Below are 288,358 nucleotides of genomic sequence, written 5' to 3' on the forward strand. Positions count from 1 at the left end.
ATTTGACCCTAACATAAAACTGTCTTGATCATACCTATGATGTGTTAAACCTAAAAGTTGCTAATTTACAGTTCCTTCCTTTCCATGAAGGGTACAATAACTCAAAGGAACAGATGAACAAATAAAGTATCTAATATTAACCATAAATAGAACATTTTGTAAAATTTTTAGATATTTTCTGCCTGTCATGTTGACTGGTGTGCTAGTTTTCCCTGCAGTGGTAATCACTTTATTGGGCCTGATCCATCATCCATGCATGCTGCAGAAAATCAGTAGCATGATAATAACTCCTAGACTCCTGTAGGTGCCTGTACACCGGCACGCCGGTAGGTGTATTTACAATATCACCCACTATTGTTATTGACATATCTAATAGATACCTTACAAAATATCTGTTTATTGTTTATTATTTTTTAAATAATTTTTCCTGATGCATTTTACTACTGAGGCGGTTTAAAGTGAATGTATCACACAGTTGATTTTTTTTTTTTTTTTATAATTGATTAGAGCCAAACAGAAACATGTTCTTTTTTTCTGATTATATTTCTTTCTTTCTTTTTCTTTCTTCTGATCAGCACCCCATGCAGGGTGCCAATGGGATACCATGGCAAACTGAGTCCTTTTAACCCCTTAAGGACCACGGGCGTATGCCCTGACGCCCTGGTACTTAAGGACCAAGGGCATACCTGTGGGAATTTTGGTCCCCGCGGAGACCAGACCGCGATACCTGGGTTGATCCAAGCTGTCAGAGACAGCTCCAATGATCCTAAAGGAGTGAGGTGTCACCTCCTCCTATCCCCGGTGATTGGTCAGTCAGGACTGACCGGAGAATCGCAGGGCAGGTGTGGGGTTCATTTCCCCCACTTTGCCCGCCCCTGGAAATTCAGGCAAAGTGGGGGAAGAATGCGACAATGGCTGTAGGGACCAGCGTAGCGGGGGGACCGGCGGCAGTTACCTGATGACTGGCGGCAGGCAGCGGGGATAGGTGCAGGCAGCGGGGGACCAGCGCAGGCAAGTGGAGGCAGCGGTGTCAGAAGCAGCAGTGAAGATTGCTGTAAAGTGATCTTCACTGCTGCTTCTAGGAGTTTCAAAACTACAACTCCCATCATGCCCAGACAGCTTTTGGCTGTCTGGGTATGTTGGGAGTTGTAGTTTTGCAACATCTGGAGGGCCACAGTTTGGAGACCACTGTGCAGTGGTCTCCAAACTGTGTCCTTTTAGATGTTGCAAACCTACAAATCTCAGCATGCCCAGACAGTCCAGGCATGCTGGGAGTTGTAGTTCTGTAACATCTGGCCCTTCAGATGTTGCCGAACTACAACTCCCAGCATGCCTGCACAGTCTCGGCATGCTGGGAGTTGTACTTTTGCAACTTCTGGAAGGGCACTGTTTGGAGACCACTATACAGTGGTGTCCAAACTGTAGCACTCCAGATGTCAATTCAAAGCATGCTGTGACTGTCCAGGCATGCTGGGAGTTGTAGTTCGGCAACATCTGGCCCTTCAGATGTTGCCAAACTACAACTCCCAGCATGCATGGGCAGTCTGGGCATGCTTGGAGTTGAAGTTTTGCAACATCTGGAGGGCTACAGTTTGGAGACCACTACACAGTGGTCTCCAAACTGTTCTACTCCAGTTGTTGCATTACTACAACTCCCAACATGCCCTTCGGCTGTATGTGCATGCTGGGAGTTGTGGTTCTGCAACAACTGGAGGCACACTGGTTGGGAAACATTGTCTGTTTCCTAACTCAGTGTTTCCCAACCCATGTGCCTCCAGCTGTTGCAAAACTATAACTCCCAGCATGCCCTGACAGACCATGCATGCTGGGAGTTGTAGTTTTGCAACAGCTGGAGAGACACTGGTTGGGTAACACTGAGTTAGGAAACAGACAGTGGTGCGGAAACACTGCGGTAGTCCCAAACAGTGTTTCCCAACCAGTGTGCCTCTAGCTGTTGCATAACTACAACTCCCAGCATGCATGGTCTGTCAGTGCATGCTGGGAGTTGTAGTTTTGCAACAGCTGAAGGTTTGACACACCTCCCACCAAGTGAATGTACAGGGTACATTCACATGGACAGGGGTTTACAGCAGGTCTCCCGCTTCAATTTGAGATGAGGCAAATTATCCGCCGCAGCTCAAACTCCCAATGGGAAACTCCCTGTGAACCCCCACCCATGAGAATGTACCCTAAAAACACTACACTAAACCTAAATAAGGAATAAAACACTACATATACACAACACCCTTACACTGTCGCCCCTTACACTGTTGCATTACAAATTTTTTGGGGCTTTTTTTCCTTTTACCCCTTATGAAAAGGCAAAATCGGGGTCTACACCAGCATGTTAGTGTAAAATGTTTTAATTTTGCTGGTGTTGCCCCATACTTTTCATTTTCATAAGAGGTAAAAAGAAAAAAAGACCCCCAAAATTTGTAACACAATTTTCTCCCAAGTATGGAAATACCCCATATGTGGACGTAAAGTGCTCTGCGGGCGCAACAACATGGCTCACGAGTGAGAGCACACTATGTACATTTGAGGCCTAGATTGGTGATTTGCACAGGGGTGGCTGCAAAAAACGCAAAAAAACTATGGAACTTGGAAACTATACCCCTCACCTAATGTGGGAATTTACACCATACAGGTATCTGACAGATTTTTGGAACAGTGGAATGTAATGAAAATGTAATTTTTCATTTGCACAGCCCACTGATACACAGATCTGTCAAATGCCAGTGGGGTGTAAATGTTCAATGCACGCCTTGTTACGTTCCATGAGGGGTGTAGTTTCTGAAATGGGGTCACGTGTGGGGGGGTCCACTGTTCTGGCACCATGGGGGCTTTGTAAACGCACATGTCCCCAGACTTCTATTCCAACCAAATACTCTCTCCAAAATTCCATTGTTTTTCCCTTCAGAGCATTGTAGTGCACCCACAGAGCACTGTGTCTTCACCAGAGCCCACCGCAAAGCAGGATGGGCTTGCTGCTGCAGGCAATACCCAGGTCGCAACCCCTGGCAACAGCTCGACCACACAGGCGGATGAGGAGATGCGAAGCACAGAAGGGATGAGACAACTCGTAGTCAGGATAGCTGTAGGTCAGGGCAGGCGGCACAGTAGTGTAGTCGAGACGTAGGAGAAGTTCAGTAGGGAGGTGGCAGAGAAGCAAGGTCAAGGTAACAACAGCAGGAGAACTGGTACACGGCATGGCAATACTAAGGAACGCTTTCACTAGGCACAAGGCAACAAAGATCCAGCAGAGAACTGAGGAGGGTGGAGGAATTAATCAACAAGACACAGGTGGTTACACTAATGAGCGTACTGGCCCTTTAAATCTTAAAGCTCCGGCGCGCACGCCCTAAGGGACGAGGACACGTGCACCGGAGCAGAGAGGCGGAAGCAGAGGCAGGGGAAACACCCGGAGAGTAGCGGACTGGGGCTCACATGCGGGTGCGTCCCGCAATGCGAGTCCCAGCCCCGTCAGCAGCAGAAGCTAAGGGGACCATGCGATCACGGCCAGCGTGTGAGGCCGGAGCGCATAGTGTAACAACATCCACATATGAGATATTTCCTTACTGAAGAGAAATGGGGTTACAAATTTTGGGGGACATTTTTACCTATTACCCCTTGTAAAAATAAAAAATGTGGGGTAACATCATCATTTTAGTAGAAAAAATGAAATTTTTAATTTTCACGTCCAACTTCAATGCAAAGTCGTCAAACACCTGTGGGGTGTTAAGGCTCACTGTACCCCTTGTTACGTTCCTTGAGGGATGTAGTTTCTCAAATAGTGTGCCATGTGGGGGTGTTTTTAGCTGTTCTTGCACCTTGGGGGCTTCCTAAATGAGACTTGCCCCCAAAAACTATTTCACCAAAATTTGCTTTCCAAAAGGCAATGTCGCTCCTTCCCTTCTGAGCCCTCTAGTGCACCCGCAGATCACTTTACATCCACATATGATATATTTCCTTACTCGTGAGAAATGGGTCTTCAAATTTTGGGGACATTTTCCCCTATTACCCCTTGTGAAAATGAAAAATTTGGGGTAAGATCAGCATTTTAGTGAAAAAAATTAAATTTTTCATTTTCACGTCCAAATTTATTGAAAATTCATCAAACACCTGAAGGGTGTTAAGGCTCACTGTACCCCCTGTTACATTCCTTGAGGGGTCTAGTTTCCCAAATAGTGTGCCATGGGGGGTGTTTTTCGCTGTTCTGGCACCATGGGGGCTTCCTAAATGCAACATTCCCCGCAAAAACCATTTCAGCAAAATTCGCTCTCCAAAATCCCATTGACACTCCTTCCCTTCTGACCCCTCTAGTGCACCCGCAGATCACTTTACATCCACATTAGTGATGTCGCGAACATAAAATTTTCAGTTCGCGAAAGGCGAACGCGAACTTCCGCAAATGTTCGTTAACCGGCGAACCGGGCGAACCACCATTGACTTCAATGGGCAGGCGAATTTTAAAACCCACAGGGACTCTTTCTGGCCACAATAGTGATTTAAAAGTTGTTTCAAGGGGACTAACACCTGGACTGTGGCGTGCTGGAGGGGGATCCATGGCAAAACTCCCATGGAAAATTACATAGTTGATGCAGAGTCTTGTTTTAATCCATAAAGGGCATAAATCACCTATTATTTCTAAATTCTTTGGAATAACGTGCTTTAGCCCCCTTTAGGCAGCACATAGAGCCCCCCTTTAGGCATCACATAGTTAGATCCCCCCTTTAGGCAGCACATATATTTCCCCATATTAGGCAGCACATAGTTAGAGCCCCCTTTAGGCAGCACATAGGTAGAGCCTCCCTTTAGGCAGCACATAGAGCCCTCTTTAGGCAGAACATAGTTAGATCCCCCTTTAAGCATCACATAGTTAGATCCCCCCTTTGGGCAGCACATAGATTCCCCCATATTAGGCAGCACATAGTTAGAGCCTCCCTTTAGGCAGCACATAGAGCCCCCTTTAGGCAGCACATATTTAGATCCCCCCTTTAGGCAGCACATAGATTCCCCCATATTAGGCAGCACATAGTTAGAGCCCCCCTTTAGGCAGCACTGGTTTTATTTCACAGCCAAAAAAGGTATTTTTTTATTTATTTGAACAACTGTCACACCAAATGGGATTTGCACTAGTGTGACAATGAGCAAAAAAGGTTGCCAGCGGAGTTCCCCTTTTAAGCAGAGGTCCCCAACTAGGGTGCCTCCAGCAGTTGCAAGACACACGGACTGAACTTATAGCCCTTTTAATACTGTAGTTAGTTGCTTGAAGGAACTTAAGTTTTACACTGGAGTACCCCTTTTAACCAGCGGTTCCCTCCCAACCAGGGTGCCTCCAGCTGTTGCAAGACACACGGACTGATATTTGAGCCCTAAAAAGGGCTTTTTTGGGTGCTGTCCTTAAAGCAGTTGTTAGACTAGTGCTTTAGGAGTAAACTGGACCCTGAATACACTACCTAGCAGCAACCTAGCTATCACTTTCCCTATTACAGCAGGAGAAGCTTCTCTGTCCCTCCACTTTCTAAGCCTGCAGCATGCTGAATGAAGGTAAAATGGCGTCCGTGCAGGAGGTAGGAGGGTCTGGAAGGGAGGGACTGCTGCTGATTGGCTGTAATGTGTCTGCTGACTCTGACTCACAGGGTCAAAGTTTACCGCAATGTTAAAGTATAGGGGGCGAATCGAACTTCACATATGTTCGCCCGGCGATGCGAACGCGAACATGCTAAGTTCCCCGGGAACTTTTCGCCGGCGAACAATTCGCGACATCTCTAATCCACATATGAGACATTTCCTTACACAAAAGAAATGGGGCTCCAAATTTTTGGGGACATTTTCACCTATTACCCCTTGTGAAAATGAAACATTTTTGGTAACATCAGCATTTTAGTGAAAAAAATAAAATTTTTCATTTTCACATCCAACTTTATTGAAAAATCATCAAACACCTGAGGGGCGTTAAGGCTCACTGTAACTCTTGTTACGTTCCTTGAGGGGTATAGTTTCCAAAATAGTTTGTCATGGGGGTTGTTCTGGCACCATGGGGGCTTTCTAAATGTGACATTCCCTGCAAAAACCATTTCAGCAAAATTCAGTCTACAAAAGCCCATTGTCGCTCCTTACTCGAGAGAAATTTGGTTACAATCTCGTAATCAAATTCATGAGTAAAAGCATCCCAGTGCATAAAGTGACAGTGGTAAGATGTGCAAAAAATGCTCTCGTCCTTAAGGTGAAAATGGGCTTGGTCCGTAAGAGGTTAAAGGACTCTATGACTGCCATGTAAAATCAGTGAAGACTGTGAATTCAAGTAGAGAAGAAAACGGACATGGTCGCACATCCACAACATGCACATTGATCCTAGACTTCTCAACAAAAAGTATTAAACTAACAAGTCGTTAGTGTACTTCATGATCATGAACTACAAGCCTGCAAGCCACGTCAAGGCCACCTGTAAGTAGCCGGTCCCCAACATCCCTAGTATAAAATGGAGCTGCACTGAGCAGCGAACACCACCACCACAACACCAGTGCTGCCCAACCAGACCCTGGGCCACGCCAGCCCATAGACACAGCGCCTTGGCAGCAATGGCAGTAATGTCCCACCCCCTCAACCCAGGCCTATTTAAATTGGCAGGAAACTGCATAGGGCCCTGTTTTTTCTGGCAGTCTCTCAGTCTTTGACTAGGAGCACATGGTAAGTGTGTCTTGTCACCTTTTCGCATTGATGCTGTGTTTTGCGGCATCCATTGCTGCTGTGGTGCCATGTCCCTGGAGTGGTGGGCCAAGGGTCTGGTTGCGGGCATTGGGGTTGCTCTGCCAGTGGGACATTCCCCTTGAGGGTACTTGTGTGTGGCAGTGGTGGTCATTGCATCATTTTATGCTAGGGATATTAGGGACCTGCTACTTACAGGTGGCCGTTACATGGCTAGAGGGCTTGCAATTCATGATCATTAAAATGTTTCTCTATTTGAATTCACAATTAAAAGACTGCTTATACACATACCCTAGGATGGGCAAAGAAAGTGTGAAAGAAAGTGTGAAAAAAAAATCATAAAATATTACACTAATAAAATTTAAATTATTTCCTTTTCCCATTTTTCAAACAAAAACATCTAATTTGTCAAAAATAAACATAATTGGAATTGCTGTATGCAAAAATGTTCAAACTATTAAAATATAAAAGAAAAATAGAGAAATAGAAACATAGCAGCGCATCCACCGTAAAATACTGAACATCCAATGGACCCCATTCAAGTCAACGGGATCCGTTGGGGCCCAGTGGTGTCAATTGTGCATGGGTCAGAGCACAACGGCAGTGTAAACCCAGCTTTACATATAAACATACAAATGATACTTTGTGTTTTTCATCAAATGCTCCTATTTGTGAGCTATTTTCAGCAACAGTTGTTTTTTATGGCATTAGCAACTCTTCCATGTTGAGCAAATTATTTCGAAAGTAACTACTAGAGCATGAAACAAGTGTTAGAGTCAAAGGTAAGGCAACTTTACGCTTTCCCTCTATTCACTAATTATCTGATATGATGAGACAACAACAGCAGATGTCTATACCTCCTCTGGCTGTTAAGATAAAAACAGTTAAGACAGACACAAGCTGCCTTCTTAATTCCTTATAATTATTGAGGAATGTATAGTGAGAACATCTCCAGAAGTACTGGAGGGCTGCCATAATTTGATTTGATTTTATTCATTTTAATGATGAATTTGATTCTTTGGGGGTAGTGTTGTTAGTGGACATCCAGCATGCAGATACAATAATATGTATGCTTATATTTTAGCATTTCCGAATAAAGTTCATAATGACAAAAAGAAAAATAATGAATGAATGATAAAGTCTAGCATAACATTATCACAATAATACACATCTAGAGAATAAGGAAAAATACCATTGTGACATCATGTAAGTATAGCTTACATTATGTCACAATGGTATTTATCCTTATTCTCTAGATGTGTATTATTGTGATAATGTTAAAGGGGTACTCCGGTGGAAGACAATTTATTTTAAATCAACTGGTGCCAGAAAGTTAAACAGATTTGTAAATTACTTCTATTAAAAAAATCTTATCCTTCCAGTACTTTTTAGGGGCTGTATACTACAGAGGAAATGGTTTTCTTTTTGGATTTCACTTCTGACACGACCAGTGCTCTCTGTTGACCTCTGCTGTCCATTTTCAGAACTGTCCAGGGCAGGAGAAAATCCCCATAGCAAACATATGCTGCTCTGGACAGTTCCTAAAATGGACAGCAGAGGTCAGCAGAGAGCACTGTGGTCGTGACATCAGAGAAATCCAAAAAGAAAACCATTTCCTCTGTAGTATACAGCCCCTGAAAAGTACTGGAAGGATTAAGAATTTTTAATAGAAGTAATTTACAAATCTGTTTAACTTTCTGGCACCAGTTGAATAAAAAAATAAAAAAAGTTTTCCGCCGGAGTACCCCTTTAAAGTGAATTGAACAGTTGCAGAAGCTTTAGAAACAAATTTGTCAACTGTCAACATGACCTTAGCATCCATGTGCAAAAATGTAAAGCTTCCAAAAGTTACATAGATATAGAGGTCATTGTTTGGAGCTTCTCTCTGGCTTTTCCTTAAAGGGGTACTCCAGTGGAAAGAACATTTTTCAAATCAACTGGCTCCAGAAAGTTAAACAGATCTGTAAATTACATCTATTAAAAAATCTTAATCCTTCCAGTACTTATCAGCTGCTGTATACTACAGAGGAAGTTGAGTTGTTCTTTTCTGTCTGACCACATTGCACTCTGCTGACACCTCTGTCCATGTCAGGAACTGTCCGTAGTAGGAGCAATTCCCCATAGCAAACCCCTCCTGCTCTGGACAGTTCAGTTCTCACAGGCTTTTCCTTAAAGGGGTACTCCGCTGGTAAACATTCTTTTTTTTATCAAACTGGCTCCAGAAAGTTAAACAGATCTGTAAATTACTTATATCAAAAAGTCTTAACCCAGTTCCACTTCCAGTACTTATCAGCTGCTGTATACTAAAGAGGAAGTTAAGTAGTTCTTTCCAGTCTGACCACACTTCTCTCTGCTGACACCTGTGAGAACTGAACTGTCCAGAGCAGGAGGGGTTTGCTATGGGGATTTGCTCCTGCAAATCCCCATATGTGACTCTGCCCTAAGGAGGGTTTTATGTGACCCTGCTGTTTTTGTTTTTCTATTCCTTGATAACTATTCGGCCGTGTCTTTACATCCCTTGACATAGCCTTTGTCATAAATTAATAGACAAACACACACACACGTACACATACACATGCCAATAAAAGGGCAGAGCCCAGATACTGTGTTTTGCGCAGAGGTGCTTAATGGTCTAACTCAATAGACTGATAATTGTTGTTTGTTGAAAAGAATGTAGCTATAACTTGCTGGTTTGTTGAGGATAATGGGGGACATTTATCATCGTTGCTTTGGTAAGCGAGTTCTGTACGCATTTTTATTTATGCTTTAGTTTTGCTTATGTATGATACATTTATTATACTATCATGTGTTTTTTAATTTTTTTTTACCACTTTTATCCCCCTAAATGTACTAACTCATTTTTTTTTACTTCTCATTTCAGATCCCTGCATCCTGTGGATTACCTTAGATTCAGAGGACTACGGTGACCAGTGTTTTTTTTTTGTTTAATGTTAATAAAATGGTTAACGAGGACTTGTGGTGGAGTGTTTTTTTTGTAATAATTTTTTTTAAACGTGTTGTTTAGTTGTGTAAGCCGTCTTATAGAGGGAGTCCATTACTTAGCGCTAACCTCCAATTATTACCCCGGTACCCACCACCCCAGGGGTGCTGGGAAGAGCCAGTACCAACAGGCCAGGAGCGTCAAAATGGCTCTCCTGGGCCTAGGTGATAACAGGCTGGCATTATTTCTGCTGGGGAGGAACAGTAACAATGGTCCTCACCCACCCTGGTAACATCAGGCTGTTGCTGCCTGGTTGGTATTTGGCTGAGAAAATAGGGGGAACCTTAGGCTTTTTTTTTGCATAAATAATTAAATATAAAAAAAAATGCATTGGGTCCCCCCTGTTTTTATTTTCAGCCAAATACCAACCAAGCAGCAACAGCCTGACGTTACCAGGGTGGGCAAGGGCCATTGTTACTGGCCCTCCCCAACCTAAATAACTCCAGCCTGTTACCGCCTAGGCACAGGAGCACCATTTTTGATACTTGGGGGCTGTTGGTACAGGCTCTTCCCGGCACCCCTGGGGTGGGGTTTACCAGGGTAATATTTGGGGGTTAGTGCTAGCTGTAACTGGGGCAAACGCTAAGCCCTGGCTTAGTAATGGATTCCGTCTATAAGACAACTTCCACTACTAAGCATGTCAAGTAAATAAAAAAAAAAGAAATTCAAAGAAATTTGAAATGACATTAAACTCTGCAGCACCCTAGCAAAGGGAGCCCTGGCTGACATAGCTGTGCAGCCGACCGGGACTCCCACAGTCGGGCCCGCGCCTGCACATCTCCGAGCCTGTCTGCAGAAGTCCCAGGCGGCTGTAGAGTGATGCCACCCTGGGCTCCTTTTAACATATAACAGAGCCGTGGAGTTTTAGTCCCTACTGTAAAATCCAATTTCTCGCCCGGTCCTGTGATTGGCTGCTTGTTCCCGGCCAATCACGGGGCCCAGTGGGAAAAGTGAAATTACATTAGGGTCTCCAAAAACTCTGCGGCGCCCAATTATGTTAAAGGAGCCTGGGCTGGCATCACTCTGATTCTATCCCTGCTACCCTAACTTAATGACGGGGGCACTGATTTACATCCCCCCCATGTCTCCTACCCGCCTGCACCACAAATCTCCCACCTGCTACTAGACTACAACTCCCAGCATGCCCTCACTGTAAGGGCATGCTGGGAGTTGTAGTCTTGCAACAGGTAGCAGACAGATGGGAGATGTGCGGCGCTGGCTGGTGGGAGACAAGATGGGGATATAAATCAGTGTGATCCGTGATCAGGTAATCAGAAAAGCAGAAACATAAGCAAGGTTCAAGCTGGTGTAGATTCCTGGAGCTTTTTAATCAGATGCGCCTAGATCTGCGACAGTCGCAGTTGGTAAATCAGGGTGCACTGAAAAGTGAAAAAACACCTACGTGAGTGGTGGGATGTAAATAAAGAAAAAGTCACAAATAAGTGGAGTTGCGCCAAAGTTGCGCCAAAGTTGTGCCAAATATACGGTGAGATAAGCTCTACAAACTTTGATAAATCTGGGCCAATATGTTTTTAAGAGTGTCCCTTTTATCTAGTTGTTTTTTTGTTTTTCTTTTTTTTATGCAGTTTTTAAAGCCAAAGAAAGCTGAAAGTAAAAAAAGGGGGTTTATATAGGAAAGATTCTATTTATAATTTTTTTCTTAATCCTCTAGTTTTGGCTTCAAAAACTTCATAAAAACTACATCAAACAACACAATAAAAACACACTATCCCTACTTTAAATATTTACACTAGTATAATTAGGGTAAGATACATTTAAAACAGCAAAATAAAGCTTATAATCAAGTAATCCTAACTTCTATAAGATTAACATAATAAAATGGGCACATTAATATACTAAATCAATCCTAATAAATCCATTTCGTATCTTTATAAAATTGTGTTCTATTCTTATTTCTTAAATATAGGTGTTATTATTTCCTCATCCTTTTCATTTTCTGATTTTTTTTTTACAATCCATATCTACATGCTATTTATTTCTTTCTCACAACATTGAGAAAATCTATCCACTTGTTTATTTATTCACTTTTGAAACACTTATCTATTTTAGCAGTAAAGTAAAGCCGTTATTTAATATATCAAAGGCATTCTAAGACAATTTAGTACTGAGCTAAATAATAAACATGGAATAACTGAAGTGTTTATTCTTAAATATGCCCTTCATACTTGTCATTGATCACTCAGCAACAGCAAAAATAAATAAGCAAGCTATCTAACTTACAAAGCTTGTGGACTAAAACTATAAATCATAAGACACCATCACAATACAGAGATGTATCAAGTCTCATTTTGATATCTGGATTATGAGGATAACTTATCCTGACTTTAGGAGTACGTTACAATGTTTTAACATATAAGACAAATCTATTCACATGAAAAATGGAAGATATACGCAGCCTTGGCTTGCTGCTTACTGCTAACTGCCACAGGGTTTCCTGGGCAGAAGCAGAACTTTATTGGCTAAGACCAAGTCGGGGCTTACTGTTAACCGCTTAGCGTGGCCTTTGCCGCTCTGGTAATGCAGGGCTTCTGCTGTTCGCAACAACCGGCCTCATTAAGCTGTTGCAAAACTACAACTTTCATGATATCCGGAGAGCCTCATGAATGATAGGAGTTGTAGTTTTTTAATAGTGCTATATAGTAAACAGCACAGTTCCCCAACCTGTGGCTCTCCAGTTGTTGCAAATATACAACTCTTATGATGCCTGGGGCTCTCCAGACATGATGGAATCTCTAATTGTCACGATTCGGCTTACAGGTAGTGGATCCTCTGTGTCAGCGAGGGATTGGCGTGGACCGTGCTGGTGGACCGGTTCTAAGAGGCTACTGGTGTTCACCAGAGCCCGCCGCAAAGCGGGATGGTCTTGCTGCGGCGGTAGCAACCAGGTCGTATCCACTAGCAACGGCTCAACCTCGCTGACTGCTGAGAAGGCGTGGTACAGAAGGACTAGGCAGAGGCAAGGTCAGACGTAGCAGAAGGTCGGGGCAGGCGGCAAGGTTCGTAGTCAATATGGATAGCAGGAGATCAGGTAACACAGGCTTGGACAACACTAAACACTTTCACTGGCACAAGGCAACAAGATCCGGCAAGGGAGTGCAGGGGCAGTGAGCAGATGTAGCCAGGGAGCAGGTGGAAGCCAATTAAGCTAATTGGGCCAGGCACCAATCATTGGTGCACTGGCCCTTTAAGTCTCAGAGAGCTGGCGCGCGCGCGCCCTAGAGAGCGGAGCCGCGCACGCCAGCACATGACAGCCGGGGACCGGAACGGGTAAGTGACTTGGGATGCGATTCGCGAGCGGGCGTGTCCCGCTGTGCGAATCGCATCCCCGCCGGCAATGTCAGTGCAGCGCTCCCGGTCAGCGGGTCTGACCGGGGCGCTGCAGGGAGAGAGACGCCGTGAGCGCTCCGGGGAGGAGCAGGGACCCGGAGCGCTTGGCGTAACACTAATTTTGCAACAGCTAGAGAGAGACTTGATTCCAGAAATAAATCCACCACCAATAACCTAGTTGTTGTTTTTTTTATCTATTTATTTATTTATTTTATTTTTTGCGGGAATTTATTTACTCTTTTTTTGTTTTACACAAAGAAGACAGGCTACTTTGGATTAAAAAAAAATATATATAAGAAAGATTTTTTTTTCTTTATGAAAGTAACTACATAAGAACAATTTTACATACATATGTTCATAAAACATGTTCCAAAAACACGTAAGAACAATCTATATCCAATACCATAATTTATACTTTTATGTTCATATTCCCTTCCCCTCCTACCCTACCTCTGAACTTCGATGCGGGGGTAGAAAGAAACAAGAAAATAAAAAGAAGCAACAAAAATAAAGGATTAACCACCAATTTTTGTATTTAAATGTCTCAACACCGATACCACTTCTCTCTTTTTTGAACTTAAAAAGGGTTAAAGAGAGTACAATATTTTTTTTCATTTTTTTTTTTTTAAAACCTGGTGTATGTGTCTTTTTCATACTTCTTTTTGGCTTACTAGTAGAAGCGATCTGATTAGTATTAGTCCATAAAATGAAAGGCGATAAACCCTTATAATTATCCTGGTACACACTGACAAAGGAGAATTGGGAAGAGCCAAGTACCAAGTAGCCAATTAAGAGCCAACAATGTTTGAATAAATCTAGGAAATACACATAACTAGTCCTTAGATGGCTATTTGCTTTCACCCTCATTGTTTTTAATGCGTATTTATGCTAAAATACAGGTCTGCTTTGCTAAGTTTGTTGGGTATTGTAATGTGATGTCTTTTATGGGCTCATTCTACAGTCAGGCTGCTGAGAAATGTATTGCATCAACTGGACATAGTAATGCAGGTGAAAGGAGGTCACTGTCTTAGATCCGCCCACTGCTCAATGCTTTTCTCAGCTTGTAATGTGATAGCTTTAATAGGCTCGTTCTACAGTGACACTGTCGGGATCTGTAGTGCACCAACTGGACACAGTAATGCAGGAAGGTGACAGGAGATCACTTTCTGAGGTCAGCTCATTGCTCAATGCTTTCCTCAGCTTTCTTTCTATTAGATTTGTAGGCTTTCGGCGATCACTAGTTCCTCTGTGCACTGTTCCTTTGGGCACTGTCAGCTTTCTAACCAAGATGGCAGCCATAATGCAGTGCATAGGGTTTTATCAGCCTCTTAAACCCACCCCTATGCTGTCTACTGCTGGGCCTGTGAGTTGTATCACATGAATGCAAGCAATTATTGTATAACTTGGGGTGATCTTGCTGCTAGCTTCAAGGTATGCTGGATACCCTGACATCATCTCAGTGTTCCTAGTACTTCGAAACCACCATGTGTTCCTTATCCCTTCTGCTACTATTAACACTGCAGTAAGGCTTGCCAAAGCCAAGCCTTGCACAGTTCAAAAACTTGGGAAACCTCTGTCACCCCAAAGTTTCATGTGGGACTGGGTTCACCAGGCTCAGCTTCTTATCTCTAGTAATCATGTGCTCCATGCCACTAATGCTGCTGCTCCTGCATTTTGCAGGGGTAGTGCTGGCAGTGGGAGTGGAGCATTGAGTCAGCTGGCTGCGTAACGTCTTCTAAAAATCCAATTTATCCTCCTTTTTGGAAGGTGAAAGAATGGCACCATTCTGGCTTTAAAATGAGAGTTGGAGAGTGTGACTATCCATTACCCATCTCTTTCCTTCAAGTGCTAAACATGCCAGTCACTGTGTAAGCAAAAACAAACAAACATATAGCTTACCACCCTTGATGTCCTTGATAATGTTTCCAAGGCTCCAGCTTGTTCTGCCTCCATTCCGTACTGCCAAGGTTGGTCATTATGGTTTTATTGTCATCATCATCACTGTGGCTTTGGGAGGGCCACTTGTTCCCCATTCCTTGGATACATTCCATCTCCAAATCCTACTTAGATCCCACCTCCTCATCATCCTCATCCAACTCCTCTTCAAGAAGAACATCATTACTGCTGCCAGCTAGATGTAAACATTCCTCCATCCCTCCTTGCTAAATCTTCTCCGTGAGTGTTTGCTCCAGAAGGAATATTACATAACATCATCAATTCTACTGTTGTACTTGCTGGCAAATCTTGTTGCCTCTTCGAATGGCTTGACCATGTGGTAGGTATCTCTGATTAGTTGCCAATGCCGTAGCTGAAAGTCCCACTGGCTACAAAAAATGTCTGCGGCATTAGAAAGTCTGTCACTGCTTTGCACTGCTGGTACAGGCTGTATAACATGTGTGATGTTGAGTTTCACTGAGTGGGAACATTGCAAATGTGATGGTGTTGAAAAGCATAGGAATGGCTAAACCAAATGCAAACTTTCCTGAACATAGACAGCACATCACTAAGAGCACCACAATTTTCAGGAAATGTCTGAATACATGATTGAAAATATGTGCCATGCAGGGAGTGTAAGGCAGCCACTAAGTTTGTGCCATTATCAGCAACCACATTTCTTAAGCTCAGATTATGTCCAGAGAGCCTGTGTGAATTTTCCTGCTGCATACAGGGCAGCAAGTCCTGTGCTATGTGGATTTTCATGCCCAGACTTAAAAGATGTAATACAGCATGACAGTGCTTGAATTCCTTGACTTACACCAATGAAAGGAGGGAGGAGGAGAAGGGTAAGCTATTGCCTGTGGGGAACTGTCTGTGGAAGATGACCTGGATGAGGATAGGTGGCAGGTGTCGTATTGGCACAGCCGTTTAGGTGTCACTACCATATCCTGGCCTTGTGACGTGTCTGTGCACTGTCTGTGTCTGTGCACTGGTCATAGCTACAAATCCAAGTATCTACCATGGCATGCACTATGCTGCACATCATGCACAACATGATTGTGTAAAGTGGGGATGGCTTTTTTTGGCAAAGTAATGGTGATTAGGTATGCACCACCTGGGCTAGGCACACCCCATTAGTTGCCAAAAGGCTGTGGAGTGCTCAAAATGGTATGGTAGTTCCTGCACCCCCAGGTGAGAATTAAGGTGCACTACAACAGGGTTACTGGGTAAATACGTTTGTCTGTATTACATAGATTCCCTAATAGATAACAGACAGAATAGAGGAGGAGGAAATGGCAGTGACAAGGACAAAGCATAATATTTACTACCCGTGTATAAGGCCTGCCTGCTGATAAGAGGGATGTAGAGGAGTGGCAGCAACAACAGAAACAAGGTTTTCCTCACATTGTAGGGCATCTTCCCTGTCTCATGCAGCCTTATGATACTGCTCAATGTGGAGAGATGTAGTTCCTATACTTGTTCCCTTGCCATGGATTAGTTTATGTTTGCAGAGACAGCACAGTACCACATTTTCTGCATCTGGCAAGGTCTTAAAGAATTTCCATATTACAGACTACCAGACAGGATCAACACCGTGTGACTATGTTCCACCAGGTAGTTTTTAGCTGATCAGACAAGCAGGCCTATGCCTGTTATGTTTGACAGGTGTTCTGGCCCTGACTCGACTACACTCTGACAGTGTCACTTCCCTCCTGCTCTAAACATATCACCTCTTTCTTACCTGGTTTCCATGTCCTGTCCAAAAGCACATCATCATTATCGAACTCCTTCTCATCATCCCCGCCACTGTTTCCAGCATTAACTTCTGATTTCTGATCATGAGCTATTTGCTTCCCCTCAGCATCATCACCATGATGCCATACAGTATACCCACCATACCTACCAAAACCAGTCCCATTAGTGCTATGCTTAGCCACAGCTTTAACCTTCACTACCTCTACAACACACTCAAAAGGCCAACTGTCCAACTGTCCTCACACAACTCCTCCTTTTGACTTATGCTATCCTTCTGCTAAGCACTAGGGAAGAAGCAAAGACAGAGATGATGGAACAGACCATCTTGGATGGACATTGCAACCACGCCCTGTAACTGTAGACAATGAGAAATCCATTTACACCTGAATCAACATCATATCATCAGACTCTTCCTCTTCCTAAGAAGACCTTGAATGAGTCAACCAGTCCACAAGGACCAAATTATCTTCTAAAACCACACAACCTCTAGAAGACAGTATCAACTTTTCTTTGCTGCTGCTGCTGCTACTACCATCACTAGGCACTGGGCTGCTGCTTCTACCTGTTCTTGGCCTGGGAAAATGGGTGGTGCCTGCAGAGCTCCTACTGCCACCAACATGTTTCCTGGCAGAGGACATGGCAGGGGTTCTCTTTCCACTATCCCTTTCTCTGCCAACCATTCCTTTAAGAATGTGAAATGGACATTGTCCCGTATCTTCTCCCCCTGACGTGTATGCCTCCTTCGAGAATAAAAGTTTGAAAATGCATCTACATTGAGTGCCGTGAGTTCATTTATGCATTTACCTACATTTTTTTAAGCAGTCAAGTGGTGGAGAAACTGTCAATCAACTTTTAATACTTTTAATGTGGATTTATGTTAAACACAGGTAGAAACATTATATGTCTATATGTCTTATTAAACTCAGAAAATGCAGACAACGTGTCCTAAAATGTATATACCACTTTCACTGTCAACATTATCAATGTCTATTTATATTAAACACAGGTAAAAATACTATGAAAGAGATTTATCAAAACCTGTGCAGATAAAAAGTCTGATTGGTTGCTATGGGAAACTAGGCAACTTTTCCTCTGCACAGGTTTTGATAAATCTCCCCCTATATGCCTGATTAAACATATCTGGGGAGATTCATGAAAACCTGTCCAGAGGAAAAGTTGCCATAGCAACCAATCAGATTGCTTCTTACATTACTGAAAAGGCCTCTGAAAAGAAGCGATCTGATTGGTTGCTATGGGCAACTAAGCAACTTTTCCTCTTGACAGGTTTTCATGAATTTTGCCCATCAATTACACAAAATGTCGCCCAAAATGCATAGTCCATGTTCACAACATTTTTAATGCATATTTATGTTAAAATACAGATCAGCCCACTTCTTTGCTCAACTTGCTTTGTATTGTAATGTGACAGACTTTATAGGCTTGTTCTGCAGTGATACTGCTGGGATCTGTAGTGCACCAACTGGACACAGTAATACAGGGAACAGGAGGTCACTGTCTGAGGTCAGCCCACTGCTCAATGCCTTGCTCAGCTTGCTTTATATTGTAATGCGATAGCTTTTATGGGCCTGTTCTGCAGTGACACTGTTCTGTAGTGCAACAACTGCACACAGTAATTATGGTGACAGGAGGTCACTGTCATTGGTTAGCCTACTGAATCTTTTGCTCAGCTTGCTTTCTTTTGGATTTGTGAAGACTTTCATGGTCTGCTCTCTCTCTCAGTATCTTCCACAATGCAGTGCGCAGGTTTTTATTAGACTCTTAAACATACCCCTATGCTGTTTCCTGATTGGCCTCGGAGCTGTATGTCACATATTGCAAGCAATGATTGGATAAGCTGGGGTCATGTGATCTTACTGCTAGCTAAATTCATCTCAGTGTTCCTACTTCCTCCATTCATTCAGGTGCCAAAATGCCATGTGTTCCTTATCCCTTCTCCTAATCACAGCTCCATTGCCAAGTTTGGCTCGCTCATCTCTAATAATAAATTAATCAACATATCAGGTATTAATTCCTTTTGCTCCAACATATTCAGCCAAATCTGTTGAAAGTTATACTTTGAATAACTAAACCCTACTGGATATTTAACAGGATAATTCAACCATTAAAATGGATTATATATTAAAAATATGAGGCCTAAATGTTTTACAGTGTAATTGACATTAACTAGACATCTGAATTATACTGTAGAGTCCTTGTCAATATTCTAGGGTATATACTGTACATGAGCACTTTTTAAATAGACAATTATATAGATCCATCACATAATTATGGAGCTTTCATAAATCAGCAAAAAGCCTAGAGCAGACCAACAGGATGTGTTGTACGCACTTTACCTATGGATTTTATAAACCACGTATAGATGATTGACGTGATGTGTTTTAGTGATCAATCATGCCTAAAATAATGTAAAGTAGTAACTATCTTCCTTAGGCTAGGTTTCCACTAGAGATGAGCGAACTTACAGTAAATTCGATTCGTCACAAACTTCTCGGCTCGGCAGTTGATGTCTTTTCCTGCGTAAATTAGTTCAGCCTTCAGGTGCTCCGGTGGGCTGGAAAAGGTGGATACATTCCTAGGAAAGAGTCTCCTAGGACTGTATCCACATTTTCCAGCCCACTGGAGCACCGGAAAGCTGAACTAATTTATGCAGGAAAAGCCATCAACTGCCGAGCCGAGAAGTTCATGACGAATCGAATTTACTGTAAGTTCGCTCATCTCTAGTTTCCACCATAAAAAATGCCAAAAATGCCCTTTTCCTGTGTTTTGGCATTTTTTCTGGCATTATTGCTGATGTGTGGAAACAGCTAATTTTATACCCTGTGTCAGGTTTTTCACTTCTGAGCACCACTCCATGGGTCAGGTGCCGGCCGACAGAGTTGACAAGGTAAATAATGATGCATAGCATCACTACTTACCTCCACTGGCCACATAGTATACATCAGTGTATAGCGTACTGATGTATTCTATGCAGAAGCTGGGACTCCTGTAACTATGCTGAGCAGGAGATGTACATTGTATACTTCCTGCCTAGCAAGAGTTTACAGTATAATCATGTGTGTGTGTGCCCTCTGTAGCCGTGCATCCCCTCCCCTATTTTCACAGGAGGTGGTTTTGATCCTTAGTGGATCCAACATGTCACCCAGCCTGAGGTAGGTGAGTGTTTAGGGACCCATCCGATATGGGGCCACCTCCGCGTGGTGGATGGGGGACACGTTTTGATCAGGGAGTGCGCTGAGAGCCTCCATTTTGTTAACCAAGTGTGCTGCTGCCATTTTCTTTTTTTTACATGTTATATATATATATATATATATATATATATATATATATATATATATGATTTACTATAAGCCCTTCAGCTGGGCTGACCTCTATGCACCAGCCCAGCATGGAAAGAGTTAACTTGTGCTGCTAAGCAGTGCTGATTAACTCTTTTTGGGGGGTATACAGTATATCCAGCCATCTATAAATGGCTGTATATGCTGTTTACTGTAGCCAGATGATTATTTTCCACCCTGGCTCCTGTTTTGGCCTAGTCCAGTGTAGCCCTGCTTCCTGGTGATGACATCATTAGAGGTTGAGCTTCAGCCTGGAGCCAGGGTGGTGAGCATGGCTCTGTTCTCATTATGTGTTTTGTATAATATGAACAGACCCTTTCTGGCAATCTGTTGGAATAAGAAAAAGAAGGACCGACGGATGGCGCCTTGTTTATTACCATTAGTACGTAGACGGAATGTAACCGAAACGCATCATCCTGTAATTTTATTATTTTCATTGGTATATTATTAATAAATAATCCTGCTGAGGGCCTTTTTACTATAATCTGACTTTGCCTTGTCCATCTCCAAGAGTCTGCAGGGTCGATTACTGAAGGATTTTTTTTCTCTGGTTCTTCGCCTTTCTGGCAATGTCTTCCCAAACAGGGAGACTTCAGGTGTTGCTGAACTACAACCCATATCATTTCTAGACAGCCTTTGGCTGGTTATGCACCACTGCCTCCATCTGCAAAGCTGTTAGACAGCTTGGGCGTTTTTTGGTATTTTTGCTGCCCAAAAAAAAGTAGAAATGTAGCCTTACTGCTATAACTGTAATAAATGATCATTAAATATCAGCACATAAAGCGGGGGGATTTACTAAGACAGTTGCTTACATGTTGGACTTGAGTAAGGACTGCACTGTGTAATAGTGCTGGAGCCTCAGAAAGCTATTCCAGCACAGAGATGCTGAAGATTTTCACTACGATTATTGTAAATTTGGTGCTTGGGGGTGGCCATGCCTTTTTCCTATGAAGCTATGCCCCATCAGCCACAACCCACACCCACTAGGTAGACTCAGCACAGATTGGCCAAAGTCCCCCATTTCTGTGTAAAACTGAAGGTTTGTGCAAATTTTTTTAGACCTTTGGCCAATCTGCGCAAGACCCATACCTTAATAATTACCACCAGTGTCTATTGTTGTATTACTTTGAACACTTCTCTAATAATGAAAAAATATATATACATATGATGTGAAATGGAAACATTTTTATTTTTTACCACAGTTTCATTTTTATGCTGTTCATTGTGCGGTGAAACTGACATGTTTATCTTAATTCTTCTGGTCAGAATGATTACAACCATGCCCAGTTTATGTAGCTTTTTATGATTTAACAGTTCTTAAAAATGTTAACCTTTTTTTAACAATTAGCATGCTTAAAATTGTCATATTTAATTTACAACTTTTTTATTTTTATGTTTATACAGCTGTTTTGAGGCAAATTTGTTTGTATCATGGTCTGTAATCTTTATCAGTTTGTCACTGATCGCTTTTTTCTTTCTTTTTTTATTTTATTTATTTTTTTGATTATGCCTTTCACTGTATGGGATCAATATTGTTGTTTATAATTCAGATAATTCTGAACCAAAACATGTGTTTTTTTTTTTACCTTTTATTTGGAAAATAGTTTCGTAAATTTTTATTATGGGTGGGGTTTATTTATATAAAATTTTCTTTCACATTTTTTTAAGTCTTCCTAGTGGACTTCTATTAGCAATCATTCAATTGCTCATACAGATCAATGCAGTAAATATGTAATGCATTGATCCATGAGATCTGCACTCTATTTTGACAGGTAAACTCTATCAATGGCCCAGCAGCTACTCAAGCCTAGCAAAGGTTTCTGGTTGCTGTGACCGTGGTTTCACCCATTATCACATTGTGGAGAGCAGATCACCACCAATGATACTTTCATGCCCTGAGCACCTGTATGTCAAACACACAGCGGTCCTAGTGCAGACGTATTGCGAAACCCTGTCCACACCTATCGGGCTGTTGATGACAAAACATAAAAAAGATCTTTAGGATGATCAAAACAGTTATAAAGCAACTAAATGTATGCATTACTCCTAATCTTAGGCTCCTTTCACACTATACTGTTGCTCCATTCAAAGACCCATTACAATGCCCCGTTAAGAAAACCCTTAAAAATGTCCGTAAAAGATCCCATACAAGTCTATGTTTTTTTTTGATTATCTGTTATCACTCGTTATAGCCCTTTATGAATAACGGAAGTAATTTGTGACGGGAGAAAAAACATCACATGCACTAATTTTTCTCCCGTCACAAATAACGTTGGTTAGTCGTAACGGGCTATAACAGGTGATAACAGTTCACATGGTTCTCATTTACGGGAAGCGGCCCGGATTCATCAGAGCTCCAGGTGCTTCTACCCAGACCGAGTCTCTGCAACTTACTACGAGTGGATGGTGAGCTGAGCATTTTCTTTTTCTCTGCCGATGTATATATATAACAGGTGATAACAGATAATCAAAAAAAAAACATAGACTTGAATGGGATTTTTTAACAGCCCTCTGTAAAACGGAGCAACAGTATAGTGTGAAAGGAACCATACTCTCACATTAATTCTTTCACCTTTCACATACTGGTATTAGGTTAAGGTGGAACAATTTATGACAGTTACTCTTTACCATTAAAATAAAGATGCATAAAGTATCTCTCTTTGTTGGCAGATGCTTTCAATGTTAAAATGTATATTTAAGTATTGGAAGGCGCATTGGCTTTTTTCAAGTGTTCAAAAAATTTCTCGTTTTGGGAGCGGCAACAGGATTAGTGTCCTAAAAAATGAAGAAATAGCTTTTATACGAAAAGCTATATAATTGAGTGTGTATCTGTAGCCTGGCTCATAGTAGCAGTAGCAAGGATGGTTGATTGTTGGTAGTTGTAGTAGCCAGCAGACAGCATGTACTGGTGGAGTAGTGGTAGTTGTATTAGCCAGAGGACAGCAAGGGTTGTGGAGTATTTGTAGTTGTAGACAGTATACAGCAGGTAGTGGTGGACTAGTGATACTTATAGTCAGGTATTGTGATGAAGCTTAGAGAGAGCCTTAATTCCTACACTTGGGCCCTGGCTATGCCTTACTTTCATTTTGCAGTGACAGTATTGTCCCTAGTTTTCTGCATCTGGTAAAATAGAAAAGATTGAAAAGAATTTCCACACAGCAGAATACCGTCATACAACACCCAACCGTGCCCTCATTCCTCAAGCCTACAGATGCAGCCTTGCTGTCACCTGCTCCCAAATTAATCATACCAGCAGGCCTATATCTGATATGCATGACAGATGTTCTGACCGTACCCTAGCTCCACTCTTTGTATCTGACATTGATATCATCATCAAACTCCTCCTCATATTCATTACCACTTCTCTAAGTATAAACTTCTAATGTCTGAACATGGACTTTTTGCTTCCCCTCAGCATATTCACAATTTTGCCTTGCAATATATTCACCACGCCTATGACCACCAGTCCCACTAGTGCTATGCTTCTCCACTGCTTCCACCTTCACCACCACTGCAACACACACCAAAGCCTGACTGTCCTCATGTAACTTCTCGTGGCCTTCCTGCTGTTTAGCACTAGTGGGCAAAAGCAAAGACAGAGATGTGAAACAAAATAATAGAAAGGTAATTTGCAACATATGCCATGTAACTGTAGACAATGAGGAATCCACTGACATATGGCTTAAAGCAATATTGTCTGACTCTTCCTCCTGTGATGACCAAGAACAAGCCAACCAGTCTACAATGGCCTCATTATCCTCCAAAACCCACACAACCCCTGGAAGACATGGACAACTTTTGCTTGATAATGCCAGTGCTGCCTGTCAGACAGTAAAACATGAAAAAATTTATCATAACTGACAACCCGGATTAAAGATAAATTGAGATCCTTTTTAAGGCAATATGTAGAAGCAGGTGTATTAGATTTAAAATTGGCAGAACGTCTTATTCAAGTATCTCCGAATGATCCAAATTGGTATCTACTCCCAAAGGTTCACAAGTCCCGAACCCCCCCCCCCCCCCCCCCCCGGGAGACCTATTGTGGCAGGGGTGGGCTCGGTGACAGAATTTTTGTCTAAGTATATCGACTGGACCCTTAGACCGTTACTATTGTCTGTTCCTACATATTTGAAAGATACCGCGGATGTATTGAAGTTCATTCAAGAGTTTCAATGGCAGGACACTTATGCACTGGCTTCTATTGACGTGGAGGCGTTGTACACCCGTATTCCACATGAAACGGGTGTACAGGCCATCCAAAAGGTCCTATGCTGCACTGACAAGTCACTATCCTTCTCTCACTTTATCTGTGAAGCCCTCCGATTTGTTTTGAACAACAATACGTTTCAATATAAAAATCAGTGGTATCGACAATGCGAGGGGACGGCCATGGGAAGTCCCACATCTTGTTCATATGCAAATCTCTATTTGGCCATTTTTGAGCAAGAGTATGTGTTCAGCACATCTAATCCATATGTGAGGCAGATTAAAGCATTTTGGAGGTATATGGATGATATACTATCGATCTGGGAAGGCTCACAAGAGAGCTTTAAAGGCTTTGTTTCCTATCTAAATAGGATAAAAACTATGAATATGGTCTTTACCAGTGTGTTTGGCGACTTGAGCCTAGAATTTTTAGATCTACGGATTTTTGTAGAAGAAGGACAACTTAAAACACAAGGATTTCGAAAAAATATATCCAACAATGCTCTATTACACTATGGGAGTTCTCATCCTATACAAGTGAAGAATTCTATTCCCTACAGTCAGTTATTGAGACTCAAAAGGAATAACAGTAAAGAATCAGACTTTGCGGACCAAGCGGAAGATTTGATGTCTAGATTTAAGCAACGTCAATACCCTCAGCATATACTGAACAAGGCGCTCTGTAGAGTAAAAATGAAGGACAGGGAAAGTCTATTATATAAACGAGGTTCGGTTGCTAAGGTTGACAACAATAAGAAAAGATTTACTTTTGCGTTTAAAAATAGCCCACTGAACAATACCATCCGAACGGCTATCAGTAGTAATTGGCATTTATTGACAACAGACCCCGATATTGGCGAGACTGTTAAAAACAGACCAATTGTTACATTCAGGAGAAACTCCACTGTTTCAGATTACATTAACCTCTTCAGGACACAGGGCGTATGGATACGCCCTGCATTCCGAGTCCTTAAGGACCGAGGGCGTATCCATACGCCCGTGGGAAATCCGGTCCCCACCGCTAGCCGGTTGGGGACCGGAGCCGGATGCCTGCTGAAATCATTCAGCAGGCGCCCTGGCACATCGTCCAGGGGGGTCCTGAGACCCCCCCATGTCGGCGATCGGAGAAAATCGCATGTCAATTCAGACATGCGATTTTCTCCAATTCCGGGCTGATCGGGTCTCTGGTGACCCGATCACCCGGAAAATAGGGCTGATCGGAGTTGTCAGCAACAGCCCCGATCAGCCTAAAGGATAGGAGTGAGGTCACAAAGCTGCGATCTACTCCAATCCCCTGGCATTAGTAAGAACAGAGTTCTGACCAATGGCAGCGCAGGACAAGGGGTTGCCATGGCAACCCCCCATTTTGCCCGCCCCTGGATCTCGAGGGGCTCTGGAAAGAAGATGGAGGCCGTACCTGCAGGAGAAGATGCCTGGGGACCCGGGATCTTCGCTGGAGCCTGCAGGATCCTGATCAGGTAGGGAATCGACAGTGGGGGGGGGGGGGGGGGGTTTGAAAGTGAAAGTAAATGGATCTTTACTGTGGCAACCACTAGGGGGGCCAAACTGCAACTCCCAGCATGCCCAGAGAGCCAAAGGCTGTCTGGGCATGCTGGGAGTTGTAGTTTTGCAACATCTGGAGGGTCACAGTTTGGAGACCACTGTTACAGTGGTGCCCAAACAGTAGCCCTCCAGATGTTGCCAAACTACAACTCTCAGCATGCCTTGACTGCCCAGGCATGCTGGGAGTTGTAGTTCTGTAACATCTGTCCCTTCAGATTTAGCAATTTTCATATCATTTTTGAAAATTGCTGCTCTACTTTGAAGCCCTCTAATTTTTTCAAAAAGCAAAAGTATGTCCATTTTATGATGCCAACATAAAGTGGACATATTGTGTTTGTGAAGAAAAATAAAATTTATTTGGAATATCCATTTTCCTTACAATTAGAGAGCTTCAAAGTTAGAAAAATGCAAAATTTTCTAAATTTTCATGAAATTTTGGGATTTTTCACCGAAAAAGGATGCAATTAACGCCGAAAATTTACCACCAAAATAAAGTAAAATATGTCACGTAAAAACTATCTCAGAATCAGAATATTCGGTAAAAGCGTTTTCGTGTTATTAATTTGTATACAAAAAGATTTGAAGGTTATTTTTATGTTTTTGGGGTGGTTTGTTACTCACTTACTAGTCATGTGGCAGAGAAACTGACAGTTAGTTTTCACTTCCAATGCTAGAAATGCAAAGCTATGTTAAACCTAGCTACAATTGCTATGTTTTTTTTTTTTTTTTTTTTTTTTTAAACCCAGAAAATACAGATAACTTGGTGTGAAATGCCTTTTTCAGGGGTAGGCAACCTTTTGGTGGTGTTGTGCCCAAATTTTTTTTGAAGACGCTTGGTGTGTCGGAAACATGGGTGTGGCTTGTGGGTATGGCTTGTTGTGGGTGTGGCTTGCTATGGGTGTTGTATGTCATAGGGTGGGCTTTTACAGAATTGTCCCTATATATTGTTTTCACTGTAAGGACCTTACAGTGAGAGCAACCATTTTAACTCAGACCAGTATAATACAAACCCCAGAATCACCACCCATCATAATACAGACCCCAGAATCAGTCCACACCACAATACTGATCCCAGAATCCCCACCCACCATAATACAGATCCCAGAATCACCACCCACCATAATACAGACCCCAGAATCCCCACCCACCAAAATACAGACCCCAGAATCATTCCCCACCATAATACAGACCCCAGAATCAGTCCCCACCATAATACAGACCCCAGAATTACCACCCACCACAATACAGACCCCAGAATCAGTCCCCACCACAATATAGACCCCAGAATCAGTCCCCACCATAATACAGACCCCAGAATCACCACCCACCATAATACAGACCCCAGAATCAACACCCACCACAATATGGTCCCAGAATAAACACCTAATATAATACAGATCCCAGAATCACCACCCACCATAATACAGACCCCAGAATCAGTCCCCACCACCATACAGACCCCAGAATCAGTTCCCACCATAATACAGACCCCAGAATCCCCACCCACCATTATAAAGACCCCAGAATCACCACCCACCATAATACAGACCTCAGAATCACCACCCACCATAATACAGACCCAGAATCACCACCCACCATAATACAGACCCCAGAATCAGACTCCACCATAATACAGACCCCAGAATCACAACCCACCATAATACAGACCCCAGAATCACCACCCACCATAATACAGACCCCAGAATCACCTCCCACCATAATTCAGACCCCAGAATCAGATCCCTCCATAACACAGACCCCAGAATCAGACTCCACCATAATACAGACACCAGAATCACCACCCACCATAATACAGACCCCAGAATCACCACCCACCACAATACAGACCCCAGAATCAGTCCCCACCACAATACAGACCCCAGAATCAGTCCCCGCCATAATACAGACCCCAGAATCACTACCCACCGTAATACAGACCCCAGAATCAACATCCACCACAATACGGTCCCAGAATCAACACCTAATATAATACAGATCCCAGAATCACCACCCACCATAATACAGACCCCAGAATCAGTCCCCACCACCATACAGACCCCAGAATCAGTCCCCACCATAATACAGACCCCAGAATCACCACCCACTATAATACAGACCCCAGCATCAGACTAAACCATAATGCAGACCTCAGAATCAGACTCCACCATGATACAGACCCCAGACACCATCATACAGACCCAGAATCACCACCCACCATAATACAGACCCCAGAATCAGACTCCACCATAATACAGACACCAGAATCAGACTCCACCATAATACAGACCCCAGAATCACCACCCACCATAATACAGACCCGAGAATCACCACCCACCATAATACAGACCACAGAATCAGATCCCTCCATAATAAAGGCCCCAGGATCAGACCCCAGTCATGTTTCGCAATAATATAAATACAGTGACATTAACTGACTCACAATTCACATCTTTTATGGTCGGCGTCATCCTCTTTCCTTCCTTCTGTTCTTCTTCTGGCTCAGGCCGACATGACAACTTCTTCCAGCCAAAACCCATCACTGCAGCATCTGCAAGACAAACATCTCAGTTTCTGCATTTTTCCAGTGCAGTCCCCAGAAGTGCAGAATTCAGTGGAGTTTATTCCATTCCAAACAGTGTTACAGAGCAGGCTGTGTTTCAGCGACCGGTCTTCACCTTTGTCAAGCACTAGAATCGTAGCCTGCTCTGTAACACTGTTTGGAATGGAATAAACTCCACTGAATTGCACTTTATACTTTGGTGTGTTGCAATTTTCCTTGGATATATGTAGCTAGCTAGGTTGGTAGGCAGCCAATTAGGTAGGTAGGTAGCTATGTAGATGTGGAGGTTTATAGGTAGGTAGCAAGGTAGCTAAGTAGGTACCTAGCCAGGTAGGTAAGTGGGTAGCTATGTATGTAGGTAGGTGGCTGGGTAGCTAGCTAGCCAGGTAATTAGGTTGCTATGTAGGTAAGTAGCTATGTAGGTAGGTAGCCAGGAGGCTAAGTAGGTGGGTAGGTAGCCAGGAAAGTAATAAGGTTGGAAGCCAGGTAGGGAAGTAGCCAGGCAGGTAATTAGGTAGGTTTAATGTAGGGAAATAGCCTTGTAGGTAACTAGGTAGGTTACCAGGTAGGGAAATAGCCAGGCGGGTAACTAGGTAGGTTGCCAGGTAGGGAAGTAGCCAGGCAGGTAACTAGGTAGGTTGCCAGGCATGGAAGTAGCCAAGCAGGTAATTGGGTAGGTAACCAAGTAAGGAAGTAACGAGTGCTCCTCCACATCATCACTCCCCCCTCTCACCTGCACACACACCCTGCATTTCCTCCACATCATCACCCCCTCTCACCTGCACACACACCCTCACCTCCTCCACATCATCATGCCCCCTCTCACTTCATCCACATCATCACCCCCCTCTCATCTCCTCCACGTCATCACCCCCCTCTCACCTCTTCCACAACATCACCCCCCTCTCACCTCTTCCACATCATCAACCCCTCTCACCTCTTCCACATCATCACCCCCTCTCACCTCTTCCACATCATCACCCCCCCCTCTCACCTCTTCCACATCATCACCCCCTCTCACCTCTTCCACATCATCACCCCCTCTCACCTCTTCCACATCATCACCTCACCTCTTCCACATTATCACCCCATCACCTCTCACCTCTTCCACATCATCATGCCCCCTCTCACCTCTTCCACATCATCACCCCCCCCCTCTCACCTCTTCCACATAATCACCCCTCTCTCACCTCTTCCACATCATCACCCCCCTCTCACCTCCTCCACATCATCACCCCCAATCTCACCTCTTCCACATCAACACCCCCCCCTCACCTCCTCCACATCATCACCCCCTCTCACCTGCACACCCTTTCATCACGTCCCCTCTCCAGCCGATGCCAGGATGATTTAAAAAAACAAAAAATTATTTTACTCACCTATATGCAGGCAGGGATCTCCTCAACAGCACAAGCTGGCTGCGTTCTTCTCCTGCTATAGTGCAGGCACCGATGAGTGATGTCATCGGTGCCTGCACTGCGTGGGGGCAGAGGTCACAGGTCCTGTGGCTCACACTGAGAGGAGGCTTTAGCTGTGTGTGCTTATTCTACATTCAATCTTAATGCTAGAGATGCATACTAATGTTAAACATAACTACAAATGGTACGTTTTTTTTTTTTCTTGAACCAAGAAAATACAGGTAAGGGCTCCTTCACACAGGCGCCTGCCCCCATTAATAAATGCCCAATATCAATCCATAAATTTTTCAAATGGGTTGTAAATGGCTGTAAAATAATCCCATTGATGTCAATGGGATTTTTTTTACAATCCTTTATCGCCTTTTGCACCTGTTTGCTTCTTGATCCATTTGTTTTTACGGGGAAAAGATGTTGCATGCAGTATTTTTTCTCCTGTCAAAAATAACGGAATAGAAACGGATATTATAAATTTAACATTGAAGTCTATGTTAAACGGATGAGCCTTTAATGTCATCCATTTGCACCCAGTTTATAATATCCGTTTTTGAACCGTTATTACTTCTGAGCATGCTTAGAAGAGGTGAAATCAGCAGACTCCTGCAGTGCTGCAGGACTGCTACTACTCCCATCATGGAACAGACTTTTCCATGATGGTAGTAGTGGTTCCCCAGCTGCGGGAGTCTGCTGGTGGCTGGGAAGACTACATTAGTGCTTGTACTACTACCCCCATCATGGAACAGAGTATGTTCCATGTTGGGAGTAGTAGTACAGGGGCTGAGGGACTGATTGTATCGGGTCTCCCTTCTGAGATCCAATGCGATGAGAAGTAATTAAGCAGGGGAGTGGGTGGCATGCTCCGCTCCCCTGCGAAGTGTAGAATATACTTTTACTTTACTTTTTAAATACACTGCCCCAGCGCATCTATATATCTTGCTCCCGTTGGGCTTCTATATAGATATGGCCCCTGCAGCACTATTTGAATTTAAAAACCCTGCTGGGAGCCCTGAATGACCACTCGGTGCTGGGCATTCAGGGCTCACAGCATTTTTTTTTTAAATCCAAATAGCGCTGCAGGGGCCATATCTATATAGAAGCCCAGCAGGGGCAAGATATATAGATGCGCTAGGGAGGGGGGGCTATATGTCTGTAACCCCCCCCCCCCCCCCCGCAGCGCTGCTATAAGCCTGGCCCCCCCGCAGCGCTCTAGATAGTGCCCCCCGCATCGTTATACGTACTCAGTGCCCCCCGCTGCGCTATATAGTGCACCCACTGCGCTATATACTCAGTGTACCCTGCTGCACTATATATAGCCCCCGCAATGCTATGTGTCAAAATTATACTATCAGCATCATATCATACGCTGCTGATAGAATCATTTTTGACACATAGCGCTGTGGGGGCTACATGTATATAGAAGCAATGCGGGGGCCAAACATACATAGCTATATGTGGCCCCCGCAGTCCTTCTATATACATATAGCCACTGCAGTGCTATGTGTCAAAATCAGCAGGGGATCGGGCCAGCAGACATATAGCCCCCAGCGCATCTGCAGATATCTTGCCTCCACTGCGCTTCTACATAGATATAGCCCTTGCAGTGCTATATGACTTTATAAAAAAAACCCTGCTGGGAGCCCTGAATGGCCACTTGGTGCTGGCCATTCAGGGCTCCTGGCAGGGTATTTAAAAATGAAAGTAAAAGTATATTCTAGAATAAATTTTCATTGCATTGAGTCTCAGAAGTGAGACCCGGTGTGATCAATCCCTCAGCCCCTGTACTACTACACCCAACATGGAACAGACTCTTCCATGATGGGGGTAGTAGTACAAGCACTAATGTAGCCTCCCCAGCCGCCCGCAGACTCCTGCAGCCTGGAACTACTACTCCTATCATGGGAACAAGTCTGTTCCATGATGGAAGTAGTAGTAGTCCAGGCTGCGGGAGTCGGTAGGTGGCTGACTTTTCATCAGTTTGCATCAGTTTGCATCCATTGGTAGTTTAGGAGGCAATGACAGGAGAAAAGCGGGGCAGAAGATAATGGCCATGTGAACGTAGCCTAACTTGCCGCAAAATGCCTATTCTATGTTCACTCTCGATGCTTGGAATGGGTATTTATGTTAAACCCATGTTCAAATAAAAAAAAATTGATTAAACCAGAAAATATGGTATTACATGCCTATGCCATGTTCACTCTCAACACTAGAAATGCCTATTTATGTTAAACGCAGTTACAAATACTTGGCGAGATTTCTCAAAACATGTGCAGAACAAAAGTTTGACAGATTCTCATAGCAACCAGTCAGATAGATTTATTTTTTGTATTTTTTAGAGACCTTTGAGACCTTAGACCTATGAAAGAAGCAATCTGGTTGCTATGGGCATCTGGTCATCTACACAGATCTTGATCAGTCTCCTACACTGTTTTTAATTAAACCCAGAAAATACAGGTAACTTGGCATAAAATGTCTATTCATTTTCACACTCAATGCTATAAATGCGTATTATGCCTTGCACAATGCTTTGCTCAACATTCTTTGTAGAATTGTAGTGTGATAGGTTTCTATGGGCTCGTTCTGCAGTAATACTTCTGGGATTTGTAGTGTAGCAACAGGACACAAGAATGCAGGTCATTGAGATAGACCACTGCACAATGCTTTGTTCACATTGTTTTGTATTGTATTTATGAAGGCTTTCTGGTATCAGTAGTTCCACAGTGAGTTCTTCTCTGCACAGCTCAGCTTTTTCTCCAAGATGGCAGGCACAACGCAGTGCATAGGGTTTTTAACAGTCTCTTAAACCCACCCCTATACTGTCTCTTGATTGGCCTGGGAGCTGTATGCAAGCAATGATTGACTAGCCTGTGGTCATGTGATCTTGCTATTAGCTGCCAAGTGTGTTGGGCTATCTTGACATCATTTCAGTGTTCCTACTTTCTGATCCTATGCTGACATGGCATCAATTCTCCTCATCCACTCTCCTACAACATTCACCTACATCAATTCAAGACTTGCATGAGCCGAGCCTGGCAAAGCTCTAATGTTCTGTTAGCCACTTTTACCCAGAGTTCTGAGTGAGACAAGGTTCGCTGTGCTGAACTCACTCATCTCTAGTAATAATACTGTCCAAAATGAGGATTAAGATGAATTCCAAATAGTGAAAAAAATGCTACATTTTTAACCCAGCCTTACTGTCATTGCATACAATTTAAAAAAAGTTCAATTGCTGTGACTTCCAAAGACTGCTAGAAGAAAATATTGCAAGCTACATTTCTTAAAGTCCAGTTGATAATTTGCTTATCAGCAAAGCAGCATACAGGCTGTCAAAAATACATTAAATGTATATTATCTGACACAGTTTACCAAGGAGTTTAAATAAATCTCAGTGGAAGTTAAAGTGCTTATACCATTTTGTTCCAGTGATGAGAATGGGTCTTGGCACTACAACCTCCCTTGATCAGGGATAGGACAAGTTCTATTAGGGCCCAAAATAGTGATCTCAAGATGTACATCCTCTCTAGTTAATTATGTTCACAATTATAGCTGATGGACAAACATCCATTTAAATGTGCCCTTTTGCATCTTTCCCTATCACTCACAAAGCACTGCCCCCACATGGCACCCAGGGATATCATCTACTTTCCTTATACCTTGTCTTGGCCTTGCTAAGAGGTTTCTTTAGATGGACTTAGAGGTTTCTTAACATGGACACACGAAAACAGTGCTCCCATAGAGATGCATGGAGGGGGCATGTCACTCCATGCGCCATTCAGAAGATTGTGGGGGTCCCAGAGGTCGGACCCCAATGATCAGACACTTATCCCCTTCCTGTGAATAGGGGATACACGTTAAAATGCTAGAGTAGCCCCTTAAAGAGTACCTCTCATATCCCACAAAAAAATGTTTTGTGTTACTCAGTACCTAATCCTGACCATTCATAGGTATATACACGTATATTTCTCTCACAAATACCTTCTTTCTGTTGTTCACTCGGTTTGTCATTTCATGCTTTGAAGGGGGCATGTCCTCACTCTGCATGCCTCATCTTCCTCCCTAAGTCTACTATGTTGTGCTAGGTCTCTTCATCCAATCAATGCAGGCTGCTCTGAAACCCCTCTCTGTTTTCAGACAGGAGTTTGATAGGACCGGAGTGAGCACAAAAAAGTGCCAGTCCCACCATCACTTACTAAACTTTTTCCCTGCCTGTGCTTCAGCTGGGACTAAGATGATGCTGCAGACAAACAGGACTATGTTCTGCATGGTATGGGGACCCCTAGTGGTGTTTTTATAAGCCATGATTTTTATATAAAGGAAATACATTTTTACATAAAATACATTAGAAAGATTAATGTTTTGCCAAGATGTATAACAATAAAAAGATAATAAATACTGTACCTAAAATAAATATATGAAAGAGAATTAATATCTAAAATAAATATATGAAGAAAGGACAAGGCTTGGAACTCATTGATCATAGTGAAGGTTATAGTTTGGGAAATGCTTTAGGTCCTGGAGGAAACAAAAATGGTTGCCTCCTAGTAAAAGTATATCTGCGTTTCTTTTTAATCTTAAGTGATTGAAACGGCAACCTTGGAAAATGCTGTAGAAATAAATAATAAATAAACAAACAAATACATAAATAAATCAATAAAAAATACATAAATATATATATTTAGGGATTTTGAAGCAGTCAGAACTGTTGGGTCTATCATAACAGTTTGTGTTAATGTCTTTTTTGTCAATTTTATTAGATTGTTGCTGTTTCTAATATATGTTTCGTGATAACCCCCGATAAATTGTACATTTTAAAGTATGCTTTCTAACAACACCAGAAAAGTTTGCATAGATATTAGCAGCTCAGTTACAAAGTGTAATGTTGTGAATGTGAGTTTGGCAGAAAATGATTTGTTAGTTTCTAATGATTCATTCGATTCATTGTATTTTACTTGTTTCTAGAATGTGTGATGTTATTTTTAATATGGAATGATGACAAAGGGATCAGGTATTTAGATGTTCTCTCCAAGACTGACCTTCAGTAATCTTTATTGGACCTCCATATTATCTTACTAAAATGTAATTCAATATCCCTACTGGTTTACGCCAGAATCCTTCTTTTCTCACTCCCTCTCCCCACATGCAGATTTAGTGTAGGTGTTTTTGACTTGTTAATGCCAGTTCTCAATCACAAACTCAAGTTTGTAGCGCAGTGTTTCAGGCAGACTGAAATGCAGATGGTACTGCAGAAAGAAGTTTTGCAAGATTTTTAAAGTAAAATGTGACAAAATCAGCAAGAGAACTGATAGTAGAGACCACAGAAACCGACCAATAATAAAATAATGTATTTGGGGAAAAAAGGTTTGTTTATTGTCCCTTTAAATCATTGCCATTTCTTTTTGGGTTTATACCTACCGTATTTTTCGCCATATAAGACGCACTTTTTCTTCCCCAAAACTGGGGGGAAAAAGTCAGTGCGTCTTATACGGCGAATACTCCCCTATCGCGGTGGTCTCTGTGGCCATCAACGGCCGGGACCCGCGGCTAATACAGGATATCACCGATCGCGGTGATGCCCTGTATTAACCCTTCAGACGCGGCGATCAAAGCTGACCGCCGCATCTGAAGGGAAAGTGACACTAACTCGGCTGTTCAGTCGGACTGTTCGGGACCGCCGCGGTGGTCCCGAACAGCCCGACTGAATAGCCGGGTTAGTGCTTACAGGACACCGGGGGGGACCTTACCTGCCTCCTCGGTGTCTTCTCCATTCAGGGATCCCCTGCATGTCCGGCGCTCTCCTTCCTCGTCATCACGTTGCGTTGCGTACGTGCGTAACGACGTGATGACGGCGACGGAGAGCGAGGATACCCGGCCGGCAGCAGAGACGTTCCGGAGCGACGGGGACACGGCGACAGCGATGGAGCGACATCCAGGGCAGCGGTGACGAGTCCGGAGCGGCGGGGACACTGAGTATTACCCCCTCCTGCAGTGGTCTTCAATCTGCGGACCTCCAGATGTTGCAAAACTACAACTCCCGGCATGCCCGGACAGCCAACGGCTGTCCGGGCATGCTGGGAGTTGTAGTTTTGCAACATCTGGAGGTCCGCAGGTTGAAGACCACTGTTGGGTTCAAAATCTTTATTTTTTTAGATTTTGCCCATAAAAATTGGGTGCGTCTTATACGTCGGTGCGTCCTATAGGACGAAAAATATGGTAATACTCGACTGTTTACAGCTGGTAAAATTATAATTTTTCATGTTATGCAATTGTAACAGGTTCCTGAAACTGGAGGGAACTTCTCTCTAGCTTCTCAGCCAATTAACCAAAACCATGTAGTTTTAATGCTACACATAGATTGTTTAAACATGACCCTATTGAAAGTGTCAATTTTTCAATTATCTATAAAAAGAACTTAAAATACAGCATACACGTACCCAAAAAAGACTCAGTTGAGTGGTCCTGGTCTCCTGAGCAGTTATGCAGTCTTAGTTTGATTGACATCTCATAGGTTGAGATATATCATCACAAGCCAGCTCTGGCAGCATTAACACGTGCTTCCCAGCAGGTGCTTTATGGCCAAAAATCTAGTGATAGATTCCATTAAAAGGAGTTGTCTTATTGAGACAACCTCTGACCGTATGTAATGCAATAAGGGCATCATAGGATCATAAAGGGAGGGGGATCACATGCTTTACTACTGCAATAAAAAACATTAAATAACTATGATAGGTGATCTTGAAGACATCCCACTGTTTAGTGATGGCAATTACACTTTAACATAGATCAAACCTTGTAAAGTTGTCCTCTTTGCCTGAAATAAGCAAATTGCTGTTCTCAAATGAAGGACTGGCATTGCCCCCATTTACATGACATTTGCCCCCTACTTTTATCGAGTACATCAGTGAAGTTCTCGTTATGTACACAAATCATGTCCATAGCAGTCTTTTGTCCAATGGAGGCCAAATAGTGGCATATGTCAATGTCTGCATCAGTGAGAATAATATTTAATAACAGTATAAAACAAAAAATGAGCATAGACTAGAGTAGTAGACTATGCTATTCTGAACCTTGTAATCTTAAAAAAAAAAAGTTAAAAGGATAATAGCCTATGGGTGATGGATACCAAAGTATGATATTTGTCACAGGTATGTTTAGTGGCACCTCAGAAAGCTCCTGTGCCATTACTATTCATTTAAGGGACCTCCTTTTTGTCCTCTTCCTAACCTCGCTGGAGGATGGTGGGACTGCAGACAATCAAAACACACATTTTGGATTACTATTCCAAGTACCGCTGCATAATGTTGTATGAGGCTTGTAGTGCTAGAGTTTTATCTTTCCTCAATGCAAAGCTTGTTCATTTGATGGTGACCATTTAAAGATGACTGCATTATGAGTATAATCGTTTTTTACTGTATATACTTGTATTGTTGTGTAAATTCTACATATATGTTATATTTTATAGTACAACTTGACTTATTGAGTTATTGTGGTCTTTGGTCCACTTCAATCTTTTTCCTTTTCCCATGAACAATTGTAATATAGATGATCAACTCATATCACATCAGCACCGACCTTTCCGATGGAAAGATTGACAAAACTTTACTTAGTGTCTAAAGTGTATGTTTAAAATCCCCATTTAATGCACATGAGAATCACTAATCTATGGTGATGAGCTGAAAACCATACCAGGCTCAATATTTAATAAAGATTTTGATTCAGGGCCCATATACTTACCTCCCACACTAAACCTGTTGACCGTCAAATGCTGTAATGTAATTCATTGTGTCAGTGTCAGCACAAATGCCTTCTTGCTCAGCCAATCAGCGGCCACAGAAGTGTCCCACTGACAACGTCCTTGTGCGAATATGACATAATGAATTGAAGTGCAATATATTTTATTTCTTATTCTCTGACCCAGAATCTTTATATAAAAAATTATTCAGAATCCCCTTAAAGGGGTACTCCACCCCTAGACATCTTATCCCCGCTGCTGGGGACCCCCGCAATATGGCATGCAGCACCCACCTGTTTCTGCTCCGGAAGCGCTGGAGGGTCTGGGTCCCCACCACCGGAACGCAAGTCAGTGACATCACGACCCCGCCCCCGTGTGATGTCACGCCGTCCCCTCAATGCAAGTCTATGGGAGGGGGCATCCTCCCATAGACTTGCATTGAGGGGACGGGACGTGACGTCACACGGTGGCGGAGTCGTGACATCACGGACTTCTGTACCAGTGGTCGGGTCCCAGTGGTCTGCACCAGTGGTCGGGTGCTTGATGCTATATTGCGGGGGTCCCCAGTGGTGGGACCCCCGCGATCAGACATCTTATCCCCTATCCTTTGGATAGGGGATAAGATGTCTAGGGGTGAAGTACCCCTATAAGGAGCTATTCACACGTACAGTATTCTGTGCGGATTTTATGAGCAGATTTCATGTGCAGGATTTTTTGTTACAGATTCCAATATAAACTAAATGACCGAATACAGCTTCAAATCCTGTGCATCAAATTTGGGCATCAAATCTGCGGAGAATACTTTACGTGTGAATAGACCCTAAATGTTTTATATGTAGGTATGGTGTTGTTCAAAAAGATCTTTCGGTGGTGGACTTAAATACAGTTAATCCAAATATTAACTATGACACAATAAACATGTTTCTTGAAATAAGTTTAATTACAGTAGAGTATAAATAAAATATGGTATGGCAGTTTTACATTATTAGTACAGAAATACACTTTCCTACAGAGAGTGAAAATACTTGAAAAGACATTTACACTAGTACTCATGTACATTGGTTGAAACAGATTACTGAACAAAAGATATTGTAGCAGTTACACAGGGTGTTACCAGCTGAACAAACATCAAATTACACAATATTCTTCTCAAAGGAAGTTTAATGTTTGAATCACAGACAATATTGAATAATCTCCATAAATATGAAGCGTGAAGAAAGCCATTGCAGCACAGTCCTGCCTTTGTGACTAGGAATAGGACTTAGACTGAGAACTGATATTGTTTCTTCACCCCCAACAAACCCCACCTAATGTACTTACTGTAGCTGTGAAAATAGAAGTTGGGCTATTTTAATGTCTATTTCTATTGACTGAATTACAGGCTTTGTTTTATGAGCATTTTAGCAGGCCTACAGGATACAACAATTCAGAAGACTGCAACAATGCTTATCTATTCCAACCCACAACTGCAGATTTTGTTTATATTGAGCTTCTAGGTCATCTGGATCAGTCAACGCATGTTAATCCTATTTACATACATTCAGTCTTGTGAAAGCAGATGACTTGTCTGTCCACCTTAAACCATCCCAACAAGTTTATCAAAAGGCCAGTGTAAGAAAACATTTGCAGCAATTGCAACAAGATAATCTCTGTATAATACAAATATACAATTCTTTTTTATTTTTCAAATACATATTTATACATTGTATGATCATTTCGTATGGACAATCAACACTTGAGAAGACAAGACTATAAATATCACACTTCACGGATAGATAAGAGATGGTAATGCTGTATGGATACAGTGAGATGTAGTAGAGAGGTGTACTCATTCTTACTAGATATCATATATGTTCTTCTACAGTACTCTGCCTTATATGTAGCAAGTTATATGCTTATAACACTGATATTAAACATATTCATAATGATACCAGTAACGGTACTGGCATGTTCAAGAGGATATCACATATTTCTAAGCAGTGTAATTTAAGATGGTTTCCATGTGCCACTGTCTACTTTAAAATACAATGTAGCCAATACTTTTGTAATGGGTATGCTCTGCAATAAACAAATGATAGCCAAGCATTCTAGCCTTCTGGTATTCCAAAAATATTTCCAAAAATATGTACTTTTTGCCAAGGTGGACTTTAAAGAGGTACTTAGGTGGAAAACATTTTTTTTTAAATCAACTGGTGCCAGAAAGTTAAACAGATTTATAAATTACCTCTATTACAAAATGTCAATCCTTCCAGTACGTATTAGCTGCTGAATACTACAGAGGAAATTCTTTTCTTTTTGGAACACAGAGCTCTCTGCTGACATCACGAGCACAGTGCTCTCTGCTGACATCTCTGTCCATTTTAAAAACTGTCCAGAGTAGGAGAAAATCCCCATAGCAAACATATGCTGCTCTGGATAGTTCCTAAAATGGACAGAGATGTCAGCAGAGAGCACTGTGCTCGTGATGTCAGCAGAGAGCACTGTGTTCCAAAAAGAAAATAATTTCCTCAGTATTATTCAGCAGCTAATAAGTACTGGAAGGATTAAGATTTTTGAATAGAAGTAATTTACAAATCTGTTTAACTTTCTGGCACCAGTTGATTAAAAAAAAAATACTCCACCCGAGTACCCCTTTAAGGTCATGTTCACACACATGAAAATTGGTAATTTTTTTGAGCAGTAAATGACCAAAACAAGTCAGTTATTTGCTTAAGGTCTATCTTTTCAGGTTTTTATGACAAAAAAAAAAAAATGGATGAACTTACCTAAGACCTATAGCCTCACAAAAACAAGATATGGCTGTGGGAAATTTCATGCTTAATTTATACTATATGCTTATCACTTATGCTTTAAAAAAAAAAAAAAAATCCTAGACCCTCAGGCTGGTATGTGTCCATAGTTTTCTTTAAGAATTGACTGAATGTTTTTGCTATTTTGAATCTTTAAGTAAAAATGAGCACACCTTCCGAAAATGTCATATCAAACATACCAACTAAACACTGAAAGGTTTCCAACAGTCATAACTAAAGTGGAAAGTATGTTGCATAAGGCCCAGTATATAAAACTAAAACAACATTGGAAAAAAGAACTCTTAATAAACACTATACATAGTCCACACAGAACACCACAACTTTGAGTTAGGTACTGTAGCTGGTTTTTAGTATTACACTAGCTTAGTCCCAAAAAGTTTTGGCATGAAAATGAATCATGAACAGATGTCAATATATTTCACACACTACAATTTGTCACATGATCAAGCACTAGGTAAAGTGCCCGACAGCCCCATTGTCCCATGAATTATTTAAATCTTAGTTATATAAAACAACCTGTAAAAGTTTTGTTGCATGTACAAGAAGACAGTTTCAAAAACAGCTCTATTTGACGTCAAATTAGCAGACAACTAAATATACCTTGACACCGTCCTAAAGGCATATCTTATTATTCTTTTAAATTTATAGGATGGGGATTATTTTTATCTGAATTAATCTTGAACATCTGATATGCATATCTCCAAGTCAACCAAATATATCAACCTGTAGCATAAAGTTTTAGACTATTGTTATTTAGGGCAATTTGTACAGAAAGCATAATAAGTAAGGAACTAATATTTGTAGGTATTTCAAGACTAAATTGAAAATAGGCCTCGGTTTAGGTTGCCTATGACAACATTTTCAATACAGTCCAATTCTAGTAAACTAGGTAAGTGTAATACTTCGTATTAAAAATATGCACATTTGTGTTTCTGATTTTTGCGGAGATACAGGGAAGGTCAAATGTTTAACTAAAAGCAAATAATCCTAAGAAGAAAATAATAACTGTGAAGGTAATTGAAATAAAACACATATTCAGGACACTATTCTAAGAAATATCTAAAAGAAGTGTCCTCATTATCATAGGATTCCCGCTTATTGTAACTCTACAGAGTTATTCATTTTAAGTATTCATTAGGGAGTCCTCCAGATTCCAATAAATACTGTGTAATGAGCAAAGCAGCACATGGAAATGTTAAGGCCAGAGACAACACTGAAGCTTGTTATATCTGTGAGGAACAAGTTAGGGCCCTGGTTGATGGTAGGTCAGCATTATTGTCTAACAGTTATACGGAGTAGAATTAAAAAAAAAAAAAATATATATATATATATATATATATTTTATGTTTTTGTTTCTTTAGATGGGTTATACAGGAATGAAAAACAGACCTATTTTCTTTCAAAGACCACTCCCTGTCTGTCTCCAGGTTGGGCGTGGTTCTGCAGCTCAGTTCCATTGAAGTGAATGGAGTCAATTTGTAATACCACACTCAACCTGGAGAAAGACAGGGAGTGGTTTGTGAAATAAAATAGGTCTGGGTTTTTTTTTATTCCTGGATAACCCCTTTAACAAGGCTTTTGATGGTTCTTGCTTTTGGCTGAAGGTTAGTTAAGGGACATCTTGTAACCTATGTACCTCTGTGGGGAATCAAAACATAAAATATAGTGAAGAATATTCTTTAAATCCCTAGGGAATACTACAAGAAAACTTCACTGTAGTCCAAGTAAATAAACGGCTCATTTAAAATTATACTAGTAAAATGATTGTCTACTACACTGGTAAACAGTAGATGATAGCTGACAGTCATAAGCCCTTGAAAACAGTATGACATGTACAGCCACAATGGCAACCCTGGAGCTGGTAGACTATCTTTATATTATTTAAAAATGGGTTGTACTGGTGTAAATGCATATTGTGCTTACAAAATGTACTATATCCTGTCAAAAACCATACCAGTAGGAGGGTGTTTGATAGACTGGAGTTGGGAATGATGCAGAGAAAGGGATCTTTGCAGAGTCAATGTTAGTGTCCCTGAGGACATGGCTGTTGGGATTCTTTTTTTGTAAGCATGTCTGTTTTCAGAATTGCTCACTAAAAGGCTCTAAAGCCCAATATATGTTCCCTCTTTAACCCTAAATTATCAGAGCCACTCTTCACAACATATTTATGCCCAAAATTTGGGTAAAAAAATAAGCACAATTTTATCAAATATTTAAGGTTAATAATTAAAGGGGTACTCCAGTGAAAACCTTCTTTCTTTTAAATCAATTGGTGCCAGAAAGTTACATATCTGTATATTACTTCTATTAAAAAATCTTAATCCTTCCAGTACTTATTAGCTGCTGAATGCTACAGAGGAAATTCCTTTCTTTTTGGAACACTGATGGCATCACGACCACAGTGCTCTCTGCTGACATCTCTGTCCATTTTAGCAACCGTGCATAGCATAAGTATGCTAAGGGCAGCATGGTGGCTCAGTGGTTAGCACTGCTGCCTTGCAGTGCTGGAGCCTTGGGTTCAAATCCCACTAAGGACAACAATAAATAAAGAGCTATTATTATTATTATAATGACGTCAGCAAAGAGCACTGTGCTCGTGATGTCATCAGAGAGAATTCCAAAAAGAAAAGAATTTCCTCTGTAGTATTCAGCAGCTAATAAGTACAGGAAGGATTAAGATTTTTTAATAGAACTAATTTACAAATCTGTTTAACTTTCTGGCACCAGTTGATTTAAAAGAAAAAAGGTTTTCACCGGAGTACCCCTTTAAGTCTACATAATCTTTATAGGGGTACTCCGCCCCTAGACATCTTATGCCTGATCGTGAGGGTCCCACCACTGGGACCCCTGCAATCTCCCTGCAGCACCCGGCGTTCATTTAGAATGCCAGCTGTGGCGCCGAAGGCTAGTGATGTCACGCTAACGCCCCCTCAATGCAAGTCTATGGGAGGGGGAGTGGCAGCCCTCACGCCCCCTCCCATAGACTTGCATTAAGAGGGAGGTGTGACGTTACAAGCCTCCAGTGCCGCATCGCTAGTTATCCGGCACATAGCAAAGTTTGCTGGATGACTGGGGTGCCGCAGCAGAGATCACGGGGGTCCCAGTGGCCAGACCCCCCCCCCCGTGATCAGACATCTTATCCCCTATCCTTTGGCTAGGGGATAAGATGTCTAGGGTGGAGTACACATTTAAGCCTTTGAGAGTTGTAGCATGGGAAACATTTTTGTTTGTTTTTATGTTCCAATAAATGCTAGAGATTCATTTCAGGAGTGTAAATTATAGCTATGTTCTTGATGTAAGTTAAAAAGTTAGGTTCATTACAAACGGTCTGTAATAAAAAGGGTCAGTTTATTGAAATATAAAACCTTTATATTCAATAAATCACATTTTGCTTTTAATGAGAGAATTGGATTCTTTCAAATCTATACAGAGTAAAATTACATGACGGACATCATTTGGTTGTAAACTATTTTGTTATACTTCTTGTACTCAATAAATGATCTAAAAAGCCTATAAATAATCCACTAAAATTCTTAATGGCACATTTTAGTGTCGTGAATGACATGGCAATGAATGATTAAAAAATCAGATAACTGTATAACCATACTGACCTTCAAGAAATTAAATTAACATCCTGTCCAGCATAGATACTGAATAAATGTGTAAATTTACAAATATGCATGAAGGTCACATGAAATTATCTAATTTCTGGAATTTCTGCTCTAAAATTAGAGATTTTAGAAATACATTTAGCACATGACACTCTGTAGTGCAGAGTGTCCTAAAATTGTCATTACGAATGATTTTGGAAACGTGTCTATCTATCTATCTATATATTTATCCTTCTCATGTAATTTTCTGTCCATCAGGACATAGTGAATTCAAGGTCTCATTATAAATTGGGCTATAATACTAGATAAGGTAACATTTTGAAAATACTGAAACAACACTAAGAATTTAAAAATCGATTTATTTAAATTGATATCCGTGAAGCTTCAATTAGAGTTCTGGGTTTTTTTTATGGCAAAAATAACACCACAGACTTTCATTTTTATTTTTACTTTTAGACTTGCTTTACTTTTATGGTGATATATATTGTGCATTGAAAATAGACTGGTTACAAGAGGTGGATCACAAAGTTCTTTCTTTGGTCTCCTGATTTTAATGTGTTTGTAACTAACATTAAAAGAAGGTTTGGTAGGTTTTGTTTGTCTGTTGAATACATAAAAGTGTACAACAAGGTTGATGTTTCTGGAGGTGTCTGTAACATGAACATTATTTAGCTTTAAGAGATAAATGACCAAAACAAGGGAAAATACAGTTCGGTGTTTCCAAATGTAAAATAATGCACTTCCTGAAAAGGAATCTTAGGTCAATTATTGTATTGGCAGTTCTATGTTAGCCTGGAATTTGGAAGATAGATATTTAGGTGTAGTGATTGTAGTGGTTCAAGATGAATGTTTGTTTACATAGCTAGAGGTATCACCAGTAGGAAGAGGGAAATTGTGATCCTGCTGTGTAAAGTTCTAATGAAATTACCTCTAGAATACTGTGTTTAGTAGAGATGAGTGAACTTCCAGTAATTCAATTTTATCACAAACTTCTCGGCTCGGCGTTTGCTGACTTTAGCCTGCATAAATTAGTTTAGCTTTAAGGTGCTCCGATGGGCTGGAAAAGGTGGATACAGTCCTAGGGGACTCTCTCCTAGGACTGTATCCACCTTTTCCAGCCCACCGGAGCACATGAAAGCTGAACTAATTTATGCAGGCTAAAGTCAGCAAACGCCGAGCCGAGAACTTTGTGACGAATGGAATTACTTGAAGTTCGCTCATCTCTAGTGTTTAGTTCTGGAGACCTCACTTAAAAAAAGATATTGATGAAAGACAGGCTACAAAAATGGCAATTCCAGTTCACCTCTGGCATCAGAATATGCATAAAAATTTTACGTGTCCCATTCTGAGCTAAAAACTTGACTACAGAATTGAAGATACGAATTTGGACTTCTGCCTCTGTAGTCTTACACAGGTCTTGGGCTCGGAAGGTGCAGTGAAAATTGAGAAGCTTATCCTGCTGTTGGAGCAAAAATTGACTTACGCTTTAAGCATGAAATTTATAAAGTAAGACTTAAAGAACTCAATAACATATTTAATGAAACCATTAAATATGTTAATATGTTAAGGGGCAAATAAGGTTAAAGAGGGAAGTGTTTTTGTTTTTTAATGTTTTTTTTATAAGAAACTGAAAACAGGAACAAGGGGGGCTCAAACTGGGGTTAGTTTGGGGAGAATCAGAAACAATATCAAATAATATTATTTAACTGAAAAGTTAAATCTGCTAGGTTCTTAGCAGGGACTTTAAAAGTGCATGGAATGGCCATATATGTATCATAAAAATGAAAGGAAATAATATAAGAACTACACGAATTATGTGGCCATCTGTCATCATCAATTTTCTGTTCTTCATTTCTTTTCTTCAAAATTTTAACTTAATTTTCAGTACATAATAAATAAACAAAACTTGTGGTTGTTTGCATATAATTCTAAGGCTATTCTGTTTTGAAATTATGCATAAAAATGTATTGTTTGAAATATGTTTGGACAACAAATACATCCTATGTCAACAAATATACTATGTAATTGTTTTTTTTTTTTGGTTTTTTTCGTGGGAGGGAGGGGGGAGTTGGGGGCAAGAGGCACTCTCACACACTTTTGGAATGATATAAATTTAGGGAGCCAACATAATTGTATTATGTCTTGCACAGGGCCTGAGGTGGTCGTGTGTGATGCATGGTATAACAGAATATTAAACAATATAGGAAGTAAAAAGAAAAAAAAAATATTATGTTCTGGAGATTTTAAGAATGATTACTCTTTATGTCATATGGTATTCTCACATAGATAATGCTGTTTTTAATAGATAAAAAAATACATAAATAAATAAACAGATAAATTAATAAATAAATATATAAATAAATGTGTGTATGGAGCAATAACAGTTCGGCACTGCGATGACACTCAGATCCTCAACACTGTGTATGGACTAAGTCCTATTGTGAAGTGTATAGTGGTGCTCTGACTTCAAGTGCAGCAAGCAACATATAGAAAAAGACTTCAAAAAATGGTCGGCACTCACCACGTCTTCTGAAGAGTGGCCTCAGTTTAAGCACACTCTAGTACGAAACAGTGCTGTCACCTTGTGGTACCCCCCCCCCCCTCTCTGTATGTCTTCCTCCCCTGTACTGGACATGTGAGTATTAATAAAGAAGATACTCTTAAGAAGATGTGGTGAGTGCCGAACATTTTTTGAAGTCTTTTTTCTATATATAAATAAATGATCAAATATACTGCATTTATTAATGTACGCAATCATATTCAACTTGAGTGTTCGACCATAGTGAACGTTGACAAAATACTATAACCCTTAGAAGTCAAATAGAACCCTGATGTTCAGGCTGTGGTTTCCTCAGTGGGGAGACTGTGCAAGTTTATTAAGTTTATTAAAGATATAAAAATAGGTATTTTGATGAAGTGCATGTGTAAGTTTTATCAGCAAATTGGATACTGTTATATTAAAGTGCAGCTAAACATTTCTATATTACCAATGAAAAATATTTTTCAGGATATTTATTTTACTTCTAATAATTTTCAAAGATGAAGCTTATAATACACTTATATCTAGGCCAGACTCACTTTATAACATGAGGGGAAAGACCTTCCTTATCATTTTATTTGGGTAATATTAATGTGTTATTTATTTTTAGTCAGCAACTCTTCATGAAATCTAATTGTTCAGAGATCTCAATAACTAATACAGGAGAATATGTCATTGTCAGTCATTATAATACCTCCGTAGAACTCAATTTTAGAAACTGAATTCATGTGCAAATAGTGCAACAAGAGCTATAAGTTTAACTTAGTCATAGTAGCGGTCATTTTTTTTAATACGATGACCTATTTCATTATTTACAAACAGACATGCACATTACACCGACTTATACAAACAAAATACACTTATTTGTGACAATAGAATAAACTTACTAAAAGTTGTAGATTTTTAATAGATTACATGGATATCCTGAATATGTAGAACATATGGGATATCAGTAGTGTATATTACTGATGCCAAACTACTTCTAAGAAAAGTACATTAAATTCACAACAATACCATTGTACAATGTGTTTCTTTGCACAAACTCATTGGCCTTCATTGCCTTTGCCTGCAGGAGCCATTGATTTCCTCCCATACAAACATAAAATGTTTTAAGACAAGCCTAGATTTTTTTTGTTGTCAATGGGAAGTAACTCAACTGTGAATAAGTTATACCCTAGTCTTTAGTTAAAGAGCATTTTCCTAATGCTCAAGGTCAAACGGTATTCCATATTCCGTAAAAAGCCCAAGTGCGTACCAAGGTTACCATGTATTGTGCAGGTAAAGTAAATCCTATGCCGTATTTGTGTTTATCAATCTATTAGATTACCTCTAATTCCTTAAAATATTTAGAGTAAATTTTGTACAAGTGATGTGAGGTACTGTTTCATTTTCCTTTTGACAAGTACAATACGTAAGTAAAGGTCCAGAAGGACAACACAGATATTCAAAGACTATAAACAATGCTTTAAAAAATGTAAATCTATGTCTGAATTGTTCAGCTCACTTCTTTTTCAAAATAAATTAAACTATATAATTAAAAAATATTTTGTATAATAAAATTAGTGCTTTTTTCTAAACTAAGGAGAGTAAGATAATTAATTGAAAATGGCATTGTTGTTGTTTCACATGATTCACATTGTGAATGCTTCAGCTTTTCATGGATAGAAGACATACTACTCTTTTTCTTTTACTGAAAATTACCATTGTTAAAAGGGCAAGCTTTTCCTAATTTATTTTCTACCATTATGACTGACCTATACTGCTTCAGCAGATGTATCTGTGGACACAGACATGGTCACTTTGGCAATCTTAACAGTGCTTTTAATGCAGCTTTCAGCTGCTCTGTGGGCATTGTTAGCATGTCTATTCTGACAGTCTGACTCCATGCTGTTATCAAGAGGTTGTGCAGTCCCTTGACACGCAGGGAACATGCTACAAAATGCATTTCTTAAGTCTTTGCTTCGAAGGGCATAGATGATGGGATTCACAGTTGAATTAAGCAAGCAAAGCATGCTGCAGAAGGCAAACACTGTCTTTACTGTCTTGTTCATCTTCCCAAAAACATCATAAACCATAATAGCAAGAAGAGGACCCCAACAAATTATTAACACCACCAATATAAGGACCAGTGTCTTGGCTAACCTAATATCCATACGAGTCTGGTCCGGTCTAGTGATGTGCACCTTGCCATCTTCTGATGTGTGAACTATGATGCTTTTTTGAGTACCACGTTGTAGCATTCTCACAGCGTGGTGGTGAGCTTTCCATAATATATACATATATGCATACACTATAAACAGCAAGAGAACACTGGTTATCCCAATCCAACACATTAAATATGATTCATCAATAAGGGGGAAAATATCTGAGCATACGGATTTTAGCAACTTGCAATTCCATCCAAACAGAGGAAGAACAGCTATGACTATAGCTATGGTCCACATCATACAGAATGCAATGACAGCTTTTGTCCTCGTGACTATTCTTTTATAAGACAAAGGCCTATGTATCGAGATGTACCTGTCTATTGCAGTAAGAAACAGACTGCCAACTGAGGCTGTAAAGGAAGCAGTGACGCCTCCTAGTTTGAACAGAAAAACATTAGGACTGTCTATCCGATGAAAAACATGAAAATCAACAAAACTGTAGACAAAAATGACACTGCCTAGAAGATCAGCCACTGCCAAGCTGCCAATAAAATGATAGGAGGGTCTGCATCTCAGACTACGTGAGTACAAGATGACACAAAGCACAAGCATATTTTCCAGGACAGTAAATGTACCCAAGGTTATGGAAAGAGCAGCAATAACTAGCTGTTGACTTGGATTAAGAATCATAAAGCATTCCATGTCCATGAAGTTGTTCCCACACTGTACATTGTCTTCACCATCTTTAAGAGAAGTAATTGTCTTGTTGAAATAATCACTTGCATTAAATGGATCCAGATGTGGACTACTTTGACCATCAATTATTTTTTCTTGAAATGAGGATAAAGCCATTTTCTGTGGGAAATAACCCAGTTTTGAAATATCACCCTTTGTGTCTTCATATTGAACTTCATTTGGTCCCATGTATAAAAGGTCAGTTGTAATTGTTCTGAATGTAGTGTCCGCCAGGCCATCCAAGATAGACTTCATTACCTCAGACTTAAGTTAAAATTCTTCCAGAGGAAAGAATGGAGAGGATGATCACCACCTGAAGGAAACAACATAAAACATGGTAAGTAAATAAAGTAACTGTGGATAATTCTAAAGGGGCTTGGATTTAGTTATAGTTAAAATGATCTTCTTTTGATTAAAAAAAACAAAACTAAATTGGTATGTATTGTGTGTGTGTGTCCCCCGAACAGCTCCCACTGCAGCTTTCATTTCCTCAGCTTCCCATACTCTGCTACTCTTGTCTTCTGCCTGCTCCCAAGATGACAGACAGCTCGAAGCAGGACCTTCAACCAATCACTGGCCTCAGCATTGTCCTGTCTAGGCCAGTGATTGGCTGAGCCAGCAGGTAGCCCCAAGTTTTATTCTTGGAAGCAGGTAATTGACAGGAGCAGTGGAAGACAGGAAGGGGAAGAAACAGGAGGTGAAGCTGGACCTGGATCTGGAGGAAAGGTATCTTTTTAATTTTTTAACTTTTTTATTTTTTCTACAGCCCCAGCACTAGTAACTTTTTTTTAAATGCTGGAATACCTCTGTAAAGCAGATCTGTCAGGTTTCTTATACAGTGGTCCCTCAACATATGATATTAATTGGTTCCAGGAGAACCATCATATGTTGAAACCATCATATGTCGAGTACATATGTCTATGTAAAAATGGTAATTGGTTCTGGGGCCTCGGAACCATTGTATGTTGAATACATATCTCTATGGAAAACTGCTAATTGGTTCTGGGATGACCATTGTATGTGGAGTGTATGGGGAGTGTTTAACAAACCAGGGTGCCTCCAGCTGTTGCACAACTACAACTCCCAGCATGCATGTACAGCCATTGACTGTCTGGGCATGCTAGGAGTTATAGTTTTGCAACAGCTGGAGGCACACTGATAGGGAAACATTGATGTATGGGGTGTATTGTGTGTATATGTATTGTATGTGATGTGTGACATTGCATACAGTACTGTACAGTTCTTTAAATACCTTCAGGGGGGGACAGAATGTCCTCCATTACGATCCTGCCGACTACAGCTCTATAGGAAAGGAAGGGGAGGGCAGCCAGCAGCTCATTGGATGCCTGCAGCAAGATGCTGCAGGCTATTGGCTATAGCTGCACTCGGGGGGGGGGGGGGGGCTTACACGGAGCTCACAGTGGAAGCCTGCATGAGTTAGCAGGACAGCATGTGAGTAACAGGAGGCAGAACGGGGCACACGGGGCACATTAAACAACTATCTGTCAGTTGCTGAAGTTGTCAGCGCTGTCAGATAGCTGTTTGTACAATGGCCCCGATACACAGCAGCATCATATGTCGATGCTGCCTTCAACATACGATGGGCTCTGAGAGGCCATCATATGTAGAAATGATCATATGTCGGGGCCATCATAAGTCGGGGGGTCACTGTACTGCCATATGTATGTGCAGCACTGAACAAAAAGATATACTGGTTTTCTATGATTAGACACTTAGTAGCAGATTTAATAATAATAATGTTGTAAAGACCTACTTCCATGAATAAAACATGGAATATAAGGACATAAAAGTGCACGACTGATATAGTTCCAGTAGAAGTTATATCCTGAGTCTTTATGTCCGTCATGTGGCCAGGACAGATTTTTATCCGCTAGATATCAAGTTACAAGTATTTAGAAAAATGATATAACATAAAAAAAAAAATATATATTTCTATAACATATAATTGTGGAAGAGACCATTTACTTCTGTAACTGAAATGGCAGACAGAATAAAGTTAATATCATAATGTTATATACATATATACTGTGCAGAGGTCAGGTTACACTTTTGCTTACAAAAAAGTACTAAGTCCGCAACTACTTCCAATCTTCTGCAATGCCCTGCATAAGTAGAGCATGTAAGGAATTCCCTGCACTCTATTTTAATCTACTGGAGCTGGAGGTATTTCCACTCTTTGGTTTACACTTTTGCTTACACAATTTACCCCAATTTACAGCAAATTATACAATTTTTTAAATTACTGGTTTATCATACATTTGAATTTAAAAAACCTGTAATACTAGATGGCAAATAGTACTAGTATAACATCTTTCCATTTTGGTACTTGGTACACCCATTTTCGACTTATAAGTTAGTGCTCCGTCCTCCATCAAAAAAAGGAAAGAAATTTCTTTCTCACATGCATCTAAAATGGCTAAAGGAGATATTGCTATAATTTGTAAATATATGATGATTTTCTAGCATGGAGAAGGTTAGAGTCAGAACTGAAGTAAAAATAATATAAATGATATGGAAGAAAAGTAAATTTTACAACTGTACAAAACTTGGTAGGCAACCAAAACTTTCTGGTACACAATACTTAAATTCTTAGTAAAAAGTAGGAAAGGTCAAGTTTCACTCTTGCTTTGAGTAGGAAAAAGTTTATAGGTGCATATACTTCCACTATCAAATCAATGCTTTGGGGCTTTACCAGGGTAACGCTGTGAACCTTAAACTCAACTTTAATGATCAGTGCTGCTGCCAAGGTTGATAAAGTCATGGGAAGTATCATAAAAGGCATAGAGACTTTGTAATGTCTGTTTTTGTATTTTTCTGTCTTAGGGTCTGTTTAGACACTAGTTTTTATGTCTGAGCAGTTTCTGTGCTGTTCTTTCCAGGGTTGGAAGAGTTAAAGTGTACCTTTACGCCCAATGCACTTTAGTGCAGGAAGGGACCGGCACCGTGGTTGTTGATCTGCCATTTAGGGTGGATGGGCAAGTAGGCAGAGAGAGTGTTTCTAGGGACAGCTTAGGGCTCACACTCCCTGCCCATCCCTTCAGTCATGACAGAATCACCAGCCCACCTACTTGCTCTTATGCCACTTTCTGTGTTCCTGGTTATTGTTTTCAAGTGGACCAGATGCAAGGACCTATTTGGCCTGTTCTGGAAGCCAGAGTTGGGGTACCTCCGTTCCAGAGCCAAGCATCTGCATCCAGGTGGAAATTGTGGAGCCACCTGGGCACCCAGGTATTTTTTGTAAAAAAAAAATACTGATTTATGTTTTGCTTGTCTTGTGTTTTTTTAAGAGGGTCTGGTGGTCCCTCTTTAAAGGGGAGGGGGGGGGGGAAATGTAATGTCTGTTTTGGGGTTTTTGTATTTTTTCTGTCTTGGTTTTTTTATGTCCGAGTAGTTTCTGTGCTGTTCTTCCCAGGGTTGGAGGAGTTAATGCTCTCACCCTATTGCAGCTCAGGTATGGCTTTAAAACCCGAACTCTCTTTGAACTCTGAGCTGGTGATTAGTGCTATTCTGACCATTTCTGGTTTATCTTGCACCTTGTATTTATCTTTTGATATATCTGAGTTTTAACTATGGATAATAGTCCTGTTTATGATATATATATATATATATATATAATATATATATATATATATATATATATATATATATATATATATATATATATTTTTTTTTTTTTTTTTTTTTTTTTTGTTTTGTCTGCTTGGTTTTATGTACATTTGTTGGTTTTTAGGATTGTGTATGTCCGTTCTACTTAGTCTGTGTTCACAATGTGAGTCTTGCTTGTACCTGTGCTGTGTATTTAGTATTCCTGTTTAGAGTCCTGATCCGTATTCCTCCATGTTTTGGAGTTTGGTTTTGAATTATTTCTGTTTGTTATCTTGATTCATAGTCTTCCTTGTTTTGGAGTTTGGTTTTGTAATATTCCTGTTTGCTCAGTTCAGTGTTTCCAGTGTGAGCTATGTTCTATGTTTCCTGACCTGTTTAGTGTTTTACCTTCAGTTCATCTGTTCATCCCCTACATCTCCTGGTTTCTGCTCTATACTGATTTCATATCTAGTCTTGTTCATTTATTCATATCTGCCTTTTATCTTGATTCCGGTTTCTGAACTGTATGTTAGTACGCTATATCCTGCTCTGTTTTTATATTTATAGCCTGTGTGGTTGTTTGCTTGTTTTCCCGTTATGTTTCTGTCCTGTCCCCGACTGTGTACAGTATTATGTGTGTACCTCTATGCCCAATGCACTTTAGCACAGGAAGGGACTGGCACCGTGTTTGTTGATCCACCGTTTAGGACGGATTGGCAAGTAGGCATGGAGAGTGTTTCTAGGGAAAGCTTAGGGCTCACTATCCCTGTTCATCCACTCAGTCATGACAGGCTTGTGACAAGAACATAGTTTAGTATAAATCACAAGTTAGCCCGACCCACAGGGTATTGTTTCCAATTTTGGGCACCTGTATATAAGAAGAATTTGGCTAAACTGGAGAGGGTGTAGAGGAGGGCAACCAAAATAATTGATGGTTTGTGGATTAGACCAAGACAGGTTATCAAGCTTGGGGTTATTTAGCTTGGTAAAAAAATACATTTTGGAGTGATCTAATCACAATGTACAAATATATGAAAGGACAGTATAAAGATCTTTTCAGTGATCTTTTTATAGCTAGGCCGGTAACCATGACAAGTAAACATCCTATTACATGCCCCCAAAATATTGATTTCCATGTAATACACAGACAAACTAACACTTTTTAGAGCAAGAAAGTGTATGTATGAACAGTGCTGTGAAAAAGTATTATCCCCTTTCCTGATGTTTTTTGTTGTTGTTCGTTTTTTGCACATTTGTCACACCTAAAGGAGTATTCCAGGATTTATTTTCTTCAGCCTTTCAGACAATGATTCCAAGTTATCATATGCTTCTATCACCTCTGTGCGCCACTCGTAGTGCTGTATTCTTTTATTTTCCTGTTATTTCTGACCTTTCTCAGCATTCAATGCAAACATAATATATTATGAATTAGAAGGTCTCCAGGGTTGGTGCTGAGCTGCAGTGGGTGGGCTGATAGCAGGGTAGAAGGGACTTACTAAGGTAATGCTATCCACCCACTGCAGCATAACCATGCTCCCCTGTAGACCATGTGACTATTGAATGCTGGGAAAGGTCAGAGACAAAAGGACAAGAAAAGTAAAAAGGGAAAATGTAGCAGAAGGAGGTAATAGAAGCTTATTACACAGTATTATAACTGAGCATTATGAGCTCAAAGGCTGAAGAAAAAAAAATATGAAATACTCCTTTAAATGTTTCAGATCATTAATAAAATTTTAGTATTATACAAAGATAACCCAATAAAACACAAAAGGCAGTTTTAATTGATCATTTCATTTATTATGGAAACATAGCTATCCAAATCCTAATGGCCCTATGTAAAAAAGTAATTGGCCCTATTGTTAAATAATTAAGAAAGTCAAACAAAATTATCCCAAAAACCCAGTAAAAACTCATCCAAAACTCACAGCAACATCTAAGAAACTGTAGACCTCATATTCCTCAGTTAAGGTCACTGTTCCTGAAGAAAGGTACTGGGCAAAAATGGTAAAAAATCACTCCTGACCAAGAACATAAATGCTTGTCTCACTTTTACCAAAAACATCTTGATGATATCCAAGACTTTTGGGGAAATATTCTGTGAACGGACAAGACTAAGTTGATCTTTTTGGAAGGTTTGCTCCCCATTAAATCTGGTGTAAAGGTAACACAGCATTTCAGAAAAAGAAGATCAAATGAAAGTCAAATATGGTGTTGGCAGCGTGACGGACTGGGGCTGCTTCACACCCTGGATGACTTGCTGTAATTCATGGAGAAGTAAAATGTCCAGGGATCCAAATAGGCATCCAAATTCTGGACTTGAATCCAATTGAGATCCTATGTCATGACCTTATAAAGGTGTTTCATGCTAAAAACTGTCCAATGTGGCTAAATTAAAACAATTCTGCAAAGAATGAACCAAAATTCCTCCACACGGATATGAAGGACTCATTCCCAGTGATTGCAACAACTTGATTCCAGTTGTTGCTGCTGAGGATGACACGACCAGTTACTTCTTCTTCATATAGGACCATGATGGTTTGGATAGCTTTTTACGATAATGTATGAAATCGTCACTTGAGCACAGCATTGTGTATTAATTTGGGTTATTTTTGTGTAATATTAAAATGTGTTTAATGATCTGAAACATTTAAGCGTGACAAATATGCAAAAATATAAGAAATTAGGGGCAAATACTGTTTCATACCATTGTTTGCCTGGAGTTTGCATAATCAGATATTCATGTTTCTTCTTAACCCCTTAAGGCCTGAATGCGTGTGGATACACCCGTGGGAATTTGGGTCCCCGCCGCTAGCCGGTCGGGGACCGGACTGGGATGCCTGCAGAAATCATTCACATCGCCAAGGGGGGTCCTGAGACCCTCCCATGTCAGCAATCAATGCAAATTGCCGCTCAATTCAGACCGGCGATCTGCGGCGATTCCGGATCATACGGCTCTTTGGTGTCCCGGAAAATAAGGGGGATTGGGGCTGTCCAAGACACCGTCAATCCACCTGAAGGGATAGGACTGAGGTGGCAAGGTTGTCCCCAGGGGAACTGTCCTCTGACCGGCGGTGGAGGTCAATTACCATCGGCGGCGGCAGTTACCAGCGGCGGCGATGATGTGCGGCTGACTCCCTGGTGCAGACTACAGAAGCCGGTGAGTTGCCTAGGAACATCTGGAGGGCTACAGTTTGGAGACCACTATACAATGGTCTCTAAACTGTAGCCCTCCAGATGTTGCTAAACTACAACTCCCAGTGTGCCCAGACAGCTGTTTGCTGTTTGGGCAAGCTGGGATTTGAAGTTTTGCAACAGCTGGAGGGCTACAGTTTGGAGATCACTGTGCAGTGGTCTCTAAACTGTGGCCCTCTAGATACTGCAAAGCTACCACTCCCAGCATGCCCACACAGCAGTTTGCTGTCTGGGGATGCTGGGATTTGTAGTCTTGCAACATCTGAAGGGCCACAGTTTGGAGATCACTGTGCGGTGATTTCTAAACCGCGACCCCCTAAGTCTTGCAAAACTACAACTCCCAGCCTGCACGAACAGCAAACGGCTGTCTTGCCATGCTGGGAGTTGTAGTTGCGTACCTTCAGCTGTTGTATAACTACATCTCCCAGCATGCTCTTCAGCGATGAGTACATGCTGGGAGTTGTAGTTTTGCAACAGCTGGAGGCACACTGGTTGGAAAATACTGAGTTAGGTAACAACCAGTGTGCCTCCAGCTGTTGCAAAAGTACAACTCCCAGCATGCATGGTCTGTCAGCGCATGCTGGTAGTTGTAGTTTTGCAACAGCTGGAGGTTACATTCACACGGGCGGGTTTACAGTGAGTTCTCAGCTTCAAGTTTAAGCTGTGGCAAATTTTCCTAGCGGGAAACTCCTAGCGGGAAACTCACTACACTACACTAACACATAATAAAGGGTAAAACACTACATAATACACCCCCTTACACTGTCCTTTCCCAAAAAAATAAAAAGTTTATCGTACGGCAGTGTTTCCAAAACGGAGCCTCCAGCTGTTGCAAAACAACAACTCCCAGCATTTCTGGAAAGCCACTGACTGTCCAGGCATGCTGGGAGTTTAGCAACAGCTGGAGGCACCCTGTTTGGGAATCACTGGCGTAGAATACCCTTATGTCCACCCCTATGCAATCCCTAATTTAGTCCTCAAATGCGCATGGCACTCTCTCACTTCGGAGCCCAGTCTTATTTCAAGGAAACAGTTTAGGGCCACATATGGGGTATTTCCGTACTCGGGAGCAATTGAGTTACAAATTTTGGGGGCATTTTTCTCCTTTTACCCCTTAAAAAAAGGAAAGTTGGAGTCTACACCAGCCTGTTAGTGAAAATAAAAAATTTTACACTAACATGCTGGTGTTGCCCCATACTTTTTATTTTCACAAGAGGTAAAAGGAAAAAAAGATCCCCAAAATTTGTAACACAATTTCTCCTGAGTACGGAAATACCCCATATGTGGGGTATACCCCATATGTGGGAAATACGCCATATGCTCTGCGGACACGCAACAAGGCTCAGGAATGAGAGCGCACTATGTACAGTTGAGGCCTAAATTGGTGATTTGCACAGGGGTGGCTGATTTTACAGCGGTTCTGACATAAAGGCAAAAAAATAAATACCCACGTGTGACCCCATTTTGAAAACTACACCCCTCACAGAACATAACAAGGGGTACAGTGAGCCTTAACACCCCTCAGGTGTTTGAAAATTTTTGTTAAAGTTGGATGGGAAAATGAAAAAATATATATATTTTTACTAAATGCTGGTGTTACCCTAAATTTTTCATTTTCACAAGGGAAAATGGGGAAAAAAGCCCCCCAAAATTTGTAAACCCCATTTCTTCTGAGTAAGAACATACCCCATATGTGGATGATAAGTGCTCTGCGGGCAAACTACAATGCTCAGAAGAGATGGAGGGCCATTGGGCTTTTGGAGAGAAAATTTGTCCAGAATTGAAGGCCATGTGTGTTTACAAAGCACCCATAATGCCAGAACAATGGACCCCCCACATGTGACCACATTTTGGAAACTACACCACTCATGGAATGTAATAAGGGGTACAGTGAGCATTTACGCCTTACATGTGTCTGACAGATTTTTGGAACAGTGGTCCGTGAAAATGAAAAATGTAATTTTTCATTTGTACAGCCCACTGTTCCAAAGATCTGTCAAATGCCAGTGGGGTGTACATGCTCACTGCACCCCTTGTTAAATTCTGTGAGAGGCGTAGTTTTCAAAATGGGGTCACATGTGGGGGGGGGGGGGGTTAATTCCAAGCAAATTCTCTCTCCAAAAGCCCAATGGCGCTGCTTCTCTTCTGAGCATTGTAGTGCGGCAGCAGAGCACTCGATGTCCACACATGGGGTTACAAATTTTCGGGGGCATTTTCTCCTATTATCCCTTGTTAAAATGTAAAATTTGGGGAAAAAACTGCATTTTAGTGAAAAAACTTTTTTTTCATTTACACATCCGACTTTAACGAAAAGTCATCAAACACCTGTGGGATGTTAAGGTTCACTTTACCCCTTGTTACATTCCTCAAGGGGTGTAGTTTCCAAAATAGTGTGCCAAAATGTGACATGCCCCCCAAAAAACCATTTCAGCAAAATTTGCTTTCCAAAAGCCAAATGTGGATCCTTCTTTTCTGAACATTGTAGTGCGCCCGCAGAGCACTTGACGTCCACACAAGGGGTATTTCCATGGGGTTACAAATTTTGGGGGTCATTTTCTCCTATTACCCCTTGTAAAAATGCGAGATTTGGGGGAAAAAACAGCATTTTCATTTATACATCAGACTTTACCGAAAAGTCGACAAACACCTGTGGGGTGTTAAGGCTCACTGTACCCCTTTTTATGTTCCATGAGGGGTGTAGTTTCCAGAATAGTATGCCATGTGTTTTTTTTTTTGCTGTTCTGGCACCATAGGGGTTTCTTAAATGCGACATGCCGCCCAAAAACCATTTCAGCAAAAATCACTCTCCAAAATCCCATTGTCGCTCCTTCCCTTCTGAGCACCCAAGGAGCACTTTACGTCCACATATGAGGTATTTCCTTACTCAGGAGAAATGGGGTTACAAATTTTGGGGGGATTTCTCTCCTTTTACCCCTTGCAACAAAAAAAAAATGGCTCAACAAGAGCATGCACGTGTAAAAAATTTGAACTTTGAATTTTCTCCTTCACATTGCTGCTATTCCTGTGAAACACCTAAAGGGTTAACAAACTTTCTGAATGTCATTTTGAATACCTTGAGGGGTGCAGTTTTTATGATGGGGTAATTTATGGGGTATTTCTAACATGAAAGCCCCTCAAATCCACTTCAAACTGAACTGGTCCCTGAAAATTTCCAATTTTGAAATTTTCGTGAAAAATTGGAAAGTTGCTGCTCAACTTTGAAGCCCTATGATGTCTTCCAAAAGTAAAAACATATCAACTTTATTATGCCAACATAATGTTGTATATGTGAATCAACATATAATTTATTTGGAAAATAAGTTCGAAAAATGCAAAATGTATACCACTTTTATGAAAGCTTGGGATTTTTCACCAAGATGGTAACAATGAAAATGTACCACTATGTTAAAATAGAATATGTCATGAAAAGACAATCTCGGAATCAGAATAAATGGTAAAAGCATCCCTGAGTTATTAATGCATAAAGTGACAGTGGTCAGAATTGCAAAAAAGGTCTCAGTCCTTAAATAGGCACTGTCAGATATAAAAACTTTTGATATGTCGTAAAGCATGCAAAACCAAAAAGTTTTGCAATTGCTTTCATTAGAAAATTTTCAGTATTTCATACTGAAAAAGCCAATCAAACAACTGCCCCCCCCCCCCCTGCCTGCTTTGATGCATTCAGTCATTCTGTGAACACTGCTTCGTCCTGGACGTTTTGGAGGGGGAGGGGCTGTACACACTGCAGACTCATGTGAAGAGAAGGGGAGGGGCAGGAAAACTGCTGGCGGCCTCTCACTGATGTCTGCTGTGTGAGAGAGGCAGAAACACATTGCATTGCAGATGAAAAAGTAAGTGTCCCTGCAAGAATGTGTGTGTGGATATATGTGTACGTATGTATATCAGTGTATCTATCTAATGTGTATGTGTAAGAATATATGAAGCCAGTGCGTGTGTGTGTGTATAATAATGGGGGACTACAATCATGCCTCCAGCTGTTGCAAAACTAAAACTCCCAGCATGCCTGCACAGCCAAATGATGTGTGGGCATGCTGGGAGCTGTAGTTTTGCAACAGCTGGAGGCACCCTGGTTGGGAAGCACTGGACTGAGGTGAGGGAGGGGGAGGAGGGGGAGTGGTTATCACAGTGAGGGACCCGATCCCCTTTTTCTGTTGTACAAAATGAAGGTATTTCTGAAATAAAGCTAATTCTGAGAGAAATATAGGTCATAGACACATAAAAAGTACATGTACATGATCAGGATGAGATACTGAGCAACATATAACATTTTTCTTTTTTTGAGGGATCTGATGGGTACGCTTTAAGGTGAAAAAGGGCTCAGTCCTTAAGGGGTTAAAAGGTCTCCATTGTGGATCTACCAGCATTTCCAATGCTTGTTCTTCTGTGCTGCCTATAGTGTTCCAACCAGACTTGCATAATGCATGTCTTTCAGTGCTCTGTCTAGTGTTCCTGTCAGTAAGCTGTACATTATGTGCGCGCAGTCAATAACCTAGATGTGCTGTTTACAATTGCGTTCATAAGCTGTATTCTTAAGTAGAAAATAAGTTGTGTATGAATACAAAACCATAGGTACCACGCAGTATGACTAATTATTTAAGAGATACAGAGTCTCTACCACTAAAATATTCATACCCTAATACCCTATTATGACGTCTTTGTCTGTCCCATTAGCCCACAAACCATTCATCAAATATTGTTTTTCAGCAAAACCACATTTTTATTACTATTTCAAGCAGCTAAGACAAAGGAAGACACAGCCAATGTAATGAACTGCTAATGAGTGAGCAATAAATCTAGACATTTTCATAACCAATGATCTTATATTTAAATTAGTATTATCGACCAGTCTGCTGTACTGCAATGAGTAGCTGCATATGAGCAGCAGTACTGTCAGCAGAGCTGCAGGTGGCAAATGGTACTCTGTAACCTACCCTTGTGCCTTGTAATAAAGCTTCATAAATACAGAGGCAGATTCTCATTTGTATCTGGATGTTAGCCAGATAAAATCCAGTGTAGCTTTGAAGTAATTCTAATATAACTAGAGATGAGGGAATTTATGAAAAATTTGATTTGGCCGATTCGCCGAATTTTCCCCCAAAATTTGTTTCGGTCTGAATTTATTTGCGGCTAATCTCTATTAAAAATGGCTATTTCTGGCCTACAGAGAGCCTCAATAGGGGTATAGAACACTTTGCCTTGCTGTACCACGCATAGGGTGTGTGCGGTGTTAGTGAAATAATACTGCAGATCAGAGGCGTTACTATTAGATTTACTGTCACAGTGCGACAGAATTACAGAGCCTGGCATCAGTATGAGGAGACCATATAGTGGCTGAATGACACAGCGTGCAGGTGTCGGCAGCAAGAGGGCACCGTATAGTGGCTGCATGACAGTGTGCAGGTGGCGGCAGCATTAGGAGACCATATAGTGGCTCAATGACACAGCCTAGAGGTGGCGGCAGTATGAGGAGAACATATAGTGGCTGAATGACACAGTCTGGAGTTGGCAGCAGCATGAGGAGACCACATAGTGGCTGAATGACACAGCCTGGAGTTTGTGGCAGCATGAGAACATATAGTGGTTGAATGACACAGCCTGGAGGTGGCAGCAGCATGAGGAGAACATATGATGGCTGAATGACACAGCCTGGAGTTGGTGGTAGCATGAGGAGATCACATAGTGGCTGAATGACACAGCCTGGAGTTGGCGGCAGCATATAGTGGCTGAATGGCACAGCCTGGAGTTTGCGGCAGCATGAGAACATATAGTGGCTGACACAGCATGGAGGTAGCTGCAGCATGAGGAGACCACATAGTGGCTGAATGACAGAGCCTGGAGTTTGTGTCAGCATGAGGAGAACCTATAGTGGCTGAATGACACAGTCTGGAGTTGGCGGCAGCATGAAGAGACCACATAGTGGCTGAATGACACAGCCTGGAGTTTGTGGCAGCATATAATGGCTGAATGACACAGCCTAGAGTTTGCGGCAGCATGAGGAGAACATATAGTGGCTGAATGACACAGCCTGGAGGTGGCAGCAGCATGAGGAGGCCACATAGAGACTGAATGACACAGCCTGGAGTTGGCGGCAGCATGAGGAGACCACATAGTGGCTGAATGACACAGCCTGGAGTTTGCGGCAGATTGAGAACATATAGTGGCTTAATGACAAAGCTTGGAGGTGGCGGCAGCATGAGGAGACCACAAAGTGGCTGAATAACAGAGCCTTTAGGTGGCGGAAGCATGAGGAGACCATATAGTGGCTGAATGACACAGCCTAGAGGTGTCGGCAGCATGAGGAGAACATAAAGTGGCTGAATGACACAGCCTGGAGTTGGCGGCAGCATGAGGAGACCACATAGTGGCTGAGTGACACAGCCTGGAGTTTGCGGCAGCATATAGTGGCTGAATGACACAGCCTAGAGTTTGCGGCAGCATGAGGAGAACATATAGTGGCTGAATGACGCAGCCTGGAGGTGGCGGCAGCATGAGGAGAACATATGGTGGCTGAATGACACAGCCTGGAGTTTGCGGCAACATGAGGAGACCACATATAGTGGCTGAATGACACAGCCTGTAGGTGGCGGAAGCACGAGGAGACCATATAGTGGCTGAATGGCACAGCCTGGAGTTGGTGGCAGCATATAGTGGCTAAATGACACAGCCTGGAGTTTGCGGCAGATTGAGAACATATAGTGGCTGAATGACAAAGCTTGGAGGTGGCGGCAGCATGAGGAGATCACAAAGTGGCTGAATAACAGAGCCTGTAGGTGGTGGAAGCATGAGGAGACCATATAGTGGCTGAATGACACAGCCTAGTGGTGTCGGCAGCATGAGGAGAACATAAAGTGGCTGAACGACACAGCCTGGAGTTGGCGGCAGCATGAGGAGACCACATAGTGGCTGAATGACACAGCCTGGAGTTGGGGGCAGCATATAGTGGCTGAATGACACAGCCAGGCATTTGCTGCAGCATGAGGAGAACATATAGTGGCTGAATGACAAAGCCTGGAGTTGGCGGCAGCATGAGGAGACCACATACTGGCTGAATGACATAGCCTGGAATTTGCGGCAGCATATAGTGGCTGAATGACACAGCCTAGAGTTTGCAGCAGCATGAGGAGACCATATAGTGGCTGAATGACACAGCATGGATGTGGCGGCAGCATGAGGAGAATATATAGTGTCTGAATGACACAGCCCGGAGTTGGCAGCAGCATGAGGAGACCACATAGTGGCTTAATGGCACAGTCTGGAGTTGCTGGCAGCATATAGTGGCTGAATGACACAGCCTGCAGTTTGCGGCAGATTGAGAACATATAGTGGCTGAATGACAAAGCTTGGAGGTGGCGGCAGCATGAGGAGACCACATAGTGGCTCAATGACAGTGCCTGGAGTTTGCAGCAGCATGAGGAGAACATATAGTGGCTGAATGACACAGCCTGGAGGTGTCGGCAGCATAAGGAGAACATAAAGTGGCTGAATGACACAGCCTAGAGTTTGCGGCAGCATGAGGAAAACATATAGTGGCATAATGACACAGCCTGGAGTTTGCGGCAGCATGAGAACATATAGTGGCTGAATGATACAGCCTGGAGTTGGCGGCAGCATGAGAACATATAGTGGCTGAATGACACGGCCTGGAGTTGGCGGCAGCATGAGGAGACCAAACAGTGGCTGAATGACACAGCCTGGAGTTGATGGCAGCATATAGTGGCTGAATGACAAAGCTTGGAGATGGCGGAAGCATGAGGAGACCATATAGTGGCTGAATGACACAGCCTGGAGGTGGAGGCAGCATGAGAAGAACATATAGTGGCTGAATGACACAGCGTGGAAGTGGCAGCAGCATGAGGAGAACATATGGTGACAGTATGAGACAGCTTGGAGCTAGCATCAGAATGAGGAGAATATATGGTGGCATAATGAGAAAGCCTGGAGGTGGCATCAGCATGAGGAGAAATATGGTGGCAGAATGAGACAGCCTTGAGGTGGCAATAGCACAAGGATAACATATGGTGGCAGAATGGAGGTGGCAGCAGCAGAATCAGGAGTCCTCAAAGAGACCCAGTGACAGAGTGGTGCGGTGGTTGACAATACCAGTACCCGGTGACGAAGGTAAGTGAAAAAACGAGAACTTGGCATCAGATGTGTGGCATCAGGCAGTGGCAGGATCAAAATAGTAGCTGAGGCAGGTAGGCAGAAGAAAACGGTCTCTTTTGTATAAGTGTTAGTGTGCTCATGTAAGTATTGAGGATATGCATCATGTAAAACATAACTTTTAATGATATGCTTGGGATAAAATATATGGACCCAAATTTTTTTTTTAAATCAAACAAAAGGAAAGGTGTGCAAAAAACACCATGTACCACCTACACCACCAAAGATGCAAAGACCTCTAAAAGGTGGAAGGGAACAATGTATTGTCCATTTTAGCAGGTGGGGGTGAAAACTTACCCTGTAAGGCCCTACTCTCCCCCTATTAATTCCCTTCTTGGCAAGTGTTACTCACCCTAAAAAGTTCAACCCCACACAGGAAACTCTCTCTAATTCCACCTAAAAACCCTGGGAAATGGCAATGTTTCTAAGGGGAAATAGGGAGAGGTTCCTGTGTGGGGCTGCCCTTTTTAGGGCGAGTAACACTTTGCCAAGAAGGGAATTAATAATGCGAGAGTAGGGCCTTACAGGGGAAGTTTTTACCCCCACCGGTTGCAATGGCCTATACGTTGTTCCTTCCACCTTTTAGAGGTCTTTGCTTCACATCAATACTTGGTGGTGTAGGTGGCATATGTTTTTATTTTTGCACACCTTTCCTTTTGTTTGATTTCGATTTCAGGTAGGCATCGTCCAACTGACTACGTAGGATGTCTCTGTAGTAGGTCAGTTTGTCCTCCGCTCAGTGGGTGTAAAAAAGACCCCCATTTTGTGCCGGTAGTGAGGGTCCAATAAAGTGGAGAGCCAGAAGTCATCCTGCTGCAGAATGGTGACAATTCGGCAGTCACTACGCAAGCAAGTGAGCATGCATCGTGCCATTTGTGCAAGGGACTTGGAGGGTCTCCCTGCCTCCATCTCCACTGCATGCTGGCATGGTGTGTCTGGGTCTTCTGTCTCGCCTTCCTCATAACCCTCTAGCTCCTCTAGCTTCTCCTGCTCCTCCTCTACTGTCACATGACTAGAAAAACTGCCCATTTCGCGAAACCTAAACTGTGCTCCACTGTGCCCCTTCCCCTCCTCCTCCCCCTTCAGTTCAGCCCCCACAGGGCTCATATGGCCGTGAGATGTAGGTGCCACGTCTCCAGTGCCCTGACCAGCCATCGTTTCCAACACCTGTTGTAGTAGATGAAGCAGTGGAATGACGTTGTTCATCCCGTAATCCTGGTGACTGACTAACAATGTATCTTCCTCAAAGGCCTGAGCAAACGGCAGGTGTCACGTATGAGCTGCCACTGGTTGACATTGAAGTCATCAAGATATCGGTGATGGCTTTTCTCTGTTAGTACAGTCGGTCCAACATATGGAGGGTGGAATTCTAACGTGTGGAAACATTGCAAATCAGACTATGTTGGTGGATGCCGTTCTGACGCTGCCGCTCAAGGAGGATATGCTTTGCGGTGTATGAGTGGCTGAAGTGCATGCAACGTTTCCTTCCCATTGTTAGGATGTCTTGCAGATGGAGGGAACACATCAGGAACCGCTTGACAACCAGATTGAACACGTGTGCAATGCAGGGTGCATGTCTCTGGCTTCCTTGTCGCAGCGCAGACAAGATGTTCTTCCCATTGTCGGTCACCATGGTTCCCATTTCCAGTCTTCTTGGAGTAAGCCATTATTCGATTTCTTGATGAATGACTTTTAGCAGTTCCTCCCTTGTGTGACTCCATGTGAAGAACAGCGGGCCACCACCGTGAACTGCACACATGGTATGCTAGAGGAGCACTGAGACTTGTCCGTGCCGTGGAGGCTGAGGACACGGTGGAGGATGAGAAGGCAGAGTCGCACACTGTTTCAGGACCAACAGCCTGAGAGCGTGGAGGCAGAAGCGGCGTGACCTGTCCAAGTTGCTGTTGTGGCTGTGCAGGAACCACATTCACCCAGTGGGCCATAAAGGGCATGGATTGTCCCTGACCATAGTCACAGCTCCACACATCGTGCACTTTGGTACACACTGACAGGTTCAAGGACTGACCCACCTTCTGTTCCACAAAATTGTGCAGGGCTGGTACTGCCTTCTTCGCAAAGAAATGACGGCTTGGGGCTCTCCACCTCGGCTCGGCACAAGCCATCAGTTCTCTGAAAGGTGCAGAGTCCATCACTTGAAAAGGGAGGGACTGCAGCACCAGCAACTTGGACAGGAGCACATTCAGCTTCTGGGCCGTTGGATGAGTGGGCACATACTGTTTGTTGTCTCTTGGACATGGCTTCGCCGATGCATTGTTGGCAGAATGATTGACTAAAAGTAGAAGGAGCAGGAGCATCTGGAGCGACAGAAGGAGAGTATGACAGCTCCCTTCGGCTGAGGTGGTGGAGCCTTGGCTGGCTGAAAGAGGGAGCAGCGTGCCACTGGGTGATGCAGCAGGCTGGACCACCCACCACATTGGAGCCACGGTTCTCCCAGGCCGTTTTATGATGATGCTGCATATGTTGACACAGGGCCAAGGTGCCAACATTGGGACCCTGGCCACGCTTCACATTCTGCCGACACATCTTGCTTGTGACCATGTTAACCTCCTCTGGATGCTTGATGAAAAACTGCCACACCGCCGAGTAGCTGATTTTCCCACCAACAGTCCACACAGATTGACTGCTACTGCCGCCGACTCCAGGAACCCCTGTTCCACTACCTACCAGGAAGGTAGGCTGCCACAAAGCAGGTGGTCTACTCCGGGCACATTTGGCTCCAGACTTTCCACTTCTGCCACCATGCTGACTGCCATCCATGCTACCCCCTTGCTGGCTCAGCTGCTGCCTCACAGGCAACTTGCAACTCTCTTCTCCTGATGATTAGTGTTGAGCGGCATAGGCCATATTCGAATTCGCAATATTTCGCAAATATATGGACGAATATTCGTCATATATTCGCTAAATTTGCATATTCGTAATATTCGCGTTTTATTTTCGCATATGCGAAAATTCACGCATGCGGAAATTAGCATATGCGAAAATTATCATATGCAAATTTTCGCATGTGCGAAAATTCGCACGCCAGTCTCAAACAGAAGTATTAGAGCCTTCTTTACATCACACAAGCTGGAAGCAGAGAGGGGTGATCACTGTGATGTGTACTGTGAAAAAACAAAAAAAAAACGAATATTCGTAATTACAAATATATAGCGCTATATTCAAGAATATTCGCAAATATGTGATATCCGTGAAAAAAATTTGCATTGCGAATATTCGCGAGCAACACTACTGATGATGATGAAGCCCCTTCTGCACCCAGCTCCCAAGTGCGATCGGCTTCAATATTGTCAAGTTATGACTGCACATCACTGATGTCCTGCTCAGGTTCCTCAACAGTGTCTGCTTCCGGAGCTTGAATGCTCGCAACATCACATCCCACACCACTCTCCTCATCACTACTTGCCTGCCTAGTGGATGTCTCCTCCCCTTCTTGGCTGGGCAGTAGCTGTGGATTGTCCTCTAGTAGATCATCCTCACTAAATAGTGGAGCTGAATCCACAGCATAAGATACTTCTGTGGGGGAGGGAACAGCATTGAACAGGGACTGCTCCCGGATCATGCCATGTGGTATGCACTTATGAGGGGAGGACAATGCGCTCCAGTATGCTTAAAACAGTATTTGTGTACAACACCAGCAGTAAACACCAGTGGTGCAGCTCACAGTCGCTGTGTACTACACCCAAAATTGCACTTTCTCTCTCAATGTCACTCCCTTCCCTATCAGTGCTTCTAGGCTGTATTTAGTCTTGAGGTGAATCGCTGCTGTAAAAAGGTTTTTGTGTGCAACACACTGATCTCTTTCCCTCTCTGTAATAGAACGCTGATGTGACTGGAAGGTGAATCGCTGCTGGAAAAATGCTTTTCTGTGCAACACACAGCGTTTCCTGTCCCTCTCTCTCTCTATAATAAAAGGCTGAAGTGACTGGCCGCAAGTAGTGTTGCTCGCGAATATTCGCAATTCCAATTTTATTCGCGAATATCGCATATTCGCGAATATAGCGCTATATATTCGTAATTACGAATATTCGTTTTTTTTTATTTTTTATTTATTTTTTTTTTTCACAGTACACATCACAGTGATCATCCCTCTCTGCTTCCAGCTTGTGTGGTGTAAAGAAGGCTCTAATACTACTGTGTGAGGCCGGTGTGCGATTTTTCGCATATGCGAAAATTTGCAAATGCTAATTTTCGCATATGCGCATTTTCGCACACGCGAATATTCACATATGCGAAAATACAACGAGAATATTACGAATATGCGAATATTCGCGAATATGACGAATATTCGTCCATATATTCGCGAATATTCGCAAATTCGAATATGGCCTATGCCGCTCAACACTAGCCGCAAGATGGCTGCCGATTATATAGGGATGTTACATCACAGGGGTGACTGGTTGCTGATAATTCTGCATGTGATTCAGGGTCATCCCGCCTACCCGTGTTCCCGCCTTCCCAGGATTCATTGCCCCATGTCCTAACATATGGATTTGCCATTTTAGATGCCCTGGAGCCTGAACTGCACTAAATGGAGTTTAATGAAGCAATTCGCGCAATCAAATTTCGGCGATATTCGCATTAGTTGTGAATCAAATTTTTCCTGAAATTCGTTACACATGTGGATCCGCCAGATTCGATTCGCTTATCCCTAAATATTACAGTATAAATGTTTGTATTTCTTTCTTGTATTATCTGTAATTTATAACTGGACCAAGGTACAAAGGTTGACCCAACATAATAGCATCACTGGCATTTGGCATAAAATGTGGCACATTGCAATGGTGAAAAAAAAGAGCACTGCATAACTGACTTTAAACATAGTAGGAAAATGTGTCACAACCGATTGGTAATAAATATTATTATATCACAGAATTACATAGATGTTTTCACAGATCTGCACAACAAAGACCCTGATAAAGATTGTATCACTGATACTTGACAGCTTAAATGGTCATTGTTGTTTCAAACAACTTCCCTCCATTTGAGCCTATGTGATAACAGGTTTTTAAACCACTTTATTAAACAAAGATGACTCTCTGAGAAAAAAACTGCTCTAAAATTATTGACTGATGGAACTCATGATATCTAAATTAAGTGTGACCAGTTCACAATATGCTGTACTACAATACTTACTGTTATTACTATGTTGGTTGGAAATCCTATCTTGAGATGATCAACTTAGTTATTTTCTTTATTTTAATATTCTTGAAAATGTTATAAAAACTATAAAAAAAAAACTGATCTAAAGTTTTGACCACTAGGAGTCTCCCTTCTCTGCAAACTGCTGCCCACTGACAGTTCTCAGAGGAAATCAGTCTCTAGTCATAGCTAGAGCAAGACATGCTGGAGATATCCACGCTGTTTTAACAGAAATCGACAGCCTGTTCAACGGACTTAACCCAATACACTGGGTTATAGTGGGGGTGAACAGGAGTAAAACGAGGTGTCAATTACTTACATTGGTACAGCCATTTGAAAGTTATGGCTCTTAGACCCTGCATTGCTAAATGTCTTCTACTACCAGTTCACCATTGCCTACTGTCTGCTGGCTTCTAGTAGCACTATTCCACCACTGCCTGCTTTCCGTCGACTAATACAACTCCTATCAGTCTACCACACTTTGCTGCTGAAACTACCAGTCAGGCCTACTCAATCCATGATCCTAAAAAAAGGGATAACTTTTTTTGGCTTTTTCATGCAAAGGCTATTTTTTCATCTTGCATCTATACGGAATAGAGTCACTTATAATTATATCTTAATATTGAGTGTGATCAATGCATGTAGAGAATTTCCAGATATAATCATGTAGAGAGAGACTCGGCACCACCTAAACTAGCACTTAGGATACAGCAATCTACTCGGTTTTCCTGTGTCTTCCCTTGCAACAGCTGGAGGGACTTCAGTGGTGCTCTACATATAAGGCAAGTCATTCAATATTCATGCAATAGAGAAGGAAAGAAACGGAGCAACTCACCACACCAACCCAGGTATTCTTTGCAAGTGGTACTTTATTCCAAAGCTTCAACCATGGAAGACAAGCAGGGGAGAGTGAATGTAGGATGCGGGGGTATCCACTCGGTGACAGGACCGTTTGGCGCCTGAGCACTTCGTCAGACCGAGATAGATCCTATCCCGGTCTGAAGAAGCGCTCAGGCGCCAAACGGTCCTGTCACCGAGAGGATACCTCGCATCCTACATTCACTCTCCCCTGCTTGTCTTCCATGGTTGAAGCTTTGGAATAAATTACCACTTGCAAAGAATACCTGGGTCGGTGTGGTGAGTTGCTCCATTTCTTTCCTTCTCTATTGCATGAATAATATCCAGATATAGATTGATTGTGAATCAACTCATAAGAAAAAGACCATAGTGGCAAATGTCAAAGCCAATCCCAAACTTGACCTGTTCTACTAGACACTAGAAAAAAGACTGTAGTGAAGAGCACATCCCAAGAATTATGATGATGGTGGAGTTCTTATCCAGCAAAGTAGGAATTCAAGGCCACGTCTATAGGCGGACAACACTTATTGAGTGAATGCAGTTAAATTCATCAAGCTTGTTAAACAACTGATGTGGGGCTGAAATTCACTGTACAATAATTTTTGTCTCAGATAGATAGAAACCAATCATAGCTTATCTTTCATTTCTCAAATTGCTCTATTAAACTGAAAGCTGAGCTGTGATTGGTTGCTAGCTGTCTGAGACAAAATTCAGATACATTTTTGTCTCAGAAAGAATGCTAAATATGAGCTAATATTTCTATCTGTATTTAGTGAGTGCTGTCTGCCTACATACTTCACGTGCTGATTGCACATTATGGTGCCACAACCTGGGTTCTTTAGAAGATCCTATTACTCTGCTGAGCCAATCCGTCCCCAGTCAGCTCTTTATCACAGACAGCATTGGCTCTTAGGTTATAATGAAAGTTAATGGGGGAATTTATTAATGGTGTAGGTGGTTGTGTGGGGGCAACATGTATGTGCACCAAATTAATAAAAATCTTTATAGCATATGATAAATATGGTGCTAGTATAAATTTTTGTACACTTCAGTACATCACTTTGCATGGTTCTGCCTCTGTGTTTTTAATGTGGCTTTTTAACCAATGTGACAATTTGTGCAACTTTTTACTAATGCTATCCACAGCCAGTTTTGAAAGCCAGGGTCAGGGCTGGTGTTAATTTAAGACACATTGGGGGAGATTTATCAAAACCTGTCAAGAGGAAAAGTTGCCCATAGCAACCAATCAAAATGCTTCTTTAATTTTACACAGGCCTTGTTAAAAATGAAAGAAGCGAGCTGATTAGTTGCCATGGGCAACTGGACAAGTTTTCCTCTTCACAGGTTTTGATAAATCTCCCCCATCGAGGGCTTTTTGTGACATTTCACCACAAGTCGCACAGGATAAGTTCATGACCACTGCAGAAAATCAACTCGAATTTCACATACCTACAAAACTATGAGGAAATAGTCTACTTGGAAAGTTGCAAAAAAAGTAATTAAGACAAATTTACAGCAAAAATAAAGGGGGAGATTGCTTCTTCCATCTTTCAGGGGCCTTTTGAAAAATGAAAGAGGCAATCTCATTGGTTGCTTTGAGCAGGGGCACCACTGTTTCTCTGCACAAATTTTGATAAATCTCCCCTATCGTGTACATAAAATGATAAATTCCCCCAATTTATTTTAAGAAATAAATGCAATGCAACAGTTTTGATTTGTCTCGTATTGTGAGAGAATTGAATATAAAATGGTTATATTAGCATAGAATTAATTTGCTTTGCATTTACATTACTGTTTTATATTATCACCCAGCAGGGCCAGATTACATGGGGGTACAGACCTCATGGAAAATAATCTGGTGGTGATTATGCATAATAATCTGGTGGAGGTAATTCTGCATAATTTAGATTTCTTTAACGGAGATAAATAAAAAATGTGCTAGCGGGGGTAAAATAACATAATATACTGCACTTACGGTCTCCTGAGTCCATCAGCGCTGCTCTGATTCTTACTATGACCTTTGTTTACTTATCTTGATGTCACACTCTCCCTGCTCTTCTGGTGATGTTGACAGACCTCCCTTCAGCCAATAACTAGCCTCAGTGGTAGTCAGCACAAGACAACTGGTACTAGTCATTGGCTGCAGGGTAGCCCAGCGATGTCATCAGCGCAGCAGGGAGGGCGCGTCATCTAGGGAAGTAAACAGAGGCAGCAGTGAGCAGGATTGACTGGCGGTCTAGTATCTTGACTACAGGGCTATTTAGGTCTTACATGGTTTGGTGAATACAGGGGTCAAAGAGTGAATCATGGAATAGGGAACTGACAAATCTGTGCCCTATCCTTGTGTTTAACTGTATTTACGGTATGTCCTTAGGATACAGATATAGTTTAAAATAAAGATTGTGGTGTGTCTGGGACACTGGATTAGAAAATTCTCCTAATGCTAGAAACGTTACTGCCATCTCAGCTGTTTTTGCTGGAGCCTTTACTTTCCACTTGGTGGAGGAAATCCCAGGGGGTACACTTCATGTTCCCTTCCCATTTCCTATAATGTTAATCACATACTGGGAATAAATGATCACTTGACAAAGCAGAATGGGAATGCAAGTCCTGCATCTTTCAAGCGTGTATGGCATGGGCTCAAGACCCGAGCCCGCTTTCAATGCAGATCTAATCATTGCTCATACAAATCCCTTAGGGACACTAAATAAGTGAAAAAATCCTAATAGTGTTATTAACGAAAAAATAATAATTAACCGCTTCCATTATAAAAGTTCAAATTACTCCCCCCCCTTTTCCCATTTAAATATAAACGTGTAGACAAAAAAACAAACAGCATGAGTACTAGTGTATAAAGTTGTGTATGCTATACAACCTATGGAACAATATATGCAAAAAGAAAGGGAATACTCTCCTCAAGCCTGGTCTTTCATATGCTCACTGGTGGAAGCGTATACACATAATAACTTGGTAAAAGAATGTGACAATAATGCAGTCAAAAGAACAATGAGTATATTTTAAGTAAAAATAGTCTTATTTATTAGTATTAAAAGTATATTGTTCCAACGGAATTATCTGCAGGGCCCTTGTATCTAGTACAGCTGATCAAAGCTACACCCAACCGCACATTGAAGCAAGTTTACAGTGACAAGCAACTGACATCTAATTCCCGGCACGCGCAGAGCACGAGGAAACCACCGACACTCCGGCTTGCAGACCACTCCCTCCTCTGGCTCGCTGGCGCTGACGACTGGCAAGCACAGGAGCAACTAGTTGTACGTGCTAGGAGCCACAGCTGGTAAGTTGAGAGAGCACCGTGGGACCATTTCAGAACTGGTGAGACAAACTGTCTAATTGTGACACACAGTATCAAAGAATCCTATATAACTAGTCACCCAGTTACTGCTACAGACTACAAACACCTTCTACAGTTAAACAGTAACTACTTAACCGATACGGACTACAATATCATCAGTTACATAGTAACCACCTTTCACTACGGACTATGCTATTACAAACAATGTGCGACATATGAATATTGTCTGCACACACTATCCAATATCTCTAAAGACGCTGTATAGTATAATAGATTACATTGTATATTTTACCCTATTTCCCCATTGGATTTTATAATTGAATATATAAGCATTTCTGCAGGGCTCTGAGGATAATGCCATTGGAACAATCTACTTTTAATAATAATAAATAAGACTATTTTTACTTAATATACTCATTGGGGGACATGTATCAAAGATTTTAACCCTGTTTTGTGTGTATTTTTTTGCGCAAAATTTTGCGCAAGCCCTTTTTTTTGCGCATTTTTTTGCGCACGTTTTGGTAGAGCATGTCGTCCAGATGTGGCTGAATCAGGGTACCTTGGAGTGACATCTATACTACACATGGATTTATTACCTGCGTACTTTTCCTTTGCACCAAAAATTTTGACGCAAGTGCGTCTTTTTCCCAGCAAATATAAGCCAACTTTAACTGCACGTAGCAATCCTTTCTATTTCTGAAGGAAAGTTCTACTAAGGAACCACCAGAATGTTTTTACTTTCCTATCTCAATTCCTCATTTGGTTTGCTTTATATTTTCACTCCTTGGTTATTCCAAAGCACTTTTAAAATAATTTGCATATAGAATATTTGTTTACAGTTCAGTTATTCACTAGATCACTTGGATATTGGTATTGTTATTTTATGATCCAACAATTTAATACATTTACATAGGAAATTTTTGATATCTTACTTATCATTGAACAAGTTCCGTCACATTGAAATAGCTTTGTAATCCACTTAACACTGTAGATCATTCTCCTTTTATTTTTACAATTTACTGCTTTCCGTTATACTTTTCCCCAGCGCCCGGTAAGATGGTGGCCATCTTACCATGTGACCACAGGATGTTTCAATAGCCCCCTACCCCCCCCCCCCCCCAGCGATCACTGCTATCAGCTAGTCAAATCTGACTAGCTGATAGCAGCGTTTCGCTATCAGAATACTTAGCAGCGCGGTGTGTGAGTCCAGATCACGGGGATCGGGACACACACCGCTCTGCTAAGTGTCCCTTACCCGTCCCCCGGCGTCACTTACCCGGCCATGCGGTGTCCCGAGCTGTCCCGGTGCGAGCGGCGTCCTCCAGACGGTCCCGGAGGTGGTGCGTCCCGGCGGTGAGTTTCCGGCAGCAGGGCGGCATCCTCATTGGCAGCAGTGAGATCGCCGTAAAGAGATCTCACTGCTGCCTCTGGGAGTTTCAAAACTGCAACTCCCAGCATGCCCAGACAGCCTTTGGCTTTCTGGGCATGCTGGGAGTTGTAGTTTTGCAACATCTGGAGGGCCACAGTTTGGAGACCACTGTATAATGGTCTCCAATCTGTGCTCTTCCAGATGTTCCAAAATTACAAATCTCAGCATGCCCACTCTGTCGAGGCATGCTGGGAGTTGTAGTTCTGTAACATCTGGAAGACCACAAATTGGAGACCATTATACAGTGGTCTACAAACTGTGGACCTCCAGCTGTTGCAAAACTACAACTCTCAGCATGCCCAGACTGCCCAAGCATGCTGGGAGTTGTATTTCGTCAACATCTGACCCTTCAGATATTGCCGAAATACAACTTCCAACATGTTTGGCCATGCTGGGAATTATAGTTTTGCAACAGCTGGAGGCACACTAGTTGGGAAACATTGTTTGTTTCCTAACTCTTTTTCCCAACCCGTGTGCCTCCAGCTGTGCCTCCAAACTATAACGCCCAGCATGCACTGACAGACCATGCATGCTGGGAATTGAAGTTGTGCAACAGCTGGAGGCACACTGGTTTGGAAACACTAAGTTAAGTAAAAAACTTTCAAGTGTTTTGCAACCAGTGTGCCTTCAGCTGTTGCATAACTACAACCCTCAGCATGCATGGACTGCCAAAGGGCATGCTGGGAGTTGTAGCAGTATGCCTCCAGCTGTTGCATAACTACAAGTTCCAGCATGTCCTTCTGCTGTCACTGCATGCTGAGATTTGAAGTTTTTGCAACAGCTGAAGGCACACTGGTTGCGAAACACTGTCTGTTTCCGTGTTTCACAACCAGTGTGCCTCCAGCTGTTGCAAAACTACAACTCCCAGCATGCACGGACAGCCAAAGGGCATGCTCGGAGTTGTAGTTTTGCAAAAGCTGGAAGTTTCCCCCACCCCTCCCCCCAATGTGAATGGACAGGGTACACTCACATGGGCAGAGGTTTACAGGGAGTGCTGCAAGATTGAGATGCAGCAAACTCGCTGTGAACCCCCGCCCGTGTGACTGTACCCTAAAAACACTACACTATACTACACTTAAATAAAATAAGTAAAAAACACTATATATACACATACCGCTACACAGCCCCCCTCCCCTCCCCAATAAATATGAATAACGTCTGGTAAGGCCCTGTTTCCAAAATGGAGCCTCCAGCTGTTGCAAAACAACAACTCCCAGTATTGCCGGACAGCCATTGACTGTCCAGGCATGTTGGGAGTTTTGCAACAGCTGAAGGCACCCTGTTTGGGAAACACTGGCATAGAATACCCCTATGTCCACCCCTATGCAAAACCCTAATTTAGGCATCAAATGCGCATGGCGGTCTTTCACTTTGGAGACCTGTCATATTTTAAGGCAACATTTTAGGGTCACATATGGGGTATCGCCGTACTTTTTCTCCTTTTACCCATTATGAAAAGGAACAGTTGGAGTCTACACCAGTATGTTAGTGTATAAAAATAAAATTATTTACACTGACATGCTGGTGTTGCCGCATACTTTACATTTTCACTAGAGGTAAATGGGAAAAAAGATCCCCATTTTTTGGGACACAATTTAGCCAGAGTACGGAGATACCACATATGTGGGCGCAAAGTGCTCTGTGGGCGCACAACAAGGCCCATAAGGTAGAGTGCACCATGTACATTTGAGGTGGTTTGCACAGGGGTGTCACAGATGTTAAATGAAGAATAAGGACATTGGTATAATTAATGTGTTATAATTGGGTGCAAAAAGTGGTATTATTGTGAGATTAAAACTCTACATAATGAAGAAAAAAAATTCTAAAACTAATAACGAGGACACACTTACTGTTTAGGTGCAGATACGCTGCAGACAAAGCTCCTACTAAATAGAGCTGCCGTGTAAATTTATGCTCTGAGGAGAATTCTAAATTTAAACGCAATTCAAGAAAGTAGCTGCGCAAGAATGATAAATTTAACGCAGCTGCGCCAAATTTAGACAACAGGCAGAGGGGTAAAAACTTTCTATTATACACTGGAAATGATACATCTCCCCCATTGTTCTTTTGATCTGACTGCATTATTATCACATTCTTTCACTAAATTATTATGTGTATACGCTTCCACAAATGAGCATATGAAAGACCAGGCTTGAGTAGAGTATTCCCTTACTTTTTGTATGTATCAAATTGTTACCTATAAAGACTACGTCACCAAAAATGAGCTCCCATGCACTTCAGAAAAGAAAAATAAAGTTTAACCTATTTTTTTATAGCAGTAAGACATCATAGAAACTATACAAATTAGGTATTATTACAATCTCACTAATTTAAGGAATACAGATACCATGCCAATTTTACTGTACAGTGAACTGTAATTTGCAAAATTGATCTTTTTATTTTATTTTACCTCACAAGTAATTTTTGATTTTCCGTTTTGCAGTATACTTTATCACAATATGAAAGCTTTCATTACAAAGCACAATTTTTTCCCACAAAAAAACAAGCCTTTATATGGATCTGTAGACAAAAAATTAAAAGGAGGAGAAAAAATGAACACGCAAAGATGAAAAATGGCTCGTCTTTAAAGGAGTTATCGAGCAGGTGGGGGTTCAAAGCTATGCCCATTAAGTGGGATATAACAAAACAAACCTTTACTTACCTCCAGCACTCCTGCAATGCCTCCAGTGTCCTGTTCCGTTTCGCCATGTGATTTCTGAGCTTCCGTATATCTGGCCTGGGAAGTACCCAGCCCAGTGTGTCATTCTGCAGCTAAGTGGAGGGCTGGAGGTAAGCAAAGATTTATTTTGTTATATCCCACGCAATGGACATAGCTTTAAACCCTCCCACCCCCACCCTCTGGTTAACCCCCTTAACGGGTTAAACTAAACACAATGCCTAAGGAAAGAGATTTATCCAACCACACTTAAACCCTTCCCACAAATAGACATGTATGAACGTCCATTTTTCCTATCATTTAACGCAAATGGACGTTCATACATGTCCAATACATTCTCTAAAAACTTCATCTCAGCTGTTCTGAACAGCTGACAGATGTTATTATGCAACTGGGGACCAATCAGAATGGCCAGTCAATAAGTGAATGACCAATGACATGCGACTTGGGGGGTTCGTGGCGATTCTGGGCTGATCGAGTCTCTGGTGACCCAATAGCCCGGAAAATAGGGATGATCAGAGATGTCAGAGACAGCCCCGATAATTCTGAGGGATAGGGGCAAGTTGGCAGGGGTGCCACCTTATCCTATCCCCTGCCATTGGTCGGTAAAGATTGACCGACCAATGGCAGTTGGGGGTGGGGGGGTTAAAGTTGAAATCCCAGCTCTGCCCACCCCTGGATGTCCGGGCAGAGTAGGTGGAAAGGTGGCGGAGTGCAGGAGGAGCCGACAGGATGGTCGATCATGGCGGGACCGGCAGCAGGCAGCGGCGGGACTGGCAGCGGTGGCGGAGGCAGCGGTGGAGGCAGCAGTGAAGATCTGTGGTTAGTGATCTTGACTGCTGCCTTCTAGGAGTTGCCAAACTACAACTCCCAGCATGCTTGGATTGTCTGGGCATGCTGGGAGTTGAAGTTTTGCAACATCTGGAAGGCTACAGTTTGGACACCACTACACAGTAGTCTTCAAACTGTTCTCCAGTTGTTGCATAACTACAACTCCCAACATGTCCTTCAGCTGTCTGGGCATGCTGGGAGTTGTAGTTTTGCAACAACTGGAGGCACACTGGTTGGGAAACACTGAGTTTAGTAACAAATACTCAGTGTTTTGCAACCAGTGTGCCTCCAGCTATTGCATAATTACAACCCCCAGCATACATGGACAGCCAAAAGGCATGCTGGGAATTTTAGAAGTATGCCTCCAGCTGTTGCGTAACTACAAGTCCCAGCATGCCCTGTCACTGCATGCTAAGAATTGTAGTTTTTGCAACAGATGAAGGCACACTGGTTGCGAAACACTGATAGTTTGTTACTTAACTCAGTGTTTTGCAACCAGTGTGCATCCAGCTGTTGCAAACTAAAACTCCCAGCATGCACTGATAGACCATACATGCTGGGAGTTGTAGTTTTGCAACAGCTGGAGGCACACTGGTTGCAAAACACTGAATTAGGGTACGTTCACACGGCAGATTTATTTGCTGGTTTCCCACTGTGTATTTGAAAGGGGGCGGGCTCTTCTCGCCTGTCCATAACAGAGTTTCCGCTGTCTAATTTCCACTGCGGAAAATCCGCAGGAGACTCTATTGACTTCAAAGGAGCTTTCTGCGGATTTTCCACAGCGTAAATTCTGCCATGGAAAATCTGCTGTGGATGGCCAAGAAGAGCCCACCCCCTTTCAAATACGCAGTGGGAAACCCACTAATAAATCCGCCTGTGTGAATGTATCCTTAAGTATCAAACTCTGTGTTTTGCAACCAGTGTGCCTCTAGCTGTTGCATAACTACAACTGTGTCACTCTCCCCTACACAGGTTTTGATAAATCTCCCCCATAGTGTGTATTTTTTTCAAAGCATTGCATCTAGTGGAAAATACAGATCCACAATGAGGAATCATACATCAGCACAAAGAGTGTTTTAACCTCTTAAGGACCCAGCCCATTTTGACCTTAAGGACCCAAGCATTTTTTGCACATCTGACCCCTGTCACTTTAAATATAAATAACTCAGAACTCTGAGATGCTCTTACTTTTCATTCTGATTCCGAGATAGTTTTTTCGTGACATATTCTACTTTATGATAGTGGTAAGTTTTCATTGATACTTGTATCATTTCTTGGTGAAAAATTTCAAAATCTGATGAAAAATGTTAAAATTTTGCATTTTTTTTTTACTTTGAAACTCTCTGCTTATACGAAAAATGGACCTCCCAAATAAATTATATATTCATTCACATATACAAAATGTCTAAGTTGACATGTTTTTACTTTTGGAAGACATTTTGGAAGACATCAGAGGGCTTTAAAGTTCAGCAGCAATTTTCCAATTTTTCACAAATTTGTCAAAATCTGAATTTTTCAAGAACCAGTTCAGTTTTGAGTGGATTTGAAGGGCCTTAATATTAGAAATAGAAATGAGCGAATCGACGTTGACGAACCCGAATTCGTTAGGAATTTCATGAAAATTTGATTTGCAACGAATATGAATATCGCCGCGATTCTATCGCACAAATCACTTAATTAAACTCCATTTTACAGCATTCCAGCCTATTGGAGACCTAAGATGGTGGATCCACATGTGAGTAGATGGGGCAGGGGATTATGGGAGGGCGGGAAACAGTGGCAGGAATGAAGGTAGGCGGACTGACCCAGAACCACATGTGAGATGCAGCCTATCAGTGTTCACTGACCCCTGTGATGTCACAGCCCCTATATAATCGGCGGCCATCTTGCCTCTCTTCATTTCATCTATGCACTCAGATGGAGAGGACGGGACTGTGTGTGTGTGAATAGCTCATACCACAGCGTTACACTGCAACTGCTACTCACATCAGCATTAGGGAAAGGCAGGAGTGCAGAGTGCTTTGCTGTTACACTGAGAAGGATCATTGATAGCTAAACCTCCTATTCACATTATTGAGCATTGCAGCAGAGAGGGGCAGATAGCTGTCAGCTGCCTCATACAGATCTCCAAGCTGCCTGAACTTTCTGAAGCATCTTATCTCCTCTTTGTTCAGCCCAATTGAGTTTATTTTTATTTGCTCCACAAATCTTCTGCTGCTCAGAATTGTGTGACAGAGTGCAATTTAGGGTTTAATCCCTGGATTTTTTTTTGTGGTGCTGCACTGTTGGGTCCTGCTGCTGTTGAGAAATAAGTCATATTAGTGTGGACTTTAGTGCCTTTTTACAATTTTTTACCTGTTACTCTGTCTCTGTGCTAAATTCAGTGTTATAACACACGTTATACACCTTCCTGTGTATGAAAGAAAAAAAAGTTTTTCCTGCGTAAAAATACGCTTTTTCAGTGGCCTTATCATTGCAAAGGGCATACATACAAGCAAGTAGTGTACTATTTAGTACCTGTATTTCTGTCTTGGTGCTAAATTCAGGTCTATTCCACACATTAGTATACACCTGCTGGTGTATTTAAAAAAAAAGTGTTTTTTTTGCGTAGAAATACGCATACCGGTGCACTCATCATTGCAAAGGGCATACATACAACAAAGGAGTGTACTATTTAGTAACTGTTATTCTCTCTAGGGCCTATATACTTTGAAAGGACAGCCATAAGTAATCGCCTGCTGCTGTTCTATACCCTCATAAACGCACTAAGTATGTCAGGCAGGGAAGTGCCAGGACGTGCACAGAGAAGGGGCAGAGGCCTACATACGTCAGGCAGAGTTGGCAGCAGACTTGGTGTGAGTGGCAGCAGGAGTTGCAGCAATAGGCCTGAGCTCCCGTTATCACCCATCTCTCCTCGTCAATTGGTTTGCACACTCATCCCCATCATCACAAGCAACATCTGACAACCCCAGTCAAGAGTTGGTGGGTTCCTCAGACACAACCCTCAGTTGGCATGGCTCGGGAGTAGTCCCCGTAATCCCATTGCCTTTGTCCTATGCTGTTCCCTCTCCCAAAGAAGTATCTCATGCTTTGGGTTCAGCTCCACTATTTAGTGAGGACAATGTAATAGAGGACAGTCAGCAGCTAATGGGCAGCCAAGAATGTGAGGAGACATGCATCGCTTGCTCTGCAAGGCGGGCAATTAGTGATGCGGAGAGTGACGTGGGAGGCGGTGTTTCAATTGTTCAGGATCCTGAGGCAGACACTGTTGTGGAACACGAGGAGGACATCAGTGACGTGCACACATCTTTTGATGATGATGAAGCCGATCGCAATTGGAAGCCGGGTGCAGAAGCCGGGGCTTCATCATCATCAGGAGAAGAGATTTGCTCTTTGTCTATGAGGCAGCAAGGCGGTAGCACGGTTGGCAACCAGCGTGGTGGTGGCAGTAGTGGAAATTCAGGAGCCAAACGTGCCAGGGGGAGACCACCTGCTTCGCGGCAAGCTACCATTCAGGGAGGTAGTGGAACAGGAGTTCCTGGAGACGGCGCCAATAGCAGTGAAATAGTGCAGTGAAAATCAGCTACTCTGCGGTGTGGTTGTTCTTCATAAAGAATCCGGAGGACCTTAGCGTAGTAACATGCAAAATCTGTCGGCAGAAAGTGAAGCGTGGCCAGGGTCCCAATCTCGTCAACACATGATTCGCCACCATAAAGCGGCCTAACCGTGGCTCCGATGTAGTGGTCCAGCTTGACACATCACCCAGTGGCCATCTGGTCCCTGCGTCATCAAGCAAGGGCTCCACCACCTCAGCCGAAGGGAGCATTGTGTCAAACCATCCTTCTTGCTCTCCTGCTTCTTCCGCTCGCAGTCAGCCATTCTGCCAACAATCGATCGGCGAAGCCATATCCAAGAGACAACAGTATGCGCCCACTCATCCCATGGCGCAGAAGTTGAATGTGCTCCTGTCCAAGTTGCTGGTGTTGCAGTCCCTCCCTTTCCAACTGGTGGATTCTGCAGCTTTTAGGGAATTGATGGCTTGTGCCGAGCCGAGGTGGAGAGTCCCAAGCCGTCATTTCTTTGCGAAGAAGGCAGTACCAGCCCTGTATAAGTTTGTACAAGAGAAGGTGGGCCAGTCCTTGAGCCTGTCGGTGTGTTCAAAAGTGCACGGTAGTGCCGACGTGTGGAGCTGTAACTACGGGCAGGGACAATACATGTCTTTTACATCCCACTGGGTAAATGTTGTTCCTGCACAGCCACAACAGCAACTTGGACAGGTCACACCGCTTCCTCCTCCACGCTCTCACTCCCAGGCAGTTGGTCCTTTTACAGTGTGCACCTCCTCCTCCTCCCCCGTGTCCTCGGCCTCCACTGCAAATCCAAATCTCGGTGGCCCTTCATCGTACCACGTGTGTAGGGCACAGCGGTGTCAAGCCGCCCTTCACATGGTTTGCCTTGGCGAACGGAGTCACACAGGGGAGGAACTGCTGAAGTTCATTAGGGAAGAAATCCGACTATGGCTTACTCCACGAAATCTGGAAATGGGAACCATGGTGACCGACAATGGGAAGAACATTGTGGCCGCGCTGCGACAAGGAAGTGTGAACCATTCGCCCTGCATGGCACACGTGTTGAATCTGGTTGTCAAGAAGTTCATCAAGTCTTCACCCCATTTGCAAGACGTCCTGACAATGGCAAGGAAACTCTGCATGCACTTCAGCCACTCGTACACCGCCAAGCACACTTTGCTTGAGCAGCAGCGTCAGAACGGTATCCCACAACTTTGTCTCATTTGTGACGTTGCCACACGTTGGAATTCCACCCTGCATATGTTGGACAGACTATACGAACAAAGAAAAGCCATCACCGATTTTTTGATGATACAAGCAGATAGGAATACTCCCCTGTGTAACTTCAATGTGAACGAGTGGCACCTGCCGTTTGCTGAGGCCCTTTGAGGAAGCCACATTTTTTGTTAGTCACTCGAATTACGCCATGAATGACGTAATTCCACTCCTACATTTACTCAAAAAAATGATTGAAAACATGGCTGGTCACGGCAATGGAGACGTTGCGCCTACATTAGAAGGCTACATGAGTCATGTGGGGGATGAACTGGAGGAGGATGATGAGGGGCAGAACAGAGCACAGTTTACGGTGGATGAGATGGCCGGTGTTTCTGTTCATTGGACAGGAGAGGAGGAGCAGGAGCAGCCAGAGGAGCTGAAGGGTTATTACGAGGGAGGCGAGACAGAGGACCCAGACACACCGTGACAGTATGCAGTGGAGATGGAGGCAGGTAGTCCCAGCGAGTCACTGTCACAAATGGCACGATGCATGCTGAGTTGCTTGTGTAGTGACCCCCGAATCGTCAAAATTCGTCAGCGTGATGACTTCTGGATCTCCACCTTATTAGACCCTTGCTACCGGCCCAGAATGGGGGCCTTTTTTACACCCATTGAGAGGGAGGACAAACTGACCTACTTCAGGGAGCTTCTACGTAGTCGGTTGGCCGATGCCTATCGGCCACATGGTCCCTCGACTCGCAGGTCTGACTCGGGGGGCCCTCTGCGCTCACCTTCCACTGCCACGGCTGCTGGGGAGGGGAGTGGTGGCAGGAGCAGTACCGGCTCAATCAGCAGCAGCCTGAGTCTACAGTCGCTGATGAGTAGCTTCCTTCAGCCGCATAGTGAAGCTACTCATCTGCACCAGGTGGACATGGAGCAGGACCTGAACCAGCAGGTGGTGGCTTACCTCGACATGACCCTGCCAACAACTGTTGAAGATCCGCTGGACTTCTGGGCAGCCAAACTCGATTTATGGCCGCAACTAGCGGAGTTTGCCCTGGAAAAGCTGTCCTGCCCAGCCAGTAGTGTGCCATCAGAGCGGGTGTTTAGTCCGGCTGGAGCCATAGTCACCCCAAGGCGAATTCGTCTGTCCACTAAAAATGGAGAGACTGAAGTTTGTCAAGATGAATCAGGGATGGATCAGCCAGGATTTTCAGCCACCAATGACAGATGGGTCTGAGTAGATTGACCATGCTACTACAACAACATTTTCTCTATTGTGGTTGGTTATGAAACCCTCTGGGGGCAGACCTGGGCATTGTATGGCCCTCTTGCCACATACGGCCCTTTTATTGGCTCTGACCGGCCCGCGCTGATTGGGGGACAACTATGCTGCCTAATCTGGGGGACAACTAAGCTCCTAATCTGGTGGACATCTATGCTGTCTAATCTGGGGGACAAGTATGCTCCTAATCTGGGGGACATCTATGCTGCCTACTCTGGGGGACAAGTATGCTCCTAATGTGGGGGACATCTATGCTGCCTAATCTGGGTGACATCTATGCTGCCTAATCTGGGGGACATCTATGCTGCCTAATCTTGGTGACATCTATGCTGCCTAATCTGGGGGACAAGTATGCTCCTAATCTGGGGGACATCTATGCTGCCTAGTCTGGGGGACAAATATGCTCCTAATCTGGGTGACATCTATGCTGCCTAATCTGGGGGACATCTATGCTGCCTAATCTGGGGGACAACTATGCTCCTAATTTGGGGAAAACTGATGCTTCTGGCTTTGGGCCTATAATTTTTTGAAGTTTAGCAGTAGCTAAATACATGCTTAATGCAAATGTCAACATTGATCTTTAAATGTAAGGGGTTATGAAACCCTCTTGGGTACTGCGAATGACTGCTCCAGACTCATTCTGTGTCTTTCACAAACTACTTGCCTCCCTGGTGCCTCAGGCCTTGGGCCTATAATTTTTTGAAGTTTAGCAGTGGCTAAATACATGCTTAATGCAAATTTCAACAATGATCGTTAAATTCTCGGCGCTCTGCCAGGGCCTTCTCCTACCCCGCCTGGGCCGATCCGAGGACCTCACTAACCAACTCACTAACTAATCCAATCGCTTATAGCGATGGGCGGTGTGTACAAAGGGCAGGGACTTAATCAACGCCAGCTTATGACCCTCACTTACTGGTAATTCCTCGTTTTAAGGTTAAATAATTGCAATCCCAGATCCCTATCACAAACTGGTTTCAGCGTGCAACACGCACCTGTCCTTGAAAGATAGAGACACGCTAATCCGTTCAGTGGAGCGCTAGTGCGGCCCAGGACATCTGAGGCCATAACACACCTGTTGATCGGGCAAGGTAAGGGGTTATTAAAGCCTCTTGGGTACTGCTGAGGTCTACTCCTGACTGCTCCTGGTGCAATGTATGGGGTAATTAAACACTCTTGGGTAGTGTTATTGTTAAATTTACTGATAATTTTATCGGTAATAAAATTGAATTTTCCAGAATGCTAATCGTTACACAACGGAACGCTTGTTGCGTGTGATTTTTTAATGAAAATAATAAAAAAAAAAAAAAAACGGACAGGGATTAACTCTGCTTCATCATTTTGGGCGAAAAAAGTCCTTTGGTGATCTGAACTTTTGGAGACAGATGCGCTTCCACACATATTGACTTAGTTTTTGTAAAAAAATTTCAAACATTGTGTGGTTTATTATTTTTGTGAAGAATGTCTTTGGGTGGTCCACCGTCCTGCATTATAGAGTCTTGTGAACTGTTGGATATGCGATTGTTCTTACACAAAGGTATTTCTTAAAAAAATGTCAGTAAAATTTTGTTGTTTTTTGGAGGGGATTGTGAAGCCCGGGTGTGTACTGGTGCATCAGCCAACTCCAGGCTGTGTCCTTCGGGCAATATATGGGTTTCTGATGCCGCAGAGGTGGGGCCTGGGTCTGGAAATTTCTAATTTTTGGATAGCAGGTGCTATCTATGAGAAATGTTTGTCAAAAATTTCATATATTGTGTTGTTTTTTGGGGGGGATTGTGAAGCCCTGTTGTGTAGTGTACTAGTGCATCAGCCAACTCCACGCTGTGCCATTCAGCCACTAAATGATCTCCTCTTGCTGCCAACTTGTCCACGCTGTGTAATTCAGCCACTATATGGTGTCCTCATGCTGCCAACACCTCCACGCTGTGCCATTCAGCCACTATATGGTGTCCTCATGCTGCCAACACCTCCACGCTGTGCCATTCAGCCACTATGTGGTTACCTCATGCTGCCAACACCTCCACGCTGTGCCATTCAGCCACTATATGGTGTCCTCATGCTGCCAACACCTCCACGCTGTGCCATTCAGCCACTATATGGTTTCCTCATTCTGCCAACACCTCCACGCTGTGCCATTCAGCCACTATATAGTGTCCTCATGCTGCCAACACCTCCACACTGTGCCATTCAGCCACCATATAGTGTCCTCATGCTGCCAACACCTCCACGCTGTGCCATTCAGCCACTATATGGTGTCCTCATGCGGCCAACACCTCCACGCTATGCCATTCAGCCACTATATGGTGTCCTCATGTTGCCAACACCTCCACGCTATGCCATTCAGCCACTATATGGTGTCCTCATGCTGCCAACACCTCCACACTGTGCCATTCAGACACTATTTGGTCTCCTCATGCTGTTAACACTTCCACGCTGTGTGATTCAGCCACTATATGGTGTCCTCATGCTTCAGCCTCATCCAAGTTGTGTAATTTAGCCACTATTTGGTGTCCTCATGCTGCCAACACCTCCACGCTGTGCCATTCAGCCACTATATGGTGTCCTCATGCTGCCAACACCTCCACGCTATGTCATTCAGTCACTATATGGTCTCCTGACACTGATGCTCCACCAGGCTCTGTCATTGTGCTGCTGTGCGGTAATGATTCTAAGAGCGGTGCCGGTAATCTGCATGCTATTCTGAATAACAGTATTATTTCACTACCCCAGCACACTCCATATGCGTTTTAGGACACAGCAAAGTGTTCTATACTCCTATAGAGGCTGTATGTGGGCTAGAAATAGCCTTTTTTAATATCGATTCGCCGCAAACAAATTCGGATTGAAACTAACTTTTCAGGAAAATTCGACGAATCGGCCAAATCGAATTTTTGAAAAGTTTGCTCATCTCTAATTAGAAATATACCATAAATGACGATATTATTAAAATTGCACCCCTCAAAGTATTCAAAATGACATTCAATAAGTGAGTTTAGGTGTTCCACAGGAATAGCAACAAAGTGAAGGAGAAAATTCAAAATCTTCATTTTTGACACTTGCATTGTCTTGCAGACCCAGGTTTTTAATTTTTTCAAGGGGTAAAAAGAGCAAAATCCCCCCCAAAATTTGTAAACCAATTTCTCTTGAGTAAGGAAATACCTCATATGTGTATGTAAAGCTTTCGGCGGGCGCAGTGGAGGGCTCAAAATGGAAGGAGCGACAATGGAATTTTGGAGAGTGAGTTTTTCTGAAATGGTTTTTAGGGGGCATGTCACCTTTAGGAAGCCCCTATGGTGCCAGAACAGCAAAAAAAAAAAAAAAACACATAACATACTATGTTGGAAACTACACCCCTCAAGGAGCATAACAAGGGATCCACTGAGCCTCAACACCCCACAGGTGCTTGAAGACTTTTCGTTTAAATTGGATGTGTTAATTAATTTTTTTTTCTTCACTAAAATGCAGTTTTTTCCCCAAATTTTAAATTTTTACAAGGGGTATTAGGAGAATATATTCCCTTAAAATGTGTAACCCCCATCTCTTCTGAGTATGGAGATACCCCATGTGTGGACTTCAAGTGCTCTGCTGGAGAACGACATTGCTCAGAAGAGAAGGAGTCACATTTGGCCTTTTTTTGCTGAAATGGTTTTTGGGGGGAATGTCACATTTAGGAATCCCCTATGGTGCCAGAACAGCAAAAAATAAATAAATAAATAAATAAACACATAACCTACTATGTTGGAAACTACACCCCTCTAGGAACGTAACAAGGGGTACAGTAAGCCTTAACACCCCACAGATGTTTGACAACTTTTCGTTAAAGTTGGATGTGTAAATTATTTTCTTCTTTTTTTTCACAAAAATGCAGTTTTTTACCCAAATTTTACATTTTTTAAAAGGGTAATAGGAGAAAATGCCCCCCAAAATTTGTAACCCCATCTCTTCTGAGTATGGATATACCCCACGTGTGAACGTCAATTGCACTGTGGGCGCACTAGAATGCTCAGAAGAGGAGTCACATTTAGCTTTTGGAAAGCAAATTTTGCTGAAATGTTTTTGGGGGGTCATTTCGCATTTAGGAAGCTCCTATGGTGCCAGAACAGCAAAAAAAAAAAAACACATGGATACTATTTTGGAAACTACACCCCTCAAGGAACATAACAAGGGGTACAGTGAGCCTTGACACCCCACAGGTGTTTGAAGACTTTTTGGTAAAATCAGATGTGTAAAAAAAATTTTTTTCACACTAAAATGCTGGTTTTTCCACAAATAAATTTTTTTTTTACAAGGGGAAATAGGAGAAAATGCCCCCAAAATTTATAACCCCATCTCTTCTGAGTATGGAAATACCCCATGTGTGGACGTCAATTGCACTGCGGGTGCACTACAATGCTCAGAAGAAAAGGTGTCACATTTGGCTTTTGGAAAGCAAATTTTGCTGAAATGGTTTTTGGGGGCATGTTGCATTTAGGAATCCCCTATGGTGCCAGAACAGCAAAAAAAAAACTACACCCCTCAAGGAACGTAACAAACAGTACAGTGATCCTTAACACCCCACAGGTGTTTGATAAATGTTCATTAAAATGGGATGTGAAAAGGAAAAATTCGATTTTTTTACACTAAAACGCTGGGGTTACCCCACATTTTTCATTTTCACAAGTGGTAATAGGAGAAAATGTCACCGTAAATTTGCAAATACATTTCTTTGGTGTAAGGACATACCACATATTATCTGTAGAGAAAAGCAAAAGAAAGGACCGACGGACGGCGCCTCGTGTATTTACCCTCAATAGATCGGGTGGTGGGTGGGGGGTCAACCCCACGGGGCTTATAGATGGCCGCTCACCTTGAGATCTATGCAAAAAAGCATATCACCCATGATATAATCTGGGTACTGTAGTGCGAGTCGCTGCTATGCCGATGGGTTGCAGGAGGAAACAAGTCGTCCTGGGAGTCAATATTAGAAGTAGAGCAGGAAAAAACCCTCAGGTATGGCGCTGCAGACTCTTGTAGACAGATGAGGCGGATGCCAAAGGTAATAGGAAAGTCCTCAGCAGGACATTTTATTAAAAAAACAATAAAATGGACAAGATTACGCGTTTCGGGATCAGGTCAGATCAGGTCAGATCAGGAGCCTTTCCGTCTCTCGCCTTGAGCAGTTCCTGCTCATCTGCCCACAGTCAGGTGTCTGTCAAGGAGATGTTTGAGCGCAAGAAGACAATGTCTCAAAGTCACCCCCTAGACAGCTGGCTTGTCGGAACTGCTAGCCCACCAGCTTTTACCATAAAAGCTGGTGGAGTCTGAGGCCTTTATAAAATTTGTAGCCATTGGGACACCACAGTGAAAGGTACCCGGCCGAAATTTTTTTGCACAAAAGGCAATCCCCAACCTTTACTCCATTGTGCAAAAGGAAATTATGGCATGTCTGGCACACAGTGTAGGGGCAAGGGTCAATCTGACCACTGATACCTGGTCTGCAAAGCATGGTCAGGGCAGGTATATCACCTATACTGCGCATTGGGTAAACTTGGTGATGGCTGCCAAGCATGGAATGCGTGGCTCTGCAGAGGAGTTGGTGACACCGCTGCGACTTGCAGGCAGGCCTGCTGCCACCTCCTCTACTCCTCCTACTCCATCCTCTTCCATAACATCCTCGGGCGAGTCCTCTTCCACTGCTGCGTCTTGCTCCACATCACCAGCACCCCCCCCCCCCCCCAGAGCTCCCCTGGTGCTATTCCACATCCCGGATACAGCAGTGTCACGCCATCTTGGGGTTGACTTGCCTCAAAGCGGAGAGTCACACTGCACCAGCTCTCCTGTCGACCCTGAACGCACAGGTGGACCAGTGGCTGACTCCGCACCAACTGAGATCGGCAAGGTGGTTTGTGACAACGGAACAAATTTGTTGGCGACATTGAGGTTGGGCAAGTTTACACATGTGCCGTGAATGGCACACGTGTGTAATCTGATTTTACAATGCTTTGTGCTCAAGTACCCAGGCTTACAGGATGTCCTGAAGCAGTCCAGGAAGGTGTGTGGCCATTTCAGGCATTCCTACATGGCCATGGCGCACTTGTCAGATATCCAGCGGCGAAACAACATGCCAGTGAGGCGCTTGATTTGTGACAGCCCGACACGTTGGAATTCAACATTCCTAATGTTCGACCGCCTGCTCCAACAAGAAAAAAACATCAACGAATATTTGTATGACCGGGGTGCTAGGACATCATCTGCGGAGGTGGGAATTTTTTTGCCACGTTACTGGAGGCTCATGCGCAATGCCTGTAGGCTTATGCATCCCTTTGAGGAGGTGACAAACCTGGTCAGTCGCACCGAAGGCACCATCAGCGACATCATACCGTTTGTTTTCTTCCTGGAGCGTGCCCTGCGAAGAGTGCTGGATCAGGCAGTAGATGAGCAGGAAGAGGAAGAGTTGTGGACACCATCACCACCAGAAACAGCCATATCAGCATCGCTTGCTGGACCTGCGGCAACGCTGGAAGAGGATTGTGAGGAAGAGGAGTCAGAGGAGGAATGTGGCTTTGAAGAGGAGGAGGAAGACCAACCACAGCAGGCATCCCAGGGTGCTCCTTGTCACCTATCTGGTTCCCGTGGTGTTGTACCTGGCTGGGGGGAAGAAGATGATACCTTCCCTGACATCACTGAGGATGAGGAACGGGACATGAGTAGCTCGGCATCCATCCTTGTGCAAATGGGGACTTTCATGCTGTCGTGCCTGTTGAGGGACCCTCGTATAAACATAAAGTGCCTGACATGTTACTGCATTACAGCAAGGCAGAAAGGATTCAGCAGGTCCAAAATAAATTAAGAAGTATGCTGTACACAGCGTATAAGGGTCATGTCACAGCACAACAGGGATCTAACAGGGGAAGAGGTGAAAGTAATCCTCCTCCTCCTCCCACGAACACGCCGGCAAGGACAGGATGCTGTACAGACATGCTGTTGATGGAGGACATGCAGAGCTTTTTAAGTCCTACGCATCGCCACAGCCCTTCGGGGTCCACCATCAGAGAACGACTTTACCGACAGGTAGCAGACTACCTGGCCGTAACCGCAGATATCGACACTCTGAGGAGCGATGAACCCCTTGACTACTGGGTGTGCCGGCTTGACCTGTTGCAGGAGCTTTCAAAGGACCTTCAGTGCAGCAGGAGGTATTGTCACTGAGAAGAGGAGTTGCCTTGGTCAAAAAAGTCTGGATTACCTCACCTTTCTTAAGATGAATGAGGGATGGATCCCAAAGGGACTGACACTGGGCGATACATTTGACTGAACAAGGCCTGATCAGATGAGCTGCCTTGGGCTATGGTCCACACTCTGCTGTATTTGAACTCTGAATGCCGAATGACTTGCGTGACTTATCCGCCACCAACTAGGGTTCAAGCTGCAATGTTTTAGGGCACTTTCTGCCTGGCGAAACAAACAGAAATTTTTCTGGCCGCTGCTACAGCAGCGGCTGCGACAATGCCGAATTTTCCAGCCAGGTGTACATGCCTAATTTTTCTGGCCTCTGCTGCTGCACTTGTGGTGCTGCAATTTTTCTGGCCGCTGCTACAGCTGCGGCTGCTACAATACCCAATTTTTCATCCATGTGTTCATGCCTAATTTTTCTGGCCTCTGCTGCTGCACTTGTTATGGTGCTACAATTTTTATGGCCGCTGCTACAACTGCGACAATACCAAATTTTCCAGCCAGGTGTACATGCCAAATTTTTCTGGCCTCTGCTGCTGCACTTGTTGTGGTGCTGCAATTTTTCTGGCCGCTGCTACAGCTGCGGCTGCTACAATACCCAATTTTTCATCCATGTGTACATGCCTAATTTTTCTGGCCTCTGCTGCTGCACTTGTTATGGTGCTACAATTTTTATGGCCGCTGCTACAGCTGCGACAATACCAAATTTTCCAGCCAGGTGTACATGCCTAATTTTTCTGGCCTCTGCTGCTGCACTTGTTGTGGTGCTGCAATTTTTCTGCCCCCTGCTACAGCTGCGGCTGATACAATACCCAATTTTTCATCCATGTGTACATGCCTAATTTTTCTAGCCTCTGCTGCTGCACTTGTCATGGTGCTGCAATTTTTATGGCTGCTGCTACAGCTGCGACAATACCAAATTTTCCAGACAGGTGTACATGCCTAATTTTTCTGGCCTCTGCTGCTGTACTTGTTGTGGTGCTGCAATTTCTCTGGCCACTGCTTTTTACCTCCTACCTGTCCCTGTACACTGAAGCTCACCCTGTACTACACAGCTCTTATTCAGCCCTTATTCAACTTCGATTTTGGAAGGTTTCATTTTCACACCATACAATTTATGGTAAAAATTATGTGTTCTTTATTCTTTCGGTCAATACGATTAAAATGATACCCATGATAATATACTTTTCTATTACTGTTGCGCTTAAAAAAATCACAAACTGTTCAACCAAATTAGTACTTTTAAAATCCCCTTATTTTGAAGACCTATAACTTTTTCATTTTTCCGTATAAGCAGCTGTATGAGGGCAAATTTTTTTGCCCCGTGATCTGCGCTTTTTACTGATACCATATTTGCTTATATCAAACTTTATTATTATTTTTTTTTTCATCTTTTTTGTAATGAAATGTTATTAAAAAAAAGCTGCTATTTTGGACTTTTTTTTTTAGGTTCACGCTGTTCACTGTACGCTATCATTAACATTTTATTTAATAATTGGGATATTTACACATGTGGCGGTACTAAATATGTATATAAAATATATTTTTTACACTTTTTGGGGGTGAAATAGGGAAAATGGGACAATTTACGTTTTTATTGGGGGAGGGGGTGTTTCACATTTTTTTTTTAACTTTTATTTTTTACTTTTTTTACTTTTATTTTTACACTTTAATAGTCCCCATAGGGGACTATTTATAGCAATCATTTGATTGCTAATACTGTTCAGGGCTATGCATAGGACATAGCACTGATTAGTATTTTTGGTCATCTTCTGCTCTGGTCTAGAAGGCGGCGGAGGCAGGTGAGGGGACTTCTGGCCGCCATGCTAGATGATCGGCTCACCGCAGCAGCGCTGGGGGCGATCCGATCATCCATTCAAAGTACCGGGATGCTGCAGATGCCGTGATCTGTATTGATCACGGCATCTGAGGGATTAATGGCGGACATCAGCGTGATCGCGGATTATGGGCGGGTCCCTGGCTGCTATCAGCAGCCGGGACCTGCCGTGCATGATGCGAGCATCGCTCCGATGCTTGCGGTTATGCATAGGACGTAAATGTATGTCCTGGTGCATTAAGTACCAGCTCACCAGGACGTACATTTACGTCCTTCGTCATTAAGGGGTTTAGTACCAGGGCGTCAGGGCATACCTGTACGTCCTGGGTCCCTAAGTGGTTAAAGGAAATCTGTCATGAGTTTTACCTGCACTAACCTGTCAGTACAGACAAGTAGTGCAGGTGACACTGATGACAGCGATATTTACCTGGTCCTGTTCCGTGCACTGGTTCTTCCGCAATCTTCTGTTGTATCTTCTGTTCCAGGGCCGACTTGGAGCATGGAAGGAGCTTTGTGATGTCACCACTGCTGTTTTCTGCTGGGTCCCGCTCAGGGGTCAAGTCCTGGAAAAAAAAGTGTGGGAACTTACCCAAGATTTCCACTCAAAGACTGGTCCTGCAGGACTCCTGCTATTGGGAACAGTTTGGGGCATTTATCATTGTGTGTAGAGCAGTTTTTGTGTGTAGATTTGTCTCTATTTGGGTGCAGCGTTGCACCTCAGGCTATTTTTTTTTGTTTACAACCTTTTTTCCAAAGAGTTTGCAGACCAGCTGTTAAGGGTTAGTCTTGTGCAGTAGTAATGAATTTATCAGCTGCGACTTTTGCAAAAAAAGTCACAAAAACCACCAAAAAGTCGCAATTCTACACAAGCCCAGACTTAGCATAGCTTTTTTGTGTATATGAAGAGTGAAATTGCTGAAAATATGTATCCTCCACAAAATGTCACACAAAAAAACGTGCAAAACAAAAGAACTAAAAAATGAACTACATCACACATATCTTAGTAAATGCACGGAAGAAGATTGCAGGAGAGCCAGAGCACAGAACGGGGCCAGGTAAGTATCGTTGTCATCAGTGTCACCTGCACTACCTGTCTGTGCAGACTAATGACAGATTTCCTTTAAAGGACGTAAAGCAGCGAGTTTTTGTGCCACTGTAAAGGGTCTATGCACACAGCTTTGCCATGAGCGTGAGCCCTTAATACAGAGTGAGTTATTTTAGATACACATTACAACACACATTATCTAGTGCCACACAGCACATTTCTAAGGTGTTTTTGCTTATTTACTGTATAATATGTTATCACTACTGTCAGTTTATCCATATTCACTTAGGTGTTGTGACTAAATACTTACTTTATGCAGTACCACCTCTACATATATTCAAGAGACAGATTGAACAACAAATCTATTTCATCACTTTTGTGGAAAAAAAAAATATATGGTGGGAAAGATTATCAAAACAGATCAAACCAATCCAATGAAGTTTGCATTTCTATGTTCGGAATCAGATCACTTTATATGCACCATATCCACCATTATGATAAATGTAACCTGTGTGTTATTTATTTGTTTTATTTTCTGTGACTTTAGCTTAGAAATGACACCTTGTATGGATATTCTTAGCATCGAATATGCTGGTTTATTTATTTATTTTGTACAGCCTATGATATAAAAGGTTAGAGATAAATAATATGATTGTTAGGGGGATATATTTGGATGGGATTTTACTGTAAAAATGACAAGCTGTTGACATGTACCTTATGTCAATGTGGTGTTTATATAGACTACCTAGTAATATTTGACAACTGCGTCTTGTAAGGGAAGTTGCATGCTTTAAAACAAGTAAATATGTATCATCCATAAATTAAAAACCACTGAAGGGTGAAATGAATAACAATTATTTTTCAGGACAATCTGTAAAGCCGACAAAAGATCAAATGTAAAGATCTGAGCAACTTAGATAAAGGCTACATTGTAATAGCTAGAATACGTTTAAAATTGCAGATCCTGTGATGTCTCATCTTTATTTCATACAAGTAAATAACAGCACAATAAAATCACAAAGGGTATAAAAACAAAAGGTGGGGTACTGGGAAGGTGGTTCTCCAGGGCTTACTATCTGTTTGCCCATATGCATTTACCAAAATGACACTTGATAAAACACAATACAAATATTACCCTTGAAAAAAAAAGTAATAAAAATACTCATTATTTATATATATATATATATATATATATATATATATATATATATATGTTTGGGTAAGTATGCAAGCTAAAGTATCTAAGTAATAAATGTAAGAACCATATAGATGTAAGTAATGAGCATGTACCCGAAGAGTATACAAAAGGGAAGAAGAAGCCAAGGTATATGCAGAGTTAAGATAAAATACATAGACAATGCAAGACAAAGCCTGTTGGTAAAACATGTCTGAGGTGTGTTGGGTAGCTGGGGTTAGGGGCTCCTGTAAAGTCTACCTTTACTCTGCATGTACCTTGGTAGAGGTAGTGTGAATAATGTTTTGCTGAAAAACTTTGGGTCTCAGGATTTCATGTGGATGTTGCTTTAACACATATCACCTACCTAAACATTGTTGCAGACTAAATGTACCCTATTATGAAAGTGGTTTTCCTTAATGACAGTTTCCTCTTTCAGCAGATAATGTGCCATTCCACAATAAAATAATAGTTTAGGAATGGATTGAAATACATATAAAGAGTTTAGGCAGTTGTTTTGGTATCTAAAATCCCATATACCAATCCAATTGAGCATATTTGGGAGATGCCAGAAGAGTAAAATCCACTAAGGCTCCAGCTTACAGGGCTTTAACTCCTTGCCGCAAAACGCTGTTTATAAACGGCTCAGTGACACCACAGGGGTACAAAGCTAGCTCAGGAGCTGAGCACGCACTGAACGCACATGGTCCTGGCAGCTATCAGCAACCAGGACCCGTAGCTAGTGCTGGACATCGCTAATCAGGCCGGTGTCTGGCATTAACCCTTTAGATGCCACGATCAAAGTTGATCATGGTGTCTAAAAGAGCCGAAATCTGTTCTTAGCTGCTCAGAGGAGCTGATCGGGACCATCGCGGGGAAATCACGATGTCCCTATCAGCTGTAAGAATGGAGGGAAGTCTCTTACATGTCATTGCAGGCTGTAGCAATCGAACACTGATCAATGCTCTCCTATGGAGCAACATTGATGAGTGTGTGCAATCTAATGATGGTATGTATGGGGACTAGAAAAATAAAGTGAATAAAGTGTTAAAAAAGTTAATAAATATTAATCAACCCCTTCTTTAATCAAAGTTTAAATTAACCCCCTTTTAACTTTTTTTTTTAAATAAAATTGTATAAACAAAAAAATAATTATAAACATATATGGTGTTGCCGTGTGCGTAAATGTCTGAACTAATAAAATATAATGTTATTTTAACCCCACAGTCAATGACGTAAATGTAAGAACATTCCAAAGTCAAGAATTGCATATTTTTGGTTGATTCTTCTCCCAGAAAAAAATGAAGAAAAAGCAATCAAAAATCCCATCAAAACAAAAATGGTACTTGGTTTTTTGGTTGGTTTTGTTGCCACAAAAAACTCTTATATTGGTCTTTAAGTGGAAAATTGAAAGCAGTATGGCTTTTAGAAGACCAAGAGGAAAAAAACAAAACAAAACAAAAAAAAAACACATGTCCTTAAGGGGTAAATGATTTGCTCAACATTTGGTAACAGATAACAGAGGGCACCCTCAGAGATCTTTTAGTCCATGTATTGATGGATCAAAGCTGTTTTGGTAGAACAAAAGGGAACTTCATAGATATTTAATAATATATTATGGAACATACAATGTACTCAGAGTCTACTTATTACAGACTTTTTTCTCCTGAGCCTTACCAGGCAGAATGTCTGACTCCTAGACCTCACCAATTGTGAAAGTCCATATGAAAATATTTAAATATTTCCTAAAATGTGTTTGTTAAACTCAGTAGTAGAACATTCCAATGAGCATAAAAGAACCATTAGGGTGGAAAACCAGCCAGGAAAAAAGTGCAATATGTAAAAAAATACTCATGTGCCAAGCTTGCCTTCCCAGATGTGCCTTACTAACAACAGGGGAAGGAGGAACATGTTTTCAATCTAGGTCTAAACTTTGGGGACAGTTATTGGCTTGTATGTTGTCTTCATCCCCATTTGATATGCATTTCTGACAACAACAATTGGTATGCTGCAATGCAACCACATTGACTTTTCTTTGCTGCAGCACAGATGGCATACCACCACTTATGTGTTGATGCAATGACTGGACATTGAAAAGGTATCTGTAGGTTGAGTCAATAACACACTGGGTCAACAGTATGTTTCCACAAGATATGATAAGCTACACAGTCACAAGCAGTGATATAACGTCTGTTTTCAGCTTCCTGTATTAATATATTATTGCTCAACCAGATCTTTCAAATCTCCTGTGTATTTGAGCAGCATGCATCATGTCATACTGTCAAATCATATAAAAACTCTTTAGAATTGATACGTTAGAAATGTGCTTTTCTGCACAGATATAAGAACAAGATGTATAGTGTATGCAATATTTATACTCTTAACAACCAGAATGTGGCCCTAAATGATCACACAACTTTTAGCAATTTAGCACATGTGGTAGTTTAACAGCCCTAACATTTGTTAAGCTGATTTTTCTTTTTTCTTTTCCATGACATAACATTTTTTTTTTCCTTTTTAGAAGGATTACAATTTACAAAGAGTAACAATATATGTTGTTGTCTTAATATGGCTTATAAGGTGTGTTTGTGTGTGCGGTCAAGTTTCCAGTGTGCAAAATAGCTCAAAATTTACACTTTATTATGTAGTTGGTTTAAAAATGTATGCAAGATGCTATCAGACCCTTCGAGACACTTGAAGCCTGGAATGGCCTTTAGGTCTATGTAGCGACTAAGGGAAGAAAACTATAGATCTTTGAGGGTGCTTCTGGAAATTTTTGGAAGTGTGCATTAGAGATTTTTTTAAAGGTTTTTTAGGTTTGAAGGTATACAGGTAACAGCCCTGTTTCAGGACTGGACTCGAAGAGCTCAGCTGAGCAATGTGCCCATTTGTTTGTGCTTAGCACTGCTTGGGGAATGGTGCAAGTGTTGTACAGATTCACAGAACATGTATAGACTTTCTACAAATTTGTACACTGCTGAAGTTCTCTAACTAGTAAGTTCCTCCAGGTCCTTAGGAAATTGTCAGCACAGGACAGAAGTAGAGACAAGGATTTTTACCTGCTTTGACAATCCCATAAGGAGCTGGAGGAACTAACTATATTGGTGCATCAGTTTGGCATGGGGATTAGATGCGGTCTTAACTATCCTTGTTTGATGCTATGATCAGAGATCATGAGTTTGCCCAACTCTTTGTGGTAAGTGGTTAGGCTGGGTTCACATATGTCCGGCATCTGACATATGTGAACTCAGTCTGTATCTCGACGCAACTGATGCCACTGATGTATGGCAACCGGCATCCATTGTTTCTGGACGTCGGACAGGGGAACTGTAATGTCTGTTTCTGTGTTTTTGTATTTTTCAGTTTTAGGTCCTGTTCAGAGATTAGTTTTGGGTCTGAACAGTTTCTGTGCTAATTCTCCCTGGTTTGGGAAGATTTAATGCTCTCAGCCTATGGCATCTCAGATATGGTTATTTAAACTGGAACTCTCTGGTGTTAATTAGATCTGTACTCTGACCATGTCTTGTTTACTATGCATCTTAAGCTTTTGTCTTTTTTAGCACATATCCTGAGTTTAAACCATGGTTATCAGTCCTGTTTGACTGATAAAGTATAGAGATTTTAGGGTTTTAGGATTTCTTGTATTCGTTCTGCATTTGCTTTGTGTTGCTTTAGGCTGTATTCACACTGTGCATTTTGTCAGTCCTGTTTTGACCTTGTTATATCCTGCTACTCCTGGGATAGTATTCCTGAGCCTTGTGCTAATCCGTCTATTTAGGAGTGAGTGAGTCTTGTGTATTTACACGTGTTTGCTCATATTTAGTATTTCTGTTTCCTCCTAGGCTAGTATCCTGATCACTCAGTGGAGAGTGTCGCTGGCTAGGAGTCTATTTGCCTTTTGTATTGATGTCACTCCATTTGTGGAGTGGGGTGTCTAGTGTGTTCTTTGTTCTGAGTAAAAGTGAACAGTGCCCTAGATTTCCTGACCCGTTTTATGTTAGTATTTATATCATACCTGGTTTATTTGTTTGTTGGTTATTGTATTCCCGTTTTGTTCCTGACTTTTCCCCAACATGTTTAGTTCCGTTTGTTTTGTTGACTTTGATGCCAATGCACTTTAGCTCCAAGTTGTCATTTACTGCTAGGGTGTCTGGGCAAGTAAGCAGGGAGAGTGGTTGTTAGGGACAGCTTAGGGTACACTTCTCCCTGCCCCCCGTTCATGACAGGAACATGCAACATGCAAGCTGCTTTCCCCTGTCTGGTGCCCTCAGGCAAAATTGAGATGCTGGATGGTTGTGAACTGTCCCATTCAAATGAATGGGATAAGTTTTGGCATCAGTTTCCCTCCGGTGCACGCTGGAGGGAAACTATGCTGGATGCCTGATATATGTGAACCCAGCCTTACCAATCACTCCCTGTTCTTTTACCTGAGGGTTGTCTGCACTATGGAGCACTTTTTCCTTTTTGAACAGATTATTTTAAGTGAAGATAAACCAAAAATTACAAGATTTTTGCATCAGTCTCAATATTGTAAATAGAAGCCATTTTAAATATGTTCACTATGGATTTCTTCACTGTGTGTTTTTTCTTAACCCCTTAACGATGCAGGACATAAATGTACGTCCTGGTGAGGTGGTACATTTACGTCCTATACATAACCGTGAGCATCGGAGCGATGCTCGGGTCATGCACGGCAGGTCTCGGCTGCTGATAGCAGCCAGGAACCTGCTGGTAATGGCCGACATCCGCGATCACGTGGATGTCCGCCATTAACCCCTCAGATGCCGTGATCAATACAGATCACGGAATCTGCAGAGCTGGGGTCACTAAAATGGATGATCGGATCGCCCGCAGCACTGCCGCAGAGATCCAATCATCCAGAATGGCACAAAAAATGAGCCCTCATACTGCTGCTTATACGGAAAAATGAAAAAGTTATAGGTCTTCAAAATAGAGGGATTTTTAACGTATTATTGGTTAAGAAGTTTGCGATTTTTTTTAAGCGCAACAGTAATAGAAAAGTATGTATTCATAGTATCATTTTAATCAGATTGACCCAAAGAATAAAGAACACATGTCACTTTTACCATAAATTGTATGGCGTGAAAACGGAACCTTCCAAAATTTTCTAAATTGCGGTTTTCTTTTTAACTTTCACACACAAATAGTATTTTTTTGGTTGCGCCATACATTTTATGGTAAAGTGAGTGATTGCATTTCAATGGACAACTGGTTGTGCAAAAGACAAGCCCTCATACTAGTCTGTGGATGAAAATATAAAAGAGTTATGATTTTTTTAAGGCGAGGCCTTAAGGGGTTAAGGTAGAAACAAATAAATGTCCTTGTCTTGTTTCTGATAAGCATATTTTTTTTTACCTTAACCCCTTAAGAGCATTTTGGCCTTGAGGACCCAGACAATTTTCATTTTTGCATTTTCATTTTTGCATTTTAATTTTTTCTCCTAGCCTTCTAAGAGCCATTACTCTTTATATTTTGCATCTGCTGAGATATAGGAGGGCTTGTTTTTTGCTTAACCAATTGTACTCTGTAATGACACCTTTGATTTTTTGACTTTTGGTTCATTTTTACGCAGTACACTTTATGGTAAAAATGACATGTTCTCTCTATTTTTAGGACAATACAACTAAAACGATACCCAATTTGTATGGTTATTTCATTTAACTGCATTAAAAAAGATTGAACTTTTTTTTTTTTTTTTACAAAATCACTATGCTTAAAATGGTTCTCTTCTGACTCTTCTGTTCTCTCCTTTTTTGTGCTGTGATCAGTAGTTTTTATCAGTCCCATTTTTGTTTTGATGGGACTTTTTGATCACTTTTAATTTATTTTTTTCTGATATATGACACAAAATAGGCATTGTTTGTGTAAATTTTTTTTTTTACGTTTAGGCCATTTGGAATCATTAGCATTATATTTTAATAGTTTGAACAATTATGCATGCATTGATACTAAATACGTCCGTCATTTCTAGCTGTATTTTTTTTTAAAGCTCCCAGAAGTTGTCTGAGGGGAGGAGTGATGAAGAGTCACTGAGAAATATTTTCCAATGTTTCTATACTATGATCACATAACTAAAACAATGGGTTGACTCTCTGAACACCCAGAAAGCATCTTTCCTGTATCCAATAGTTATAGCTTTCAAAAGTTCTGGTCAGGTATAAGATTCTTATTTGAGTAAGATAACTTTTTTTTTTCTAATATTAATTACATGAAATCATTTTGTTGGGCGAAATACACTTTCCTTAATCTCCATATTGAAATTGTAAAGTTAGTAAATTAGTTCCTCATCTTCTACTGCAGAGGAATTTGAGGTTCTGATCTATATTAAAGCAATCAGATGATGCATATAGATTAGTTTATTTTCTTACCTTGCCAAACTACTCAATATTAATAAATTCCCACAAGGAAAGTGTTCCTTTATTTCCTCTATTCTGAATACTACAGATTTTGTATCTTATACTTTACCTTAAATACCTACTAGATGTATTTGTTGTTAGTTAGAAGTGGGTAGAGTATATGTTTATATATCAGTCCCGTTTTCATGTGTCTTCTGATGTTTGTCCATTCGATATCATTTGGTGTGAAGTTCTCTTTTCTGAGTTATATCCATATATGATATCTGAACTAACATCTGCGATTTGTTGCTCTACTGGAACTCAGTTATTAACTAAGCTTAATAATGAGCCATTAATATTCATATATATCATTGTATTCATATACTTAGTTATGTTTATTAATTGTAACCAACAAATCTGCATATATTTTTATTTATTATATTGAAAAAGTTATTTCTAGCAATGCATCGTCAAAAATAATATCATATGAGTTATTGGGCCCAGATGTTGAGTTATGACATTATTCCTGACAAGACCAGAGGAGATATACTTTACTAGTTTGCCCAGACTAATTTCAGCCACTACATAGTAGCCATTCCCTAAAGTGATACTTTGCACTTTAATGTGTATGTATGCATTTTAACACTTGATGAGTCCACCTATCTTGAAGAATTGTGTTGGGTAGGAATTTGCCCTATACAAACTTACCCTATACAAGTAGGGAAGTTTATACAGTATTTCCCAGGGTCACTAGGGTCAGGAATATACCCCCTGCCCACCTTTCACAGTTTGGACCTTTACTCGATACAATTGGGAATGGTGTACATGATGTTTTCCTGCACCTGTATCAGACACTGACATTCATTATAGAAAGGGTAAGACCATTCTGTTTGACATACCGTGTACTTTGAAATGCTGGTCCACAAATATATGAGCATTCTGAGGTAGATGCCACCGGGATTTGTAACTTTGCCTTTTTTTATGTGTTTTAGCTATAGAGACAACAGAAATTGCATGTGTAAACCCAGTATGAATATATTCGCATTCATATGTTGCTAGTTTCTCATATTTTGCAGTTTTTTTTCCTTAAAAATCATTATATATTTGTGTACTCTAAGCACAGTAGTGAAACTCAAAGGTAGCTACTAATATGGATCTAATTCAGACTTGGTACCTGGAGCAGCACCACCTATTGATAAAACCCTGGGGATCCAGCACAGATAACATATATGATTCCAACTACTTAAGTACTATGATTAATTGTGATTATAGTATTAAAGGAATTGTAGTCTATTTCTTGTGTCATTGTGAACCATTAAGAAATAATCACTGGTCAGCCTTTTTGCACCATTAGCTTGCGTCCTTTGAAAAGACTACAGGGCTCCCATGTGATTATTCCTTCTATTGTGCATTACTTATTTACTAATAAATTCAATATACACATGTAAAGGTATTAAACAATGTAATACTTCATATCCCATCATATAAATCAGGGACATGTGTACTGTATCTCTATACAAGCACCAATACACTGTAACCAACATCGTCATCGTCATTTCTATATAGGTGATCTGCAGAGTATTAGTATACTGCAGACTGTGCAAGAGAATACAGTAGTACTCATGGCCAATCACAGACTGGGACCACTGCTGCACGCGCGCTGTTAGCACCTTATTCATACGTGCAATCCGCACCACCTGTTACCTGCATCCTCTCACAGCCCCGGTCGGCAGAGTTACTCCTGGACATCATCCTCCCCAAGGCCGGACGCCTCCCGTGCCAGCCCAGGACACTCAGACCCCCGGAGATTCAGCCATTCACCCAGCATACCACCCAGGCGGGCATTGATATCCAGAGTGCCGGACTCAGCCGTGCCAGCCCGGACCTGAGGACTCCAAAGGAGGGTGAGTGGTGCTGTGCACCGAGACTTGACATCTTCATCGCTGACAGTGTTTGCCACATTGCCTGCATTACCTGTCCATGAATTTCCTATTGTAGCTATCGTCGCTACACTCACTACCATATATCGTTACTCCGGACACACCCAAACTAATTGTGACTTTTCATTCTGGACATTTCTTGTGGATTTTTCATTGAAATATCCCTATGAATTACATGGACTGAGAACGTTTTCTCCTGATATATGCAGCAGATATTTAATTAATGAATTTTCTTTGGTGCTACTTACCCATCATATTTATCTCATTTTAATCCTACTATATTCTGTATTTTTTATTATATCTATTTTTTACCCAGTATATTCCATTCGCCTTTAGCAAGGGCCCTGCTAGGCGATTGGTCATATATATCCTTTTTATATAATAAAGACCATTTCTTGGATCCCATCTCCACTAGTCTTTTCCTTTTTCTCTCCCCTGTGCTTTTGAGGACTGGTTCACATAAATATTTTTTATTTATAATTTCTACAATCACAGACTGCACAACAATTAAAGTGGACCTCTTCTGACCTGTTATACCAGATACCTGTATTTCCCAATAAACAATTCTGCAGTATAGTTTCTTAGACCTCTGCATTATGCCATTTCTCTTTTATACTGCAAATGTATGAATTAGCTGAGATTTGGGTGTTACCATTCACCTTGCCCAAGGGTCATACCCCATTACACAGTTTCACAGTGTCCAATTATCTCTAACAGTACAAGGCTGCTTTCACACATATGTAATGTGTATTTGTCACTATGATCCTTAAGTTTGGGTCTCTAGATCTGCAGTCAGGCAGATACAAATGATAACACGTCTATGTATTACGCACATGGGAGGCTATGTACACACACAGTATTTTGAGCTTTTTATTGGTTGTTATTTTTACCAAAACAAGGAATAGAACTTACGAAGAAAAAATTTATAATAAAAAAAAAAAGATTGCCACCTTTCTTTGTGCTTTGGACTTACTTTGGTTTTGGTAAAAATACTGATCAAAATGAGGCTCAAAAAACTGAGTAGCAACATAGCCTGTGTAGGGACACATCATATTGAAAGGGAGAATGGTAACATACTTATCAATTAGGCATGAGGTGTTAGTACTGATTAACTTTAACTAATAGTGATGGCTGCAGTCCACAAGATTGCATAGGAAACCATAAAGGGAGCCTTACAGCTGCAGTCCACAAGACTGCATTTAAATCAATAAACTGCTTTGTCCTGATGTTGTGACTAAACAGTTAAAAATGATTATTGGGGTTACAAAATGTCTCCTTGTAGACTAAACTTTATACATACATGACTAGGAGCAATGTAACATGAGTAATTCTAAGTAAAGATACTCTAAAAATGTTAAGTTAGGAAATGACAAGCTTAAACTCTCACGGTTTAGGGAATAGGATCAATGAACTTGGCTCAATAATGGCATCTGAGAATGTAGATTTAATGGCTGTTACTGAGACATAGATTAATAAGAGTAATGACTGGGACAAAACAATACCAGGATACTCTTTATATAGAAAAGACAGAGAAGGCAAGAAAGGGGAGAGGTGGCTAGCATAAAATCTAACCTGATACAAGTTAGTGAGGCCAACATAGAGTCAGTCCGGACTACACTGCAGTTTGGTAATAAGATAGTAACTCGTGTAGGTGTGACTAATAGACCGCCTGGTCAAGTGAAAGAATTTGATGACCTACAAGTTGAGAAAATAGCTAAAATGACCTTGAAAGGGAAGTTATCATCATGGGTGACTTTAAAGGGGTACTCTGGAGGGGGAAAAAAATCAGATCAACTGGTGCCAGAAAGTTAAACAGATTTGTAAATTACTTCTAATTAAAAAATGTAATACATCCAGTACTTAGCAGCTGCTGTATACTATAGAGGAAGTTGTGTCATTCTCTCCAGTCTGATCACAGTGCTCTCTGCTGTCACCTCTGTCCATGTCAGGAGCTGTCCAGAGCAGTATAGGTTTGCTATAGAGATTTGCTCCTGCTCTGGACAGTTCTTGGCATGGACAGAAGTGGCAGCAGAGAGCACTGTGGTAAGACTAGAAATAACTACATAACTTTCTCTGTAGTATACAGCAGCTGCTAAGTACTGATGTGAACTGGAAAACCAAAATATCTAGTTCTCCCAGACGATATCCTAAATTCTTTTTATGGAATTATCTCTACAATAAGTAGTTGAAGAGCAAAGCCGGAAGGAGGACATTTAAGATTTAGTATTCACAAATATGGACTTCATTTATATGATATTACTGCAGGTGAAAGCTTAGGATCTATTGATCACCAGTCAGTGTGGTTTAAAGGGGTACGCCACTGCCCCAGCATTCGGAACATTTTGTTCTGAACGCTGGGTGCAGGCTGAGGGGGCACGGCAGCTGCCACGCCCCCTCCCATAGGCTTGCATTGAGGGGGCATGGTGTGATATCACAAAGGTTGTGACCGTGACGTCACAACCCCCGCAGCGCGCACCCAGCATTTGGAATAAAATGTTCCGAACACTGGGGCAGTGGAGAATTGCTTTAAAGGGAAACTGACAGGCTGTTCACCAGCACTAAATCCAATACACTGGGTTATAGTGTGGGTGAACAGGAGTACAAAGAGGTTCCACGGGGGCCATATCTGCACCAAGAGGAACCTCTTTGTATTCCTGTTCACCTGCACTATAACCCAATGTATTGGGCTTAGTATGGGAGAACAGCCCGTCAGTTTTCCTTTACTATAAGAACAGTTAGTTTTAGATATTTAAACAGTGAGTCGTAGATTTTAGAAAAAATTACTTTTCTAAAATTAGTTTATTGGTAAATTAGTCCCTATCAGTCTAAAACAATTTAAATGAAGAGCAGGAGAAATGGGACATGTGTAATGTACCTCTATACAAGCACCAAAACAAAGAGATGAAGTGGCACAGTGCAGGACGTATAAATGCAGGTATTCCGCTTGTCTCAAGTCCCAATTAGAGGTCTCATTTGATTTAGAATCCCGACAAAAAAGCAAAAGTGACACTCGAGCGATCCAGTGTAAAACGTGATGTTTTTTCACCCTTCCAATAAATACAAGAAAGTGCAATGTTTCAACCTACTCCATGAGGTATATTTTAACCATGCTTGAAAAACACCCCATGGAGAAGGTTAAAAAGTTGCACTTTCTTTTATTGATAGGATTGGTGAATAAGCATCACGTTTTCTACTGGATTGCTGGAGTGTTGCTTTTGCTTTTTTGCCAGGATTCTATACAAGCACCAATATACTGTAACCAACACCGCCATAGAGGGAGCCTGTAGAGATCAAATACTCTATATTTCCTATATAGGCAATTTGCAGAGTATTGCCATGCTGCAGACTATACAAGAGAACACAGTAGTAACCTTCTGTCTCTGTGAACTTCTGCCGAAAAAAAACATGAGCGCCACAGTAGAGACTGCTGATTGGACCTCAAAGACTACAATGTAAAAGATGTAATAGCAGGCAAAGTAGTAGGGGATGCTTGGGGAGGTGAACAATCGCAAGAGCCCTGTTCCTGCTAAAGTCTTAAGGGCCTAGATACTGTGAATGGCCAGCAAAAAGTACACAACTGCTGGTGTTGTAGACAAATAATGTTTTAAGCGTACTGGAGCGCATTGTCCTCCCCCCATAAGTGAAAGGCCAGCCAAAAGTACATACCTGCTGGTGTTGTAGATAAATACTGTTTTCAGCATACTGGAGCGCATTGTCCTCCGCTCATAAGTGCATACCACATACGTACATCTAAGTGGTGTACCATGTTGTTCTTGTTAAAGTCTAAAGGGCCTAGATACTATGAAAGGCAAGGCAAAAGTACAAACCTGCTGGTGTTGTAGAGAAATGCTGTTTTAAGCATAGTGGAGCATATTGTACTTCCCTCATATACACACTAAGAATGTAAGGCAGAGAATTGCCATGCACAGAGATGTGGCAGAGGCCTAAATTCATCAGGCAGAGGTCGCAGCAGACTAGGGGCGAGTGGCAGCAGGAGTGGCAGCTCTTTGTATCAGCTAGCGGTCTTGTCTCAACCAGCAACCGTCATCAATTGGTTAACACAGTCATCCACTTCACTACAAGTGATATCTGACACCCCCAGTCAACAGTTGGTGGGTTCCTCAGTCACAACCATCAGTTGGCATGGCCCAGGAGCAGTCCCTGTCCTCCCATTGCCTCTGTCCTATGCTGTTCCCTCCCCACAGAAGTATCTTATGCTGCAGGTTCAGCTCCACTATTTAGTGAGGACGATCCACTGGAGGACAGTCAGAAGCTACTGCCCAGCCAAGAAGTGGAGGAGACATCCACTGCTTCCTCTGCTAGGCGGGCAAGTAGTGTTGAGGAGAGTGTTGTGGGAGGTGGTGTTGCGGGTAGTGTTGTGAGAAGTAGCAGTCAATCAGTGCGGACTGTTGGTGGGAAAATCAACTACTTGGCGATGTAGCAGTTTTTCATCAATCATCCGGAGGATGTTAACCTGGCCACATGCAAGATTTGTGAGCAGAAAGCACCCTCACCCTGCGTCAACATATGCAGCGTCACCATAAAGCAGCCTGGGAGAACTGTGGCTCAGATGTGGTGGTCCAGCCTGCTGTTTCACCTAGTGGCACACAGCTACCTGTTTCAGCCAGCCAAAGCTCCACCACCTCAGCCGAAGGGAGCTGTGTGTCATACCCATCTTCTGTCACTCCAGATGTTACTGCTCTTCCTACTTTGAGTCAGTCATTCCACCAGTAATCCATCGGGGAAGCCATGTCCAAGTAAGAACAGCATGCGCCCACTCATCCAACGGTGCAGAAGCTGAATGTGCTCCTGTCCAAGTTGCTGGTGCTGAAGTCCCTCCCTTTTCAAGTGGTGGACTCTTCACCTTTTAGAGAACTGATGGCTTGTGCCGAGCCGAGGTGGAGAGTCCCAAGCCGTCATTTCGTTGCGAAGAAGGCAGTACGAGCCCTGCACAATTTTGTGGAATAGAAGGTGGGCTAGTCCTTGAGCCTTTTGGTGTGTACCAAAGTGCACGGCAGTGCCAATGTGTGGAACTGTAACAACGGTCAGGGACAATACATGTCCTTTATGGCCCACTGGGTGAATGTGGTTCCTGCACAGCCACACCAGCAACATGGACAGGTCATGCCGATTCCACCTCCACGCTCTCAGGTCGTAGGTCCTGTTACAGTGTGCAACTCCGCCTCCTATTCCTCCACCGTGTCCTCAGCCTCCACGGCACGGACAAGTCTCAGTGCCCCTCCAGCATACCATGTGTGTCATGCTGTTCTTCACATGGTTTGCTTTGGCGAATGGAGTCACACATTGGAGGAACTGCTAAAAGTCATTCATCAAGAAATCGAATCATGGCTTACTCCACGAAAACTGGAAATGGGAACAATGGTGATTTACAACGGGAAAAACATCTTGTCTGCGCTGCAACAAGGAAGCTTGAGACATGCGCCCTGCATGGCACACATGTTTAATCTGGTTTTCAAGCGGTTCCTGAAGTGTTCCCCCCATCTGCAAGACTTTTTAATAATGGGAAGGAAACTTTGCATGCACTTCAGCCACTCGTACACCGCAAAGCACACCCTCCTTGAGCTGTAGCGTCAGAACAGCATCCCCCAACATAGTCTGATTTGCAACGTTTCCACATGTTGGAATTCCACCCTCCATATGTTGGACCGACTATACGAACAGACAAAAGCCATCATCGATTTCTTGATGATCTAAGCAGATAGGGGGACTCCCCTGTGTAACTTCAATGTAAAGAAGAGGACCCAGACATACCGTGGCAGTATGCAGTGGAGATGGAGGCAGGGAATCCCTCCGAGTCACTTGCACAAATTGCACGATGCATGCTCACTTGCTTGCGTGGTGACCGCAAAATTGTCACCATTTGGCAGCAGGATGACTTCTGGCTATCCACTCTATTGGACTCTCGCTACTGGCACAAAATGGGGGCCTTTTTTACACCCACTGAGAGGGAGGACAAACTGACCTACTACAGAGACATCCTACGTAGTCAGTATAACGATGCCTATCTGCGCCATCCTGTCGCAGGTCTGACTCAGAGGGCCCTCTGCGATGCCATGGCTGCTGGGGAGGGGTGGGGTGGTAGGAGCAGTACCAGCTCCATCAGCAGCAGCCTACAGTCTACAGTCACTGATGAGTAGCTTTCTTCACCCGCATAGCAAAGCAACTCATCAGCAGTAGTGTTGCTCGCGAATATTCGCAATTCGAATTTTATTCGCGAATATCGCATATTCGCGAATTCGTGAATATTCACGAATATAGCGCTATATATTCGTAATTACGAATATTCGTTGTTTTTTTTTTTTTTTTTTCACAGTACACATCACAGTGATCATCCCTCTCTGCTTCCAGCTTGTGTGGTGTAAAGAAGGCTCTAATACTACTGTATGAGACCGGTGTGCGAATTTTCGCATTTACGAAAATTTGCATACGCTAATGTTCGCATATGCGAATATTTGCTTATGGTAATTTTCGCACACGCGAAAATTCGCATGTGCGAAAATAAAACGAGAATATTCGCGAATATGGCGAATATTCGTCCATATATTCGCGAATATTCGCGAATTCGAATATGGCCTATGCCGCTCAACACTAATCAGCAGCAGGTAGACCTGGAGCAGGACCTGAACCAGCAGGTGGTGGCATACTTTGACATGCCCATGCCAACACACCTTAAAGACCCGCTGGACTTCTGGGCAGCCAAACTTGATTTGTGGCCACAACTAGCAGAGTTTGCCCTGGAAAAGCTGTCCTGTCCGGCCAGTAGTGTGCCATCAGAGCGGGTGTTTAGTGCGGCGGGGGCTATAATAACACCAAGGAGAACTCGTCTGTACACGAAAAATGTGGAGAGACTGACCTTTATGAAGATGAATCAGGCATGGATCAGCCAGGATTTCCAACCACCAATGCCGGATGCATTAGAGTCGATTGACCATGGTGCCACACCAACACTTCACAAATATGGATAGTGCTGAACATATTTAAGGCGCTGCTCCCCAGTTAACAGACATTCCTCCGCATCAGACCACAAGTAGGTATTGAGGATCCTGCCACCCGCCTAATGCCACACATCTCATGCCAAGTTCTCCTTTTTTTCATCCACCTTTGTCACTGGGTACTGATATTAATACCGTACCACTGGGTCTCTTTCAGGACTGATGCTGCAGCTGCCACCTCCAGGTGGTCTCATTCTGCCACCATATGTTCTTCTCGTGCTGATGCCACCTCCAAGCTGTCTCATTCTGCCACCATATGTTCTCCTCATGCTGATGCCACCTCCAGGCTGTGTCATTCTGCCACCAAATGTTCTCCTCATGCTGATGCCAGCTCCAGGCTGTCTCATTCTGCCACCATATTTTCTCCTCATGCTGATGCCAGCTCCAATATGTCTCTTACTGCCATCATATGTTCTCCTCATGCTGCTGCCACCTCCGGGCTGTGTCATTCAGCCACTATATGGTCTCCTCATGCTTCCGCCACCTCAAGGCTGTGTCATTCAGCCACTATATGTTCTACTCATGCTGCTGCCAACTCCAGGCTGTGTCATTCAGCCACTATATGGTCTCCTCATGCTTCCGCCACCTCCAGACTGTGTCATTCAGCCACTATATGGTCTCCTCATGCTGACGCCAACTCCAGGCGGTGTAATTTAGCCACTATGTGCTGCTGCCAACTCCAGGCTGTGTCATTCAGCCACTATGTGGTTTCCTCATGGTTCTGCCACCTCCATGCTGTGTCATTCAGGCACTATATGTTCTCCTCATGCTGCCGCAAACTCCAGGCTGTGTCATTCAGCCACTATATGATTCCCCCAACTCCAGGCTGTGTCATTCAGCCACTAGGTGGTCTCCTCATGCTGCCGTCACCTCCATACTGTGCCATACTTCGGCAGAATTGAATTTTTCAAGAATTTGCTCATCTCTAAAAGGAAACATTGTTCATTGCGGGGAGCATGAGAGCTGGTTGGACGCAGCTACAGGAATGGGAGCATGCCACTGGTGGCAGCTAGTTTTGCATCTGTAATGATGCTTCTTCCGGCCAATGCTGGGTTAACCCTTGGTAGTATACATGTATTTATACACATAGAAAAAACATGAGTGATAAAAATCAAACATCACATCATCTAAATTAATCTCCCATATGGTTGAACACCGTGGAGGTGATACCACGGGCTCAAAGTTTGCCAGCCTGGAGAGAATAGAGAGTGTCCCTATAGGAGAAGATCATCGCGTTCACCTACTTAGAAAATAAACCTTGTGGATTATAAGGCTAAATGCTACAGGCCCCCTAGGGTTGAATGAAAAAAACAATCTCTCCTCTTTCCTGTAAGAGTCATAGTGTTAATCTCATGTGGTTTTAATGATTTCACTTTTGTGTTTTGCACATGTTATGTTTGATTTTTATCACTATCACTCACGTTTTTCTATGTGTTTATACATGCATACCACCAAGGTTAACCCAGCATAGGCCGGAACAAGCGTCATTCCAGAACTAGTTGCCTCCAGTGGTATGCTCCAACACCTGTAGCTTCATCCATCCAGCTCTCCTGCTCCCCGCAATGAACAATTGTTCCCTTTGTTTGTCCTGTACACGCTTCAATAAAGGATTGCTGCAAGACATTTACGGGTGAGTGCAACTGTCTTCTTTTCTTAAATAATTTGATTCATACTACTGCCTATATACAGTTAGCAACCCCTGTACATCAGTACAGCTGCGTCTGGTCGAACCTACATGGAATAGTGGGTACCACGCTACCAATAGGCAGTCCCTGGTTCTATATACTTACCTTCACGTGGAACGTCTGCTCATTTTAAGCTTAGGAGTAAGGGGCAGTCTTAATCAGTGATTGACATCTATTCCTGTAAGTATACTCACCTTTTCAGATGCCGATGTAAAATGTTCACTATTTCTGGTATAACCATGCTATATCTACAGCAAGAAGAGCTATATCTTTCTAACTAATGCCAACCAAAAACTCTTTTACCTCCACTGAAATATTAATCATTGACCTGCTGGTATCGGCTTAAAAAAAAAAAAAAAAAAAGAACAGGCTCATTGTAATGCCACATTGCTTCTTTTATTCTGCCGCCCTCAGGTGTCTACTAACAAATATGGTCCTGGCCTCCACTCTTGCCAAAACAACATTAAAATGTAAAATTCAATGCTTTGGAATAATAACCATTCAAAAGCATCTGTTTACACACTTGTACAATTTTAGCATTAAAATGGCAATAATTTCATATGATGCATGTTATTCAAAAGCCAAAACACTTATATTTGCATCAAAAGGCTTAAATACCTCCAAGCTGGATCTAATCATAAAAATCACCATTGCAAGACTCATGAATCTTAAAAAAGGGCAAGTATCCCCAGGAGGGCTGTAAGGATTTTACAGCTTTCATAGCGGATTTGAAAAATCCTTTGAGGGAGGTTCTTGTATTTTCAGTGTCAGCATAAGCCTACCAGACCGCTTCAATAATCTAATACGACTATGTTTTTTTCTTCTTATGTATTCCATGTTTCATACACTGTACATATAAGGCTTACTGGGTAGGAATATTGGTTTGTCGGCAATAAACTTGAAGCCAAAGTGTGATGTAGCTATGTCCTAGCAGAAAGCTTGAACCCAGCTCATGTAAAACTCTTATAATTAACTGTCAATGTGCCTAGTGGGATTATCTTGATTTTGTTCCTTAATTCAGTATGCTTAGAATCGCTTTACTAGGGTTTATAGTTGGCATGAACTGGCTCAGTATATGATGTTTCTAAATATTAGACAATTTTTAGGGTGTTCTAAATTAAATGTGGTGCTACAGGACAAAGGTACCAGATGCAGTTGTCAATTCCAGGCAGGACTTGAACTTTAAACAGTGGTAGGTGAAGGTGTAGTTCGGTGTAAGCAGTGTAAGAGTCTGGAAGTTGGGTGTAGCGTGGAGCAGAACAACAGAGCGCTTATCATTCCCCCCTGCCTGCAGGCTCTCACATCACGGAAGGGGGCGGGGAGTAAGCCGGCAAGCCGGCTCCCTGCCTCTATTGCACGCTGGAGCACAATATCAATAAAAGAATAAAACACAGAATTCTGCACAGAAGCCACCAAAATGAGAAAATTACCCACACACACACACACACACACACACTATAGCCCGGTACATTGGGTTTAATGTGAGTGAACCAGCTGTCAGATTCTCTTTAAAGAAGCAAGTCCAGGTCCTGTTTGCAAGTAAAGAGGCCTTATGGCCAACCCAAAAGAAGATTAGATTGCATTATCATTAACCCCTTAACGACAATGGGGGTATGGTATCGTGGTACGTAGCACACCATGACGTACATTTACGTGCCGCCATGACCGCTAGCACCAGACCTGTACTCGTGTAATGCGCGGCAGGTCCCGGCTGCTATCAGTAGCCAGGGACCCGCCAGTAATGGCGGATATCCGCGATTGCGGATTTGCCATTAACCCCTCAGATGCCGTGATCAATACAGCTCACGGCATCTGCGGCAGTGCGGTACTTTGAATGGATGATCGGATCGCCCGCAGCGCTGCCGCATGGCAGCCGTTGGTCTCCTCACCTTGCTCCGGCTGTCTCCCGGGGTCTTCTGCTCTGGTCTGAGATCGAGCAGAATATTATCAATAACACTGATCAGTGCTATGCCCTATGCATGCCCTATCAAATGATTGCTATAAATAGTCCACTATGGGGACTATTAAAGTGTAAAAAAAAAAAAAAAAAAAATGTAAAATAAAAAAGTAAAATAATCAAAAAATCCCCTCCCCCAATAAAAAAGTAAAATTTGCTAAATTGCTGTTTTCTTTTCAATTTTCCCACATAAATTATATTTTTTTGTTCGCGCCGTATATTTCATGGTAAAATAAGTGATGTAATGACCATCACGCCCCCTCCCATAGACTTGCATAGCGGGGGCAGGGGGTAGCGTCACACGGGGGGGGGGGGAGTCGTGACGTCATGATACTCAGGCCCCGTGGTCGCCACCTGGCGGTTTGTGAGCTGGCACCGTGGCGTGCAGCTCAAACAGGTGGGTGGCGAATACAAGATTGCTGGGGACCCCAGCGGCGGGACCCCCGCGGTGAGACTTCTTATCCCCTATCCTTTGTATAGGGGATAAGATGTCTCAGGGCCGGAGTACCCCTTGAATGCCAAAATGGGCCTGGTCCTTAAGGGGTTAAATAGATTTGGGTGCCATGATCACACACCTTTGAACAGTTTCTTGATATGCCCTTCCATTCTAGAGATATGTGGGTTTTTAGTTTGTCTAACAATTCAAGGACTTAATTAAAATTTTGTGAACTTAACTTTAATAATGGAAGAGAATATCAGTTGATGGGCAGGATTATACATTAATGGGGTGTGGATGTCTACATTCCCTGACTGTATTATCACATCCATCACCTGATATTCACTCTATTGTTAAAATTAAGTTCAAGGCAATAATGGTGGAATCTCCCCAGTTCTGTCCGCAATCCCAACTTAAAAAGTGGCCATGCAGCTTACAGGGGGAGGAGTTGTCAGTGCAGCCAGGTGTTGGGCACTACAGTCAGGTTGCCTCTCTAGTGCCTGGTGTTTGGCTGCATTGACTCCTCCTCACCTCATAAGTTTATGTCTTCAGTGCAGAGCGTGTGCGTTGGCCTGGCACCAGCAATGTGACATCCCTCTGGCTGGTGATTGTCTTTATGAAAGTCTGGAGGGATCTGAGTACAGGGGTCTGGAGGAGAGAGAGGTCTGAGGACAGGGGTCTGGAGGAGAGGGGTCAGGGGACAGGCATCTAGAGGAGAAGGGTTGGGGTGATATAGCAATATAGGAGACAGGGATCTGGGGGACAGAGGTCTGGAGGACAGTGATCTGGGTGACAGGTCTGGAGGACAGTGATCTGAGGGACAGAGGGATCTGGGTGACAGAGGTTTGTGGGACAGAGTCATTTGGAGGACAGTGTCATCTGAGGGACAGATGGGTCTGCAGGGGTGAGTAATATGAAGGAAGGGTCTAGTGAACACGGGTGTGGGAGGACAGAGTCACCTGGGTGACATAGTGGTCTGGAGAACAGAGCGATCTGGGAGACAGAGTGATCTCAAGGACAGAGTTGATTGAGGATATGAGCATTCAAGAGGACAGAGCAGTCTGCGGGACAGAGTGGTCTGGAGGACAGAGCAGTTTGATTACAAAGCAGTTTGGAAGACAGAGTGGTCTGGGGGCATGAGGAGTCTGGAGAACAGAGCAGATTGCAGGACAGAATGGGCAGGGGGCATGAGGAGTCTGGAGATCAGAGTGGTCTGTGGACAGAGTAATATAGAGAACAGAGCATTTTAAAAGACAGGGCAGTTTCAATTACAGAATGTTCTAGAGGAAAGAGTAATCTGGGAGCATGAGGGATCTGGAGGACAGAGTGGTCTGGGGGCTCTGGATTTGCCCCTGATCCAGTGGCAAGTCAGGAGTGACACCCGCTGTGATCTGTCCTTAACTGCAGGTTCTACTGCTCCCAACATGGAGCACACTCTACTCCATGCTGGGAGCTGTAGTACCTGCATTAATAGACAGATCACAACAGGTTTCACTTCTGACACCCGTTGCGATCCTTCTATATAATGTATAGAAGCGGGCGGCACTACCGCTCTTCTCTAATTCCCTGCACTGCCATATATGCCAGAGGGTTCCAGCAAATCACAATTCTCTTCGGGAAATATGAATAGGTGTGTGTATATATATATATATATATATATATATATATATATATATATGGCAGTGCAGGGGACCAGAGAAGAGCGGCTAATCGGCTCATCTTTATGGAGAATCACCAGTTGTCAGTGTGCATTTGTGCACTGCTACAAATAGATTGTAGCAGCAATGTGTAAAAAAAGTGGGGAAGCTTTATTAAAATGTGTCCAGAGGAAAAGTCACTGAGTTGCCCATAGCAACCAATCAGTTCACTTCTTTCATTTCTGAAAAGGCCTCTGAAAAATGAAAGCGGTAATCTGATTGGTTGCTATGGGCAACTCAGGAACTTTTCCTCTGGACAGGTGTTGATTAGTGTTGAGCGGCATAGGCCATATTCGAATTCGCGAATATTCGCGAATATATGGACGAATATTCGTCATATATTCGCGAATATTCGCATATTCGTTATATTCTCGTTTTATTTTCGCATATGCAAAATTCGCGTATGCGAAAATTAACATATGTGGATATTAGCATATACAAAATTAGCATACGCGAAAATTCGCATATGCGAAAATTAACATATGCTAATTTTCGTATATGCGAATGTTCGCGCGCCAGTCTCACACAGTAGTATTACAGCCTTCTTTACACCACACAAGCTGGAAGCAGAGAGGGGTGATCACTGTGATGTGTACTGTGAAGAAAAAAAAAAAACGAATATTCGTAATTACGAATATATAGCGCTATATTCGCGAAATTCGCGAATTCGCGAATATGCGATATTCGCGAATAATATTCGAATTGCGAATATTCGCGAGCAACACTAGTGTTGATAAATCTCTCCCCAGTGAAACTCAGGATCAGTACAGGATATGTAATGTAATGTACTATTCAAAGGGATGCATCCATTGTATTCATGACAAATCCCACAACCCTGAACTAATCAATAGCTAGAACTAGCAGGGAACAGCCCATAGCTGAATCCTGAGACAGCCCCATATAGTTACATTATGAGGCCTTCTCAATCATGTGGCAAAGAGCCTGGAGAGAATAAATTTAGTGTGTGGTGCACCTGTGGACTTGTATATGACTAGATATGGGTGAATTGAAGCTGATGAAGTCGATTTTTTTTCCGAATTTCATGAAAATTTTGAACTAATCCGAATCTCCTTGCACTTTGTGGTAACTAATTGCTTCATTCACTACATTTTGTGCAGGCCAGGGGGCTAAAATGGCAGCTACACGTGTGAGGACATGGGGCAAGATAGTCTGGGAAGGCAGGAAGGTGGGTAGGTGGGATCACCCTGAATGACAGGGCAGCATGCAGCCTATCAGCAGCCAGCCAGCCCTGTGATGCCACCGCCCTATATATTCGGCAGCCATTGCCAAAGACCATTACTGTTACTGACAATACAGCGGCTAATCCATTCCCCTCAAGCCCGCATTTATTCTGGCTAGAGTGAGAGAGCAGACACTGTGTGGTCACTAATCAGCATTACTGACAATATGGATGAGTACAGGGGAAATCCATTGAGCTCAAGCCCGCATCACTGCAGCCAGGAGTTTAGAAGTCATTTCATAGTCTGCCACTCTGTCATTGTGCCACTCTGCCACAGTGATTCTAATAGCAACGCCTGTAATCTGCGTGTCATACTGAATAAGTGTTCTACACCCCTATTGAGTCTCTCTGTAGACCTGAAATAGCCTTTTTAATAGCGATTTGCCGCAAATATATTCGGATTGAATCACATTTTTGGGGGAAATTTGTTGAATCGGCTGAATCGAATTTTTGAAAAATTTGCCCATCTCTATATATGACACCAGTAAAATATACTATAATGATTTTACTGGGTTAATGTCAGCACCCCGGCAACCACCCGATGTGGAGCAGGAGCTGTGTCCAAGCTTCTCTCTCCCATTCACCGAGCAAGAGCCAACAGAGAGGTTGCTGCACCCAGTCAAGGGGATAAAACCACTGTCATGGTTGGAGAATGACTGGTTGTTGGTGTGCACCAGCAGTAATGTACCTGTCCTAGGGTAAGTATGTGCCATGAGCGGTCCCTGCACCCCACCAGTATACACGTCCACTCAAGACCTGCATTCTCTGGGTGAGTCGACCTTATGCAGGTTGCACCATACAGTACATATTGTAGATACCAATTAATTGTAGCAGATACAGAACAATCATTTCTTAGGATATAATGTATGCATGTACACAGTGATTCCACAAGGAAAATAATGAGTTCAGTATTCTTGTGCAATATAGTGTCTGTCTTTTTTTTTTAAGCTTCTTGTGATATAGTAATATATGTCCTTGCAGCTGGATGTGCTAGGTAGATTGATCCTGACTGTAGACGGGTCTAGGAATGCTGTGGCCTACTTTTATGAGGTGTACCTGACTTAAGCTACACCTTAGGCTCACTTATGCAGTCTTCTTATTTAGTGACAGGAGCTGCAGGGACTGGTCCCACCTCATAACCCAGACACAGAAATTGGAGTTTGACAACTGTTGGACAGGAGTTGGACATGGACATGTGACCAAATACTGTCTCTCTTCACACTGCAATAAATTGTTGGAAAGGTTAACTTCTAGCACACTGTATGCATATTCGACCATAGGAATACAGGAATATGTGCGAGTAATGTAGAAATGCCTTCACCACTTCAGACATATATCTGACTATCCAGCAAAACTTAAAGCACTACAACCCAAGCTAAGTTTCGACATAGCAGCTTATACAGCTGTTCAGGGCCACCACACGGGAATGTCTCCTGGCTCGTTCTAGCGATTAGTCAGGGTTTGGACACTAAGATTCCAATTTACTTAAACTTTCGACATGTCCATAGGACAAGTAAAAAAAAGTCTGTGAAAACTCAGCGACTTTTTAACACCTCATAATAACATACCCTGTATCGATTAGGGCCATTCTCTTTTTATGTGGGCAATGAGCACTTGACTACCTTCTGCTTTTGGCCACTCTCGATTCCTCACAACATAGTTCTCCATGCATAAAACAGTTTCCATTGTGCTTCTTTACTTTACAGAAACATGCATCACATATTAATAAAATATCACTTACATTTTTAACCCAACATGGAATGGAATCATACCGAATCCTTCCAAACTGCAATGCTCTGCAGGTTTTCTAACATGGCTGCTCATTACATTACACTACTAAAACACGGAGAACTGTGCTGGGAATAAGAACTGCTGTAATACTGGACTTGATGGTAGAGGAATACGATTATGCATATATCATTAGAATTTTATTTTATTTTAAGCACAGGATTCTGAAACTAGAGAGGTAACACAACACAGCACAATAACAGGAAGATGCCAGCTTTAGGCTATGAATAGTCTGCATAATCCTATCCTTCCCTTGTGGTTCAGCTGGTTGTTATGTATTGCAGAGGAGAAATATCGGATGTGCTATTAAGTCCTGACATTTTGAAAGAAATAGAGGAGAAGGATGACCAGAAAGAAGATGGATACATACAATCAATGAAACCCTGTGTCAAAAAGCCTAAAAAAAGATTAAAGAATGAATTTGATAGAATGCTATGTATATGCTCATATCTATATGATCAGGGGTTGTAACTGACTTGATGACACACAGATTTGCCAACTTTATGTAAAGCAGATGTACATTGTTAAGTCTTATTGCAAGATTTTTTATATCAGCAGATTATTTTTACAGAAAGTCCTTTGTAAAAATGCATTGCTCCCCTCCCCCCTCAGCCCCTTCTACATACAGTCCTATGTAAAAAAAAATGTAATTCCCCTGGTCAGTAGGAGGAGGCCTAGTTACTAGCTGTGGAGCACTGCCAGCTCTGCCTCTGCTGCTGCCAACACGTATCCCACTCGCTTGACCAAGAGTTGACAAGCAAACTAAATAAGATGGCATCCGCCAGCGTTCCTTTTCTTTGCAGTGAGTGGCCCAACCTCCACGCTACATTTTGAAGGTGGGGCCAGAGCGCAGTAGTATTAGTGCTGTGCTGATTTATAATTCCGCCACATAAAGCTATAAAATCTGTCCCTGAGCCAGGAACAGTGCCGGCTGCTACTTCTAAATCCCCTTTACAGCGCTCGCAGTTGTGCGTCTTACGCACCGCATGGCAGCTATGGCCCCATGGTCTGCAGTCTATACCATGTTCCAAATTGTTATGAAAATTCTATTTAAGTCTCATTAAGATTAAATATTCTGTTTTTCAGTTTAACTCATGGATGGCATTGTGTCTCAGGGCTCTTTTCATCACTGAAAACTATTTCTGATAATTAAATTGCCAGGTGAGCCCAATTTAAGGAAAAACTACTAAAAGTGGGTGTTCCACATTATTAAGCAGAGCACCATTTTCAAGTAATATGGGAAAGAAAGGGGATCCCTCTGCTGCCAAAAAGAGTGAAATAGTTCAATGCCTTGGAAGAGGAATGAAAACATTAGATGTTTCACAAAAAATTAAGCGGGATCATTGCACTATTAAGAGATTTGTGGCTTATTTAGAGCAGGTTCGTGCAGATAAAGGCACATTGAGGAAAATTTCTGCCAGATCCATGCATCGGATCAAGAGAGCAGCTGCTAAAAATACCATTACACAGCAGCAAACAGATATTTGAAGCAAGGTGTTCAGTCATCCAGAATCTTGCAACTGTGCATAAACCTTCTATTCGGCCACCACTAACCAATGCTCACAAGCAGAAACAGCTGCACTGCGCAGAAAAAACATGAAGACTAATTTTCAAACAGTCATGTTCACTGATGAGTGCCGTGCAACCCTGGATGGTCCAGATGGATGGAGTAGTGGATGGCTGATGGACAGCCACCCTGATCCAACAAGGCTGCAACATCAGCAAGGCGGTGGGGGAGTCATGTTTTGGGAAGAGAGCTGGTCGGCCCCTTTAGGGTCACCGAAAGTGTAAAGATGACCTCTGCAAAGTATGTGGAGTTTCTGACTGACCACTTTCTTCCCTGGTACAGAAGGAAGAACTATGCTTTCCGTAATAAAATCATCTTCATGCGGGGGCGTGGTTTGGCTGCCGTGCTAGATGGCCGCTTAAAGACAGAGCTCCTGCCACAACACCGCTAATAGCAGTTAAAAAAACCCTGCCAGCGACATTTCACCTTCCCGTTGGGCTCTCTAAACTATGATGGCGACTTACGGCAGGAGAAGGAACACAACAAAGGTGGAGGTTCTAAGCAGCTAACACAGTTTTTCCGGGAACGGAGAAGCAGGCCGCAGATCCTTCCATCCTTTATTTGCCTCCTATCACACCTCAGACAAAATGGTGTCAGACACAGTCCTTAAGGAGATGCTGCTGGCCCTGCGCAACTGATTACAAGTGGACTTTTCCAAATTGATTCAACCCATACAAGTCCCCACTACCATCTTAGAGGGTAAAGTCACTCATGCCGAGACTAAACTAGTGACATTTGCAAAAGCCCATAATGACTTGCAGGGAGCGCATAATGCATTAGACGGTAAGGTGGATGCTTTACATGCCAAAATGGTGGACTATGAGGACAGAAATCGGCGTAATAACGTCAAGTTTAGGGGCATCCCTGAGACAGTGGCGAACAACCAGCTGGCTAAATATGTTCACCAAATGGCAATGCACCTCTTACCTGATATGGAACCCTATGAATATAGTGTGTACATGGCTCATAGAGTACCCAAACCCCGCAACTTGCATGAGGATGTATCACGAGATGTACTAGCGCGATTTATCTTTTTTCGCACTAAGGACCTACTACTGCAGTACTCCCGTAGACATCCAACAGTACCTGCACAAAGAGGTCCATATGTGTACAGACCTGTCTGCCGCCACACTTCAGGCTAGGAGAGGATTTGCCCAGCTGACTGGAGTGTTGAGAGATCTAGGGGTTCCCTACAGGTGGGGGTTCCATGCAAAAGTGCTTATTAACCACCAAGGGAAGGTCCACGCTTTCCTGTCACCTGAGGAGGGACTGCAGCAACTGCATGACTGGGGTATGATTCCTGATGAAGGAGATGATATGCCCCCCAAGACGGCTTCTTCAACAGACTGCGCTCCGGACTGATATTATATTCATAATGTTGCCTTTGCATATCATTCGGTGTTGCACTGAGTAGTTATGATTGTTGTTCTTTTTTACTCTACCCGCACCCGATATATCGGTCTACCTTATACAGGATTAGTCACCGATACTTTTTCTTCATTTGTTTTTAACCCTACAGTGACTTTTCTTTCAGAATGACTTATCATTTGCTTTTATTTGCCTGATCGGCGGTTTGCTTGTGAGACTATAACTGATACTGCACTACTGTCGCCTTCTATAGGACGACCTTTTTCCTTTTCAGTGTAAGGTTGATTTATTTCTAAAGTTTATTTACTGTGTTTATTGCTGTTTTAGAATTGTGGCCAGTCATATTTGCGAGTTTCTGCAATCTATATAGCGTTCAGTGTCAGACCGGAGGCCTACTGAAATAGGCTAAGTGGCATATTTGTGACATCCCCGTCTAGTGGTCTTGGACCTCAGTCGGGTTTTTAATCTTTGTATAGTTAAGTTGTGACATCCTTGTCTGAGTCCTGTTAGGTCCAGTCGAGTTTTTAAATCCTATATTGCCTACCAACACTTCACCTGATTGTGTTTAGATATTCACTATGAGTCTTAGTATCCTCTCCCTAAATATCAATGGACTTAATAGCCCACAAAAACGTAATTTCATGTGGCGGGAAATAGAATGGCACAAATCGTCTGTAGTTTGCATACAAGAAACTCACATAGCCTCCCTAAATCCTCCCACTATTAGACATAGAAGGTTTCCTGTCATACTGTGTTCCACTTTCCAAAAAAAGAAGAAGGGGTAATGATTGTGTTTAAAGATGACCTTGCTGTTACCATCACTAAACAAATAATTGACCCACTGAGCAGATTTATAATCATAGTGTGTACCATAGCAGGACGCACATATATGATAGCTAACATGTATGCGCCAAATCGACATCAGGGAAGGTTTCTGAAAAAAGTCCTTAAGTTAATCTCCACAGTGCAGTGTGGCGAGGTCATTTTGTGCGGGGACTTCAATTCTGTAGAAGACCTTGACATGGACCTCTCGGATCCTACAAAGCGTAGATCCTTTTACAACAGGGATCTAATTGACTCCTATGGCCTATTTGACGCTTGGCGCCTGCATCACGCATCCGAATGTGATTATACCTACTTCTCTCCTAGATTTGGTACATATTCGAGGATAGATATGATACTTATATCACGGGGACTGTTGGATGTGGTCTCCCAAGCGTCAATTCGAGAACTAACGTGGACAGATCATGCCCCAGTCTTATTGGAACTATCGACTAGACAGCCAGGACAGAGTGACTTCGTTCGGAGAGCAAATACACACACTGCCGAAAGAAATGCTGACGGCTATTATTGCTACTATACCCAAAACGGGTAAACCAGCTAACTTGACCATAAATTACAAACCCATCTCGCTTTTAAATAGTGACGTAAAGATATATGCCAAGATTTTAGCGACCCGGTTGGCCCCTTTACTCACTAATATATTGGGGAAGGATCAGGTGGGTTTCACTCTAGGTAGGCAAGCCCCAGACAACACGAGGAGTGTCATATCCCTACTTCAACATTGTGAACACTTTAAACTCCCGTCAGCCTTTTTAACTTTAGACGCGGAAAAAGCTTTCGACAGGGTGAACTGGCAGTATGCTTTCGCTGTGTTGGAAGCTTATGGTATATCGGGCCCTATCCTGTCAGCAATCCGAGCATTATATTCGGACCCTGCAGCGATGGTGTTCAATAATGGGGTGTTGTCTGACCAGTTCACCCTGTCGAACGGCACCAGACAGGGCTGCCCCTTCTCCCCCCTGTTGTTCATTCTTTCAATAGAGCCTTTAGCCCATGCAATCCGCAACAATTCTAACATAAAAGGTATCCAGGTGAATGGTGTGGAACATAAAATGGCATAATTTGCGGATGATGTCATACTCACCCTGACTGATGTGGAAAATTCATTTTCTGCTCTTTTTAGAATCATAGATGAATTCAGCAATATCTCATTTTACAAACTCAATGCAACCAAGTCCCAGATTCTCCCGTTACACATTCCTGCTACCCGGGTGAATTACTTGAAAACATTGTTTAAACTAGATTGGCAGGACACAGCAGTTTCTTATCTTGGCATTCAATTGACATTCCCTTCTACGCAACTCTTCCAAGCCAACTTTCTACCTCTAGCTACTTCTATTTCACAATCCTTGGCATCTTATTCAAGGGTGATTCTCTCTTGGTTCGGTCGAATAGCGGCATATAAAATGCTGATCCTGCCTAAACTACTCTACTTGTTTAGAACAATACCGATTAAAATTCCCAAAACATTTTTTGACTCTATACATAAATCTATGTCCACCTTTGTCTGGAATAAGGTTAAGCCGAGAATATCTAGGAAAATAAGGACTAAACACAGAAATGTAGGGTGTTTGTGTCTTCCCCACGTGGAGGATTACTATAGAGCAAGTATCTTAGACCAATTGCAACACTGGTGGTCAAATAATACTGAAAAGCTATGGGTTTCCCTGGAAACGGGCTGTTCTGCTCCTGTATCACTCCGGTCCCGTCTGCTCTTGTTGGCTAGGAATATTAATCCCCCTATCTCGTACCTCCGCAATCACAGTCTCAGATTCCATGTGGAAAGCATTACTTAAACAACCACTTACACAAACTAGGTGCCCCTTAGATAATGTACAGTTGGATTTAGTAACTTATCGCATTTCTGACCTAGACCTCGGGTTATGGAAGGAGAGAGGCATGAATACAGTGCAAGATCTATTGAGCCCACATGGAGACGTACATTTTCAAATGTTGCGGGATAAATACCAACTCCTGCACAAGGAATTTTTCAAATGCTTGCAACTTAGGAGTTTACTCACATATGATTTCAGACAAACTATCCAACTACCTGCAGTTGTATATTCCTTCTTCCATAAACGAGCTGTAAAGAAAAAGGGTATTGCTTTTTTCTATAATTTACTGGACGACAAACAGGTTCCTTTGAGACTGCCATTTATGGACAATTGGGAAAGGGATATAGGAAATAAGTTCTCAGATGAACAGTGGTTTCGGGCTTTATCCAACTCCAGAAAACTGTTTAGATGTACAAATTTCCAAGAAACTATGGCCAAAACTATTTACAGATGGTATTTCACACCCTCTCAATTACACCTATTGAATGCAGACTGTTCTAACTTGTGCTGGCGAGGTTACGGACAAGTGGGTACCCTACAGCATGTCCTCTGGAGTTGTCCTAAACTGCTTCCATTATGGTTGGGAGTTGCTATGATTGTGGGTAATCTGCTGGGCCATGACAGTGACTTAACACCTAGTCTAACTCTGTTATTCATGGACTTAGATACTATCCCTCGGGAAGTTCGCACTCCTATTGCTTTCATTTTTATGTCCACTTAACTACAGATTGCACGGAGATGGAAGACAGTAGACCCACCAAGCTTGATGGACGTGATAACTTTAGTTAATACTTCATGTGTGTACGAAAGAGTTTTTGCCTTAGCTAATGGTCAATACTTAAAATATATTGCGAAATGGGGAACCTGGTTGTCCAGTCCACATTGCCCTTATGGAACACCCGGTTGATTACACTGTTGAAGGGGGGTTGTAGATTTTAGAACCTATGGGGCTTTACTGGTCTGACACTGAAGAACGTACCACTGCAGAACATAATGCTGAAATATTTCACACATTTTGTAGAATGTGCAACTGACAGATGTCACTGATGTAATTCAACGATTGCTGATCTAGACTGCCATGTATATCTGGTTAAGATGTACATTGAATATGACTACTCATTCTATGCTGTTCACTTATACTTGTTATGTTTCATGTCTTTCTCTCCTTTTGGTATATTAGTACGGCTACGGCCTAAAGGCTAGGACCGCTTGTTGTAGAAAACTGTTTAGATGTACAAATTTCCAAGAAGCTATGGTCAAAACTATTTACAGATGGTATTTCACACCCTCTAGATTACACCTATTGAATGCAGACTGTTCTAACTTGTGCTGGCGAGGTTCTGGACAAGTGGGTACCCTACAGCATGTCCTCTGGAGTTCTCCTAAACTGCTTCCATTATGGTTGGGAGTTGCTATGATTGTGGGTAATCTGCTGGGCCATGACAGTGACTTAACACCTAGTCTAGCTCTGTTATTCATGGACTTAGATACTATCCCTCGGGAAGTTCGCACTCCTATTGCTTTCATTCTTATGTCCACTTAACAACAGATTACAAGGAAATGGAAGACCGTAGACCCACCAAGCTTGATGGACGTGATAACTTTAGTTAATACTTCATGTGTGTACGAAAGAGTTTTTGCCCTAGCTAATGGTTAATACTTAAAATATATTGCGAAATGGGGAACCTGGTTGTACAGTCCACATTGCCCTTATGGAACACACGGTTGATTACACTGTTGAAGGGGGGTTGTAGATTTTAGAACCTATGGGGCTTTACTGGTCTGACACTGAAGAACGTACCACTGCAGAATGTAATGCTGAAATATCTCACACATTTTGTAGAATATGCAACTGACAGATGTCACTGATGTAATTCAACGATTGCTGATCTAGACTGCCATGTATATCCGGTTAAGATGTACATTGAATATGACTACTCATTCTATGCTGTTCACTTATACTTGTTATGTTTCATGTCTTTCTCTCCTTTTGGTATATTAGTACGGCTACGGCCTAAAGGCTAGGACCGCTTGTTGTACTGATTAGCGATCTTAGACTATATGTGATTGGAGAAGACTGATATGTGCCTAAGTTTTATAACTTTGTATTGTTTGTTTTCTGCGTTTGAAAAATAAAAACTTTTTGAAATAAAAAAAAAATCATCTTCATGCATGACAATGCACCATCTCATTCTGCAAAGAATACCTTTGCATCAATAGCTACTATGGGAATAAAAGGAGAGAAAGTAATGGTGTGGCCATCCTGCCCTAACCTCAATCCTATTGAGAACCTTTGGAGCATCCTCAAGCAAAAGATCTATGAGGGTGGGAGGCAGTTTACATCCAAACAGCAGCTCTGGGAGGCTATTCTGACATCTTGCAAACAAATTCAAACAGAAACTGTCCAAAAACTCACAAGTTCAATGGATGCAAGACTTGTGAAGTTGCTATCAAATAAGGGGTCCTATGTTAAAATGTAATGCGACCTGTTAAAATGTTGTTAAAAGTTTGATTGAAATAGCTTCTGATTTCAGTAAATATGCTTCAAACACAACAAATGACAATTTTCTGTTCTTTTTTAGTGCATTGTAAGTTTTTATGTTTAAAAAAATACTGTTATCATTAGGAGGTTTGTTCACTAAAATTTAAATCGTACTCTTAATAGTTGATAAAATGAGAATTATGCTGACTGTTATTTACATCAATTATATAGGTAAATGAGAAAAATATAATTTGCATAATAATTTGGAAAAAGGTATAGATGGTCTGTGGTCTGAATTAATTTTGCTGTTTTGTCTGGGGTCTTAATTTATTTGTGCAGCTTTCGAAGCTGGCTGCAGGAGTGTGGGGCCAAAGAAACCTGGGCAAAAAACATTTGTCACAAGCTGACATGGCAGTCTGGGCAAGATGGAGAAGAAATAACAGGGAACATCTACAATCAGAGAATATATCCCCCCTGAGTCACTAAATTTAAAGAGGATCAATCCTGACGTGTCTGTTATAGTACATCTTTAAGCTAGGTTCATGCAGTTTTATTTTTTTACAGGTGTATTTCATTAATAAAAATTGCATCCCTGCTTTTAAAATTTGTCACTTATTTATGTGGTTGTAAAAAACAAAATTGTACTTTTTAACATTGTGTGCACAAACAAGCACTTTCTTATAGACTTATATAGAGTGCAGTAATGTTAAAAATGAGGAACCAATTTTATAAATTAAATATGCCTGAAAAAATACTGTGAGAACCAAGCCTTATATTCCCCATGAGATAACAATTCTGGATAAGCTTTACTATTGATGTTTTATTTTACAATAAAAAATACCTAACACCCCACCGGCATCAATGTCTCCTAGAAACAGCAACAAACATCCTGTCCCTTCCCGTTCTGCTCTGGAGATGGTCCCGCACCAGAAATCAAGAAGTTCCAATCCACAGGATCAAATGTAATAGGCAGTCTCCAGCAGGTTCTGTCAGACACCATTAACATTTCTCCCTTCATAGATATTTCATACTTCTGTTATAAGGAAAAAACGGAGCAGACATAATGCATGTCCAGCACTCTCAATGTACTTTACTGATCCTTCACACGTCCAACACATGCACAATAAACCCTACTCCTGTACGAAGCTTTACAATTTATATATTCAACACAAGTATCCAAAAAAATAAAAATTTTAAATTAAAAACTACATCCAAAATCCAAATAGCTTAAAGGGATACAGCGCCACTAGACATCTTATCCCTTATTCAAATGATAGAGAATAAGATTTCTGATCGCGGGGGTCCCCCCGGCTGGGACCCCCCTTAGATTTCCTTGCAGCACCCAGCATTCTAAACAGTATTTATTTTTTATAATGTTCACTGTGCAGTATAATTGGCATTTTAATTTTATTCTACAGATTGGTACAATTACAATGATACCTAATTGACATACGTGTTAATAGTTTGTTACATTAGATGCTGGGGTCTGCACTGCAGAGAGCTTGTTCGCCTCTTTTACTAAGGTCTTTATCCTCTAACTCATCAGGGATGGGTCCTGGTTTTTCCCAACATCTTCTATTTAGAATTATGGAGGCCACTTCGCTCTTAGAAACTTTAAGGGCAGGGAACATTTTTTTTGTACCTTTCTCCAGATCTGTGACTCCATACAATCCAGTCTCTGAGCTCTACAGGCAGTTCTTTCCACCTCATGGCTTGGTATTTGCTTTAATATGCATTATCATGTCCAGTCAACTGAATTAACAACTAGTGGCTTCAATTAAGAAACATCAGAGACGGCCAAGAGCAATAGGAACTCCCCCCCCCCCCCCAGAGTTAAATTAAAAGTGTCAAGTGTCCATGCTAAATTAAAATTTTTCCTTTTTAACAAATTTGCTAAAATCTCGAAAATTTGGTTTTAATATTTGCATTATGGGATACTGAGTGCAAAATTATTTTATTTCAGTACAAGGCCACATAACAAAAAAAATGTAAGTGTCTGAAAACTTTGCAGGTGCATTATAAATATATGTATATTTGAATAATGTATATACTTATCCAGTGAAAAGTTTGTTGTTTTACCTAAAGCACATATAGCTAATACTTACAGGCTTACATTTACTGCATAAAAGAACAGAGCAGAAAAAAATACACTTTTCTGGACGTGGGGCATGGCATATCCAAAAAAAGGGGGTGGCTTAAATGACAAAACCAAGCTCCAAAATAATGTGATAAAATGTTGGCTTGTTAACAGATGATTGGTATAAACTGAAAGTTAAAGTCTATCTAAGTTGGCACTGTATAAGAATTCAACAGTTTTCGTAAATTCTCCCATAGTGTATTAAAGGGGTTCTCCAGATACCTATTAATAATAACACACACGTGTTTAATATACTCACCAATACCCCCTGGGTTATCTCAGTGCTCCTCAATGCACCTTCTGCCTCCTGTTGTTACTACTGTCTTCTCATCTTTATTCCCAAGAGCTGTCTGTAAACTATACTTCCCGACAATCCTTGCTTCTCCTGGGAACTCTCTCATTCTCTCTAAACCCAGCCTTTCTCTCCTGAATACGTTGCCATGTCATTGCAGGGGGGCTGGAAATGAAGCTGCAAGCCAGACCCTCTGCCTCTGTCTGAATCACGTGGTCTCTGTCTCGGGTGTAAGGGGGTCCAGTGAACGAGAAGGTTCTACATGAGAGGAAGTGGATGTCAAAAGAAAATATTTTTTGCTAAAAGTAAGTCTGGCAAGTGGAAAAACTGTGCAGAAACAGTAATACTACAATTATTACTGTATTGTAATACACATGTATTGATGGGACAAGGGTGAGGAGTTTTTCCTAACCTAATAACCCTTTGACAAAAAGAAAAAAATGAATGTATTACTATAGCTCTAGCAGTAGTGTAGTGGAAGTGGATTGACTACTTAAGAAAAAAAAAAAGACAATCGGGATTTGCTGTTGCAAATGTGCAGAAATTCTGGTGCAATTTTCACCATGAAACTGATGTGTATGCTTTGCATTACATTAATGATTTATTTTAAACACTTTCCAGCTAACTTGACAAGGGGTGGAATTAAACGTTAAAGAAGAATGATTTGTAGGAAAACGATGTGGCTTTCGATGTGACACTATGCACCAAAATGATGTTACAAATTTTGCCAATTAATAGGTATTGTAGACTTCTGAACTACTTTTATTAAGAAAAGTAAAAAAAAAAATGTTAAAAAAAATCCTTGTATAATACAAAAATGTGACATTCAAAAATACATAATTTTTTATTGCTGCATTCATAACAATGCAATTTTGTAAGAGTTTGTCAGGAAATGATCCCAACAACAGACAAAAGATTGCTGCTTTCCTGTCTGATAATTACCTGTTGCCGGGGCCGGGTCCGTGCTGCTTCAGGCCTCCGGTGTGCGTCCCCTGCATCGTTGCTATGCACTGCATGGCGCGGCGCAATGACGAGTGACGTCATTGCGTCTCGCAGCGCATAGCAACGACGCAGGGGATGCACACCAGAGGCCTGAAGCAGCACGGACCCGACCCCGGCAACAGGTAATTATACAACCGGGCATGGGGGAGGCAACGGGGCAGCGGCGCCGACAATGGGTGCCGCTGCCCCTTCTCTCCTCCTGTCTGTCGGCGCCGCTGCCCCATTGCCGGCGCCGCTTCTCTCCCCCTGGCTATTGGCGCAATGGGGCGCTGGCACCAATAGTCAGGGGGAGAGATCGGGCAGCGGCACCGATAGCCAGGGGGAGAGAAGGCCGGCAGCAGGGCTCTAGACCCCAGGACAGGCAGGTGCAAAGAAGCCGGCAGCGGTGGCGGTCTCTGCACCTGCAAAGCCGCTGCAGTTCATTGATTTAAAGCGCCCGCTTTAAATCATTGAACTGCAGCGGCTTATCGGTGTATAACACACAGGTAGACTTTAGGCTAAAAATTTTAGCCTAAAAAGTGCGTGTTATACACTGATAAATATGGTAGTTAACAAAAAAACTTGTACACATTTGAAAACCAGAGCTTTCCTGCAAAAAATTATCCCTCATACAGCTAGATAGACGGAACAATATATTTTTTTTTTTATAATTGGTAAAAAATTATAAAAATCACTGTTTACTGAATTCCAAAACAGACTGTGTTCTTAGGGGGTTAATGAACAATAAATAAATGAAAGTCATTCTTACATAGCCTAATCTTTTACATAATGCAGCTCCTTTCCCACTGGTGTAACAGGTGTGACAACTTGGTGTGACAGACTAACAAAATATGACTATACACTCACACAACAATCCAGTCAACTAACCAAGTCAAAGCCAGAAGAAGTCAAAGTACCAAGTCGCTAATGCGCTAATATATTTTCTGAAGTTCCCTTCTAATGAACTCTCTTCTAATGGTTGCATTTTGGCTCTTTTATGACACTTTTTGAATACGACAAGTAATCCTCAGATAGGCTGCTAATCCAGTTGTGTTTGTTTTCTTGGTTTTGTTGCTAGCACCTGTTATTTAAATAAATGGAATGTAATCCATCTTCAGATGATGGAACTGCATTACATAATCTGCTGGATTCACGTGTAGGTAACTCAATGCTGGCAGAGAAGAAAGGTAATTAACTAAGATCAATCTAATTCATTATTTTGTGACTCTCTGAATCAAAACAACACAAAGCAAAGCTCCCCACCTGTCTGCGAGAGCTTGATAAGATACTGGGACTTCTGTCATGAGGAATTACTGTCTTATATCCATACACTTTAATCATTTTACCATTATTATGATTATTATTATTTTCTAATTTAGGAGTGTATTTTTAGGTCCCACCAGTTGAGGCCTAAAGATCTCTGCATGTATGCTGCTGTCATTATATTCTCCACTGGGTGTCTCATTATATCAGCTGGGATATAGCCAGATACTGTGATTAGAATTTCCTGTAACTAAAATACAATCCCACATTTAAAGTACTTTCAGGAATAATGTAATTTTTTTATTGTTATATACTATGGCTTGTAACACCAACACATTTGTCTACTTAATTTGTCCACAAATATAACCAAGTGTAACAACACATATGTAACACATTTTGCATGTGTTTCCTATATTTCTATAGGTGGTGACAAATACATGAAATACAGTAAAATTGTAGGGGATAAGATTGATAGGGGATAAGTTATAGAATGCGGGGGGTCCGGCCACTGTAACCATGATCTCCTGAACAAGGCCCCGGCAGTCTGCTGGAAGGAGGCGTGCCGACCCCCACACAGAGCAACGGCAGACACGCCCCCTTCATGTATCCCATAGCGACACATGGAGGAGGCGTGTCGCCATGGCTTCCTGCGCGGTTGGAATGGCAGCTTCTGGCAGATTGCCGGGGGCCCCATTCATGAGATAGCGGGGGGGGGGGGGTGGTCACCGCGGTCAGACCCCCCGCCATCTATAACTTATCCCTTATCCTTTGGATAGGGGATAAGTTATATTTCACTGCACTACTCCTTTAAGATGAAGTCAAGAACCACTCATAAGTTTTTTTTTATTCTTAGGAAGACTCCTATCAGGGCAATACGTGACCAAATATGCGGTGGATGTCATACAATCAAATCTCTGGATAGTGGACTTTGGAAGCTTTAATAATGTTGGTTTAGACTTCCAGAATTGAGCTTATTTGAGTTTCCTCAATCCACTAAGCCCTAAACTCATTATTCAAACAAACAAACTGCTCACAGTCAGGCTGGTTTCAAACATGGACAAATTTACTATTTTAAATATGACAGAATGTTGGTGTAACTTGTGCCAAGAACTGTCTTACATGACTTGACTAAGTAAAACAGGACCACAGTAATTTGGTCAGTATTTGGTAGTCAGTTTTATTTGTTAATATTTTTACCTAAACAAGCATTAGAACCAATACAGAGAAAAACTATAATGGAAAGATTATCACGTTTTCTGTGTTTTGAACCCACTCATCATTTTGGTAAAAGTACTGACCAAAATGTCTTCGAAATACTGACCAAAATACTGTGGATGAATCCAGTCTTGAGATAAAAGAGCAAGCAGCTCACTGGGGAGTAGTGTTGAGCGGCATAGGCCATATTCGAATTCGCGAATATTCGCGAATATATGTACGAATATTCGTCATATTCGCGAATATTCGTCATATTCGCGAATATTCGCATATTCGTAATATTCTCATTTTATTTTCGCATATGCGAATATTCGCGCGTGCAAAAATTAACATATGCGAAAATTCGCGTATACAAAAATTAGCATAAGCAAAAATTTGCGTATGCGGAAATTAGCATATGCAAAAATTAGCATAGCATATTTTCGCATATGCGAAAATTTGCACACCGGTCTCACACAGTAGTATTAGAGCCTTCTTACACCACATAAGCTGGAAGCAGAGAGGGATGATCACAGTGATGTGTACTGTGAAAAAAATAAAAAAAAATTAAAAAACTAATATTCGTAATTACGAATATATAGCGCTATATTCGCGAATATTCATGAATTCGTGAATATGCGATATTCGCGAATAAAATTAGAATTGCGAATATTCGCGAGCAACACTACTGGGGAGTCATAACATACTGTAGATGTTGTGACACAAGGCTTGCAGGATCATCTTTTACTGGGGTTAATAGTAGGGAGCAGTCTGCTTGGCACTCAACAATTGAAGACTTAGGAGACAAAAAATATGTTTACACTGACCTTCTTGCCAGTTTTATTCTACAGCAATAAATCCAGTGCTACCTAGGCTGGCTGGAGGCTACAAGTTGGCGTGGAGTTTTTCTACAATTTACGTCTACTTTACCTCTGCTTATGCCTGCCAATTCAGTGAAGGGGAGGCTTTGGGCCATGCTGCACCCAATGCCTGCCCACTTGAAAATTGCAATGCTGATGCAGCAAAAAGTTTAAAATGTTTGCACAATAACTTGGGACTTTTTGCTGGGTCTGCATCTGGGCCAAGATTCCTAGCCTTGTCCAGGTGCTAACCAAGCACAGATCAGTCTCGACTACCAGGACAATGCTAATCTAACATCAGCCATGTCACACATAAAAACAGACCTTACAGCAACCTGTTAGACTTGCAATTTCCCTTGCACAGGTTACCGGTAGTGTCAGGTAGAGAACAGCACAGCCTGGATTTAAAGCACACCTCACCAAGTTCACCTCATCTAGACAGAGGCTTGTGCTCTAAGATTTAGCTTTTTTAAATAGCTGAACCACAGTGGCCTTCAACAAAGCTGGGGTGTAGTTGCACCCACGCTGAGGAGCCTTATGGTCCCATAAGATCTTTCTTTCCTAAATGAGAAGACCAGTACCACAAATGAATAATTACTGTTGGTTGCCCTGTTACAGATTTTGCATTGAGGCCCAGCATCTTAAGTTTCCTCTCTCATAAGTTACACCTCTTATGAAAGCCTTTAACATTTTCTACTTTAGTGGCATGCTGTACTGGCCAATGGGTGTGGATCTGCTGTGCTACCAATTAGTTTGGCTTTGGACTACACTCTGGAGCAGATGATCTAAGATGGGTTTTAACCCTTTATCCAACTCCTGGATGTTGAAGCTGGGCTTTTCTGCCAATAGGTATAAGATTGCTTCTAATAAAAAAAAAATTAAGAATGGTCTGTGTGTGGTAGCTGCTGGCCCGGAAGGGACCAGATTGGACCGGTACACTGCATAGAGGAATCAAGCAGGGAAGTATAGTCAGTAGGCCAGGTCATACACTGAAGAGCCAGAATGGAATTACAGGGGAAACTGAAGTATAGTTAAATACAGGCAGATTATTGAGGAATGCAGCACAGGTTTAGGTAAGCAATCTGGGTCATCAAAGTCCATGGAACAATCATAGGTCAGAATACACAAGATAGTGTGAACACTATTGCACAGTTTTGCTAGGAGCACAAGGAACCAGCAACATTGGTTGTTGGGTGGATCTCCCTTATAAAGATAATGGTGAGTGTGGATAGGTGAGGCAAAAGTTACCAATGTGTACACTGGCACTTTAAATGAGAGGAGGAGCTTGCAGCTGACACCTATAGGCCAAACAGGGGAGTGCAGAGGAATGTCAGCATTTAAGCTGGGAATAAGCCAGAGAAAGACCATTCTCCAGCGGGAACCAGAGAGTGGAGGAACTACTGTGGGAGCACACCACCTGGAACAGTGAGACACAAAACATTGAAAGGGAACACACACCAGCATTAGACATACTATACATGGTACAGTATAATAGTTTTGACTATATGTGTTTATACATTGATGCACTTCACAGCAGGGTATAACAGCCAGCAATTGGCACAGCACTCACTGAGATGAAGCTATAACTTCCAGCTTAAGGTTCAGCAGCGCAGTATGAATTAACAGTTTCAGGTGGTTCTACACATAGGAAAAGCCAGTTTCCATAAGCAATACATCATAGAAGAAAAGAATACATTGCACTCAACATAAGAAACTCTCTCAAGACATTTATTCTATTCACATAAGGAACATCTTATGCAGGGTAGATGTAGGAGCGTTTTACCAGAGGATAACAACCATCTCATGCTAATGAGAGATTCTTTAGGCCCCTGGTGATGCCATACTGTGGGTAATTACACTTTAAATACACTTAGTGCAGGGAGTAACATAGTGACATGTACATACATACACAAACACATGTCACTATGGTAACCCTCTACTTACCCTCAGCATGACGTAACCAAAGACCTAAAGAAACGCCCACTGGCGTGAAACGGCGGCTGTTGTCTGGTAAAGCGCTCCTGCACTGCACAATCCCAAAATAAGATTTTGGCTATGTTGAATAAACATCTTGCAAGAGTTTCCCCTCCCCCTCCACTTGTATACTCCTTACGTCAACCCCTCCCCTTTATGTCCTATCTCTGTGCACCCCACTGTCCTTTATGTTGTTTGTCTTGTCCCCATGACCTGTTTGCTGTGTCTGCACTTATTCTTGGCTGGCTTTCTGTCTTTCCCTCCTCCTTATTTTTGTGCTAACCTTTCTTTCCTTATTTCTCTACTTCTCCCTCTGTCTTCTACCTGCCCATCTTTTATAGCACCTCTTACTGGCTATTTTCCTCCATCTCCACCTCTCTGTCTCTACCTGTCCGTAGTCCCCTCGGGGTATCAACCTTTGGAAGTGGACTCTTCTCCCCTTCCTCTTTCTATTTTCCCACTGTTCTTACTTTGATGCTTGCATCCTTACAGTTATATGACTTATGATTCGGCGGTAGCAGTGGGGGCTGACATCCTATGGCCCTCATGGTGCCCTGCCTTCCAGTTTATTATGTGTTTTATCGTTTTGGTAACCTCTCACATCAGATGGTGCTCACTGTACAGAATACCCATTGACTTCTTGTTTGTCTATGTTTATTGAGATTGTATGTGAGCGCTATCACACTCTTTGTTATACGCTGAAAATTTAAATGAAGATTTGATTAAAAAAAAAAAAAACAGCTAAAACATTTTTGCCACTGTGTATTTTATTAGCCTAAAAACTGGCATAACAAAAGTATTGATGCAAGTTCTAAAATGAAAAAAATCATGAATTTTTTTTCCCAGAAAAGCTTTGCGGATTCTAATAAAATGGTACATAATAAAAGTATTTTTTTCACTGAACGTCAGGTGCATATGGTATTGTTACTTCAGCTGAGGATACTTCTAAATCCATACAATATGCTTTTCAATTTCAGTGAATGTCTGGTGTGGGAATTTACTTGGCTACATTTCTTCCAATGAATGTGATCCTTTCATCCTACTGTATATTCAGGTTTGTTCCTTTAGGGTAGGGTTACACATAACGGATCCGCAGTGTATTTTACACTGCGGATCTGCCGGTAACCTGACCCTATAGTGTGCCTCCAGCTATTTCCAAGCCCTGTGTGCAATTCGCTGCTACAAGCAGCCACACAGGGACCTGCGAGAAGCTGCGCGCACTCGTAGTGTACTCACAGACATCTCGGACCCGCTGCAATGTCTGAGTACACTGTGCATGCGTGCGGCGACTCCCTGTGTGGCTGCTCCTATAAAGAGGGGAATATATATATATATATAGATATAAATATACATAATTTTTTTTTCAAGCTTAATTAATTAAACCTAGAAAGGGTGAAAAGTTGATGCTCAAGTGGTGATAGAAAACTTTTTGCTTGTAATATACCTTACAAGGTTATCTTGATTGTGTTAAAAACACACTGGAATATCCTAATGCAGGGAAGATTATTATTATTTTATTATTAAACATTTTTAACATGCCTTTGGTACCAGTAAATGAGAAGTAATGTAAAAATTTGCTTTGTGATAGGATAATTTATCTCAACTTCAGGAGTGCAGTAACAATATCTTAATGCATCAGGGATCAAGTGATGCTGGCTGCGTCTGTATGCACATTCTGTTTAACTTCCAAGACTGAAAATTAGATTTATCTTCAATGGAGAGATATTTCCTTTAAAGGAGTTCTCCGGTGCTTAGACATTTTATCTCCTATCCAAAGGATAGGGGATAAGATGCCTGATCGCGGGAGTCCCGCCGCTGGGGACCCCCGGGATCTTGCACGCGGCACCCCGTTTGTAATCAGTCCCGGGGACCACAGGGTGGGCGGCGTGTGACGTCCTGCCCCCGCCCCCATGTGACATCATGCTCTGCCTCTCAATGCAAGCCTACGGGAGGGAGCGTGATATCTATCACTCCCCCTCCCGTAGGCTTGCATTGAGGGGCGGAGCGTGACATCACACGGTGGCGGGGGATGTGACGTCACACACCGCCTGCCCTGTGGTTGTAAACATGCTCCAAGGACTTATTACAAACGGGGTGCCGCATGCAAGATCCCGGAGGTCCCCAGCGGCGGGACTCCCGCGATCAGGCATCTTAACCCATATCCTTTGGATAGGGGATAAGATGTCTAAGCACCGGAGAATCCCTTTAACAAATAGTAAGAAATTATGTTGACTTTTGTTTTAGTCTTCTATTGCCCTGAAAGGGGATTGGTGATGTCCCCAAGCCTTAAGGGGAACCTGTCACTTAGGTTATGCTGCCCTACATGAGGGACAGAAACAATATGGACAGAAACACTATTTTTAGCAAGGGCAGCATAACCTAAGTGACAGGTTCCCTTTAAGCATCATTCTTATCATTCTTTAACCATATACATCCAGCTTAGCATCAATGCCTTTTTATTTGAGATGCTCGTATGTACTCTAATGAAAAGACATATAATTAGTTTATAAACATGTATTGTATGACAAAAATGAAATTTCTCCCCCCAAAAAGACTCAGGATTAAATAGTCTAGTACAGCTACGGATTAAGGACAAATACTAAAGCATCTTCTAGTCTGTTTCGATTTTCTTTTACATCTTTTTATTAAATAATGTGGTACATTATAACGGGAGAGCCATCTTGCCTTCGTTGCTTATAAGTGAATGTATTTCCTAGGTTGTTTTCCTGATTTGAGGCAGATGCTGAAACATGATCTGTTTTCTTTTTGGCTTCTATTTTCTGATTTATTCTGATTTATTTATTCATGTACATTTTTTATGGGGCTTCCATCTTGCCTGAGCAGATTTCAACAGCATTAAATGATATGCTCTATAGCAAGACCCAAGGAACATTAACAGCAATAGTCAGGAGCTATCCCATTTATATCTGTGGTGTCCCGGCACCGTATTTCATACTGTGCCCTGGTGGGGGGGTCCCCAAAGTCAGAGTCCCTAGGACTGTGGGGGTCCGCTTCCCTAGTTAGCCCCTAGTCACCCCTTAGTAAATTTATATTTATAAAAGTAAATATGTATATTGCATTACTCACTTGTTTGGCGTCGCAGGACCTTAGGTCATGTGACCCGTTACTTAGAACTCTATGGTATGTTGAAGGACCTTAGGTGGTTCTTGTGTCACGTGTTCACCCACAATGCCATGTAACAGTGAGTGACAGTTGTTATGGACCAATCCAAAATGGCTCAGCCCCTGCCCATATAAGGGAGCTGCGGCCATTGATCTCTCTCTTGGGTTGCTGTCACTGAACGAGGTAGGACCTCCGCAACTTTTAAGTACGTTTACTAGGCCAAAGCCTTGTGACCTCGGCCTATACCAAAGCTGTTGTATATCTACAATTCCCCACTACTCTCCGCAAGATCACTGGACCTAAATACACTCCTAAATCCAGCGGATCTATGCTACGAAATCTTCTAAAAGCTAAACTAAGCTTATCTGATCCCAACCAACTGTCAATCACTGCTCAACTACAAATAGACTCTGTTATCTGGACTGTTATTGATATTGCCCGCTACAGAAAATCTTCAGTAAAAGTTCCTGCAAGTTTTCAGTTAAACAGTGGTTGTGGACAATCCATTTATTACGCACTCCCCTATCGCTCTTGGGAAGGGTGGTGATAGGTCCAGCACCATTACAGTATTTAACCCTCACCCTGGCCCCACGAGTGACAAGGGTTAACAGCAACCTTTATTATCCAGAACAGCAACACCCCAACTACCCTATAACCCCCGAGGCGTACCACATATCAATTGAAGACACTACTACTGGTAATTCTATATGACCTTTTTAGAGGTCACTCTATAGGGAGGGAGGATGCTGTTAATGGTGGTGAATCCAATGCTCACTATCAACTGGTATCAGCTTATATTTTACTTCTGTCTGTTCTGAGAAGAAATGCATTAGTCGGAAACCCATCTAAGCTTAGTTTAAACCTAGAATGGAAACTGCAAGATTTTGAGATTATTTTAAAAGATAGAAAGTAAAATAGGAAAACATCACCAAAAATTATTTAAAAATATTGTTAATATCACCCATAGTAAATGGTGTGATCATGTAGCAGAGATCATGTGATGAAGGAGGATACTACTGAAAAGTTTCCTGTACAGAAAACAATGTATCAATATTATAAGCTTAGTGACCAGAATGAAAACGGCAAGATTTCAGTATTCTTTTACAATATGGTAAAAATAGAAAAAATCATCAAACATCCAAAAAACTTAATGCTTAACATTAAATTTTTTTTATGATTCCACATATATTTGCATATTGGTTTTTCTGGAGTGAAAACACTAAGAGGAGTTCCTCCATGGTTATACGATTGTGAATCACTGTTCTAACATCTGAACTGATAATGACATTTATATACTTTTACTGGAAAAATAAAGGTTTACTGTTGGATTACTGTACATCTATTTTATGCAGGTTTATTGAGAACGTCAGACAAGTTCTTGAAACACATTTAATTATTATTATTATTATTTTTTTTTTTACTAAAACGGTTTATCAGCCTTTAAAAATGGATGGCTTTTACTTAGGACAAGTCATCAATATTAGATTGGCAGGGGATCCAACTCCAGGGCCTATGCCAATTGCCTGTTTGAAGGGACCAAACGTTCATGTTTCATCCTTTTCAATGTTTCCACAAACTCACAGTTACAATAACAGTACTATTTGTAGCAGCGATGCAATGTACTGGAGCGACTGACATAGAGGGAAAATTAGCTCACCTGCTGTGGCATACCACTGCATGGTCAGGAATGGACCTCAGTCCCTAACACAAGGCAACATTGAACAAAAATGTCCCGGGCAGTCTTCTCAAAAATCGGTAGTCACTTTACTAAAAAAAAAAAAAGCAGACATACAGGGATGTACGACTAAGGCTGTGTACAATATATGTACGTATGTCTGCATTTTTTAAATAAAGTGACTACCTGTTTTCAAGAAGACCATGCTGGATATTTTTCTTCACTATAAGCCTACGATATGTCTGACACTTATCTGCCATGTGATGGACATAGAATTATTTGGAAGGTCCATGGATGAATGGAATGGTGGCCATGCAATTGCATTTTTCATCATTCATTCCAGGGACAAGTATGTAGGAGATCAGTGGGACATATGTTTCCACTGTATGTCTATTTATATTATAGAATAAAGCCAGAAGTTTTGACTGGGTAAGTGCTGCAGACTTTCTACCACACTGGGTGAGTGTCGAGGTGTGGAGAGTGAGCATAAGATAATTAAGTGAGTGTAAGTGCAAAGGGCTTGTTTTTGCATTTGCTCTTCAAATATTATTATGAGTTTTTACTCTACAAATACTTCAGGGATTCTGAAAATGCAACTAGCTGCCCCAAAATCATTAGTTTAAAGTGGTATTCCCATCTTAAGTTTTTAATTGTAGGGCATGTAAAGTTATACACCTTTGTAAAAATATCTATAATTTTCAAACTTTCCTCTTTTTTATGTTACAGCTGTTTTCTTTGCCTTTTGTTTACTGCTTGTTGCCTAGGCTGTGGACCACCTCTCCTTACTCTGAAGTTGTGGATGGGCTGCTGCTGATGTCACACACTCTCTCTACACAGAGCAGGAAAGGGATGACATCTTCCAGGAAACCTATCTTTATGTAAACATAATAACCAGCATAGACTTTTCTGCTTGTGTGCAACCTGTTCTGTGTCAGTGCTAGTAGCTTGCACAAAACAGATCACAGATCATGTCAATCACAGAGCAAGTGCCCTCCCTGTGAAAGCTGGAAGAGAGGCTGTGAACGGCTGATGAGAACTTTAATGGCTTCAACCTTTAATGGCTCTGCCATTTTGTAATTATTCATTTTTTGCAGAAAAGTTTTAATGAATTCTTTAAAACAGCAGTGTGGTAAAGATTCTACCTATACCCCTAGCTGAACCTTTTTAATTAAAAATTAATAATTTTATTTCTTGCAATTAAACATTTTTGCTGGACATAGGTTAAAATGCAGTTAACAATGGCAAAACCCTCACAATACGCATAAAAAATGAATAGCAAGAACACCAGGATGTCAGATAGTTATATTATGTATGTATTATGTATTTTGTTGCTGTATATTATGTAGTCATACGTTCTTATGGAGATGTTTATTACCTTTCTAATATTTACAATGTAAATTGTAACTTTAAATTGATGCATACTGCATTTACCTCAACATGCATACTGCATACACCTTAGTGAATCACAGAATTACAAGTATTAGCCTTGTCCATCCAAATTAAATAATATATGTTACTGTTACACTGTAACTGCCAACACATTCCAAGTAAATTACAACCCTTTCTAACTCTGGTGGCCCCAAGGAACTCCAGTGTGATGCTATGGCAAATTATACATGCCTATGATACAAAGTATTGTCAACGATTCCCTACTGGTCCCCCAAAAGAGGGTGTCATGTAACTACTTCCACAGAGGTAACATTCCCCTGTGTGTACATGAGGAGAAGCGCTACTGCTGGTCTTCATTAAATCATTTGTATATAGTATTTTTCATCAGATATCTATTCTATAGGCTCCACATGTAATTTTCAGTTGTCCCTGAACTAGTAGGTGGGGCCTAGCCTCTATAATGGCTCATATACACTATACACATAGAATCAGGAATCCAGCACTTCTTTCTCTTTATAGTGCACCTTAAGACTCAGCAGCAGAATGGAGGATATTATAGAGTATTCTAAGATGTGGATCAAACCCTAGGGTTAGACCTAGAACTCTCTGTAAGGTATTGTAGTCTCTTTGCATTTCCTGTTTGTTTTTGGCACTCTCCAATCACTCCACCTTCCATTTTCCTACTTGACTATCTCCTCTCTACAGACTTTCATGGACAGCATGCATGAGATACCTCAGTGAGTAACTATTCTGTCTTTTAAACATAATACAAATCTGAGCTGTGAATGAAAACTTAACATTGTTAATTAGATTTGAACTATTTATATATACAAAGTTTCTTAAAACAGCAGTGACCATTTAAGGGTAGGTCATCCCCTTTAAGTTTCATATGCTGCATCTGAATCTTATGGTGGTGAGATCACTTAAACCCATATATGTGGTAATATATAATTAGATATTTTCCTATCTGAATATGAGATACTTTATTTAGCTGCATACCGATGGTCAATTGTCCTTTCATTTGCTGCTATGTATGCTACTAATATGTTAGAAGAAAACATGACTGTACTTATTTTAATGAGAAAATGTGTCGAAATTTCTACTATGTAGGAAAATATTTAGTCGCACAAATCTCCCCATCGTGAGTTTAACGGCCCCTAGGGCTTAAAACATCAGAAATACTGTTAATGTTCAATAGACAGAAAACTGATAATTGTCTTTATCCTGCTGGCAAGAAGACTGACTATATTGTGCTGGACATCATTCCTGACATCATTAATTAGAAAAGCAACAAACTACTTCATGAAGAGATAATTACTGAATGTAAAAGGCAGAAGAACTGTAAACTACAAAGCATTTATGTCATAGAGGTAGTATGAGAGGAAACAGCAGACGTCTGTGTGTTTTCAGAATCAGAGCGATAACTTTACTATTGCAGCTCAGCTCCATTTTCTTAAATTAATATTAGCTACTAAGGATAAGTGAACCTCCTGAAATTTATTTCAGAAACATTTGCTGCAATTCAGCCTTTGATTCAGTTTTGATTTAAGGGTTGGTTCAGATTTGGCTGTATACTCCTTAGGTCCGTCCAGAGAGTCCAGCCCAGCAAATATGCTAAGAAATGTAAGTGACACAAAGTATTGCCACTTACCTCTGGTCCAATGTTCAGGAGCAGGGACTCCTGTCTTTGACAAAAGTCCCTGCTGCTGAATGTAGTTTCCATGGTGCCCCATGCTATCTCCTCATATGTGGGCTCAGTTGGTGCTGACATGGTCATGGTTGTGTGGTAAGGTATTCAATGTATGCCTTACCACTCAGTAGATACAGAAGAAGGAATGCCTCTCTTTGACTGGAGTTTCCGCTCCTGTATAACACAGCCAAATTGAATGCTAGGAAAATTAAAATTGGACTAATAGGAATGAATTTGGAACAAATTGACAATGAATTGTTGAGGATCAATGGGGAGATTTATCACAACCTGTGCAAAGGAAAAGTTGTCCAGTTGCCCTTAGCAACCAATCCAATTGCTTCTCTCATTTTGCAGAGGCCTTGTTAAAGATAAAAGAAGCGAGTTGATTTGTTGCTATGGGCAACTCAGCAACTTTTCCTCTGGACATGTCCTCATCCCAGTTAGCTACAATGTCAGAGACAGTACGAGGGGAAGTCTTTCTACAAAATATATCTGACATTTTTGCAATAAGACGAGAGGTTTGTCATGGCAGCCAGTACAGGTGGACATGTCACATATCAGAACATGTCGCTGCTGAACAAGACTGGAGAAAAAGGATGGAATCTCTGGTGTAGGAAATTTGAAAGGTAGTAAGTTAATTGTATCATATGTACAGTTGATGTAAAAGTAACTACAGCAATGGGGAAAAAAGTGTTCCCCTGGTAACATTGGTTTTACATTTTAAAACTGTGGGGATAAATCACATGGATTTTCGGTTACACCAAATGCCTACTCCGTTTTTAACTGCAGCGCAGAGGCGAACAACAGCCTCTATATTTGTCTACGTTCAAAAACCCTTGAGAGGTTACAATTATTTTCCTCTACACAAGGCATTTTAGAAGCAATACTATGTGTGTATAACACATACCTGTATTTGGCAGTGTTACGTCTGGAGCAGGGTGCCTATGACCATTCACAGCAAGCTTCTGCTGACATATCTGCTGAATTATGGTGGAGGATTAAAAATTCCCTCTAGCTTTGCTTTGTGTATCTGCTAGAGGACACTATAGTACATAAAGGAATTGCTGCTAAAGCTATTTCTTAATATATTTGTGTAGATTCAGCAAGTATCTGCGAACACTTTCATAGTAAGCTAGGTATGATCACATTACGCTAGCATGGATATATTACATATTATGAATCAATATATCAAATTCAGGTGATAAAATCTCTTTAAAGAAAGAATATAGTACAGCTACAAAATGGCATGAATTTGTCAGTATTGATTGTATAAATAGAAATACCAGTTACATATCAAATGCAGGTTACTGCGAGTTACCTTAATATCAGAAGGGAACTCCCATGTTGAACGATCAGTTTCCAAGGTAATCCAGATATATGTAATGTGTAAATTTCAATCTAGAAACAAAGAAAATCAAAATGCTTAAAAATGCTTACAATATAACATGAAAAGATAAATACATAAAAAAAAAAAAAAAAATACTTGAGTAAATACAACCGGTCAGCAATAACAGTAATAACACTGGCAGGTAAAATGAAGAAAATGTTTTTCTCTTGTGATAACGAAAATTTTGAGGGGTGGAATATTGGTGGCAAGTGAACATTCACAACTGGCTCCAGAAAGTTGAACAGATTTGTAAATTACTTCTATAAAAAAATCTCAATCCTTTCAGTACTTATGAGCTTCTAAAGTTAAGGTTGTTCTTTTCTGTCTAAATCTTCTCTGATGACACCTGTCTTGGGAAACGCCCAGTTTAGAAGAGGTTTGCTATGGGGATTTGCTTCTAAACTGGGCATTTCCCGAGACAGGTGACATCAGAGAGGATTTAGACAGAAAAGAACAACCTTAACTTCAGAAGCTCATAAGTACTGAAAGATTAAGATTTTTTAATAGAAGTAATTTACAAAGCTGTTTAACTTTCTGGAGCCAGTTGATATATAAAAAAAGCTTTTTCCTGGAATACCCCTTTAATGATGGTTGATATGGGGCTGCATAGCTGCCGACTGTCACCAAAAATATATATAACCCTACATATGTAGTAGGTAAAGGTATGTATTTGTAATTATAACACCAAAAAGAGAACCATACCACAAATTAAACAGAAAAGTAATAGAATGTACAAAATCAACTTTATTAATACAATTTAGTAATAAAAAATAGATATTAAAATTAAAACAAAAATGGATAGGCACTAGTGGACATACAAAGATATAGGACAATGGTAGGACCCAAATACATCAAAATATACAAGTATAAGGAGTAAATGCCACAGTAGCTGGTAGGATACAAGAGTAATGCCTGCCAAAAGTATACAATAAAGGGTGCCAAACCATACCTGCACCTGAACCCCAACGATCGTTTCGCTATTATGCCGCTTCTTCAGGGGGCGTCACGCCCCCTAAAGAAGCGGCATAATAACGAAACGATCGTTGGGGTTCGGTGTAGGTATGGTTTGGCACCCTTTATTGTATACTTTCGGCAGGCATTACTCTTGTAATCCTACCAGCTACTGTGGCATTTACTCCTTATACTTGTATATTTTGATGTATTTGGGTCCTACCATTGTCCTATATCTTTGTATGTCCACTAGTGCCTATCCATTTTTGTTTTAATTTTAATATCTATTTTTTATTACTAAATTGTATTAATAAAGTTGATTTTGTACATTCTATTATTTTTCTGTTTAATTTGTGGTATGGTTCTCTTTTTGGTGTTATAGCTGCCGACTGGTCAAAGAACACATACCTTCCCCTGTCCAATGTGCCCACAATGGAAAATGGGTATCAAAACTGAATCATGGAGCAAAGGAAGTAGGGTAGATGACCTGGTCTGATGAATCACATTGGGGGAGATTAATCAAAACCTGTCTAGAGGAAAAGTTGCTGAGTTGCAACCAATCAGATGGCTTATTTCAATTTGCAAATGCCTTGTTAAAAATGAAAGAAGCAATCTGATTAATTGCAATGGGAAACTCAGCAACTTTTCCTCTGGACAGGTTTTGATAAATCTTCCCATTATGTTTTACATCATGGCTAGTTGTATGTTCCTTGCTTACCTGGGAAAGAAATGGTATAAGGATGCATTGTAGGAAGAACATATGTGTTCTTTGGCCTCAGCATTCATATTGATGTAACTTTGACACCTACCACCTAGCTAAACATGGTCATAGACCACGTACATCCACTCATGACCATGGTGTTCCCTAATGACAATTGCTTCACTAGCAGGATAATGTTAATGATCATTCATCCATTTCTTATCTACTGTATTTTTAACAATTGCCATGTTAAAAAAATTAAATAAAACTATCGTAAATTGTTATTAATTTCAGTAAAAAAAAAAAAAAATAGCATAATACTATGATCCCTCAAGTTACAATATTAACAGGTTCCAGGACAACCATTGTATGTTGAAAATATTCTGAAAACCCCAAAATGACATTCCAAAGGAAGTAAAATGATGATTAGGAAGAGATAACTATTGTAATGCAAGTAAGTCAGAGAAACAAGTAGTCCAGCACAGTTTTTGCACTTAATATCTTTGTAATTTGTTTAGTCACTGTCACAGCCCACGCTCCGGACGGGCACTCCGGTCAGGAGCACTCCCTCTGTCCCTGGCAGTGCCACGGTTCGCATTGCGGGATGTGCCCACATGCGAATCCCGGACTGTCGCTCACCTTCCGTTGCCTCCTCCGGCCATTTCCCTCTATCCATTGCGGGGCCCACTCGCTTGCAAGCCCCGTTCTGTTCTACTCCTGCCCTACCCTGCCGTTGCCTCCTAGGGTGCGTGTGCGCTGACTCTTCTAAATTTAAAGAGCCAGTGCACCAATAATTGGTGCTTTGCAGAAACAGTCCCTCTTTAGTTCCGGCACTTCCTGCAGCTCGCTGCCGGATCTGTGTGCCCTAGTTGCCAAGAGAAAGCGTATATTTGTGTCTTGTCTTGCCATGTAAATGATCCCTTGCTACGAATACTGACCTTGCTCCTGTGCCTGCCTTCTGGCCTCCTGCTACGTGACCTGACCCTGCTTCATTGCCGCCTTTCCTGACCTCCTGCCTGTCCTGACTACGTCTGTGTCTCATCCTTCCTGTGCCACGTTATACCTCGGTTATAGCTCTGGTGAAAACCAGCGGCACCTTAGAATCTGCTCCCTGGTACGGCCCACGCCATCATCCTCACAGGTCAGTGCATCCACCTAACCACAGCCGTTACAGTCCCATAGCCATACATGACTAAGGGTGTATTTAATACCCAAAATGCATCACCTTTTATGCACCTGTCCTGATGTATGTCTGTGTGACTAACAAAACTACAGAATTTAAGCTTTAGAACTGCGCTGGACTACTTGTTCCTCTGTCATATATTGGGTGATGTTTTGCAATTGTCAACTGTATTGCTGATACTGCAAGGCTAATGGGGATTTATTTCATAAATAACTAATACAAATAAACTAAGTCCCTGCATACAACAGTCAAAAAGATCTGCTAAAAGCTGAAAATTTTTACATTTCATGATCCTCATGATTTCATGATTTTTACATTTCATGATGGTCTCAAATTAAAATGGTTCATGTTGAATATATTGTAATTTAAAAGGGTACTCTGGTGAATTTTTTTTTAAATCAACTGGTGCCAGAACGTTAAACATATTTGTAAATTACTTCTATTTAAAAATCTTAATCCTTCCAGTACTTATCAGCTGCTGTATACTACACAGGAAGTTCTTATCTTTATGAATTTATTTTCTGTCTGACCACAGTGATCTCTTCTGACACCTGTGTCCGTCTCAGGAACTGTCAAGAGCAGGAGCAAATCCCCATAGCAAACCTACCATGCTCTTGACAGTTCCTGAGACAGACAGAGGTGTCAACAGAGAGCACTGTGGTCAGACAGAAAATAACTTCTTTTGGAGCACACAGCAGCTGATAAATACTGGAAGTAATTTACAAATCTAAAGTAGAGAAGGTCAGCTCTCAGGACACCCAACACGGCTGCAGACTCCAGCATAGGCAATAGAACAGAAATAGGTAGCCAGTGGTACGATGAAAAAAGTTGTTTATTCGGATCACATAAAACCGTATGCAAGCGGGACTCAGCCAGGCAACGCTGAATATTAGTTGTTGGTTGCCTGGCTGAGTCCCGCTTGCATACGGTTTTATGGGATCCGAATAAACAATTTTTTTCATCGTACCACTGGCTACCTATTTCTGTTCTAATTTACAAATCTGTTTAGCTTTCCGGCACCCGTTGATTTAAAAATAAAAATGTTTTTCACCGGAGTAAGAAGGCACAATGGGGGGATCAAACCTGTGCAGAGGAAATGTCGACCAGTTGCCCACAGCAACCAATCAGATTGTTTCTTACATTTTTGTAAAAGGCCTCTGAAAAATAAAAGAAGCCATCTGATTGGTTGGTATGGGCAATTGGTTAACTTTTCCTCAGCACAGGTTTTGATGAATCTCCCCTTATGTTCTGTCAGCATCTAGAAAAACATAAGTACTCTGAAGACATAAGGCATCTTTTTCTTGGATAACTAACTCTTCCTCAATCTTATGTCTATCCATGACCCCAATATTAAACAGTTATCACAATGCCTCTGTCCAGACTATTGAGAAAAACAAAATAATGTCAACGTTTATTTTATTATTATTCTAAAAGTTTGAAGAGCAGTACAAACTATGCCCCATTCCTGCACTCGATACAGTACATATAAAAACTACTACCACCAGTCTTACAGGCGATATCTTCAGCACAAGCTGTTCATTGTCTCTGACTCTGTTGCTCCCTTCATAAAATCAAACTTAGCCAAAATGATACAGAGGAATTCAGAGCTGTTATTGATACTGTAGCAATTGTACATTGACTCCGTAAATATGTTACAGCAGTTGTCCTTCCACAAACATGTTGGGAAAACTGATGGCCACTTGTCCCAAGGAACAGAAGGACTGAAAACTATCCAACAACCCTGGGAATTTACTTTCTTACTCTAAGCATTAAAGTTAATATTCAATAGCAGTAATAACTAAAAGGTTAGAACCATTAACAGTAAAATGATAGTGAAATATATTTTTAGGAATAAGGGGACTTCTGGCATTAATGGCAACTGATGAGGAATAAGACTAAGGCTGGATTCACACACTATATTTTGGTCAGTAATTTTAGCCAAAAACCAAAGTGGGTCCAGAACACAAATATTTCAGTTTTCTCTGTATTGTTTCCATTCCTGGTTTTGGCTAATAATACTGATAAAAATATTGACCAAAATATTGTGTGTGAACCCAGTCTAAGGAAAATAAGACTCCAAGAGATAGGGGACTTTAATGTTTACATAAGAGTAATTGATAACAATAATCAAAACAATCTAAGTTAGGCTTTTCATGTAGTTTGTGCATTTGTTCTTATTTTGTAAGTGAAAAGCAGGCATGGAGCCTACTGAGAGACGTATAACTGAAAACTACAGGAGTCCCCTCCTTCTTAATTCAATTCCTGTATCCAATAAATCATTTTGCATTTGTGCATACAAAAAATACAAAAAACAAACAAACAACAGTTGTGTTAAAAACTCCATTATGCTCCTTGGTGCACAGTAGAAGTCAAGTCAGTTAGAATTGCTTTGCCAGTGTTATAATTTATTTGAAGCTTCCTGAAGAGATTGTGAACAAGTAAGACAAGGTCTGGAGTCTGCAGTAAGCAGACCCAAGATAACACTGCAATAAAATACAATTGTTTTAGTGGAGAAATGGGAGATGAATGATACTGACCATGCCTAGCAGCAGAATGTAAATGCTATATTTGTATCAATACTTCAGTTATGGCTTGGGGTAAGATGTCCAGCATTTTATGATAGCACATAGGACTAATAATGTGTTCAAGGGTTAGCTATCAGCCAACAAGCAAGCAAATGCTTATTCATTGTCTTATTCATCCTGCTAAAAAATCCTGGTTCGCTGGCCTCGCATCTCCCGCTGTTCTTGGGGATATACAACTGATGAATGATGGAAGGAAAGGCCCTTATCTTACCTGTAAAATGGATGAGCTGTGTAAAGCTCATTAAACAAGCTCCAAGCTACGAGATCTGTGCTTATTATCGGGAACTACTTAGTAGGTCTAATACAGCTCTGATAATTATAATTATTTGTTTATTTTTATAAAGCCTAAAGATTCCACTGCACTTTACAATTTTGGGGGAACAAATAAAGACAAGTATCAAACAAAACAATATTACACACTAAATATTCAAACCAGAGGAGTGAGGGCCTTGCTTGCGAGAGCTTACAAACTATCAGGGATGGGTTGAGACAAAAGGCACAAAGTGCTTTATTGATACAATTAGCGATGAATGAATTAAATCTGACGAATCCGAATTCGTTACAAATTTCAGGAAAAATTTGATTTGTAACGAATGTGAATATTGCCGCGATTCGATCGCGCAAATCACTTCATTAAACTCCATTTATTGCGTTCCAGGCTCTGGGGCATCTAAAATGGCGGATCCACACGTCAGGACATGGGAAGGCGGGAACAAGGGTCGGCGGGATGACCCTGAATCACATGCAGCCAGCCACCCCTGTGATGTCACGGCCCTATATAATCGTCAGCCATCTTAGGCCAGTCACTTCAGCCTTTTATTGCAGAGAGAGAAGGACAGACAGTGCTGTGTGTTGCACACAAATTTTTTTTTACAGCAGCGATTCAACTCCCAGTCACATCAGCGTTCTATTGCAGAGAGAGAGGGACATAGAGCAGTGTGTTGCACAGAAAAGCTTTTTTACAGCAGCGATTCACCTCAAGCCCAAAGCCAGCCTAGAAGCACTGATAGGGAAGGGAGTGAGCTTGAGAAAGAGAGTGCAATTTTGGGTGTAGTGCACAGCGACTGTGTGCTGCAGCATGGTGTGTACAACAACTGAAAAGCTCATAGTAGCCAGCCAGTTAGGCTGAGCAGAGCACTAAAAGAATATTGTCCTCTATTAAGTGGTGTACCATTTTGTTCCTGCTAAAGTCTTAAGTGCCTACATACTGTGAAAGGCCAGGCAAAAGTACAAACTTGCTGATGTTGTAGACAAATACTGTTTTAAGCATACTGGAGTGCATTGTCCTCCCCTCATAAGCGCATACCACATACATACATCTAAATGGTGTACCATTTTGTTCCTGTTAAAGTCTTAAGGGCCTAGATACTATGAAAGACCAGGCAAAAGTACACACCAGCTGGTGTTGTAGACAACTACTGTTTTAAGCATAGTGGAGCATATTGTACTCCCTATACACATAAGTATGTCAGGCAGAGAAGTGCCAGGATGTACATAGCGGAGTGGCAGAGGCCTAAATTCATCAGGCAGAGGTCGCAGCAGACTAGGGGCAAGTGGCAGCAGGAGAGGCCTGAGCTCCCGGTATCAGCTAGCGGTCGTGTCTCGACCAGCAACCCATCTGCCGTCATCGATTGGTTAACACGGTCAACTACTTCATCACATGTTACATCTGACACCCCCAGTTAAGAGTCAGTGGGTTCTTCAGACACATCCCTCATTTGGCATGGCCAGGGAGCAGTCCCTGTCCTCCCATTGCCTCGGTCCTATGTTGTTTCCTCCACCACAGAAGTATCTTATGCAGTGGTTTCAGCGCCACTGTTTAGTGAGGACCATCTAATAGAGGACAGTCAGCAGTTACTGCCCAGCCAAGAAATGGAAGAGACATCCGCCGATTCCTCCGCTAGGCTGGCAAGTAGTATTGAGGAGAGTGGCGTGGGAAGTGGTGTTGCAAGTGTTCATGCTACTGAAACAGACACTGTTGAGGAACCTGAGGAGGACATCAGTGAAGTGGAGAAACAACTCGATGATGATAAAGCCGATCGCACTTGGGAGCCAGGTGCAGAAGGGGCTTCATCATCATCAGGAGAAGAGGGTTGCAGGTTGCCCGCAGGTTGCCCGAGGCAGCAGCTGAGCCAGCAAGGTGGTAGCATGGTTGGCAGTTAGCATGGTGGCAGAAGGGGAAAGTCTGGGGCCAAACGTGTCGGGGGTAGACCACCTGCTTGCTGTTTTAGCCAGCCAAAGCTCCACCACCTCAGCCAAAGGGAGCTGTGTGTCATACCCATCTTCTGTCGCTCCAGATTCTCCTGCTCCTCCAGCTTTTCCTTCGACAGAAGCAATGTCCAAGAGACAACAGTGTGCGCCCACTCATCCAACAGCGCAGAAACTGAGTACCAGCCCTGCACAATTTTGTGGAACAGAAGGTGGGCCAGTCCTTGAGTATGTCAGTGTGTACCAAAGTGCTCGGCAGTGCCGACGTGTGGAGTTGTAACTACGGTCAGGGACAATACATTACCTTTACAGCCCACTGGGTGAATGCGTTTCCTGCACAGCCACACCAGCAACTTGGACAGGTCACGCCGCTTCCAATTCCATGCTCTCAGGCCGTTGGTCCTGTGACAGTGTGCGACTCTGCCTCCTCATCCTCCACTGTGTCCTCCGCCTCCACTGCACGGACAAGTCTCAGTGCCCCTCCCGCATACCATGTGTGCAGGGCACGGCGGTGTCACACTGTTCTTCACATGATTTGCCTTGGTGAACGGAGTCACACAGGGGAGGGACTGCTAAAAATCATTCATGAAGAAATCGAATCATGGCTTACTCCACGAAAACTGGCAATGGGAACCATGGTGACCGACAACGGGAAGAACATGTTGTCTGTGCTGCTATAAGGCAGCCTGAGCCATGCACCCTGAATGGCCCACGTGTTCAATCTGGTTGTCAAGCAGTTCCTGAAGTGGTCCCCCATCTGCAAAACATCCTAACAATGGAAAGGAAACATTGCATGCACTTCAGCCATTGGTACATCGCAAAGCCCACCCTCCTTGAGCTGCAGCATCAGAACGGCATCCCCCAACATAGTTTGATTTGCGACGTTTCCACATGTTGGAATTCCACCCTACAGATGTTGGACCGACTATAGAAACAAAGAAAAGCCATCACCAATTTCTTGATGATCCAAGCGGATAGGGGGACTCCCCTATGTTACTTGAATGTCAACCAGTGGCAGCTCATACCTCGTTTGTTCAGGCCCTTTCAGGAAGCCACATTATAAGTTAGTCGCCAGGATTACGGGATGAACAACATCATTCCACTGCTTCATTTACTACAACACGTGTTGGAATCAATGGCTAGTCAGGGCACTGGAGACGTGGCACCTAGATCTCACAGCCACATGAGCCCTGTGGGGGCTGAACTGGAGGAGGAGGAGGAGGAGGGGGAGGGACACAGTGGAACACAGTTTAGGTTTTAGTTGAGCGTTTTTTCTAGTCATCTGACAGAAGAGGAGGAGCAGGAGCAGCTAGAGGAGCTAGAGGGTTATGAGGAAGGCGAGACAGAGGACCCAGACACACCATGGCAGTATGCAGTGGAGATAGAGGCAGGGAGTCCCTCCGAGTCACTGGCACAAATGGCACAATGCATGCTCACTTGCTTGCATAGTGACCACCGAATTGTCACCATTCGGCAGCGGGATGACTTTTGGCTCTCCACCTTAATGGACCCTCACTACCGCCACAAAATGTGGGCCTTTTTTACACCCACTGAGAGGGAGGACAAACTGACCTACGACATAGACATCCTACATCCTCAGTTGGCTGATGTCTATCTGCGCCATAGTCCATCCTCTCACACATCTGACTCGGGGGGCCCTCTGCGCTCACCTTCCACTGCCATGGCTCCTGGGGAGGGGTGGGGTGGCAGGAGCAGTACCAGCTCCATCAACAGCCACCTGACTCTACAGTTGTTGATGAGTAACTTTCTTCAGCCGCATAGTGAAGCAACTCATCAGCAGCAGGTAGACCTGGAGCAGGACCTGAACCAGCAGGTGGTGGCATACCTTGATATGACCATGTCAACACACCTTGAAGATCCGCTGGACTTCTGGGCAGCCAAAATTGATTTGTGGCCCCAACTAGCAGAGTTTGCCCTGGAAAAGCCTGGCCAGTAGTGTGCCATCAGAGCGGGTGTTTAGTGCGGCAGGGGCCATATTAACCCCAAGGAGAACTCGCCTGTCCACGAAAAATGTGCAGAGACTGACATTTGTAAATATGAATCAAGCATGGACAAGCTAGGATTTCCACCCACCAATGCCTGATGCATCAGAGTAGATTGACCATGGTGCCACACCAACACTTCACAAATATGGATAGTGCAAAACATACTTAAGATGCTGGTCCACAGTTACAGACATTCCTCTGCATCAGACCACAAGTAAGTATTGAGGATATGCATTACTTATAACTTAACTTTTAATAATACTCTTAGGATAAAATATATGTACCCCAATTTTTTTTAAAATCAAATAAAAGGAAAGGTGTGCAAAAACACCATGTGCCACCTACCCCACCAAGTATTGATGTCATGCAAAGACCTCTAAAAGGTGGAAGGGAACAACATATGGTCCATTGTAACCGGTGGGGGTAAAAACTTCCCCTTTAAGGCCCTACACTCATATTATTAATTCCCTTCTTGGCAAGTGTTACTCGCCCCCTAAAAAGGGCGGACCCACACAGGAACCTCTCCCTATTACCCCCTACAAAAACTGCCATTTCCCAGGGTTTTTAGGTATATGGTGTCCATTTTAGGACATCGTCAGTCGTCAGCGGTACCTCCGTCCTCCATCAGACAAAACAGCATCCCGCCTACTCCCTCGGACCAATCTCCGTTAGGCGTTAGCCGCAACTCCCTCCTCCATCCTTTGTCATCCTAAAGTCTTGCATCCAAAACTCTGTCATCCCTCAGACGAAATACCTTCCTGCCGTGTAGCAGAGCTGAGTCAGTGTCGGCTCTCTGCTATACGGGTTCTGCTGTACATGTTATTCATTGTCAGCTATGCTATACAGTGCTGTGCAGCGTCGGCTCTGCTATGCAGCAGGAAGTTACGGCTGAGGGAGAATCGTCTGAGGCATGACAGCGTTTTGGATGAGGGACTTTCGGATGAGGGAGTTGTGGCTGAAGGATGACAGCGATTGGTGTGAGGGAGGTGGGATGCCGTTTCGCCTCACGGAGGATGGAGTTGCGGTTGATGACTGATGGCGGTTGGTCCAAGTGAGGAGGCGGGATGCTGTTTTGCCTGAAGGAGGACGGAGTTGCAGCTGACGACAGATGGCGATTGGTCCAAGGCGGGATGCTGTTTTGCCTGACAGAGGACGGAGTTGCGACTGACGGCTATTTGTCCGAGGGAAGAGGTGGGACGCTGTTTTGCCTGACGGAGGACATTGTTTTGGCTGACGACTGACGATGTCCTAAAATGGACACTGTATAGGTGGAATTAGAAAGAGTTTCCTGTGTGGGGCCACCCTTTTATTGGTATTGTATTCCAGAGAACTGGTGCAGCACAGGCAAAGTCTTAGAGATGGAAGTGAGAGGTTCAAATTATAGAAAATGTTAGTTTTAGATCATTAGCAAAGTGAAGAGGACGTAGTGAATGGGAGATAGGGATTTAAGGGAGGATATGTAGGGAGGTGCAGCACTGTGGAGAGCTTTGTGAGTGTGAGTGAGGATTTTGTATATAATTCTGGACTGAATAGGTAACCTGTGTAGTGACTAACACAGTGGCCCTGATTTACTAAGAGTGGAGTGTTTATTGTGGAGTGATTTCAGTATCACTCGTCTTTTTTTTTCATACTTATTTACTATTCTGTCACACATTTAGTTTTTTTTTTGTTTCTGTCGCATGTTTTTTTGTAAACAGTCCCTTATTACAAATCACTCAATTTTTTGATTTTCACTCTTCCTCTTGGCTGTCAGTTATTCTGTGAGCCAAACTCACACTTTTTCTGGAGTGATTTTTGAAGTACTCCAAGTATTTTCTGCTTTTTGTCGGGAACACGCCCAATTTTGGTTTAACCACGCCCATTTCAGAGTTATAAAAAAACACTCCGATTGTTTTCAAAAGTGCAGGTTGTGCGGCGTAAAATTTGGGCACAGAAATAGTCGCAAGGATGGTGCGACAAAAATTTAGGCACATAAACTGAGAAAAAAGTTGGTTGGACTTTAGTAAATCGTTGCCTGTTTGTGTGTGTGTGTGTATCAATGAAACGGCTGGTGACACAGAGTTGTAGCTGGGTTTTGTTTCAGTAAGGGGCACAGACTGACTTTGCAGCCCTAACACTTTACCTAAATACCCTGGTCAATTTAGAATCACAGAAGAATATATCATCATACAGAATGTGGCAAAAAACTGAGTGAAAATTCAGGGATCCAGAATGTAATCCCCACCAATATAAATCAGAAGCTTATCTCTTTTATCACAAAATAGACATTTAAAGTGTACAAAAATGCAAGCTGTTCCCTTACAGAGAGGAGAATAAAGTGTGCTAAATACAAAAGAAATACAAAAGAAATAACAAACTTGTCTTCAACTTGTCAACAGGAGACAAGTTGGAAACACGTTTGTTATTTCTTTTGTATTTAAGGAGATACATTTGCAAATGTATTTCCTCTATTTGGAGACTTGATTACAGATCATGCCCTTTACTTCTCCTTTGCAATTTAGACACCTTAAACTATCCAAGGGTCAGATTAGGTAAGGGTCTAGGTTCCATAGATATATGGGTCACCCTTGTTAGGGTGACCCATATATCCAGGGTGAAGTGTATGTGCTACATACTCTCTAATTCCATACATTTCACCCAAACTAATCTACTCTGGGTAAGCCTAGGACTAGGAATGCTGTGTAGAAAAAAAATCTCTCTATGTTTATGCAGACTGTTGTGTGCAGAAGGACAGTACAGGATATATATATATATATATATATATATATATATATATATATACACACACACACACACACACACACATATATAGGTGCTACATGTCTTATATCATTACTCAAGTTTAAAAGTTTTCCCAAAAAACTGTGTTGACACAAACAATGGCTAAAAATAAGGTTAATAATAAGGCTAACTAAAACTGTATGTGAACATAGCCTTATAGTACAGTGAGTATCTAATTAGAATATACTGTTACATATGAAATATTTTCTCTTCATATACTATGCTTATATATAAATCCAGCCCTGTCCACCATTATAGACTCCTATTTGCTCTATTGGTGATTGTCGACTATAACTTTCTCTCTTACTGATAATGTTTATTATATGCTCCTAAACCACTATGGGTCCCATGTTTCACAGCAAATGTGACATTGTTACCTTTAGCAACCATTTTTTTCTATTTTCTATCCACGTTGGAAAATTTGAAAGAAGGACAATTTGTTGCTGGGGGCAGTTGTGATACATGACTCTCTACTTATTTAATGGAACTTTTGACCCTCATATAGCATTCAATTTATTACTGCCATATGTTATTACCATTACAAGCCCTCATGTAAGATTGTATCATGTTGTTAATTTTTCACTTGTTTTCATCAATGGCTTGTGAATTCCATGCTTTCATCACTGACATAGTCTCTATCCCTTCCAGATGCAACTAAATGAAAGCGATGATTCAAGAAATAAGTGGCAAAATGTGAAGTAAAAACAAATCAAATTATCTCACATTTGTGAAGAGAATGGAAGTTAAGATCGATGTACCCTTTTCTTGAATCTCTTAAGATATTACATGAGGTTAAGAAATCAAATTCAAGGACCCCATGCTCATTATTGACAATGACAGCCATAATAAACCACAAACCATTAGGTATTGAGACGGGAAATGGATTGTATCTGTGATAAATAGAATAGCCAGAAGAATGTTCATTTATTCTACGACTTATCCAAAGTGATAGCAATCCTACAGTAAACAGCATTGGATGTACATTTTATACAGTGAATTAAATGACTTATTATCTTCTAATGCACACTGCTGTATTATGGTTCCATACAGCCTTTTAGTGGTAAGTATCCACAATACATCGCCCACAATCTGTAGTTTATAAGGCTATACGTTACCTCTGCAATTTCATACAGACCCGCACAAATGTGTTTTTACTTTTGGATTCTATATGCATCCAACAAAAGAAATTGTATCATCCTCCCTAGAAAGCAATTCTCCTCCTAAAGCACCGCAACTGGAGAAAAAATATCTCTCTATAATGGAATCATACAAAGGCATCACAGAGCATCATTTTGAGTACCCACAGCTCTATGGTATAAGCACACAGGGACTAATCTACCTCTGTATAGCCTAAAGGGAACCTGTCATGTTAAATATGAGCCTGATATGCCAGCATCATGTGGCAAAGCAGGAGGAAGAAAGGAGATTAATATATAGTGTTGAGGGAAATGTTCAGTATAACTTAAAACCAAGCAGGCTATGGCTGCCTCTTGACAAAGCCACCGAGAGTGGTGAAATATGTCAAGGCAGACTGTGATAATAAACATATTAGTAGTGTGAACTTCCTCTATTTATCAGGCATTTGCTGCAGATGAGTTTGTTGTTATTTTTGTCGTTTGTCTATAAATATATATATATATATATATATATATATATATATATATATATATATATATATATATATATATATATATATATATATATATATATATATATATTAGCCTGTTTGGCAAATTTCACAAAAATGCCATCAAGCCATTTACTTTGCTAGAGTACTGATCTGGATTCCCAACCTATCACATAAATTATGGGTAGACAGAGAAGATAATCTTTCCCCTTATCCACTAAGAACTTTGTCTCTTTTCCCCATGCCTGCAGAAATCATAAAGAGTGAATTGTGTCCAATGACCAGGGCTTACCTTGGGGCATGTTTTTGCTTAGGTCTTTCGGATGACCCCCAGCACCTATTTGTTTGATCCAAGTTAGGGACATTTCAGTCATGGCACTGACAACATTACGTACCAGTTTTCCTTTGAAGACTCAGACCTCCTAGATGAGAATGGTTGTGCCCTAGATGATAGCACTTTGGGTACCACCTTGAAGCTCTACATTACAACCTCTCACTTGGTTCAGGGAACTAGTTGCCAAGTCCTGACCCCTTCTATACCTATCTCAGTTCAATAGATTATGGATTCTTCTGCTATCTTCACCCCCCCCCCCCTTACCTTCCTTAGTGGAAAATAGATCTTAATGTAACATTTGATGATCCTCTGGTAAAGACTTTTGGGCTACCCCCTCTCAAGATATCTAAGATATCTAGATATGTATATATCCAACAAAGTAATTATAAGACATAACTCGCTAATACAAGACAGAATATCACTGCCTGATACATTAGTTCCAGGTGTCTAAAAGCTAGAATTACCTTTCTACATGTCTTCAAGACTTGTTCAAAGGTCCAACAATGGTGATCTGACATATTGTATAAATGTTACTAAATTTGCCATTCTTTCATACTGTATTACTCCGATATTGCTCTATTTTCTGTCTTTACTTCCTTTCTTAGATTGCGGGTCCCATCTTTAATTCATCTCCTTTCAGCCGCCAGATTGCTTCTTCTTAAACATTAGCTATTTGCTGAATTGCCAGATTTGTCACAATGGGTAGCCAAAGCAAATCCTGCACTTCCTTTTTCAGATTTTCGCAACCTGTGGTCCTTCAGGGGATTTGAGTAAGAAGGCGCAGATGATATCTTACCCACTTCGATACCCTTTGCAAACTCCCTAGTTCATTTCTACGCCTCTATTTTTTATTCATGATGTGCTAGTTGTTTAGGCTTTTGAAATGGTATACATATAAGCTACATCCTTTAACCTTATCTATTCACTCTCAATATTGTCTGATAGTAATGCTTTCTCAGAAATTATTAGTTTTTTTTAATTAAGTTCTTTTTGTGTTTAACTTAATTGTCTTTCCTTAGTTTCTTAGATCTCCTTAAGAAGATAACATAATTTACTCATACATGACTATAATTTTGAGACTATAGGGGTCTTTTTTTTTCCAAGTGAGACTTTTGTTTCTTGATTTATTTATTTATTTATTTATTTTTTTTTTTTTTGGGGGGGGGGGGGGGGGCTATTCTGAGAATTTGAAGTATTGTTGTTCCAAAGGATCAATAATGTCAAAACCATTTCATTTTACTTCAAACAGTGAGAGAGAAATAAAGGAAAAATGAGAACTCAAAGCAGTACTTTCCTCTTACATAATTATACTTTAAATAGGTCTTTTTTTAATATTTTATTACTGCTAAAACAGGAGAACAATTCAGCTATTAGTCCAACAATTTTCTTTTAGGGCAAGAAGATCAAATGTTATCACAAGTTAACATATTACATTATTACAAATCTTGTAAATGTGGGGATGGATTATTAAAATTTATATTTTTATCACCTGTTTTTATTTTTTTTTAAACCTAAGTACCTCAAATTTTAGTTAGATATTTTAAAGAGAAAAACTATTTCTAGGCATTTTCTGTTTTCACAGCTCAACTGAAGATAATTTTAGAACTAGTGTATCTGAAAATTATTGGTTAAGTATGCCATATTGTGGACTGTAATAATGTGGCTTAATATTTTGTACTATAAGATTACTCTTAGGCTTACATAAAAGGCTTTTGAAACAGATGCCATTGATGTATAATGGGATCCACTAGGGTTCTTTCATTGCGTGTGTTGTTTTAACAAGCATAGCACTTGTATTCAGCATTATTCTTCCCATCAAATATGAAGACTCCTCAAGAAGCTTCTAGTGCAGATGTGACCAAAGCCTTAGAGCATGTTTTATTTTTTTCACCACCATGTTCCAGTTTGTATGCATACTTAATCCACTTTGTATAGTAAATACACTGCATTATAATAACTCTGATTGTAAGTTATAACTGTTTTATAGTGTAGGGCAGCATTTACATTTCGTTTTCTTATACACTCTCCCACACTGTCCTGGGTACTATAATATTCACAATAGACACTAAAGTAATAAACACAAATTGCCCCACTATAATCGCTTTCATTTTATTGTTTCATGCACCTGTCTATTGAGTTTGTGCTCCAATTCCTATTGTTTCCTTAAGTGCCCAGAGTCTAATGGGTGTTTACTAGAGATGAGCACATTTTTTTAAAATGTGATTTTCCAACAAAATGTTTTTGGTCCGAATTTATCCGCGGCAAATCGCTATTAAAAATGGCTATTTCTGGCCTACAGAGAGCCTCAACAGAGGTGTAGAACACAGTGCCTTGATGTAACATGCATAGGGAGTGTGCTGGGTTAGTGAAATAATACTGTTATTCAGTATGACATGCAGATTAGAGGCGTCGCTATTAGAATCACTGTCGCAGAGCGGCACAATGACAGAGCCTGGAGGTGGCATCAGTATGAGGAGACCATATAGTGGCTGAATGACACAGCCTGGAGTTGGAGGCAGCATGAGGAGACCATATACCGGTAGTGGTTGAATGACACAGCCTGTAGTTGGTGGCAACATGAGGAGACCATATAGTGGCTGAATGACACAGCCTGTAGTTGGTGGCAGCATGAGGAGACCATATAGTGGCTGAATGACACAGCATGGAGGTGGAGGCAGCATGGGGAGACCAATTAGTGGCTGAATGACACAGCGTGGAGTTGGCGGCTGAATGAGGAGACCATATAGTGGCTTAATGACACAGCCTGGAGTTAGTGGCCGCATGAGGAGACCACATAGTGGCTAAATGACACAGCCTGGAGTTGGCTGCAACATGAGAAGAACATATGGTGGCAGAATGAGACAGCCTGGAGCTGGCATCAGCATGAGGAGAACATATGGTAGCATAATGAGACAGCCTGGAGTAGGCATCAGTATGAGGAGAACATATGATGGCAGTATGAGACCGACTGGAGCTGGCATCAGCATGAAAAGAACATATGGGGGAAAAATGAGACAGCCTGGCATCAGCAGCATCAGGAGTCCTGATAGTGACCTGGTGACATAGTGGGGCAGTGGGTAGCAATGCCAGTACCCGGTGACGAAGGTGGGTAGAAAAAAGGAGAACTTGGTATCAGATGTGTGGCATTAGGCAGGATCAGAATAGTAGCTGAGGCAGGTAGGCCGAAGAAAACGGTCTCTTTTGTAAAGTGTTAGTGTGCACAAGTAAGTATTGAGCATATGCATTACTTAAAACTTAACTTTTAATAATATTGTTAGGGTAAAATATATGTACCCAAAATTTTTTTGAAATAAAAAAAAGGAAAGGTGTGCAAAAAACACCAAGTGCCACCTACACCACCAAATATTGATGTGATGCAAAGACCTCTAAAAGGTGAAAAGGAACAACGTATTATCAATTGTAGCAGGTGGGGGTAAAAATTCTCCCCTGTAAGGCCCTACTCTCGCCCTATTAATTCCCTTCTTGGCAAGTGTTACTCACCCTAAAAAGGGTAGCCACACACAGGAAACTCTCCCTATTTCCGCCTAAAAACCCTGGTAAATGGCAGTGTTTGCAGGTGGAAATAGGGAGAGGTTCCTGTGTGGGGCCGCCCTTTTTAGGGCGAATAACACTTGCCAAGAAGGGAATTAATGCAGGAGTAGGGGAAGTTTTTACCCCCACCGGTTACAATGAACCATAAGTTGTTCCCTTCCACCTATTAGAGGTCTTTGTGGAGAGGGGTAGATCAGCTCACCAATTGCATGTCCAGTCCACAGCACGGCAGGTGTGCGGCAACACCAAACAGCAGATAAAGAAGAAGGATGAGCCAGCATGGAGATATCAGAAGGTCCCTTTATTGTGTAAAAACCAAAACACAGGAATGCATAATGACGTGTTTCAAAAGAAGAGAAAGGGGGGGCTCAGCTGGTATAAATGAACATGGGTGCTTAACCAACATTAATTGAGACCAAAGCAACAAAGAAAAACAGAAATAATGTACAAATGGAAGCACACCAAAATATTCAATATTACACAAAAATAACAATATTTATTAGGAGCATGAAGTTTACATAGCAAAAAACAAATGTATAGACAGACACCAAAAATTAAAAACACTTAAAAAGGCCCATACTGGGCCACACCACACAGTGTCACTCCTGAGGAAGTCACTCAGTGACGGAACGCGTGGAGGCTTTTTGGACCTGGGCGCATGGGTGATATTTGTTCTAACCTGTTTGCAGGTTTCGCCTCATACCTGACCTTATTATTTGCTGGCATCTCCTGTTTATCTGTCTGTATTTGCTGACTGTCTGGCACTTTATTTACAGAGATACTGCATGTTATCACTTTCTGATTTTCACTGTGATACCAATCTATATACTTATATTTTTTTTTATATTTGATGCATTTGTCACTTTATGGTGAGCCTTAGTGATATTGGTCAGACGGGGTCTCAGCGTACCTGCATCACTTTCATTGTTGGTTAGAACGCCATACTTTTTTGCCCTGGTCCAGATGAGACATACATCATGTCTCATCTGTGTGGTGTGGCCCAGTATGGGCCTTTTTAAGTGTTTTTAATTTTTGGTGTCTGTCTATACATTTGTTTTTTGCTATGTAAACTTCGTGCTCCTAATAAAGATTGTTATTTTTGGGTAATATTGAATATTTTGGTGTGCTTCCATTTATACATTATTTCTGGTTTTCTTTGTTGTAATGAGGTGTTTCATGCGTGAACTGCCCTTAGTCAGAGGTCTTTGCATCACATCAATACTTGGTGGTGTAAGTGGCACATGGTGTTTTTTGCACACCTTTCCTTTTGTTTAATAAAAAAAAAGTTAAGTTTTAGCTAATGCATAGCCTCAATACTTACTTGTGGTCTGATACGGAGCAATGTCTGTAACTGGGGAGCAGCACCTTAAATATGTTTTGTACTATCCATATTTATGAAGTGTTGGTGTGGCACTATGGTCAATCTACTCTGATGTATCAGGCATTGGTGGGTGGAAATCCTGGCTGATCCATGCCTGATTCATCTTCACAAAGGTCAGTCTCTCCACATTTTTCGTGGACAGGCAAATTCTCATTGGGGTTACTATGGCCCCCGCCACACAAAACACCCGCTCTGATGGCACACTAGTAGCTGGGCAGGACAGCTTTTTCAGGGCAAACTCTGATAGTTGGAGCCAAAAATCAAGTTTTGCTGCCCAGAAGTCCAACGGATCTTCAAGGTGTGTTGGCATGGTATGCCACCACCTGCTGGTTCCGGTCCTGCTCCAGGTCTACCTGCTGCTAATGAGTTGATTTACTATGCGGGTGAAGAAAGCTAATCATCAGCGACTGTAGACTCAGGCTGCTGCTGATGCAGCTGGTACTGCTCTTGCCACTCCACCCCAGCAGACATGGCAGTGGAAGGTGAGCGCAGAGGGCCCCCCCGAGTCAGACTTGCGAGAGGATGGACAATAGCGCCCATAGGCATTGGCCAACTGTCTACGTAGGATGTCTCTGTAGTAGATCAGTTTGTCCTTCCTCTCAGTGTGTGTGTAAAAAAGGCCCCCACTTTGTTCCGTTAGTGAGGGTCCAATGAGGTGCAGAGCCAGAAGTCATCCCGCTGCCGAATGGTGAGTCTTCCTCATAACCCTCTAGCTCCTCTGGCTGCTCCTGCTCCTCCTCTCATGTCAGCTGTATATAAGAACCACCCATGTTGCCACACATTGCCTGTGCTCCAGCCCCCCTTCCCCTCCTCCTCCAGTTCAGCCCCCACAGGGCTCATGTGAACATGACATGTAGGTGCCACTTCACCAATGCCCTGACCAGCCATCGTTTCCAACACGTGTTGTAGAAAATGAAGCAGTGGAATGACATCGTTCATCCCGTAATCCTGGTGACTGAATAATAAGGTGGCTTCCTCAAAGGACCTGAGCAAACGGCAGGTGTCACGTATGAGTTGCCACTGGATGACGTTGAAGTGACATAGGGGAGTCTCCCTATCTGCTTGGATCATCAAGAAATCGGTGATGAATTTTCTCTGTTCATATAGTCGGTCCAACATATGGAGGGTGGAATTCCAACGTGTGGAAACGTCGCAAATCAGACTGTTGGGGGATGCCGTTCTGACGCTGCAGCTCAAGGAGGGTGTGCTTTGCGGTGTACGAGTGGCTGAAGTGCATGCAAAGTTTCTTTCCCATTGTTAGGATGTCTTGAAGATGGGGGAACACTCCAGGAACCGCTTGACAACCAAATTTTACACATGTGCCATGCAGGGCGCATGTCTCAGGCTTCCTTGTCACCGCGAAGACAAGATGTTCTTCCCTTTGTCGGTCACCATGGTTCCCATTTCCAGTTTTGTGGAGTAAGCCATGATTGTTTTCTTGATGAATGACGTTTAGCAGTGTGACTCCGTTCGCCAAGGCAAACCATGTGAAAAACAACGATCATGGAGGACAATGAAAAATACACTAAGAACATTTCTTTTTGGGGCCGATTTATTGATGACATTTTAATTTTGTGGGATGGTGATGGGTTAGTTTTTCAGGATTTTGTTTCAACACTAAACAGGAACAAGGTGGGGATGCATTTCATGTCCGAATTTCAGAAAGAGAAGATTCACTTCCTTGACTTGACAATGTCTAAAAATAAAAGGGGTTACCTGGAGACATGCACGTTTAGAAAAACGACTGTGACAAATAATCTGCTCCACTGGACTAGTTGGCACCCTGTACCCCTAAAGAGAGGAAACCCCACGGGACAGTTCCTCCGTATAAGAAGGAACTGCTCTGATGAGCAGACCTTCAAATCGGAGAGTATGAAATTAACCAAACGTTTCGTGGACAGAGGCTATACACGAAAATGGATCAAGAAAGCCTACAAAAGGGCAAAGGAGAGTCCTAGGTTCAGTCTACTAAGTTCATCAAGTAAACTGAATAAAGGAGCAGATAGGGAATCAGGTTCAACAAGGATAATCGGGTGTATAGGTACCTTTGATAACAGATCAAGGGAAGTCAATAATATCCTAAAACTATATTGGCCGATACTTTTATCTGATGAAGATCTAAAAGGGGTTTTAAGAAACCATCCTAGAATGATATACAGAACAGGTCCAAATTTACGTGATAAATTGGTCCATAGTCTCTTTTCCCATGAATCGAAAAAACGTGGCTCCAAAATCCAACTACCGGCACATGCCCATGTGGTAGTTGCAGTTTTTGCACATACCTGAAGAGAAAGAGGGAATTCATAAACCCTGCAGATGGCAAAGTATACAAATTATTGGATTTTGTAAATTGCCATAGCCAGGGGGTCGTGTACGGGGTTCTATGTTCGTGTCCTATGTTATATGTTGGTAAGACTATCCAGGAATTGAGATGACGGATATCAAAGCACATCAGCTGCATCAATAACCATGCAGAGACCCCTCTGGCAAGACACGTCTGGATCAAACATGGAGGAAATCCGAAAGACGTACAGTTTTTCGGTATTCGACAAATCGAAATGGGTCCAAGAGGAGGTAGTCTGGATAAGATCTTATTGAAGGAAGAGGCTAAGTGGATTTTCCGCTTAAAGAGTCTGAACCCCTCACGTTTAAATGAGGGATTCACTTTTACACTGTTTATTTGAAATAAGAGTTGTGATATAAAACTGTAGAACAAAGAACAAAAAACAAGAAAAGGAAACCAAATATGGAGAGTATAAGTGAATGCTCCAAATATATTTTAGTTTTTACATGACTAATTAATGTGAATAGACCTTAAGTGAACGAACATTAGTGACATCGGAACCGCCAAAAATGACTGAACATCAGTGACACCGGAATTGTCACACCTGGTCATATATTGAGCATAGGTCCCATATGGAATTATATGTACAATCGGAGCAACAATATTACAAACTTAAATAAATAAAATGATAAATCTAAAATCATGGGGGTGTACTCCTAGACCATAAGAACATCATAGACTCAAGTGAATGACTTTAAAAATAAAAATAAAAAAATAGAAATCATGAATGTGTATCCTTTTATAACAATTTTTATAATAATTGCTATAATTGAGGTATACATATCCATAGTAAAATCAATCTCCTTCTCCCTTAAAATATTATGGATATGAGTGAATGTGATAAAAGACCGGAATTTAAATAAATAAATAAATAAATAAAATAATAAAAAATCACGTAGGTTTAATTCCACACTATGGATACGAGTGAAGAATAATAATTATAATTAAAACTAAAATAAAATCACTGCTTGTGGTTTGGGTAATGAAAACATAAAATATAAATGAATACCGATATTGAACAATAGAGTACTAGTATTGAAGTATAAATAAATTGATAATATTAATGTCAATAATTGTCAATTCAGTATTTATGTTACATCTGGTATTGTAGAGCCCGAGTGTGATTTAGTACTCCATGGGAGATATTTATCAAATGATATAGACTGTTTTTTCCTGTCTAAATTTGTTGCACAGAAAGTCACAGTCTAAATATGTGCAACTTTTCTGCGACTTTTGCTTTAGAGGATTTTTAGAACATGATGCATTCTAGTCTATTTTAGTGCATTCTAGTCTATTTTAGATGGAAAAATGCATTGGTGCTGAATTTATCAAAAGCGACTTTTCAGCAACAAGTTGCATCGGCTGAAAGCACGCCGAAATGTCAGACCATGCTGGAGCAGGTTTAAAGACAGTCTGAAGCATAGATCCCAATGTCTGTGCACAGAATTTATCAAGAGCCGTGCGCCATTTGATAAATTAGGCGCATAATAGACCAGCCTTTACAGTTAAGAGTGCAAAAGCATAAAAGATACCATAGTAAAGAATTCGCACAAGCTCCAATAAAAGCTTTGCATTAGATATGTCCTATATGTGGTTTTGACTTTTTTTTTCCTTTCTTCTGTGAACATTTAAAAAAATAAATTCAATAAATAAACAGTTATACAAAAAGAAAGCTTCTCATTATGTTATGGTAAATAATCTAATAATTAATACAAGGGGTAATACCCAATAAGGGTGTAAAACATGATATTTCTGCCCTCTCAATTCCCCATAGAAATCTCATCTCATAATTTAAGAAGGTCGCATATGCAATACAATTCTGCTTATGTAAAGAAAATCCTTTCCTAAAATAAAGTGTTGAGATTTCAGCAACTAATGTAGAGGCCTTATTTTGTTTCGCTGTGACATTAAAATAAATAAAAATAAATAAAGCAATATTTGCAGGGTCAAGTAGAGGTATAGAATTTCACAATGTGTATTGTATATCAAACATATGTATCTACGGTTAAGGCATACTGTGGCATCCAACACTCATAGACTCTCGTTGTAGAAAGTATATCAATTATGTGTACCAAGTAGAAGCATATTTTACACAAAATTTACTGATGTGTTATTTTATGTATACTGGCTCAATGGAGACCTATTTTATTTACTCAAACAGAATACAAACCAACCAGAATGTCCTTTATTAGTAGTGAGGCTACAAAAACACTAAACTTCAGGGACGCCAACTATTACCACCAGACCGATGAGTTTAATGGCCTCATCTGAGACGATAGGGCAGATTTACTAAAAGTGTCTAATTCTTTAGCAGACCATAAACCTAAGATAGTGGTTGGCCAAAAGGGCTAGTTTTTCCCATTTTAGTTGACCATTATCTGTAAGTTATTCAAGAATGAATGTTTGTCATGACCAACGTCAGATATCTGTCAAAATTCTGATCCACAGTGCTAGATTTTATTTGCCAACTGCAGCTAAAAATCATCCATCTATCTAACTATCTATCTATCCCTCGCATTTTGGTCAGTATCTATTCAGCTTTTTGGTCAGTATTTACACAGTATTTTGATCGGTCTTTTAACCATAAGTGAGAATAAGTATGGTGGAAAGAATTTCAACTTTTTATGTGTTTTGGACCCATTCCTTGTTTTGGCTAAAAATGCTGACAAAATCCTGCACTCCTCCTACCCTCTCCTCCTTTCCACTCCCTGCTTTGACAGATTGATGTACATGGCTCAGTGCTGGAAAATGTGCCCTGTATGTTTACCAGTCCCTCATCGAGGGATGAGGAACAAAGCAGGTCTGCATTGCTGCAACTCCTGCTCGATATTTCAGCTATGAGCACGATACTGAAATGACAGATTTCTTTTGCAATCAATCGGCAGCACCACTTGTCTCAGTGTAGCCCTAGCTTGTATTGTTCCCATCTGTTAGCTAGAACCAGGAGGATATCTAAATGAACCCTGGTGAAAAAGTATTGAATACTTATGTCTCATGTCCATGTCTGAAGATATTCCAAATGCATTGTATATGTGTAATCAGTGCTGGACTGGCCATCGAGCACACCAACGTTGGCTCAGCGGGCCTTTTCCTGTCTTGACACAATTAGTTGTTAATTTATTTTTTTAGTTTACGACTCCGGCCACTCTGCCCACACAGTAGGGAGCCTCGTTCTGGGCTGGCCCCAAGTCTAATATTCTAGTGCAGGCACATTGCAGCTTTAACAGCATCAGTGGCTGCTGGGAGCAAACATGCCACGCCAGAAATGCACCGCTGCTATAAGCCCTTTCCTGATGTGACCCTGTGCCAGACGATCTTGTCTTCAGCAGGAGCCTGTGTATGTTGCTGCCACCAGTGGTAATAAGACTACCTTTCCAGCAGGAGTCTTATGCCAAGAGCAGGACTAAGGTATCTGGGGACTGGGACAGAGATGTCAGGAGCAGGACTTAGGGGTCTGGTTGAGGGGGTGGGGAAGAGATGTGAGACACAGGACTTAGGGATCTGGGGATGGGGAATGAGGGGCAAATATGCCAGGAGCAGGACTTGGGGATCGGGGGGGGGGGGGGGGGGGCAGTAGAGTCATGAAAAAGACTTAGGGTTCTTGGGGAGGTGGGGGGTCAGAGGTGCCTTGAGCAGGACTTTGGGGTCTGTGGGTAGGGGAACAGAGGAACCTAGAGCAGGACTTTGGGGTCTGTGGGGAGGGGGACGAAGGGACATGGGGCAGGACTATAAGGTCTATGGGAAGGAAGACAGAGGGGTCTGGAGAGGACTTAGGGGTCTCTGGAAGACAGAGAAGCCTGTAGAAGGAATAATTAGGGTTATGTTAAGGGTGCACAGTATGTGGCAACATTATATTAAGGGGCACAATGTCTGACAGGGTTATAATTATTATTGTCTTCATACAGAGGATAAAGATTTGCTGACACAGTGTGGAACCAATAATGTCCCGGCATCAAACTCTGCAGAGGAAGATGTAGCTGAAAGAAGACTATAGGGAGGACATCATCAGTGATTCATTATGCCATTTTGTATTCTGTCTGACTGTCCCATCAGTGCTGTACTCACTTGCAAGTTCTGCAGTGATGATGAGTGAAACTGCACTCCGATCTGTGTCTCTTAAGGCAAGATGGGAGTTTTTTTTTACTTTGCAACAACTGGAGAGACACTTCACCCGAGCAGTCGGCTGCTTGTATTTTAGAACAAGCAGCCAACTGCTGGGACCCTCACCAATCACCTGGGGCTGGGGCTTGTTTTTGTTCCCAGTTCAGCCCTGTGAGTAATATGAAAAAGATGTGAATGTTTTTCTTTTATTCTTTTATACATGGGAATATACACTATAAAAACAAATGTAAATAGGTTCATAGATTTTGGAGCTTGGTCTGCACTAATTTTTGCATGCCAGAATCATCATATCTAGTATATTATGAAAGTTTACTTGCTGCCGAAATGTAATGACCATCTTTTGATATGACATATTAACATAATAAAAAACAGTTTTAGAAGCTCTAAGTTTTATATGTTGATATTTTGTTTGACCTGATTGGAAGGTGTTTATTTATACCTCCGAAATCACCCAATTTTCAAATCCCTCAGAATATCTGGGCTTACAGAAAGCCAGAAGCCTAAACAGTATCTGCAGGGCAGCCAAAGAGCATAAGCTGTGTACTGGTGGTGACCACAAAGTGCCTTCTCCTCATTTCTGCTTCAATCTTCTTGTACAGTATTGGTTTAGTGGTGTTGATATTTTATAACAAAGATGGTGATATGTCCGTGTAAGCTGCATCTTACAAATACTGGGGCAGATTTATTCATCTTGCCCAATATTTAGACAGCATACATATTGGGGGAAATTTACAATGCTTTTCTGTGCCTGTTTTATGGCCATTCTGTCTTTTTCTAATAATTTAGAAACATTTATTGAGCTTGTGTGCTATTTTTTCCAACTTTTTCATCATGCTTCACAATTTTAGGTTTTGGCTTTAAAAGGGGGCGTGGTTTAAGAAAAATGAATCTTTAGACACATTTATTAGATGGAAATTTATCATACAGCATGCAATAATATAATTTATTCTGCGCATTTGAACCTGGCTAGGAAAAAGGAGTGAAAACATCACAATTACCTGCAAATGGGACAAATTTATCACAGTGGCCCAAGCTGTACGATCATTTTAGTGCACCTTGAAAAAGTCTCTAAAGCACATAATAGATGTAATTTATGTAGGCCTGCCTGTTTTTCCTTTTTTTCATGCCACGTAGAATTCTGACACATTTGGATAAGTACCTTTGCCCTACTGTTCTTCATGTAGCAGCTATGTACATTCATAGCTAGTGGCAAAAAGTGCAAAATTGCAATGAGATTTAATGGGGTATTCTAAATTAACCCCTTGAGGGGTCAAGCCCTTTAAGCCCTTCACAACAAGATAGAAGCACATAATAACATCACAACAAAGTACCCAATAAAACAAATACAATACAATTAAAAACAAATATTACATTTTAACAAAAAAATATTAAAAATATTATAGTACTATATATATTAAAAAAAAAGAGAAAAGAAAAAAAAGAAAAAAGGAAAAAATATATATATATTTTTAATATATATAGTACTATAATATTTTTAATATTTTTTTGTTAAAATGTAATATTTGTTTTTAATTGTATTGTATTTGTTTTATTGGGTACTTTGTTGTGATATTATTATGTGCTTCTATCTTGTTGTGAAGGGCTTAAAGGGCTTGACCCCTCAAGGGGTTAATTTAATTTTCCTCCTTGAAGGGGTTAACCCCTTTTCCCTATATATACCTTGTAATCTGCTAAACCCAACATGCCTGAGGAAGCGGGTGACCGTGAAACGCGTTGCATTATGGGAAATAAATCCTTTTAACTTCTTATCTGGTCTCAGCGCTTCCATTGATCCCGCTCTGCTACCTGGAGATTACTTGTTTTTATCATGCCCTATGCATAACACTGAACAGTATTAGCAATCAAAGGATTGCTATAAATAGTCCACTATGGGTACTAATAAAGTGTAAAAAAAAGTTTTTAAAAGTTACAAAAATGCTAAAAATCCCCTCACCAATAAAAATGTAAGATGTCCTTTTTCCCATTTTACCCCCATAAAGTGTAAAAAAAACATATGTATAAACATATTTGGTATCGCCACGTGCATAAATGTCTGAACTATTAAAATATAATAAATATAATGTGAACGGCGTGAACGTAAAAAAAAGAAAAGTGCAAAATTGCAGCTTTTTTGTCACATTTTATTAAAAAAAAATTGTACAAAAATTTTATACACACAAATGTGGTATCAATAAAAAGTGCAGTTCACGGCGCAAAAAATTTGCCCTATACTGCCGCTTATACGGAAAAGTTATGGGTCGCCAAAATAGAGGGATTTTAAACATACTAATTTGGTTAAAATGTTTTTGCGATTTTTTTTAAGCACAATAACAATAGAAAAGTATGTAATCATGGGTATCATTTTAATTGTATTGACCCACAGAATAAAGAACGAATGTCATTTTTACCGTAAATTGTACAGCATGAAAAAGAAACCTTCCAAAATTAGCAAAATTGCAGTTTTCATTTAAATTTCCCCACACAAATAGTATTTTTTTATGTGTTACCATACATTTTATGGTAAAATTAGTGATATCATTATGAAGAACGATTGGTCGTGCAAAAAACAAGCCCTCATACTAGCCTGTGGATGAAAATATAAAAGAGTTACAATTTTTAGAAGACAAGGAGAAAAAAATTTAAATGCAAAAATAACATTGGCCTGGTCCTTAAGGTCAAAATAGGCTTGGTCCTTAAGGGGTTAAAATTTATTTTTACTATTGCACTCCTTATGATAAATAAAAAAAAGTTTTCTATGTTTTATTTGTGTTTAAAAAAGGTGCAACTAGGTGTCTCCCTATTTGTCCAGAACAGATTTCCCCCCCATCTTTTGCACAGACTTTGGACTCCTGTTGGCCTGGCAGAAGTCCAAAAGCAGGAAATGCGAGGAGCGTGTGCAGCCTTATCCATTCATAGCTCATCTCACACTGAACTGCCTTGAGCTGTGTGTCCCTGAATGCGGGAGGAAGTTCTCCCCTGTATGGCTTCAGATGATGTCAAAGCCTGCTGGGTAACTCCCCTTCCCAGTCTGTGTATCTGAGCAGAAAATACAAAGCAATATCAAGGTAGAGAACTAAAAAAAAAAAAAATTAAAGACAGGGGGTGGTTAATCTTGATGAGGGCAGTGAACTGGGAGGATTTGACATTTTTACAACATCAAGAGAGGTATTCTTTTAGCAGCTCACTCAAACAAAAAAACTTTTTTTTTTTTTTAAATAAATTATCACATCACCCTCTTGGGTGCCAGATTATGTACCATATACCCATACTGTCATCTATATAAGAGAATCTGCAGCTCTTTTTTTTTTTCAAATCCTAATTTCCTAAAAATTTCCTAAAAAAACAAGAGCACTCAAGCATAATGGGACATTTTTAAAACTATCTTAATTAGGTCCTGTGAAAGATATACATCTGATAAAAGACTGGAAAACCAATGTAAATGATTAAAAAATGTGTTTACAATTGAGAAAATAAGGTAAAAGAAGCCTTGAAAAACTATAGAAATAATAGAGAAATGCACTGGTTAAAAGACAAAGACTGAAACAGAGAGAATCATTGCAAACAAAAGTAAAAATGACCCCAAAATATTTTTCAACTACATATACAGTAAAAAAAAAAAAAAATGTAGAGGATGTAATGGGTAGAGGGTGATGAAAAGGTAAATTTATTAAATGTCTTCTTCTCAACCATACTTACATGAGAAAATCCAATGACAGATGACATGCTTAGGGATAATGTACATTCTCCATTAAATGTCACCTGTTTTACCCAGAGAGAAGTTCAGTGTTGCCTTAAAGGAAATATGCCATAAGAAAATTACCTATTGTTGAATAAGGTTTTTATTTTAACCCAATTTTTGAAGAATTTTTGGTGTTTTTTTTATATATATAATTCTCAGTTTTACCATCTATAGTTTACAATTTACAATAATCCTGAAATCTTACAATTCCCATACTGGTCACTAGGTCTAAAACTAATGTTTTCAGAAAACTTTTTATCAGAGTTCGAGAACATTTCTATTTGGACCAATCAGGACATGGTGCTCCTTGCCTCATCGCTCATATACCAGAGAAACACAATCGCGATTGCAGGAGCATAAGATTTGCTGGACTCCGAGTGGTTAATCCTCCCCAAAATGGAGGAGTCAGACAAAAAAAATCTTCAACAATGTGAAGTCAGATGGATTACCAATTTAGAAGCATTAGGACCACTTGGACTTAATGATAGGAATGATTATAGTTCATTTTTATAATGTTTTGTATGTTATGTTATTATGTTCTATTTACCTTTTGAATCAATAAGGTGAAGATTATTCTGATTGCAGCAGCTGTAGTGGTATGCTGATATCCTCCGCCTCCTCGCTCCTTCAGTGAGCGTTAGCTAGACAAAGTGCGCTTGCCACATGAAACGTACACCGTCCCATGGAGGTGCCCCGCATCTCTTGTACCTGCCGTACATGTCACAATAAAGAAACCTGAGCTGATGTGGTGAGTGTGATCTTCTATATTCAATCTCCTCTGAACATAGCATTGTTTAGTGTATGCAATCAAAGTATTGCATGTCATAAAATAAATGTTTGAACTTTAAAAATATAATGTTAATTAAACTGCATGATCAATGGTGTACATTAGAGATGAGCAAACTTTAGAAAAATGCGATTCGGCCTATTCACCTACATTTTAGAAAAAATGTGTTTCGAAATAAATTTATGAATCTATATTAAAAATGCCAATTTCTGGACTACAGAGAGCCTCAATAGGGGTGTAGAACACTTTGCTTTGTTCTAACACGCATATGGAGTGTGCTAGGGTAGTGAAATAATACTGTTATTCAGAATGACATGCAGATTACCGGCATCGCTTTTAGAATCACTGCCACAGAGTGGCCCAATGACAGAGCCTGGAGGTGGCATCAGTATGAGGAGACCATATAGTGGCTGAATGACACAGCGTGGAGGTGTTGGCAGCATGAGGAGACCATATAGTGGCTGAATGACACAGCGTGGAGGTGTTGGCAGCATGAGAAGACCATATATTGGCTGAATGACACAGCGTGGAGGTGTTAGCAGCATGAGGAGACCATACAGTGGCTAAATGACACAGTGTGGAGGTATTGGCAGCATGAGGAGACCATATAGTGGCTGAATGACACAGCTTGGATATGGTTGAAGCATGAGGAGACCATATAGTGGCTGGATGACACAGCGTGGAGGTGTTGGCAGCATGAGGAGACCATACAGTGGCTAAATGACACAGTGTGGAGGTGTTGGCAGCATGAGGAGACCATATAGTGGCTGAATGACACAGCTTGGATGTGGATGAAGCATGAGGAGACCATATAGTGTCCGAATGGCACAGCCTGGATTAAAAGATGATTTTTTTTATTTAAATTGAAGATTTAGGGTAGCTAGTGCTACCATAAAACATTCTTAGGCCCAGACCCAGGCCAAGCAGCATTAGTAAACCATATATATACTGAATGAAACAAACTGGAGTAGGCTGAAGCATCAGGAGACCATATAGTGTCTGAATGGCACAGCCTGGAGTTGGCAGCAGCAGATTTTTAAAATAAAATTTAAGATTTTGAAATTGAAATTAAGGATGTTCACATTGAAATATCACTACTCTACATGGCATACTTATTGCGTATATGAGGGGAGTACAATACGCTTCACTACGCTTAAAGCAGCATTTGTCTAGAACAGCAGCAAGTGTGTACTATTGGCTGTCCTCTCACAGTTTATAGACCCTTGACAGATGAACAGGTACAAAATAGTACACTACTTAGATGAAGGTATGTGGTATGCACTTATGAGGGCAGAAATATGTGCTACAGTATGCTTAAAAATGCTTATTTTTACCTGTGTCCCAGATTCCAAAATTCCTTTATAATCAGAAAATGTCAGAATACCACCTGACATTCAAAATAAGAAAATGATACATACGTTCTCTGAAGAAAAGTATTGTGTGTTCCAGTGACATTAGCTCATCAGAGGAACAGGAAAACATGAAACTTAATTCTGCAACAGATGAACCACAAAAAAAGAATCAACGACTTAAAGCCTACTGGAACTGAGGAACTTCAAAATGGTAAATCTACCACCTGGGATAGTCAATCAATTCCAACAGCTGGTGGTCAGTATCCACAGTTCCCTGTTTCTGCTAGTCCTTGACAATATTCCTTTTATTACTGGTATCAACATGGCAATAATGCTGGGAGAGAAACTCAAGGGTACTCACATGTTTCCTACAGTGTACAGTCAATATGTGGAGACCATATAGCAGCTGAATGACACAGCCTGGAGGTGGCTGAAGCATTATGAGACCTTATAGTATCTGAATGACACAGCCTGTGTTGGCAACAGCATGAGTAGAATCTATGGTTTCACAATCCCTAAGATTAAAAGATAAATTTTGAAATTTAAATTGAAGATTTAGGATAGCTACTGCTACCATAAAAATGTTAGGCCCAGCTGCATCATTAAACCATATATTGGCTGAATGACAGAGCCTGGAGGTGGCTGAAGCATGAGGAGACCATATAGTGGCTGAATGACACAGCCGGAGTTGGCTGAAGCATGAGGAGACCATATAGTGTCTGAATGGCACAGCATGGAGTTGGCTGAAGCATGAGGAGACCATATAGTGTCTGAATGGCAAAGCCTGGAGTTTGCAGAAGCAGGTCCTGAAAGTGACCAGGTGACAGAGTGGTGCGGTGATGAAGGTGGGTGAAAAAAGGTCTGATGCGGAGGAATGTTTGTAACTGGGGAGAAGCACCTTAAATATGTTTAGCACTATCTATATTTATGAAGTGTTGGTGTGACACCATGGTCAATCTACTCTCATGCATCAGGCATTGGTGGTTGGAAATCCTGATCCGTGCCTGATTCATCTTCACAAAGGTCAGTCTCTCCACATTTTTTGTGGACAGACGAGTTCTCCTTGGGGTGACTATGGCCCCCGCCGCACTAAACACCCGCTCTGGACTGGCCAGGTCCTGCTCCAGGTGTACCTGCTGCTGATCAGTGGCTTCACTATGCAGGTGAAGAAAGCTACTCATCAGCGAATGTACACTCAGGCTGCTGATGGAGCTGGTACTGCTCCTGCAACCCCACCCCTCCCCAGCAGCCATGGCAGTGGAAGGTGAGCACAGGGGGCCCCCGATACAGACCTGTGAGAGGATGGCAGATGGTGCCGATAGGCATCGGCCAACTGACTACATAGGATGCCTCTGTAGTAGGTCATTTTGTCCTCTCTCTCAGTGGGTGTAAAAAAGGCCCCTATTTTGTGGTGGTAGCGAGGGTCAAATAAGGTGGAGATCCAAAAGTCATCCCACTGCCTAATGGTGATAATTTGGCTGTCACTATGCAAGCAAGTGAGCATTCATTGTGCCATTTGTGCAAGTGACTCGGAGGGACTCCCTGCCTCCATCTCCACTGCATACTGCAACGGTGTGTCTGGGTCCTCTGTCTCGCCTTCCTCATAACCCTCTAGCTCCTCTGGCTGCTCCTGCTCCTCCTTTTCTGTCAGATTACTAGAAAAACCACCCATTTGGCAAAACCTAAACTGTGCTCCACTGTGCCCCTCCCCCTCCTCCTCCTCCTCCTCCAGTCCAGCCCACACAGGTCTCATGTGGTCATGAGATGTAGGTGACATGTCTCCAGTGCCCTGACCAGCCATTGTTTCCAACACATGTTGTAAGAAATGAAGCAGTGGAATGACGTCGTTCATCCCGTAATCCAGGCGATTTACTAATAATGTGGCTTCCTCAAAGGGCCTGAACAACTGATGAATTTGGTATGCCCACATTTATATGTGCCAACACTCCAAAGCCAAGTGGGAGTGCTCTTCTTTTCTAATGTAAAGAGACTTGGGGACACTTGTTGGCCAATAGTAAGTGCTTGTAACTTGAAATTCGGGTCTCCCATAACTAGCGGCATGTATTTGTGTATTTCCTTGTAATCAATACTGTACTGTGTTACGAAAGTAATGGGTTGGTCACTACATTTGGAGTGCTATTTCTCCACCGTGGTGGCGGACTTCTTTGTAGAGACAAGTTGTTTCCTGTCCTCGACCTTGCAATGTTAATGACACGATTGATCTGCCACTTCGTGTAACCCCTATCCATTAAACGCATACCTGCCTCATGTGCCCGGGAGAGAAACTCAAGGATACTCACATGTTTCTTACAATGTACACGTCATCTCACCCACTGGCAAGTTTTTCGTGACGTGGGGGGATGACACGATGCAGCATATAATATACAGTTAACTGCACTAGATTTTCTCAAGGTGTTAGTTAATATGACCTTACCCGTCTCACTGCATCCCACCAGTGCAAGGTAAAAAAAAAGACACTTCCAATAGAACCTGGTGACACCGTGAAACTTAAATGGTCACTTTCATTAAAAAAAAAAATTCTATTGCACTCATTATGGTAAATAAAAAAATATTTCTAATATACTTTGGTTAAAAAAAAAAAATGAGTGCTGAGGGTGTGTGTGTCCAACCAACATCATATGACAGTTAAGTGTGAGAGGAGCTATGATTGGATGAGGCTGGACCCCCCCCCCCCCCCTCAGCACACCAGACTGCACTTCCTGTGTTTGGGCTTCGGTCCAAAGTCTGTGTATGAGATGGGGGAAAATGTGCTCTTGAGCTTTTTTAAGCACAAATAAAACATAGAAAACTTCATTTTTTTTAAAACTAAGTATTTAAGAAATATTGTTTTTTTTAACCATAAGGAGGGCAATAGCAAAAAATAGTTTTAAAGGAGTACTCTGCCCCTAGACATCTTATCCCCTATCCAAAGGATAGTGGATAAGATGTCAGATCGCCGCGGTCCCGCTGCTGGGGAGCCCTGGGATCCCCGCTGCGGCACCGCGCTATCATTACAGCACAGAGCGAGTTCGCTCTGCACGTAATGATGGGCGGTACAGGGGCCGGAGCATCGTTACGTCACGGCTCCGCCCCTCGTGATGTCACGGCCCGCCCCTTTCAATACAAGTCTATGGGAGGGGGCATGGCGGTCGTCACGCCCCCTCCCATAGACTTGCATTAAGGGGACGGGCCGTGATGTCACGAGGGGCGGCGTCATGACGTCACGCTGCTCCGTCCCCCGTATCGCCCGTCATTACGCACAGAGCGAACTCGCTCTGTGCTGTAATGATAGCGCGGTGCCGTAGCGGGGATCCCGGGGGTCCCCAGCAGCGGGACCGCGGCGATCTGACATCTTATCCCATAGGGGATAAGATGTCTAGGGGCGGAATACCCCTTTAATGATAGTGACCATTTAAGTTAACATAATCTGTGTTCAAATAAAAGGCAAAATCCTTAATGGCCACTACATCGGACCCCCAGATAAACAGGAGGTCATCGATATTGTGGCCATACCAACAGATCTGGGAAACAAAAGGGTTGTCAGATGAGAATAGGGCCCCCCTCTCCCGCCAGCACATAAAAATATTTGCTAGTGAGGGGGAGAACTTGGACCCCATTTATGCTCCGGTGGTGTACAAGAAGAAATCGCCATCAAACATAAAAAAAATTGTGTGTAAATAAAAAATCTACCACCTCGAAGATAAATTATTGCAGACCAACAGAGTAACCCGAGTATGTGTCCAGAAACCAAGTGAGGGCCACAGAGGCCTGATCATGGGGTATTACTGAGTACAGAGATGTAACATTGGCTGTCACCCATGTCCATCCACTGCGCCACGTAATTGCTTCAAACATTTCAAGTAAATGTCCTGTGTCTTTTACATAGCCTGGCATATATAGCCATTCTCCTCTATCAATGGCTGGATCATAGAATCTATCAACACGCATAGGCGCTCATTGAGGGAGGAGATGCCAGCAACTATAGGGTGCATTGGTGGTGTCCTTTAGGACCTTGGGGAGGGAATGGAAGATAGGAATCACAGGATGTTGAATACATATATATTCCGCTTCTTTCATAGAAAAATGTCCTGCTTCTACCCCAAAGTCCACAAGATTCTTTAGATGTCTCTTAAATATACTTGTTGGGTCACTTGGCAAGGGTCTATATGTACCTGTATCACTCAGCATGTTAAGATTTAATTTGCAGTAAAGACCCTTGTCAAGGACAATGACGGCCCCTCCTTTATCGGCTTGTTGGACGATTAAGTCGTCCGACTTGCCGAGTTCCTTTAGAGGTTTGCTCTCTTTGGCTGTTATGTTTTATTTGGAATTTGTTCGGGTAGGCCCCTTGGATAACTCCAGGAGGTCTTGCTCGACCAATTCCTTGAATTGGTCCAGGACCGGAGTCCTGAAAACCACGAGGTAGAAGTCAGGGTTACTTACATCAAAATTAGGTATATCACCCTGACCTGCTGACTCCGAGCCCAAGTGTTGTAAAGTGGAGAGTGTCATCAGATCACCAAACATGAGAGACCCACGTGTATTTTGTGCCCCCAATACTTGGCTAGATGTAGCTCCCAAAATAACATTTGCATTCACATTTTGCTGCAATATATTTATATTCTCAATGTTATGGCAATCACTAGCAGAGAGGCTACAATCACGTGCAGAGGAAACAAAATGTTTACACACAGTAAAGTTACATATGAACTTGTTGACATCAAGGACTATGCAAAAAAAAAAAAAAAATGTCAGGTTGGCAAAAATGATAGTCCCTTAGAAAGCACATCAATCTGGGCAGATGTAACAATTTTCGCTGATAAGTTATAGATAGGAATAGTCCTTACCACCTGTGGCTGTACCTCATGTCCCGGTGTGGCTAGGCAGTGCTTACGCCCGGCTTGGCGTTTTTTTTGGTGACGCTCTCTTTTTCCCAAGGCTTTGTCACAGGTAGTGGAGATGAGGCAGCCGAAGAAGTGGATGGAGCCGTACTCTGGATCAGCTGAACAGGAGGCCGATTCAAATGACCCCAACTCCACAGAATTGAAGCTTACTTTGGGATCCTTGGATTTGTATCTCCTGCAACCTTCATTTCTCTTTAGGATTGAACATGGGGTGGTTGCCTTCAGCTACAACTGTGGCCACTGAAAAACGGTATTGCTCCGATAGTCTTGTAAGTCTCTTAGAAACTTGTTTTGTTTTGTTTCCCTGATAGCTTAGGTTCTCCTTATTTTCTGTTTTCCATTTGCAAGAAAGAGGAATGTTCCTGATACTTGGGTACAGTTGTCTGCAGGGTCTTAATCTTGTGGCTGACTTCGGCAAGTGATTTTTCTACATGCTTGATAATAAGATGTATGAATTTCATGGACGAGTCAGCAAGTAGCAATTGCCACTCTTGCCTGAATTCCTCTGATAAAAAAATTCAGATCATGGTGCAAAAAAATGGGGTCAGGATATCACAATTTTAAACATAATAATTTTGGTGCATGTAGTAAAATAATAAATTAGGTATCCTTGTAACCATATGGAGCTACAGAATATATATAAGGTGTCATTTGTACTGAAAAGTGCACTGCGTGGAATCAGAAGCCCCCAAAACTTACCAATCAGATCGCTTCTTTAATTTTCAAAAATGAAGGAAGCGATCTGTTTGGTTGCTATGGGCAACTCAGCAACTTTTCCTCTGGACCGGTTTTGATAAATCTCCCCATAGTCTCTCCAAGATTAGTCGTGTTGTATTGAGCCATTACCCAATATGCTGTGTTTTTCCTTCCCAGAAGAGAAGATGCTAGACATATAGGCCCAGATTTATCAAAGAATGTCTACGGTAGAGCTTTTTTCCCATGTTTATTTGGGTGGTGGGTTTGACTAGCGTGCATCTTATTTATCAAGAAAATGCAGCAGGATGATGAATTTTGCACAGCTATACTGTGGTGAGAAAAGCTCTACCACATACACTTTTTCTAGATGCTTGTGTGGGAGGGAAGTAGACACTTTTCCGGGTCCTGTATTTTGCAGGTTAGGTGTTTTTACTTTCTTTCAAAGAGCTGCCGGGACATTTTTACTTGCATTTTAGACGCTACAATCAAATTTGATTGCGGTGTCTAAGGGGTTAAAGCCGGGCATCACCGTGATGTCTGGCATTAGAGATGGGTCCTGGTGGCAGATAGCCGCCAGGACCACCCAGCTATAACCCATGCTCAACTCCTGAGCGTGTGTCATAGAAGGAGAGTGGGACTGTGTTGTACACAAGAGGTTAAAGGTTGAATTGCAGAAGGTAGAAGTGATTCTCATGCCTACTGGTAGGTGGTATAGCTTTGCGCCTAAAAAAAGTACCTTTGCGCACAAAATAACGACTTTTGACAAAAGTCGCAAATGATTTATACGTGAACACTGCATGGTCAAAAAGAAAAAGTTCTATGGGTAGGTAAAAGGAGTAAAACTGTCTATATCAAAAGACACATAAAAGTCTCAAAATATGCTGCTTGCGCCTGAACTGCGCCAAAGCATAGACAGAAAAAATGCTCTAAAAGTAATGATAAATCTCCCCTATATTGTCTGTCCTTAGATGGTTTTGTCTAAACTGTTTTGTAAATGGAAACACATCATCCCATTGGTCGACAGTCTATTGTGGATATAAAAATATATATATATATATATAGTCATGGCCGTAAATGTTGGCACCCCTGAAATTTTTAAAGAAATTAAGTATTTCTCACAGAAAAAGGATTGCAGTAACATGTTTTGCAATGCACATATTTATTCCCTTATTGTGTATTGGAACTGAACCAACAACGGAAGGAAAAAAAGTAAATTGGACACAATGTCACACCAAACTCCAAAAATGGGCTGGACAAAATTATTGGCACCCTTTCAAAATTGTGGATAAGTAAGATTGTTTCAAGCATGTAATGCTCCTTTAAACTCACTTGGGGCAAGTAACAGGTAATATAAAAATCACATCTGAATCATCTGAAAGCAGATAAAAAGGAGAGAAGTTCACTAAGTCTTTGCATTGTGTGTCTGTGTGTGCCACACTAAGCATGGACAACCGGAAGAGGAGAAAAGAATTGTCCAAAATTGTGGAAAAATATCAATAATCTCAAGGTTTTCAAAGTCCATCTCCAGAGATCTAGATTTGCCTTTGTCCACAGAGGGCAACATTATCAAGAAGTTTGAAACCCATGGCACTGTAGCTAATCTCCCTGGGCATGGACAGAAGAAAAAAATGTATGAAAGGTGTCAATGCAGGATAGTCCGGATGGTGGATAAGCAGCCCCAAACAAGCTCCAAAAATATTTCAGCTATCCTACAGGCTGAGGGAGCATCAGTATCAGCGCGAACTATCCGTCGACATTAAAATTAAATTAAATGCTATGGCAGGAGACCCAGGAGGACACCACTGATGACACAGAGACATAAGAAAACAGGACTACATTTTGCCAAAATGAGATTGAGTAAGCCAAAATCCTTCTGGGAAAAAGTCTTGTGGACAGATGAGACCAAGATAGAGCTTTATGGTAAAGCAAAATCATTCTACTGTTTACTGAAAACGGAACGAGGCCTACAAAGAAAAGAACACAGTACCTACAGTGAAATATGGTGGAGGTTCAATGATGTTTTGGGGTTGTTTTGCTGCCTCTGGCACTGGGTGCCTTGAATGTGTGCAAGGCATCATGAAATCTGAGGATTACCAACGGATTTTGGGTCACACTGTACAGCCCAGTGTCAGAAAGCTGGGTTTGAGATCTTGGGTCTTCCAGCAGGACAATGACCCCAAACATACATCACAAAGAATCCAGAAATGAATGGCAACAAAGAGCTGGAGAGTTCTGAAGTGGCCAGCAATGAGTCTAGAGCTAAATCCTATTGAACACCTGTGGAGAGATCTTAAAATTGCTGTTGGGAAAAGGCGCCCTTCCAATAAAAGAGACCTTGAGCAGTTTGCAAAGGAAGAGTGGTCCAACATTACGGCTGAGAGGTGTAAGAAGCTTATTGATGGTTATAGGAAGTGACTGATTTCACTTATTTTTTCCAAAGGGGGTGCAACCAAATATTAAGTTAAGGGTGCCAATAATTTTGCCCAGCCCATTTTTGGAGTTTGGCGTGACATTATGTCAAATTAGCTTTTTTTCCTCCCTTTTTTGGCTTAGTTCCAATACACATGTATAGCAAAACATGTGTTACTGCAATGCTTTTCTGTGAGAAATACATTTTCTTGAAAATGTTCAGGGGTGCCAACATTTACGGCCATGTATTTTGGTCAGTATTTTAAACAGGGGAAAATAATAATGAAAAGAGTTTCACTTTTTTTTGTGTTCAATTTGGTTTTGGCTAAAAATACTAACCAAAATACTTAGTTTTAACTTTAATAACCAGTGCTGGCTGCTGCCAAGGCATGTAGAATTGTTGGATATATCAAGAAAGGTATAGATTCTTATAACAAAAACAGAGTTTTGGCACTGTAATATTGTATGAGGAATATTTGTATGTATATTTTATATGTTTTTGGGCTTGTGTTTTAAAAGGACATAGCTAAACTAAAGCCGATTCAAGGATGGTGATCAAGTTAACTAAAGGAATGGATGGACTTCAGAGCCAAAACAGATTACCACACTAAGGGCCCATTTACACTACGGATGTTCATACTTTTAGCGGAATTTGTTTGAAAAATGCATTGCTGCCTATGGAGACTGCGCATTTCTGAGCAGCACCCACAACAGCTGGAATCTTCGCCTGGAATATCTCCAGTACTTAAAATAATGCAGTAGTGTGAATGAGCCCTAAGGGTTCTTCAGTTTGGAGAAAGAAGGCTAGGAAATTTACTTACAGGGTACAAAAATGTACCTTAAAAAGGACCTTTCTTTTCAATGTGAGATGGATATAAAAGGGTTATACACATGAAAAAGAAATAAAAATTGTTTACATTAAGTTATAAAATGAGCAAATAGGCAATAAAATGTTATAAGAAAAGAGGAGTTATATAAAAAAAAAACAGATAAAAGAAGTAAAGCTAGAATAAGAGGGTTCATTGCCTTAAAATGTTCTTCAATTATGTAAATAGTAAAAAGGTTATAACGGAAAGTGTTGGTCTTTTACAAAGTAATAAGGGTAGAAAGCAAGTATATAAATTTTTTTCTCCACTGTAGTCACAGAAGAAAATTAAATGTCAGAGATCTACAGAGGGATAAGGTAAACCGTCCATTAAATGTCACCTGATGAACCCAGTGGAAAGTCGACTTCAAATTTCCCTAAATCTTTGTTTTTATTGTTTTGTTTTCTGCATGTAAAATGAAACAACTTTCCAAAGTTCTCCTTAAAAAATGTACCACTATTCAGCTGCTGCTTAGAGAGAGATACCAAAAATCAATCAGATAGACTTTCTGCTCTCTCTGTGTTAGAGATGGCAGCAGGGAGGAAAGGAGAGTTATACACAAGCAGCTAGGGCCCATTCACACTATGTATTTTCGAGCAAAATTCTGCTCCAGAATTCTGTTTTCAAAATACAAGGCAGCAGCCTCCAAAATCCCAGAACTTGTTCATTCTTATGGCAGAATCCACTCTAAAATGTATTGTCGTCTATTGAGAAATTTCATTTCCAAGTGGTCCCAGTGCCGGCTTGTTTTGCTGGCACCAGTTACAATAAAGTCTCCGCTTGTAGATTCCATTGTATGGGCCCTTACTTTCACTTGTACACAACCTGCAAACTGCTTTGTGTATGCTTTTCTATTTACTATGGGTGTGGGCTGCCCTTCATGTAACCTCTCCCTAATCTACACACCTTGAGCTTCTCTGAACAACTCCCTGCTAAGGAAGCCAAGACAAATAAGTATGCATCAAGCTGTGCATTGATAAAAACATAGTACTACCATAATATAAATAATGGCACAGGGCTCAGGAAAAAACATAGCTGAGTGGATTCAAAGGAGGGAATTCAAAGTAATACATGGAAATGGTGGACTGCAGTACATTTTGGGGTTCTTAAACCCAGGACTGCATCTATAACAAGGGGCGCATTATCTATGTTCAGAGAAAATGTTTTCTATCCTAACACTGAAGGAGAATCTTTACTGAGGGACCAGTGAGATAATGGAACTCTTTACCAAAGGAAGGTTTTATAGTAAAGTCACTAAAAGAGTCAAAAGGGGCCTGGAAATATTTCTGGAGTGTAACAATATTAGAAGTTATAGATTTTGGTAGACTGATTGTTGATGAAGGGATTTATTCTGGTTACCAGTTTTGGAAATGGTGTGTAAAATTGACTTCGCTCTCATGAAAGTTTATTTTCTTCTTCTGGATCAATGATACATGATAATAGGCTAAACTTGATAGGGATATGCCTTTTTCAGCCTTTCAAATGATCTTATTACACCTATGTGTAAGGGAGAATCCACTTTTTCTAGCAGAAAGAAGGCTTAACCATCATCATAGATGAGGATTCTTTACTGTAAGAGCAGTGAGACCATGGTACTCTCTGCCAGAAGATGTTGTGATGAATGATTCACTGAAGTTCAAGAAAGGCCTGAATATCTTTCTTAAAGGTAATAATGCCATAAGCTATAGGTACTAAATTTTGGGAGATGAGACACAAACTGTCCAGGAATTTATATTGACTGCCATATTTTTTCTCACACAGATTTGGCAATTGGCATTAGGTTTTTGCTTTCTCCGATTCAAAACTGTAGGTTGAATTTGCTGGACTTTCATCTTTTTTTTCCCACCTTTTCAAATAAACAAAAGTAAAACACCCTATAAACTATGGTGGAGATTTATAAAAACTTGTCCTGTGGACATAGCAACCAATCAGATCGCCTATTTAATTTTTCAAAAGGCATCCGAAAAATGAAGAGGAAGCGATCTGATTGGTTGCTATGGGCAACTCAGCCACTTTTCCTCTGGACGGGTTTTGATAAATCTCCCCCATCATGTGTTTACAGCTCCTATGCAGACCTCACCATCTCCATGGTAACACACTACAACCAAACCCTGTGCAGTTTGGTCCTGCAATTATATTCCATTTTATCCGTCATCTGCTTGTTCCTATTGTACATTTAGTATGTTAGTCTAGAATAATATGACACATAGAAGGGACTTTGGCTACAGAACAAGACTACACAAAATGACACAAGATGGTTGAATATTTTCTTGTATTTTATAAACATTCTGCCCTTGCTGTAATAAAATCACCTCTCATATATTGATCTTCTGGTGAGCTTGGACTTACATAAAAGAGCTAACCAGAACATTTCGATCTACAGTCAGCAGACTATGCAAAGAGAGAAGGATTTCAGATGACCATTAGACTATATAAATATGTTACAATTATTGATCATAGTTGTGCTCCAAGGATGCAGAGCTTAAAAGGACAGCAATAGTAAAGCCTTGTATACATTCTTACTGCTCTCCTTTTATGTGATGTACAATGTTCTGCCTCTCTATCTTAACCATTCGATTTCTTTATATAATGTGTATGGTTACAATAATAATGGTGTACAATTTGCAGAGTTTAGAATTGGAGACTGCAGTTTAAACCTATAGTTAAAAACTGTCCTGCCATGTCAACATACACACATAATGGAAAAGCCTACCTATTGATAAGTGTATATATTTTTACACAGAAATAAAGGGAGGTTGTGGTAAAATACTGTATTCCAATGACCTTTTTAAAAAAAAAAGTGTCTTTGATATAGTGGGATAATACCAGACTTCACTTCCCTAGGACAGAGGTCCACTGCAGCTTCCCCCTGACAACCCCTTTAACATCATAGGTGTACAACTGGAATTCTGTCATATCAGCATGTCAAGGGGACTATAAAATATGGCTACTATGTTAAGTGGGATACCATTGTGTAGGTATCATAAAGCTCTAATCAACAGACACTACTGCTTCACACTGTCTTTATGTTTTACTACTAAAGTTCTGCATTAGAATTTGCGCTTCAATATGTTCTGGTATATGAGAACATGAGCTGATTTATTTTTGTTAAAGATATTAATAATGATCCTTTCTTTTGTACATCATTTTATATTTATTAGGCAGAACATCCTATCTCAAATTATTAAACTCATAGTTCCTTTTTTTCTAGTATGTCCAATATTTTACCTTTTGTTGGCTAAAATAGGTTGCAACCATGGCAATCATATTGGAAGTTACAAAACCTGAATTTAAACAACAAAAAAGGAGCACTCCTAAATTCTGATAAAAATGTATCTTATCCACAGACAGTAGCAATGTTTTAATTGTTTGTTAAAGTCTTTTTCAAGCACTTTTCAATGCTTGAATTATTTTGGAGTGCTCCTTCATCCCTTGGATGTTATAGTAGTTTTGGAGGTCTGGTTCTGATTTGTTTTTGTCTTTTTACAAATGTTTATTGACACTGAAAACTGTATGAGGAATACAATAAAAACGCAGTATAAGTCAAAAATATCCACAGCACAATGTGCAGATTCTTGCAAGGAAATACAAGTATGATGTTGCCAGTATTCCTCATCCAAGGAGCCAAAGAAGCATATCTCTATGGCCCATTTTACAGGGATTCCTAACAAGAATAGATATATGCATAAGAGGTTCTACATCTAAGGCCCCTTTCACACTACAAAATTACTCAGTTTTAAAGATCCGTACGAAGTTCCGTCTGAAAATCAGCTGTAAAACGGCAGTTACAAAATCCTATACGGCCGTTAGAAAATCCCATTATAGTGTATGGGATTTTTCTAATAGCCGTTTTAACCGGTTATAGCCCATTATTAATAACGGCCGTTATTGTGTGACGGAAGATAGTAACCGGAGAAATAGTGCATGCATTATTGCTAGATGCTGTAAGCTGCGTTCCCCTGTCCAGTGCCGTCTTGCAAGTCAAATCATCTGGCACCCAAATTGAGAAGCTGGATGATTGTAAACTGTCCCATTCAAATCATTGTGATCAGTCCTAAAATCAGTTTTCTTCTGATGCACGCCGGAGGGAAACTCAGCCAAACAGCTGATATATGTGAAGGGGACCTTATACAGGTAAGGAAGAGATAAAGGGGTCCACCCCAACATTGTGGAGATGTGATTGTAAAATACTATGACATACCTAAAATAATGAATATGTGGTACCTTATAATTGTTTGTAGCAGCACAAAGGAAAGAAAAAGATTTTGGTTGTACAAATCACACACAATATGAATATTATTATATGCAGTTCAAGAAGATGTGTTGTCATGTCAAAGACTGACAGGTGCAATTTACTAAACAAATTGAATTTGATACAAGTGAAGTCCATCAAAGGGGAAACATTAAGCTTAAGACCCCCTAGCAGAAGCCTTAATAAAAGTGATGCCTAAGTATTTCAATTCTTTAACCAGAGGTAAGGGTAATAGGGCAGCCAAGTGGGGTGGGACTGTATCAAAAAAGGATGTCGGTGAAGTGAAGTAGATGTGACCTGATTAAGAAATATCACCATGTCATTCACATAGAGTGTCACTGTGTCCACCTTGTCCACTATGGTGATACCTTTAATACATGGAGAAGAACAAATCTAAACCTACAGCTTTTCTCGTAAGTGGAAACAGGAAAGGAGACATAGGGAAGGGATATAGGAGATTATTTACTAAAACCTGGGCAGTAGGGACTGCATATAACATTCAAATCCATTTCCATTGGCAATACCGAGGACTAAATAATATTTGCACAAACAAGGAATGACCAGAGAGAGGACCATTTACCAGGGTCAAATTCCTTAGTGGCATCCAGAGATGCCAAAGCCCAATCATTTTCCTATATTATACTAAATGTCACAAAATCATTATGCTTTATTGGATAACTGACTGTAAATGCCTAATATTAATTGAGGTGCTCTTTCCAAGCATAAAGCCAGTCTGGTCGGGATGAACCAGAGGCAGAATAATCTGGCTGAGCCTAGCGAACAATATCTTCATCAAGGTTTTATACTCAACATTGATCAAATAAATTTGTAGATAAAGGATCACTGTAGTGATGGAGCCACACATGTACCCCAGACATCAGAAAAAAGTAAACTGTAGAGGAGGCACCAGAGGACAGGACAACAGGGTTACAAAATATATCACCGAGTAAGTTAAAATCTCTTTTACATGTTGTATTATCATCAGGGTAACTTAAAGTAAAGTGAATGGCTTAGTAAATAACATTAAGAGTAGGAGGTTGCGGATTATAAATGTTAAGTATAGTTAATCTCCTTATACACAAGTACTTTTTCAGGGCTATAACCTACCACCCAAAAATATATAGATAAGTCATGACCCCCTCCCTCCCCTTCAAGAATAGCACAGAAAAAAAATTAGGTACCCAATGTATATAGACTCCCTGGGCAGAATCCACTGTAAGGTGTGTGTTTTTTGGAGACCCACACAATATAAAGATGATAGCATTAGCAAGCAATTTAACAGAACACTGCAGCCCTCTCCAAAGGCATATTTAGACTTTTCACATTTTATGTCACACAAACCAACTGGTCCGCTATGAGTCGTATGTGTAAAAAGCAAAAACAAAATAGGTCAAATGAGCGAGACCCATGAATCGATCATAGCAGCGTAATAGGTCCAGAACACAATACTAAAACAAGCAAAGACAAAAATATAAGCACAAGTGCTCCAACAAGGAATAGAAGTAGTAGCCTGTGGCTAAATGTATAGCAAATGGTTAGTTCATATTGGATCCCAGCTGGAGCTCCTTACTAGAAAATGAGACCAGTGAACAATATGATTAAAATGGCCAGGACCTCCCGCAGAATAGGCAGTCATCACAAACCTGTAAAGCAAAGAGATACATGTAATCAAAACATCAGACCATTAAGGCAACAGAAGACTTCTTGGGGCAGGATGAAGATAAAGCCATTCCATAGCCATAGATGGTGGAATTAAGAAAACAGTGGACCAGTCAACTATGAAGTATATCAGAGTAGACCATGGATTATTGTATGTTCTGGTCTTTAAACTGCTTATTATGGCAGTGAACTTTGCCCGCTGTTCCTAAAGCACAATGGAGACAACCAGGAACATGGAAATGGTGGCATTGTTATGGGAAAGAGGACCCTTTTGATGAGCCAAACACAGAGTAGTACCACACTCCTTGAAATTTACTAAATGAGCCAGGAGAAATCTGAGTGGCTCTCTGGTGGAGGAGCCCTTGTAAACACCCTGTGGGCTCTTTCTATAATAAAGCATTCAGGGTGTTGGACCTAAGAGCATTCAGGTAGACCAATTATTGTTATGTTGTTATGGCAGAGACAATTCTCCAAGTCATCTGACTTTTGCTGCCATAGATACACCTTACGCATTAGAGAAGACACATCAGGAGTCAGAGTTGTCACTTAATCCTCCCCCTGAGAGACCCTGAATTTCCCTTCAATAATCCAACCATCGAGCAACTGCATATTGTCCCACATCAATTTTAATATGCTCTATCTTCCCTGTAAGGGAATTCTTGCAGGCGAGACGTGTTACAAAGTGACTTTATCCTTAACATCTGGCTTCTAATCAGATGGGTTCCAACATGGCTGTCCAGTAGATTTAGAGGCATTACCACCTAAGGAATCAGGAGTGTCAGGACTCTGTGTCAGGACTCTGCCTGGCAAAGTCTTTGAGATTTGTTCACTAGCAGAGATGCTTGTGATTCACCGTGAAAAAAGGAACATACTGTAGTAAGTACACAGTCTCTCAATACAACACACGGACCAGAGAATGATTAAGAATGGCAGGCACACAAAAAAGTCAGTGTTCTTACAGGCTGAACAGAAGTAGAAGCCACCAGAGAGATAAAGCCAAACTAAATTTAGAAAATCCTCAAAAACTGTACACAGCAAGCCATCCACCTGGGTAAATAAGTTGCTTTACCAATACACAAGGTTGGGTAGACAGAGGCCGAGCAGGAGACTGAGACAGCGACTTAGTGTGCGGTGGCACCTCTGGCACACTTTATGAAGGATGCTCCTTTCATGAGCCATTGACAACTAAGAGAGAATGCTGGTCACATATAATCAACATTTGTATCCTCTGGAGCAGAAACAGGACTTCCAGGTGGCAGGAGGCAGCACACAGCAGTGTCTGGGAGCCATGGCCAGTATGTGCACCACACAAGATGGCAGTGGCCACCCCCAGTACAGTCCAGGTTAGTGACCTGGAAAAGGGACCCAGCAATCATTTAGACAGGCTAGATGGGAGATGGCACATGGGCATTTCAGGAGTATACTCAGGATGACAGGAGCTCAAGCTAATGTGTCAACTCATACCGCTCTCCTGCCCCCATACATTTTTGGGATTTTTGACAATGCTGCCCCTGTTTATCTTAGAAACCTAAGTACAAACAGTTATCTGCTTCTTATCATTCTTTATTCTCTACACTCCTACTTCACATGCATGTCTACTGGGAGTTAGAAATGTAAACTCCTCCTCTGAGGGATTTTATAGATTTCCTTGCAGGCAGTAACCAGGCTACCAGGCTGTATGCTTGTAAAGTGCCTTGACCTAATAATAGCATGTATATAGGCTATTGACTGCTCCTCTTGTCTACAGTAAGAGTTTTGTGTCCAAACTGCAATTCCTTCTGAGTTAGATACAGTAATTGCATATGCTGTCCGTCATATTACAGGCTACAGATCCATTTGGTCATCAGGTCTGTGTCACAACAAGCTGTGGGTATGAATATTGTATTTTAATGTATTATAAAGGTGTAAAAAGATGTAAAAACTACAACATGTCTACATAACGCAGTATGCTAACATGCTAAAATAAACTCCAACTTGCGCGATCTTGATAACCCTTTAATCATTGGGCAATTTACCCCAATAATTTAGCATCTGTTTTATTTTTGTGGTATATTCATAAACACTCCTATAAGACTAGAACTAAGTCTGAGGCTGTTACACATGAAACAGTAAAAAATGACCACATAATCCGATATTTCAATATCAATTCACAGGTCCTTGAATTGTTTATCTTTAATGGAAAAAAATATTTTGAAAAATACAATGATTGTGCATTACAAACAGACTTTATATAATTACTGATGTTTTGCAGTTTCCCACATGAGGAGATTGGAAATAGCAGCAATGACCTTAAAATGGAAAAAGTACAATAGCGTTACTGATAATGGAAACAATGTGATAAGGACCATGATGGATAATAATATACTTAGCTAATGGCCCGGTTAAATGGCTGATTGGTATGGAAGGCACCAGTAAACTGAGAACACATGCCACTTATAAACCCACAGATCCATAAATCACTAAAGTCTTTCACATACATCTTCAATGGGAGCATCAGTCAGGAAAAAGACATGCTAGCCATAGTCCAATCTATTCTTAATATGCCTAATTACATTACTGCTAGTTACCTTTATACAGGTATATGTCTGTTGTTCTTATTAAATACATTTTTTTTATCTAAAGCTCCAGTTACATAAGAGGCTTTGTTTACTGTCTCGATATTTGATTTAAGAAGAACTGTGAAACCAAATAACTGTTTCTATAGCTTTGCATTGACTTCAGGCTTCAGCCCCAGGGTTTTAATGCAACACATTGTCTGCATGATAAACCATACATGTAAAGTGCATGTGGAGCGTCTAATGTTTGCTTCCTTGACGTACACCCCTTGACGAAACATAATCCCTTGTTTCCTGCATGTGAGCTATAGGTGTTTTATTACTATGACTACTCAACATGCAGATAACACAGATAACACCTACAGAGTGCGTATGCGTGTATGAGTAGATAGATAGGCAGATAGATATTTTCTTTGTATTATCCTCCTCTTTTATCTTTCTATCCATCCATGTATCATCTGTTTATTTGAGACATGACATTACACAAAAAGCTGTCATTCTGTGTTACACATTTGTCATGTTAGGTGTTCTGTTTAACATCATCATTTCATTGGCTCGGTAACTACACCATCACAACATCCTAAGAGCTCACAACAAACAATGAAAATAGCAAAATTAGTAACTATAAACAGAAAATATTGGTAATTAATAATTCATGTCATTCTCATTATTGTATTTCTTCTAACAGCAAGATAATAGCTCACACCCACTGTGTGTATTCTTCAGTCTTCCCGTAGGCATTGCCATGGCACAATCCCGAAGGACTATTACAGCTTCTTCTTCTGGCAGTTTCAAAACAATATATAAAATTATAATGATCAAGAAAGGTTTAAATAAATTAGCAAGCTATGACTGAAGGAGAGGTGTATATTATACCATACCTCCATTTATACACAGCTATGCCCTTAAAGCGAAGAATATATACCCATCTTTGACAAGCTACTCTATATATATATAAAGAGATTGCTTCCTACAGTAATTAGATTGTAGGACTAATAAGTAAGGCCTTCTCACCTTGTTTCTATGAACATATTGGTTAATAATATCCACAACCGCTGTCACTCTATATGTACATTGCTTTCCCTGACTTGTATGGTCCATTTGTAGCACATTAGGAAATGGATTGCTGCCATAAATAAGAATAATAAAGAGGAATAATAAAACCTCATTGATTATTTCTCCTGATGATGAAAAGCATTGTCTCTGCATGGATTAGAGCAAAAATCTGAATGTAAACATATGTAGCAGAGCTCAGTTTGTAATTTACTTTAGTGAATTATGATATCCCAATGCGTCTTACTTACTAAGTCTGTTGAAAATGTATTTGGTGCATTTTCTAGACATGTTGGACACTGTTGCTTATCTTTATACCACCAAAATTTGGGTTCACCTTTTCTTGTTTCAAGACACACCCCATTCACATAAGATATGCTTGCTTATCGAGAAAAGAAGCTAAAACAGGATTATTGTATTTTGGCACATTTGCTTCACAAATTTGTCTATGTATCTTTTTGCACCAGAAATGTGCCAAATTTATGCCACATAGGCATAAACACCTTTAAAAATGTTCACCAATATGTTGTCCCTGCTTTCTTCACAGAGCTGTTGGTAAACTAAATGCGTTATCTTGGTGCAAGGATTTTTTACAAGAACGAAATTGACACAACTCTGGCAACTTCTCTTTAAGCACTACAAAGAAAATAGTTTATTTTGCCTTTCTGTAGTTATCATGCAGCTTCTATTAGAAGGTAAGTAAGTGTTATAGAAAAGCTAATAAACACCCCCCAAGTATACAATATATCAGGAACAGTTGGTTAGTCTTGATAGGTTATTGACGTCAGTTAAGCACCTTCACAAGGTCTATTACTAAACTTGTTGGGTGGCAGCTTTGCTACTTCAGACTATATACTATATGTTTAGTCATTTGTTGAGTTGGACATAGAAAATTGACTTAAGACAACGTATATGTTCTATTCCGTATAGTGAAAATATAGGTGGGTGTCATGCTGTATGTGATGATTGTAAGCCTACAGTATCGTAGCTGTTCCAGCTATCACCAGTAAGTGGTTGGGTCAGGCTCTTGTTTACTGTGAGACGTACATGAGCCATGAATATTTTCAGTAAAAATGTTATAAGCTCTTTAGAGTCAACACTATGCTAACGTCTTAAGATACTATATCTAATGAAAAGAGGTACAAATGCTTGATACAGTTTGTAAAACGGGTAATGACTGATGAACTGATGTGGGCACCATATTCATTTAAACAACTATTCAGCTTGGCAAATGGAAAGTCCCATAGAATTATGTACTAAATCATATAACATTGATGTACATGTAAAATGGACAGATTTCAGTTTCCTGTTTACTTACTCTTTTTTTGTTATTAATATGATAGAGAGAGAGAATTATATTATGTTATAAATATTTGTATAGTCTGGCACCAGAATATTGTGGCTTATCAATAAATTATATATAGAGGGTCATATAGACTTGGGACCTACGGCAACACGTTTCATTATATTGAAGTGGTAAGATATGTTTGGAAATATAAGAATGTCTCTAAGTCCCATTAAAAAGACCAACATATATTGAAAGCCAGTGGGAAGGTCGATGGGGAGAAATCATTAAAACAATAAACCATATTAAGTGAGACAAGCACCATGTAAAAACAATGCCTTCGCCTTCCCAAAAATCAGTAAATGATAAAGTACATCTTTGCTGATATCCACGCAACTAGATCATGCCAGCTGCAGCGCTTCTTTATATGTTATGTAAAACACTAATTATCACATTAACCAGACAACAACAAAACCATACTCTGCTTAAGGTGATCCACAAATCACTCTGTAAGTGCTTTACACCATCCTAACAACAATGATAAAACACATCAGATCTATAATACAGAACACCATGTGCTGCAAAACATAGCAAGGTGGTAGTGGTGGTAGTGTGTAAATAATTCAGCCCTTCCTGGATTCAGCTTGAAGGTAGCATAGCAGCACATTTATGGCCAGTACTAGTCTATGTGCCATAAACACCGACATAAAAATGGTTTATTATACATAAACACCTGTATTGATCATATATCATGAGAGAGATTTCAGCATCAACAGCCTGAACAGCTGCCATTAAATATTATGTAACCAGAAATACCATAGCTTAATAACATTATTATTAGAGATCCCCTGGTATCTTTATGACATTATCATAAGATGATTTCTATTTCATGCCAACAGTCATGGACCGTGATAAAGCAAGGGCTTATGTCATTTTTTCTGAAGGAAGCATTTACACCCACAGAGTAAATGGATCACATGTTAAACCAAGTTAAAAAGAAGAATCAATGAAATAATTCAATACAAGTTGTATAGGTCAAGGAAATAAATGATATCAAAGTTATATAAAATCAATGTCTGAGTGCTTTATATAGCCACAATATGGATGTGGCACAAAATTTTAACTTTATGATGCATTATTTTTAATAACAATCCATATTTGTGTAACAACAAGATGAAGAAAGATTCTGCTTTATATAATATACATTAAATATGTATGTTTAACGTCAGTACCTCCGAGCCAGGCTTTACTGTGACTGATGAGATTAGTAGTATGTTTCGACTATATAGTTGTTAACCTTCACATATTCCATCATGTTCAACAGTATAGTTCTGAAAATTCAGCAATTCAGGTCAGCATAGCTGGATGCTTTCTACTGATATTAGATATATGTGAATCCCAGCAATTACTAAGGAGTCAGGATACACATCCATACGGATACATTTAGGAAAAGATCCATTGTAGAATTTCTGTTGTCCTTTAGTTTCAGTATATACATGGTTCTATATCTTCCTAAACCCCAGCCCTCCTAGTACCCAGCCCTACAGCCTTGATCAAAACACTTATGTCAGTTCTCAGCTCGTAGAGGTGTGAATAGGATGAACTCTACAGACTTCACAGTGGAAGCAAGACTCCTTTATTGAAACCTCCCATTCACTAGTTACCAACAGATGCCCAATCCAGACATTTCAGCTTAATCTACAATATTCCAATCTGGCAGGAGGAAACATGCCAAACTCTTTTGAATGTGTGCTAGGACTGCACTGAGCTCATTGGGATCTATTCATATATAGTATTTCTCAGATCATAGTAAATGGTCACCTTAAATGTGACAGAAATGTTCATCTTTTCCCCCATATGACATGAACAATTGTACTGGTGAAGTGTGGGCTCCAGTCTCTGCAGTTCTCTCTCTTGTGCTGTCCTTGACTCTTCATGTACCATGTTAATAATGCATGATATCTTGGAGAACCCAGTCTGTCATTTCTGTACATGAAGCCCAAATCTGCTCAATATCGTACATCGTGTTCTGTATTAGTAGAAAATATATACCGAACGCTGTGTACATATAAATGTTCCCTTTTATCTTTTTTATAAATAATATTTAACAATAAGATATATTTATAAACAACGGAAGTGAAATTACATAACAGATATAGCCAATTCTCTTTTATATGTATAAAACACACCAGATAGATAGATAGATAGATAATAGATAGATAGATGATAGATAGATAGATAGATAGATTATAGATAGATAGATAGATAGGAGATAGATAGATAGATAGATAATAGATAGATGATAGATAGATAGGAGATAGATAGATAGATGATAGATAGATAGATAGATATGAGATAGATGTATAGATATGAGATAGATAGATAGATAGATATGAGATAGATAGATCGATCCATAGATAGATAGACATGAGATAGATATATATGTGATATAGATAGATAGGAGATAGATAGATATGAGAGAGAGTGATAGATAGACATGAGATAGATAAATAGATAGATATGAGATAGATAGATAGATATGAGATAGAGTGATAGATCGATAGATAGATATGAGATTGATAGATAGATATGAGATAGATATGAGATTGATAGATAGATAGATATGAGATAGATATGAGATAGAGTGATAGATAGATAGCTATGAGATAGGTAGATAGATAGATAGATAGATAGATATGAGATTGATAGATAGATATGAGATAGAAAGATAGATAGATAGATAGATAGATAGATATGAGATAAGAGCTTGAGAAAGGCCAGGTGAGCTGGCTGAAACGTTGCTAACGGACACTCTTATTTTCATGAAATACATTTTTTGGAATATTTTCTGAACTTGTGTGCTGTGGATATTCCTTCTGCTAGATAGATAGATAGATAGATAAAGAGACACAAAAAGATACTGTTCCCAGATGGAAGGAATGTGGTGGAATATCTCATTTATCTAATATTAATAAGCCCTTTCCAGCTCTGCTGCTGGGGGCGTCCTGGTTGTTTTTCATTTAGCTGAATAGAATTTCAATAAACATGTATCTAGGATAAAAGTTTCTTACCTGTAACATCCATAAAGAATTAAAAGACAAAGACACATATATAAAGCACGTATATAGGTGGTGTACATGGATCAGTGTTTTCCAACCAGGGTGCCTCCAGCTGTTGCAAAACTACAACTCCCAGCATGCCCGGACAGCCGAAGGCTGTCCGGGCTTGCTGGGAGTTGTAGTTTTGGAACAGCTGGAGGCACCCTGGTTGGCAAACACTAACATGGATGGCAGGATGAATGCAGCTCTTACCCTTGTTCACATGTCACAGTATGAAGCCTTTCTCCATGTACCAGGCTCCTGATTCTTGGTGGAGGCTCCAGCTCTCTCTATTCTTTGGGGTTCTGGGGAACTTGTAGACCGGACTATGCTTTGCGCTGTCCTCTAATGTATTTTCACACTGATCTGCTGCCCCCAAGAGGGAGCATTGGAGTACAGTGCCCCGGGCACAGGTAGAAGAAAGTGACTGGGTGGCAGGAGCTTAGTCCTAGTTATAGATGGGCATGCACACACACTGAGATACCCACAGCTATGGTGAAGAGATGATGCGTCGTTATCCACTTCATGTATCTGTGCTGTGATCTTCAGTCCAGTCCACCAACACTGAGATGTGGGCACCTGCTGGCATTCATGTTCTGCCACAGAGTCGCCTGTGACACTGACACTTGTCCTTCTGCTTGCCTGCTGTTTGCTTTCTGCTGACTTGCTCCCCTTGGCTGAGCCCCGCTCTCTCCTCCACTCGCAGCTCTGCTCGTCTGCTTTGTGTTTTTCCTTTTGGTCCCAGTGCTCTCAGGTCCCATTTATCAAGCTGCTCTTCATCACGTGTTAATCTGTTTTAGTCCTGGCACCGGCACAATCACTAGCACAGACTGCAATAGCAACTACTCTGTATGAAGGATGGAGGGAAAGGATCTTGTATAGTCACATACACAGTGCACAACACACACACACACCCATCCCAATGCAGCCTCCAATAATCTCCTACCACATTTCCAAGTTGCCAATGCCTTTCCAGACCAAGGACACTGTTCTATTGACTGTGTACAGGCAACATGAGCTAGAAGCCAATCAAGAAGACTGATGATCACAATAAAAACGGATAACGTAAAAATCCCATAGACTATAATGGGATTTTCTAACGGACCTTTAATGGCCGATTTTCAGTGTTTTCATAACGGAACATCAAACGGATCTTTAAAACGGATACATTTTATAGTGTGAAAGCAGCCTTAACTTAATAGGTGGTCACAAGTAACCCATGTATCTACTACACATGATCTGTGTAGAAACGATCTTCTGTGCACTGATCTCTATTTATTGCCTTCCCGGGTCACAATTTCCCTGTGTTATCACTCCCACATATCCTTGGCTGTGCATCCTATAGTGATAAATACAGCATCCCCTCCCCCAATTCTCTTCACACATCAGGGAATGGAACTTTTCACAGCGATACACATAGCTCCCAAGAGCTACCCTGCAATATCTGCTGTACTACATACAGGATTCTCATATGAGCCACCTGTGGATTTGGCTCTGGGGGAAGGTAGCCCCAGTATATATATATATTTTTTTTTTTCAAGGCTGTTCCTTACACTCGTTACATGGTGAATATTTTATCTATGCTCTTTCTTGGAAATAAATTCCCGTGCACAACAAATACATTGAATGTATTGTGCTTCTGAAACCCTGAACTGGGCTGTAAAAAACATTTTTGCCACAAAAGTGCTCACACAATCTATACATACTTCTGAATTTAACCTTTGCATCCTGCCATCCTGATTTCTGACCTGTTCTCTTCAGGATAGACACTTCACGGCATTGATCTCGATGGTCACCTAGTATCTCGGAAAAAAAAAAGACTTGAAATAGAATTGCACTGGAGCTATATAACATTGTACAGTATGAACACTTCTGGTTGTCTTTACCGCACAATGGCCCTCATTTACTAGTGAAAAACCTGACATGTTTTGTCGGGTTGTGCGCCAGATTCTGTCGCATTACGCCAGAAATATGTCTGCACCAGAATTTGTGCCAGAATTGAAAAAAATCCGACTTACTCTCCATTTTGCTAAGAAAACCCGAAAAGGGGCATGGGTGCTGGGAAAGGGGGTGTGGTCTCCGAAAAGGGGCGTGTTTCCGACATTTCCACAAAAACCCAACATATTTACTAAGGTTTCCACAGAAAATGTGGTGGATTTGAGCTGAGGAAAACCAGACAGATCAGAGCATGTGTAAGAAAAGGAAAGTGTAGGGAAAGTGGAAAATGTAGGGAAACCTTAGTAAATACTGTGGAAAATAAATTGTAGGGAATTAAAACCCACAAAGAAACCTACACAACACTCTTAGTAAATGAGGGCCATTGTGGCAGTCAGTAACATTCCTGGTACAGTGTTCCACTAGACACTGACATCAGACAATGTCACTTGGTAGTTAAAGGAAAACTGTCATCAGTGTCACCTGCACAATCTGATGGTACAGGCCTGTAGTGCGGGTAACACTTATTCAAATTATAACTACCCGTGCAAGATCAGCTGCTCCATTAGACTATTATGCTTCTCATGCGATCAGGGCATGGGCAGAGCTCCAGGAGCACGCTGACGTCACGGCTGCTGCTTTCTCACTCTTCTGGTGTCCTAAAGATTGTTGTACTCCCTTTAGTGCTAAGAGCAGAGATCTCCCAATCAGGGAGGAGCTGCAAGCTGCTGGGTGGTGTGGACACAGGATTCTTCAGGGCACAAGAATTTTCATTTAATAATGTTAAAAATAAATCACTTCCACAATGTTCTTTAATTTTTATGTGCTCAGGTATGCAAATATATGAAGCTCCAATTCCTGGATCACTCAGCTTCCTCCAATAAGCTGTGCACAGGAAACTAGCGCAATCGCAATGGTAAAAACGTAGTGACATAACGGTCACATGCTCCTTCATGAGGACGGGAGTATGATCCAGAAAGAACAGAAGGACATGTGATTGAGGAAGAACCTTATATAGTGTGTCTGTAAAACAGAGAACATGTACATTAAAGGACATAGTATACACAATCTATTACTGTCATTGTTACTTGTCTTATTAAAAAGCATAACCATTTGAGTTGAACGAGCCCCTGAACCCAGATTTGATCTGAACATCGGGCAGCTTGCAGCTTGCCCAGCTTTCAAATATTGCCAGGTTCATCGCCAATGTTTGGGCTGAGCTGTGCCTGCAGCTGACAGCCGTGGATACAGCTCAGCCTAGCAAGGAAGCAGTTAAAAGGAGTACTCCAGGATCAGTAAAATTATCCCCTATCCTAAGGGTGTGTCAGATTGTGAGGGGTCTGACTGCTGGGACACCCGCAATCTCCTGTATGGGGCCCAGGCAGTCTGCAGAAAGGGCGCATGTTGACCACCGCACGAAGCGGCGGCTAACTGGCCCCCTTAATACAACGCTATGGGAGAGTCAGAGTGCTGCATTCGTCATTCTCCAGCTCTGCCATAGCACTGCATTGAAGGTGGTGTTGGCCGCCCTTTTCTGGCAGGGCCCAGCAGTCAGACACCCCTCCCCTTCCCGCAATCTGACTTTTATCCCCTATCCTTAGGATAGGGGATACATTTTATGATCCTGGAATACTCCTTTAAAGAGTACCTGTTATCAAACCACATTTTAACTAACTCAGATTATATTCCCTAACTACTCCTAACACTCCTCCTGCCTTTAAAAAAAAAAGTAACAAGGCTTTAAAAAAGCTCTGTATCATACCTTTCCCTTTGCTCACATTATGTAGGCTCCCGGCAGGAGAAAGTGGACATTCCCCAGCAGGCGTAATGTCACTGAAGCCTGCCAGAGCTGTGCTGTGCCATGCCCACATGCACTTGTTAAAGGACATCTGCAGCAAAAGACAACTAATCCCCTATTCACAGGATAAGGGATAAGTGTCTGATCGAGGGGGGTCCAACCGCTGGGACCTCCCGCGATCTCTTGCATGGGGCCCCCGCATTGCCGCTCTATGTGAGCGGCTAATGCGCTTAGCATCGACACTTCTGAGATCGACTGTATGCCCCCTACACTCCCCCTCTCCATACAGTTCTATGGGAGAAGAGGGGAGGCACGAATGCTGCCTCTCTGCCTCTCCCATAGAGATACATGGAGGAGGCGTGTTGGCCACGATGTTACTCTGCAGCCAGCCCGCCTTCTGCACGGGAGAGCCGCAGCCCTGTGCAGGAGATTGCGGGGGGGGGGGGGGGGGGGGTCCCAGTGGTCAGACCCCCTATGAACAAACACTTATCCCTTATCCTGAGGATAGGGGATAAGTTGTCTTTTGCTGCAGATGTCCTTTAAGTTTGGTCTCCTGCCAGGCCAGGAGGAGACCAAACTAACTGTTTGACTTGTGGCAGGGAACAGGACAGAGCCACGTTTTGTTCAATCACATTAAAACCACATAAAGGTTGAGAATTTTAACAGCAAGTAAATAGCAAAGTGTCTTATAATTACATAAACAATGAACATTATATTAAAAGTTTAGTTTGGTGACAGGTACTCTTTCACTCCTTTGGGGGGGGGGGTATATATATAATAGAGCCATCTATATAGATGGCTGCAGGGACGTGCACAGACATTTTAGAGGGCAGGGGCTCAAGTAAAAAAAAAGAGGGCACTTCTCATCATTTAAAAAAAGTCTGCCAGACTTAATGGGCTGCAGCCCAGGGACACAGTGGACTCCCGGCCAGGCCCCCTTGGCATTCCTAGTCCCATAAAAGTGGTGCTTTTGTAAAATAAAGTCAAGAACAGTTTCTCTGAGGTCTGCCCTGTGTATATACACTTTGGCTGTGCTGTCAGTCTTATTTACAGAAAACATGTGACAGCTGCCCTATAATATACTGTATTATAGAGGAGATTTATCAAAACCTGTGCAGAGAAAGAGCGGTGCAGTCGCCCATAGCAACCAATCAGATCGCTGCTTTCATTTTGCAGAAGGCTTTTCCTCTGCAAAGGTTTTAATAAATCTCCCCCTATATGCCCGGTCTGAGCTCTATATGACAGAACGTGCACTGTACCCGGCCTCACCCAGCACCAATCACCAATCACCCAGCACCCATCCCCAATTACCCAGCACCCATCCCCAATCACCCAGCACCCATCCCCAATCACCCAGCACCCATCCCCAATCACCCAGCACCAATCACACAGCACCCATCCCCAATCACCCAGCACCCATCCCCAATCACCCATCCCCAATCACCAATCACACAGCACCCATCCCCAATCACCCAGCACCAATCACATAGCACCCATCCCCAATCACCCAGCACCCATCCCCAATCACCCAGCACCCACCTTATGCAGGAGTCTCCACACAGCTCTGGTTCTTACACTGAAGAGATGGACACCACACTAATATATGCTTACATGCTGCAATATACAAGTTGGCAAAAAAAGAATTATAAATATACAAAGACGGCCAGGCATAGCACAGCATACAGGATGGAGGCAGGGAAGCTCCACCTCCATTGCGCACAAGACTGACTTTGCATATTAGCAATGTGGGGCAATACCTAGAAAACGGCTGGTTCACATTTAGTAAGTATAACATTATCTTTCTCCTGTTCTCCTGCACTGTAACCTCGTGTATTGGGTTTAGTGCGAGTAAACAGCCTGTCAGTTTCCCTTATATTTTAATTATATACCGTACCCCCCTTAATGATCTATATACTGTGCCACCATTTAAATTCATCTATTAATTCATTATATACTGTGCCACCATTAATGAACTATGTACTGTGCCACTATTATTTAACTATACTGTGCCACCATTAACCCTTTAAGGACCCAGGCTTTTTCAGTTTTTTCATTTTCAGTTTTTCCTCCTTAACTTTAAAAAATCATAACTCTAAAATTTTCACCTAAAATTCTATGATGGCTTATTTTTTGCGTCACTAATTCTAATTTGTAATGACAGTCATTTTACCCAAAAATCTACGGTGAAACGGGGAAAAAAATCAATGTGCGACAAAATTGATGAAAAAATACTTGGGGGCTTCCGTTTTTACGCAGTACATTTTTTGGTAAAAATGACACCTTATCTTTATTCTGTAGGTCCATACGGTTAAAGTGATACCCTACTTATATAGGTTGGATTTTGTATCACTTCAGAAAAAAATCATGAATACATGCAGGAAAATGTATATGTTACGCCGAGCGCTCCGGGTCCCCGCTCCTCCCCGGAGCGCTCGCTACACTCTCCTCACTGCAGCGCTCCGGTCAGATCCACTGACCCGGGGCGCTGCGATACCGCCTCCAGCCGGGATGCGATTCGCGATGCGGGTAGCGCCCGCTCGCGATGCGCACCCCGGCTCCCGTACCTGACTCGCTCTCCGTCAGTCCTGTCCCGGCGCGCGCGGCCCCGCTCCCTAGGGCGCGCGCGCGCCGGGTCTTTGCGATTTAAAGGGCCACTGCGCCGCTGATTGGCGCAGTGGTTCCAATTAGTGTTATCACCTGTGCACTTCCCTATATCACCTCACTTCCCCTGCACTTCCTTGCCGGATCTTGTTGCCATCGTGCCAGTGAAAGCGTTTCCTTGTGTGTTCCTAGCCTGTGTTCCAGACCTCCTGCCGTTGCCCCTGACTACGATCCTTGCTGCCTGCCCCGACCTTCTGCTACGTCCGACCTTGCTTCTGTCTACTCCCTTGTACCGCGCCTATCTTCAGCAGCCAGAGAGGTTGAGCCGTTGCTAGTGGATACGACCTGGTCACTACCGCCGCAGCAAGACCATCCCGCTTTGCGGCGGGCTCTGGTGAAAACCAGTAGTGACTTAGAACCGATCCACTAGCACGGTCCACGCCAATCCCTCTCTGGCACAGAGGATCCACTACCTGCCAGCCGGCATCGTGACAGTAGATCCGGCCATGGATCCCGCTGAAGTTCCTCTGCCAGTTGTCGCTGACCTCACCACGGTGGTCGCCCAGCAGTCACAACAGATAGCGCAACAAGGCCAACAGCTGTCTCAACTGACCGTTATGCTACAGCAGTTACTACCACAGCTTCAGCAATCATCTCCTCCGCCAGCTCCTGCACCTCCTCCGCAGCGAGTGGCCGCTTCTGGTCTACGACTATCCTTGCCGGATAAATTTGATGGGGACTCTAAGTTTTGCCGTGGCTTTCTTTCCCAATGTTCCCTGCACTTGGAGATGATGTCGGACCAGTTTCCCACTGAAAGGTCTAAGGTGGCTTTCGTAGTCAGCCTTCTGTCTGGAAAAGCCCTGTCTTGGGCCACACCGCTCTGGGACCGCAATGACCCCGTCACTGCCTCTGTACACTCCTTCTTCTCGGAAATTCGAAGTGTCTTTGAGGAACCTGCCCGAGCCTCTTCTGCTGAGACTGCCCTGTTGAACCTGGTCCAGGGTAATTCTTCCGTTGGCGAGTATGCCGTACAGTTCCGTACTCTTGCTTCAGAATTATCCTGGAATAATGAGGCCCTCTGCGCGACCTTTAAAAAAGGCCTATCCAGCAACATTAAAGATGTTCTGGCCGCACGAGAAATCCCTGCTAATCTACATGAACTCATTCACCTAGCCACTCGCATTGACATGCGTTTTTCCGAAAGGCGTCAGGAGCTCCGCCAGGATATGGACTCTGTTCGCACGAGGCGTTTCTTCTCCCCGGCTCCTCTCTCCTCTGGTCCCCTGCAATCTGTTCCTGTGCCTCCCGCCGTGGAGGCTATGCAGGTCGACCGGTCTCGCCTGACACCTCAAGAGAGGACACGACGCCGCATGGAGAATCTCTGCCTGTACTGTGCTAGTACCGAACACTTCCTGAAGGATTGTCCTATCCGTCCTCCCCGCCTGGAAAGACGTACGCTGACTCCGCACAAAGGTGAGACAGTCCTTGATGTCTACTCTGCTTCTCCACGTCTTACTGTGCCTGTGCGGATGTCTGCCTCTGCCTTCTCCTTCTCTGCTGTGGCCTTCTTGGACTCCGGATCTGCAGGAAATTTTATTTTGGCCTCTCTCGTCAACAGGTTCAACATCCCGGTGACCAGTCTCGCCAGACCCCTCTACATCAATTGTGTAAACAATGAAAGATTGGACTGTACCATACGTTTCCGCACGGAGCCCCTTCTAATGTGCATCGGACCTCATCACGAGAGGATTGAACTTTTGGTCCTCCCCAATTGCACTTCTGAAATTCTCCTTGGACTTCCCTGGCTTCAACTTCATTCCCCAACCCTGGATTGGTCCACTGGGGAGATCAAGAGTTGGGGGCCCTCTTGTTCCAAGGACTGCCTAAAACCGGTTCCCAGTAGCCCTTGCCGTGACTCTGTGGTTCCTCCTGTAACCGGTCTCCCTAAGGCCTATATGGACTTTGCGGATGTTTTTTGCAAAAAACAAGCTGAGACTCTACCTCCTCACAGGCCTTATGATTGTCCTATCGACCTCCTCCCGGGCACTACTCCACCCCGGGGCAGAATTTATCCTCTGTCCGCCCCAGAGACTCTTGCCATGTCTGAATACGTCCAGGAAAATTTAAAAAAGGGCTTTATCCGTAAATCCTCCTCTCCTGCCGGAGCCGGATTTTTCTTTGTGTCCAAAAAAGATGGCTCTCTACGTCCTTGCATTGACTACCGCGGTCTTAATAAAATCACGGTTAAGAACCGCTACCCCCTACCCCTCATCTCTGAACTCTTTGATCGCCTCCAAGGTGCCCACATCTTTACCAAACTGGACTTAAGAGGTGCTTATAATCTCATCTGCATCAGAGAGGGGGATGAATGGAAAACGGCATTTAACACCAGAGATGGACACTTTGAGTATCTGGTCATGCCCTTTGGCCTGTGCAACGCCCCTGCCGTCTTCCAAGACTTTGTTAATGAAATTTTTCGTGATCTCTTATACTCCTGTGTTGTTGTATATCTGGACGATATCCTGATTTTTTCTGCCAATCTAGAAGAACACCGCCAGCATGTCCGTATGGTTCTTCAGAGACTTCGTGACAATCAACTCTATGCCAAAATAGAGAAATGTCTGTTTGAATGCCAATCTCTTCCTTTCCTAGGATACTTGGTCTCTGGCCAGGGACTACAAATGGATCCAGACAAACTCTCTGCCGTCTTAGATTGGCCACGCCCCTCCGGACTCCGTGCTATCCAACGTTTTTTGGGGTTCGCCAATTATTACAGGCAATTTATTCCACATTTTTCTACCGTTGTGGCTCCTATCGTGGCTTTAACCAAAAAAAATGCCGATCCCAAGTCTTGGCCTCCTCAAGCGGAAGACGCCTTTAAACGGCTCAAGTCTGCCTTTTCTTCGGCTCCCGTGCTCTCCAGACCTGACCCATCTAAACCCTTCCTATTGGAGGTTGATGCCTCCTCTGTGGGAGCTGGAGCTGTCCTTCTACAAAAAAATTCTTCCGGGCATGCTGTTACTTGTGGTTTTTTTTCTAGGACCTTCTCTCCGGCGGAGAGGAACTACTCCATCGGGGATCGAGAGCTTCTAGCCATTAAATTAGCACTTGAGGAATGGAGGCATCTGCTGGAGGGATCAAGATTTCCAGTTATTATTTACACCGATCACAAGAACCTCTCCTACCTCCAGTCTGCCCAACGGCTGAATCCTCGCCAGGCCAGGTGGTCTCTGTTCTTTGCCCGATTTAATTTTGAAATTCACTTTCGGCCTGCCGATAAGAACATTAGGGCCGATGCTCTCTCTCGTTCCTCGGATGCTTCTGAAGTTGAACTCTCTCCGCAACACATCATTCCTCCTGACTGCCTGATTTCCACTTCTCCAGCCTCCATCAGGCAAACTCCTCCAGGAAAGACCTTTGTTTCTCCACGCCAACGCCTCGGAATCCTCAAATGGGGTCACTCCTCCCATCTCGCAGGTCATGCGGGCATCAAGAAATCTGTGCAACTCATCTCTCGCTTCTATTGGTGGCCGACTCTGGAGACGGATGTTGTGGACTTTGTGCGAGCCTGCACTATCTGTGCCCGGGATAAGACTCCTCGCCAGAAGCCCGCTGGTTTTCTTCATCCTCTGCCTGTCCCCGAACAGCCTTGGTCTCTGATTGGTATGGATTTTATTACTGACTTACCCCCTTCCCGTGGCAACACTGTTATTTGGGTGGTCGTTGATCGATTCTCCAAAATGGCACATTTCATCCCTCTTCCTGGTCTTCCTTCTGCGCCTCAGTTGGCTAAACAATTTTTTGTACACATTTTTCGTCTTCACGGGTTGCCCACGCAGATCGTCTCGGATAGAGGCGTCCAATTCGTGTCTAAATTCTGGAGGGCTCTCTGTAAACAACTCAAGATTAAATTAAATTTTTCTTCTGCATATCATCCTCAATCCAATGGACAAGTAGAAAGAATTAACCAGGTCTTGGGTGATTATTTACGACATTTTGTTTCCTCCCGCCAGCATGACTGGGCAGATCTTCTACCATGGGCCGAATTCTCGTATAACTTCAGAGTCTCTGAATCTTCCTCCAAATCCCCATTTTTCGTGGTGTACGGCCGTCACCCTCTTCCCCCCCTCCCTACCCCCTTGCCCTCTGGTCTGCCCGCTGTGGATGAAATTTCTCGTGATCTTTCCATCATATGGAGAGAGACCCAAAATTCTCTCTTACAGGCTTCATCACGCATGAAGAAGTTCGCGGATAAGAAAAGAAGAGCTCCTCCCATTTTTTCCCCTGGAGACAAGGTATGGCTCTCCGCTAAATATGTCCGCTTCCGTGTCCCTAGCTATAAGTTGGGACCACGCTATCTTGGTCCTTTCAAAATTTTGTGCCAGATTAATCCTGTCTCTTACAAACTTCTTCTTCCTCCTTCTCTTCGTATTCCTAATGCCTTTCACGTTTCTCTTCTTAAACCACTTATCATTAACCGTTTCTCTCCCAAATCTGTTCCTCCCATTCCTGTTTCCGGCTCCTCGGACATCTTCTCCGTCAAAGAGATTCTGGCATCCAAAAAGGTCAGAGGGAAAACCTTTTTTTTAGTGGATTGGGAGGGTTGTGGTCCAGAAGAGAGATCCTGGGAACCTGAGGACAATATCCTAGACAAAAGTCTGCTCCTCAGGTTCTCAGGCTCTAAGAAGAGGGGGAGACCCAAGGGGGGGGGGTACTGTTACGCCGAGCGCTCCGGGTCCCCGCTCCTCCCCGGAGCGCTCGCTACACTCTCCTCACTGCAGCGCTCCGGTCAGATCCACTGACCCGGGGCGCTGCGATACCGCCTCCAGCCGGGATGCGATTCGCGATGCGGGTAGCGCCCGCTCGCGATGCGCACCCCGGCTCCCGTACCTGACTCGCTCTCCGTCAGTCCTGTCCCGGCGCGCGTGGCCCCGCTCCCTAGGGCGCGCGCGCGCCGGGTCTTTGCGATTTAAAGGGCCACTGCGCCGCTGATTAGCGCAGTGGTTCCAATTAGTGTTATCACCTGTGCACTTCCCTATATCACCTCACTTCCCCTGCACTTCCTTGCCGGATCTTGTTGCCATCGTGCCAGTGAAAGCGTTTCCTTGTGTGTTCCTAGCCTGTGTTCCAGACCTCCTGCCGTTGCCCCTGACTACGATCCTTGCTGCCTGCCCCGACCTTCTGCTACGTCCGACCTTGCTTCTGTCTACTCCCTTGTACCGCGCCTATCTTCAGCAGCCAGAGAGGTTGAGCCGTTGCTAGTGGATACGACCTGGTCACTACCGCCGCAGCAAGACCATCCCGCTTTGCGGCGGGCTCTGGTGAAAACCAGTAGTGACTTAGAACCGATCCACTAGCACGGTCCACGCCAATCCCTCTCTGGCACAGAGGATCCACTACCTGCCAGCCGGCATCGTGACAGTATACGTTTAAAATTGTCATTTTCTGACCACTATAACTTTTATTTATCTGTATTCAGGGCGCTATGAGGGCTCATTTTTTGCGCCGTGATCTGAACTTTTTAGCAGTACCATGTTTGTTCTGATCAGACTTTTTGATCACTTTTTATTCACTTTTTTTGTGGTATAAAAAGTGATCAAAAATGCGAACTTTTTGCGCGTACGCCATTTAATGTGCGGTTTAAAAAGCGATATATTTTTATAATTCGGACATTTCCGCATGCAGCGATACCACATATGTTTATTTTTATTTACACTGTTTTTTTTATTCTTGGAAATGCCGGGTGATTCAAACTTTTATTAGGGGAAGGGATAATTGAAAGGGTTAATGATTTTTTTTACACTTTTCTTATGCAATATTATAGCTCCTATAGGGGGGGGGCTATAACATTGCATGTACTGATCTTTTACACTGATTGATCCATTCCTATGGAGATGCATCAATCAGTGTTTTCGGCGATTGAATGCTCAAGCCTGGATCTCAGGCTTGAAGCATTCCATCGGCGATCGGACAGCACAGGAGAAGGTAAGAAGACCTCCTCCTGTGCTACAGCTGTTCGGGATGCAGCGACAATCCCGAACAGCTCCCTGAGCTAGCTGGACACTTTTACTTTCGTTTTTAGCCGCGCGGCTCAGCTTTGAGCGCGCGGCTAAAGGGTTAATAGCGCGCGGCACTGTGATCAATGCCGCGCGCTATTAGCGGCGGGTCCCGGCTTCACTATGACGCCGGGCCCGCCGCGATATGATGCGGGGTCACCGGGTGACCCCGCGTTATATCGCAGGACCGGGTCTCAGGGCGTAAGTTTACGCCCTGGGTCCTTAACAGGTTAAGGATCTATACACAGTGTCAGAATACATAAAAATATAATGTTCCAATATAAATAAAATATATACTGTGCTTCCATAAATTCCCTATATACTTCCATAAATTCCCTAATAATGTGCTTCATACAATACATGCAAGTACATAACATAAAGACACATACAGTACATAAGAAATATACACACATACATAGAGACAATTTGACACATACATACAACATGGAATATATACTAAAAGATATAACCAACAGGCACATCATACATACAGGTACACACATACATTCACTCACAGATATACGGTATATACACACATATACATACATTCACTTGCTCACATTATATATATGTATATGTGTGTGTGTGTGTGTGTATGTCAGTGTGTCTGTATGATGTATGTATATATATATATATATATATATATATATATATATATATATACACACACACACATCATACAGACACACTGACTTACACTAAGGCCCCAGCCATCCCTCTCTGCACAGGCACATACATAGAACTATACACACACACACATACAATCACTCACTTATATTTTGAGTTACTTACAGTAAGTAAGGGCTGCATCCCCCTCTGCACAGGCTGGAGTTTTTGTCTGGGCAGACAGTGGGCGGGGCTTCTCTCTGCCTCCGCTGCTCCTGTCTCCTCCGTGTGGAGAGAAGCAGAGAAATGGCAGATAATGACAGGGTGAGTGGCGCCCCCTTCCTGCAGGGAGGGCACAGCACCCTCCATTAAACCACATACAAATCTCCCCAGCAATGGATCCTTTTTACTTCACCTGTCACCCTGAGTCTGTAGCTCCTTTTGTGAGGGCATTAAAGGGGCAGGTGAGGAAAAGGGCAGGGGCTCCAGCCCCCTTTTACCCCTATGTGTGCACGTCCCTGGATGGCTGTATAATGTATACAGCCAAGGGAGTTTTACTTACCTCCTCGAGCCTCTAGTAATGATGTCACTGGGCAGACTACAGAAGAAGAAACACACAGCCTGAAATGAGGTGTGGTAAGTATGGCTCCATTTACACTATGCCTGTGCTAGCAGCAGCAGCTGGTGCATGTTTCTGTAAACCGTGTGTGCAAGCCATGGCCACTAGTGCAGCAGGGGAGAGAGCACAATACTTACTAACATTATTTCTCTCATTTCTTGTTTTTCAGATTTATTTCAGATTTATTTCAGGAGAGTTCTTCTGAATCCATAGGCTATGTTGATGACTGGCTAATTTTATTCCTTTATTTTTATATATGTATATATATATATAAAGAGAGAGAGAGAGAGAGAGAGAGAGAGAGAGAGAGAGAGAGAGCATAGAGTAAGGGATGACCGCAGCACTCCAGTTAGTAAAAAAGAAAAAGTGTCTTTATTCCATGAACAAAACTTGGTGCGACGTTTCGGTGTCCTCACAACACCATTCTCAAGCTAACAATGGTGATATATATTTTTGTATACACTTTTAATTGTTTGTAATTGACTTTGACATGTTCCACCCTATATATACTTTGTAAAGATCACTATTGTTAGCTTGAGAATGGTGTTGTGAGGACACCGAAACGTCGCACCAAGTTTTGTTCATGGAATAAAGACACTTTTTCTTTTTTACTAACTGGAGTGCTGCGGTCATCCCTTACTCTATGCTGTGAATTGGATCCAGGACCAGGGTCCCAGAGACCGACGCACACCCCTACTGGTTTACTTTATTGAAGTGCTGCTCCAATTCCCTTTTTGTTTATATATATATATACACACACACACACACACACACACACACAGCGAACACAACCAAACCAAGTTCTTGCTGTAATTCAATATTTAGCAACTGGAAATAATAAATGTTTATTTTGGAGTGTCCTGATGTAGTTTATTAATAAATTTGAACAGTTTTTCCCACCAAAAAGGCCTTATGATGTTATTTTAAAAATACCATTGAATTACCATTGTAATTCAAAATCGTTTGTTTCCCATTATATTACTATTATGGCTTATCTATGGTTAGTTTTGTTAGCAGTGTTTCGTACGAAATGCATTTACTATGATATGTTCCTTAAAGTAATTTCCCAGCAAGTGCTGCCAAACCAAAAGCTCAGACAAGGTAGGTACGGTCACAATTACCATTACACTCCATTAAAATAGTGTAACATAACTATTGGAAATATAACACTATGTGGAAATGTGTCAGAATAATAGGTTAATATTTATACACATAATACATTTTAGTTACATGTTGTTTGATTTCAGATAAAGTGTAATTCTTTTTATTTACATTTTAAGTCACGTCACACCTGTGTATATTGCAAGGTTGCTATTCCAGAAACATGAATGAGGAAAACTTCTTGATTGACATAATGGTGTGATAAAGTAAAAGAAATGGAAACACAACAAATTACTATAAGAAGAAATCACTATTTAAAATTTCATACTGTATAACAAAAAGGCCCTGGCCATAGTTACTACTTCAAGCACCAAGTCCAATAAAAGTAGCAAATCCAAAATAAATATGAGCAGAAGAATCCAGTTGGATGGTGCACACATGTATGGGTCTGTGGTTAACAAATCCAGCACAATAGCCAGAGGATAAATGCAGCACACCAGGCGAATCTCATGAAAAGGTGGTGGTTTATCCCATAGTGCATTAACCTCACACTACCATTTTCAAATACTATTCCAAGTAGCTACTGTAGCATGCACTGTGCTGCACACAGTGTCCCACCCTGTCCGCTGAATGGAGTGGCCTACCCTGTCCGCCACATGATTGTGCAAAGCAGAAACTAGTGGTTGCTCTAGCCAGTAGATAGCAGGCCGTGTTGAAATAGTGTTAGCTGTAGCCACAGGACAGAAGGCATTGGTGGACTAGTGATACTTGTAGCAAGGCCCAGTAAAGCCACTCCATCTGACGTAGATGCCAAATTCCTAAAGTAAGACCCTGGCCTTTCTTTCTGCATAAAAGGCACTGTACCTGGTTTCCTGCATCTTGTAAGATAGTAAAGAATTTCCACATGGTAGCCTTTTAGAAAGTGATAGGTACACCACCACTTGACTGTGCCGCTCCTCTGGGAGACTTTTTCTCAAGCCTACAGTGCAGCGTCGCCACCACCTGTTCCTGAGCTGGTCAGGCCAACAAGCCTGCTGACAACCTCATCCTCAAACTCCTCCTCATTATCTCCACCACTCCTTCAGAATTTCTGATGTCTGATCGTGGGCTCCTTGTTTCCCCTCAGTTTATTTACCACGATGCCTTACAGTATCCCCACCATGCCTACCACCACCAGTCCCACTAGTGCTATGCTCGGTCACTGCTTTTACCTTCACCACCTCAGCAACACACTCCATAGGCTGACAGTGACACAACTCCTCCTCATGGCTAATTCTAGCCTTCTGCTTAGGACTAGGGGCAAAGACAGAAATGATGAAACAGACCTTCTAGGACAGACATTTCCACTGCGATGAGGAATCCACTGACAGCTGCCTCACATATTGTCAGAATTTTCCTCATCCTCCTAAGAAGACCTTGAACCAGACATCTTGTTCTAAAGGGCCATGCCATGCTGTGAAACCACACAACCCTTGGATGACAGTGAGAACATTAGCTTGCGGATATGGCTGCTACTACTACAACCAGGCACCTGGCTGTTGCTGCTACATCTACTGGTGTTTGTACTGACAAAATTATTTCTGACAGAGGGCATGATAGGGTTTTTTTGTCCTTATCCTGCCCAACAATTCCTTTTGAGGTCATTTTTATCTTTTTTGGGTGATTTGTTGATTACCTACTAGTCAAATTTCACTCTTAACGCTTTAAACAGCGTTGTTATATTACACCAAGGTAGGAACACTTTGTGTGCAAATAAACCTGGATAATACATGCTAATGCCCTTTAGATGGCTAATGGGTTTTCATTTTAAATTGCTCTTAATTGCGTGATTATGTAACAACTAGGTAAAAATACTTTGTGCAAATAAATAGAAAATATACACAAATGCACTTTAGATGGATAGTGCCTGTTTAATATACCGTATTTATCGGCATATAACACACACTGGCGTATAACACGAACCCCCATTTTAACAGGGACATTTAAGTAAAAAAAAAAAAATGTTAAATAAATGACTTTATCATCCCCCCAACTTTGTTTTCTTCTTCACCTCAGTTTGGTCCCGTCCCCTCCAGTGCCACATGATTCCTTCCCTTTTATCAGTCCCACATTTACCCCTCTCATCGCCACCCCCCATGTCTCATCATCCCCCCGTGTCTCATCATTTCCCCCTGACATAGACCACCACTAGCCATACAGACATTAAGCATTTAGTGCCTCCCCCCATCATTTCCCCCTGTCATCATCCCCCCACCCTGTCTCACCATGTCCCCCATCATTCCCCCTCATCATTTCTACTGTCTCATCATCCCCCCACCCTGTCTCATCATGTCCCCTATCATTCCCCCCTCATCATCCCCCCACCCTGTCTCATCATGTCCCCCCCATCATTCCCCCCTCATCATTTCCCCCTGTCTCATCATCCCCCACCCTGTCTCATCATGTCCCCCCATCATTCCCCCTCATCATTTCCCTGTCTCATCATCCCCCACCCTGTCTCATCATGTCCCCCCATCATTCCCCCTCATCATTTCCCTGTCTCATCATCCCCCACCCTGTCTCATCATGTCCCCCATCATTCCCCCCTGTATCATCATCCCCCACCCTGTCTCATCATGTCCCCAATCATTCCCCCCTCATCATCCCCCCACCCTGTCTCATCATGTCCCCCATAATTCCCCCCTCATCATCCCCCCACCCTGTCTCATCATCCCCCCAACCTGTCTCATCATCCCCCCACCCTGTCTCATCATGCCCCCCATAATTCCCCCCTCATCATTTCCCCCTGTCTCATCATCCTCCCATCTTTTCCCCCCTCATCATTTCCCCCTGTCTCATCATACCACCATCATTTCCCCCTCCCTCATCATTTCCCCCTCATCATCCCCCCACCCTGTCTCATCATCCCCCCCAACCTGTCTCATCATCCCCCCATCATGTTCCTCCTATGCCAGTGGTCTTCAACCTGTGGACCTCCAGATTTTGCAAAACTACAACTCGGCGGCCAAACTACAACTCGGCGGCCAACGGCGGCTGTCCGGGCATGCTGGGAGTTGTAGTTTTGCAACATCTGGAGGTCCGCAGGTTTAAGACCACTGTCCTATGCTATTCTTCCCCTCCCTCATCATTCCCCCTTTTCCCTGTTATAGTTTTTTTTTTTTTTTTCCTTACCTGGCTGCGCTTCGGCTGTCTTGCAGGCTTTGGTCAGGGAAGCAGATGAGTGACGTCCTTTCCCGGCTTCTCTGCCCGGCATCAGTGATGTCAATTTTCATTTCCTGTAACTGACGCTAGTCAGAGTTAGGAGTGCGGCGACTACAGGAAATGAAAAGTGATTTCTCTGATGCCGCGCAGAGAAGCCGGGAGAGGACGACATTCATCTGCTTCACGGACCACAGCCCGCAAGACTGATCTGACCTGCCGAAGCGTAGCCAGGTAAGGAAAATAAAAACAACTATAAAAAGCATTGGGAAAGGGGGGAATGATGAGGGAGGGGGAGGTTAGAAAAATGTAAAGTAAAACTGTCACTTGTTTTCTCCCGCACTATCCACAGGTACTGGTGGGTAGTGTGGGAGACGCTGATTAAAATAAGCCCTACCTTGTCCGGATCTGCACCGCCGTTCTCCCGCAATTGTAGTTTTATTATGTGTTGAAATCTTCCTGTAACTGGCACGGGCAGGGATTCGGTGCTTAACTGGCACTGACGTCAGTACCGCTTATAAATATTCATCCCCCCTCCCTCTCTTCGCCGCTCCTAACTGAGGGGAGGGGGATGAATATTCATAAGCGGCGCTGACGTGAGTGCAGAAGCCCCGCCCGTGCCAGTTACAGGAAGATTTCAACAGTACCTGTGGATAGTGCAGGAGAAAACAGTTTTCCAGAGCGGGGAGGAGACGCCGCTGGCCACTGATTTAACCCCTTAAGGACCGGGTTTTTTCCGTTTTTGCATTTTCGTTTTTAGCTCCTTGCCTTTAAAAAATCATAACTCTTTCAATTTTGCACCTAAAAATCCATATGATGGCTTATTTTTTGCGCCACCAATTCTACTTTGTAATGACATCAGTCATTGTGCCCAAAAATCTATGGTGAAACGGAAAAAAAATCATTGTGAGACAAAATTGAAAAAAAAACCCCCTGTTTTGTAACTTTTGGGGGCTTCCGTTTCTACGTAGTACATTTTTCGGTAAAAATGACACCTGATATTTATTCTGTAGGTCCATACAGTTAAAATGATACCCTACTTATATAGGTTTGATTTTGTCGTACTTCTGTAAAAAATCATAACTTCATGCAGGAAAATTAATACGTTTAAAATTGTCATTTCTGACCCCTATAACTTTTTTATTTTTCCGTGTATGGGCCGGTATGAGGGCTAATTTTTTGCGCCGTGATCTGAAGTTTTTACCATTTTTACATTCATAGGACTTATTGATAGGACTTTTTATTCATTTTTTCATGATATAAAAAGTGACCAAAAATGCACTATTTTGGACTTTGGAATTTTTTGGCGCGCACGCCATTGACCATGCTGTTTAATTAACGATATATTTTTATAATTCGGACATTTCCGCATGCGGCGATACCATATATGTTTATTTTTATTTACACTGTGTCTTTTTTTTATTTGGGAAAAGGGGGTGATTCAAACTTTTAATAGGGAAGGGGTTAAATGATATTTATTCTCTTTTTTTTTCACTTTTTTTTTTTTTGCAGTGTTATAGGTCCCATAGGGACCTATAACACTGCACACACTGATCTTTCACATTGATCACTGGTTTCTCATAAGAAACCAGTGATCGATGATTCTGCCGCTTGACTGCTCATGCCTGGATCTCAGGCACTGAGCAGTCATTCGGCGATCGGACAGCGAGGAGGCAGGTATGGACCCTCCTGCTGTCCTGTAAGCTGTTCGGGATGCCGCGATTTCGCTGTGACTATCCCGAACAGCCCACTGAGCTAACCGGCATGGTTTCAGTTTCAATTTAGACGCGGCGTTCGGCTTTGAAAGGGTTAGTAGCTATTAGCCACGGGTCCCGGCCGTTGTTTGAGGCCGGGTCCGACCCGCTATGATGCAGGGCCACGCCGTGGCCACGCGTTATAGATCGGGAGTGGACACATGACGTTCCATGTGTCCTTAAGGGGTTAAAGTGGCCGCGGCCATGCTGCTAATACTTAACAAGCAGCCGCTGCTGCGGCCGCTTTAAATCAGTGAGCAGAAGATTTATCGGCGTATAACACGCAGGCAGGCTTTTTGCCTTAAATTTAAGTTTTAAAAGTGTGTGTTATACGCCGATAAATACGGTACACACTTTAAACTGCTCTGTTATCTTACAACTCGGTAGAAATACTGTGTGTGCAATTAAACAAAGAAAATACACATAGAAGCACTTTAGATGGTTAATGCATGTTCAATATACAAGGTTGAAATATTGGCCCTGATTTACTATTGTAAACCCGACCTGTTTTGTCAGGTTGTGCAATAGAATTTGGTGCATTGCACGACATATTGTGTCTGCCCCACTTCCTTTTGTTAGAGAAGTTGTAAGTTTCCATAGTGCTATATAGTTTTCCGTGACCAGATATTAGCAGAGATCAATAGGGAAATGCAAAACGCAAAACCTACTTTGTGTTAGTGGATTTAGCGTTTTTTTTCTCTGACCCCTGCATTTTGCTATGATTTAGCAGTTTTGCCAAATCAGAGCATGCTAAGACTATGGTGTTTTTTAAGCAAAAGTAGTAGTTTCAGCATCCTCTGAGGTGATACATAGCATAACTACTTCCCTCCACAAATCAGCGCAGCATATCACTACGCTGGAAACTGTCCCTGCTGTTAGCAGGGATAAGCTGTGCCTGCTGCAAAACAGCCCCAAGCACAGCTGATGCTGAGCAGTAGATATATGTCAAGTATATTATGCCCAGTAAGAATTTACAGTAAAACTTTACTATAAGCCTTTTCTGGGATGAGTGCTCTGCAGCAGCCCAGCAAGGAAAGAGTTGACTTGCATTGCTGTACAGCTCTGATTAGCTCTTTGTGCGGTATACACATCTGTAGATTGCTGAATATACTAGCCACATGATCATTTACCACCCTGGATCCCGGCCTGGTCCGGTGTAGCCCCACCCCTAGAGATTACATCATTAGAGGCCAAGCCAAGGTGGTGAGTATGGCTCTGTTCTCATTATGTGTTATGCATAATGTGAACAGACCCTTTCTGGCAGTGTCTTCCCAAACATGGAGCCTACACTGGACCAGGAAAGGACAGGAGCCAGGGTGGTAAGTGATCATTTGGCTACTGTATTCAGTATACCCATTCATCTATAGATCGCTGCATATGCTGTATATCCCACAAACAGTAAACCAGCACTGCTCAGCATCGCAAGTTTACTATTTCCTTGCTGGGCTAGCACATAGCCCCTCACCCACTCCATGACGTTCTGGTACATCATAGCTCAGGAAGAGGTTAAGTGTTGTCCCATTCACGGCAGCACAGCCCTGGGTCTTCAGATAAAAAAAATTTGGGCAGAATCAAATTCCTCTGCTATTGCACTTCCGACATGTGACTGAAGTAGCAGAATTCCAGTTCTGCCCAGAACTTCCTTAATGTTAAACTTTTTGAGATAAATGATACATTTGGTACAGGTAATTCTTTATATATCTAGTGACAAACAAGGAAACTTTCCAGTCAAGTTTTTATGTTTATTTTCAATCCAAGGCTACCTTTTTTCTTTTTTAACTAGTTTCAGAGTTTTAATTAATACCTCTGAAAATATTTCCTCCTTTATTTCCTGCTGCAGACTTGCTTTAGGCAAAATCTATTGAAGAAAATATGCAGCAAAAATATGCACGTGTAAATGCACCCTTAGGGTACGTTCACACAGGCATTTGGCTGCAAAAAATCAGCAGCGGATTTTGATACCATTGACTTCAATGGGTACGAAGGAAAATCTGCAAATCTGCCTCTACTGCAGATTTTCTGCTGACGGGTTGAAGTCAATGGTAGCAAAATCCACTGCGTATTTTCTGCAGCAAATACGCGGTGGAAATTCTGCAGGTGATCCACCCGTGTGAACATAACCTTGAGTTATGTTCACACATGTGTATTTAAACTGCATATCTGCTGCTGATTTTGCTGTCCATTGACTTTAATGGGTAGCAAAATCTGCAGCAGAAAATATGCACGTCTGAACGATCCCTTACAGATAATAGCAAATTCTCACATTTACTGTGTTTTGGGTAATAGCTACCATATGTGTAAGTACTGGGTTCAAATCTGCTCTCCATAATGAATTCTAGAAAGGAGAAAGCAATGGCTGAATGGAGAGTACACGTAGCATCATTATCCTCTGGGTTTACAGGCAAAGCTGAATAACATGGAAGAGGTGATACTGTGAAATCAATTGGTTGTGGTGACTTTAGAGGTATGTGATCTCCTTCAGGAAGGAAAGATAGAAAAGAATATCATGAAATCTCCCCTTATGCAGTAGACTGTTGTGTACTTTCTGGTATGTGTAATCCTGTGTTACTATTAACACAAGTCTTAAAGAAAAAGTCATATAAATAAAAGTTAATATTAAAGTCTTCATTGCATGCAGCTTATGATGAATTTAACCTAAAACACTTTGCATAACCTTACAAATCTTCTCTAAATTGGTGTCCATTTTATGTATCAAGCATTTAGGTTAGTAAAACAGGAGGAAAGGTCCGGAGAGGTTCCGAACTGTCAGATAGTTAACTACTATATGGGGCACTTGGCTCTCATGGGGTCTGACTTGGATCTGCACAGGGCCGTTTGAAGGAATTTGGGGGCCCCAAGCAAAATAGACATGGAGGCCACCCCTTCCTCACATGGGGCATTATATGTGGGGGGGAGGGGCACAGGACAGGGGGGCATTATATGTGAGCGGCACATGACAGGGCCCCCCCCCTGTCATGTGCCCCTCACATATAATGCCCCATGTCTTGTGCCCCTCACGTATAATGCCCCCTGAGGGGACAGTACAGGGGACATTATATGTGAGGGGAACATGACGGGGGCATTATATGTGGGGGACACAGGATAGGGGTTATTATATATGAGAGGCACATGTCAGGGGGGCATTATATGTGGGGGGCACAGGACAGGGGATATTATATATGAGGGGCACATGACAGGGGGGCATTATATTTGAGGGGCACATGACAGGGGAGCATTATATGTGAGGGGCACATGACAGGGGGGCATTATATGGGCACATGACAGGGGGGGCCCTTTCATGTGCCCCTCACATATAAAGCCCCCCTGACATGTGCCCCTGACTTATAATGCCCCCCTGTCATGTGTCCCTCACATATAATGCCCCCCTGTCATGTGCCCCTCATATATAATACCCCCTGTCCTGTGCCCCCCACATATAATGCCCCATGTCCTGTGCCCTCTCCCTTGCCTCCCCTCCCCCGTTTTAATAATTCCCCTGTACCATAGGGCCCGAGCAGCTCTCACCCTACACACTGCTCCATTCTTACAGTGTGAGCTGCGGGGACGTGATCTCCGGGTGCCGGCACCATGGTGTGATGTCATCGTGCTGGCCTGCTGTGGATGGCGTCCCCGCAGCTGACACTGAGTGAATGGAGCAGCGTAAGAGAAAGGTGCGGGAATGGGGGAGCAGGACAGCTGACAGCTCCCGCTCCACCATGCTATAGGACAGGAGGGGCTTTAGTCTCTGCCTCCCGTCCCACTCCAGGCTCTCGCACTGCTGGCCCGGCCGGACGACAAGGCGAGCTGCCGAACCAGGATGGGGGCAGGAGGATGGCCCGGCAGGACAGGCACCGACACTTCTCGGGGCCCTGGTTTGCCTGGTTTGCCTGTCCTGTAGCGACGGGCCTGGCTCTGCAGCTCTCATTTACTAAGCAACTTAATATCTAGTTCTGGTTTAAATTAAGACAAAAGTGGAATATAACATGGAGTGGACTGCTGGAAGTTTGAAGCATGGGGCTTGACCTAATGCACCACAAAGCGCATCAAAATTTTGGTACGCAATTCTGATTTGAATGAATAAATCGTGTAAACCATGACAATCAGTCTTTAGACTTACCCAGCAGCCTAATACATTGATATTTATGGTGCAGTCTAAGATTGCATTGTCAAAATAGTCAACCCCCCCCCACTCCCCACAGTGGGTTCTATCAGCACTACAAGGTACATAGGATGCTCATATGACAGCTCCTTACAGCTGGCATGCTCTCCCCTTCTCTCCAATCCTTAGTGCTCAGCACACAATACCAAAGCATTTAAAGTCAGTCAACTACTAAACGCAGGGAATACAGACGCTTTCTCATTGGAAACTATTCACTAATCTGTGGAGGTCTTCTTCCTTTTATTGTTAGTACGTTTTGTTAAGCGTACTGTATCACATTTTTCTGCCCTCATAGGTGCATACCACATACCTACATCGAAGTAGTGAACTATTTTGTGCCTGTTAATCTGTCAAGGGCAAACATACTGTTAAAGGACAGCCAAAAGTAGTCACTGGTTGGTGTTTTACTCAAATAATTTTTGAAGCGTTCAGTAGCACATTTTTCTGCTCTCATAAGTGCATACCACATACCTACATCTAAGTAGTGTACTATTTTGTACCTGTTAATCTGTCAAGGGCCTAGATACTGTGGAAGTCCAGGCAAAAGTTATCACCGGCTGGTGTGTTACTAAAATACGTTTTGTTAAGCATACTGTACCACATTTTTCTGCCCTCATAGGTGCATACCACATACCTACATCTAAGTGGTGTACTATTTTGTGCCTGTTAATCTGTCAAGGGCCTACATGATGTGAAAGGACAGCCAAAAGTAATCACTGGCTGGTGTTTTATTCCCAAAAAAATTTAAGCGTACAGTAGCACATTTTTCTGCCCTCATAAGTGCATACCACATACCTACATGTAAGTAGTGTACTATTTTGTACCTGTTAATTTGTCAAGGGCCTAGATACTGTGAAAGTCCCGGCAAAAGTACTCTTCGTCTGGTGTTTTTACTCAGATACTTTTTTAAGTGTACTGTAGCGCATTTTTCTGCCCTCATAAGTGCATACCACATACCTACATCTACTGTAAGTAGCGTACTATTTTAAACCTGATAATCTGTCAAGGACCAAGATACTATGAAAGTCCAGGCAAAAGTACACACCTGCTGCGGTTCCAGACAAACACTGTTTTAAGCATAAAGAAGCGTATTGTACTCCCCTCATATATGTACTAAGTATGTCAGGCAGAGAAGTGCCAGGATGTGCACAGAGGAGCCTAAATTCATCAGGCAGAGGTCGCAGCAGACTAGGGGCGAGTGGCAGTAGGAGTCGCATCGAGAGGCATGAGCTCCCGGTATCAGCTAGCGGTCGTGTCTCGACCAGCAACCCATCTGCCGTTATGGATTGGTTAACACGCTCATCCACTTCATCACAAGTAACATCTGATACCCCCAGTCAACAGTTGGTGAGTTCTTCAGATACAACCCTGAGTTGGCATGGCCCGGGAGCAGTCCCTGTCCTCCTATTGCCTGTGTCCTATGCTGTTCCCTCCCCTACAGAAGTATGTTATGTGGGTTCAGCTCCACTACTCACTGAGGACGATCTAATAGAGGACAGAAGCTACTGCCCAGCCAACACGTGGAGGAGACGCTAGGTGGGCAAGTAGTCATGAGGAGATTGACGTGGGAGGCGGTGTTGCCAGGGTTCAGGGTCCAGAAGCAGACACTGTTGAGGAACCTGAGGAGGACATTAGTGATGTGCAGACACTTGTTGATGATGATGAAGCAATTCGCAATTGGGAGCTGGGTGCAGAAGGTGCTTCATCATCATCAGGAGAAGAGAGTTGCAGGTTGCCCGTGAGGCATCAGCTGAGCCAGCAAGGTGGTAGCATGGTTGGCAGTCAGCATGGTGGCAGAAGTGGAAATTCTAGAGCCAAACGTGCCCGGGGGAGACCGCCTGCTTCATGGCAGCCTACCTTCCCAGTAGTAGTGGAACAGGGGTTCCAGGAGACGACGGCAGTAGCAGTCAATTAGTGCGGACTGTTGGTGGCAAAATCAGCTACTCGGCGGTGTGGCAGTTTTTCATCAAGCATGCAGAGGAGGTTCACATAGCCACATGCAAGATATGTCAGCAGAAGGTGAAGCGTGGCCAGGGTCCCAAAGTTGGGACCACGGGCCTTCCTCAACATTTGCTTTGCCACCATAAATTGGCCAGGGAGAACCGTGGCTCCGATGTAGAGGTTCAGCCTTCTGCATCACCCAGTGGCATGCCGCTGCCTCTTTCAGACAGCCAAGGCTCCACCACCTCAGCCAAAGGGAGCTGTGTGTCATACTCTCCTTCTGTCGCTCCAGATGCTCCTGCTGCTCCTACTTTTAGTCAGCTATTCCGTCAACAATGCATTGGCAAAGCCATGTCCAACAGAAAACAGTATGCACCCACTCATCCAATGGCGCAGAAGCTGAATGTGCTTCTGTCCAAGTTGCTGGTGCTGGTCTCTGCACCTTTCAGAGAACTGATGGCTTGTGCCGAGCCGAGGTGGAAAGTGCCAAGCCATCATTTCTTTGGAAAGAAGGCAGTACCAGCCCTGCACAATTTTGCGAAAGAGAAGGTGGGCCAATCCTTAAGCCTGTCGGTGTGTACCAAAGTGCATGGAAGCGCCTATGTCTGGAGCTGTAACTATGGTCAGGGACAATACATGTCCTTTGCGGCTCACTGGGTGAATGTGGTTCCTGCACAGCCACAACACCAACTCAGAAAGGTCGTGCCACTTCCTCCTCCACGCTCTCAGGCCGTTGGTCCTGTGACAGTGTGCGACTCCACCTCCTCATCCTTCACTGTGTCCTCAGCCTCCACTGCCCAGACAAGTCTCGGTGGCCCTTCAGCATACAATGTGTGCAGGGCACGACGGTGTCACACTGTTCTTCACATGGTTTGTCTTGGCGAAAAGAGTCAAACAGGGGAGGAACTGCAAAAAGTCATTTGTATTTAAGAAATCGGAGCATGGCTTACTCCACAAAAACTGGAAATGGGAACCATGGTGACTGGCAACGGGAAGAACAACATGCATGCGCTACGACTGATAAGGCTGAGCCATGCAGCCTGCATAGCACATGCGTTCAATTTGGATGTGAAGCAGTTCCTGAAGTGTTTCCCCCATTTGCAAGACATCCTAACAATGGGAAGGAAACTTTGCATGCACTTCAGCCACTTGTACACCGCAAAGCACATCCTCCTTGAGCTGCAGCGTCAGAACAGTATCCCCCAACATAGTCTGATTTGTGACGTTGCCAAACATTGGATTTCCACCCTCCATATTTTGGACCGACTGTACGAACAGAGAAAAGCCATGAACGATTTTTTTGATGATCCAAGCAGATAGGGGTTCTCCCTTGTGCAATCAATGTGAACCAGTGGCAGCTAATACTTCACACCTACCATTTGCTCAGGCCCTTTGAGGAAGCCAAATTATTAGTAAATTTCCAGGATTTTGGGATGAACAACGTCATTCCACTGCTTCATTTCTTACAACACGTGTTGGAAACGATGGCTGGTCAGGGCACTGGAGATGTGTCGCCTACATCTCACGGCTACATGAGCCCTGTGGGGGCTGAACTGGAAGAGGAGGGGGAGGGGCACAGTAAAGCCCAGTTTAGGTTTTGCCAAATGGGCAGTTTTTCTAGTAATCTGACAGGAGAGGAGGAGCAGGAGCAGCCAAAGGAGCTAGAGGGTTATGAGGAAGGCGAGACCGAGGTCCCAGACTCACCGTGGCTGTATGCAGTGGAGATGGAGGCAGGGAGTCCCTCCGAGTCATTTGCACAAATGGCATGATGCATACTCACTTGCTTGCGTAGTGACAGCCGAATTGTCACCATTCAGCATCGGGATGACTTCTGGATCTCCACCTTATAGGACCCTCGCTACCGCCACAAAATAGGGGCCTTTTTTACACCCACTGAGAGGGAGGACAAAGTGACCTACTACAGAGGCATCCTATGTAGTCAGTTGGCCGATGCCTATTGGCACCATCGTCCATCCTCTCACAGGTCTAAATTGGGGGGCCCCCTACACTCACCTTCCACTGCCATGGCTGCTGGGGAGGGGTGGCAGGAGCAGTACCAGCTCCATGAGCAGCAGCTTGAGTCTACAGTCGCTCATCAGCAGCAGGTGGACCTGGAGCAGGACCTGAACCAGCAGGTGGTGGCATACACATGCCAACACACCTTGAAGATCCGCTGGACTTCTGGGCAGCCAAACTTGATTTGTGACCGCAACTTGCAGAGTTTGCCCTGGAAAAGCTGTGCTGCCCGGCCAGTAGTGTGATAAAATCACTTTGGAATACCATTTCCTTAGCGCACATAAGCAAAAAAATTTTAATTTTTTTAACCACTTTTTTCCCCCTAAATGTACTAACCCATCTTTTTTTTCTTCCGATTTGGTGAACTACGATGACCAGCGTTTTTTTATTTTTATTTAAATGGGTTGTGCGCTGCCCTGCGCAGCGTCCGGAAGTTCATTACTCCGAACGCTGTGTGCGGGCTTCCGTGTTCGCGGCCGCCGGGCGTGACGTCACGACCGGCCCCCTCGTGTCGTCACGCCCGCCCCCTCAATGAAAGTCTTTGGGAAAGGGGCGAGACGTCACAAGGGGGCCGCGAACACGGAAGCCCGCACACAGTGTTCGGAGTAATGAACTTCCGGATGCTGCGTGCGGAGCTCCGAAAGGCAGGGCAGCGCACAACCCCTTTAATAGTAACATTTTGTAGAAAGGACTTGTGGGGGAGTGTTTTTTGGAATAAAAGTTTTTTTAATGTTTTTTTTTATTATCTACTTAACTGAGTTAGTAGTGGAAGCTGTGCTATAGACGGAGTCCTTTACTAAGCCAGGTCCAACGGGCCTGGAGCTCGAAAATGGCACTCCTGGGCCTAGGCGGTAACAGGTTGATGTTATTTAGGTTGGGGAGGGCCAGTAACAATGGTTCTCGCCCACCCTGGTAACGTAAGGCTGTTGCTGTTTGGTTGGTATCTGGCTGAGAATAAAAATACAGTGAACCCTATGCATTTTTCTTTTATTATTTAATTATTTATGGCAAAAAGACGCATAGGGTTCCGCATATTTTTCATTCTCAGCCAAACACCAACCAAGCAGCAGCAGCCTGACATTACCAGGATGGGCGAGGACCATTGTTACTGGCCCTTTTCAGCCTAAATAACTCCAGCCTGTTACTGCCTAGGCCCAGGAGCACCATATTTGATGCTCTAGGCCTGTTGGTAGCGGCTCTCCCCAGCACCCCTGTGGTGGTGGGTACCGGGGTAATAATCGGGAGTTATCGCTAGCTGTTTTTGGTGCGAATGCTAAGCCCTGGCTTAGTAATAATTTCTGGCTATAAGACAGCTTCCACTACCAAGCCTGTTAAGTAGATGAAAAAAAAACAACAACATGTTGTTGCAAAAAAAAAACTTTTATTCCAAAAAACACTCCCTCAATAGCCCTCGTTAACCATTTTATTAACATTAAACAAAAATAAAAAAAACACTGGTCATCGTCATAGTCCGCAGGATACACAGATCGGAAATGAATAGGAAAAAAAACAAGGAAAATAAGTTAGTACATTTATTGTAACCCACCCGAACATTTCCCGCCCGCACTGTTTTGTACATACAGTCATGGCCATAAATGTTGGTACTTGGTACCCCTGAAATTTTTCTAGAAAATGAAGTATTTCTCACAGAAAAGGATTGCAGTAACACATGTTTTACTATACACATGTTTATTCCTTTTGTGTATATTGGAACTAAGCATAAAAAAGCAGAACTAAACCAGAAAAAAAAACAAATTGGACATAATCTCACGCAAAACTACAAAAATGGGCTGGACAAAATTATTGGCACCCTTATTTAATATTTGGTTGCAGACCCTTTGGAAAAAAATAACTGAAATCAGTCGCTTCTTATAACCATCAATAAACTTCTTACACCTCTCAGCCGGAATGTTGGACCACTCTTCCTTTGCAAACTGCTCCAGGTCTTTCATATTGAAAGGGCGCCAATAATGCTCCAGGCCTCTCTTATTGGAAGAGCGCCTTTTGCCAACAGCAATTTTAAGATCTCTCCACAGGTGTTCAATGGATTTAGATCTGGGCTCATTGCTGGCCACTTCAGAACTCTCCAGCGTTTTGTTGCCATCCATTTCTGGGTGCTTTTTGACATATGTTTGGGGTCATTGTCCTGCTGGAAGACCCAAGATCTCAGACCCAAACCCAGCTTTCTGACAGTGGCATGTACAGTGCGACCCAAAATCCGTTGGTAATCCTCAGATTTCATGATACCTTGCACACATTCAAGGCCCCCAGTGCCAGAGGCAGCAAAACAACTCCAAAACATAATTGAACCTCCACCATATTTCACTGTAGGTACTGTATTCTTTTCTTTGCAGGCCTCATTCCATTTTCGATAAACAGTAGATTGATGGGCTTTACCAAAAAGCTCTATCTTGGTCTCATCTGTCCACAAGATGTTTTCCCAGAAGGATTTTGGCTTACTCAAATTCATTTAGGCAAAATGTAGTTTTTTATGTCTCTGTGTCATCAGTGGTGTCCTTTTGGGTCTCCTGCCATAGAGTTTCATTTCATTTAAATGGCGAAGGATAGTTTGTGATGACACTGATGCTCCCTGAACCTGGAGGACAGCTTGAATATCTTTGGAACTTGTTTGGAGCTGCTAATCCACCATCCAGACTATCCTGCGTTGACACCTTTCATAAATTTTTCTCTTCTGTCCACGCTCAGGGAGATTAGCTACAGTGCCATGGGTTGCAAACTTCTTGATAATGTTGCGTACTGGGGATAAAGGCAAATCTAGATCTCTGGAGATGAACTTGTAACCTTGAGATATTTTCCCTCAATTTTGGTTCTCAAGTCCTCAGACAGTTCTCTTCTCCTCTTTCTGTTGTCCATGCTTAGTGTGGCACACACAGACACACAATGCAAAGACTAAGTGAACTTCTCTCCTTTTTATCTGCTTTCAGGTGTGATTTTTATATTGCCCACACCTGTTACTTGCCCCAGGCGAGTTTAAAGAAGCATTACATGCTTGAAACAATCTTATTTTTTCACAATTTTGAAAGGGTGCCAAAAATTTTGTCCAGATCATTTTTGGACTTTGGTGTGACATTATGTCCAATTGGCTTTTTTTCTTCCCTTTTTTGGTTTAGTTCCAATACACACAAAGGAAATAAACATGTGTATAGCAAAACATGTGTTACTGCAATCCTTTTCTGTGAGAAATACTTCATGTTCTAGAAACATTTCAGGGATGCCAACATTTACAGCCATGACTGTAATACACAATATTTTTTAGATGGTTTTGGGCTTTATTCTTCATGTTTTTTTTTTTTTTTTTGAATGGCATGTTGGGGGTTTCAGAACCAATTACCATTTTCCTTAAAGTTATGGACTCAACATACAATTGTTACAACTTAAAATGGTCATCACAGAGGCAATTATTATTGTATGTAAAAAGAGGGAGGGAGGGGGGGGATATTTTTTAAACAGAATTTGAGAATTTTCAATTTTTCTAACTTTGAAACTCTCTGCTTGTAAGGAAAATGGACATACCAAATACATTATAAATTGATTCATATATACAATATGTCTGCTTTATGTTTGCTTCATAAAGTTGACATGTTTTTACTTCTTGAAGACATTAGAGGGCTTCAAAGTTCAGCAGTAATTTTCCAATTTTTCACGAAAATTTCAAAATCTGAATATTTTAGGGACTATTTCAGTTTTGAAGTGAATTTGAGGGTCTTTATGTTTGAAATCCCCCATAATGGACCCCTTGATGAAAACTGCACCCCTCAAAGTATTCAAAAATACATTCAGAAAATGTGTTAATCCTTTATGTGTTTCACAGGAATAGCAGCAAGGTGGAGGAGAAAATTTAAGATCTTCATTTTTTAGATCCATTTTTTTTTTCATTTTAACAAGGGGTAAAAGGAGAAAAAGCTACCAAAATATGTAACCTAATTTCTCTCGAGTAAGGAAAAACCTCATATGTGGATGTAAAGTGCTTTGTGGATGCAGTAGAGGGCTCAGAAAGGAAGGAGCAACATTGGACTTTTGGAGAGAGAATTTTACTGAAATGGTTTTGTGGAGGTATGTCACATTCAGGAAGCCTCCTTGGTGCCAGAACAGAACCCCCCCCCCCCCCCCCCCCACACACACACACACACATACACACACTATTTAAGAAACTACATTCCTCAAGGAATGTAACAAGGGGTATAGTGAGCCTTAACGCCCCACAGGTGATTGACAAATTTTTGCTAAATTTGGATGTGAAAATTAAAAATTAGATTTTTTTTCACTAAAATGTTACCCCAAATGTTTAATTTTCACAAGGGGTAATAGGAGAAAATCCCCGCCAAAATTTGTAACCCCATTTCTTCTGAGTATGGAAATACCCCATATGTGAATGTTAAGTGCTTCACGGGTGCACTACAGGGCTCAGAAGAGAGAACCAATGGGCTTTTGGAGAGATAATTTGGTTGTAATAGAAGTCAGGGGCCATGTGCGTTCACAAAGCTCCCTGTGCTACCAGAACAGTGGACCCCCCACCCCCACATGTGACCCTATTTCGGAAACTACACCCCTCACGGAATGTAACAAGAGGTGCAGTGAGCATTTACACCCCACTAGCATTGGACAGATCTTTGGAACAGTGGGCTGTGCAAATGAAAAATGTAATTTTTCCTTTTCATGGACCACTGTTCAAAATGTCTGTCAGACACATGTGGGGCGTAAATGCTCACTGTACCCCTTATAATGAACCGTGAGGAGTATAGTTTCCAAATTGGGGTCACATGTTGGGGGTCCACTGTTTTGGCACCATGGAGGCTTCAATTCAAGCCAAATTTTCTCTCCATAAAACAAAATTTAGCTCCTTCCCTTCTGAGCCCTGTAGTTTGCCAGCAGAGCACTTAAAGGGGCATTCCAGGAAAATACATTTTTTTTATATATCAACTGGCTCCAGAAAGTTAAACAGATTTGTAAATTAGGCAATGAAGGAGAAATGATGGCACTCACCCCAAAGAAGGACTTGCATGGATGACTTTATTGTGTACTCGTCAACCAAAGTGCATGTGCATAGCAGCGTTCAGGCAGGTGAAGGCGGGCAAGGACGCCTGGAGACCCAGCGTGTAGGTTACAGCTGTCTCACACTTGATGGTCTTACGAAGCACGGAAGTGCGAGACAGCTGTAACCTACACGCTGGGTCTCCCGGCTTCCTTGCCCGCCTTCACCTGCCTGAACGCTGAACGCTGCTATGCACATGCACTTTGGTTGACGAGTACACAATAAAGTCATCCATGCAAGTCCTTCTTTGGGACGAGTGCCATAATTTCTCCTTCATTGCCATGTTGGTAGAATTCCTTCTTTTCTTGCAAGATTGAGCACCACCCTTAGGACTGTATCCACACTATACCTGTTTCACAGATGCATGTTCACTCTCAGCACAGCAGTGCCGGATACTGTTTCTACTTGGAAGATTTGTAAATTACTTCTATTAAAAAAAATCTTAATCCTTTGAGTACTTATGAGCTTCTGAAGTTAAGGTTGTTCTTTTCTGTCTAAATCCTCTCTGATGACACCTGTCTCTGGAAATGCCCAGTTTAGAAGCAAATCCCCATAGCAAACCTCTTCTAAGCTGGGCGTTTCCCGAGACAGGTGTCATCAGAGAGCACAGACAGAAAAGAACAACCTTAACTTCAGAAGCTCATAAGTTCTGAAAGGATTAAGATTTTTTAATAGAAGTAATTTACAAATCTGTTTAACTTTCTGGAGCCAGTTGATATATATATATATATATATATATATATATATATATATATATATATATATATAAAGCTTTTTCCTGGAATACCCCTTTAACATCCACGTATGGGGTATTTCCATACTCAGAAGAAATGGTTTTACAAATTTTGGGATGCTTTTTTTCCTATTATCCCTTGTGAAAAAGAAAAATTTGGGGTAACATAAGCATTTTATTGAAAAACATAAAATTTTTAATTTTCACGTCCAACTTTAACGAAAATTTGTCAAACACAAGTGGGTTGTTAAGGCTCACTTTACCCCTTGTTACATTATGTGAGGGGTGTAGTTTACCAAATGTTGTTTTTTTTTTTTGCATTTATGTCAGAACCGCTGTACCTGTAATCAGCCACCCCTGTGCAAATCAACAATTTAGGCCTCAAATGTACATAGTGCACTCTCATTCCTGAGCCTTGCTGTGCGTTACATATTTTGGGGGTCTTTTTTTTTTACCTCTTGGTATGGGGCAATACCAGCATTAAATTAATTCTTTTTTACAATAACATGGTGGTGTAGACCCCAAGTTTTCCTTTTCATAGGGGATAAAAGGAGAAAAAGCCCCCCAAAATTTGTAACACAATTTCTCCTGAGTACGGTAATACCCCATATGTGGCTCTAAACTATTACCTTGAAATACGACAGGGCTCCAAAGTGAGAGAGCGGGATTTGTATTGGTACAGACCCGGATGTAAGCATTACACTTGCCTCCGCAGAAAACATACGCTACGGCAGTGTTTCCCAAACAGGGTGCCTCCAACTGTTGCAAAATTCCCAGCATGCCTGGCAAGTCAATGGCTGCCCGACAATACTGGGAGTTGTTATTTTCCAACATCTGGAGGCTCCGTTTTGGAAATAGTGTTGTACAACACATTTTTCATTTTTATTTGGAGGGGGGGGGTGGAGGATCTGTGTAAGAAGGTGTATTGTTTCACTTTTTATTTTGTGTAGTATAGTATTTTTAGAGTTCATGCACACGGTCGGGTTCACAGCAAGTTTCCTGCAGGGAGTTTGAGCTGCAGCAGAACATTTTCCACAGCTCCAACCTAAATCGGGAAACTCGCTGTAAATCCCCGCCCGTGTGAATGTCCCCTGTACTTTTTTTGGGGAGTGGGGGGTTGCAAAACTACAACTCCCAGCATGCACTGACAGACCGTGCATGCTGGGAGTTGTAGTTTTGCCACAGCTGGAGGCGCAATGGTGGGGAAACACTGAGTTAGGTTACAGACTAATTCAGTGTTTCCCCACCAGTGTGCCTCGATCTGTTGCAATACTACAACTCCCAGCATGCCCACCCAAACTGTCCAGGCATGCTGGGAGTTGTAGTTCGGCAACATCTGAAGGGCCAGATGTTGCAGAACTACAACTCCCAGCATGACTGACTGTCTAGGCATGCTGAGTTGTAGTTTCACAACATCTGGAGGGCCACAGTTTGGATACCACTGCACGGTTGTCTCCAAACTGTGGCCCTCCAGATGTTGTAAAACTACAACTCCTAGCATGGACTGACAGCCTAAGGGCAAGCTGAGAGTTGTAAGTATGCAATAGCTGGAAGGGGCACAGTTTGGAACCCAGTGTAGTGGTCTCCAAACTGTATCCCCCCAGATGTTGCAATACTACAACTCCCAGCAAGCCCAGACTGTTCAGGCATGCTAAGAGTTGTAGTTCGCAACATCTGAAGTCGTAGATGTTGCAGAACTACAACGCCCAGCATGCCTGACTGTTTGGGAATGCTGGGAATTATAGTTTTGTAACATCTGGAGGGACACAGTTTGGAAACCACTGCACCTCTAGGTGTTACAAAACTACAACTAATTTGGCTGTCTTGGCATGCTGAGAGCAGTCATTTTGCAACATCTGGAGTTCCACAGTTTGGAGACCACTTCACAGTGGTCTCCAAACTGTGGACCTCCAGATGTTGCAAAACTACAACTCCTAGCATGCCCAGACAACCAAAGACTTTCTGGACATGCTGGGAGTTTTAGTTTCTATAGCTTTTACAAGGCCGCAGTGAAGATCGCTCACCAACGATCTTCAAACACAGCTGATCGCCGGTAAGCAGCCCTGCAGCCCTCTGCCTCCCCCGGACCCAAGCTCTGAACTTTAAACCTCACACCCCCCCCTCCTGCCATTGGTTGGTCAGTTCTGACTGACCAATGGCAGGGGATAGGAGGAGGTGGCCCCCCTGCCACCTCTGTCCCATCCTTCATGGTGATCAGGCTGTCTCTGACAGCCCCAATCACCTTTATTTTCTGGGCGATCGGGTCACCAGAGACCCAATCAGCCCAGAAAAGCAGTGATTCGCCTGTCAGAATTGACCGATGAATCACGGTGATCGCCAACAAGGGGGGGGTGGGGGTCTCAGGACCCCCCTGGGCGATGTGTCAGGATGGCTGCTGATAGATATCAACAGTCATCCCGTTCCGATCACCACCCCCATGTGCCGCAGTGACCGGAATTCCCACGGGTGTACAGATACGCCCTTGGGCCTTAAGTACCAAGGAGCAAGGGCGTACCTGTATGCCCTTTGTCCCAAACAGGTTAAAAAAAAATTCTTCCCCAGGTAAACTTCCCACAGGTACACTTTAAATTTTAAACGGAATATATTCACCAGGCAAATGTTCCTTGTACAACTTTCTTACTGTCAAGACTAGTACATTTTTGCCAAGTACTGCTACTTACTAAGAAAGTATGCTGTGCCAGTACTACAGAATACAGATGTACAGATTTGGTAATAAAAAAAATGTGGAGCACAGATCTCTAGTGTAACATTATTTCCCAGATGGAAGTCTTTTTTATGTCTCATCAATCACTACTGAGTGCTGGTTTTGTTCCAACCTAACACATTTAGCCAATAATTTTATTTTACCTGAATTTTAAGTTGACATCTCTTTTGCCATGTTCATCCGGTTTTCTGAGTTTCTCACTGCTGAATAAATTCCTTTTATCCTCCTGCTTGCTTTCTGTTTCATTATTTAATCAGTAAGATTCACAAATTTATTTCACGGAGCAAGAACATTTCTGTATATTTACATACACAAGTGACATTGTAAACTGGGAGTAGAAAATGAAATTATTTAGTCAATCATATTCTCTCCCTTGCAAGTATATCTGTAAATCACTTCCATTAAAAAATCTTAATCCTTCCAGTACTTATTAGCTGCTGAATACTACAGAAGAAATTGTTTTCTTTTGGGAACACAGAGCTCTCTGCTGAATCACAAGCACAGTGCTCTCTGCTGACATCTCTGTCCATTTTAAGAACTGTCCAGAGTAGGAGAAAATCCCCATAACAAACATATGCTGCTCTGGATAGTCCCTAAAATGTACAGAGATGTCAGCAGAGAGCACTGTGCTTGTGATGTCATCAGAGAGCACTGGGTTCCAAAAAGAAAATAATTTCCTCTGTAGTATTCAGCAGCTAATAAATCCTGGAAGGATTAAGATTTTTTTAATAGAAGTAATTTACAAATCTGTTTAACTTTCTGGCACCACTTGATTTAAAAAAAAAAAAAAAGTTTCCGGAGTACCCCTTTAATACTCAATCCTGAATAAGTTCCAAATTCTTTAACTAAACTAATTCATTCAGGTATTTAGCTGTTGGGATCTTTCATGAACAGAACAATATCATCTGCATACATAAAAAAAATTTCCTTCACCCCTTTTAATTCAAAACCTTCAATTGAGTTTATCTCTCTTATTTTACAATCCAAGGGTTAAAAATAAACAAAAAAATTATAATAATGGCGAAAAGGGGCAACCCTGCCGGGTGCCCCTTTCAAGCTGAAAAGATTCTGCCAACTTTCCATTAAAATTAACTCTAGCTGTTGATGCTGAGTACATATTCATAATCATAATGATCATAATCCAATTTTTAAATGGCTTATACATATAAAAAAATTTCAGAACTGTAAATAGGAATCCCCACTCCACTCTCTCAAATGCTGGTCTGTGTATAGTGGTTTCATTCAGTATTAGTATGGTAGTATTATCCCAGCACTATAAGGTGGTAATGGTAGTAGTCATGTTGTGGTGCAATTATTTGTCCCTTGTGTAGTGGTGATATTGGTTTCTGTATAGAGGTTTTTATATAATAACAGTATGATGGTTTTAGTCACTGCAGTAACTATATGTGGTTCTGGTGTCCAGGTATTCTGGTGTGGAGGTATGCAAAATATTCTGCTTTACCAACTGCTTACAAAAGTGATATGTGGTGGGAGGGGGACCCAAAATGCACCTTTGCCTGTGTAGACAAAAATCATTGAACTGTCCCTGAGGGCATTGTACATATGATTAGGGTTAAAAAGCAAAGCATGAGCAGAACACAACATAAATGACAGACTGATATAAAAGGAGACACACCCTGCTCGCGAAGGCTTAATCTCTTAAGGACGCACGGCGTACCTGCACCCAGTTCCGGTATAAAACACCGTGACCCCACATCATACCAGGTCGGTCCTGGCAGCTAATGACAGCTGGGACCCTGGGCTAATAGCGCGCAGCACCGATTGTTGTGCCATGCACTATTAACCCTTTAGATGCAGCGTTCAAAGTTGATCGCCATGTATAAAATTAAAGTAAAAGCTTCCCGGCAGATCAGTTGGGCTGAATGGGACCATTGCGATGAAATTGAGATGTACCGATTAGTTAGAACGCGAGTGGAGGTCCCCTCACCTGCCTCCATCTTGTCCGATCGGCAATTGATTGCTCCAAGCCTGAAATCCAGGCTTGAGCAATCGACTGCCGATTACACTGATCTTTGCCGTGTTAATGCATGGCAATGATCTGTGTATGAGATCAGTATGTGCAGTGAAATAGCCACCAGGGCGGGGGCTATAACACTGCAAAAAAAAAAAAAAAAGTGAAAAAAAAAGTTACCGTAGATCCCGGCGTATAAGACGACTTTTTAAACCAGAATTTTCTTCTGAAAAGTCGGGGGTCGTCTTATATGCTGGGTATTGAGGTCCGGGATAGGAAAACTTCTGATTATCTGCCCAGGCCGGCTCCCATGCGTGGCGGCAGGCGGGGGCCGGCCAAAGCAAGTAAAAACTAATACTGTATACTAAAAACCAGGGGGCCTCCAGCTGTTGGGAAACTACAACTCCCAGCACGACAAAGGCTGTTTGGGCATGCTGGTAGTTGCAATTTCACAACAGCTGGAGGCACCGTGGTTTTTAGCATACAGTATTAGTTTTTACATTCTCTGGCTGGCCCCCGCCTGCAGCCACACACGGGAGCCGGCCCGGGCATATAATCATAGGTATTCCTATCCCGGACATCCCTGTGTCCCGAAAAATCTTTTCGGGACATAAGGATGTCCGCCGGTCACTGCTTCAGCAGGCATCCAGGGCAAACGCCGAGGGTGGCCCCCCATGTCGGCGATCGTCGCAAATCGTAGGGAAATACAATAGGCGATACTGGGCTGATCGGTTCTCTGGGACCCGACCGCCCGGTAATTTAGCATGATCCCGGTTGTCACCTCCTCCTATCCCCTGCAATTCCTCGGTTAGCTAACCGACCAATCGCAGGGGTGGGGGGGCGGTGTACATTTGAGGTGATTTGCACAGGGGTGGCTGATTGTTACAGCGGTTTTGACAAACGCCAAAAAAAAAAAAAAACACTCATGTGACCCCATTTCAGAAACTACACCCCTCACAGAATGTAATGAGGGGTACAGTGATAATTTACTCACCACTGGTGTCTGACAGATATTTGGAACAGTGGGCTGTGCAAATTAAAAATTTTGTGCAGCCCACTGTTCCAAAGATCTGACAGACACCAGTGGGGGGTAAATGCTCACTGTACCCCTTGTTACATTCCTCAAGGGGTCTAGTTTCCAAAATGGTATGCCATGTGGGGGTTATTTTGCTGTCCTGGCACCATAGGGGCTTCCTAAATGCGACATGCCCCCCGAGCAAAATTTGCTCTCCAAAAGCCAAATATGACTCCTTCTCTTCTGAGCATTGTAGTTCGCCTGTAGTGCACTTCCGGTCCACTTATGGGGTACCTTCATACTCAGAAGAGATGGGGTTGCAAATTTTGGGGGGTATTTTCTGCTATTAACCCTTGAAAAAATGTGAAATTTGGGGGGAAACACACATTTTTATGAAAAAAAAAATATTTTTTTTACATATGCAAAAGTCGTGAAACACCTGTGAGGTATTAAGGCTTACTTTATTCCTTGTTATGTTCCTCAAGGGGTCTAGTTTCCATAATGGTATGCCATGTGTTTTTTTTTTTTGCTGTTCTGGCACCATAGGGGCTTCCTAAATGCAACATGCCCCCCAAAAACCATTTCAGAAAAACGTACTTTACAAAATCCCCTTGTCGCTCCTTTACTTCTGAGCCCTCTACTGCGCCCGCCGAACAATTTGCATAGACATATGAGGTATGTGCTTACTCGAGTGAAATTGGGCTACAAATATAAGTATACATTTTCTCCTTTTACCCCTTGTAAAAATTTAAAAATTGGGTCTACAAGAACATGCGAGTGTAAAAAATGAAGATTGTGAATTTTCTCCTTCACTTTGCTGCTATTCCTGTGAAACACCTAAAGGGTTAAAACGCTGACTGAATGTCATTTTGAATACTTTGGGGGGTGCAGTTTTTATAATGGGGTCTTTTATGGGGTATTTCTAATATGAAGACCCTTCAAATCCATTTCAAACCTGAACTGGTCCCTGAAAAATAGTGAGTTTGAAAATTTTGTGAAAAATTGGAAAATTGCTGCTGAACTTTGAAGCCCTCTGGTGTCTTCCAAAAGTAAAAACATGTCAATTTCATGATGCAGTCATAAAGTAGACATATTGTATATGTGAATCAAAAAACATTTTTATCTGGAATATCCATTTTCCTTACAAGCAGAGAGCTTACAATTTAGAAAAATGCTATATTTTCAATTTTTTCATCAAATTTTGGAATTTTTCACTAAGAAACGATGCAAGTATCAACAAAGTTTTACCAATAACATAAATTAGAATATGTCACGAAAAAACTATCTCGGAATCAGAATGATAGGTAAAAGCATCCCAGAGTTATTAATGTTTAAAGTGACAGTGGTCAGATGTTCAAAAAACGCTCTGGTCCTAAGGGGTAAAATGGTTAAAGGGGTTAAAGAAAAAACTGTGTAAATAAAAAAAACATATGTGGTATTGCCACGTGTGGAAATTTCCAAACTATAAAAATATGTAATTAATTAAACTGCATGGTCAATGGTGTACGCGCAAAAAAATTCCAAAGTCCAAAATAGCATATTTTTGGTCACTTTTTATATCATGAAAAACATGAATAAAAAGTGATCAAAAAGTCTGATAAACATAATAATTATACCGATAAAAACTTCAGATCATAACGCAAAAAATGAGCCCTTATACCGGTGCATACACAGAAAAATAACAATGACAATTTTCAACATATACATTTTCCTCCATGTAGTTATAATTTTTTTAAGAAGCACCACAAAATCAAACCTATATAAGTAGGTGCACTACTGTGGTAGATGTATACAATGACATTGGCTAATCCCTCAGCCAACTTGGGTGGGGCTTGTAGCCTCTCTCCCCCCTTACATTGTATGTGTGCTTAGTCACGCTGGAGGGAACTGGGAGCAGGCTACATGTCGACCTAGTGCTGCTGTAATTGCCCACTGGCCCCTGGTTTTTGCTTATTACGCACAGGTAGGTTAGCGTTAGGTCCCGTGCCATCTGAGAAACCTTGGCGTTGGTGTGCGGGCTCTGGTGTGTCTTTAATATAAGGATACACTGGCGAATGTCTCAATTTTAACATCAGTGTTGAGGGATTAGCCAATGTCATTGTATACATCTACCACAGTAGTGCACCCACATTTCTGTATTGTATTCTAATTGTTACACATCCACACCGTTTATCTGGTGTAGGATTCTATTGTGGCACTTGTAGTCCGATGCAGGCATCCTCCATTGTATGCATTTTTATGCTGGGGATCGCCCTTAGCAACGGACTACAAGGGCAGGATCTGCTCCCCCAGTATATATACACAACTGCATTTGGGGTTGAGCACCTCCAGCCATTTGAGACCACGTTTTTTGTTGTTGTTTCTATATAAGTAGGGTATCATTTTAACTGCATGGACCTACAGAAAAAAGAGATGTAATTTTTACCAAAAAATGCACTGCGTAGAAACAGAAGCCCCCAAAATGTACAAAATGGCGTTTTTTCTTAAATTTTGTCGCACAATGAATTTTTTTTTCTGCCTCGCCATGGATATTTTGTTAAAATGACTAATGTCACTGAAAAATAGACTTGGTGGCACAAAAAATAAGCCATAAGATGGAATTTTAGGAGCAAAATTGAAAGCGTTATGATTTTTAGAAAGTGATGAAGAAAAAATGTAAATGCAAAAACGGAAAAACCCTGCGTCCTCAAGGAGTTAAAATCTACATTTGGTTAAGTTGAGGCTTTCTGCCAAAGTAAAAAATCAAGTCCCTTATCATTCTAGACTCAATATTCCATAATTACAAAGTCAAAACAGGATTTAAGAATTATTTTTTATGAAAAATATAATTAATTTAAAGTATTCAGACCATTTGCTATGCAAAATTAGTTCTGGGGCCTCCTATTTCTCTTGATCATCTCTGAGATGTTTCTGTACCTTGATTGGAACCACTTGTGGTAAATTCAGGTGATTGGACAGTATCTGGGAAGATACAGCCTTGTATACATAAGGTCTCACAGCTGACAATGTATAAAAGGACTGACCGACCAATGGCAGTTGGGGGAGTTAAAGTTAATTTCCCCCGCTCTGCCCACAGATTGAAGTCTAAGCAGAGCAGGGATTGGGGGGACATGGCCGGCGGCTTACCGGCAGCATCAGATTGGCGGTGGCAGGGGATCGGTGGCAGCGGCAGCATGGGAGCGGCGGTGGCAGCAGGAGGAGGCATGCCGGAAAGTGCAGCGGTGGAGGAGGCTGCAGTGAAGATTGCTGGAAAGTGATCTTCCCTGTGGCCTTCTAAAAGTTGCAAAACTACAACTCCCAGCATGCTGGGAGTTGTAGTTTTGTAACATCTGGATGGCCACAGTTTGGAGAACACTGTGTAGTTGTCTCCAAACTGTGGTCCTGCAGATGTTGCCAAACTACAACTTTCAACATGCACTGACTGTCTGGGCATGCTGAGAGTTATAGTTTTGCAATATCTGAACTATATGGTACCTCTCCAGATGTTGCAAAACTACAATTCTGCGTATGCCCAGACAGTCAGCGCATGCTGAAAGTTGTAGTTTTACAACATCTGGAGGACCACAGTTTGGAGACCACAACACAGTGGTCTCCAAACTGTGGCCCTCCAGATGTTGCAAAACTACAACTCCCAGCATGCATGGACTGTCTGAGCATGCTTGTAGTTGTAGTTTTGCAACATGTGGAGAGCTACAGTTTGGAGACCACTACTTACCGGTCTCCAAACTGTTCTTCCCTAGCTGTTGCATAACTACAACTCCTATCATGCCTTTCGGCTGTCAGTGCATGCTGGGAGTTGTAGATTTGCAACAGCTGGAGGCACACTGGTTGGGAAACACTGAGCTAGAGTCTGTTTCCTAACTCAGTAATTCCAACCTGTATGCCTCCAGCTGTTGAAAAACTACAACTCCCAGAATGCACTGACAAACCATACATGCACACGGGTTGGTATCACTGAGCTAGAGTCTGTTTTCTAACTCAGTGGTTCCCAACCAGTGTGCCTACAGCTGTTGCAAAACTACAATTCCCAGCATGTACGGTCTGTCAGTGCAAATTTTTTGCCGCAGCTCAAACCCCCAGAGGAATACTCACTGTGAACCCCTGTCTGTGTGAATGTACCCTAAAAACACTACACTACACTAACACAAAATAAAAAGTAAAACAATACATGTACACCCTTACACGTTATCTCCCCCCCCCCCCCCCCAAATAAAATGGCAAAAATCACATACGACAGTGTTTCCTAAACGGAGCCTCCAGCTGTGGCAAAACAACAACTCCCAGTATTGCCGGAAAGCCATTGGCTGTGCTGGCAGGCTTGGAGTTTTGCAACAGCTGGAGGCAGCCTGTTTGGGAAACACTGCCGTAGGGCTTTGGTGAAGACAAGCCCCAACTTTGTATCCGGGTTTGCCCCTATTTGCCCCTATCTTAATATAGTCCTCAAATGCGCATGGCGCTCTCTCACTTCAGAGCCCTGTCGTATTTTAAGGCAACAGTTTATGCCCACATATGGGGTATTTCCATACTCCATACAGGATTTTTCTCCTGTTAACCCTTATGAAAAGGAAAAGTTGGGGGCTAAACCAGCATGTTAGTGTAAAAAATAAAAATTTACACTAACATGCTGGTGTTGCCCCATACTTCATTTTCACAAGAGGTAAAAGAAGAAAAAGACCTACAAAATTTGTAAAACAATTTATCCTGAGTACGGAAACACCCCATATGTGGGCGTGAAATGCTCTGCGGGCGCACAATAAGACCCATGAGTGAGAGAGCGCCATGTACATTTGAGGTCAAAATTGGTGATTTGCACAGGGGTGGCTGATCATTGCAGCAGTTCTGACATTAACGCAAAAAAAAAACACCCACATGAGACCCCATTTTGGAAACTATACCCCTCAATGAACGTAACAAGGGGTATAGTGAGCCTTAACACCCCACAGGTCATATGTGGATGTAAAGTGCACTGCTGGCGCACTACAGGGCTTAGAAGACGAGTGCCATTGGGCTTTTGGAGAGAGAATTTGGCTGGAATTGAAGGCCATGTGCGTTTACAAAGCCCTCATGGTGCCAGAATAGTGGACCCCCCCCCCACATGTGACCCCATTTTGGAAACTACACCCCTCTCGTAATGTAACAAGGGGTGCAGTGAGCATTTACACCCCACAGGTGTCTGACAGCACCCTGACAGCATCCCAGAGTTCTTAATGCATAAAGTGATATAGGTTAGATTTGAAAAAATGCTCCCGTCCTTAGGGTCATAATGGACTACATCCCCAAGGGGTTAAATGGCCCAGCCAGAGCTCTGGTTCGAACCCAATCAAACATCCATTATGAGACCAGAACAGGCCTGCCCACTGATTGATCCCATCTGACTTGGCAGAGCTTGACAGTATCTGCAAACCTTGTGGCATCATACCAAGAAGACCGGAGGCCCGCCTGCCTGTTGGAACCTGTTGCTGCTAGTCCTTTTTCTTTTTTTTGTAACAAAGTTTAGCACATGGCGTAAGTTCCATGTCGTCATGACACAGTACTGAGCGGTCGTCCCAAGACATGGAACACATCCCACCGGAGAGAAGCCTCAGTTAAGCTGATAGGTAAGATGGCGGGGGGGGGGGGGGGGCTTGGGGAAGAGAGTCACAGGGCAATGTGCTTTCTATTGTCGGTCGCTCTCTGCCATGGCAAACATGTTCAGAAGCGTATTGCCGGCTTTGGCTGTCCGGGCATTCTGGGAGTTATAGTTTTGCCACAGCTGGAGGCACCCTGGTAGGGTGTACAGATACTGTGTGCCCCCATTTATTACCTGTACTGCTTGCCTGTCTACCCAGCTACCAAACGTATTACATGCCTACCTAGGAAACGTACTACCTGCCTACCTAGCAAACTTACTACCTACCTAGGAAACGTTCCTAATGACCTACCAAGGAAATATACCACCTTTCTACCTAGCAAACTTACTGCCTGCCTAGGAAACATACTACCTGCCTAACTACCTACCTAGGAAATGTACTACCTCCTACATAGGAAATTTACTACCTGCCTCACTACCTACCTAGGAAATGTACTACCTGCCTAAACGCCAAAATGAAAGAAAAAAAAGGGGGGGTTTAACAGTTTTTTTTCTTGAAAAATTATGCCCATATTAAAACATTTTTAGGAGTTATACCTGAAGGGTTAATGGTAGGGATCAGTGTGATTGTTGATGTCCGCCATACCCAACGGATCTGCGGCTGCTGATAGCAGCCGGGACCCGCTGTGCATGAAGTGAGCACCGCTACTGTGCTTGCTTCAAGTACAGGACGTAAGTGTACATCCTGGTGCATTAATTGCAAGCGCATCAGGACGTACATTTGTGTCCATTGTCTTCAACCCCTTACGGACACAGGGCATACAGGTACGCCCTTGCGTCCTGGTACTTAAGGATGCAGGGAGTACCTGTGTGCCCTGGTCCCATTACTGGGGTTTAAAGTGTTCTCACAAGCAGAGAACGCTTTAAACCTGGTGGGTCCCGACTGCTATCAGCAGCCAGGACCCAGGGTTAATGCCAGGCTCCATGGATGGGGCCTATGCCCAGCATTAACTATTTAGACGCCGCAATCAAAGTTGATTGCAGCATCTAAAATTAAAGTAAAAGCATCCCGGCAGCTCAGCGGAGTTGATCGGGACCATTGCAATGAAATTGTGATGTTCCGATCAACTGAGAGGATGGCCTCACCGTCCGATCGGTCCTCTCCTGCTTCAGGAAGCTTTAGCAGACTGGAGCAGCATAGCACCAATGACACTGTTCAATTCTATGCTATGGCATAGCATTGAACAGTGTATGCTATTGCAAAGGATTGCATGGTTGCAGGGTATAGCCCCCTAAAAAAAAGGAAAAAGTGTAAAAAAAAAAGTTAATAAATGTGAATAAGCCCCTCCCTTAATAAAAGTTTGAATCACCCCCCATTTCCCATTTTTACGTAAAATAATGTAATAAATAAAAAATAATGTAATAAAAAAAAATTATAAGTGGTATTGCCATGTGCGTAAACTATTAAAATATAAGGTCAACTAAACTGCATGGTCCATGGCGTACATGAAAAAAATAGCTAAGTCCAAAATTGTGCAATTTTAGTCACTTCATGTACCATAAAAAATGTATTAAAAGCGATCAAAAAGTCCCATCAAAATAAAAATGGTTCTGATAAAACTACAGACCATGGCACAAAAAAGAGCCCTCACCGTATGCAGAAAAATAAAAAAGTTATTGGAGTCATAAAACTACTATTTTAAACATACTAATTTTGGTGCATGTAGTTCAAACTTTTTTAAGTAGTAAAATAAAATAAATCCTATATAAATTGGGTATCCTTGTAACTGTATGGACCTACAGAATAAAGATAAGGTGTCATTTTTAACAAAAAGTGAGCTGCATAGAAACGGAAGCCCCCCAAAAGTTACAAAATGGCGTTTTTTTTTATTTCACCCCACAAATACATTTTTTTTTGTTTAGCTGCAAAAGTAATGTCACTGCAAAGTAAAATTGATGATGCAAAAAACAAACCGTTATAAGGGTCTGTAGATGCAAAATTGAAAGCGTTCTGATTTTAGAAGGGGAGGAGGAAGAAACCAAATTTCAAAAGCAAAAATTTGCTGGGTTCTTTAGGCCAAAATGGATCCTTAACCCCTTGGGGATGGAGCCCATTATAACCCTAAGGACGGGAGTATTTTTTGCAATTCTGACCACTGGAATGCTTTTACTTTTCATTCTGATTCCGAGATAGTTTTTTCGTGACATATTCTTTTTTATGTTAGTGGTAAATTTTTGTCGATACTTGCATCATTTCTTGGTGAAAAATTCCAAAATTTGATGATAACATTGAAAATTGTGCATTTTTCCAACTTTGAAGTTCTCTGCTTGTAAGGAAAAAAGACTATCCAAATCAATTATATATTGATTCACAAATACAATATGTCTACTTTATATTTTCATCATAAAGTTGACATGTTTTTACTTTAAAGTTCAGCAGCAATTTTCCAATTTTTCTAAAAATTTTCAAAATCTGAATTTTTCAGGGACCAGTTCAGTTTTGAAGTGGATTTGAAGGGCCTTCATGTTAGAAATACCCAATAAATGACCCCATTATAAAAACTGCACCCCTCAAAATATTCAAAAGGACATTCAGAAAGCTTGTTAACCCTTTAGGTGTTTCACAGGAATAGCAGCAAAGTGAAGGAGAAAATTCAAAATCTTCATTTTTTACACGTTCTTGTAGACTCAGTCTTTGAATTTTTACCACGTGTAATAGGAGAAAAAGCCCCCCAAAATTTGTAATCCAATTTCTCTCGAGTAAGGAAATACCTCATATGTGTATGTCAAGTGTTCGGCAGGCGCAGTAGAGGGCTCAGAAAGGAAGGAGCAACAATGGGATTTTGGAGAGTGAATTTTTCTGAAATGGTTTTTGAGGAACATGTCACATTTAGGAAGCCCCTATGGTGAGAACAGCAAAAAAAAAAAAACACATGGCATACAATTTTGGAAACTATACCCCTCAAGGCATGAAACAAAGGGTCCAGTGAGCCTTAACACCCCACAGGTGTTTAACGACTTTTCGTTAAAGTTGGATGTGTAAATGAAAAAAAAAAATCTTTTCACTAAAGTGTAGTTTCCCCCCCCCCCAAATTTACCATTTCTGCAAATGGTAATGGGAGAAAATGCCCCCCCCCCCAAATTTGTAACCCCATCTCTTCTGAGTATGGAAATACCCCATGTTAGGACCTTAAATACTCTGTGGGCGAACTACAATGCTCAGAAGAGAAGGAGTCACATTTGGTTTTTGGAAAGCAAATTTTGCTGAAATGGTTTTTGGGGGGGCATGTCACATTTAGGAAGCCCCTATGGTGCCAGAACAGAAAAAAACATGGCATTTTGGAAAGTACACCCCTCAAGGCACGTAACAAGGGGTCCAGTGAGCCTTAACACTACACAGGTGACTGACGAACTTTCATTAAAGTGGGACATGAAAATGAAAATTTTTATTTTTAACACTAAAATGCTGGTGTTACCCCAAACTTTTCATTTTCACAAGGAGTAATAGGAGAAAATGCCCCACAAAATTTGTAATCCCATTTCTCTCGAGTAAGGAAATACCTCATATGTGGATGTAAAGTGCTCTGCGGGTGCACTAGAGGGCTCAGAAGGGAAGGAGCTACATTGGGCTTTTGGAGATCGAATTTTGCTGAAATGGTTTTTGGGGGCATGTTTCATTTAGGAAGCCCCCATGATGCCAGAACAGTAAAAAAAAAAAAAAATTAAAATAAAAACACATGGCATACTATTTTGGAAACTACACCCTCACATAATTTATAGTGGGGGCTACACCAGCATGTTAGTGTAAAATTTTTTTTAGTTATTACACTAACATGCTGGTGTTGCCCCATACTTTTCATTTTCACAAGAGGAAAAAAGGAGAAAAAGACCCCCAAAATTTCTAACGCAATTCCTTCGTACGGAAATATGCCATATGTGTACGTAAAATGCTCTGCGGACGAACTACATGGCTCAGGAGTGAGAGCTCACCATGTATATTTGAGGCCTAAATTGGTGATTTGCACAGGGGTGGCTGATCGTTACAGCGGTTCTGACATGAACGCAAAAAAAAAACACCCACATGTGACCCCATTTTGGAAACTAAAACCCTCTCGGAATGTATATTTGGAACAGTGGGCTGTGTAAATGAAAAATTACATTTTTCATTTTTACGAACGACTGCTCAAAAAATCTGTCAGATACCTGTGGGGTGTAAATGCTCACTGCACCCCTTATTACATTCTGTGAGGGGTGTAGTTTCCAAAATGGGGTCACATATGGAGGGGGTCAACTGTTCTGGCACTATGGGGGCTTTGTAAACACACATAGCCTTCAATTCCAGCCTAATTCTCTCTCAAAAAGCCCAATGGCGCTCCTTCTCTTCTGAGCATTGAGCCCTGAGCCCCAAAATTTGTGACCCCATTTCTTCTGAATATATAAATACCCACAGAGCACTTTGCATCCACATATGGGGTATTTATATATTCAGAAGAAATGGGGTTACAAATTTTGAGGGGCTTTTTTCCTATTACCCCTTGTGAAAATGAAAAATTTGGGGTAACACCAACATTTCAGGGGGAAAAAAATTAAAAAAAAATATTTTCATGTCCAACTTTAACGAAAACTTGTCAAAGACCTGACCTGACCTGAAAATTTGTTAAGGCTCACTATACCCCTTGTTACATTCCGAGAGGGTTGTAGTTTCCAAAATGGGGTCACATGTGGGTGTTTTTTTTTGCGTTCATGTCAGAACCGCTGTAACGATCAGCCACCCCTGTGCAAATCACCAATTTAGGCCTCAAATGTACATGGTGAGCTCTCACTCCTCAGCCATGTAATTCGTCCGCAGAGCATTTTACGTACACATATGGCATATTTCCGTACAAAGGAATTGCGTTAGAAATTTTGGGGGTCTTTTTCTCCTTTTTTCCTCTTGTGAAATTGAAAAGTATGGGGCAACACCAGCATGTTAGTGTAATAATTTAAATTTTTTTACACTAACATGCTGGTGTAGCCCCCAACTTTACCTTTTCATAAGGGGTAAAAGGAGAAAAATCCCCCCTAAAATTTGTAAGGTAATTTCTACCAAGTACGGAAATACCCCATATGTGTCCCTAAACTGTTGCCTTGAAATACGACAGGGCCCTGAAATGAGAGAGCGTCATGCGCATTTGAGGCCTTAATAAGGAATTTGCAATAGGGATGGACCTGGTTTCAAGGATGGGGCTTGTCTCCACCAAAACCCTACAGCAGTGTTTCCCAAACAGGGTGCCTCCAGCTGTTGCAAGACTCCCAGCCTGCCAGGACAGTTTATGGCTGTCCGGCAACACTGGGAGCTGTGGTTTTGCAACACTGCCGTATGAGACGTTTTTCATTTTTATTGGGGGAGGGGGGGGGGGGAACGTGTTAGGGGGTGTATATGTAGTGTTTTACTTTTTATTATTGGTTAGTGTAGTGTAGTGTTTTTAGGGTACATTCACACAGGCGGGGGTTCACAGTAACTTTTCCGCTGGGAGTCTGAGCTGCGGTGGAAAATTTGCCGCAGCTCAAACTTGTAGAAGGAATCTCACTGTAAACCTGCCCGTGTGAATGTACCCTGTACATTCACATGGGGGGGGGGGGGGCACCCTAAACCTTCGGCTGTGGCAAAATGACAACTCCCAGAATGCACTGAAAGACTGTACATGCTGGGAGTTGTAGTTTTACAACAGCTGTAGGCACACTGGTGGGGAACCACTGAGTTAGGAAACAGACTCTAGCTCAGTGTTTCCCAACCAGTGTGCCTACAGATGTTGCAAAACTACAATTCCCAGCATGGCCAGACAGTCAGGGATGCTGGGCATGTAGTTCTGCAATATCTGGCCCTTCAGATGTTGCAGAACTACAACTCCCAGCATACTTGGACAGTTTGGGCATGCTAGGAGTTGTAGTTATGCTACAACTGGGGAAGAAGAGTTTGGAGACTGCTAAGTAGTGGTCTCCAAACTGTAGTCCTCCAGATGTTGCAAAACTACAACTCCAAGCATGCCCAGACTGTCCAAGCATGCTGGGAGTTGTAGTTCTGCAACATATGAAGAGCCAAATATTGCAGAACTATATGCCCAGCATCCCTGACTGTCTGGCCATGCTGGGAATTGTACTTTTGCAACATCTGGAGGGCTACAGTTTGGAGACCACTGTATAGTGCCATATAGTTGCAAAACAACAACTCCCAGCAGGCCCAGACAGTCAGTGCAGCCTTCTCCACGCACACTTTCCAGTCTCAGGACCCCCCTAGGCATTGCCACGGGATGCCTGCTGATACATATCAGCAGTCATCCCGGTCTGATCACCGCCCGGCGAGCTGCGGTGATCGGAAATACGGAGGGCGTATGGATACGTCCTCCGTCCTTAAGTGACGGGACGCGAGGACGTATGCACACGCCCTTCGTCCCCAAGGAGTTAAGGGGTTAATGGGTTATCTGTTTATTGCCCTAGTGTCTGTCTCTGTAGTATACACATTCCTATACACATATGGATAGGTGTGCAGACTGCACTGCACCCTAGTCTGTACACTCTTAGACACATGGGGGTATGTGCAGATTGCAGAGCATTGCACCCTAGTGTCTTTAGTACAGACTCTGTACTACTGACACTAGGGTGCAATGTTCTGCACACCCCCTCATGTGTATAGTAGTGTGTGTAGTACACACGCACTGCTATACACATAGGGAAGAATGTGCACAGCATTGCATTCTAGTGTCTGTAGAAGACACTAGGGTGCAATGCTCTGCACATATCCCCCATATGTATGTGCAAAGGCCTGGGTGACTGTGGCAATACAGCAGTAACAGTGCAGCATGAACCCTGAATGTATCAACAGGCATCGAGGGGGAAGGAGAACAGAGCAGCAGCACGTGATTGTGAGCGGAGGGTGGGTTTGTATGGGATTGTCATAATTGCCATAATTTACAGATGCTGCGACGGTGGGGTGTTTACGGGGTATGATCGCCTGCTCCCGCTAGGAGCAGCCATATGACTGCCCGCGCTGCACGTTCGGTGGCAACGAATCGGTGTTCAATTATTCGATAACGGGATTCGAAACAATTTGGATGTGGCATCCTATTTTAAAAATACCGGCTGTTGCATTGCCAGTATGTTTAATATACCAGCAGATCTAGGGGCCCCCACCTAGACAGGGCCCCTGCTATGCCACTGCAGGGGAGCCCCTAAATTTATTGTTGCTTGTACAATACCTAAGAGTTCTATAGCCCTGTATAACACTGCTATGCCACCTAAGAATGTATTAAAGTAGTTTTAAAGGGGCTTTAGATGAATGCCAAACTTACCACGACACCTGGTGACCCATGGTAACTAACAGCTTGTTTAACCCCTTAAGGACTGAGCCCTTTTTCACCTTAAAGGGGTACTCCGGTGCTTACACATCTTATCCCCTATCCATAGGGGATAAGATGCCTGATCACGGGAGTCCCACAGCTGGGGACCCCCAGGATCATGCATGCGGCACCCCGTTTGTAATCAGTCCCCAGAGTGTGTTCGCTCCGGGTCTGATTATGGTCGACCACAGGGCCGGCGGCGTGTGACATTACGCCGCCGGCCCTGCGGTCGAGCGTAATCAGACCTGGAGCGAACACGCTCCGGGGACTGATTACAAACGGGGTGCCGCATGCATGATCCTGGGGGTCCCCAGCTGCGGGACTCCTGTGATCAGGCATCTTATCCCCTATCCTTTGGATAGGGGATAAGATGTGTAAGCACCGGAGTACCCCTTTAAGGAATGAGCCCTTTTTTGCAAATCTGACCACTGTCATTTTAAGCATTAATAACTCTGGGATGCTTTTACCGATTGTTTTGATTCCAAGATAGTTTTTTCGTGACATATTCTACTTTAACACAGTGGTAAATTTTCGTCGTTACTTTCTTCCTTTCTTGGTGAAAAATCCCCAAATTTCATGAAAATTTTGAAAATTTTGCATTTTTCTAACTTTGAAACTCTCTGCTTGTAAAGAAAATGAATATTCCAAATACATTAAATATTGATTCACAAATACAATATGTCTACTTTATGTTTGATTCATAAAGTTGACATGTTTTTACTTTTATAAGACATCAGAGGGCTTCAAAGTTCAGCAGCAATCTTCCAATTTTTCACAACATTTTCAAAATCGGAGGAATTTTTCAGGGACCAGTTCAGTTTCGAAGTGGATTTGAGGGGTCTTCATATTAGAAATACCACACAAATGACCCCATTATAAAAACTGCACCCCTCCAAGTATTCAAAATGACTTTCAGAAAGTGTGTTAATCCTTTAGGGGTTTCACAGGAATAGCAGCAAGGTAAAGGAGAAAATTCTAAATCTTCCTTTTTTACACTCGCATGTTCTTGTAGACCCAGTTTTTCAAATTTTACAAGGGGTAAAAGGAGAAAAAGCCCCCCAAAATTTGTAACCCAATTTCTCTCGAGTAAGGAAATACCTCATATGTGTATGTCAAGTGTTCGGCGGGCGCAGTAAAGGGCTCAGAAGGGAGAGTGAATTTTGCTGAAATGGTTATTTGGGGGCATATCACATTTAGGAAGCCCCAATGATGCCAGAACAGCATAAAACCCCACATGGCATACCATTTTGGAAACTACACCCCTCAAGGCACATAACAAGGGGTCCAGTGAGCCTTAACACCCCACAGGTGTTTGACGACTTTTCGTTAAAGTTGGATGTGTAAATTAATTTTTATTTTATTTTTCACTAAAATGCTGCTTTTCCCCCAACTTTTACATTTTTACAAGGGGTTTTAGAAGAAAATGAGTCCCAAAATTTGTAACCCCATTTCTTCTGAGTAGGGAAATACCCCATATATGGATGTAAAGTGTTCTGCGGGCAAACTACAATGCTCAGAAGTAAAGGAGCGCCATTGAGCTTATGGTGAGAGAATTTGTTTGGAATGGAAGTCAGGGGCCATGTGCGTTTACAAAGCCCCCCGTGGTGTCAGAACAGTGGACCCCTCCACGTGTGACCCTAAACTCTTTCCTTGAAATACTACAGGGCTCCGAAGTGAGAGAGCGCCATGCGCATTGGAGGACTATATAGGGTATTTGAATACGCCACAAAAATACCCTATGGCAGTGTTTCCCAAACAGGGTGTCTTCAGCTGTTGCAAAACTCCCAGCATGCCTTGACAGTCAGTGGCTGTCGGCAATGCTGTGAGTTGTTGTTTTTCAACAGCTGGAGGCTCCGTTTTAGAAACACTGCCGTACAATTTTTTTTTTTTTACTGGAGTGGGGGGGGGGGGGGGAATAGGGGTATGTGTGTATGTAGTGTTTAACCCTTTATTATATGTTAGTGTAGTGTTTTTAGGATACATTCACACAGGCGCATGTTTACAATGAGTTTCTCGCTGGGAGTTTGAGCTGCGGCTGAAAATTTTGTTACTTAACTCAGTGTTTCGCAACCAGTGTGCCTCCAGCTGTTGCAAAACTAGAACTCCCAGCATGTACAGTCTCTCATTGCATGCTTGGAGTTGTATTTTTGCAACAGCTGGAGGCACACTGGTTGCAAAACACTGAGTTAGCTAACAAACTCAGTTTCACAACCAATGTGTGTCCAGCTGTTCCAAAACTGCAACAATCAGCATGCATTGACAGCCGAAGGGCATGCTGGGAGTAGGTTGTAGTTTTGCAACAGCTGGAGGCACACTGCTACAACTCCCAGCATGCCCTTTGGTAGTCTCTGCATGCTGGGAGTTGTAGTTTTGCAACAGCTGGCTGCACACTTTTTCATAGAAAAATAGTGCCTTCAGCTCTTGCAAAACTACAACCCCCAGCATGCACAGACTACCAAAGGGCATGCTGGGAGTTGTATTTGGAACTCCAGCTGTTGCAAAACTACAACTCCCAGAATGCCCTTTGCCTGTGCATGCTGCAATTTGTTGCTAAGCCACAGCAGGAAGTGATCAGGCCTCACCTCCTGCTGGAGCCTTCCGCTGGAACATCACCGCTGCTGCCGCCAATCCTGGTGCTCCTGTCGACACCACCGATCCCGAGTGGACCCCGCCGGACCAGGGCAAGGTAGGAGACCCCCTCCGGCGCTGATCTCCGCCATCTTCGCTGTCCTGATCGCCGCCCAGCAGGGTCGTGATTGATCAGTCTTCCGACCGATCAATCACGTGATCGTGAGGCGGCACCTGTGCCACCTCACTCCTGCTGGGTAAGGGTGAATGAGACTGTCTCAGACAGCCCCATTCACCCTTTTTTGCCAGGTTACCGGGTCACCAGAGACCCGATTGACCCGGAAAAGCCGCAAATCGTTGGTCTCGGGACCCCCCAGGGGTTTGCACGGGGTGCATGCTGATAGATATCAGCAGTCACCCCGGTCCGGTCCCCGCCCGGCGAGCGGCGGGGACCAGAATTCCCACGGGCGTATCCATACACCCTCAGTCCTTAAGGACTTTAAAACGGGGGCATATGGATACGCCTGGCGTCCTTAACCCCTTGGGGACGGAGCTCATTATAACCCTAAGGACGGGAGCATTTTTTTGCAAATCTGACCACTGTCACTTTAAGCATTAATAACTCTGGGATGCTTTTACTTATGAATTTGATTCCGAGATTGTTTTTTTCGTGACATATTCTACTCTATGGTAGTGGTAAATTTTTGTCGATACTTTCATAATTTCTTGGTGAAAAATTCCAAAATTTGATGGAAAATTTGAAAATTTTGCATTTTTCTAACTTTGAAGCTCTCTGCTTGTAAGGAAAATAGACATTCCAAATAAATTATATATTGATTCACAAATACAATATGTCTACTTTATATTTGTATTATAAAATTTACGTGTTTTTACTTTTGGAAGACATCAGAGGGCTTCAAAGTTCAGCAGCAATTTTCCAATTTTTCACAAAATTTTCAAAATCAACATTTTTCAGGGACCAGTTCAGGTTTGAAGTGGATTTGAAGGGCCTTCCTATTAGAAATACCCCACAAATGACCCAATTATAAAAACTGCACCCCTAAAAGTATCAAAAATGACATTCAGTAAGTTTGTTTACCCTTTAGGTGTTTCACAGGAATAGCAGCAAAGTGAAGGAGAAAATTCAAAATCTTCATTTTTTACACTCGCATGTTCTTGTATACCAGGTTTTTGAATTTTTACAAGTGATAATAGGAGAAAAAGCCTCCAAAAATTTGTAACCCAATTTCTCTCGAGTAAGGAAATACCTCATATGTGTATTTCAAGTGTTCGGCTCAGAAGGGAAGGAGCAACAATGGCATTTTGGAGAGTGAATTTTGCTGAAATGGTTTTTGGGGGGCATGTCACATTTAGGAAGCCCCTATGGTGCCAGAACAGCAGAAAACCCCACATGTGTTACGCCGAGTGCTCCGGGTCTCGCTCCTCCCCGGAGCGCTCGCGGCGTGCTCCTCTCTGCAGCGCCCCGGTCAGACCCGCTGACCGGGAGCGCTGCACTGACACTCACGACGGGGATGCGATTCGCATAGCGGGACGCGCCCGCTCACGAATTGCATCCCAAGCCACTTACCTGTCCCGGTCCCCGGCTGTCACGTTCTGGCTCCGCTCTCTAGGGCGCGCGCGCCAGCTCTCTAAGATTTAAAGGGCCAGTGCACCAATGATTGGTGCCTGGCCCAATCAGTCTAATTAGCCTCCACCTGCTCCCTGCTCATATAACCTCACTTCCCCTTCCCTTCCTTGCCGGATCTTGTTGCCTTGTGCCAGAGAAAGCGTTTAGTGTATGTCCCAAGCCTGTGTGCATGCTAGGATTTGCAGCTTTGCAACATCTGGAGGGCTACAGTTTATAGACCACTGCCCAGTGATTTCCAAACTGTGACCCTTCAGATGTTGCAAAACTACAAATCCCAGCATGTCCAGACAGCAAAGAGCTGTTTGAGCATGCTAGGAGTTGTAGTTTTGCAAGATCTGGAGGGATACAGTTTAGAGACCACTATATAGTGGTCTCAAACTGCTGCCCTCCAGCTGTTGCAAAACTACATATTCCAGCATGCCCAAACAGCTGTCTGGGCATGCTGGGAGTTGTAGTTTTGCAACATCTGGAGGGCTACAGTCTCAGACTGTAGCCCTCCAGATGTTGCTAGACAATTTACCGGCTTCCGTAGGATCCAGGGAGTCGTCCTCTTCTGCCGCACCCCGCACGCGCCGATCTCCGTCGCCACCCATCCGATCACCGTCGCCTGCAGCCTACGGAGGGGTAAGTGGACCTTCGGTGTTCGGTCTCTGTCGTTTTCCCCGTCCTGTACTGCCTATTGTGGGTGGGCAGGACAGGGAAAACGAAAGTAAACCCCTCCGCCCCTTATCTGCTATTGGTGGTCGCGTCTAGACCACCAATAGCTGAGATAGGAGGGGTGGCACCCCTGCCACCTCACTCCTATCGCTGTAGGGGGATCGTAGTTGTCTTTGACAACCGCGATCCCCCTTCTATTATGGGTCACCGGGTCACTATAGACCCGTAATGACCCAGAATCGGCGCAAATCGCAAGTGTGAATTCACTTGCGATTTGCGCCGATCGCCCCCCTGGGCATTTGCACGGTGTGCCTGCTGATAGATATCAGCAGTCACCCCGGTCTGGTCCCCACCCGGCGCGCGGCGGGGACCGAAATTCCCACCGGCATATGGATACGCCCTTCGTCCTTAAGTACCAGGACGCAAGGGCGTATGCATACGCCCTTCGTCCCCAACAGGTTAAGGGGTTAAACACAGACTGCTCTAGTGGATTATGTATGCTTTTCAACATTAAAATAAAGATATAGGGGGGGATTTATCAAAACCTGTGCAGAGTCAAAGTTGTCCACTTGCCCATAGCAACCAATCATCTTGCTTCTTACATTCTTAACAAGGCCTGTGAAAAATGAAAGAAGCGATCTGATTGGTTGCTATGGACAACTGGACAACTTTGCCTCTGCACAGATTTTGATAAATCTCCCCCATAGAAAGTATCCCTTTTTGTTGGCAAATGCCTGCTGCTGTAAAAATGCACGCAAAGGTATCATACTACACAATGGTTTTATCCAGGCATTCCAAACATTTCCCCTTATGGGAGTTCAACAGGATTGGTATCCCAAAATAGTCAAGAAGTAATAGCTTTTGTAAACATTGAAAAGTTACAAGTAACATCAAAAATTCTCCCTTTTTGGGAGTTGCAACAGAATTGATGTGTGTCTCGAAATAGTGAAAAAGAAATAGCTTTTGTAAACACTGAAAAGCTAAAAAAATTATCAGCTTTTTGGAATCATGGCAGTTGGGAAGGTGAACTCATGGCTGGTAGTAGTAGCAGCAATGGGGGTGAACTGGTAGTTATAGTAGCCAGTGGACAGAAGGCATTGGTAGACTGGTGGTGGTTATAGTAGCCAGTGGACAGAAGGCATTGGTAGACTGGTGGTGGTTATAGTAGCCAGTGGACAGAAGGCATTGGTAGACTGGTGGTGGTTATAGTAGCCAGTGGACAGAAGGCATTGGTAGACTGGTGGTGGTTATAGTAGCCAGTGGACAGAAAAGCATTGGTAGACTGGTGGTGGTTATAGTAGCCAGTGGACAGAAGGCATTGGTAGACTGGTGGTGGTTATAGTAGCCAGTGGACAGCAGGCAATAGTGCAGTGATGGTTGATGCAGTAGCCAGGACACAGTAGGGGTGTTTTTGGAGTGATTTGTCAAAGGGGTAAAATCAGTTTAATAAGTTAAAGGGGTACTCCAGTGGAAAACATTTATTTTTTTACAGATTTGTAAATCACATCTATTAAAAAATCTTAATCCTTCCAGTACTTATCAGCTGCTGAATACTGTAGAGGAAGGTCTTTTCTTTTTACATTTCTTTTCTGTCTGACCACTGTGCTCTCTGCTGACATCTCTGTCCATGTCAGGAACTGTCCAGAGCAGGAGTAAATCCCCATAGCAAACCTACCCTGCTCTGGACAGTTCCTGACTTAGACAGAGATGTAAGTAGAGAGCACTGTGGTCAGACAGAAAAGAAATTCGAAAAGAAATAACTTCCTCTGGAGCATCAGCTGATAAGTACTGGAAGGATGAAGATTTTTTTTAATAGAAGCAATTTACAAATCTGTTTAACTATCTCAGTTGATTTAAAAAAAAAATGTTTTCCACCATAATACCCCTTTAAGAGAAACTTCCAGTCCACGTTCACTCTCAATGCTAGAAATGATGGTTTTTGGAATAGTTTTTTTGATAAACCCAGCTATAACTACTCTATTTTTGCTAAAACCCAGAAAATGCAAGTATTGTGGTATAAAGAGCCTATACAACTTTAACTTTCACTGAAATGAATGCATAAATCCAGCTAGAAATGCTGTTTTTAACCTGTTAAGGACCCAGGGCGTACCTGTACGTCCTGAGTCCGCTCCCGTTCTGCGTGGCCCCGCATCATAGCGGGTCGGGCCCGGCCTCTAACAACGGCTGGGACCTGTGGCTAATAGAGCGCAGCACTGATCGCGGTGCCACGCGCTATTAACCCTTTAGACGAGCGTTGAACACCGCGTCTAAAGTGAAAGTAAAACCATGCCAGTTAGCTCAGGGAGCTGTTCGGGATAGCCGCAGCGAAATCGCGGCATCCTGAACAGCTTACATGACAGCCGGAAGATCCCTACCTACCTCCATGCTGTCTGATCGCCGAATGACTGCTCAGTGCCTGAGATCCAGGCATGAGCAGTCAAGCGGCAGAATCATCGATAAGTGGTTTCCTATAAGAAACCACTGATCAATGTAAAAGATCAGGGTGTGCAGTGTTATAGCTCCCTATGGGAGCTATACCATTGCAAAAAAAAGTGGAAAAAAAAGTGAATAAAGATCATTTAACCCCTTCCCTAATAAAAGTTAGAATCACCCCCCTTTTCCCATAAAAAAAAAACCTGTGTAAATAAAAATAAAAGTAAACATATGTGGTATCGCCGAGTGTGTAAATGTCCGAGTTATAAAAATATATCATTAATTAAACCGCACGGTCAATGGCGTACGCGCAAACAAATTCCCAAATCCAAAATAGTGCATTTTTGGTCACTTTTTATATCATGAAAAAATTATCAATAAGTCCTATCAATGCAAAATGGTACCGCTATAAACTTCAGATCACGGCGCAAAAAATGAGCCCTCATACCACCCTATACGCATAAAAATAAAAAAGTTATAGGGGTCAGAAGATGCCAATTTTAAACATATAAATTTTCCTGCATGTAGTTATGATTTTTTTCAGAAGTACCACAAAATCAAACCTATATGAGTAAGGTATCATTTTAATTGTATGGACCTACAGAATAAAGATAAGGTGTCATTTTTACTGAAAAATATACTGTGTAGAAACGGAAGCCCCCAAAATTTACAAATTGGTGTTTTTTTTTTTTCAATTTTGTCTCACAATGATCCTTTTTTTTTCATTTTCGACGTAGATTTTTGGGTAAAATGACTGACGTCACTACAAAGTAGAATTGGTGGTGCAAAAAATAAGCATTCATATGGATTTTTAGGAGCAAAATTGAAAGAGTTATGATTTTTAAAGGTAAGGAGGAAAAACGAAAAGGCAAAAACGGAAAAGCCCCGGGTCCTTAAGGGGTTAATAAACCCAGAAAATACAATATTATTGTGTAAAAGGCCTATGCCTTTCTGATAACAATGCAATGTTATTGCTAAATCCAGCTAGAAATGCTCTATTTTTGGTTAAACCCAGAAAACATAGGTAAAATACGGATCAGCCCACAATGCTTTGCTTTACAGTCGTTCGTTTTACAGTCATATTGTTAGGTTTGTTGTGCAGCAACTAGACACAGTAATTCAGGTCACGCAGGCCAGCCCACTGAACAATGCTATTCCATTGCAGTGCTTTAGCTTTCTGGGATCATTAATGCACTGCTCAGTACTCAACTTTCTCTCCAATATGCAGTGCATAGGGTTTTATCACTCCCTTGTGACTCCCTTCTGATTGGCCTGGAAGCTGTATGCAAAGCAGTGATTGGCTAAACTGCCGCCATTGGATCTTGCTACTAGCTGCAAAGTATACTGGGCTACTATGATGTCAGCTATGCTAAAATGGTGCCAAAAGCCTTGTATCCGTCATCACTTGACCTATACGTTTCAAAAAGTTTTATTAAAGTTTTAACAGAAACATACAAACCAATATTGTACATGTCCAAATTTTCAGAGTACATACATGAAAGAAACAGATGCAATTGTTTATATACATCACATGGGGTGGTAACTGCATAAGAACAGCAGCCCCTGGGCATTTAAAAGAAACATGTAGTCTCCTAATTAGCCTCTAGGCCTTAACAGCCACTCAAGTAGCTACGCATATATGTTCTGCCCTACGCCAAACATACAATTGCTAGATACACATCACCTGACCTATAATAGCTCTGTTGCCAGACTCGCACAACCCAGGTCTGGCAAAGTTCTAATGTTTAGCAAACCTCATTTTAGCTAAAGCTCTAAGTGATACTGGGTTCTACGGGCTCGTCTCTCTCGAGTCTCTACCAAGTACTGACTGAAGGGTCTGAATACTTGTACTGACTGAAGGGTCTGAATAAGTGCAATATTGAACTTTTTCCTTTTCACTAAATTAGAAAAGATTTCTATCATTCAGTTTTTTTTACATTATCCAATATTGAGAGCAGATTGATGGAGGGGGGGGGCTTGATTTCTTAAATTTTAGCACAAGGCTTCAACATAAAATTTGAAAAAAAAGTAAATATATATATATATATATATATATATTTAATTCAGTTACTCAATTAATTTACCAGTGAACAGATTGTACCTTTAAGCAGTATATCACTTATATGTTTTGCTATTAAAATATACCCTTTTTTGGATATGCATTAAAATAAAGTGCATGAAAAATATACACTCAGCTATTAAAAACCTATTCTGATATTAAATGGCTGCTAATAGCACACGTTGAGGTTCTCCTACTCTAAACGTTTTCCCATATGTGTTTTTTCAGTCATGATGAAGGCTTCATCAGGAGGCCAGAAAGACATAAATGAGAAAGACACTGGCTAGCAATACAGGGTAGTGAAGACCAAACCAAATATAGTTTATGCCACAAAAAACTGTTTACGGCAACAACAAAAAAAAGGGGGGGGGGATGATGACCAGCCTTATAGAAGCCACTTACTCCTGTTCCCATGCTAAATGTTTAAATCTACAATGAACTCCTGAGTACAGACAGATACTGAAACATATTCCTGAGCTGTTTTTAACAGTATTTAGGGATATGCTGTACAGCAGGACCCATGGACCATAGTGACACAATGTGCCTCTATATCTTAGAGCAGAGCTCACAACAGGCCACATCAGCACGGGTACTCAGTGCCTGTCCTGCCAATAATGTCACAAGCTCAATGCAAATAAGTTAGCAGCATCCACAAGCTATCAGAGAGGAGAACCTTTTCAGAATACTCTATTAGGATTCATTTGCCTGCCTTTAACCTTGTGCCCCTGACCTTTCACAATACATGTGTCACAATTTTTCTCCCATATGCTTTCTCACACAGTATGCCACGACCTTCTGTTTGGGGGCATGGTTTATGAAAACTATGCACTTAGTTGTGTTGCCTACTAAAGGTTTTAAAGTGATATAGGAAATGCTGACAGTGAACAATATGGTTGCCTAGACAACTGTATAACACCAGATTCTTAAAAATTTATAGTGGGAATCTTACAGCCTCATTTGAAACCTTTTATCATACTTACTATCTACCGATGCGGCGTTGATTGAAGCAGGAGCTTTCTTATTGATAAACTTTAAGTTATTCTGGTTGGAGAGAGTTCACACAATAAAATGACATTACTTCCTAAAATAATTTACTATTTCCACACACTTCCTGTCCCAATGCTGACGGCTGTGCATTAAAATCTTTTGGCCTAATAACCCTGTTTTATTTGGCAGAACACCAAGCCTCTCATCTCTCCATGCACTTGTCTCTTGCATTCATCATGGGTTAGGAGTCTCCCATTTATTTAAATATCATGTCGCCCAGCTATTTCAACTTACTGCATTTTTTTCACAATGTTAATACCCTGCCGGCATTCCTATGAATCTACTCCTCCTTGGTTTATAACTTCGGCTAGGCCCCTTATCATGTTCCCCAGTATTATATGGCTCTTGCTAAAAGATACAACTTGATAAAAATATGATATTAATGCACTAGTATTTCCTCACTATCAGACTGTGGAACCCAGGCTAACTGGCCCAAAGGTGTATATCATTATCTATTTTCTTTTTATGGTGTCCCTGGCCTGAAGAATTGGTCAGCCACTCCCCTGCACCCCCTTTCTTTGTCAGTCTCCCCTCTCCTATCTGGTTGTCATCTTCTGGAATTCTCTTTCTGGTATAATGTGAGAAGATAATGTGAGAAGATAATGTGAGGCGTGATACAACAACTTTTCACATCAATATATTGTCCTCTCCTTAATAATTTGATTGTATGTAAAGTGTTTTTGTTTTTCTTACTACCCACATGATATTCCATTATGCCATTTAATTGTTATGATTGTTATATTTAGCCTATAGTGTGCTGCTTTCTCTGCACTACTGCACTAGCAGTATACTAATCTATCTAGAGAATGGGGGTCCACTGACACCTAACCACCCAATCCCACTACACCAACTTCTTCATATATTTGAGTGGAGACATGGCTGCATTAAAATTCAGTAACCTTTACATATGTACTGCCTTTTCAAATGCTGTGTGAGAAGAGATGAATGAAATAGCAGCAGCTGAGTAAGGAAAAAGTTACACTAAGCACTGACCTTCTGCTGTTGAGATGAGAAGAAAGCATTGATCTACATTTCGTGGACAGTGTGATCCTCTGAATGATGGTGAAAGACTCAGCTTGCATACACAGAGCCTAACTTCTTTCTCTCTTTACTGCTCCCCCTCTCTAGAACATGCTAAGCTCTGCCCCAACTTCCTGTGTTTCCTTTGACTGTTTATGTTACTAGAGACAGGTTACCCCCTAACAACTGGCAGTGAACAGCAGATTGCAGGAAAGTGAGAATCGTAGTGACCAAGACTTTACAGCAGTTTTTAGGGGTAAGGAATAATTGTTGGTTAATGTAATGATTCACAAATATGTTACAGATCACATGGGCTATCACATCGAGGGAATGTGTTTAAAATAACAGTGACCATATCAGTTAGCTGTGACCCATTCAGGAACCTAACAATACAGGTGAATGTTGGTGGTGGCAATTGCATAACTAAGATGATTGGAACAAACACATGCACGCAAAAAAAAAAAAAGGCTTATCCTACTAAACCTACACCATTTTAGAAATGTATGGTGGAAAGCATATGGTTACAAAGGTAATTGATGGTTATCAAACTTGGAGAAAGAGTTAATGAATTTGTTTAATATTTAAGGAATACCTGTTGTCCCGATACATTAAATAATAAATTATTTTAAAAAAATATGTATTTGGAAATTGTAAGTAACTGGGAAGAAGGTTACATTTATGAGATTTAGGAAACACATTAAACTTATAAAAAATAATATTTGGAAATAGCAATATATCATCTGGGAAAGGATGCAGAAATGTAACACATTACTATAGAAGTTAATGACACGTATAATTAGAACAGGACTAAAATATTTGTGATCAGAAAAAGAGAAAATTAGAGACATTAAATTAATAAACTGCTAAGTTCTGAGAAATGAGGGAATAAATGAAAAGAAAGGCCAAGGAAATTATATAAAATAGTGAAGTAGAAGAAATGGTGTGACTTGGGGACATGAATACATGAGTCAGATAAAGGATTGTGGACAGGTCTGTAACTAAGGGAACAATTGATAAACAGTTTTATAAATGAAATAATACCATTAAGGAAGTGGATAATTGAATAAGGAAATGCTGGAAAATGATATAGGAACTGAAAGGATTGGAGAAATACTATACAATTTAGATGAAGGGCTAGGGGAATTAAGATAGAAAATATATTGACATCTTGATAATAGATACAAAAAGTTAATAAAAATAAATTATTGTGCAATGAGTATATGAATCAAACAACCAGATAAAACATTGGACCAGATTTATTCATTTTAAATCATGTTTGTCTTTAGTGAATTGCGAGATTTCAAATGTTACACATGTTGCATTTTCTATCGAGTTGAATGGCCCATAGTTTATGTAGTTTTACTGAACGTCACAGTTTAGATTTTTTTTTTGTGAGCAAATATGTGTCTCTAGATGTATTAGTCAGAACATATTTGCATACATTCCTAAAGCGCCAAATATTTGTTCACAGCATATATAAGAGGCCACACTTTTGACCACTTTGTATGAAGCATGCTTAGCTCATACAAATATAACATTTATGTAAAAACATTTATTAATTAAAAAAATATCATTAGACTTATTAGTACACATTTGTCTACATACAATCGCCATTTTGCAAATTAGGGGGCTTCAGTTTCTACGCAGTGCACGTTTCGGAAGAAATAATACATTATCTTTATTCTGCAGGCCTATATGATTCCAACGATATCCAATTTATATAGGTTTTGTTTTGTGTTACTAACTTTAAAAAGATTTTTTTTGTATGAAAATTGCCGTATTTTTCGCTCCATAACACACACTTTTTCTCCCCGAAAAGTGGGAAGGAAATGTCTGTGCATCTTATGGAGATTGCTGCTCCTCCCGTACTATAGCTGATGGACCCGGAGCTGTTAGCTCCCGCTACACCATCCGGATTCCCCTCACTTTTATCAGACGCTCTTCCAGTCTTGCAGAGTTTGCCCTGCGGGACGTCATCTGCAGCAGGCCGGCGCGATGATGTCACAACATTGTGCCGGCACCCGGAGATCTCGTTCTCACGGCGCAGACTCTGCAAGAATAGAGCAGCGTCTGATAAAGGTTAAAGCAAGTAAGAAGAAGCTGCTCGGGCGCAATACCATACAGTGAAAGGCACATAACAGAGGGTGGGAAAATGTCAGAGTTTTAAATGCAATCATTAAACTTCATTCCTTGTTCAATGCTGTCTCTGTCAGGCTGCATCATTGAAAAACCAAATCAGCGGCCGGCCACTATTTTAACTTATCAAACTCCCAAGTCCACGTTGTGGGGGATCCAATAAGCTCCCCTAAGCTACCACCAATATTCATTTATGCTTTAGACGTCGTGATCCGAATTGATCACGCTGTCAGCTGCTGCGCTTGCTTCATAGGCATTTAAAGATACATGGCGAACATGTACGCTCTGGGGAGTTAAGTCCCAGACAGCAAGGGCATACCTGAACACCCTTAGTCATCAAGGTTTAATGGTGAATACACAGTATTTTACTTTTACATAAACTGAGTATTGTTTTTTGGTGTTTTGGATTTGTTGTTTTTCCCCTAAAATGCTGTATGTAGTGAGTGTTTTTTTTTTTTCTGGCATATTTCCTGTTGTCTTCATTATAGGACTTGAAAAACCGCAAGAAAAACAAAATGGAACTAAATTAAAAAATATGGCATTAACCCCTTAAGGACGCAGGACGTAAATGTACGTCCTAGTGAGGTGGTACTTAACGCACCAGGACGTACATTTACGTCCTGTGCATAACCGCGGGCATCGGAGCGATGCCCATGTCATGCGCGGCTGATCCCGGCTGCTGATCGCAGCCAGGGACCCGCCGGCAATGGCCGACGCCCGCTATCTCGCGGGCGTCCGCCATTAACCCCTCAGCGCTGCTGCGGGGATCCGATCATTCATAACGCCGCACGGAGGTCCCCTCTCCTGCCTCCGTCTGGCTCCCGGCGTCTCCTGCTCTGGTCTGTGATCGAGCAGACCAGAGCAGAAGATGACCGAAAACACTGATCTGTTCTATGTCCTATACATAGAACAGATCAGTATTAGCAATCATGGCATTGCTATGAATAGTCCCCTATGGGGACTATTCAAGTGTAAAAAAAAATGTAAAAGTAACAGTAAAAAAAAAAGTGAAAAATCCTCCCCCAATAAAAAAGTAAAACGTCCGTTTTTTCCTATTTTACCCCCAAAAAGCGTAAATTTTTTTTATAGACATATTTGGTATCGCCGCGTGCGTAAATGTCCGAAATATTAAAATAAAATGTTAATGATCCCGTACGGTGAACGGCGTGAATGAAAAAAAAAAAGTCCAAAATTCCTACTTTTTTAATACATTTTATTAAAAAAAAATTATAAAAAATTTATTAAAAGTTTTTTATAGGCAAATGTGGTATCAAAAAAAAGTACAGATCATGGCGCAAAAAATGAGCCCCCATTCCGCCGCTTATAAGGAAAAATAAAAAAGTTAGAGGTCATCAAAATAAAGGGATTATAAACGTACTAATTTGGTTAAAATTTGTTTGTTATTTTTTTTTAAGCGCAACAATAATATAAAAGTATATAATAATGGGTATCATTTTAATCGTATTGACCCTCAGAATAAAGAACACACGTCATTTTTACCATAAATTGTACGGCGTGAAAACGAAACCTTCCAAAATTAGCGAAATTGCGTTTTTCATTTTAATTTCCCCACAAAAATAGTGTTTTTTGGTTGCGCCATACATTTTATGATATAATGAGTGATGTCATTACAAAGGACAACTGGTCGCGCAAAAAACAAGCCCTCATACTAGTCTGTGGATGAAAATATAAAAGAGTTATGATTTTTAGAAGGCGAGGAGGAAAAAATGAAAATGTAAAAATTAAATTGTCTGAGTCCTTAAGGCCAAAATGGGCTGAGTCCTTAAGGGGTTAAAAGACGCTAAAAAAGCCCATGTTACCTTAGAAAAACTGTTTCTGTTGTAGAGTGCAGAGTTTTAATTCCCCTTAAAACACCACAAAAGAACATTATGTACAGGAGTCCTAAAGGAAACCTAAACAATGGTATCCAGAGAGTAGTGCATTTGACCTTTGGAAACAATGTGCTAATTCGACATTTCAGCAATATCTAAGTAATCTCTCAATTCTGAGGCTAGCCCTCATTAGCCAAGTTCACCTCCTCACCTTGCTTCATTAGGCTCCACTTCTCTTAGTCTTAGCTGAGCAGCAGGGAACATTATGCACTGACAGAGAAAAGCTTTCTTTAGTGAACATCCTTTTTTGTCAGTAATGAGAATGAAGGTAACGTCTAGTCAATAGCTCTATGCATCAACTCAGAAATACTTCCATTTCACCTTGCAGACAAACTAATAAATAGCTCTGTAGTAGAAAGAGAGTGCACATTAATGGCACGATTAACCTTCATTTCAACAAACACCTTGGGTAGTTTTCTTGTTTGTAGCCTAATATACATCTATAATAACATTTCGGAAATAACATTAATGCTCACGATTAAGGATAATGTAAATAATTATGTTCACATAAGAAGGAAATTGAATATGTGGGTATAGTGGTAATGGATTTAATATATAATTATATATATGTATATATATATATATATATATATATATATATATATATATATATATATATATATATATATTATAATTGGTAAAATTTCATATTTTACATCTGCTTAGTTTTTTGCTCATATTTGCTGACCTGACAAGATGAAATCAGCCTCTCCCCCAGAGAGACCTGACAATCAAGATTTAACTGTTTGCAGAGAGATAAAATAATGTCAGTATGACATCTGGGGGAGAAGTACAAGGTTCTAATTGCTTAGCGCTTAGGAGCAAACAAGTCAGCTTGCGCTTGACAAAACCACACACACATACACTAATAATAATCAATAATGTGGGTGGTAATTTATGTTGATTCTGGTGTATATATAACCCTTGAATTATGTTATAATAAACCAAGAGGTTGCTTTACCCCTGCCATTCACTCCAATGTATGCATCAACTTTAATAATAATCAATTTGGACAGGAACAGATATCCACCAGGTCTCTGAAGGAGTTTCCACTTCAGTTGGCGCCCAAACAGGTACTCCGAGTATTGATACCGAGGGGGCAGTTGCAAGACAAAGCATTGGACCAGACCAATCGCAGATGGGACACAGACGAGCCTGATCAACTCCAAAAGTACCGTAGGACAAATTTTTCGTAACCTAGCCAGTACCAAGTGTGCAGGGCACGGATGTGTCACGCTATTCTTCTCATGGTTTGCCTTGTCGGATGGAATCACACAGGGGAGGGACTGCTGAAAATGATTCATCAAGAAATCGAATCATGGCTTTCTCCGTGACAACTGAAAATGGGAATCATGGTGACCGACAATGGGAAGAACGTCTTGTCTGCGCTGCGTCAATCTGTGTTCAATCTGGTTGTGAAGCAGTTCCTGAAGTGTTCCACCCATCTACACGACATTCTTACAATGGGAAGGAAACTTTGCATGCACTTCAGCCACTCGTACACTGCAAAGCACACCCTCCTTGAGCTTCTGCGTCAGAACGGTATCCCCCAACGTCTGATATGCAGCATTTCCACCCATTGAAATTCCACCCTCCATATGTTGGAACGACTATACGATCAGAGAAAGGCCATCAACAATTACTTGATGATCCAAGCGGATAGGGGTACTCCACTGTGTAACTTCGATGTCAACCAATAGCAGCTCACACATGACACCTGTCATTTGCTCAGGCCCTTTGAGGAAGCCACATTATTTGTCAGTCGCCAGGATTATAGGATGAATTACATCATTCCACTACTTCATTTCCTACAACAGATGGTGGAAACGATGGCTGGTCAGGGCACTGGAGACATGGCACCTACATCTCACGGCCACATGAGCCCTGTGTGGGCTTAATTGGAAGAGGAGGGGGACAGTGGAGCATAGGAAATGTGTGGCAACATGGGTGGTTCTTATACTCAGCTGACAGGAGAGGAGGAGCAGGAGCATCCAGAGGAGCTACAAGGTGATGAGGAAGACAAGACAGAGGACCCAGACACACCGTGGCAGTATGCAGTAAAGATGGAGGGAGGGAGTCCCTCCGAGTCACTTGCAAAAATGGCATGATGCATGCTCACTTGCTTACATAGTGACTGATGAATTGTCTCCATTCGGCAGCGGGATGACTTCTGGCTCTCCACCTTGTTTGACCTTTGCTACTGGCACAAGGTGGGGGCCTTTTTTACACCCACTGAAAGGGAGGAAAAACTGACCTACTACAGAGACATCCTACTTAGTCAGTTGGCCAATGCCTATCTTCACCATCGTCCATCCTCTCGCAGGTCTGACTGGGGGGGCCCTCTGTGCTCACATTCCACTGCCATGGCTGCTGGGGAGGAGTGGAGTGGCAGGAGCAGTACCAGCTCCATGAGCAGCAGCCTGAGTCTACAGTCGCTGATGAGTAGCTTTCTTCACATGAATAGTGAAGCAACTAATCAGCAGCAGCATGTAGACCTTGAGCAGGAACTGAACCAGCAGGTGATGGCATACTTTGAGATGACCCTGCCAACCCACATTGAAGATCCGCTGGACTTCTGGGCCACCAAACTGGATTTGTGGCCCTAACTAGCAGAGTTTGCCCTGGAAAAGTTGTCCTGCCCAGCCGGTAGTGTGGCATCAGAATGAGTGTATAGTGCGGCGGGGGCCATAGTATCCCCAAGGAGAACTCGCCTGTCCACCAAAAATATGGAGAGACTGACCTTTGTCAAGATGAATCAGGCTTGGGTCAGCCAGGATTTCCACCCACCAATGCCTGATGCATCAGACTTGATTATCCATGGTGCCACACCAACACTTTGGCAAAAGAGACCGGTTTCTTCTGCCTACCTGCCTCAGCTACTCTTTAGATCCTGCCACCCGCCTGATGCCACACATCTGAGGCCAAGTGCTCCTTCTTTCATCCACCATCATCAGCGTGTACTGGTATTACCACCCACCGCCCCACTCGGTCACCGGTTAACTTTTAGGACTCCTGATGCTGTTGATGCCACATCCAGGCTCTGTTATTGTGCCACTCTGCAGCCTACATAGGCTGCCACCACCTCCTGGCTGTGGCATTCTGCCACCATATGGGCTCCTCATGCTGCCGCCACCTCCAGGCTGTGTCATTCTGCCGCCATATAGTCTCCTCGTATTGCCACCACCTCCAGGCTGTGTCATTCTGCCTCCATGTGGTCTCTTCATGCTATCACTACCTCCAGGCTGTGTCATTCTTCTGCCATATGGTCTCCTCATGCTGCCGTCGACTCCAAGATGCGTCATTCTGCTGCCACCTCCAGGCTCTGTCATTGTGCCACTCTGCGGCCTACATACACTGCCACCACCTCTAGGCTCCATCATTGTGGCGCTCTGCGGCCTACATACGTTGTCGCCACCTCCAGGCTCTGTCATTGTGCTGATTTGCGGCCTACATAAGCTGCCACCCTCTCCAGGCTCAGTCATTTTGCCGCCACATGGTCTCCTCATACTTCTGCCACATCCAGGCTGTATCATAGTGCCGCCCTATGGTCTCGTCATGCTGCTGCCATCTCCAGGCTTTGTCGTTTTACCACCATGTGATTTCCTTGTTATATTGATTTTGTGGTAATACAGTATTTTTTCAAAGTAAATGCTTCGGGCACCCAGGACACTCAGTCGTGAGCATCGGGGGATGGTGCTGAGAGGCAGGGGCTGGGACAGGCAGTAGCTCACCTTGCAGCAGACCACCAGCTCAATTTAAAGTTATCAGTATGAGCTTTTTCATAGTTTACACTGCAGCAATTCTACACTATTGGAGTTGGAATTACCGTGGCTGCTTGCACCAGACTTGCCCTCCAAAGGGTCCTCAAAAAAGGATTTTAAGTTTTCTCATTCCAACTACCAGGCTCTGTCATTGTGCCGCAATGTCTGATCTTGTTATATTGGTTTTGTGGCAACATAGTATTTTTTCAAAGTAAATGCTTCTAGCACCCGGGGCACTAGGTCATGAACATCGGGGGGGGGGGGGGGGGGTTGGGGGTGCTGAGAGGCAGGGTCTAGAACAGGTGGTAGCTTGTCTTGCGGCGGACCGCCAGCTCGATTTTAAGACACAAGTATGAGCTTTTTCATAGTTTACACTTCAGCAATTATACACTATTGGCGTTGGAATTACCGTGGCTGCTGGCACCAGACTTGCCCTCCAATGGGTCCTCAAAAAAGGATTTAAAGTTTGCTCATTCCAATTATCAGGCTCTGCCATTGTGCCGCCATGTAATCTCCTCATGCTGCTGGCACATTAAAGGGGTACCCCACTGGAAAAAAATTTTTTTTTAAATCAACTGGTGCCAGAAAGTTAAACAGATTTGTAAATTACTTCTATTAAAAAAATCATAATCCTTCCGGTACTTATCAGCTGCTGTATGATCCACAGGAAGTTCTTTTCTTTTTGAATTTCCTTTCTGCCTGACCACAGTGCTCTCTGCTGACATATCTGTCCATTTTAGGAACTTTCCAGAGTAGAAGCAAATCCCCATAGAAAACCTCTCCTGCTCTGGAAAGTTTCATGACATATTCTACTTTATGTCAGTGGTAAATTTTTGTCGATAAATTCAGAAATTTGATTAAACTCTCTGCTTATAAGGAAAATAGACATAACAAATAAATTATAATTGATTCACATATACAATATGTCTACTTTACATTTTCATCAAAAAGTTGACATGTTTTAATATTGGAAGACATCAGAGGGCTTCAAATTTCAGCAGCAATTTTCAATTTTTTCACAAAATTTTCGAAATCTGAATTTTTCAGGGACCAGTTCAGTTTTGAAGTGGATTTGAAGGTCCTTCATATTAAAAATACCCCATAAATGACCGCATCATAAAAACTGCACCCATTTTTGGGGGGCATGTCGCATTTAGGAAGCCCTTATGGTGCCAGAACAGCAAAAAAACAAAAACCACATGACAGCTTGCAGCTTGCTCTTCTGAGTGTTGCTGTGTAAGAGGGGGCGTGAAAGAGGAGTTTCAAAAACAGGAGTTTGAAAGCAGGAGGTTGAGATCGCTGTGAGTGTTAATTTCTGAACCCACAAGGTCTACAAAAATTTGAAGTGTAATTTTGACTGTCTGTTTTTGCCTATACATTTGTGAAATCCCCATAACTAGATGGCCTCCATGTTGGAAAATGCAGTCCAATGTACATCCTGTTCAATGTATGCAATCCTTGAACAGCTGTTTGAGGGTGCATATTGTTGTGCGAGATGTGTGCTAGTTGTTCGTTTGGAAGCCCAGATCCTGCATCTAGAGGAGCGACTGGCAACAATGAGAAGCATTAACAACATGGAGAGGAGTCTTCTGCTCACTGAGCAGGCACTCTCGGGAGTAGAGGTGGGGAGGACAGTGGGGCGGAGTTGCAGGACAGTCAGGCAGTTAGCTGGGTTACAGTTAGAAAGCGGGGTAGGGGAAAAAGTGTCAAGGAGGCTGGTCCTGAACTGGCACACCCCAACAAGTTTGTCCGCTTGGCAGATGAGGGGGATGCCATTACAGAGCTAGCAGAACTGCAGCAGGATACTGCCTCTGCTCCAGTAAGGAGGGAGGGAGGAGTACAGGGCAGGCCAGACAGGTACTAGTGGTGGGGGACTCAATTATTAGGGGGACAGACAGGGTGATCTGTCACAAAAACCGGGATCGCTGAACAGTGTGTTGTCTGCCTTGCGCACGAGTTCGGCACATCGCGGATCGGGTTGACAGGTTGCTGGGTGGGGCTGGAGAAGAACCAGCAGTCATGGTACATATTGGCACCAATGACAAAGTAAGAGGTAGGTGGAGTGTCCTTAAAAATTATTTCAGAGACTTAGGCCGCAAGCTTAAGGCAAGGACCTCCAGGGTAGTATTTTCTGAAATACTACCAGTACCACGAGCCGCACCAGAGAGGCAGCGGGAGATCAGGGAGGTAAACAAGTGGCTCAGAAGCTGGTGTAGGAAGGAGGGGTTTGGGTTCATGGGGAACTGGGCTGACTTCGCTGTCGGTTATCGGCTCTACCGTAGGGACGGGCTGCACCTCAATGGGGAGGGTGCAGCTGTGCTTGGGGAGAAGATGGCTAGAAGGGTGGAGGAGTGTTTAAACTAGGGACTTGGGGGGAGGAAACCTAGAGCAAATAGGGGGAAGATAGTGTAGATAGAGAGGTGGGAATTATAAATGTACCTGGGGGTGGAGCGGAGGGAGGGAATAGAATAGTTAATAGAAATAGGCTTCATAGGAAAATAAAACTTACACCCTTGAATCCCATTAACCCCAATAACATAAAGGATGGAAATGTAAAGTGTATGTTCACAAATGCCAGAAGCCTAGCAAATAAAATTGGGGAGCTTGAGGCCTTGATACTGGAGGAACATATTGATATAGTTGGGGTCACTGAGACATGGCTGGACTCCTCGCATGACTGGGCTGTCAATCTGCAGGGGTTTACATTGTTTCGCAAAGATAGAATGAACAGAAAAGGTGGTGGAGTCTGTCTGTATGTAAGAAGTGGTATGAAGTGGTGTGAACGATGCCATAGTGTGTGATGATTCTGAGTATGTGGAATCATTGTGGGTAGAATTACAAAAGGAGGGAAATACTGAAAAAATAATACTTGGTGTAATCTACAGACCCCCTAATATCACTGAAGAGATAGAAGGTCGGCTGCATAAACAAATAGAGAGGGCCGCCCGGGCAGGTACAGTGGTAATAATGGGAGATTTTAACTATCCAGATATAGATTGGGGTCAGGGGTTGGCTAAAACTACACAGGGGCGACAATTCCTAAATTTGTTGCAGGATAATTTTATGGGCCAGTTTGTGGAGGACCCAACAAGAAGTGATGCCTTGTTGGATCTGATCATTTCCAACAATGCAGAGCTGGTTGATAATGTAACTGTGAGGGAAAACCTTGGTAATAGCGACCACAATATAGTTACTTTTGACTTAAAATGTAGAAAACAAAGACAGGCGGGGAAGGCAAAAACATATAACTTTAAAAAGACAAACTTCCCTGTGCTGCGAGCTGCACTACAGGACATAGACTGGGGGAGGTGTTCTCAAATACTGATACAGAAGGTAAATGGGACATCTTTAAATCAACTCTAAATAACTATACAGCTAAATATATACCAAAGGGGAACAAATATAAACGATTAAAACTAAATCCTACATGGCTGACAAATTATGTTAAAAGAGCAATAAACAACAAAAAATAGCCTTCAAAAAATACAAATCTGATGGGTCAGCTATAACATTTAAACAGTACAAAGAGCTTAATAAAATCTGTAAAAATGTAATAAAAACAGCAAAAATTCAAAATGAAAGACAGGTGGCCAAAGAAAGCAAAACTAATCCTAAATATTTTTTTAGATATATAAATGCAAAAAAAACCAAGGACAGAGCATGTAGGACCCCTTAATAATGATAATGGGGAGGTTGTCACAGGCGATAAAGAGAAAGCGGAGCTACTGAATGGGTTCTTTAGTTCTGTTTATACTAGGGAAGAAGGAGGAGCTGACATTGGACAGGTCAGTGCTGGTAACATATCATGTAATGTACTAGACTGGCTTAATGTAGAGATGGTACAAGGTAAGTTAAGTAATTTAAATGTAAGCAAATCTCCAGGGCCAGATGGACTACACCCAAGAGTTCTTAGAGAGGTAAGTTCAGTAATATCTGTACCCCTGTTCATGATATTTAGAGATTCACTGGTGTCTGGTATTGTGCCAAGGGACTGGCGCAAGGCGAATGTGGTGCCAATCTTCAAAAAGGGCTCTAGGTCTTCCCCAGGAAACTATAGACCGGTAAGTTTAACGTGCATTGTGGGTAAATAGTTTGAAGGACTTATAAGGGATTACATACAGGAATACATAGGGGACAATAGTATTATACGTGATAGCCAGCATGGGTTTACTAAGGATAGAAGTTGTCAAACCAATCTAATTTGCTTTTATGAAGAGGTGAGTAGAAGCCTTGACAGAGGAATGGCTGTGGATATAGTGTTTCTGGATTTTGCGAAAGCATTTAATACTGTCCCTCATAGACGTCTGACAGGTAAGTTAAGGTCTTTGGGTTTGGAAATTTTAGTTTGTAACTGGATTGAACACTGGCTCATGGATCGTACCCAGAGAGTGGTGGTCAATGATTCGTACTCTGATTGGTCCCCGGTAATTAGTGGTGCACCCCAAGGTTCAGTACTGGGACCACTGTTGTTTAATTTATTTATCAATGATATGGAGGATGGCATTAACAGCTCTGTTTCTATCTTTGCAGATGAGACCAAGCTTTGTAGCACGGTACAGTCTATAGAGGATGTGTATAGGTTACAAGATGACTAGGATAGACTAAGTGTCTGGGCATTCACTTGGCAAATGAGGTTCAATGTGGATAAATGTAAAGTTATGCATCTGGGTACTAATAACATGCATGCATCGTATGTCTTAGGGGGGATTAAACTGGCAGAGTCACTGGTAGAGAAGGATCTGGGTGTACTTGTAGATCACAGACTACAGAATAGCATGCAATGTCAGGCTGCTGCTTCCAAGGCCGACAGGATATTGTCATGTATAAAAGGAGGCATGGACTCGAGGGACAGGGACATAATATTCCCCCTTTATAAAGCATTGGTACAGCCTCACCTGGAATATGCAGTTCAGTTTTGGGCACCAGTCCATAAAAGGGACACTGCGGAGCTGGAAAGGGTGCAGAGACGTGCGACTAAACTAATATGGGGCATGGAACATCTTAGCTATGAGGAGCGATTAAAGGAGTTACAATTGTTTAGTCTTGAGAAGAGACGTTTAAGGGGGGATATGATAAATGTATATAAGTATATTAATGGCCCATACAAAAAATATGGAGGAAAACTGTTCCAGGTTAACCCCCCCCCCCCAAAGGACGAGGGGGCACTCCCTCCATCTGGAGAAGAAAAGGCTTAGTCTCAAGGGGCAACACACCTTCTTTACCATGAGAACTGTGAACTTATGGAACAGTCTACCTCAGGAACTGGTCACAGCAGGAAAAATTAACAGCTTTAAAACAGGATTAGATACATTCCTGGAACAAAATAACATTAATGCTTATGCAGAATTATAAAATCCCATCCCTTCCCCAATATTGCGCCACACCCCTACCCTTCAATACACTGGTTGAACTTGATGGACATATGTCTTTTTTAGACCGTACTAATTATGTAACTATGTAACTATACTATTTCAGAAACTATACCCCTCAAGGAACCTAACAAGGGGTACACTGAGCCTTAACACCCCACAGGTGTTTGACAAATTTCCGCTAAAGTTGGATGTGAAAATGAAAAATTAGATTTATTTCTTCACTAAAATGCTGTTATTACCCCAATTTTTTCATTTTCACAAGGGGTAATAGGAGAAAAAGCCCCCCAAAATTTGTAATCCAATTTCTTCTGAGTATGGAAATACCCCATATGTGGATGTAAAATGCTCTGTGGGTGAACTACAATGCTCAGAAGAGAAGGAGCGCCATTGGGCTTTTGGAGAGAGAATAGTATTCGGGGGCCATGTGCGTTTACAAAGCCCCGTGGTGCCAGAACAGTGGACCCCCCCTCCCCACACATGTGACCCTATTTTGGAAACTGCACCTCTCACAGAATTTAATAAAGGATGCAGTGTGCATTTGCGCTGGCGTTTGACAGATCTTTGGAACAGTGGACTGTACAAATGAAAATTTAATTTTTCATTTTCACGGACCACTGTCCCAAAAATCTGTCAGACACCTGTGGGGTGTAAATGCCCACTGCGCCCCTTATAAAATTCTGTGAGGGGAGTAGTTTCCAAAATGGAGTCACATGTGGGGGGAGTCCATTGTTCTGGCACTATGGGGGCTTTGTAAACACACATGGCCTTCAATTTAGGACTCATTCTCTCTCCAAAAGCCCAATAACGCTCCTGTCACGTACCTGGATACGGATATCACAGAGCAGGTAGTGGATCCTCCACCTGTGTGGCTGATGACACGGACCGTATCGAGGAGCGGAGTCTAAGGTGCAGCTGGTCTTCACCAGAGCCCGCCGCAAGGCAGGAGGTATTTGCTGCGGCAGGCGGCACCCAGGTCGCTACCCCCGATACGGCTTGACCACACAGGTACTGGGCAGTAGACTTGTGCACTAGAAGAATTTTCGTTTCGTTTTGTTTTTTCGTTTTGGAAAAAATTTTGGTTCGGTAATATTTTCGGTTTTGATTTTTCGGATACATTCGGTATTCGGGTGTTCGGTTAGATTTTTCGGATACATTCGGTATTCGGGTACATTCGGTAAATCTTTTTATTCTTTTTTGGACTTTAGCGATCCTACAAAGTTATGGAGATAACTTTTTTATAAAAATTTCATAGGGTACCATAAAAAAATAATAAGAAGCAAGAAACAGTAGTGATGGAAAAAATTGTATCTAACGAAATGTATCTTTTTTATTATGAAATGTTTATTCATTTTTAAACCAGGATCAATTTATGTGAGCAGGTAAAGCACTAAAAATGTAGCCGACAATAATAAAAATGTATTGTGTGTGTGTTTTTCACTTTAAAAAAAAAAATGTTTTAGGTAGTACTACTACTCCCTCCCAGCATGGAACACACTGTTCCATGATGGGAGTAGTAGTTACCTGTACTAATTGACAGATCGCCGGGGTCCCTTGCGGCAGCTCTTCTATGGTCCCCTGCACTCACGTATATATACACTTGTGGTCGTGGCCCATGTATAGGAAATTGTACGTACTTACCAACCCTCCATCCCGATCTGCTATTCAACTTGTCCACCTGAAAAACACATCCTACCACTAAATACATGTGTCATAACCTAGGTTGGTTCTAACTGACCCTATCACTGCTTCTAACAGCGGTTGAATTGTGCCCAAACCGCGAATGAGGGCACGCCTATGGAGGGCAAAAATAACACAGATAGGTTCAATGATGCAAGCAATTAATTTTTATTCCTTACAAAACCAAGAATCTGAATACATCCGCCATTTCCAGCTGGGGGTTCGGAATGTACGTAGTGTAGGCATTAGAGTTCCATCTACCTAACTTTTTTAGTACATGTACCGATACTCCGTGCTTGGAGGCTGCTGAGGCTGCCCCTATGCGGAATGAATGTCTCGAGTAGCAGCGTGGGTCAAGACCCAACAGCCTAACCAATGTGCGCACGTGACTGACAAATTGCGAAGTAGTGAGAGGTGCAGAATCAAACGGCAGCAACGGCCTTACCTCTGATCGATTGTTCATGATGCTTGCCCACTCGGAAAGTACCACTAGCGGACACCAGGGTTTGCTGGAGGGATAGTACCGTATCACAGTGGCCTCCCTGCAAGTTTTGGTACCCCGTAATGTCAGTTCTGCATAATTTTGTTTGATGCTAAGTTGCGTTTTCTCTACAAACGGTGCTGCTCGTGATGCACAAGTGAACTCCCCGGGCCTCAGAAACCCATAGAGAGCTAAGTATATGCTGACCTTGATGACCTTGCTGTGAAACCATCCGAATGGAGCGGAGTCGAGTAGAGCCGACATGTCCCTAAACATTTGCCCTGTGATAGGCTGCCTTGGACTCACACGCGGGATGCTGCTGGAATTGACCCCCTTCAAAGCGGCTTTGATAACATGTGTGGAGCATATGGAAAGGCTCGCCGGGAAACTGTAAAGCGTGGTAGTGTTGAATCCCGGATAAATGTAATTTAATGGTGTTGTATGACAAGCCTAAGTCAGAGTGGCAAAAGGCCAAGAACTGTAGTATGGTGGGAATGTTGAAGCCCCATGGTAGAGCGTGTCTGTCCAGGAATGAGCTGTACAGCCTGATGGCCGCTGCATAAGCCTTCCTTGTCCTCGGGGCTAGGGAACTTCTCCCTAAGGTTTCTGCTAACAAGGAGTAACCCCTTAATCCAGCGTTAGCACCCGATGTGGAGGCACTGGGGTTGCTACTCGGTCCGCACCTGGTGTGAACTGAAAAAAGAGATCATAATTACCCCTGGATAAGGCGTCAGCCGCTGTGTTGCAAGTGCCCGCTATGTGACGCGCTGTGAAATTGAAATTGTGCTGTAGTGCTACCCACACCAGTCTGCGCAAGTAACTCATAACCTGTAACGACTTGGATCTGCCCTTATTTACTGCCTGTACTGTGGCCAAATTATCACAGAAGAACGTGACCGTGGAGTTCGACCATAAGGGCCCCCAAACCACTTCCGCAGCCACGATGGGATATACCTCAAACAAAGCGGAAGTGCGACCAAACCCCGGTACCTCCAGAACCTCTGGTGGCCATGGGCCAGCCATCCACTGACCGCCGTGTATTGCTGCAAAACCCAACGTACCCGTAGCATCCGTGTGCACCTTAGGAGAATCGCCCGTGACTGCTGGCAAAAACATAGACACCCCATTCCACTGGCTGATGTGGTTGTGCCACATGTGTAAATCAGCCAGTGCCTCGGGACCCAACTTGACCTGACTACTTGGCTTGGTTGCTGAAGACAGTAGTGCTAACAACCTAGAAACAAAAGATCTACCTTGTGGAATTATCCGCATAGCGAAGGCCAACATACCTAACAAACTCTGGAGTTCCACCCTTGATGTCACCCTGGTTCTCACAAATTTCTGGATGGTCTCCTTGATCCTGCTTAACTTGTCTGCTGGCAGGCTAGCCTGAATTTTCTCCATGTCTAATACCACGCCAAGGAACGTGATAGTGACCGATGGACCTTCTGTTTTTTTGGGAGACACAGGTACACCAAGGGTATGGAACAATGACCTCAATGTGGGCAGGCTGTCGGGATCGCACCCTGGGGAATCTAACAAGAGGAAATCATCCAGGTAATGTATCACGTGTCTGCAAGCTGTCACATTGACCAACGCCCAGTGTAAAGCTCGTGCCAGCTGTTCGAACAACCAAGGGCTGCTTTTTGAGCCGAACGTTAATTTTGACGCGAAATAGTACATGCCCTGCCATTTTATGCCATACCACTTCCACAACTCTTCGGCCACTGGTAACAACTTAAAGGCATCGGTAATGTCCGCCTTCGCCAACCATGTGCCTGGTCCCAACTGAAGAATGACCTGTATAGCCTGGTCTATGGAAGCGTATTTCATAGAAAATTCCTCAGATGGGATCAGGGCATTTAAACTGGATACCACAGAGGAATACGGGGCAGATAAATCGTAAATTAGACGTTTTTTATTTGAGAATTTTCCCGTCACCACCCCCACCGGGCTGACCCTCCAAACTTCAAATGGTGAGGACTGGAATGGCCCGATGATATAGCCCTTCGCCAATTCCTGCTGTATCAATTCCGTGACCACCTGGGGCTGTTTCGTGGCTGACGCTAGATTCTCACACTCAAAAGTGGATTGAGGTAACGCCACTAACCCTGTGTGAAAACCCGTCCTGAAACCTGTGAGTAACCATTGTACCCAGTCTTGTTCCGGGTGACTAGCCAACACACAAGCCAACGCATCCACCTGAACCCCGTCTAGTCAAGACTGCTGAGACCTCTGGGAGCACAACGAGCTGGGATGGGCCCGGAAGCAAAGTAAGCAGACGTGCAATAACCTACAGTTACTGAAATTACAACTCGACAAATTGTAGTTGTTGCACACCTGGCTCTTGCCCAGGAATCTCACGGGGCGCCCCAGTTTGTCTACTGCAGACGAGAACTTATGACCGGGAGCAGATGACGCCATGATACCCCTGCTGGTGCTTGGCTCTGGTTCTTGGCTAACGCTGGAACACCGGGGGCAGTGTGGGAAATGGATTGGCAGATCGTGCAGGTAGGTGCCTTCAACCCAGCGAAGTGCTTACAATACAGCTCGGTGTCCACGACACTCCAGTCTGTCTCGTAAGCAAACTGACTGACCCCTGCCGCTGCTTTTGCCGCAAAGGACTTGTGGTACTCATAAAAATAGGACCCACCATACTTGTATGCAAATTCAGACAACTTGTATAAGTACAGATCCAGCTCCTCCCTTCTTTCTGGTTTTTCTGTGCAAACCACATCTCTGTATAAACTGAAAGCAATGACAAATTCAACTATTGTAAGCTTGCGGTTTAACCTGGCATCCTTACTGTTGAAGACAACCGAGACCTCCCCACACGCTACTGTCTTGGTCTTAAAGACGTCCTGAGTACTGATAAGCAAGGATGCCAGGTTAACGTCCTTGCCATCGAGGATATCTCTGCGGATGGCAGCAGGAATGAAGTGGGATGGCGTGATCTTTGGAGGCATAGTTCCTCTACCTACAAGCACTGCCACCGCAGAAGTAGCTGGGGCTGCCGATGCAACTACCGCAGGAGGGACTGATGCTTGGGATGCACCACCCCTCTCCATTGTGTCCATTCTGGATTGCAGGCTGGACAAAGAGGACATCATGCTGTTCATCATGTTGTGTAGTTGTGCCAAAGACGTGGCCACGGTCTGCCCTGACATGTCCCGTTGACTTCCGCTAGCTTCCTCTCCTGACATTAGCAGCTTGTACAATTCCGCTTTCCTGGCTGAAGCCGGAAATGGAATTCCCTTCTTGCGGAGTTCCTCCATCAATCTGGGAATTGTCCATGATCTATAAGTAGTACCCACTCCCTGCTCGGAGCTCCTGGCAGGGGTCTCTGGGACAGACAAGGTCTCCTCAATGTCTGATGCGTTTGACATGATGCTACCACCTGTCCGGGCCGTAACGGGTGTCGGGGAAAGATTAATGAGACATGAGAACCACATACGACTATCAACTCCACCTAAACACACCCCCTAATTACTGACCTGCAAACAACCAGCGCCAATCGTCTGGCAAGGACCTAAAACAACATTATATATTAGCATGCTACCATGTAACAACTTTTGAACTCAAGTGCCTACCACCTCATTTTGTACCAAAGCGGCTATCCTAGTCGATGATCCGAGAAAAACTGTGAACCATCCCAACTGCAGTGGTACCCTTATTTATGCAACCATCACCCTGATCCTATCATAACACCATGCGCGAGTGAGGATCTGTGTGCCTGACGTTGGCGCCGGCCCGTGTAAAATGTGGTAATGAATGTGTTACACCGTGCCTAAGAATCATGCCATTGCTCTGACAACCGCGTCAATAGCCACCTTGTTGTGGCCCCCTCCTTACAGATGTATCAGGAGACAGTCGCGTACGTCAATACTGTCGAGTGTTGCTCTGAAGACGTGTCAGCAGCAACCTGATCGTTGTTACCCGCCCCCTGAGTGTGTCAGGACAATGGTTGAATATGTGCTTATAATTAACGTGTGGTATGCTCTGAAGACGTGTCAGCAGCAACCAATCGTAGGTTGCCCCCCTGAAAGCGTGTCAGGAACACGGGCGAACGCCTACTACAAAAGCATGCCGTAAAGTAAGCTCTGAAGATGTGTCAGCAGCAAACCAGCCGAAGGCTACCCCCTGAAGCGTGTCAGGGTAGTGGGTTAATGTCTACCTGCATGTGTTACGTGTGGTATGCTCTGAACGACGTGTCAGCAGCAACCAAGTGTAGGTTGCCCCCCTGAAGGCGTGTCAGGAACACGGGCTAACGCCTACTTAACAATGTGCTGTAAGGTAAGCTCTGAAAATGTGTCAGCAGCAAACCAGGTAGGTTACCCCCCTGAAAAGCGTGTCAGGACAACGGGTTAAATGCCTACTCATTGATAACTTGTGACTCCATGTCAGTAGTCATAGAAGTATGCAAAACGGTGTTAGGAGTGCCGGAATCACCTGCTCCTAAGTGGCATCTAACGTGTCCTGAATGTACGTCGTGAGACCAGTCGTGGTAAAGTGAACAACATTTTTTATTTTTTTTTTATATACATCGGTCTCCAACCCAGGAAGTTGCATGGGAGTCCGATCCATACAATATTTATGACAACACACTGACGTTTGCTCAAAGAAGACGCGGTCGACGGCTGCTCTGCAAACATGACCACGGCCTAGCTGTGTGGTCCTCCCATAGCCATGTCTCCAGAGCAACCACAGCACGCGCACCGCCCGCTCCGTCCGCGTGCGTCAAAATAGTCAATAACCTTGCATCAATTATAACAACCTCTAACCCCAAGTGCTGCTAAATACTCTTAAAACATACCTACCAGTCTAGAATGACGACAGGACTTGTACCAAGTACTCTTGTACCTGTGAAGTACAAATACATGGCATGACAACCCTTTGCCAATTGATATTACCCCTATAACATTGTGACAACTGCGGCTCAATGATCTAACAGCATCCTTGCGCAAATGTTGCGCCTATTACAGAATGCCACCTTGTAACATCTGTGGTGTAAGACCCCTGCGGCACTGCCAAACCCACCGCCCCCCTCCCCCTGTATCATGATCGCTATTCATCACCCAACTCTAGTGTACATAAGGATCCCATGAATCCACCAAGGACCGGCCTCGTACCGCATACGTGAATTAAGCTCTCGGTCGGCAGATGACTGCCCTCGCAGCGGACTACGTGTCTGATTATTGACTGTAACTTTGACAGGCGCCGGGACCCGGCACTTACCCGATCTTCTAGTTAGAGTCTGGAGACGTACACCGCCCGCTCACTGTGCGCCGCTGTCAGAACCGGAAGTCCCTGATTGATGACGTCACCTTCCTCCTACGTCCACCAACGCTGTACGACGAACGCCCCGGCTGCAGAGAGGCCGGGCGTTAAATACCCCTCCCACAAATTCAGCCGATAGGCTTCCCACATATTCATATTTCCCACAGAGCTGTGATTGGCCAGATGGTTCCAGCCAATCACAGCTCTCTGTGAGAAATAGGAATATGTGTATATATAAAGCCATGCAGGGGACCATAGGAGAGCGGCCGCCGTATCCATACATTATACAGGAGCATCACAGCGGGTGTCAGGAGTGATACCCGCAGTGATCTTTCCTTTACTACAAGTACTACTACTCCCAACATGGAGTACACTCTGCTCCATGCTGGGAGCTGTAGTACCTGCATTAATAGACAGATCGCAGCGGGTGTCAGAAGTTACACTCGCTGCGATATGTCTATTAATGCAGGTACTACAGCTCCCAGCATGGAGCAGAGTGTCCTCCATGTTGGGAGTATTAGTACCTGCAGTAAGGGACACCCGCTGCGATCGTCCTTATGTGAATGTCAGGATCAGCTGTTCTCAGGGCTACAGAGTCGGGTGAACAGCAGACGCTGAGCCGTAGGTATACATCGTATATCTACTGCCCAGCAAGATTTTACAGTGAGCCTGCAATGTGTATACAGTATACACATTGCTGGCTCACTTAACCCCTTGCTGAGCTGTGCGCTATGCGCAAGCCCAGCAAGGAAAGAGTTAACTTACACTGCTGGACAATGTAGGTTAACCCTTTGGACGGTATACACTATATACAGCTATCTATAGATCTATATACAGCTATCTACAGAAGATGAAGTCCGCTTACTTCCCTCAAATACCGGGCAGGTCCATGTAGCCCCGTCCCCTAGTGATGATGTCACTAGGGGGCGGAGCTACAGAAGGGAACTAGGCTAGTTAATCTGAAGCTCTGTTTTGTATAATGTGAACAGACCCTTCTGGCAGTGTCTACCCAGACAGGGAGACTCCAGCTGTTGCTAAACTACAACTCCCATAGAAGAGCAGCTGCCGCATCTATACATTATACAAGAGGATCGCAAGGGATCTGTCAATTAGTACAGGTACTACTACTCCCATCATGGAACAGTGTGTTCCATGCTGAGAGTAGTAGTACTACCTAAAAAATGTTTTTTTTTTAAAGTGAAAAACACGCACACACTACATTTTTATTATTGTCGGCTAAATTTTTTGTGCTTTACCCGCTCACATAATTTTATCCCTATTTAAAAATTAATAAACATTTCATAATAAAAAAGATACATTTGGTTAGATACAATTTTTTCCATCACTACTGTATCTTTTTTATTATATTTTTTGTTATTAGAATTAATTCTTTACGTTCGTTTACGGATAACAAATGCATTCGTTATTTACCGCATGCATTCGGTAAATAACGAATGCATTCGTTATTTTGCCATTCGTATTATCATGGCTATTCGGGAATGTTCAAAATATGTTTTCGTGCATTCGGATCGGACCGAATGCCCGAAAACGGTAACATTCGGTAAATTAGACATTTGTGCAGAACCAAATTGCACATGTCTACTGGGCAAGACGAAGTACAGGAGGCTGAGACAGAGGCGTAGTCAACGTAGCAGAAGGTCAAGGTCGTGGTCAAGGTCAAAGGTTCGTGGTCAAAAAACGTAGCAAGGAAGTCGGTTAACACGGGTAGGCTGAGCAGGCAATAGGAACGCTTTCTCTTAGGCAAAAAGCACTGAAGATCCGGCACGGATGTGTGGGATGTGCAGAAATATATAATATAGTGTTCAGGTGCACATACTATTTATGGGCGCACTGGCCCTTTAAATTTCAAAGCACCGGTGCGCGCGCACCCTAACGGACGGGGACGCGCGCGCTGAGGCTGAGACGGAGCAGCACCAGCAGACGTGGGTAAGTGATGGGCTGGAATTCGCATGCGGGAGCGTCCCACAATGCAAATCCTGGCCCCGCCAGTGAGCGGGGACACAGGACTACTGCACTTCCGGCCAGTGAGCGGGGACACGCAACTACTGTGCTCCCGGCCGGGGAGCGGAAACACAGGGCTACGGCGCTCTCAGGCCAGTGCTAACCACCGGAGCGCAATATGTAACAGCTCCTTCTATTCTGAGCATTGTAGTTCACCCGCATAGCACTTTACATACACATATGGATTATGTTCTTACTCAGAAGAAATGGGGCTACAAATTTTGGGAGGCTTTTTTCCTATTCTCCCTTGTGAAAATGAAAAATGTAGGGTAACACCAGCATTTTAGTGAATTTTATTTATTTTTATTTATTTTTTTACATCCAAACTTAACGAAAATTCGTCACACATCTGTGGGGTGTTAAGGCTCACTATACCCCTTGTTACGTTCCATGAGGGGTGTAGTTTCCATAATGGGGTCACATGTTGGTATTTATTGTTGTCTGCTTATGTCAGAACTTTACCTTTTCATAAGGGGTAAAAGGAGAGAAAGCCCCCCCCCAAATTTGTAACACAATATCTCCCGAGTACGGAAATACCCCATATATGGCACTAAACTGTTGCCTTGAAATACAACAGGGCTCCAAAGCGAGAGAGCGCCATGCGCATTTGAGGCCTATTTTGGGGATTTGCATCCGTTACCAAAATACCCTGCGGCAGTGTCTCCAGCTGTTGCAAAACTCCCAGCATGCCTTAACAGTCAGTGGCTGTCCGACAAAACTCGTTGTTTTTCAACAGCTGGAGACTCCGTTTTGGAAACAGTGCCGTACAAGAATTATTTTTTTTTTTATTGGAGGGGAGGGGGGACTGTGTAAGGGTATATGTAAATGTAATATTTTACTTTTTATTTTGTGTAGTGTTTTTAGGGTACATTCACACAGGTTTACAGTTAGTTTCTTGCTGGGAGTTTGAGCTGAGGCGGAAAATTTGCTGCATCTCAAATTTGCAGCAAAAAACTCGCTGTAAGCCCCAGCCCATGTGAATGTACCATGTGCATTCACATGGGGGGGGGGGGGGCAAACCTCCAGCAGTTGCAAAACTAGAACTCCCAGCATGTACAGTCTCTCCCAGTGCATGCTGAAAGTTGTAGTTTTGCAACAGCTGGAGGCACACTGGTTGTGAAACACTGAATTGGGACACAAACTCTGTTTCACAACCAATGTGTCTCCAGTTGTTGCAAAACTGCAACACTTGGCATGCATTGACAGTCGAAGGGCATGCTGGGAGTTGTAGTTGGAACTCCAGCTGTTGCAAAACTACAACTCGCAGCATGCCACTTGGCTGTGCATGCTGAGAGTTGTTGCTACTGCCACCGCTCCTGCTGCCGGGACTGCCGTTGCCGGGACTGCCGCTGCCACTCCTGAGGGGACCCCCGCTGACCTCCGGAGCAGGTAAGGGAACTCTGCCTGCCACGATCGCCGCCCCAATCACCGTCCCGATCACCGCCCAGCAGGGCAGTGATTGGTTGGTTGTT

The 288,358-nt window shown here is 42.3% G+C and overlaps 1 protein-coding gene across 3 annotated transcripts; it reads right to left on the reverse strand.

The window, feature by feature from the left end:
• Positions 1–46,025: 46,025 nt before the first annotated feature.
• Positions 46,026–201,574, reverse strand: CNR1 (cannabinoid receptor 1). 3 transcript variants are annotated; one of them, XM_056566084.1, is made up of 4 exons: positions 200,823–201,574; positions 146,112–146,191; positions 77,826–77,947; positions 46,026–49,734 (listed from the first exon to the last, which is right to left on the reverse strand). In XM_056566084.1, the coding sequence occupies exon 4, from the start codon at positions 49,674–49,676 to the stop codon at positions 48,294–48,296; it is 1,383 nt and encodes a 460-aa protein (XP_056422059.1). In that variant the 5' UTR covers positions 49,677–49,734; positions 77,826–77,947; positions 146,112–146,191; positions 200,823–201,574; the 3' UTR covers positions 46,026–48,293. The 3 variants fall into 3 exon arrangements, with proteins under 3 accessions (XP_056422059.1, XP_056422058.1, XP_056422057.1); XM_056566083.1 differs by lacking the exon at positions 77,826–77,947 and adding an exon at positions 103,264–103,356; XM_056566082.1 differs by lacking the exon at positions 77,826–77,947 and having other exon boundaries at positions 200,823–201,572.
• Positions 201,575–288,358: the final 86,784 nt, after the last annotated feature.

This window comes from Hyla sarda, chromosome 3 (genome assembly GCF_029499605.1).
Source record: "Hyla sarda isolate aHylSar1 chromosome 3, aHylSar1.hap1, whole genome shotgun sequence".
Lineage (NCBI taxonomy): Eukaryota > Metazoa > Chordata > Amphibia > Anura > Hylidae > Hyla > Hyla sarda.

Bases quoted from the DNA above. Each gene is read 5' to 3' on its own strand.
- CNR1 (XM_056566084.1), bottom strand. From the start codon at position 49,676: ATGAAGTCTATCTTGGATGGCCTGGCGGACACTACATTCAGAACAATT.